The following is a 248890-nucleotide window of genomic DNA, read 5'->3' as shown; positions in this document are numbered from 1 at the left end:
ATAAAGTAAAGACAGCTGATGATGTTAGAGTCCTGTAGCTAATAATAAAAATGACCTAAATGATATATAAATTATATATGAATAAAATAAATAAAAATTAAATTAAATGAAGACAGCTGATAATGATGATAGAGTCCTATAGCTAATGAACAGAAGTCATAGCATTAACAACAAAAATGAAACATCAAGAAGAAAATGGCACATTGGCCTTTAGAGGATTTCAAATATTATGAATAGGGTACAGAAAAAGTACAGGTAGTCAATAAATACATTAAAATATTACACTTGTTCATTTATGATCTAGGAGGTGCAAAAGAAACTCTAATGCTGATTGTATTTATAAGTAGCATAAAAATGTGGGTCACTATTGAAAAAAAAAAAAAAAACTCCCATGCTCAGCGATTTGGGACTGAAATAATTGTTTCCATCTTTTTTTAAAGAAGATTTTTTAAGGTGCATTTAAAAATTTTTTATTTTCCCTTTTGTTGCCTTTGTTGTGTTTATTTTTTTAGTTATTATTGTTGTTGTCCTTGTTAGATAGGTTAGAGAGAAATGGACAGAGGAGGGAAAGACAGAGAGGGGACAGAAAGACACCTGCAGACTTGCTTCACTGTGAAGGGACTCCCCTGCAGGTGGGGAACTGGGGTCTAGAACCTGGATCGTTACGCCATTCCTTGCATTTCAGCCACATGCACTTAACCCGCTGCTCTACTACCCAACTCCCTGTTTCTATCTTTTTTATTGCCTTTCTGAGCTTTTTAACTTTTTATTTATTCTTTTGTGCCCTTTTTTAGTTGATGTAGTTCGTATTCTTGTTGATGTTGTTGGATAGGACAGAGAGAAATGGAGAAAGGAGGGGAAGACAGATATGAGGAGGGAAAGATAGACATCTGCAGACCTGCTTCACCACTTGTGAATAGACTCCACTGCAGGTGGGGAGCTGGCGGCTCTAACTGGGATCCTTACACTCGTCCTGCTTTGTGCCACCTGTGCTTTACCCACTGTGCTACCGCCCAACTCCCGACCTTAAACTTGTATAATTTTCAGGTGTGGTAGTAGTGCACACAGGTTTTCATTTTTTTTAACTATGATAAAAGCATATTCTGGCATTTTAGAAAATTTGTACTTTTTATTTTGGAAAATGTGCACTTGCTTGTTTAAAAATGTTACTTCTCTTTGAAAGAGCATTCATTGAATGTTATATTTTCTGAAGTTCTTAGTAGACAGTGTAGTACTAAGCTATCCTAAAAAGAGAAAGGGCAGTCAGGTTGAACAGTGACCTTCATTTGCCCAGGAGGCCAGTTTTGACCTGTGACCTTCTGACCTGCACATGGTGCACAGATGCCAGTGTCAGCATAATGAGTGGCTATTCCATGATCATTTGTCCCCACACTTGGCATCTGTCTGGGAAGTTCAGGGCTAAGGAGTAAAAGACTAGTAGCTTAGGGCCTATGGTAGTAGAGGTGTCACCTTGAACTTTGCAGTGAAATGTGCTGATCACAGTAATAGACATCCAGAAGTCGGAAGTGCAACATCTTTAGTCTCTGCTACTGTCTCCTCCTGGGCTGACTGCAGACTCAGCCATGTCCTTGCTCTGGCCCATGGAACATGGACAAATGGGAAGGAGGTAGAGACCTCAGTGGCTGTCTGGCTGTGGGAGCCCTTCTTCTAGCACTGAAGAAGCTCGGTGCCACCCTGTGGAGGCTTGGGGAACAGGCAACACACAGAAAGTAGATCCAGTTGAGCTGTTAGCTGCCTGCAGACACATGGGACCTCAGCTAATGTAGAGCTGCCCAGAGGAGCCCACCAAGGTTTCATCAGAGCCCTGAGCAAAGAGAGGGGTCATATAAGGCACAGAGTCAGGTAGTGATATTTATTATAGCAGTACAATCAACAAGAAGATACATTAAAAGATTCTATAAATACATACATACAGTGAAAGGAATAAGAGAGAGATTTCTGTGAAAAGACTCTCAAACTAGGATGTAAGAAGGCATCAGGGAAGATGACTCAAATGAAATGAGCTGGATGTGGAATGTTGACATTTTTCATTGTGACCCCACAAGACAAAAAGTTTAAAAGAACTGTCTTAGTCAGAGGGCTTCATGTCTTCCACCAGGAAGTTTACACATAGATGGCAGGATTGAGAACTAAGTCAAAATCCTGCAAAGGATTAGGAAAATAATTGTTGTCAGTTGGATATCATAAACTGACAGGGAAAATAAAGAGTCAGTTCTTCAAAGGGGAAGGCTGGCTGTAGGCATTCCAGCAGACACCCAGGTGGCCTCACTGATTGCAGACTTCCCAGGGGAGCCCCCAGCAAGGTGCTGAGAGGAGCCCTGAGCCCTTATCAGCTGAGCAGGGTGTAGACAGGGGGCTGTCTGGATCCTGCTTAGAGAGGCCTGAGATGGTCCATCAGTGCGCCTTTCTGTAGTGGTCACTCTCCTGGCTTAGAATTAGGAGGCTGTTTTCTTTTCATGCCTGAAATGAAACACAGAAAACTGTCTTAGTCAAATCAAAATCTCATATACTAGCTACCTCTTCATTCCTGAAGAAGTAAGCCAAAGAGTGAATTTCTCCAAGGAGATAAATACATGAAGGGGCTAAGTGGTGCCCACCTGGTTAGCACACATGCCACAGTGAACAAGCACCTGGGTTCTAGCCCGAGTCCCCATCTGCAAGGGGGAGGCTTCAGGAGCTGAAAAGCAGAGCTGTAGGTGTCTCTCCCCCTCTGTCTCTCCCTCCCGTCTTAATTTCTTTGTCTAGCAATTAGGTAAATTGAATTATTATGAACAGAGTTAAATATATTAAAGCCTAGTCAGCATGTAGTAGAAACCTTTCCTCTCTATACAGCAAAATTCTGCAGCCTCCACCCAGACTGTGCTGCCACCAGGAGAATGAGTAAAGTCCTGCCATTATTGGGATGTGATTCTCTTGTGCTGTTTTAGTCAGCCAGAACACCTTGTGTCTCTCACAGACTAGTTGCTCGAATTAATCTCACATGGCCTAGGCTCATCCAGACTCATGGTGTAGATGAGGTGTGTCCAGGAGCCTGGTCACCTTTTAACCACTGGCATCAGTCAGCAAGGAGGAACCTACCTCTAGCAGGAAGGGGACCAGGATGCAGGGCCTCACTCCGCCCTGTCTTCCTTGTTAAGCTCTTTGTGGTTGCCAGTGCAAAGCACGGACATGATGCAGGAGAACATAGTGCTGGTGGCCTTCTCTTTCTGGTGGAGCAGAGTGGCACAGTCCATGATGTCCTCCACTGCCAGGTTCACAGGGATGATGGGGTGGCTCAGGGCATAGTTGTAGAGTGACAGCTTGTGGGTGGCCCTGTCCCCACAACCCATCAGGTATTCAGTTCTGAGCTCAGAGGCAGTGAGGTCCAGCAAAGGTGGCCATGAGGGGCCCCCGTGCAGACGATTCAACACGGAGCTCTGCCTGATGCTTTCCACATCATGGAGGGTGGTGAAAGTGTCATCCCTCTGGTCCACAGCCACCAAGATGCTCTTGTGGTGGCCTCTGTCAACAGAGCTGCCCAGGGTCCACATAGAGTCACCGCCAGTGCAGACACCTGTGAACATAGTAGTGGGATTAGCAGTGGACAAAGGAGGGGCCCTAGGAAGCAGAGCAGAGGCTGTGAGACGATGAAGGACATGGAGAACCAAGGGGCTGAGCGTCTACTTCCTAACTGAAACCTTTGTAGAGGGACAGATGAAGAAAGCAAATCGAGTGTTAAGTGTAGAGATGATTCCTGCATATCAGCAGGAAAATCTTTGAGGATTTGAGAAAGGAGAACTGGACTCCCTACTTTTGATTGAATTTGAAGGTGTGTGACTGGCCTTGCCTTTTTATTTCAGAAAATAAGAGGTTTCTAGAAACTTGGAAGTAGAAGTTATGCTGGGTCACTATTAGTTCTGGTGTATATTCTGGTCCCATTTCCCCAGTGAGGCTGGTTTTCAGTGTCATGAGCTTGTTTTCAGGAGGGGAGAAATTTCCAGAGAGGTGGCACTTGCAGCAAAGTGTTCAATTTCCCTCTCCTTTGCTGGTCCTGACCTGGGATCTGGGCTTGAGGAGGAACTAACCTGGGGTGTCTTCAAATAGCTGCTCCAATAGGAAGGACTCCTGGCAGCTGGAATCCAAGCCAGAGACTTCCTGTTCCTGTAACTGGTCCTCAATTACAGGCAGTGGAGCCATTCCATTGTCATGGTGGTATTCACCATCTGTATGGAGAGAAATCCAAGCATATGTTTAGGCTGAGGTGGTTGTGATGAGCCCATCATGACCACAGGATGTAGCTAGAGTATGGCAAGGAAGCAGTGTCTTCTGGGGAGACGTGCATGGCTTTCTCTGGGGCTACTGGGTCCTTGCCAATCCTGCCCCCCACTCCCTCCTTGAGATTGATTTTCAGTGTCATGAGCTTGTTTCAGGAAGAAGATATGACCTGCCAGGAGGCATATGCAGGAACCCAGCAGGTCCCCTCTCCCCTGCTGGTCTCCACATGCAAGGCTGCAAGAGTCATGTGCTTCTAATGGAAGCCCCTCAGTGGCTGGCATTTGGCCCACTTCATGTTCATGCAGATGTTTGCCACCTACATGGAGAGAAACTGAATCTAGGTCCAGGATGACCATGAAGAGACTCACTTCACTGTAGAAGATGACAGAAGGGCCTTCTCTTGAACCATCTGTGCAAAGAAGGCTGTGTTTCTGTGTCCATGAATCTGACAGGAGACCCTGCCCTAGCATGTGCCCAAGAAAAGAGTTGACAAAGTAAAGAGGAAGATGCTCTTATACATTCCTGTGCCTGGAATGCAATGAATTCCTCATGAGAAAGAGCTCTATAGAGCAACCCTGTCTGCCACAGAGAAGTAAAGAAGCAAGGGCTGTCATTAGAGCCTGTTACAGAGCAGTGAGTTGGTCAGTGTCTGCTGAATGCATGGAGGCCTATTGCCTGCCCTTTTCCCTGTCAGAAGGTATTGAAGCTAAGCTGGAAACCATTTTCCCTGAGCCTTTCAGTTAATGTCTCACTCCTGTCAGCCTCTTTGTAGATTGCCCTGACACTCACCTGTAGGTGGCTCTGTGGTTTCTTCCATCCTGGAACTCACAGACCCCTGATCAGGTTCCTCAAACTCCTGGGAGAGAAAGAAGTCAGGGTCACAATAAGCCTTTGGAGTGAGGAGTGGAAGAACACATTCCCAGCAGCTTAGTTTCCCTAGAGAGAGAGAGAGAGCCCTGTGTCCAGTAACAAAGCTACTTGACCCCTGGGAGTGACTGTGGTTTAGAGTCAACACTGTAGATTTTAGTGAATCCTTGGATTTTCAGTGCATGTTCAGAAGTGTGTTGACAAGGATATGTGGATTTCTTCCTGCTTGCTTTCTAGACTCGGGATATACACACAGGTAACTCCCAGCTGATTAAATACTTTTTAATTTAAAATGTCAACTATCTAATCAAATGCTTTGAACTGCCCCCTCCACTTGAGAAGCATTGGCTGGTGTATGAAGAAGCAGGAAAATGGCATCAACGCTGCAGAGTGAAGGCCAACCCTGATATGATGCAGTTTTCAAATTATGCAAAAGAAGAAATAAAAAAAAGAGGGCTAGGCAATTGTCCAGCTGGTTCGGCACACACCTTACCAAGTTCAGAACCCAGGATTGGGTGCCACTGCCCTGCCAGAAAGCCTTATTGACATACTAAGCTGTTAATGAAGATGAGAAATTAAGGAGGAATTGGTTTGTGATAGATCATTAAAAATGATCCCATCCTAATGAAATAAATAATTGTAAAAAGAGCACACAGTATCCAAGGGACATGCAGACAGAATCCATAGGTCTAGTATATCTGTAAGTGGGATCTTATGAGAATAACGTAGTGGGACCTCTTAGCATAATGTTTATGCAAAGAGACTGTCATGCCTGAGGCTCCAAAGTCCCTGGTTCAATCCCCCAGACCACTATAAGCCATAAGTCAAAGCTGATCAGTGCTCTGGAAAAAAGAAAGAAAAAGAGAAAGGAAGAAAGAACCCTCCTCAGGGCCAGGCAAGGCAGTACACCTAGTTAAGTACACACATTACCATGGACAAGGACCCACATTCAACACTTAGGCCCCACCTGTAATGGAAAAACTTCATGAGTAGTTAAGCAGTGCTCTAGGTGACTCTGTCTCTTTCCTTCTTTATCTCGCCTCCCCACTCAATTTCTTTGTGTATTTATCAATAGTAAAACAAACAAAAGAACTCCAAAGGAAGAAGATGGTTTCCATACCTGAAAATGGGGAAAGATTTAAGATGATAAAGAAAAAATATCCAAGGTCACATGACTGAAAGATTCTAACTTAGTGAAAGAAGTACATTTACAAATTGGAGAAGATACTCTGAATTACTTTGTTCAAGTTCACATGACTCATTTCTTTATATTCCTAAATGTGTGAAACCACCTAGTAGCTCTCACCTCCTCAATTCATTAAACATAATCACCTCCACCCCCTCCCCCCTAATGGAAGTGCCAAGCTATCTCAAGGTTTATGACAACTATGGGTTTATCTCTTATGGGAAACACAGGGCTTTGGAGTGGGGTGAGCATGGAACTCTACCCCTATAGTTGTATAAGCTTATTAACCATTATTCAGTCACTACTGAAAATATGGGTAAGAGAATGTCTTAGTTCCCCATAGTAAATGTCGTAGCTATTGTACTGCAATTCCAGAAAACAAATGATACTCAAAGTACTTTCTTTTGCCACTGGGCTTGGTGGCTACATCATGACTCCACAGCTCCTGGCTGTCATTGTCTTCTTTTTTCATTTTATTTGATAAAGGGGAAGAAGAAGGCGGAGAAAGGGGCATAGAAGTAGAGAGACACCTGCAGTACTGCCTCACCACTCATGAAGCTCCCCCTGCCACAAGTAGGACTCAGAGACTTGAACCCAGGTCCTCTTGCATGGTAACATGTGCACTCTACCAGGTACACCACTGCCTGGTCCCTCCTAGCTTGCTTTTGATCCAGTAACATAAAGAAAACTGAGCTTGTTATTTTCTCTTTAATTAGTATAGTCACCCATTCCAGGGGGAAATAATCCACAGGGAGCAATGCAAACCACTCTATGTGCAAGAGAATGTTGCATATAGTCTCGACTCCCTTTTTTTGTGTCTATAGAGATGTGTGTAAGTAGGAAAACACATATTTCTGGATGGTAAGTGTTGGATTCTTCCGTCATCTCTAGACCACTTTCTATGTAAAGCAGGAACATGGGATGTGAGTTCTAGTGTTAAAAACACTCACACAGTTGCCTTCTGCCTCCTCTAGGATGGTGTCCAGGTAGTCGAGAACGGCAGTGTAAATTTTTCTAATGGATTCCACAGTGACCCAAAAGAGAGAAGGAGAAATGATCTGTTAAACTATTTTCAAATGACTTGTGTTTGGCTAATCATTTCAGCATTTTTCATTGCTTTTTCAGCATACCAACTTTTTGAAGATATATGCAAGATCTAATAAGAGAAACAGTATGCAAATGTATTTCCAGAGAATGAGACAGATCCAAGAAAACATGTCTATGGTGACAGGTCTCTGAGACCAGGGCTGCAGATCCCATCCTCCTGGCAGCTTTCCTGCCTGGCGTCCAGGCCAGAACCTCCCTGGGCTGTAGGGCTGGCAGGTATATTTCCTTTGAGAACCAGCCCGTGAAGAAATCTGCCCTTAAGTCAGGGCCATTTAATACATGGTGCAGGGTGATGTTAGCTCCCATCACAGCGTGGAGAGAAGGGGGAAAAGAGCGATGGGCATTGACTGCTAGGGCTCTGCATTCTGAGAACTTGAAGATTTGAAATATGTGAAATAAGGACATACTCATAAAGCTTGTTGTACCATTTCTCCATCTTCTCAACTGATCTGAAATCCAAGAGAAGGGGAGAAGAAAAGTTAAAATGCACAGAATTCACACAAACATATTATAATGCCGGCCAGTGTAAACAGCATCATTGATTGTTATTGGTGGGACTGTGTGATCCAGGAGGCCTGTCCTGGTCAGTGGGTGCTGAGGGGCCCTGCTCTTTAACAGTTTGCTGGGTTAACAAGGAAATCTTCTAAATGGAGGAGAAATTGGGTTTGGGGTCAGTTGGTGGTGCTGGTGGTTAACTGCACATGCTACCATGCACAAGGACCTGGTTTCAATCCCCGGGTCCCTACTTGCAGAGATCTTAGCAGCTACATGTGTTTGCCTGAATCAGAGCCATTGGAGGACAAGGGAGAGCACAGAGCTGTCCTTGTGGGGGTCAGAGCACCTGTGGCTAAGAGACCCCCAGATGGAGCTGTGCTCCCCCTGAGAGTCATGAAGAGATAGGCAGGGCCTGGCTGCAGTCTTACTGAAAAGAGACCATGAAGCTGTGGTCAGCCCAGCCCAGGACCAGTGATGTGCGGGCTCTCTCAGCTTTCTTTATGTTGGGTTCCACCCTCATGTCCATCAGGGGCACCAAGTAGTTGATTTGGAAGTGACTCTTGTACCTGGGAGGGAATAGAGCACAGCACTGTTAGCTTGTATCCCAGCAAACGGCGAGCATCTGGGTTTCTCCTGAGGAGATGATGGGTGTGTTTCTTGCTTTTAGTCATTTTTTATTGGGGGATTAATGTATAGTCGACAGTAACTACAGTAGTTTGTACATATATAATATTTCTCAGTTTTCCCTGAGAGTTTCCCCCATAATAATACAACCCCCACTAGCTCCTCTGCCATCCTTTTCCAGGACCTGTATTCCCCCCCACCCCCCAGTCCTCCACCCCAGAGTTTTTTACTTTGGTGCATTACACTAACTTCAGGTTGAGCAGGTATATACTTTGTGTTGGAGATGAGCAAAACGTTGGAATATAAGATCAGTTGCCTTTTCTGCCACCTCCGACCCTTCTGGAATTTGCCAGAGCCGAAGAACTGGATATGGCCATGAGGCAACACTAGGTTCTTCTCTTCTGGACTACCCTTCTCCACAGAAGAGCTGCAACAAAGCAGACCCACAGGGCAGTTTGTCACTGGCAGGTGGAACATGGGCTCCTGCTGATGTCAGCACTCACAGAGTATTACAGAGGATTCTAGTTCCCCAGAAGGGTTCAGCGACCCAATTCAGGAGTCTTGAGCTAGACAGAGCTCCTGTGAGAGTTGAGGTCACTCAGGGCTGGTGGTAATGGAGGGAAGCTTCAAGGACAGGGCACATGGCCTGTCATTTCAGTGTCAGGGGACAAGGAAGTAGCAGAATTTCAGGACATGGTAGAAAGGAGACACTGAGAGGGAGTTAGGGGGAGTGAGGGTATTGGGGCCATGGTGCTTGTTGCTGGGAAAGGACCTCAGTGGGGGTGAGAGTATTGTGTAGACACCCCGTGTCAACAAATCACACTGTAGTGAATTAACACTGACCCACAATATAAGGATAAAAAATGTAAGGGGACACTAAGAGGTCAAAGGAGAGAGGATGAGAAATGTTTCAAAGAACCAACTCAGGGACAGGGCCAAGGCCTGAAGGCAGCAGAGTGTCTAGAGTGTTGCGGAGCATAATCAACCCCAGGTATCATTTGCAGTTTTTGCCTCAGTGACTCTGCCTCTCTCCCTACCCATTCCTCTCCCCCTTTTCATTTCTCTCTGCTTCTTTTCTCTTCTTTTTTGTTCTCTCTCTATTCCTTTCTAATAAAAATAATTTTAAACAGATCTATGTGTGACCTATAGGGGTCAGATTGCATAGATCCAAGAGTGTGAAGAAGTCATTCCACTGTGGTCTCAGGTTAACATACACACTTAGATAACAGGATTCTGGAAAACTGACTCTAATCTTAAGTCAGTCATCACTTTGGGGTTGAGGGGGGCAGGAATCCCATGATCAGCTGAGAATAAACCAAACATTCAAATGTTTCTCAACTCAAAGAAGTACTAAGCTATTCCTTAGCTGTGCCCATAGTAAGCCCACAGGACTCAGATCCTAACAGGTCAAGGCTGCTCTCTGGCATCAACAGAAGGGAATCTCATGAGCACAAGTAATTGTTGATGAGACCAGGGCTGTAGCTGAGGATCCTGTCAGTGGGAATCACACAGAGCACCTCCTGGGACCACCCTCCTCCTCCTCTGCTGGTCACACAGGGCATGTGAACAGACTCTACCTTAAGCAGGGCAGCCAGCGCAGACACCCTGAAAGCCTGGAAGAGTTTCTGGTAGACGCAGACATCCTCTACTCTTCACTCCTTGATGCGAAAGAGAAAGCTGGGCACAGCACTGCGTGCACTGTTCAGCTCAGTCTCCGAGACTGAAGATTCTGCTGTAACCAAGGACCCTGGGCTGTGATGTCAGTGGTCAAAGGTCAGTGTCATAACTGAGAGTTGACAGAGTGACCCTCTGAAGCCAGTTGCACCTACAGCTTTGAGTCTTTTAATCTTTTCCTTTTGAGATGACTATAGACTCCCAGGCTTTTATTGGAAATAATAGATATTCCACAAGCCTTGCCCCTATTTCATGAAGTGGTCATCTAATTATATAATTCTAAACAGTAAATATCACTGTAGGATATCCACATGGATGCTGTCACAGACACACTATTTCCAGGAGCATAAGTGTGTGTGTGTGTGTGTGTGTGTGTGTGTGTGTGTACACAAAAGCAATGTTATCCTCATAAAACCATTTTTGAAAGAATGAATCCATTGGCAAAGGAGTTGTGGACATTCTTTGATGACGTGTGTTCTGACAGGAGGTGGAGAGCCAGGAGGCCGCCAGACCCACTTTCTAGTTGAGAGCATTATAGAAGGAGAGAAGGAAGAAAGCCCAACCAGTCTTAAGTCCAGGAGGAGAATGATGTATGTTACCATGGAAATGTTTCCTTTACATACAGTCCTTCATCAAGGATGCCTCTATGAGCAAAGACTGAAAGCAGAGAGGGCACTGAGTCACATACTGTCTGTCAGGCTTCTGCCTTTTAATGGACAGTATTTGTTTTAAGAGTCACCAGGGGCCTGGCAGTGGTGCGCCTGGTAGCACACACATAGGAGCCAGGGGCAGGACCTTGTTTTAAGTCACTGGACCCTATTCCTGGGTGGGGGAGGGAGTGGAGAACACCTCCCAAGTGGTGGAGCAGTGCTGCTGATGTCTGCCTTTATCCTTCTCTCCCCATGTCTATATCTCTCTGGCGTGGCAAATTAGAAAAGGAAAAAATGACTGCAGAGAGCAATGGAATCATAGTGCAAGCATGAGCCCCAGCAATAACACTGGTGGTTAAAAAAAAAAGAAAAAAGTCAGAATAATAAAATTATTTAACTAGACATCCTAGTCTGGTCATACTACATAGCAAGCTAATATGGTTTTTCAATATATAATTATTGATGGGAGAGTATTAGAATGGTAGGGAGAAAATGGCTCCTAAGAAATTTTAAAAAAAGAAACTGGTCAAAAACATCCCTGTCTTCTTTCAAAATAACCTGGTTTTGAAGCAGGTATTCATGGTTAGGCACTGTGGGATGAGTTTCTTTCTAATGGGAATCGGAATCCTACCTCATCCCAGTCTCAGAATAGAGTCCATGCCTAATCCAGACACACACTGCATCACTTCCTGGATTGCCTGCGACACTAGAGAAATCTAAAAACATCCCTGATCCATCCATCAACACATATCCAGCATCACTGTACACAGTTTGAGTCTTCTTTTAAGGTCAGTCTTCCAGGATTTTCTCTCCTTTTTCTTACCACTCTATTTCCTTCCCTTAGGCTCTCAGTCTTCCTCAATATATTCTAAGATAGTAATAATATAAGTGAATGAAAACAGATGTACAAAAATTTACAGATCTACTTATATCCCTCTATATAACATACTTGTGCTTGTACTACATGAACAGTCTATACATTTAGAAATAAGTAATATTATAAGTCATTATCAAGACAATATATTAGATTCACTAAAAAGGGTTATTTCAGTTTTTCTAGGAAGGAAAGGTATCTCAGGTATATTATCTTTTTGTTTATCTGGTACTATTATTTAAATTCTAGACACCACTTTTTTTGTGTGTGCATTAAGTATCTGAGTGTCAAAGGAACTGAAAGGACTAGTTTATACCCCTTTGCCTTTCATTATTTCTTTCTTCTCTTTCCTTTCAAAGAAATCTTTTCCTTTAAGCAAAATGTACTCTTGGTTATCACAAATATAGTAATGAGAAAATGAATACATAGTATCTGGACAGAAAAGTCAGTATTTTTATGCATGGTGTGTGTGTGTGTGTGTGTGTGTGTGTGTGTGTGTGTGGGTGTGTGGGTGTGTGGTGTGTAATAGAGAGAGGGAAAGAAACAGGGAGAAGGCCTGTGAGTTTCATGAGTCATAATCAGCTCTCATAATGATGCCTGATGACCCTGTCCCCAGAGAGGTAGCAGACCTTGCTCTAGACTAGCCAAGTCGGATTCATGTCTTGCTGTCCTGGTGTCAGACCAGTTCCTTTATAGGCCTCCAGCTTTATAAAGGCAAAGCCCTTCACAGAGATTGAACCCATTCTTCCAGGCCCTGGCAAATATGAAGAGGGCTGCACCCTAGTGTTTGAATTAAAACACCAGCCATAATCCTGTTTCCCAAAGCCAGAGGCCGGAATCTCATAGTAGGTCATCTGTGGCGGCTCACCCTTGCTTCTGAACACAGAGACCAACAGGCCAACAACTTTCAATCCCACAGACAGTTCTGTCCTAGTTAGTTTCTGGCTCAGAAATGTTCCTTGTAGAAGGAATGGAGACTGGAGCTTCAGAGGCATGTGGCCATCAGTCCCCCTGTGCATTGCTGGGCTTCTACCTCTCCTCCCATGGGTGTTATGCCTGGACATTTCAGGACCCAGTGGGAGGCTGTCTGAGGACAGAGTTGTCCAGCAGCAGGGAAGGAGAAGAAAGAGCAGAAGCTGCTTAGTCTGAGGTTGGCCATGTCTGAGGCTTCTCAAGTGGTCCTTGTCACAGTGGGCACAGGTAGAGCCATCATGAGCAGTGAGGCTGCAGCTCTGTGGGCTGCATCACAGGTGCCATCACGGCCACCCATCCCGGATCCCAGCCCCTCCCTGGGCCATGTCCCCCATGACAGTAGAGCTGTGCTGTAGGTCTGTGGATTGAACAAAGAGTGAGGTTGCTGAGGAACACTATTTATAATCAAGATGACTGAAGCCGAGGTGGGTGTAGGAGGAAAGGAGCCTTTTATTTATGCTTGAGCCAGGGTCTCAGATCTTTCTCATAAGTCTGGCACAGGACAAAGGGGCGGTACAGCCTTATATCAGGGCACAGGCTGGAGAACAAAAGGCGTCATCCCAGAAGCAGAGGCTGCAAGGTTAAGGGGTGGGACTTGGACCCACTGCTCAAGGTCTGTTTGCCTTAGTTATTATCTTTCAGCAGAGCTGTGCCTGGGAAAGAAAGTTTAGCCTCCACAAGAGAGAACCCACTGGTGGTGGGGGAGGGTGTCTAGTTGGGCAGGAGTTAGTGGGGTTATTGAAGCCTCTTATTAGTAAACATTTAGTCTGTGTCCCCATCCCCACACCCATAGATAAACCACTAGAGTGCTCACACAGTCTTAGAAATAGGTTCACAGTTTGTTTGTTTTTTCCCACACATGTAGACTCACTATGCCACATATGAGTGAAACCATTCTGCAGTTGTCCTTACTCCTAACTTGCTTCACTGAACATCATCTTCTCCAGTTTCAGCCACTTTATCTCAAGGACAAAACACCATCCTTTTTGATTACTGCATAACACTCTTTTTTTCATCTAAGCATCTGTCAGAAGGACATTTTGGTTGTTTCCAGGTCTTTGCTATTGTGACTAAAGCAGCTGTGAACATGGGGGTGCACAAATCCCTCTGAACCAGTGCTTTTCTGTCTTTTGGGTATATGCCAAAGAGTGGAATTGCTGTGTCATGTGGTATTTCCTTTTTTATTTGTTTAAGGATTCTCCATACTCAGTTCACCAGTTTGCATCCGACAGGCAGTGCAGTAGTGTTCCCCTCTCTCCACATCCTCTCCAACACTTACCTTCTGTTGTTTTACTGATGGAGTCCGTATCACAGGTGTGAGGTGGTATCTCAAAGTGGTTTTGATATGCACATTTCTGATGCTGAGTGAACTGGAGCATTTCTGCCTATGTCTGTGGGCCAGGGGTATCTCTAGAGAGTCACCTACTCGTATATTCTGACCACATTTTATTGTGTTCTTTATGTTGAGTTTAAATCTCAACTTTCTCAATTTCTCTCTATATTTATAAAAAATAATACAAAAATGACCACTAGTAGGGCAACAAAATTGAAAATAAGTAAGTAAATATAAACTTTTAAAAAATAAGACCACTAGCAGCTGTGGATTCGTCATTCATGCAGGCACCAAGTCCTAGTGGTAATCCTGGTGGTAAAATAAATAAATAAATGCCTTTAGAGAAAATCCTGGAGTCCTTGCACTTAAACATCATTATTCCTACTATGCAGGAAGAGCGCACTTAATAAAATTCAGGGCGCTGGGTGGAGATGGGCCCTTCTCCATGTGAGGGTGATGGAGAACTGCAGCCCCTGTCCCTGTCCTGCCCCTTGGGCTCAGAGCAGATTCGCCACTGCCTTTGGCGTGGGTCACATTCCCAGCTCATGCTCATGCTCATCCTCACCCAGAGACAACTTTTCCCTCAATCCACAGCCCGCAGTGACCATGTTCAGCAGGGCCTCGGGACAGAAGTGCAGCCTTAGCCAGGCCAGCTCAGCGCTGGGGAGAAGCATGCCCAGAGAAGATGCTGTAGACAAGGTAGGCAGACAGGCTTCTCCCTGCCTGGTAGAGACAACCTGGCTCTGTCCAGTTTGCAGATGTGGTGGTGCTTATTCATGCACTTGAAATTCTGTCTCCTAAGTATTCGTTCCTGTGACTGGCGAGGTCAGTGAACCTGCCAGAACCTGCAGGGACTGTTGTTTTCCAAGATTTGACCCCATGAAAGCAGGACCTCAGTCTGCTAGGGGAGGAAACTGCTCAGCCATGTGGCAGATGGGCACTGAGGTGTTGTGAAAAATAGAAAGCTTACACCTTAGGAGAGAAGCTGCGGGCAGTGGGTTCCTTTTTGGCGACAAGAACACTGAGGTGGATGGTTGAGGACTGTGGTGGATTTGGGCATTTATCCTTTAGAAGTAATAGGCAGCAAATGCAGAGGTAGCAAGGCATGCAACTGGATAGTGTGAGAAGAGACAACTGATATCCTGAGGACAGTGTGAAGGGGTCAGCTGAAAGGGGGTTAGGGTGGGGTTGTCCTTGTGCCTTGGCAGTAACTCAGCAAGAAGAGCCCCAGGCTTGCCTTTGTGACACTGAACTTGGATGTGTGAGGTCTTGTCTTCTGGACCAGCACTGCTCGTGTGAGAGATGAGTTGCTTTGCCAGAGGATGTCTTTCTCCTTAAGTAAGTGCTTAAAACTGGAAAACAGAGTTTTTTTAAATGAACTGTAGTTCAGGGAGCCTATGGCCATTGGAAGGTATGTAAGATAAGAAGGATATTGTAGCTGTGAATCTCAATGTTATGTGTATTTTTCTCCTTTTTAAAATGATTTAATTATGAAGGTCAAGTCCATTGGATAAGAGGGGTACAATTCCACACACAATTCCCAACACCAGATATTTCCAAACTACCCCCTCTCTTGGAATTTTTACTACTCTTTATTCCTCTTGGAGTATGGGCCCAGGATCATTATGGGGTGCAGAAGGTGGAAGGTCTGGCTTCTGTAATTGCTTCTCTGCTGGACATGGGCATTGACAGGTGGATCCATACTCCCAGCCTGGCTCTCTCTTTTCCTGGTGGAGCAGGGATATGAGGATTTGGGGCTCCAGTACACATTGGTGGAGTTGTCTGCTCAGGGAAGTTAGGTTGGCATCATGGTGTGTGTATTTTTTTTTAATGAGGTTATACATATAGTAGTGCCTGTGGATAGTAAGTTGTATCTTTACACCTCCATGTGGATGGGTTTAGCACTGTATCAGATCACTCGTGAGTGTTGAACCTAGTTATTTTAAGCATCTAAACAGAGGCTGTGGTAGAAAAGCCAGCCATAACAGGATTCATTCAGAAATATCCAGATGATAATTGCAAAAGAATAGAGAGTGTGTCAGGCTGGAGAGATGGAACTAGAATTAAAGCTCCAGACTTTCAGTCCCAAGATACATAAGGCCCTTAATTCCATGGTGAATGGGTGAACAGCCCCACAGTCCTGGCACAGTAGTTAGTGCTCAGACTACCTCTGGGCCTCTTACTCCTTTCTTGCCACGGCACATCCACAGTGGTGCTTTCTGGTGCAGGCACTGAATCCCAGCAGTAAAACTGTCATTTATGACAAAGAGATGATACAGACACATGGGAAAGCTCCTTTTCTCTAAACACAGATTCCCTCCCCCATTTTATTTAATAGGACTGAGAAAAATTGAGAGGTTAGGGGATATAGAAAGGGAGAAAGATTGACACTTGTAGACCTGCCTTGCCACTTGTGAAGCATTCCCCCCTGCAGGTGGAGAGTGGGGGCTAGAAACTGGATTCTTTAATTTAATTTAATTTATTTATTTATTCGCTTTTGTTGCCTTTGTTGTTTTATTGTTGTAGTTATTATTGTTGTCATTGTTGTTGGATAGGACAGAGAGAAATGGAGAGAGGTGGGGAAGACAGGGGGAGAGAGAGAGATAGCTGCAGACCTGTTTTACTGCCGTGAAGCGACGCCCCTGAAGGTAGGGAGCTGGGGGCTTGAACTGGAATCCTTATGCAGGTCCTTGGGTTTGCACCACCTGCATTTAACCCACTGTGCTACAGCCCGACTGCCAGAACCTTGATTCTTGCATGGGCCTTGTGCTTAGTAATATGTGCGCTTAACTAGGTGCACCACCGCCAAATCCGGACTTTTTTTTTATTGTCAACTTAATACTTATTTACAAAATTGTATGATAATGGGGGTATAATTACATACTGTTTCAACCACCAGAGGTCTGTGTCCCATTCCCTGCATTGAAAACTGCAGTCTCCCAATGTTACCTATATGGGCTGATTCTACTACTTACCATCTGCCTGTCTATCTAAGATCTATCTTTATCTATGTATATATATTTTTTTCTCCATTATTTTTGTAGTCCTACCTTCACTTCCTTTCTAGATCAGCCCTACACCTATTACCACTTAGAAGGTCTCTCCTTGTCACACCCTGATCTTCCACCAGTCACTTTTCGCTCCACCCTCTATGTCACATCCTGTTTCCACCCTACTCAGAGAGTATAAAAACAGCTGCTCTTCTGATTAAAGACACTTGGAAATTGCTTTCCAGCTCCGAGAGTTCCAGAGTGTATCTCCTGCAAAGTTAGTGCAGCATGAGTTCCTGATCCCTCTCCCACGCAGCAGCCTAGATCGGCTCCAGTTGAGTTCTCTCCAACCCAGAGAGCACTAGCTCGGGAAGAAGCACCCTCCGGCTATCCTGGCAGGTGTTGGTCCGTCAGTCTCTACCCCTGGACTGTTCTAGTAGAGTAGGGCTCTGGAGAGGTGAAGTTCTGGGAAGCATTGGTGAGATCATCTTCCCAGGGAAGTCAGGATGGAATCACAGTAGCACCTGCAATTTGGTGGCTGAAAGTCAGTAAGATGGAAAACAGGACAAAATGTTTAGTTAACAGGAACCATAAGGTAAGTATAATGCAGATGAAAGTACAGAGCTTAGGGTACAAGGGAGCTAGGAAGTCTATTTTAGGAGTGTTCCTAGGAACTTATGTCTTAGTATCTTTGCTTGAGCTTATGAGCTAACATGGAGGTGGACTAACAATATTGTCTGAAAAGATGGTGTCAGAGTTGAGAGTAGTACTAGAAATCAGGATTAGGGTAGAGAGTTACTTGCAAATTTAACAAAAAATATATAAATGCAATTAACTGTTTACCTCAGTGAGCTAACCTGGGGCTCATATTTATTCATGTTTAGCACTAGAGCCTCTGCAACTTCCAAGTCCCTGTCAGGCTTAGCTCACAGTTGATAATCACATCTGAGAACATTCTAAGATACACTCACTTCAGAATCAGTCTTCTTTGAGTGGCAGAATAGGATAATCCAGCCTCCCTTTGGAGAGTTGTTCATAGTTAAGGTATGGTCCTGAGAAGCCCACAGAAGGGCTTATGATGATGTTCCTAATAGATATGACCAGTGATAATAGAGAGAGGTCTAGGGGAGAATCTATGGGGTATTCAAGGATTCCCTGTCTAGGACCCCAGGTGATGATAACATGGCCTAATCGTGGCCAAAAAGGTCATAGATAAGTGAGCTAGTCTCTTGCCCTTATTTGTAGTCCCTTTATCTAATAAGGTTAGAATTTCTCCCCATGTTGAGTGTAATTTGTTGTATCCAAACCAGTATTGGGTTTATGGAATATGGCTTCATTTTGGGGAGGAAATAGACCTAGGATTTTAGTGAGGTCTTAGTTAGCCTCAAGTTTTTCTTCAGTTACTTGATTAATGATTTTTTTTTAATACCATAGCAGTGCTCAGTTTTGGCTTATGGTGGTATGGGGGGTTGATCTTTGGTCATTGGAGCCTCAGGCATAGAGTGTGATGACGTAACCATTATGCTATCTCCCCCTCGTTTTTTAATGATTCTAATAATGGTTGTCATTGGGACAGTACTTGTCCTTTACTTGATGTGTAATTTTTGCCTGTATATCTCTTGGCCATTTGTATAGTGTCTCTTCTAAAATTAATCTAAGGGTAACAATAATGCTGATGCTCTGTCAGAAGAGATTTAAAAAGATGGAAGAATATATCTTACTTAAATTCTTTTTGAGTTATTTGATACTCAATTAACTACATAAAGTGATTGAGAGAAGTGAAGTAAGGGGTAGGAGAGGAGGGTGTATAAGCCTAAATAATAAATATGTGATTAGAGAATTTATGATGCCTTCTTTAGGACATTCTACTAGAATACCAGGCTTATGCTATCTAAGTCTAATCATAAAGGGCTATTTATTAAGCACTTTTACTTTGAGGCATATAATTGTCCCTTGCTTATACTAGGTACATGTAGGCCCTTGCCTGTATTTAATATCTGTAATTTTGTTAGAATATGTGCCATCTGGAATGGAACTAGGTAGTCCCATGGAAACACAGACTTTCAAAGTTCTACTTTGCTTATTAAATGCAAGAAGCAATGGCTACTACTCAGATGGAGAACCTTAGCCATATGCTAGGACACTGAGATCCCACCCATCCAAATAGCTAGTCTGAGGAAGTCTGGAGGGATGTTCCCAGATACCTCAAGATGGGAGACTGTCCAGTGTATCACTGATCAGAACTCCATCAAAGATTTTATGGATAAAACCACATGTAAAGGAACAAGAAGATCAAAGATGTTTTTAGTTGAACATACATCAGGAACAATTGTCAAGGTACAAATTACTTTCAAGGTAGGGGAGACACCAAGAATGTCTTGGCCTTAATTATGATAGTCTTCTCTCAATATGCACTTTTTTGATGCTCCAAGAAATATTTGTTTATTCTTAGGTCATTTTCTGCACAAACCCCAAAGCCCTCATGGAAGGAGTCAAACATCAGAGTTACAGATAATTAATATATTTTTTTAAAAATTAAAAAATGCATTTATTAATAATTTTCCTTCCTTTTATTTCTTTAATGTAATTTTTACCAAAGCATTATTCAGCTCTTGCTTATAGTGGGGCAGGGGATTGAACTTGGGTCATTGGAGCCTCAGGCATGAGAGTGATTGCATAACCGTTATGCTATCTACCCTTTGTCCTTTTAATCTTTATTTATTGGGTAGAGACAGCCAGAAGTCAAGAGGGAAGGGGGTGATAGAGAGGGAGAGAGACAGAGAGACACCTGCAGCACTGCTTCACCACTCGCAAAGCTCTCCCCCTGCAGGTGGGGACTGGGGGCTCAAACCTGGGTCCTTGCACATTGTAATACATGTGCCCAACCAGGTGCACCACGACCTGGCCTCCTGACAAAGAAAGAAAGCTTCATGGAACTCATTGTGACACCTGTGTCAGTACCCCCAGCCATTGGTACTGACCAGGAGTGGGAATCTTACCTGCTCAGAGGATTCCAATGCACTGACATCATTTTTTCTTAACCAGGAGGAACAGGGGCTTCCACAGCACACATTCCACCAACTGAGCAAGAGACCACAGGCACAGAAGAGGGCACCACAGCAGGACAGTCCAATCAAGGTGCTAGGGCCACTCGACCAGGCTCTCCAGGCAGTGCCAGTGGCTCCACTGTGTCTGGATCATCTGTGGCAGGGCAACACACCAAGGCTCCATCATCCCAGGACTCTAGCACCACTGGACCAGCACTCTGGAAAAACAGGGCCACCTGCAGAAAGCTCTGGGACCTCAGGTGAGCCTCAGGAAGGATGTCAGTCCACAAGCTCATCTGTCAATCAACCTCGCACCTGTCAACCAGCTGCAGTGCAGTCTAGAACCACTGGGCTATCTGTCATGGAGGCAGGAACCACAGGGCAATCCGTGCAAGACTCCAGGACCACCCGGCCTGGCTCAGCAGGCAGTAGCAGTGGACCCACTGGGGCTGGAACAGCAGGAGCAGGGCACCAGACCAAGGCTCCATCATCCCAGGGCTCTGGCACCACCAGGTCTCTGGCACCATCTTCTGTTGTCTCTCAGACTTCAAGCCAGTCTAAGGAACGATCTGAATCCACAGGCTCATCTGTCATAGGATCTGATTCCACTTCAACCTCCTTGGTGTACCCATGGGCACCACTGGCTTCTCTTCTACCCTGCTGGGCATTACTGCTTCCTCGGTGGGCATTGTCACAACCACAAGAGTTTTTCCTCAGGGATCCTCTGCTGACACAGCTCCAGGAGGTAAGCCTACACACAGTATATACAAACGTCTTTTTTTTCCTTTACATTCTCTCTTAGGTATTTTCAGGCCATTTTGAGCTGTTAATGGCTTCCTGAGTCTTCTTAAAATAATGAAGCTTTCATATTCTAAGTCAGGTCATCATATATTCATCATTTATACATCATGTTCTGTTTAGTCTTTTTTTAAAATTTCATTATTAGAAATAGAAAGAAATTGAGATGGGAGAGGGCCATAGAGGAGAGAGACAGACACCTGCAGTTCTACTTCACCACTCGTGAAGCTTCCCACTGCAGGTATGGACTAAAGGTTTGAACCTGGGTCTTGGAGCACTGTAATATGTGTGCTCAACCAGGTGTACCACCACCTGGCTCATCAGGTTCTGGTCTTTTAATTTATCAATATATTATTTAGAAGTGTGCTAGTTGTTCTTATTTAACCCAACATTACAATGGAATTATTTTAAATGCTTGCAGATAATTCATCTACATAACAAGTTTATTTTTACCCTAACCCTTGTGATACATGCTCTTTTGTTTCCCCCTCTCTTTCAAATGGAATTCTCGAGAAATAATATTTTTAGGGTTTAATGAGGACTGAAGCTTAGGCTGTCTAGTCTCCAGTCCTGTTCTCAGCCCCTACCCTCCTCACTCCAGTGGCTGTAGGAACAATCTGGGTATAGCACGTATATCCAACCACCCTCTGCCCCTGGAACTTGCAGTGCAAAAGCAATGATTAATAAATGTGACTCAGGTATTCTTCCATAAGTAGAATGTACTATCCACTCTGTTTTATGCTTAATAATAATAAGATGTAGCACAGACCTCACTTAGTTGTTGTTAAAATTCGTAGGCTCTTGCCGGCCGGCTAGCTTCACGGGCGGGTAACAGAGATGCGGAGACAACGGCTGGGCAGGGAAGCTGTATTTCTTTATTCAGGAACAACGATTCACAAACTAAGACAAACTAATCACCAAACAGAACTCTGCTGTCTCTTTGCGGCGGTGCAAGCACAGTTTCTTTTACTCTCGAACTCAGGAACCCTCTCCCTTACTCTGGAACTCAAGAACTCTCGTACTGGGGAACCCTCTCAAACTCTCGCACTCTCGAACTCAGGAACCCTCTCCCTTACTCTCGAACTCAGGAACTCTCTTACTCAGGAACCCTCTCTCGGGGTTCCTTGGGACGGGGCCAAGCAGGCCCGTGAAATTAACAGGACTGATCCAATTCTCTTGGCGGGGGAGGGCTAGAACAAACCAATGTAAAGCATACGACACTTAGTAGCATGGTTCACTGTGTTATCAATACTGCAGGCTTTATTTCCCCTTTTCATTTGTGATTAATGGTGGTTACAATCTATTAAGATTACAATATGTAGGTCCATGATATACTCCTTATCACTGGTTTTTTTTTTTCCCCTATTTCAAACAATTAATCACTTCTGGCCTTTCCACTGCTACTCAGTGATGGTGGAGTATAGCCAAGTTTGTTACCTACCTGAGTGTATATTTGTCACACATAAACTCAACCAAGAATTAGAAATTTCAAGCTTTTTTAAAAAATTATTTATTTATTTATTCCCTTTTATTGCCCTTGTTGTTTTATTGTTGTATTTTTTATTGATGTAATTATTGTTGGATAGGACAGAAAGAAATGGGGAGAGGAGGGGAAGACAGAGAGGGGGAGAGAGAGACACCTACAGACCTGCTTCACCGTTTGTGAAGTGACTCCCCTGCAGATGGGGAACTGGGACTTGAACTGGGATCCTCACGCTGGTCCTTGCACTTGGCGTCACATGTCCTTAACCCACTGTGTTACTGCCCAACTCCTGAAATTTCAAGCTTTATTCAGGAAAATTGAGAACAGACATTTTAGTATACATGTGTGGAGAGAGGAGAGAGAGAGAGAGAGAGAGAGAGATCGAGAAATGAGCGTGGGAGTAATTTACTGATATGTTGAGGGGCCCATGTTAGCAGAGCTAGAAAGGGAGAAACCAGGCCTGTAACAGAGCCTTATCAACTCCCAAGCCCCGCCTCCACCTTCTTTCTAAGCCATGCCCATACCTGTTGCCACTCCCATTTCCTGTGCATTCTTTACTTTTTAAATAATTTTATTTATTCATTTATTTTCCCTTTTGTTGTCCTTGTTTTTTATTGTTGTAGTTATTATTGTTGTTGATGTCATCATTGTTAGATAGGACAGAGAGAAATGGAGAGAGGAGGGGAAGACAGAGGGGGAGGGAAAGATAGACTCCTGCAGACCTGCTTCACCACCTGAGAAGGGACTCCCCAGCAGATGGGGAGATGGGGCTGGAACAGGGATCCTTACACTAGTCCTTGAGCTTTGCACCACCTGTGCTTAACCTGCTGCACTACTGCCAGACTCCCCCATTCTTTCCTTCCTTCCCCACTGGCTTGGGAAACATGTTCTGGCAGTGGTGCTCCAGGGAGTGTCTATACTCTCCAGGTTCTCCCTATCCATTCTCTGACCTGAGCAGCTCTAAGGGGCAGCACCCCTGAAGACACAAAGTCTGTTAATGCCCCTCCCAGAAAGTGAGAGTATCAAGGATGTAACACAGGAAGCCTCTCCTTAAAACAGGGCTGTGGTCCAGGAGTGGGCGTGGCGTGTGGAGCATCTCACCTGTGGACCTGAGGTCCTAGTTTATTCCTGCCATCTCGGGTGCTACAGGGATACTGTGCCCTCTGTGTCTGTCCCTTGAGGTCCCCTTCATTAATACATATGTCACTGTAACCACAGGACTGTCATTTATACTTAAGACTCAGTTACCATTGCTATTAGAGCTGCTTCTGATCTCTGTATACTCCAGGAATCTGAGCTGTGGATGCTAGGATAGAGAGTCAGTATTCAGGGGCTGGGTGATGGTGCCTGTGGTAGAGTGCATATGTTGCTATGAACAAGGACCCCACCTGCAGGGAAGCTTCACGAATGGTGAAGCAGGTCTGCAGGTGACTCTTGGCCTGTCTCACTCTCTATCTCCCCATCTCTCTCAATTTCTCCTTATCTATCTGCTAGCAGATATATATGCTGAAATTTAAATATATTATTTCTTTTTTCTTTTTTTTCTTCCAGAGTTATCGTTGGGGCTTGGTGCCAACACTATGAATCCACTGCTCCTGTGGCCATTTTTTCCATTTCTTTTTAATAGGATGACAGAAATTGAGGAGGAGGCAGACAGAGAGGATGAGGGTGGGGAGCCGGGGGCTCGAACTGGTATCCTCACACTGTTCCTTGTGCTTCATACTGTTGTAAATGAAGTCCAGTTAAAATTACTTGTCAAAGCAAAAAACTAAGGACCTGAAGCAAGGCATTTATGCTTTTGCAAAAGGGTGTGCCGCCAACAGTGGCCATCAGGCAGGAGCTTGCTTCTCCACCACCACCCCCCTTCTCCCAACTTTTATGCTTGAATCAGAACTGTCTCCTCAACCCCTGGACTGGGCTACAGAGCTCACAGTCTCCTCATTGTCTAAATAAGGAAAGGAGGAAGAGAGTCTGAGGGTCTCTGCTGGAGGAGTAGCAAGCACTGCAAGGAACTGACCTAAAGAATACAAAACTACTGGCCACAGGTGGTCACAGATAACAATTTATAAAAAGAATTTTTGTACTAAACAGTCATTCTATTTGTGTTTCCTTGAAGACCTAACTATCTCTCAGTACTTGTGCGCTTAACCTGCTACACATTAATGCTGCCCATTCCCCTGTATGCTTTAAAGTATGAATTTACTTTTTCTTAATTAGTCTCAGGCAATGGACTTCCTCCAGAACTCGTTGAATGTAAGTTGAAATTAACATGAGAAGAATATAATATGCATATCCTTCTGCATAATAGAGCTTGAAAATAATATTTCTGGGCCAGGATAATAGCTCACTTGCATAGTGCACTGCTTTGCTATATGTGCAATCCTGGTCCGAGCCTGGACCCTTTGCATTGAAAGTGTTCTCAGTGCTGTGGCTTCTCTCTGTGTGTGTCCCTCTCCCCTTCTCTGTCTGCTTCTAAAAAATAGATGTAGCATTTCTGTCTACTCCAATTGAGCAGCAGGTGGTAGTGCAGCAGGTTAAGTGCACACCTACCACCTTTTTTACACTTTTTTTTTATTAAATCTTTATTTATTTGACAGAGACAGCCAGAAATTGAGAGGAAGGGGGAGATAGAGGAGAGAGGAGACAGAGAGACATCTACAGCATTGCTTCACCACTTGTGAAGCTTTCCCCCTACAGGTGGGGACCAGGGGCTCGAACCCAGGTCCTTGCACACTATAACGTGTGCTCAACCAGGTGTGCCACCACCTGGCCCCTTTTTTTACACCTTCTTACATTATAACAAAGTTGTGTTGACTTCCTTTCTTAATATAAAGTCTGTACTAATTTTGTACAGTCTTCAGTGTCAACCAAATAAAGAAAATAACTCCTAAGAATATTCACATTATTTAAAATAATTCTAATGTTATTTGTGACTTACTATTTCCATAAAGAAAAATTGAGATTTTATTGCAAACCGACATCTCTGTTTAGTTTAGGATAAAAGTAAGCAAAAGTTTAATCTCATTTCTGGCTGATGGCTGATGCCTGGGGGTTGTGGGGTAGAGTGGAGGAATGGAATCTGGGACTTCAAAGCCTCAGGCTTAAGAGTCTCTTTGCATAACCATTATACTGTCTACCCCCAACCAAGTTCTTTAGAATACCTTATTTTTTGTTATTTGACCTTTTTGCATTCTCCTAGCACTTACTGGTTGAGCTAAAAGGCTTTCATGCATGAGGCTCCAAAGTCCCCCACTACTACCACCACCAACAAGACCTGGTAAATACATGTACATTTTTTACATACAAATTTGAACTCCAGAAAAGATTCCAAAAGGCTGGATTTTAGCAGGAGGGAGTCATTTTCCCTTGGAGTGTGCAGAGAGAAATGTGGCAGAAGAAAGCCTTGCAGATGCTTTGTGTGGGGGGACTCAGCTAGACCTCTGCTCCTCTATCCCTCTGCTCCCTGGAGGACCTCCACCTTGGGTTGCCCTTTGTGACTGTGGCAGCAAGTTCCTGTGGGAGCCCCCAGGCCCTGGCACAGCCCATGGCCTTGGCTACAGACTCTACATCTTCCCTTGTCCTCCTTTCTCTTACTAAAACCACTTTTAACGAATTTCTTTATTGGGGGATTAATGGTTTTCAGTCAACAGTAAAATACAATAGTCTGTCCATGCATAACATTTCTCAATTTTCCACATAACGATTCAGCCAGCCCCCACTAGATTCCTCTGTCATCATGTTTCAGGACCTAAACCTTCCCCCCCACCATAGTCTTTTACTCCTGTGCAGTACACCAACTCCTACTTTTTTATTCTTAAGTTTCATTGCTTTATTGTGAATTACATTCCTTATTTTTTTTTTGGATAGAGACAGAAATTGAAAGCTGAGGGGAAGAGATAGGAAGAGAGAGAGACAGAGAGACACCTTCAGCCCTGTTTCCCCACTCATGAAGCTTTCCCCTTTCAGGTGGGGACCGAGGGCTTGAACCCTGCTCCTTGCACAGTACCATGTGTACTCAACCAGGTGCAATACCACCTGGCCCCACATTTTTTATTTATTTTATTTTTAAATTGCCACTAAGATATTTATTAGTGATGGAGAAAGAGGACATGACTAGAGTATCACTCTGGCACATGCAGTGGTTTCAAACTCAGGCCTTTGTATGTGAGAGCCCAACATTATTTACTGCACTACCTCCTGGGCTTCTGATGATTTAATATTGATTTTAAAAAAACTATATTTGTCTTCACAACATAGTTACACATCTTGACATTGGTAATTCTAGGTAAAGTGCAGCAACCCTGTGAAGTGGAGGGAGGTGGCATGGTCCTCAGGAAGTCCCCAAAGCTGCTGAGCACCATTTCTGCAGAGACTGCTAAGCTGGCAGGGGGTTTAATCAAGAAAATGACATATCATCTTATTTCTTCCCAGAAACCACTGGAAAAGGAGAAGAAGATCAAGAAGCAAAATGTAAAACAGGTCAGTAGAGGGGAGGAAAATCCCAATTTTAAAACTTATTCAACTAACATTTTAATAGAAAACTATATGTGAGGGACTGAGTGGTGATACACCTGGTTGAGTGCACACATTACAGTGCACAAGGACCTGGGTTCAAGCCCCTGGTCCCCACGTGCAGGAGAAAAGTTTTGCAACTGGTGAAGCAGATCTGCAGGTGTTTCTCTCTCTCTCTCGACTCTCTCTCTCTCCCCCTCTTCTCAGTTTCTATCTGTCTCTATCAAATAAAGACAAAAATATAAGTAAATAAAATAAAAAGGGGCTTGGCAGTGGTGTACTGGATTGAGCACACACATTACAGTATACAAGGACCTGAGTTCAAGCCCCTGGTCCCCACCTGCAGGAGGACAGCTTCACAAGTGGTTGAACAGGAGGGCTGCAGGTGTCTCTCTCCCTTTCTAATAACTCCTTCCCTCTTGATTTCTGGCTGTCTCTAGCCAATAAATACATAAAGATAATTAAAAAATCAGCTTTTAAAAACGAGGGAGAAAAGTTTCTTTTAAGAAAAAAGAGACTAAAAAGTTTGTACATTTCTTCTTTTGATTCTCCTATGTTCTTTCAACCAACATTACCATCTTCCAGTGATAGATCAGTGAGCCAGGTGTGTCAGTGACTGTTCCGGTGACCTCAAGGCCTGACTGACCGAGATTCTGTGTCCACAGGTTGTCCAGCTTTCCTGCCTCCACCTCCAGGTATGTATCCTCGCTCTGAGCTGACCAGTAGGCTTCACTGGTCCTCTCAGGCCTCACCTGTCAGGAATCATCTGGTGAACGCCACTCCTGTGGGAATGTTGCTGAACGGGAAAACCTGAGTGACTACATTTAGATTTTTGTCCCCAAATGCACAGTGAATGTTGATCACAGATAAATAGTCAGACAAAAGAAGTGGGTTTCATGACTTGAGTGAAAATACAGCTTAACTACTGATTCATGAAATCAGATGCTATCAACAAAAATCTGAAAAAAAAATCTCAGTGATATTTTTAAAACTAGGTAACTTTATCACCCCCTTTTTTAAACCCTGAATTGTAGCAAGACACATTTGTATGGTCAGAATTTAGTTAGAAAAGACAGACACCCTGCAGCCCTGCTTTACCATTCGCAAAGCTTTTCCCGGCAGGTGGAGACCAGGGCCTTGAACCCAGGTCCTTGCACACAGTAGTGTGTGTGCTTAACCAGGTGGACCACTGCCTGGCCCCCTAAAGAGGACAGTTTCAACATAAGTGTTTAAAATTCACTGCTTGCCCAGAATTTGAAAACTGAGAAAGCCCTTGGAACTGATCCTTTAAGAAGTCTTGGGTGGCCTGTAGGTTTACAGAGGCAGAATTTGGACTGTAAAACAGTAAAAAGTGGTAGCTAGAAAATCTAGTGACCACCCCCAGAAGCAAACAAGAATTACCCTTTACTTAAAATTATAGAATGAGACATGGGGGCCAGGCATTGGTGCGCCTCGTTAAACACACATTATAGTGCACAAGGACCAGGCTTCAAGCCCCTGGTCCCCACCTGCAGGGGGGAAGCTTCACAAGTGGTGAAGCAGGGCTGCAGGTGTTTCTCTGTCTCTGTCTCTCTCTATCTCCCTCCCTCTCCCTTCTCATTTTTTCTCTGTCCAATAGTAAATAAATAAAGTGGAAAAAGAAAAGGAATTATAAAAATAAGACATGAGGGGCCAGGTGGTGGTGCTCCTGGTTAAGCACACACATTACAATGCACGTGGATCTGGTCCCCACCTGCAGGGGGAAAGCTTTGCCAGTGCTGCAGGTGCCTCTCTATCTCTCTCTCCCTTTTTATCTCTCCCTCCCCTCAATTTCTCTGTCTCTATTCAATAATAAAAATATTTTTAAAACTGATTTTAAAAAGATAAAGAAAAAATAATAAAGGGGCCTGGGCAGTAGTACACCTGGTTAAGTGCACATAGTACTAAGTATAAGAACCCAGTGAAGGATCTGGGATTGAACCCCTGGCTCCCCACTTGCAGGGGGAAGCTTCACAAGCAGTGAGGCAGGTCTGCTGGTCTCTTCCTCTCCTCTCAGTCTCTCTGTTCTTTTTTTTATTTTTTATTTATTTAAGAAAGGAGACATTAACAAAACCATAGAATAAGAGGGGTACAATTCCCATAACCTGATCTCCACATCCCAGCCCCTCCCCTGATAGCCTTCCCACTCTCTATCTCTCCGGGAGTATGGATTCAGGGTCCTTGTAGGTTGCAGAGGGTGGAAGGTCTGCCTTCTGTAATTGCTTCCCCGCTGAACATGGGCCTTGACATGGGTCGATCCATACTCTCAGTCTCTCTGTTCTATCAAATAAAAATGGCCACTAGGAGCAGTGGATTTGTAGTGCAGGCACAGAGCCCTAGCAATAACCCTGGAGGTAAAAATGAAAAGAAAATTAATTAAAATAAGACATGTGCTCATGCATGCTGACTAGGATGGTTACTTCCTGGTAGATGGGCGTCATTTATGCACCTGTGGGAGCACATATTCACGGACTCTGAAAGCCAAGGCCAGTGATCATTATCCACAGATAACCTGTTGCATGTTGCCAGATGTAACCTCCATTATATTAACTTCATATTAACAGTTTGCCGTGGTCCACTGGGAGAAGAAAAAGTGTTGAGTATCCCATTTCTCTTTGTTTGAGTCCACACTTGCTGTCACCCCTCTCTTGAATAACATGACATGACCCATAGCCTGGAGACACATGGAAGGCCAATGGCCATCAGTGCACCTGCATGGCTGCCAGGTCTGTGGACTGCAGACCTCGGGAGTGCCCCGCCCCACCCACATGTGGGGTTGGAGAGAAGGTGGTCACCTTCTCATCTAGTGATACATACCTGCTGTGACATTGGACACTATGGTGAGTCATACCAGCATGTTTAAAAAAATATTAATAAAAACTTCAGAGGGTCATATAGCATAATGGTTCAGCAAAAAGACTTATTCCTGAGGCTCCTAGGTCCCAGGTTCAAAACCCCACACCAACATAAGCCAGAACTGAACAGTTCTCTGGTAAAACAGAAAAAGGAGGGGGCTGGTGGTGACGCACTTGGTTGAGCGCACATGTTACAAGGTGCAAGGATGTGGTTCAAGTCCCCATCCCCCACCTGCAGGGGGAAAGCTTTGTGAGTGTCTCTGCAGGTGTCTCTGTCTCTTTCCCTCTCTACCTCTCCTTACCCTCTCGACTTCTAGCTGCCTCTATCCAATAAATAAAAGTAATAAAAAATTAGAAATATTAAAGCAGCATGTTTGAACTGAAGTGCCTAGTTTACTTTTGCATACCTAGGAGATATTTATTGAGCTACTTGTATGCGGTGCTTATGTGACGTTTACCATCCTAAGAGTTGCTAACAGATGCTCTGTTTACTGGGTTCAAGACCCTGTTCCCACCTGCACAAGTGGTGGAGCTGTGCTGCTGGTGTCTCTTTCTCTCTCCCTCTCTTCTTCTGTGGCTCACCTCAAAGGGCACCAATAGGGTTGGTCATTAAGTACCAGGCATGGAGGTTCTGAGCCAGTGTCCCAAAAAGACATGCTTTATGACATTCAGATCTGTGAGCTGGAAATCTGTGGTTGTGACTAGAGAAAATAGGTGGCCCAATTCTCAGAGATCAGAGAAGAAAACCCAGAGAGACCAGAACCTCATGTTATGTAAATAACAGCACAACATCTTCAGGATTGGATTCTGACAACTGATTTGTCATCTTGGAAAGTTGTTTCATGTTTTTTTTTTTTTGCAGTGAAAATCAGATTCCTTTATTGTATCAAAGTATAATCTGAGTTTTACAAAGTATTTTCCATATATATATATATATATATATATATATTCTTTTTTTCTCCCTTTCTTTCTTTCTTCCCATTTTTTTTTTACCAGAGCACTGCTCAGTTCTGGATGATACTGCTGCAGGAGATTGAACCTGGTATTTTAGTGTCTCAGACATGAGAGTCTCTTTATATAACCATTAAGCCATCTACCCCACCTTTATTTTACATTTCTTAGAGGAGAATTACAATTTAACATGTTGTATAAAGGTAATATAATCTTCTAATTAATCTAAATATTGAAAGCATATAGTTGTGAGGGAAAACATTTAATTTTTTAAGGAACACTATCAAGCAATCCTAAAAAACAGATGATTCTCAAGTTGATATCACTATAGTTTAACTCTTGATACTATCAAAACATCTAAAAGGTATGTGATGGAGCTGGGAAGACAGTTAAGTGGTGTTGCTAAAAGACTTTCACTCCTGAGGCTTCACAGTTCCAGGTTCAGTCCCCAGCAGCAATATCAGCCAGAACTAAACAGTATTCTAGTAATCAACAAATAAATTAAATGAAAAATAATAGCATATAGGAAACAGGTTAAGAAAAAAAAGTGTGGGTGTCAGGTGGAAGTGCAGTGGGTTAAGCACATGTGGCCCGAAGTGCAAGGACTGGCAGAAGGATTCCTGTCCCAGCCTCCAGCTCCCCACCTACAGGGGAGTCGCTTCACAGGCAGTGAAGCAGGTCTGCAGGTGTCTCTCTTTCTCTCCTCCTCTCTGTCTTCTCTCCTCTCTCCATTTCTCTCTGTCCTATCCAACAATGACGACATCATCAACAAAAACAATAATAACTATGACAACAGTAAATCAAGGAAAACAAATGGGAAAATCAATAATAATAAAAAATAAAAAAGTAAAATGGAAAACATAGCCACCAGGAGCAGTGGATATGTAGTGCCAGCACCCAGCCTGGAGGCAAAAAAAAAAATTTAAACTGTGAAAAAAAATATTAAGAATGGGGAGTCGGGCAGTAGCACAGTGAGTTAAGCGGAAGCGGAGCAAAATGCAAGGACCAGCTTAAGGATCCTGGCTTGTGCCCCCAGCTCCCCACCTGCAGAGGAGTCACTTCACAGGCAGTGAAGCAGATCTGTAGGTGTCTATCTTTCTCTCCCCCTCTCTGTATTCCCCTCCTCTCTCCCTTTCTCTCTGTCCTATCCAACAACTATGACGTCAGTAACAACAACAATAATAATAACAACAACAAAACAAGGGCAGCAAAAGGGAATACATAAATAAATATTTAAAAAAATTAAAAATATAACCCCTAGGATTTTAAATCGACAACTTATTTATCACACTGAAATTATCATCTACCCTTCCTAGTTTTTAGTTTCCAAAGGTGATCTGACTGGAGAATAGATGAGTTTGGTTTTTTATAATAATTTTCCCCTTTGTTGCCCTTTTTTTAAATACTTATTTGTTGTTATTGATGTCATTGTTGTTGGATAGGACAGAGAGAAATGGAGAGAGGAGGGAAAGACAGAGCGGGGAGAGAAAGAGAGACACCTGCAAAACCTGCTTCATTGCCTGTGAAGCATCCCCCCTGCAGGTGGGGAACCACGGGCTCCAACTTGGATCCTTATGCCACTCCTTGTGCTTTGCGCTGCCTGTGTTTAACCCACTGTGTAACAGCTAGACTCTCTGCTTTTTTTTTTTTTTTAACATAAACCTATGGTGATGTTTAGAAACGATGGAAACAGTAGGAGGTGGCTTGCAGCACTGCATAGAACTTGCTGGCAGGAAACTTGATCCTAGATGCCATGTATGCCAGAGTGATGACCTGCTTCTTACTCTCACTAATAAATGTAGAAGTGCATCTACTAAAAAAGAAAATGTTTTACCTCAAGTCATTTATATGAAAAAAAAAGTTCCGATAAATAAATGTCAGTTTATTAGTCATCTTATGGTTTGAGACCCAGAAATAAATACCACTTTGATTTTCAAACAAAAATTAATAATAGGGGTCAGGTGCTGGTTCACCCAGTGAAGTGCATAGTACTATGTGCAAGGACCCGGGTTTGAGCCCCTGCTCTGTGGCCCTGCTCCCCACTTGCAGGGGGGAAGCTTCACAAGCAGTGAAGCAGGTCTGCAGGTACCTCTCTGTCTCTCTCCCTCTCTCTCTCTCCTCCTCTCTCCATTTCTCTCTGTCCTATTAAATAAAAAGTAGGAAAGAAAAAGAAAACAAACAAAAAATTATGAAGCACTCTGGGGAGCTTGACAGGGCACACAAGGAAGAAGATAATTTGTGGATCTTGCCTTTTGTTCTCATCTGATGAGCCAGTTATTCTGTGCCATGTTACCCTTATTATTCGTTATCCTTAAATTTAGACCGTGGTGGCCAGGTGGTGGAGTGCCTGGTTGAGTGCTCACATTATAGTGCATAGGGACCCGGTTCAAGCTCCCAGTCCCCACCTTCAGGGGAAAAGCTTTGTGAGTGGTGAAGCAGTCTGCAGGTGTCTCTGTCTCTCTGCCTCTCTATCTCCCCCTCCCTTCTCAATTTCTCTGTGTCTATCCAATAATAACAACAACAACAACAATTCAGAGTGTGGTGGTGACTGGCTGCCTGCTTACCATAAAATAACTTTCCTTGAAACCCTGGTATAGTAGAGTAACATTGTGATAAAAATAAAGATAATAATAGAAAATTAATTTACATGATAGAAGTCTACATCAAATTGGCATTTGAAATAAGAAAGCTCTTTTTTGAGGTCCCCTGTTAGGGAGCACATGAGAGGAAACAAACTGCTTCTGGAAAGCCTTGTTTTCAGTAGCTTAACTTTTTCCTTTCTTTAATTTCCTTTTCTTTTTAAACTATCTATTTATTGGATAAAGACAGCCAGAACTCGAGATGGAAGGGGGAGCGAGAGGGATGGAGAGACATAGAGACACCTGCAGCCCTACTTAGTCACTTTTGAAGCTTTCCTCCTGCAGTGAGGATCAGGGGCTTGAACCCAGGTCCCTGTGCATTGTTATGTGTTTAACCAAGTATACCAGTGCCTGACTCCCCTCCCCCTTTTCTCTTGGCTTTTCTTTGTCTATTTTTCCTTTCTTTCTTTTTTTGCTTTTGAGCTTATTGCCAGGTTTCAGGGCCAGCACTATGAATCCACTGGTCCTGGCAGCCATTTATTTATTTATTTATTTATTTTTGGCTAAGACTTGCATGGGACCTTGTACTTCATACTATGTGCACTAAACCCAGTGCACCCCACCTACTCCACCCTCCCTTTTGCATTCTTTTATAGGTGAGAGGAAATACAAAATAAGAGGCAAAATCTTCACCCAGCACTTTGTTTAAGGCAAGAAGAAGCTCTGCAAATGTCCCCCCTCAGCTCAGAGGGAGAGGGGAGTTTCTCTGCATGTGATGCCTCTTTTTTTTTTAATTATCTATGTCTGGATTGACTGATTGGACAGAAATGGAGAAATTGAGAAGGGAGGAGCATATAGAAAGGGAAAGAGATGGAGACACATGTAGCTACATTTCACCACTTATGAAGTTTTCCCTCTGCTTGTTTGGGGCCAGGGGCTTGAACCCAGGTCCTTGTGCACTATGATGTATGCACTTAACCAGGTGCACCACCAACTGCCCCCCTGTTTTTTTGTCTTTTAAAGAAGCTCCCACTGAATTTTTTTTTGTATACAACTCTCTATATATGCTATTCTCTTTTAAAGTTTTATTTATAAAAAGGAAACATTGACAAGGCCATAGGATAAGAGGGGTACAGTTCCCACCACCAGAACTCCACATGCCATCCCCTCCCAATAGCTTTCCTATTCTTTATCCCTCTGGGAGTATGGACTCAGGGACATTATGGTGTGCAGAATATAGAAGGTCTGGAATCCGTAACTGCTTACATGCTGAATATGGGCGTTTACAGGTGGATCCATACTCTCAGCCTGTCTTTCTCTTTCTCTAGTGGGGCAGAACTCTGGGGAAGTGGGCTCCAGGACACATCAGTGGAGTCGTCTGTCCAGGGAAGTCCAGTAGGCATCTTGGTAGCATCTGAAACCTGGTGGCTGAAAGAAGAGTTAACATATAGAGCCAAACAAATTGTTGACCAATCATGAACCTAAAGGCTGGAATATTGCGGATGAAGATGTGGGGTCTCTGTTTTGAAGATAGCTAGTAGGCCTATTTTAGTTCTATTCCAAAGGGTTATATATTCCAGTGGGATATTATATTCCAAAGGGATAGTATATTCCTACTGCTTTGTTCTCCTCTCAGGCAGTCTCATCGTGCAGGTAGCAGGGGTGGGTCTGGGCAAAGCCCTATTTCTTTTTCTGGCTCTGAGATTTTGAACTTTACATCCTGTCTCTAGATTTTATTCAAACTTAAGTCTGTCTCTAGACCCTAACACCATCAACACAAAATGAGTTGAGTTAGATTCTTAAAATTTATTTTGGATTTGAGTCCCCACCACACCTGCAGAGGAAAAGCTTTGTGAATGGTGAAGCAGTGCTGCAGGTCTCTCTCTCTCTCTCTTCTCCCTCTTTACTTCCCCTTTCCCTTTTGATTTCTGCTGTTACTATCCAATAAAGATAATAAAAACATTTTTAAATTATTATTTTTAATTTTTAAAATATTTTCCCTTTTGTTGTCCTTGTTTTATTATTGTAGTTATTATTGTGGTTATTGATGTCCTTGTAGTTGGATAGGACAGCGAGAAATGGAGAGAGGAGGGGAAGACAGAGAGGGGGAGAGAAAGATAGACACCTGCAGACTTGCTTCACTGCCTGTGAAGCAAACCCCCTGCAGTTTGAGAGCCAGTGTACTTAACCCACTGTGCTGCTGCCTGACTTCCTTTAGATTAATTTTAAGGAATTTATATTTAAAATTATATTTTGATTTGATAGAACAAGTCAATTCATACAAGGAAGGGAGATAATGGAGAGAGAGAGAAAGACACGTGCAGCTCTGCTTGCTTGTCAAGCTTTCCCCCACCCCCTAGCAGGTAGGCACTGGGGCCTTGAACCTGGTTCCTTAGTCATGGTTATGTGCATGCTCAACTGAGATCACCACCACCTGTGTCTATTTTAAAATTATTAAAGAATTTCTTAAGAATCCACTCAGCTCATCATCTGCACTATTCCAGCTTAGGTCCATGATTGGTCAATGATTTGTTTGGCTTTGAGTGTTAACTCTTTTCAACCACCAGGTTCCAGGTGCTAGCATGATGCTGACCAGACTTCCCAGGACAGACAACCCCACCAGTGTGTCCTGGAGCTCTGCTTCCCAAGAGCCCTTTCCCACTAGGGAAAGAGAGAGACAAGCTGGGAGTATGGATCCACCAGTCAACGGCCATGTTCAGCGAGGAAGCAATTGCAGAGGCCAGACCTTCCATCTTCTGCATCCCACAGTGACCTTGGGTCATACTCCCAGGGTAAAGAATAAGAAAGCTATCAGGGGAGGGGATGGGATACAGAGTCTGGTGGTGGGAATTGTGTGGAGTTGTACCCCTGTGCTTTACTCAGTGTTTCCTTTTTATAAATAAAAAATTTTAAAAAGGGAATTCGGAGGTAGTGCAGCAGGTTTAGCGCAAGTGGCACAGCATAAGGATCCTGGTTCCAGCCCCCAGCTTCCCACCTGCAGGGGTCTGGCTTCACAGTCAGTGAAGCAGGTCTGCAAGTGTCTTTCTCTCCTGGTCTTCCCTTCTTCTCTTCTTCCCTTTGTCCCAGCTGCGTCCAGCGCAGCGCCATGGAGCCCAGTGGCCTGCGCCCTAATGCCTCCTCGCCCCCATGCTGCATTGCATTGCGTCGCACCCATAGGTCCCAGCGCTGGGGCTCGACCCCGTGCCCTGAGCACCTGGCCACGACTGTGCGGAGGCCCGCCGCGTGTAAGTACTGCTGAGGACTCTGGACAGTGCTGTGCCAGACAGCCTCGGCCAGGTCCATCGTGCTGGAGCCCATCTACTGGGATTCCTCCAATTCCAAGTAAGTGGCCCCAGGGGCCCTGTGCCCTCAATGGCTTGGGTATTGCGCCTGCCTGGAAAGGTGTTGGGTGGGGGGAGGAGTGAAGGCGGAGTGCAGCCGCTGAGGGGCCAGAGTCCCTGGACCCTGTCCCCAGGCAGGGACACCCTAGAAGGGTGGCTGCGCGCCCCCAGATCCCGCTGCTTTTGGCTTCTGGGAGCAGGAGTACAGGGACCCCGCCAGAGAGTCTGGGCAGCTGGCCTTCCCTTTCCTTCCTGCAGGGAGAGGGGTCCTTGGGTCCCTGGGCTTCCCCATTGTGTCCTTGCCAGCAGCTCCCAGCGCCCCGAGGGTGAGGACCCGTCCATGCAGGAGGATTCCAGACAGTGTGCCTCCTGCCCACCCCAACCGCCATGGCAGGAGGGGACCCCGGAACCCACCAGCCTGCTGTGGCTTCAGGAGCGGCCAAGCCCAGAGAACTTTCCGTGCACCCCACCCACCCGAAATGTGCGCCAGCTGTCCTTCCTCTCTGTGTGGCCCACGATGAGGTCCTCTGGGAAGGTGGTTTGGAATCCTGAACTTCGAGTTTGGCCTGGGGCAACATGGCGAGCCAAGCTCCCAGACTAGGGTGAAGGCTGGGGCGCGGGGTGTGGGTCCAGGTTGGGGGTCTCCTGGCATTTCTAGAACTGGAGTGTTTTCTCTGCCTCTGTCTCCCTCGGAAGAGACATGCATTTCAGAGAAGTGCCCCAGGCCGGCTGGCTTGAACCCATGTGTAGCACTGGTGGTCATGTGCTGGTGGTGCAAAGCACAAGGACCGGAGTAGGGATCCCGGTTCAAACCCAACTCCCCTCTTGCAGTGGAGTCCCTTCACAAGCAGTGAAGCCCGTCTGCAGGTTTCTGTTTCTCTCCCACTCTCTGTCTTCCCCTCCTCTCTCCATTTCTCTTGTCCTATCCAACAACGACCACATCAGTAAGAACAACAATAATAGCTGAAACAAAGAAACAAACAAAACAAGGGCAACAAAAGGGAATAAATAAATAAAATATTTTAGCAATGTTGATGTCTGGGAACAGGTCTTATACTAATTTTAGCTAAAAATGCCAGTGAGAATTGTAAACCCTCCCCCAAGTTTATATTGCTCCTGCAGTTATTCACAGTGGCATTTTAGATGAATTCAAAGTGTGTTTACTACATTTTGGTGACTGGAGATAGCTCATCTGTTAGAGTGCATGCCTCCCATGTTTGAGTCCCTGCATTGGAGCATCAGCACCATACATGGCCTCAGTCCCTTCATGGGTGGTGACAGGTGCTGTGATGACTCTGTCTCTCTTTCTCCAACTGCACTCTCTCTCTCTCTCTCTGAAAATTTATTTTAAATATTATACAGTTGGGCATTAGGGCCACTCAGTAGCACTGTACAGATGTCAGGGCCAGGATTATTCCCTGCAGTGATTAAAATAAATCAAGAGCCAGGGAGAGAGCATAATGGTTTTGCAAATGGCATTTATGTCAGAGGCTCCAGGGTCCCAGGTTCAAACCTTCCTACCACCATAAGCCAGATCTGAGCAGAGCTCTGAAAAAAAAAAAAAAGAAATTAAATTCAAATAAGTCTCCTTTCAAATGAGCTCTTCCAAGGAGCCTTCCTTGTTTGTCCTCTCCACAGTGTCAGTCAGGTTTCATGTTCCACCTTTACTCCCTCACTTCCCTCTTTGTTTTTTTCTGGGTGATATTTCCAGGAGTCTAGAATCACACTGTGATTGGTGGTCTCTTCTGTTGAATTTCTGTCTTCCCCATTCAAAAGTTGGTTGCATGAGAATTGGGCCTTTTTTTTTTTTTTGTTCTCACTATAAGACACTTTCATTTCTTCAGGAAAATAACTTAAATAGGTAGGCCAATCTGTAGGTGCAGATAAGAATTCACTAGTAGCCACTTGTGGTGGAAGGTCATTAGCACCTTGGGGTCCAGAACCTGGACAGTGTTGGAAACTTCCCCTGGAAGCTGCATGGACATGTCTGAAACATACAGTCTTGCAAACCAAGGTCTCATCCAAAACTGTTAATGATGCTTGACAGAGGCAGAATGTTGAGGTGGTTGTGTGTCTAGTGGTAAATAAAAGACAGGTGTCCATCAAGCTTCCTTAACAACTAGGAAAACCACAGCTCACAGTTCTCCAGTTTAGGAACTATATAGCCCCCATTTAGAAATAGCCCAAATGCCCTATGACAGATCACTGGATAAAAAAGTTATGGGACATATACTCAATGAAGTATCACTTGGAAAATAAAAAAGATGATATTGTGTCCATTGGGATAAAATGGATTATACTTAGTGGATGAGTAAGGAGGTAAGGGACAGCTTCAGAATGGTTTCACTCACATTCAGAATGTAGAGAATTAAACACACAAATGTGAAAAAAAAAAAAAAGATGTGCAGCTTTATCTAAGAATGTGGGAGAACTATAGTGGTTACCAGGGGGTGAGGTGGGGACACAGATGTTTGGTAATGGGAGCAGTGAGAAACTGTATTCCTAAATGAGGGGAAAAAGAAGAAAGGAGGAAAGAGGAAGACAGAGACAGAAGGATACAGAAAAATTAGGAATGTTATACAGGTACTAACAACTGCATTTATTGTAAGCCATTAATCCCCCCTTTAAAAAGAGATGAAGGAGGAATTCAGTAAAACATTTTTGATATTTGAAAGTAGTGATAGAGGTGGAAAAAAAAAGCTTAGGTGAGTTTAAAGGTATCATGAGCAGATAAATATATATGTCTGACTCTGTCCTTGTGAACATCCTGACCATGATACTATAATCTAGGCAAGTACTACCACTGGGTCAGTAGAACTAAAAGTCCTTTCTTACACCTGCATGTGAGGCTGCTGTCATCTCACAAGCGAAATACTGGTTTTTAAAGATCAATAGCTGGGGGCACTGCTGGTCCCAGGAGGCTGTTCTGCAGTGTGTCAGTGATGTCAAGAGCCTTAGACTGTGACATCACAGCTCCAGTGGCCAAGGCTACTGCAGAATCTTCAGACTTGAGGACGAAGTTGGCAGTACTCGGGGTATTGTACTCTTACTTTACTTCAAAGTCAAGGAGTAAGAGTGAAGGATGTCTGCTTCTACCCAAAAGTCCTCCAGGCTTTCAGGGTGTCTTGGCTGGCTCTCCTGCTTGAGGTAGGCTCTCCCTGTGCTGGGTGTGGTTGTCAGAGGAGCAGGGCAGTGATGGGAAGTGCTCTGCTTCATTCCCTCTGAAACATGGGAACAGACTCTGCTGGTCTTCAGCTCTGGTTTCATGAAGAGAGAGTCCTGTTCCTGGCACTCAGTCCTGCGGAATATGAGAAAGCAGGTTAGACCTTCTTAGGCAGACACTTCTCAGGGTCCAGGGCAGGGTTTTCTGTATAAATAATGAAATGAGTAAAATAATCTGCCGTGTTTGTCAAGAACTTTCATGTTCTATTGAATTGAGTTGTCATAGCTGTTAAGACTGGACAGTCCTATTGAAGTCCACCCATAGTTCAGTATTATCTAGCCACTTCCTTGCAGTTAGAGATATTTGGATCTTTTAGTGTTATTTGCTGATTCTGATAATTTTTCCCCAAAGTGTAATAATTGCTTTAGACAAGATTGGAGTCAGTTTTCCAGATTCCTGTTACCTAAATTTTTAGACTCACCTGCAGCCACATTGCCCTCACCTCTCCACAGCTCTACATGCCATTTAATGTAACCTCTGCTAGTTCCCAGAGAACCTTCTTATTGTGTTGGAGATTTTTTATTTCCCTCTCCCTTTGTCTATTTGCTTGTTTTCTTCCTCGCAGCTCTGAGTGGCCTAGCTGCTTCCTCTCACCCTCCCGTCTAAGATGGCGAGGCCCAGTGTCCTGACTTCAAACTGCTCCCTTCTCCATCAGTCCCTGAGCGACCTCATCTCTCACAGGGGCTCTCTATAACCCAGGGACTCCTGACTGGAAGTCTGGGTTTCTGTTTGGCAGATTAAAATAAATGACTAGCCTGTCGTGTCACTGAGGATGTCAAGCATACAAACCTGCTGTCTATTTGAGCCCTTACTGGCTGTGGTTGATGTGTTCCAGGGGGTCTTCTGAGGACTCAGCCACTTCTGAAGGAGAGTATGCTTGGGAGGAGCCCTGTGGCAGGCTGCTGCTGGCCACCACAGCCATGGTCAAAAGGGGTCACAGGAGGCAGGCGCGACAGCTGCACCTATACTCACACGTCTTGCTCATCTCTAGCTCAAAGTATATAGATGCTCCATCTCCACGTATGACCTGGGGGTGGGGACAGTGCAGGCCATGTGGGCCAAAGCAGCACTGAATGCTGCCTCCTGGTGCCACCTCCTGGGCTGGTTGGCTGTAGTGGTTATGTTATGCATGTGCAAGGCCCCAGCAGTGCAAAAAAAAAAATGTACATACCAGGGGGGGAGAGAGAAGGAGAGTGACTGTGACTGGAGAAGTTTCTGGCACTGGGTAGAAACAACTGGCCAGCATAAATATCAGGTCTGGTCTGTGGCACTGCATATGCTTGTGTCATGTATTATTCTCTCTCTCTGTCTCATCAGTCACCAAATGGATTTTTAAATTAGGCTACCTGGTGATCTATTCCTCTCATCCTAAATCAATACTTGAAAAAAACTGGAAATAATCTTTTTTCTTTCCTTTATGAAAAGGAATTGAATTTTTTTTCCAATTGTGTTCTTTTGTATGAAGGCCTAAAATAAACTAGCAGGTCTGAAGTAAAAAGTGCATCACTTCTATTAATTTATGAGTTTTATTTATATAGTATATACAATTAAATGTAAAAAAATATATGTGTCAGAATTTCAGCAACAGGAAAGGATACTCATTGTTCACTGAGTGGCATTTGTAAACACTGAAGTACAGAGTGCGGCCACTCTGGAGCCTCAGCTCTGAGGGCTGGCTGCTTCCTGCCTTTGGTGAGATGTCTCCAGGATCAGTCAACACACACAGTGCTCAGGCCCTTCTCCCCACTCTTGCTGAGCTGCCAGATGAGGACAGAGCTGCAGGAGCAGGTCTTCTTGGGCTCGGCTGAGAGTACAGGGCAGAGTGACCTAGGTCGTCTTGCTGTCTCTCCAGGTTTGAAAGCAACTTCACGATCAAGCACTCGGTGCCCCTGCGTAGCCTGTGGGTGTCTGCCTACCTGGAGAGGTCCAGGAGAGCCACCAGCAGAGACCGGAGGTCACTCATTGTAGGTTGGTCCAGGAAAAGCTTCGTGGTCACTTTCTCGTAAGACCTCCATCTTGGTTTTCCATGTGGTCATGACTTTTACATCTAAAACATTTTTATCTGGTTGTTTGTAAAGCCAATTGCTCAAGCATGAAGTCTTTGTTTTTCTCTCTCATTCTCTTCTGAACATTTAAAGGGAAAAACAAAAGAAAGCATGGGTCATCTGGGACAGTGTAATCATGCACGAGAGGGCCAACAGACAAAGAAAGAAAATATGGACTTTAGTATTGTGTGGAGTTGATCTTGCACTGCAGGTATGTTCAGCAAAAGCAAGAGTGGCATTCCTGTCTGGAGAGGTATTTTTGCCAGTACAAGTGTAATGAAATAATGCAGATATCTGTACAGCAGTGTGGCCCTCTCTCCTGCCCTGCCCCATGGTGGTGAGTTCTGGTTTAGAGCCACCTGCCAATCAGGCAGGTGTTGGTCCCTCCTTCACATATGTATCATACTCCATTATGGATTTCTGAGGGACTTGTGGTCAGCACTCTTTATTTTCCCTTCCTTACAACTTGTGATTGGAGACAACAGCTATTTTCAAAGGTGAATTGAAATTCCATAAACTGCAGACACTTATCATGGTGAGATGGGAAATTTTACCCATGTGAGAACTAGACCATAAACCATCACCCTTAATCCTGCACCCACACACACACACTGTTGTTGAGTGAATCAATAGGCCCAGGTTTCCCCTTTGCATGATTCTCAAAACAAGTTTCCTTCCCTCCTTCCCCAGAGCCCTGGGCCATGGGTTCTCGGTCAGAAGTTGAGAGAAGTTGCAGATCTGGAGTTCCAGCCTCACAGACCATGTCATACTTTCCAGGGCTCCTCTCACTTGCCTGAACTAAAACTCCTTACTTTCCTGAGATTTAGACTTGACTTCATAAGAATGTTCATCCACTTTGAAAAGTAGCACAGGATATTAAACATAGTAGCAACAAATACTGACTTGGGGGAAAAACAGACTAACAGCTCATCTTTTCTCCTTTCTTTTGGGTCCCTGTTGGATTTGATTAGCTGCATCTTTCTTGCTAACGACAGGGACCAGCCTGGAATGACTCCCCAGGACACCCTCCTTGTACAGAGGGAGGATGGGGCATGTGTAAGTGTTTTTTTTTTAATTTCTTTATTGGGGAATTAATGTTCTACATTCAGTAGTAAATGCAATAGTTTGTACATGCATAACATTTCCCAGTGTTCCATATAACAATACAACCCCCACTAGGTCCTCTGTCATCCTTCTTGGATTCTCTCCACCCACCCAACCCAGAGTCTTTTATTTTGGTGCAATATGCCAATCCCAGTTCTGGTGCTACCTGTGTTTTCCTTTCTGATCTTGCTTTTCAACTTCTGCCTGACAGTGAGATCATCCCATATTCATCCTTTTGTTTCTGACTTATTTCACTTAACATGAATTTTTTCAAGGTCAATCCAAGATTGCAAGATTGGCTGAAAATGGTAAAGTCACCATTTTTTATAACTGATATATATATATATATATATATATATATATATATATATATCATAAATTTCTCAGCCACTCATCTGTTGTTGGACACCTGGGTTGCTTCCAGGTTTTGGCTATTACAAATTGTGCTGCCAACATATGTGTACACAGAGCTTTTTGGATGGGTGTATTGGGTTCCTTAGGATATATCCCCATGAGAGGAATTATAGGATCATAGGGTAGGTCCATTTCTAGCCTTCTGAGAGTTCTCCAGACTGTTCTCCATAGCTGGACCAATTGACATTCCCACCAGCAGTGTAGGAGGGTTCCTTTGACCCCACAGTCTCTCCAGCATTTGCTGCTGTTGCCTTTTCAGATGTATGACATTCTTAGAGGAGTGAAGTGGTATCTCATTGTTGTCTTTACTTGCATTTCTCTGACAGTCAGAGACTTGGAACATTTTTTTTCCATGTGTTTCTAGACCTTTTGGATCTCTTCTGTGGTGAATAATCTGTCCATGTCCTCCCCCCATTTTTGGAAGGGGTTATTTTTTCTTGTTGAGATTTGCAAGTTCTTTACATATTTTGGTTATTAGCCTCTTGTCTGAGGTATGGCATGTAAAGATCTTCTCCCATTCTGTCAGGGGTCTCTTGGTTTGGGTAGTAGTTTCTTTAGCTGTGCAGAAGCTTTTTAATTTGATGTAGTCCCATAAGTTTATACTTGACTTAGTCTTCTTTTTAATTGGATTCATTTCATTGAAGGTGTCTTTAAAATTTATGTAGAAATGGGTTCTGCCAATATTTTCCTCTAAGTATCTGATAGTTTCTGGTCTAACATCCAAGTCCTTGATCCACTTGGAATTCACTTTTGTATTTGGTGAAATATAGTGATTCAGTTTCATTCTTCTGCATGTTTCAACCCATTTTTTCCAACACCATTTGTTGAAGAGACTTTGCTTTCCCCATTTAATAGTCTGGGCACCTTTGTCAAAGATTAATTGTCCATAGGTGTGGGGGCTTACTTCTGGCCTCTCAATTCTATTGAGACACCGGTCAGTGTGTCTATTCATGTTCCAGTACCTAGCAGTTTTTATGACAAGGGCCCTATAATACAATTTGAGATCAGGGAGTGTGATGCCTCCGGTTCTGTTCTTTCTTCTCAAGATTGTTTTGGCAATTCTAGGTCTTTTCTGGCTCCAGATAAACATTTGTAGCATTTGTTCTATTCTCCTAAAAATGTGTTTGGGATCTTGATAGGAATAGCATTAAGATTGTATATGGCTGTGGGTAGTATATTCATTTTAATGGTGTTAATTCTTTCAACCCATGAGCATGGAATATCTTTCCACTTCTTTGTGTCTTTTGCAATTTCCTTGAGTAGTGACTCATAATTTTCAGTATACAAGTCTTTCACTTTTTTTTTCCTTTTTTATTTAAGAAAGGATTAATTAACAAAACCATAGGGTAGGAGAGGTACAACTCCACACAATTCCCACCACCCAATCTCCATATCCCAGCCCCTCCCCTGATAGCTTTCCCATTCTCTATCCCTCTGGGAGCATGTGGGTTGCAGAAGGTAGAAAGTCTGGCTTCTGTAATTGCTTCCCCACTGAACATGGGCATTGACTGGTCAGTCTATATTCCCAGTCTGCCTCTCTCTTTCCCTAGTAGGGTGGGTCTCTGGGGAAGCGGAGCTTCAGGACACATTGGTGGGGTCTTCAGTCCAGGGAAGCCTGGCTGACATGATGATGACATCTGGAACCTGGTGACTGAAAAGAGAGTTAACATACAAAGCCAAACAAATTGTTAAGCAATCATGGACCCAAAGCTTGGAGTAGTGGAGAGGAAGTGTTAGGGGGATACTCACTGCAAACTCTAGTGTACTTCTGCTTTCAGGTATATATTTTTGCAGTAGTTTATGGATACGTGTGAACATATGCTCTCTCTCACAGAATCTGGTGTATATCTAGGTTTTGGGACTTTGTTAGAAAGTGAACCACCTGAGATGGAATTAGAGTATACTATGAAAGGAAAGGTCTCACCCGAGTAATGAAGCTGAAGGGTTGTCAATCCACACATGAAGTCTCTGGACACAGTCTGAAGTGAAGCATGTTGAGGTGGCAATCGTTGTGTTGATTAGGATGTGATCGGCCGATGCAACATTATTTGATATGGATTGGGAGAGGCATACGGGAAAGTGGGTCCTATCCAAGGGTTCTAGGACTGGGGGAAGTAGAGGCTCTATAGTGGAGATGTGAGGTTCCTGCTGTCTTAGGGTTCAAAAAGACAATCAATAGTTAATGTTACCATCACATTATTTGGTAATTGGGTCGCACCCATAGGCTCCAGCGCTGGGGCCTGGGCCCTGTGCGTTGAGCGCCCAGCCAGAACTGTGCGGAGGTCCCCCATGTGGAAGTACTACTGGGGACTCCCCAAGGTGCTATGCCAGACAGCAGCCAGCAGCCAGGTCCATAGTGCTGGAGCCCATCTAGTGAGATTCCTCCAATTCCAAGTAAGTGGCCCCTGGTTCCTGTGCCCTTGAAGGTTGGGTTTTGTGCCCGCCTGGGAAGGTGCTGGGTGGGGGGAGGGGCAAAGTCGGGGTACAGCCGCAGAGGGGCCAGCGCCCAAGGAACCAGTACCCCGGGCCAGGCGCACCCCTTAGAGGTGGCTGCACGCACCCAGAAACCTGCAGGACCCAGTGGCCTTGAGCGGGGCGCTCCCCTGGATCAAGGCCATGCGCATCCCTGGCAGGGGGGAACCCAGGGGAGGTGTCCAGGAGCCCCCAGACCCCGCACCCCTGGCAGGGACACCCTGGAAGGGTGCCTGCGTGCCCTCAGATTGAGCTGCTTTCAGTTTCCATGAGTGCAGGGACCCTGCAGGAGAGTCTGTGAGGTGGGCCTTCCCTTTCCTTCCTGCTGGGAGAGGGGTCCTTGGTCCCTGGGCCTCACCTAGTGTGTCAGTGCTGGTGGCTCCAAGCGCCCTGAGGGTGAGGACCCGCCAGCTCAGCTGGAGTCCGGGCAGTGCGCCTCCTGCCCATCCCAATCGCCTGGGCAGGAGGGGACCCCTGAATCCACCGACCTGGCTTCGGGAGTGACCAGTCCTAGAGAACTTTCCGCACGCCCGCCCACCCGAAATGTGCGCCCATTGTCCTTGCTCTCTCTGTGGCCCACTATGAGGTCCTCGGGGAATGACTGTTAGGAATCCTGAACTTCGAGTTTGCTCTGGGGCAACATGGGGAGCCAAGCTCCCAGACTAGGGTGAAGGAGGCTGGGCACAGGGTGCAGGTCCAGGTTGGGCTCTCCTCACACTTCTAGAACTGGAGTGTTTTCTCTGTTTCTGTCTCTCTCGGAAGAGACATGCATTTCAGAGGGGTGCCCCAGGCCAGCTGCCTCCAACCCTTGTTGAGCCCTGGGCCCGGGCTGTGGACTGGGTCTGGGCTGAGGGTCTGGCACTTTGCAACCTGCTGGTCCTGGAGGGCACTGCCAACACCCACCCCCAACCCCCCTCATGCAGGTGGCCTGGGCTTGGCAGGGCTGCATGTGTGGTGGGGGGTGGGCAGGGGTCGCCTGGGTTTCTTGTGTCTGTGGGGACAGTCCTTGGGAGACTGCAGTCTTCCTACTCACACAATGGGGCAGCCAGGATGCTGGCAGGTGGGAGCTGCACTAGGAGCCCCACAGAGCCAGGCAAGAGCCGATCTTGGAGCTGGGTAGGAACCAGGCAGGAACCGTGTTTTTTTTTTTTTTTTTAAAAGGAAATTAAAAAAAGGAAAAATGTTACTTATTAATACAAAAAAAGAGAAGCAGAGCATGACTATGGCACATGCAAATCTGGGGATTGAATTCAGGACTTAATTCGTACAGAGCCATTGCCCTAGCCATTCTGCAATTCTAAAGTATAAATAGGTTATTTTATTTTTGTTGTTGTTGTTGTCACCAAGGTCTCATTGTCTCCCTTTCTTTTTTTTTTTTCTTGTCTATTCTTTTCCACTCTTTTTTTATTTTTATTTATTTTTCCTTTTTGTTGCCCTTGTTGCTTAACATTGTGTGGTGATTAATGTTGTTGTTGGATAGGACAGAGAGAAATGGAGAGAAGAGGGGAAGACAGAAGGGGGAGAAAAAGACAGACACCTGCAGACCTGCTTCACCACCTGTGAAGGAACTCCCGGGCAGGTGGGGAGCCAGGGGCTAGAACCGCGATCTTGCCTCTGGTCCATGAGCTTTGCGCCATGTGCGCTTAACCCACTGTGCCACTGCCTGACTCCAACTGTCTCCATCTCTTAACACTTTTTAAATAAGATTATAATATAGTCCTAGCTTCAGTAGTACATATACTAAAACTGGCATGATAACAGAGAAGATTAGCATGGCCCCTGCTCAAGGATTACACACAGATTCATGAGGCATACCATATTTTTTCAAAAAAAGGATTATAAAATATATGTACACACATATAAATAATGATAATCTTTTAAAGAGCCAGTTAATGCAACCTGGGAGGTGGTTCAGTGGCAAGAGATCTAGATTTATATGTGTGGGATCCCAGGTCTGTCTGAACTCTGGTTCTACATATGCTGAAGCTCTTTTAAAAGATTTATTAATCAGTGAGGGAGAAAGGGAGGAGAGAGAGAGAGAGAGAGGAAAAACACTATAGCATCAGTCTGGAACATGTGATGCTGGAGGTAGAATTCAGGACCTCATGCTTGAGTCCAAAACTCCAACCACTGTACCAGCCTCCAGGGCTGCAGATTGGCTTTTTTGAATAAAATCATGGTAATATTGTTCTCTTAACTGTTAATCTTTTAAGCAATACAAAGTCATTTTAAAATTTTTTCTCAAATATTGTGCCTGGGGATCAATCCCACCCAGAACCTTGCACCTGCATGGGACAACTGAGAAGCCTCCTTGCCAGTCTCCATTCTGTATCCTTTAAGAGACATGCAAAGCACTGCTCCTCTATGCACGGAGTCCTGCCCATTGCCTGCCTGTGGTGTGCACTTAGTGTGGAGGATCAGAAATAACTTGAATGTTTAGGCTCTCTGTGTCTGTGCCAGAAGGGGTTTGCTAAGAAGTAGTGGTTTGGAAATGTGAATTCCTAGCTTCAAGTCTACCTACTGATGCTCCTCTACAATCTGAGACCATCGCAGGCAAGGGATAAATATATTATTTGCGCTGTCAGTTACACTACTGCAGGCTAAAACAAGGGTAGGGAAAGTGGAATGGCCAAAAGTAGGGAAAACTAAGATATCTAAATCAAAGTGACTTGTGACAGTTATTATAATGCTTACTGTTATGCAGCCCACTTTTCCAAAAATGCTACAAGGTTTACTGCAAATAACTCAAAAACATGGCTATTTTGCGCTTCCAACCCCAAAATTCTCTTTCAACCACATTCAGGTTTTACTTTAGTTTTTAAAGATTTATTTATTAGTGAGAGAATTAGGGGAGAGGAAGGGAGAACCGCAGCATCACTCTGACACATCTGATGCCAGAGGTCAATCTTGAGACCTCACACATAAGAACCCCAAAGCTTTATCCACTGCACAACCTCCCAGACAGTGGCAGCCTTTATTTTTTTATAATTTAAAATATTATGATACTTTGCTTACTTAAGAGGCAAAAGATTTATACAATCTGAAGAGAACAAGAGTATACTTTGCTTATTTAAATGATACATACACTTTAGTAGAACTTATACATTTGAATAAAACTACATACATATGTAATTCAAAATCTAGCAAATAGAGAAAAATGAAGTGGGAGAAAAAGCCTTTCCTGACCCTCGACCTTAGATTCTCTCAGAAAATATTACAGTATGGTGTTTTTAAATGAATTAATTTATTTTTCCTTTTTAGTTGCCCTTGTTTAACATTGTTGTAGTTATTGATGTTGTTGTTGTTGGATAGGACAGAGAGAAACGGAGATAGCAGGGGAAGACAGGGAGGGGGAGAGAAAGACAGATACCTGAAGACCTGCTTCACTGCTTGTGAAGTGACTTTCATGCAGGTGGGGAGCTGGGGCCAGAACCAGGTTCCTTCCGCTGGTCCTTGCACTTTGCAGTATGGTTTTGGCAGAGCTATTTATTTCTGAACCCACAAGGAGTTGTAATAAAATTTTGTAATAATATGTTTTATTTTAAAACTTGAAAGTATCTTAATTTCCATAAAAAAATTCATAAAAATGACCTTTAAACCAATTTTCTCTTTAGACAGTTATGATACAAATCCTGAATAGAAATAGCTTGAGGAAGAAATTTGAGTTAACACATTAGTAAACTTTCTGGAGAACAGACTGATGAGGGTAAAATAGAGTTTTTAAATTATTTGAATTTCATGAATTACAGAAGGGGGTTGAGGGGCACAGAAGCAGCACTCTAGCATATGCAGTGATTGGGATTGGACTCAGGACCTAAAATTTAGAAGCTCTAATTTCTTCCATGGTGCAACCTACCCATCTTCAGAGATAGTTTTGTTTTGTCCTAAAGATCTTATTTATTCATTAATGAGAGAGAGAGGAGCAGGGAGGATCAGCACGTTACTCTGGTATATGTGGCACTGGGGATTGAACTTGGGACCTCATGCCTGAGAATCCTGTACTTTATCCACTCTGCCTCCTTCTCCCAGACCACTGATAATTTGGCTTTGATTGGAATTGGAACTACTGAAGAAGCACTATTGGGGGCTGGGTGGTAGTGCAGCGAGCTGGCTAAGCGCACATGGCACAAAGCTCAAGGATAGGGGTTGGGATCCCATTTTGAGCTCCCAACCTGCAGGAATGTCACTTCACAAGTGGTGAAGCAGGTCTTCAGGTGTCTGTCTTTCTCTCCCACTCCTTGTCTCCCCCCCACCCTCAATTTCTCTGTCCTATCCAGCAACAATGATAAAAAGAACAACAAAAGGTGGGGGGGGGGTGATGGCCTGCAGGAGCAGTGGATTTGTAGTGCAGGAAGAAAAAAAAAAATAAAAAGAAACACTCTTACTCCATAAATAAACCTGTCATAACAAGAGTCTTAAACAATTAAATTCCTTCCATTCTTGCTCTTTGTCAATGTATGTGCCTGACCTTCAGAAATAGAAATTCTTAGAAAAGAATTTGCGGGTGCCTTTTCCATTGTAGTAAAGATAGTAATTATGTTAAAATGTGAATTCCTTTCTATGTCTGCACAGGTTGGAACAAGAACCCAGTCAGAAAGAATTCAGACCTACAATTTCACCCAGAATAGAGTCACTGACCACAGGGTAGTATATGAAGTCCAAGATATTAAGGTAATATTACTGAATGTAGTTACTGTATCTTTGATTTATTAAGGAATCAAATTTCAGGGCCTGGTGGTAGCACAACGGGTTAAGCGCACATGGCGCAAAGCACAAGGACCAGTGTAAGGTTCCTGGTTGAAGCCCCTGGATCCCCACCTGCAGGGGGTTGCTTCATAGGCGGTGAAGCAGGTCTGCAGGTGTCGATCTTTCTCTCCCTCTCTCTGTCTTCCCCTCCTTTCTCCGTTTCTCTCTGTCCTATATAACAAAGCCGACATCAATTGCGACAACAATAATAACTAGACCAACAGTCAAAAACAAGGGCAATAAAAGGGAAAATAAATAAGTATAAAAATTTAATTGGCTAGCAATAATTTAGCAGGACCATTTAGACACATTGTTTTGTTTTGTTAGATTTACTTTTTTTTATTTCTATTTGATTGAGTAGGAATGAGAAATTGAGAAAGATGGAGAGAAAAAGGAAGAAAGACCTGGTTCACTGCTTGGGAAGTGTCCCTCTTGTAGGTGTAGAGCAGGGGTTTGAACCCAGAACCTTGCACATGGTTATATATGTTCATAACCTGGTGCACCACAGCCCAGTCCCCAAAATTTACTTATTTGTTAATATGAGGAAGAGAGAGAACTGGAGCATCGTTCGGTATATGCAGTGCTGGGGATTGAATTTAGGACTTCATTCTCAAGAGTCTAGCACTTATTCCACTGCACCGTATCCCAGTTTTCTTGTTCACATTGTTCTAATTATTCCTATGCCCTCAATAGTAGCTGGTATTGTAGAATAGTGTTGGGTTTAAGGACCAGATGCCTGGAGCCTGAGCTCTATAATGAAGATTGGCAGGCACATGGTGTACCTCTTACAAAAAGACTCTGCCCTGTTGAAGCACATGTGGCACAAAGCTCAAGGACTGAGTGAAGATCCTGGTTCTAGCCCCCAGCTCCCCACCTGCAGGGGGTCACTTCACAGGCGGTGCAGCAGGTCTGCAGGTATCTATGTTTCTCTCCCTGTCTCTGTCTTCCCCTCCTCTCTCCATTTCTCTCTTTCCTAGCCAACAACAATGTCAGCACTAACAACAAGGGCACCAAAAGGAAAAAATAGCCTTCAGGAGCAGTAGATTCATAGTGTAGGCACTGAACCCAGCAATAACCCTAGAGACAAAAAAAAAAAAAAAAGAGTCTGCCCTGTATGTGTTCTGCACTGGCAGCATTTTTCCTTATATATTGACTGTGTATACATGTAGCTATGTCAAGTATAAATATCTTAAGGGCATACACAGTAGAATGGTCTCTCTCCTCGTCTTTAACTGTTCTATATCAGACTTGTTATCTCCATTTTAGTGACTATATCTGATTCTCTGTTTACTTTTCAAATTCTGACCTTATGCCAAGGAAGTAGGCATAATTCAGGGGTATCAAATAAGACAGGCTTATTTTTAGCCTAAAGGGCCCTGGTGACCACTGTCTGAGTTTACCCTGATGTGTCCAAAACACTGTGAAAGCTGGAAACAGAACTACAAAGATGACAAAGAATTTGTATCATAACTAGTTTTAATACATAGCTGCCAGTAAGAGAGAAATGGGTCACATAAGTGATGAGACATTATAGTTTCAGGGTCCCCAACAAGCTGGCTCTTCCTAGAGACAGCTGCATTCTTATGAAGAATATTGTTTGCATTATCTCGTGTTGCCCACCGGCTGGAGGTCCCCACCTGTGTATGGTGACAGTGGCTCCTATGCTGGGTGCCAAGAGCCTGTTCTGCGTGAGCTTCTGTGTAGGTGCTTTGTTCTCTCATTTGAGCAGGGCCTCTAGGACCTGGGAGGAGGCCTTCCCCACCCCAGGGTATGTCCAGTATCCTGGCAACCCCGGGAGCAGATGCACTGCCAGGCCTGTCAATCCATACCTGTACTGGGGACTCCCATGCACAGGGACTATTGGGAGGGGATGAAAGGGACTCTGAGCACAGCCTGGGCTGAAGTGGCCTTGACTCAGCTAGAATGTGGCTCTAACCTCACTCCACCCTGACTTACTTCCCACATACTGACTGGATGTTGATGGTCAGAGCTAAATTTTTTTTTTTTTTTTGTAAATCTCCAGCTTCCTATTCCCCCATGATTACATGTTATGCTTCTAATATGCCTACTAAAGAAAAAAATGATTTGGTAAGAATTTGCATCAGAGGAAGGGCAAAAGGCTGTCTTAGAGTGTACTTCATTGCTTTTTTATGACAAAGCCTCAAGCCCAGACCCTCCACGATGAAAAAAGCTTTGGCACTGTCTCTCTCTCTTTCTCTTTCTCTGTCTCTGTCTCTCTCCCTGTCTATTTGTCTGTTTGCCCCTCTGTTTTTTGTCTCTATCTTAAGAAGGAAGATTTTGCACCAAGAATGAAAATTGCATAAAATACCTTTTAGCAGGATGAGTCTTACTTTATAAACACCTAGTTTACGGTTGTTTTATTGTTGTTGTTGTCAATAATATAATAATTTGTACATCTGGGGAACAATATAGTTGCTGGGTCTTTCTGTTTGTCATCACAGTGTAATTTGTTTTAGGTGAAATGATTTATTAAAATAATGAAAGTAGAAAACAGGCATTGTACAATGTAAAGGCATCAATACCCCTGTCCCAAACTCACCTGTTCCCAGTATCTTTTTCATCCCATTTTCCATGATTTCAGCTACATTTTCTCAGGGAAAAAAAAACAAGCCTCAGACCTGCACCTCTGCACCTCTAACCACGCTTGATGGTGTTAGCCAGAGAGGTGAAGTCTCCTATCTATTTTTTTTCACAAAGAAATGCTGTCTTGAAAAAAATATTTTGAGAGAGAGGCTAGGTGGTGGTGCACCTAGTTGAGAGCACATGTCACAATGCTAAAGGACACAGGTTCAAGCCCCTGGCTCCCAGCTGTAGGGGGAAAGCTTCATGAGTGGTGAAGCTGTGCTGCAGGTGTCTCTCTCCCTATCATCCCCTTCCCTCTCAACTTTGGCTGTCTCTATCCCATCAATAAATATATAAAGATAATAAAATATTTTTAAGTACGTATGTTGAATGGGCTGGCGGTGTACCTGGTTAGGCACACATAGTACTCAGAACAAGGACCAATGCAAGGTTCAAGTTTCAAACCCCACTCCCTACCTTCAGGGGGGTCGCTTCACAAGAGTCTAAGTAGGTCTGCTAGTGTGTACATCATTCTCCCTCCCTCTCACCTCTTAATTTCTGTATTATCCAATAAAATGAAAAAATAGGCCACCAGGAAAAGTAGATTCTTATTGAGCCCCAGCAATAAATAACCCTGGAGGCAAAAAAAAAGGAAAAGGAAAAATCTGTTGATTGATTTATTCATTTACTTCACTAATCATATCTTTCTCTCCCCCCTCTGTATTCCCCTCCTCTCAATTTCTCTCTGTCCTGTCCAACAACAATGACAGAAATAAAAATCAATAATAACCACAACAAAGATACACAACAAGGGCAACAAAAGGAAAAAGTACCCTCCAGGAGCAGTGGATTTGTAGCATAGGCACTGAGCTGAAGCAATTACCCTGGCATGGGGAATTAAGTAAAAATGAAAAAAGAGAGAGAGGGACTTCTAAACCTACTTCACCACTCATTAAACATCCTTCCTGCTGGTGGGAAGCAGGGACTCAAACCCAGGTCCCTGTGTATAATAAGAGCAGTCTCAGCTGTGTGCATCACCAGCCATGCCCCATTCTAATATGGTTACCTAGTTGTCTGTGTTTAGGTTGCTTCCATATTTTGATTTACCAATATATAGCTATATAAACATAGCTGTGCATATGTCTTGGGACTAGCATACAATTAAATATTAGAAATTAAAGTACATACATATGTTTTTTAACAGACAGTTATTATTGGAAACGGCAGAGAGAAATTTAGAAGGCAGGGGGAGGTGGAGAAGGCAAGAGACAGAGGCACCTGCAGCCCTGCTTCACCACTCTTGAAGCTTTCTCCACCTCAGTTGGAGATCAGAGGCCTCAACCTGGGTCATTGTGTGCTGTAACATGTGCGCTCAACCAGATGTGTCACTGCCTGGACCCTAATATATATATATATATAATTTTTAAAGATTTTTATTAATATTTATTTATTCCCTTTTGTTGCCCTTGTTGTTTTATTGCTGTAGTTATTACTGTTGTAGTCCTTGTTGGAAAGAACAGAGAGAAATGGAGAGAGGAAGGGAAGACAGAGGGGGGAGAGAAAGATAGACACCTACAGACCTGCTTCACAGCCTGTAAAGCAAACCGCCTGCAGGTGGGGAGCCTGGGGCTCGAACTGGGATCCTGATGCCTGTCATTGTGCTTTGAGTCACGTGCACTTAACACGATGTGCTACCACCCGACTCTTAATTTTTTATATTTTTAGTGAGAGAGATGCAAAAAGAGAAAGATCAGAGCACTGCTCAGCTCCGGGTTATGGTGGAGCTGAAAATTGATCCTGGGACTTCGGAGCCTCAGGCATGGAAGCCTTTGACATATAGAAGCATTATGCTGGCTCCCCAGCAGGGACAGTGGAAGATAAGGAAGTTAGATGAGTGACATGCCTGGAGACCATCTGAGTTCTTAAAAATTGAGAAAAGTGGGCAGTTTGTGTGTCACCCAGTAGAGCACTTAAGTTGCCATGTTGGTGACCGGGTTCCAGCTCCAGTCCCCACTCGCTAGGTGGGGATGGGGGAAAGTTTTCGAAATAGTAGAACAGTTCCACACCTCGGTTCTTCATCTTTGTCTCTACATACATTCAAAATGAATAAATAAAATAAAGACAGATGCTGATGATGTTAGAGTCCTGTAGCTAATAATAAAAATAACATAAATGATATATTTATTATATATTAATAAAATAAATTAAATTAAATTAGATAGCTGATAATGATGATAGAGGCTATAGCTAATGAGCAGAAGCCATAGCATTAGCAACAATAGTGAAACATCAAGAAGAAAAAGACACATGGGCCTTTAGAGTTTTTCAAATATTATGAATAGGGTACAGAAAAAGTACAGGTAGTCAATAAATACATAAAAATATTACACTTGTTATTAGGGAGGTGCAAAAGAGATGATAATGTTGATTGTATTTATAAGTAGCTTTAAAAAAGTGGGTCACTATTGAAAAATATAAAAGAAAACTCCCGTGCTCAGTGATTTGGAACTGACTGAAATAATTGTTTCCATCTTTTCTTTAAAAAAGATTTTTATGGTGCATTTAAAAATTTTTATTTATATATTTATTTCCCTTTTGTTGCCCTTACTGTTTTTATTGTTGTTGTAATTATTGTTGTTATCATTGTTAGATAGCATAGAGAGAAAAGGAGAGATGAGGGGAAGACAGAGAGGGGGAGAGAAAGATAGACACCTGAAGACTTGCTTCACCACCTGTGAAATGACTCCCCACAGGTGGCTAGCTGGGGTCTAGAAACGGGATCCTTACGCCAGTCCTTGCATTTCACGCCACATGCCCATTAGCCGTTGCGCTACTGCCCAACTCGTTGTATCTATCTTTTTTTATTGCCTTTCAGAGAGTGAAAACTTTTTAAAATTTATTTATTCCCATTATTGCCCTTGTTTAGTTGTTTTAGTTACTATTTTTGTTGATCTTGTCGGATAGGATAGAGAAAAATGGAGAGACAAGGGGAAGACAGAGACTGGAAGGGAAAGATAGACACCTGCAGACCTGCTTCACCACTTCTGAATCGACTCCCCTGCAGGTAGGGAGCTGGCAGCTCTAACTGGGATCCTTACCCCGTCCTCCTGCTTTGTGCCACCTGTGCTTTAGCAGCTGTGTTACTGCCCAACTCCTGACCTTAAACTTTTATAATTTTCAGGTGTAGTAGTAGTGTACACAGGTTTTCATTTTTTTAATTTTGACAAAAGCATACTCTGAAATTTTAGAAAATTTGTGCTTTTAATTTTGGAAAATGTGGACTTGCTTGTTTAAAAATGTCACTTCTCTTTGAAAGGACATTGGGTGTTATATTTTCTTTTTTTATTATTTTTTAATTTTTAATTTAATTTTATATTTATTTATTTATTCCCTTTTGTTGCCCGTGTTGTTTTATTGTTGTAGTTATTGATGTCATCGTTGTTGGATAGGACAGAGAGAAATGGAGAGAGGAGGGGAAGACAGAGAGGGGGAGAGAAAGATAGACACCTGCAGACCTGCTTCACCACCTGTGAAGCGACTCCCCTGCAGGTGGGGAGCCAGGGCTCGAACCAGGGTCCTAATGCCAGTCCTTGTGCTTTGTGCCACCTGCCCTTAACCCGCTGAGCTATAGCCCGACTCCCGGGTGTTATATTTACTAAAGTTCTTAGTGTAGTACTAAATTTTCCAAAAAAAGAGAAAGGGCAGTCAGGTTGAACAGTGACCTTCATTTCCCTAGGAAGCCAGTTTTGACCTGTGAACTTCTGACCTGCATGTGGTGCAGAGAGGCCAGTGTCAGCATAATGAGTGGCTATTCCATGACCATTTGTTCCCACACTTGGCTACTGTCTGGGAAGTGCTGGGCTAAGGAGTAAAAGGCTAGTAGCTGAGGGCCTATGGCACTAGGAGTGTCACTTGAACTTTGCAGTAAAATGTGCTGATCACAGTAACAGCCATCCAGAAGTCTGAAGTGTGCCAACTTTAGTCTCTGCTACTGTCTCCTCCTGGGCTGACTTCAGACTCAGCCATGTACTTGCTCTGGCCCATGGAACATGGACAAATGGGAAGCAGGCAGAGACCTCAGTGGCTGTCTGGCTATGGTATGGGAGCCCTTCTTCCAGCACTGAAGAATCTAGGTGCCACCCTGTGGAAGCTTGAGGAACAGGCAACACACAGAAAATAGATCCAGTTGAGGTGTTAGCTGTCTGCAGACATGATGGGACCTCAGCTAATGCAGTGCTGCCCAGAGGAGTCCACCAAGGTTTCCTATGAGCCCTGTGCATAGAGAGTGGTCGTATAAGGCACAGAGTGAGGAAGTGATATTTATTATGGCAGTACAAACAAGAAGAAAATACAGCAAAAGACTCTATAACTACATACATACAGTGAAAGGAATAAGAGGGAGATTTCTGTGAAAAGACCTTCAAAGCAGGATGTAAGAGGGGATCAAGGAAGATGCCTCAAATGAAATGAGCTGGATGTAGAATGTTGATATTTTTTACTGTGACCACACTAGATAAAAAGTTTAAAAGAACTTTATTAGTCAGAGGGCTTCATGTCTTCCACTAGGAAGTTTTCACATAGATGGCAGGACTAAGGACTAACTCAAAATCCTGTAAAGGATTAAGAGAATAATTGTTCTCAATTGGATATTATAAAGTAACAGGGTAAAGAAAGGGCCAGTTCTAGAAAGGGGAAGCTGTCTGTTGGCATTCCAGCAGACACCCAGGTGGCCTCACTGACTGCAGATTTGCCAGGGGAGCCCCCAGCAAGGTGCTGAGAGGAGCCCTAGCCCTTAAGCTGAGCAGGGTGTTGCTAGGGGGCTCTCTGGATCCTGCTCAGAGAGGCATGAGTTGGTCCATCACTGCTCCTTTTTGTAGGTGTCACTCTCCTGGCTTGGAATTAGGAGGTTGTCTTCATGTCATGCCTGAAATGAAAAACAGAGAGCTGTTTAGTCAAATCACATTCACATATACTAGCTAACTCTTTATTCCTGAAGAAATAAGTCAAAGGGAGAATGTCTCCTTGGAGATAAATACATGAAAGGGCTAAGTGGTGCCCACCTGGTGAGCATACATGCCACAGTGAGCAAGGACCTGGGTTCTTGCCCCTATCCCCACCTGCAGGGGGGAAGCTTCAGAAGCTGGAAAGCAAAGCTGTAGGTGTGTCTCCTTCTCTCCCCATCTGTCTGTCCCTCCCATCTCAATTACTGCCTCTAGCCATTAGGTAAATTGAATTAACATCAAAAGTTAAATATATTAAAACCTAGTCAGCATGTAGTAGAAACCTTTCCTCTCTATACAGCAAAAATCTGCAGCCTCCTCTCAGACTGTGCTGCCACCAAGAGAATGAGTAAAGTCCTGCCATTGTTGGGATGTGATTCTCTTGTCCTGTTTTAATCAGCCAGAACACCTTGTGTCTCACACAGACTGGTTGCTCAAATTAATCTCACATGGCCTAGGCTCATCCAGACTCATGGTGTAGATGAGGTGTGTCCAGGAGCCTGGTCACCTTTGTACCACTGGCATCAGTCAGGAAGGAGGCACATACCTCTAGCAGGAACAGGGGACCAGGATGGAGGGCCTCACTCCTCCGTGTCTTCCTTGTTACACTCTGTGTGGTTGATGGTGTACAGCACGGCCATGATGCAGGAGAACTGAGTGCTGGTGGCCTTCTCCTTCTGGTGGAGCAGAGTGGCACAGTCCATGATGTTCTCCACTGCCAGGTTCACAGGGATGATGGGGTGGCTCAGGGCATAGTTGTAGAGTGACAGCTTGTGGGTGGCCCTGTCCCCACAACCCATCAGGTATTCAATTCTGATCTCAGAGGCAGTGAGGTCCAGCAAAGGTGGCCATGAGGGGCCCCCGTGCAGATGATTGAACACGGAGCTCTGCCTGATGCTTTCCACATCATGGAGGGTGGTGAGAGTGTCATCCTTCTGGTCCACAGCCAGCAAGATGCTCTTGTGGTGGCCTCTGTCTACAGAGATGCCCAAGGTAAAGGGAGAGTCACCCCCAGTCTGGAGACCTGTGAACATAGCAGTGGGATTAGCAGTGGACAAAGGAGGGGCCCTAGGGAGCAGAGCACAGGCAGTGAGAGGATGAAGGACATGGAGAGCCAATGGGTCGAACTTCCATTTCTAACTGCAATCTTTGTAGAGGGATAGTCGGAGAAAACAAACCCAGTTATAAGTGTAGGAGATGTTTCCTGCATATCAGCAGGAAAATCTTTAAGGATTTGAGAAAGGAGACCTGGACTCCCTACTTTTGATTGAATTTGAAGGTGTATAACTGGCCATGGCTTTTTATTGGAGAACTTAAGAGGTTTCTAGAAACTTGGAAGTAGAACTTATCATGCTGGGTCACTATTAGTTCTAGTGTATATTCTGATCCCATTTCCCCAGTGAGGCTGGTTTTCAGTGTCGTGAGCTTGTTTTCAGGATGTAGAAATGGTCACAGAGGTGGCACTTGCAGCAAAGTGTTCAATTTCCCTCTCCTCTGCTGGCCCTGTCCTGGGGTCTGGGCTTGAGGAGGAACTAACCTGGGGTGTCCTCAAATAGCTGCTCCAAAAGGAAGGACTCCTGGTGGCTGGAAGCCAAGCCAGAGATTTCCTGTTCCTGAGACTGGTCCTGAGTCACCGGCAGTGGAGCCATTCCATTTTTTTGGTGATATTCACCATCTGTATGGAGAGAAATCCAAGCATAGGTTCAGGCTGAAGTGGTCATGATGAGCCTATCATGACCATGGGATGTAGCCAGAGCATTGCAAGGGAGGTATGTCTTCCTTGGAGATGTGCATGGTTTTCTGTGGGGCTATTGGGTCCCTGCCAATCCTACCCCCACCCCCTCCTTTGGATTGATTTTCAATGTCATGAGCTTGTTTCAGAAGGAGATATGACCTGGCACCTAGCATATATAGGCACCCAGCAGGTCTCCACATGCAAGGCTGCGGGAATCATCTCCTTCTAGTGGAAGCCCCTCAGTGGCTGGCATTTGGCCCACTTCATGTTCATGCAGATGTTTGCCACCTACATGTAGAGAAATCTGAATCTAGGTCCAGGCTGACCATAAAGAGACTCACCTCACTGTAGAAGATGACACATGGGCCTTCTCCTGGACCTTCTGTGCAAAGAAGGCTGTGTCTCTGTGTCTCTGTGTCCATGAATTTGACAGGAGACCCTGCCCTAGCATGTGCCCAAGAAAAGAGTTGGCAAAGTAAAGAGGAAGATGCTCTTATACATTCCTGTGCCTGGAATGCAATGAATTCCCCATGAGAAAGAGCTCTACAGAGCAACCCTGTCTGCCACAGAGAAGTAGAGAAGGACTATCATCAGAGTCTGTTACAGAGCCGTGAGTTGGTCAGTGTCGGTAGAATGCACGGAGGCCTATTGCCTGCACTTTTCCCTGTCAGAGGTATTGAAGCTAAGCTGGAAACCATTTTCCCTGAGCCTTTGCAGTTAATGTCTCACTCCAGTCAGTCTCTTCTTAGATTGCCCTGACACTCACTTGCAGGTGGCTCTGTGGTTTCTTCCATCTTGGAACTCACAGACCCCTGATCAGGTTCCTCAGACTCCTAGAAGAGAAAGAAGTCAGGGTCACAATAAGCCTTTGGAGTGAGTAGTAGAAGAACACATTTCCCAGCAGCTCTGTTCCCCCACAGAGAGGGGGGGGAGCACCCTGTGTCCAGTATCAAAGCTACTTGACCCCTTGGGCGTGACTGTGGTTTAGAATCGCCACTGTAGATTTTATTGATTCTTGGATTTTCAGTGCATGTTTAGAAGTGTGTTGACAAGGGTATTTGCTTTTTTCCTGCTTTCTCTCTAGACTCAGGATACATACATAGGTAACTCCTGGTTGAGTAAGTACTTTGTTATTTAAAATGTCAGCTATCTGATCAAATGCATTTAAAAATATATACCCCCCCACTAGAGGAGAAGCATTGCCTGATGTATGAAGAAGCAGGAAAATGGCATCAATGCTATAGAGTGAAGGCCAACCCTGACATGATGCAGATGTTCAAATTATGCAGAAGTAGAAAAATAAGAGAGGGCTAGGTGGTATTGCAGCTGGTTAGGCACACACCTTACCAAGTGCAAGAATCCAGGATTCGGTGCCACTACCCTGCCAGAAAGCCTTATTATTGACATACTAAGCTGTTAATGAAGATGAGAAATTTAGGAGGAATTGGTTTGTGATAGGTCATTAAAAATGATCCCATTCTAATGCAGTAAAGAATTGTAAATAGAGCACACAGTGTCCAAGGGACATGCAGACATCATCCATGGGTCTAATAAGTGGGATCTTATGAGAATAGCATAGTGGGATCTCCTAGCATAATGGTTATGCAAAGTGACTGTCATGCCCGAGGCTCCAAAATCCCAGGTACAACCCCCAGGACCACCCGAATTCAGAAGCCAAAGCGGAGTAGTGCTCTGGAAAAAAAAGAAAGAAAGAAAGAATCCTCCTCAGGGCCAGGCAAGGCAGTACACCTTGTTAAGTGCACACATTACCATGGACAAGGTCTCATGTTCTAGCCCTGGCCCCACCTGTAGGGGGACAGCTTCATGAGTAGTTAAGCAGTGCTGTAGGTGACTCTGTCTCTTTCCTTCTCTATCTCCCCTCCCCTCTCAGTTTCTTTCTGTATCTATCCATAGTAAAACAAAGAAACAAAAAACTCCAAGGGAAGAATATGGTGTCCCATATCTGAAAATGGGGAAAGATTTAAGATGGGAAAGAAAAGATATCCGAGGTCACATGATGGAAAGACTCTAACTGAATGAAAAGTACATTTACAAATTTGAGAAGATACTCAGAATTACTTTGTTCAAATTCACATGACTCAGTTCTTTAGCCCTCACCTCCTCAATTCATTAAGCATAATCAGCTCCAGGCCCTGCCCCTAAATGGAAGCTCCAATGTATCTCAAGGTTTGTGAGAACTATGAAGTTATTTCTTATGGGAGACACAGGGATTTGGAGTGGGGTGAGCATGGAACTCTACCCGTATACTTGGATAAGCTTATTAACCATTATTCAGTCACTACTGAAAATGTGGTTAAGAGAATGTCTTAGTTCTCCATAGTAAATGTCTTAGCTATTGTACTGCAGTTCCAGAAACCAAATGATACGCAGAGCTCCTGGCTGTCATTCTCTTCTTTTTCGTTTTCTTTGATAGCGGGGAAACAGGGGAGAAAGGGGCAGAGAAGGAGAGAGAAACCTGAAGTACTGCCTCACCACTCATGAAGCTCCCCTGCCACAAGTAGGTCTCAGGGACTTGAACCCAGGTCCTCTTGCACGGTAATGTGCACTCTACTGGGCACACCACTGCCTGGTACTTCCTAGCTTGCTTTTGGTCCAGTAGCATAAAGAAAAGTGAGGTTGTTATTTTTTCTTTAATTAGTAGAGTCACCCATTCCAGGAGGAAATAATCCACAGGGAGCAATGCAAACCACATTGTATATGCAAGAGAGGGTTGCATCCAGTCTGCTCCCTTTATTGTGTCTATAGAGAAGTGTGTGTAAATAGGAAAATACATCCTTCGGGTGGTATGTGCTGAATTCTTCCCTCATATCTAGACAACTTTCTGTGTAAAGCAGGAACTTGGAATGTAAGTTCTAGTCTTAGAAACACTCACACAGGTGCGTTCTGCCTCCTTTTGGTTGATATCCAGGTAGTCCAGAATGGCGGTATAAATTTTGCTAATAGATTCCACAGTGACCCAAAAGAGAGAAGGAGAAATGAGCTGTTAGACTATTATCAAATGAACTTGTGTTTTGGCTAATCATTTCAGCATTTTTCAATGCTTTTTCAAGATGTCAAGTTTTTTTTTTTCTTCTTTTTTTTTTTTTCCCCTTTTTGTTGCCCTAGTTGTTGCAGCCTTGTTGCGGTTATTATTGCCATTGTTGACGTTGCTTTGTTGTTGGATAGGACAGAGAGAAATGGAAAGAGGAGGGGAAGACAGAGAGAGAGGGGAGAGAAAGATAGACACCTGCAGACCTGCTTCACCGCCCGTGAAGCGACTCCCCTGCAGGTGGGGAGCCGGGGGCTCGAACCGGGATCCTTACGCTGGTCCCTGCGCTTTGCGCCACGTGCGCTTAACCCACTGCGCCACCGCCCGACTCCCAAGATGTCAAGTTTTTTAAGATACGTGCAAGACTTAATGAGAATAACAGTATGCAAATGTATTTCTGGAGAATGAGACAGATGCCAGAAAACATGTCTGTGGTGTCAGGTCTCTGAGACCAGGGCTGAAGATCCCATCCTCCAGGCCTCCCTGGAGTCCAGGCCAGAACCTCCCTGGGCTGTAGCTCTGGCAGGTTCATTTGCTTTGAGAACCAGCCCATGGAGAAACCTGCCCTTATGTCAGGGCCATTTAATACATAGTGCAGGCTGATGTTAGCTCCCATCACAGCATGAAGAGAAGGGGGACAGTAGGGATGGGCATTGACTGCTTGGACTCTGCATTCTGAGAACTTGAAGATTTGAAATACATGAAATAAGGACATACTCAGAAAGCTCGTTATACCATTGCTCCATCTTCTCAACTGATCTGAAATCCAAGAGAAGGGGAGAAAAACAGTTAAAATGCACATTCACACAAACATATTATGAGTTCTGGGCAGTATAAACAGTATCATTGATTGTTATTGGTGGGACTGTGTGATCCAGGTGGCCTGTCCTGGTCACTGGGTGCTGAGTGGCCCTGCTCTTTGACAGTTTCCTGGGTTGGCAAGGAAATCTTCTAAATGGAGGAGAAATTGTGTTTAGGGCCCTTTGTGTTTAGGGCCCTTTGGTGGTGCTGGTGGTTAACTGCACATGCTACCATGCACAAGGACCCAGCTTCAAGCCCCTGGCCCCCACCTGCAAGGGACTTAGCAGCTACATGTGTTTGCCTGTATCAGAGCCAGTGGGAGCCAATGGAGAGCACACAGCTGTCCTTGTGGGGGTCAGAGCACCTGTGGCTAATAGACCCCCAGATGGAGCTGTGCTCCCCCTAAGAGTCATGAGGAGACAGGCAGGGCCTGGCTGCAGTCTTACTGAAAAGAGACCACGAAGCTGCGGTCAGCCCAGCCCAACACCAGTGATGTACGGGCTCTCGCGGCTTTCCTCATGCTGGGTTCCACCCACATGTCCATCAGGGGTGCCAAGTACTTGATTCGGAAGTGACTCTTGTACCTGGAGAGGGAATAGAGCACAGCACTGTTAGCTTGCATCCCAGCGATCTGGGAGTAGCTGGGTTTCTCCTGAGGAGATGGTGGGTGTGTTTCTTTCTTTAATTTTTTATTGGGGAATTAATGTTTTACAGTTGACAGTAACTACAATAGTTTGTACATGCATAACATTTCTCAGTTTATCCTGAGTGTTTTTCACAGAACAATACAACCCCCACTAGGTCCTCTGCCATCCTTTTCCAGGATGTGTACACCCCCTATTCCTCCACCCCAGAGTCTTTGACTTTGGTGCATTATACCAACTCCTTGGAGGGAGGTACATACTTTGTGTTGGAGATGAGCAGCACGTTGGAATATAGGATCAGCTGCCTTTTCTGCCACTTCCGACCCTTCTGGAATTTGCCAGTGCCCATGAACTGGATATGGCCATAAGGCAACACTAGGATGTTCTCTTCCAGACTGCCCTCCTCCATAGAAGAGCTGCAACACAGCAGACCCGCAGGGCAGTTTGTCTCAGGCAGGACACGGGCTCATTCTGATGTCAGCCCTCACAGAGCATTACAGAGGAGTCTCTGTCCCCCAGAAGGGCTCAGTAGCCCAATTCAGGAGTCTTGAGCTAGACAGAGCTCCTGTGATAGTTGAGGTCACTCAGGGCTGGTGGTAATGGAGGGAAGCTTAAAGGACAGGGCACAGGGCTTGTCAATTCAGTGTCAGGGGACAAGGAAGTAGCAGAGTCTCAGGACCTGGTAGAAAGGAGACACTAAAGGGAGTGAGGGGGAGTGAGGGTACTGGGGCCCTGGTGGCTTGGTGCTGGGAAAGATCCTGAGTGGGGGTGAGAGTATTGTGCAGACACCCTGTGTCAATAAATCACACTGTAGTGAATTAACACTGACCCCCAATATAAGGATAAAAAAATGTAAGGGGACACTAAGAGGTCAAAGGAGAGAAGATGAGAAATGTTTCAAAGAACCAACTCAGGGACACAGGGCCAAGGCCTGAAGGCAGCACAGTGTCTACAGCATTGTCGGAGCATAATCAACTACAGTATCATCTGCAGTTTTAGCCTTTGTGACACTGCTTCTTTCCCTACCCATTCTTCTACCCCTTTCATTCCTCTTTTCTTCTTTTCTCTTCTTTTTATTCTCTCTCTCTTCCTCTCTCATAAAAATAATTTTAAACAGATCTGTGTGTGACCTATAGGGGTCAGATTGCATAGATCCAAGAGTGTGAAGAAGTCATTCCATTGTGGTCTCAGGTTAACATACACACTTAGATAACAGGATTCTGGAAAAACTGACTCTAATCTTCTTTAAGTCAGTCATCACTTTGGGGTTGAGGGGGGCAGGAATCCCATGATCAGCAGAGAATAAACCAAACATTCAAATGTTTCTCAACTCAAGGAAGTACTAAGCTATTCCTTGGCTGTGCCCTGAGTAAGCCCACAAGACTCTGATGCTAAGGGGTCAAGCCTGCTCTCTGGCATCAGCAGAAGGAAATCTCATGAGCACAAGTAACTATTGATGAGACCAGCCTGAAGCTGAGATTCTGTCAGTGGGAATCACACAGAGCACCTCCTGGGACCACCCTCCTCCTCCTCTGCTGGTCACACAGGGCATGTGAACAGACTCTACCTTAAGCAGGGCAGCAAGCGCAGACACACTGAAAGCCTCGATGACTTTCTGGTAGACGCAGACATCCTCAACTCTTCACTCCTTGACACGAAAGAGAGAGCTGGGCACAGCACTTTGTGCACTGTTCAGCTCAGTCTCCAAGACTGAAGATTCCACTGTTGCCAGGGACCCTGGCCTGTGATGTCAGTGGTCAAAGGTCAGCATCATAACTGAAAGCTGACAGAGTGCCCCTCTAAAGCCAGTTACACCTACAGCTTTGAGTCTTTTAATCTTTTCCTTTTGAGATGACTATAGACTTCCAGGCTTTTATTGGAAATAATAGAGATGCTACAAGCCTAGCCCCTATTTCATGCAGTGGTCATCTAATTATTTAATTCTAAGCAGAGTAAATATCACTGTAGGATATTCACATGGATGCTGTCACAGACACACTATTTCCAGGAGCATGTGTGTGTGTGTTTACACACACACACAAAAAGGCAATGTTATCCTCATAAAACCATTTTTGAAAGAATGAATCCATTGGCAAATGAGTTGTGGACATTCTTTGATGTCCTTCAACTCTAGTGTAAAAGACCCACATTCAAGGAACCACTGGAGGACTTGATGTAGCCTAGAATAGATGCCTTAGCTTCTTGGTATGTTTTCTCTTTTATTAATTAATTTATTTATCTTAATGAGAAAGATAAGAGCACTGCTCAGCTCTTGCCTTTGGCAATGGGATTGAACCTGGAAAGGATCCCAGATCCTCACACATGAAAGTCTTTCACTTTCTTTTTTTATTATTTTATTCATAGTTCACTGGACAGAAATAGAAAAAGTAGAGTGAAGGAGATGGAGGGAGAGAGGAGAGATATCTGCAGCCCTGCTTCAACTGCTTGTGAAGCTCTTCCTCTTTAGGGTGGACCTGTGTCTGGAACCCAGCATGTTGTAACTAGTGCTCTGAGCTAGGTGCATCCCAGCCTTCTATTACTTCTTGTCTTAAACAGCTCTGTAGGATGCACTCCATCTGATCACAGACAAGAAACATCCAGATTAACATCAGTGAGAGAATCACTGTTCAGAAAAAACAGGGTGTTGAGCACCAGACAGTGTGCTTGTGTCTGTGTCTGCTTATGTGGAGAGAGAGGTGGGGAGAAGCCTGTTCTCACTGTCCTGCTGCATCATCTGAGTGCTTGACCAGGCTGAGTGGTTCCTCAGACTTTTCTTTCTTTCTTACCTTCCCTTAATATAAACTGTTTGAAGGAAAATATGACATTCTTACTAATGATGTGATGGTTGAACAATGCTTTTCCTCACTCAGTCCAGGGAAAGTGAGACAGATGTTTGTCTTTGACATAAGGAATAATTAAAAGATTAAGGAGGCAATGGGTCACATATACAAGATTTCCCTCATGCTGCTGGCACACTGGTAAAGTATAGTCAGGTGGCCGTGATGTCATTCACTTCCCTTGTCTGTCAGAGACTCATTGGCACTTCACCTCTAAAAGGTTCAGGCAGATTGGCTTTAGCTGTTGTTTTAGAATTCAGCCTCTTGAGGGCACTCATCACCTACACAGGGAAGCAAAATGAACAAAACTCACTCAGTTTTTTTCTTCAAGTACTTACTTAGAAAGGAGATTCTTCTAATAGATCCATTCACATAATTTAATTGTGAATGATCAACTTACAACAGTGCATAATGTTGAATAAGAATCAGAAATTCAACATACATGTAGATTGATATTAACTGTCAGATGAAGGCAGTCCACAATATTTTGTAAAATGATTTTTTTCTATGGATTATGCTTTTCAGAACTTTGGAATTATCCCATTCCATACTTTAGAGATGCATGTGGATCTAAATTTACACAACACTTTTTTTTTTTATATTTATTTGTTTTCTCTTTTTTTGCCCTTGTTTGTTATTGTTGTTGTAGTTATTATTATTGTTGTTAATGATGTTGTTGTTAGATAGGACAGAGAGAATGTGTAGAGGAGAGGAAGACAAAGAGGGGAGAAGAAAGATAGACACCTGCAGACCTGTTTCACCGCCTGTGAAGTGTCTCCAGCAGTGAGGAGCTGGGGCTTGAACTGGGATCCTTAGCCAGTCTTTGTGCTTTGTGCCACATGAGCTGAACCCACTGTGCTCTCACCTGACTCCCTACACCACACATTTTATGTGTCCAGCATTAACTACCACAATAATAGTTTGAGTTTCCTTAGGACATTTGGGGTCAGTTCTCTTCCTTGTGTCCAGGGTTATAACCGCTGGGGCTTATTGCAGGCACAGGAATCCACTGCAGCTGGTTGCCATTTTTATCTTTTTATTTTTTTTTACTAATTCCCTATTTTTTTGGATAGGACAGAAAGAAATTCAGAAGATAAAGGAGGGAGAAATATATATATATATACATTCATATGTAGAGAGAGAGACCTACAGACATGCTTCTCCACTTGTGATGCCTCCTTGCTACAGGGATGAGCAGGACCTGGAAGGACCTTGACCATGTACTGTGTGTGCTTATCTGGGTGCACTACCGCCAGCCCCATAATGAAGTGATTAAATGCACAGCTTTTTACTCTACAGCCTAGAGAAACACCAGTAAGTGCTCTTTTACATCTTAATATGTCATTCATATAACCATTGAGTAATAACTTTGTCTCATACATTTGGGGCCAAGACTGGAGAATGCATTTTTCTTTACATAGTTGCCTGCAAAGGAGATTCTGCAAATGAGAAAGAGGGAAAGGATCCAGCAGGAGGCAGCTTTTTCTGGCCTCAAGTTTCAAGATTGAGCTCCAGGGGGTGGTAGGCTCCTGACAGCCAACCACAGAGAAACTCCACAGGGGTGCTGGGTGGTGGCTCACCCTGATGAGAGCACATGTTTTCATGCCCAGGAACCTATAAAAGGTTAGGACAGTAAATATCTGGGAGTCCGGAGTTGGTCTGTAGCGCAGCAGGTTAAGCACACGTGGCAGGAAGTACAAGGACTGGCATAAGAATCCTGGTTCAAGCCCCCGGCTTCCCATCGTGAAGTGACAGGGGAGTCACTTCACAATTGGTGAAACAGGTCTGCAGGTGTCTATCTTTCTCTCCCCCCTCTGTCTTCTTCTCTCTCCATTTCTTTCTGTCCTATCCAACAACAAGGACATCAACAACAACAACGATAGTAACTACAACAATAAAAGAAGGGCAACAAAAGGGAATAAATATTAAAAAAAAAAAGACAGTAAATGTCCAAGAGCACTGGCTGCCCTCTGCCTTGGTTTTTTACAGTTATGTGTGAGAAATAGTCAGATAGCTTACTGGAAACAGTCTTTCACGTATTGGCCTAGATAGCAATCCTAAACTCTAGGACATCTTATATGAATGTCCCCCCAAGTTTGAAGGTAGACAGTCTACAGGGCATGATAGAAGGTTAAGGATGTACTGGTGGCCTTCAACTTCTCTAGAACCAGAATGAAACAGCTTATGTACTCCACCACTATGTTCTCAGGGAAGAAGGGGTCTCCTGGGTAGTAGCTACTGTCCGGTAGCAGTTTGGGTCGTCCCTGTCCCCAGAGGCCATCACAGATTCAGGGGTGAGCTCAAGGTCCTGAGGAGGAGTAGATTTGGCCATGTTGGGGCCATGGGCGTGTGGTATATGGTGGAGTGCTTGCAGCTAAGTTTCCATATCATTGATGGTGGCGATGATGTCACTGTTCTGGTCCACTGCCACCAAGAATCTGTGATGGATGGTATCTGATGACAGATTGTACAAGGGCCTGGGATAACCCACCCTCCCCCAGCAAATAGACCTGTGACATAGCAGTGTGTGTAATGATGAGCTCAAGTGGCCACTCTGTGTGCTGAGAGGAGGTGGAGAGGCAGGCAGCCACCAACCCCACTTTCTAGTTGAGAGCATTATAGAAGGAGAGAAGGAAGAAAGCCCAACCAGTCTTAAGTCCAGGAGGAGAATGATGTACCTCACCATGGAAATATTTGTGCATGGGCTGATGTATGAGTTTTGACTTCTCTACTTTTAACAGGATTTAAGATTTCGTAGGTGGAATCCAGATATATTGTGTTATTCATCTTTCACAGGGAGAATGCCTGTAGAAAGAACGCCCTGTCCCTTGACATACAGTCCTACCTCCAAGGACACCTCTATGAGCAAAGACAGAAAGCAGAGAGGGCACTGAGTCTTGTCACGTACTGTTGTCAGGCTTCTGCCTTTTGAATGGACAGTATCTGTTGCAAGAGTCACCAAGGCCTGGCAGTGGTGCACCTGGTAGTGCACACAGAGGAGCCGGGGGCAGGACCTTGTTTTAAGTCCCTGGACCCTAATCCTGGGTGGGGGGGAGGGAGAGGAGAACACCTCCCAAGTGGGGGAGCAGTGCTGCTGATGTCTGCCTTTATCCTTCTGTCCCCATCTCTATATCTCTGGTGTGACAAATTAGAAAAGGAAAAAGTGACTGTGGAGAGCAATGGAGTCATCGTGCAGGCAAGAGCCCCAGCAATAACCCTGGTGGTAAAAAAAAAAAAAAAAAAGTCATAATGAAAAATTTATTTAATTCGTCATCCTAGTCTGGTCATAGTACATAGCAAGCCGATACACTTTTTTCAATATATAATTATTGATGGGAGAGTATTAGAATGGTATGGAGAAAATGCTCCTAAGAAATTTTAAAAAACCTGGTAAAACACATTCCTGTCTTTCTTAAGGTTAGGGGATTGGATATAGAGATCTGGTGGTGGGAATTGTTTAGAGGTTTACCCCTCCTATCCTATGGTTTCATTAACATCTCCTTTTTTAAATAAATAAATAGAAATAGGGGGTAGGGCGGTGGCACAGTGGGTTAAGCGCATGTGGCGCAAAGCACAAGGACCAGCGTAAGGATCCCAGTTCAAGCCCCCGGCTCCCCACCTGCAGGGGAGACGCTTCACAGGCAGTGAAGCAGGTCTGCAGGTTTCTATCTTTCTCTCCCCCACTCTGTCTTCCCCTCCTCTCTCCATTTCTCTCTGTCCTATCCAACAATGAATAGCGTAAACAAGGGCAATAATAATAACCACAAGGAGGCTACAACAACAAGGGCAACAAAGGGGGGAAAAATGGCCTCCAGGAGTGGTGGATTCATGACGCAGGCACCGAGCCCAGCAATAACCCTGGAGGAAAAAAAAAAGAAATAAAAAAAATACTGGCCAAAAACATCCCTGTCTTCTTTCAACATAACCTGGCTCTGAGGAAGGTATGGATGGTGAGACACTGTGGGATGAAATAGTTGCTTTCTAATGGGGATCCCAATCCTACCACCTCCCACTCTCATAATAGACTCCATGCCTAATCCAGACACTGACTGCATCACTTCCTGGATTGCCTGAGACACTTGCCTGAGAAATCTTAAACATCTCCAATCCATCCATCAACACAGATCCAGCATCGCTGTAAACAGTTTGAGTCTTACTTTTAGGTCAGTCTTCCAGGATTTTCTTTCCTTTTCCTGGCCACTCTCTTCTTCCTTCCCTTAGGCTCTCAGTTTTCCTCAATATATACTAAGATAGTAATAATATAAATGAAAGAAAACAGATGTACTAAAACTTACAGATCTACTTATATCCCTCTATATAACACACTTTTGTGTGTACTACATGGACAATCTCTATACATTTAGAAACAAGTAATATTACAAGTCATTACACAGACAATGTATTAGATTCACTAAAAAGGGTTATTTCAGTTTTTCTAGGAAATAAAGGTATCTAGTGTACATTATCTTTTTTTTTACATGGTAGTATTATTTAAATTCTAGACACCCTTGATTTTTTTTTGTGTGTGTGTGCATTAGGAATCTGAGTGTCAAAGTAATTGAAAGGACTAGTTTATACCCCTTGCCTTTCATTATTTATTTCTTCTCTTTTCTTTTTTTAATATTTATTTTATTTATTCCCTTTTGTTGCCCTTGTTGTTTTATTGTTGTAATTATTATTGTTGTTGTCGTTGTTGGATAGGACAGAGAGAAATGGAGAGAGGAGGGGAAGACAGAGAGGAGGAGAGAAAGATAGACACCTGCAGACCTGCTTCACTACCTGTGAAGCAACTCCCCTGCAGGTGGGGAGCCGGGGTTCGAACCGGGATCCTTATGCCAGTCCTTGGGCTTTGTGCCACCTGCACTTAACCTGCTGTGCTACAGCCCGACTCCCTCTCTTTTCTTTAACAGGAACCTTTTCCTTTAATGAAGATGTACTCTTGGTTATCACAAAGGTAATAATGAGGAGAATGGGTAAAAAATATCTGGTCAAATAGTCCATTATTTAAAGTATTTTTTTATTAACTTTTGTTGCCCTGGTTATTTTATTGTTGTAGTGATTGATGTCCTTGTTGGATAGGACAGAGAGAAATGGAGAGGGGGAAGACAGAGAGGGGGAGAAAGATAGACACCTGCAGATCTGTTTCACTACTTGTGAATCAACTCCCCTGAAGGTGGGGAGCCAGAGGCTCGACCAGGATCCTTACACCTGTCCTTGTCTTTTGCTCCATGTGCGCTTAACCCTCTGTGCTATCACTCGACTCTGAAAAGTTAATATTTTTATGCATGGCGTGTGTGTGTGTGTGTGTATAATAGGGAGAGGGAGAGAAATGGAGTGAAGGCCTGTGAGTTTATTTTTATTTTGAAAAGTTTCTTATAATCTTTATTACTGCATAGAGACAGAGAGAAATTGAGAGGGGAGGGGGATGTAGAGAGGGAGACAGAGACAGAGAGACACCCTCAGCCATGTTTTACCACCTGTGAAGCTTGCTCCCTGCAGGTGGGGGCCAGGAGCTTGAACCTGTGTCCTTGTGCACTGTAATGTGTGCTCTCAACTGGCTGTGCCATCACCCTGCTGTTCATTTTTAATACTTTGAGGAACTTCCATTTGCTTTATCTAGAGCCTGGACCAGTTTACATATCTCTGCATAAGGGAATCTTTTTTTTCATACCCTCACCAATAACTGCTGTTTCTAGTCTTTTTGATGTTGGGGATTTGGTAGTGTGATTTTACTTATTTATTAAATTCATTTTAATAAATAAGTGGAGATATGAAGAGAAAGATATGAAGAGAGAAAGACTGCTCAGGTCTGGCTTATGAAGGTGATAAGGACATGAAACTTAGACCTTGAATCCTCAAAATATCAAATATCAGTCTTTTTTATAACCATTATGCCCTCTCCCCTATTCAAGATTTTTAAAAATAGTAATTAGATGAAAAAAGTGATCTATTTCTGATTTTATTTTACATGTGTTAAGGATCAGAATAATGAAGCTATAGAAATTTCCTTAGGTGATCTTAATTATTTTAAATGAACAATATCATTTGACCTAAAAAATAATTGAGATGTAGTTGTAGTCTTACTTTGTTTGATTTATAGTACCCTTCATTCTCATTATTTGCCCGAGATAGCTCAGATTCAAAATGAAGTATCTTATGCCTTATAAGTTACATACAGACATGCACAAAAACCCACAGTTACCTATAAGATGTATGTAAATTTTCTATCATAAGAAAAATCAAAATAATTGTGGAGTTTGGGGCTGTTGGGTTGGGTTATCTTCTGCCTTATAAGTTACATACACACATGCACAAAAATCCATAGATACCTATAAGATGTATGTGAAATTACCACTTTACAAAAAATCAAAATAATTGTGGAGTTTGGAGCTGATGGGTTGGGTTATGTTCTGCCTTATAAGTTACATACACACATGCACAAAAATCCATAGATAGCTATAAGATGTATGTGAATTTATCACCTTATGAAAAATCAAAATAATTGTGGAATTTGGGGCTGTTGGCTATTTGGCTGTTGGCCAAGACTAAAGTTGTTCAGTTTAGGAAATTTTTTCCCCCAGTGCTAAGAGAGGAGCTGCCGCTGGAGGGCACTTAGCACTTTTTTTTTTATTGTTTGACAATTTAAAAAATATCAGAGTCTAGTTTCCTTGCCTTTCTTTTAAAGAGAAGACATTTTTTCCCCCTCCTCCAGAGTTATTACTGGGCTTGGTGCCTGCACCATGAATCCACCACTCCTGGAGGCCATTTTTTCCCACTTTTTTGTTGTCCTTGTTGTTGTAGCCTCATTGTGGTTATTATTATTACCATTGTTGATGTTGTTCATTGTTGGACAGGAAAGAGAGAAATGGAGAGAGGAGGGGAAGACAAAAAGGGGGAGAGAAAGTTAGACATCTGCCTCACTGCCTGTGAAGCAACTCCCCTGCAGGTGGGGAGCCGGGGGCTTGAACTGGGATCTTTATGCTGGTCCTTGCACTTTGCGCCACCTGTGCTTAACCCACTGCACCACCACCCGACCCCCAGAGAGAAGACATTTTACCAACAGTACAGATACAGTTATCTTCTCATTCAACTGCATGAGTTTGACCTCAGGTTATTTACCACTTTTGTCTCTAGTCTTTGCAGTCCATAGGACTCAGCTCTTCTAAACACCCCCACTGGGAGCCCCAGTGATTTCACCTACAGGTTATTTAGGAAACCGGAGTCTATGTATCTGCTGCTTTCTGACTTGAACTGACTTGTCTTCAGCACTCAGATAATTAATAAAGGAATGCTGCCTCAGGTGTTACTGTGAGTCTGGTTTTGAGAGGCTTCCTTGTGCCCGTATGAATGAGATACTCTTTCTAGAGAGCTTACACAACAAGATTTCTTTCACTGCCCACGATGACATCTTTGGATTGATCCCAAATCTTTCCTGTATCCTAAAATTTTCTATTTCTCCCACCTTGAATATATGTGGATATATATATATAGATAGATAGATATAGATATAGATATATCCAGGGTTATTGCTGGGGCTTGGTGCCTGCACTATGAATCCACTGCTTCTGGAGACCATTCCCCACATTTTTGCTGCCTTTGTTGATGCCCTTGTTGTTGGTATTTTTATTGTTGCCATTGCTATTGTTGTTGCTGCTGCACAGGACAGAAATCAAGAAAAGAGGGGAAGATAGAGAGGGGGAGAGAAAGACAGATACCTGAAGACCTACTTCCCTGACTGTGAAGCAACTCCCCTATAAGTGGGGAGCTGGGGGCTTGAACTGGGGTCCTTACGCAAGTCCTTATGTTTCATACCATGTGTGCTTAACCCACTGCAATGCTACAGCCTAGCTCTCTATTTTCTAGTTTTAAGGTCTTCCTTGCAAGGATATGGGTATGCTTACATGCTGTTTTTACAATTAGTGCTCAATTTAAAAATATACAATGTCTGAATTTAAAATGAATTTTCAATTTAAAACTCATCCCTGGAGATGAATAATAATTGTATTTATATACTATTTGCACTTGTGTTTCATTTGGCTCTTACTCTTTTTTTTTCCTCCAGTGTTGTTTCTGGGGCTCAGTGCCTGCACCATGAATCTACTGCTCCTGCCGGCATTTTTTCTATTTTATTAGGCAGGGCAGAGAGAAATTGAGAGAGGAGGGGGAGTTAGAGATAAGGAGAGAAAGATAGATACCTGCAGACCTGCTTTGCTGCTGTGAAGCAACCCCTCTGCAGGAGGGGAGCCAGTGGCTTGAACTGGGATCCTAGCGCAGGTCCTTGCACTTTGGGCTATGTGTGATTAACCTGGTGAACCACCACCTGGCCTGGCCTTTACTCTTTAACTAAAATTAAAGTATGGTTTTTGTTATGATTGCCACTGTCCAATCAGTAAGGTGGTCCTGACTTTAATCTTGTGATATAGCTATTATCACTATCATTCAAATTTACAGTTGAATTTGGAGCTAGAGATATGTTTTTACCTAATCAGACACTGAAGAAATGTGACCACTAGCTAATTACAGATTGTGTTCATGTAATTGGCAGAGCTGCTCTTGCTGACACTGAAGTTGATTGCACTCACCTCTTAGACTTTCTGTATATTCTGACTTAGAAAGGTACATCAATACTCTGGTGACTGGTATGTGCCAAATATGTATTCATAGGCTTATTAATATTTTCTCAGTAGTGTAAAGCCACCTGTATTCTGAGGCTCATTGGATCAGTCAGTCAGATGTGTACTATACTGGTAGGACCTGAAGGTTCACAAATGAGTAGGAGCATAGCACAGCGTCTGCTTGACGACTTAGCTTCCTACCCACTGCAGCATGTCCTGTCCTGGAGTGAATGGTGCTCTGGCCTGTCCCTTATACAAAATTACAACTTAATACTGTTTGACTCACAGGTTGGTTAGTTTTTGAAATCAGTGATTCTATTCAGTGTCAGTGAGGCTGGGGAAGTTACATTCTTACCAGCATTGCTGAGTTGGTTGCAAATTGATGCACACTTTCAGGAGAAAATGTTCTCAAATTATTGTTAAACTGAAAAAAATCACATGGGCTTGGGAGCCGGACAGTGGCACCCCTGATTGAGCATAGACATGACATGTGCAAGGACCCCTGGCCAGGACTCCAGTCTCCACCTGTAGGAAAAAGCTTTACAGTGGTAAAGCAGGGCAGGAGATCTATCTATCTCTATCTATCTATCTATCTATCTATCTCTAACTCTATATCTATCTCTGTTCTCTCTCAATATCTCTTTCCATATTGATTTTTCTGGCCCTATTAAACAAAGAAGTAACTTATTAATAAAGAGTTGTAAAAAAAAAGAAAATACATAGACTCTTTGAATAAGAATATACGTTAAAAAACTTGTCCCAAGGAAATCACTGGGCCTTTGCTCCAAAATTCAATACACAAAACCTGGTACTTCAGAGAAAAATAGACAAATAGAAACTGGTTTAAAAAATGTTAAGTTCTGTGGACTGGGAGGTGGTGCAGTGGATAAGGCATTGGACTCTCAAGCATGAGGTCCTAAGGTCAATCCCTGGCAGCACATGTACCAGAGTGACGTCTGGTTCTCACTCTCCTATAATTTCTCATTACTCAATAAATAAAAGCTGAAAGAAAAATTGTTAAGTTCCAGGAAGATAACTCATAAGCAGAGCACAGAACATAGATGCATAAAATTCCCAGGTCTGGTGTGTGTGTGTGTGTGTGTGTGTGTGTGTGTGTGTGTGTGTGTGTGTGTTAGAAATAAGTGTATCTGGGGCTGGGTGGTAGCACACCTGTTTGAGCACACATGTTACAATGCTGAAGGACCTGGGTTGAGGTCCCTAACCCCCAGCTGCAGGGGGAAAGCTTTGCAAAAGGTAAAGCAGTGCTGCAGGTGTCTCTCTGTCTCTCTTCCTCTCTAACTTCCCTTTCCTCTCAATGTCTGGATGTCTATGTCCAATAAATAAAGATAATAAATTATATATATATATATATATATATATATATATATATATATATATATATATATATATATATATCTTTTTTAAAAAACTGAGTGCCACAAAGGAAAGTCACAAATGGGCTGGGTGTATGGATCAACATGCCAACTCCCATGTTAAGAGGAGAAGCAGTTACGGAAGGCAGAATTCTTTTTTTTTAATTATTTTAAATTTATTTCATTTATTTATTCCCGTTTGTTGCCCTTGTTGTTTTATTGCTGTAGTTATTATTGTTGTTGTCTTTGTTGGATAGGACAGAGAGAAATGGAGAGAGGAGGGGAAGACAGAGAGGAGGATAGAAAGATAGACACTTGCAGACCTGCTTCACCGCCTGTGAAGCTACTCCCCTGCAGCTGGAGAGCCGGGGTTCGAACCGGGACCTTTATGCCAGTTCTTGTGCTTTGCGCCACCTGCGCTTAACCCAGTGCTACAGCCCGACTCCCGGAAGGCAGAATTCTTGCCTTCTGCACCCCAAAAGGAATTCTGGTCCATACTCCCAGAGGGAGGAGAAATGTTATGGGAAGGTGACTTAAAGATGACTATTTACAGAAGGAATAAGTCAACTCATATCTTTAACCTTGGGAGAACCACATCAGTTCCCAGTGAAGGGGCAGAGAAGGAATGGAATTGTACTTCTGTTGTCTCATAATTTTGTAAATCAATATTAAGCCACTAAAAAAACCTTTCAAAACTTGAATCATCTGTGTTCAGGCAGTGGCACTCCAAATTGAGTGCACATATTGACATGTGCAAGGACCCAGGTTCAAGCCCTTGGCCTCCATCTGCAGGGAAGAAGCTTCATGAGCAGTGAAGCCAGGATGCAGGCATGTCTCTGTCTCTCTCCTTCTTTCTCCCCAACCCCTGTCAGTTTCTTTCTGTTCTGTCAAATATGAAGGAAACAAAAAACAAAAAAAAAAGGGAAGGAAAAATGAATGGTCACTAGGGTCAGTGGATTCATTGTGGAAGCACCAAGCCCCAAATGATAACCCTGGTGGAAAAATAAAATCTGAAAATGGTAGAATTTTGTATTCAATTATCAAAATAATGTAGTAGCATAATTTTGTAGGTTTGGAAATAGATTAAAGATGCCATCTTAAGCAACAAAAGCAAATTAATATATAAAGTATGATGGATTCCTTGTGCAGGCACCAATCCCCAGCAATAACCCTGGTGACGAAAAAAACAAACAATAACAAAAACAAAACTAAAAAAAAATGATGTTGAGATAAAGAAGTTAAAAGAATCTTTAAATCTAAAGCAAACAGGTAAACAGTAACAAGTCAGCCCACATATCCTTGTAGACACTATATAGAAGACAGTGTGCAGACATCAGATAAAACAACAGTGCTGTTGGGGGATGGTCTAGACGTGAATTGCAGTAGAAAATGAAAAATAAAATTGTTTCTAGAATGTGATTAGTAGTCTTTTTAGTTACATAGCCTTTCCTCTCATTGTACACATTCTAGTGTTAATGAATCTAGTTTCCTTGATACTTGATTAAAACCAAGGGCGAAAGACAGTGATAATGAGGAACAATAAGTAACTTCCAAAAAGCCCCCAGGGTTGACTCACTCACCAGCTGGGTGGCCAGTCTCAGTGAAGATTCATGTGAACACCATACTTACCTGTGGACCTGTACGGAGACTTTGCATGAAGTCTTGGAAGAGTGTCTGTCACACTCATGCTTAATGTACCCAAGTGTGGATTAACTAGGGGACAGGTGACCCTTTCAAATCACATGTAGGAACAACTCCAAATTCAGTTAAACTCGGTCCTCTTGCTTGTCTCCTAGACATCCACGGAGCAACCCCTGGTCTCTTCCCTGGCTGGCGAGTTTTTCCACCCGCCTGTTGCTGCTTCTGCTGTTTAGACCTCTTTTAATGTGGATGTCCATGTTCACTACAGGCTGTGTTGCAGAATAGACTCAGTGCCCTGTTTGTTTTTTTTTATTTAAGTTTCAGGTGATCTTCAAGGGTTTTATTCAACAGCTTCTTCCTCGGGACACCATCTTTGAAGTTTCTGAGTTTTCCTTCTGCTTTGATCTGATAAACTAGGCCTTGAAGACTGACTGCTCAGCCTCCTTACATGTTCCTGCTGTGCACTGCTTCCTGCCAGTGGAGGCCTTGGTGCTGTTGCCTGACCTCTTCAACAGTCCTTTTCATCAGCTCAACTCCCACAACTTCCTGCACCTCCTGGTTTGAATGGGAACGTTCCTCGTCCCCATCTCAGGAAGTTTTGCTGCTCCAAGAGTTTTAGTTTCCTCTTCCTCTCCTTTTGTTTGGCAGGGTGGGGAGGACCTCAGGCTTCTAGCATGTGTCCTCACTCTGGCTGATGTTGCCCATTCATATAGTGATAGACTGAAACACCACTGCTGGGGCCAGATGGTGGCACATATGTTACAATGTGCAAGGACCCGGGGTCACCACCAGGTCCCATCTGAAGGGGTGGGGGACAAGCATCACCAGTGGTGAAGCAGGGCTGCAGGTGTCTCTCTGTCTCTCTCCCTCTGTATCCCCCCTTTCAATTTCTGGCTATTTCTATCCAACAAATAAAGATGAAAGAAAGGAAGAATGAGGGACCTGGGTGGTGGTGCAGCAGGTTAAGCGCACAAGGGACGAAGCGCAAGGACTGGCATAAGGCTCCAGGTTCCAGCACCTGGCTCCTCACCTGCAGGGGGTTCGCTTGACAGGTGGTGAATTAGGTCTACAGGTGTCTTTCTTTCTCTTCCATCTCTGTCTTCCCCTCTTCTCTGGATCTTTCTCTGACTTTACCAACATTGACAATAGCAATAACAATAGAGAGAAAGGGAAGAGAGAGGTAGAGAGAGGGATAAAGGAAACGAGGAATAAAGAAAGAGAAAGGAAGAAAGAAAGAAAGAAAGAAAGAAAGAAAGAAAGAAAGAAAGAAAGAAAGAAAAAGAAAGAAAGAAAGACCACTCTCTGAAACTTGCTCTGGTGCTGTGGTCCCTCACTATGGTACAGAACTTGAATGTGGACCACATGCATGGCAAGGTTCTTGTCCTGCCTGATGGAATACATCTCCAGTCCTCTTTCTTCACTTTTTATTTCATTTTTATCTGATTGTTGTGTTTTTAATTTTTTAAATTTTTTAATTAATTAATTTATTTTGTTGCCCTTGTTGTTTTGTTGTTGTTGTTGATGTCGTTGTTGGATAGGACGGAGAGAAATGGAGAGAGGAGGGGAAGACAGAGAGGGGGAGAAAAAGACAGACACCTGCAGACCTGCTTCACCGCCTGTGAAGTGACTCCCCTGCAGGTGGAGAGCCAGGGGCTCGAACAGGTTCCTTCTGCTGGTCCTTGTGCTTAGCGCCACCTGCGCTTAACCTGCTGCGCTACCATCCAACTCCCTGTGTTTTTAAATTTTATGATTAGATTGTAAAATTCCAGTGTATAGTGCCATCTCACACCCACCACGAGTCCTGAATCCCAACCACTCCACTACCCAGAGATGACCACTAGAGTTCTCACTAGAGTTTTACACTTTGCTTGAATCTGTTTTGTTTTTTCAAGTTGATATGTTTCAGTTCTCTATATTCCACATGAGTGAAACCATCTGAGAGTTGTCTTTAATGCCTTTATTTATATCTATAAACAAAATCATCTCCACTTCTATCCATTTTGTCCTGAAAGACACAATATCATCTTTTTGATTGCTGAGTAGTATCCCATTGAATATATATCCCCTACCTTCTTTAGCCAGTCTTCTGATGATGGGCATTTAGGCTGCTTCCACTCTTTGGCTATTGTGAATAATGCAGCTATGAACATAAGAGTGTCTGTGTCCCTTCACATTAGTGTTTGAGTGTACTTTGGATACATGCCTGTATGGAGTTAAAGGATTTATATATATATTGAATGGAATATTACCGTGCATTCAAAAATATGATTACATACAAAACTTTTAGACAAGTTGTTCAATTTTCTTGAAATATGCCACTGAGTCTTGATAGGGGTTGCATTGTAATTGTAGATTACTTTTGGTAGATAGACCATTTAATATTGTTTATTCTTCCAATACAGGGACAAGGAATGTTCTTTAATTCTTGTGTGTCTTTCTCTATTTCTTTTAACAGTGCCCAATAGTTTTCCTTTATGTGTTTGTGTGGTTTATTTTTTTAACCTCCTTTGTGAGACCATCCCAAGGTATTTTATGTTTTTGGTTTTGATTGTAAATGTAATTGAGTCTTTTATTTTACTCTCTTCTAACATTTTTTATACAGAAATGCCACAGACTTATGAGTATTGACTTTATATCCTGTTACTTTATGAAATTTATTAAATACTTCAGTAATTTGTCCGTCGAGCCTTGAGGTTCTCCAGATATGTTATCAGTCATTAGCAAATAGTGCTAGTTTAATTTTTCTTTCTAATTTGCATATATTTGATATCTCTTTCTTGTCTGGTTGCAGTGGTGAGGACCTCAGTGACTATAGTGAATAACAGTGGAGGTAGTGAACATCCTTGTTTGGTTTTCCCCATTGAGAATGATGTTAGCTGTGGGTTTGTCTTAATGGTGTTTACTAGGTTGAGTAAATGTCCTTCTTTTCTCAATTTCTGGAGTGTCTTTATTATAAATGGCTAATGGATCATGTCAAATTATTTTTCACCATTAGTTGATATGACAGTGTGATTTTTTCTTTTCCTTCTCTTCACTCTCTCTGTCTTTCTGGTATGATAGATTTTATTGATTGGTTTTCAGATATTGTTCCATTCCTGTTTCTCAGGGTTCAATCCCACTTGTACTTGGTGAATTATTTTCTTTTTTTTTATTTAAGAAAGGATTAATGAACAAAAACGTAAGGTAGGAGGGGTACAACTCCACACAATTCCCACCACCCAGTCTCCATAACCCACCCCCACCCATGATAGCTTTCCCATTCTCTAGCCCTCTGGGAGCATGGACCCAGGGTCGTTGAGGGTTGCAGAAGGTAGAAGGTCTGGCTTCTGTAATTGCTTCCCCGCTGAACATGGGCGTTGACTGGTCGGTCCATACTCCCAGTCTGCCTCTCTCTTTCCCTAGTAAGGTGTGTCTCTGGGGAAGCTGAGCTCCAGGACACATTGGTGGGGTCTTCAATCCAGGGAAGCCTGGCCAGCATCCTGGTGGCATCTGGAACCTGGTGATTGAAAAGAGAGTTAACATACGAAGCCAAACAATTTGTTGAGCAATCATGGATCCCAAGCTTGGAATAGTGGAGAGGAAGTGTTAGGGAGGTACTCACTGCAAACTCTAGTGTACTACTGCTTTCAGGTATATATTTTGCAGTAGTTTACGGATACGTGTGCACATAAGCTCTCTCTCACAGAAACTGGTGTATATCTAGGTTATGGGACTTTGTTAGAAAGTGAACCACCTCAGATTAAATTAGAGTGTACTATAAAAGGAAAGGTCTCACCTGAGTAATGAAGCTGAAGGGTTGTCCAGAAACAAAAATCAACTCCAAATGGATCAAAGACCTAGATGTCAGACCAGAAACAATCAAATACTTAGAGGAAAACATTGGTAAAACACTTTCCCACATACACCTCAAGGACATCTTTGATGAATCAAACCCAATTGCAAGGAAGACTAAAGCAGAAACAAACCAATGGGACTACATCAAATTGAAAAGCTTCTGCACATCCAAAGAAACTATTAAACAAACAGAGAGACCCCTCACAGAATGGGAGAAGATCTTCACATGCCAGACATCAAACAAGAAACTAATCACCAAAATATATAAAGAGCTCAGCAAACTTAGCACCAAAAAAGCAAATGACCCCATCCAAGAAATATTTTCTTAACATGTTAGACTCGTTTTTTCAGTGTTTTTTAAAAACAAATTGATTGTAATTTCTTTATTATTATTATTTTAATGTATTTGTTTATAAAATGGAAACACTGTTACAAACATTTGTATGTTTATGGAATGTTGGAAATGACTCTCTAAGAAGAATAAAAAAGCACTGCACCAGAAAAGGCAAAAACACCGAGTAAAACGTCAAATTCATGCATTTCCTTTTAAGTTGCACATCACCTGTTCATACTTATTTGAAGCTTTTCTCCCTTGGTCGAGATCAACTGCAGCTTCCATAAGTAAACATGTTTTTTGTGAGATCATAACTACTTGGTCAGAAGGACAAAACTGGGACATCTATGAGAAATGGCCAGAATACTAATAAATAGTAATAACACTTCCAGATGAACACAAAGAATAAGAATGAATTAGATAATTCAGCTAAAAAAACATCTCGCTAAGAATTATATAGACTATAGCATTGATTATTTGTTTCAATTTTATATTGTTTTCTCACTGATTTTAGCACCTCCATAGAAATAAAAACACTTTATTTACCTGAAAAAAATACAAATTGATTGAAAAACCTAAATGATTTCTTTCCCCCATCATGTCAGTGCTTTAAAACATAAAGTTAAACAGTAGATCTTTGAGGGCTTTTAACTATTTGTCTCTCATGTAGATTGTTGCTTCTTCTCTTCCTCACTTAATTCAAGTGCATGGTTTTTGTTAATTTTTGGTAATCTTTTTAACAATATGGGGTGTGTTATCTCCTTCCTGCCAGATCTCTTCACTACATTCTGCACAAATCAGGGATTTAACTATCTCCTTGTGACAGACAGTTCATGTAAAAATACCTGCAAATATGTGCAGAGATATGATGAGTTAATGAGTTAATGAGATGTCTTTGAGCCCGACATTCCCATGATCATTCTTGGTGCCTAATTTTAATAAATATAAATAGTCATTTCTGTATTCTCATCTAACTCTTCAACTAAGTTTTCTAAAAAGAAATGTCACCCGCTAGTAGATCTAAAATTAAATTTCAGATTGATTATAAAAGTCAGTAGTAATTCAAGAGGTAGATTATGGGGGAAGATCCTGAAGATGATATCATGGCTGGAAAAAGGACCAGAAAGCTGGATCAGGGAAGAGAGTAGCTCCCAAATATGGGAAAGGTGTATAAATATTGTTGACTGTAAGCCCCATAAATTTGATCTGATTCAATGCCCATATTCAGCTTAGGAGCCTATGTGACCTCTGCATCCCTGAGTTCACATTCTATGGTCATGAGTAGTAATGTTCCAAGCTGCCCCAATTTCAGTATCCAACTTCCTCAGGTGGAACATAGAGTATGTTGTCCAGCCTCCCTTAGGAGGATGAAAATTCTTAACTCAGAGACTATTTGAAAAGATAGAGTCAGCTGTTATGAAGAATTTGAAACAACAAGGGCAGCAAAAGAGAAAATAAATAAATAAAATTAAAAAAAGAATTTGAAAGCATCTTGTAAAAAAATTAATAAGTATATTATAAAAGAAAAAAAAAAAACGAGGGCCTGGCGGTAGTGCAGTGGTTTAAGCACACAGGGTGCAAATCTCAAAGACTGGCCTAAGAGTCCCAATAGGAGACCCTTGCTCCCCACCTGCAGGGGGATCAATTCACAAGAGGTAAAGCAGGATTGTAGGTGTCTCTCTCTCTTTCCCTGTCTCTGTCTTCCTGTCCTCTTTCAAATTCTCTCTGTCCTATCCAACAATAATGACAACAGTGTTAATAACAACAATGATAAGCAACAAAAGGGAAAATAGCCTCCAGGAGCAGTGGAGGCACTGAGCCCCAGCAATAAACCCAGAGGTTTAAAAAAAAAATCAACATTTTTCATGTTAAATCATAGGAGACTGAAAAAAAGATATGGCTCTTACCTCCACAGAGCCCTGCTGCCTCACTAGGGAAAGACAGAAACAGGTTGGGGGTATGGACCCACCTGTCAATGCCCATGTCCGGTGGAGAAGCAATTACAGAAGTCACAACTCTACTTTCTGCACCCCATAAAATCTTTGGTCCAGGGGCTGGGTGTTAGGGCAGCAGGTTAAGCACACATGGCACAAAGCTCCAGGATTGGAGTAAGGATCCCAGTTTGAGCTCCCAGTTCCCTAACTGCAGGGTGGGCACTTCATAAGTGGTGAAGCAGGTATGCAGGTATCTTGTTTTTCTCTCCCCACCTCTGTCGTCCCATCCTCTCTGGATTTCTCTCTGTCCTATCCAACAACAATAGGAATGGCAATAATAACAACAGCAATAACAACAAGGACAAAAGAATGGAAAATAATGACCTCCAGGAGCAGTGGACTGTAGTGCAGGCACCAAGCCCCAGCTGTACTCCTGGAGGCAAAAAAAAGAAATCTTTGGTCCATTCTCGCAGAGGGATAAAGATTAGGGAACCTTCCAGTGGAGGGGAGGGTATAGGGAACTCTAGTGACTGTAATTGTATGGGATTGTACTTCTCTTATCCCACAATCTTGTTAATCATTATTAAATCACTAATTAAAAAAAACAAGATAAAAATCTGTAAAAACAAAGTAGCACACTATCTGCTAGGTGCCTTCTTAGTAACTTTCTGAAGCTCCACATCCAATCTGTGTATATTTAGAAAAGAGTTTAGTCTAGCTAGCTTAACACAAATACTAAAGAAAACATGTTCTCTGTACACTTGTTGAGGGAGGAATATTGATTGTTTTTTTCTATTTTTATTAGTGATTTAATAATGAGTTTGTTCTGTTGTTATTGTTGAGTCATATGATTTATTTATTATCATTTGTTATCCGTCTCATCAGTTGTGTGACATCCAGGTATCTTCTGCCAAATTCTGGGTTACCTTTGTGTGTGTGTGTGTGTGTGTGTGTGTGTGTGTGTGTGTATTTAGAAGAAGCTGTTAAGTTTGTAGAAGCTGTAAAATTTGTTGTAGTCCCAGTAATTTAACCTTGTTTTAGTTTTGCTTACTCATAGCAATGAGTCTCCAAATAGAGCCTGATGTTAAGCTGTGGATGTTTTCCACCAATGTTTTCTTTATATTTTTTATTCTCAGTTCCAATAGCCAGATCTTTGACCCATTTTGAGTTAATTTGGCATATGGTATTAAGGGGTGGTGAAGTTTCATTTTTCTGCAATTGACTACCCAGTGTCAGCTATTGAAGAGGCCTTCTTTCCACTCACTGAAAAGGTTTTAGTCCTTTATAATGTATGCACATGTGGGTTTATTTTCCCTTTCTGCCCTTTTTATTGTTATAGTTATTATTGTTGTTGTTATTGATGTAATCATTGTTAGATAGGACAGAGAGAAATGGAGAGAGGAGGGGAAGACAGAGGGAGAGAGAAAGATAGACACCTGCAGACCTGCTTCACCACCTGTGAAGTGACCCCCCCTGCAGCCTCTCTCCATTTCTCTCTGTCCTATCCAATGACAACGATGATATCAACAACAGAAACTACAACAATAAAAATAATAATAATAATCCCAGGCATTAGTAAGCTCTAAAAGACATGAGCCTATCATTCAGAAATGTGAAATTTGGTATGTATGGAACAGGCTTCCAAAAATTCTGACATCGTAAGGAAAGAGATGCTTGCTAACACGCATGTACAAGACAGACTGAGAACACAACCAAATTTACCCTGAAGTTCATAAAATTTAAGCAGAGACACACATGACCTTGGCTGATTCCAGAACTGCCCAGGTGAGGCCTCAACAAGGGATTTATGTGAGCCTTGAACAAAAAATAGAGGTCATATAAGTACAGAATTATAGGATAAATTTTATTATATCAATAAATAGAAAAATACAACAAATGACTATATACCAATATATGACATTATTAATGGGATAATGGGTCCTGGAAAGGGCCAGAGAAGTGTTGTAGACTGGTGCATTGTGGGCGGCCCTGTCCCCACAGCCCATCAGAAACTCAGTGTTAGGCTCCGGGGCAGTCTGGGTCAATACAGGTGGCCGTGTCGGAGCCCTGTGCCGATGAATGAACATGGAGCACTGCCTAGTGCTTTCCACGTCACGGTAGGCAGTGTTGTCCTCACTCCTCTGCTCCACAGCCACCGACATACTCTTGTTCTTGTCTCTGTCAACAGAGCTGCCTAAGGTCCAGGTAGAGTCACCCCCAGTGCAGAGACCTGTGAACAAAGCAGTGGGTTTAGCAATGGACAAAGGAGGAGCCCCAGGGAGCAGAGCAGAGGCAGTGAGAGGATGAAGGGCTTGGAGAACCAAGGGGCCGAGAGTCCACTTCCTCACTGAAACCATGGTAGAGGGAGAGATGGGAGAGCAAACCCAGTCTTAAGTCGAGGAGACGATTCCTGCATATCAGCAGGGAAATGTTTAATGAGGAGTTGAGGTATGTGACCTTATGCTTTACTGAACTTAATATTTGTAACTGGAATCCAGATAAATTCAATATGGAGTCTCAGCAGAAAGAACGCCTTGAGGAAGAATGCCACATCTCCTTACACTCACTCTACACCCAGAGAGTCCTCTGAGGCTGAGCACAGGCAGAAGCAGAGAGCCAGAGTCCTGTGTCACCCTGTCAGAGTCCTGTGTCACCCTGTCAGGCTTGGTCCTTCTGTGCTGGACATTATTTGGAGGAAGAGCTCATGATCCCTCAGTGACCAAACAAGAGAGATGCTCTATCTGTGGGGGCTGAGTGGGATGAATAAACAGGCTAGATTATTAAATTGATCTGTCTTCGGGAGCTGGGCGGTAGCACAGTGGGTTAAACACACATGTTGCAAAACAAAAGAACCAGATTAAGGATCTCAATTTGAGCCCCCAGCTCCCAACCTGCAGGGGAGTCGCTTCACAGTTGGTGAAGCAGGTCTGCAGGTGTCTATCTTTCTCTCCCCCTCTCTGTCTTCCTGTCCTCCTTCCATTTCTCTCTGTACTATGCAACAACAACATATATAATAACTACAACAATAAAACAAAGACAACAAAAGGAAATAAATATTAAAATTTCTTTCAATGTTCTGTCTTCAATGTTTAGGCAAGATTTGTTTTATGAATACCTCAGGGTTGATGGGGTATGAATACAACCTTGAAAGTGTAAGTCAGTACTTCTGGATTAGAATTATCATAATAAAAATATCTTAACCCATTCTATTCTGATCCAAATAAATACCAACTAGCCCTTTTCTTTAAGGGACAAAGATTGGTGGGAGAGTTTTAGCATTATATTGGGGAAAGGGGAGGGACTGGATAGAAGGACCATTTTAAAGACACCTGATAACACATAGACTTTCAGTCTACTGTCATGCTGATCTGGGCCTGAAGACAACTTGGGAAATGAGACTGCTTTGGGGGTGGAATTGAGAGTTTCACTGTAACAGGAATCCCAAGGCTTCTCCAATACAAGCTCAGAATAGAGTCCAGTCCATTCCTGCAACTCTGAGTTGCTCCACCTCTACCAGAGTCAGTGGAGACGTGCATGGTTTCTGGGGGCTTCTAGGTCCCTGCCAATCCTGCCCTCCCTCCCATGGGATTGGTTTTCAGTGTCATGAGCTTGTTTCAGGAAGGAAGATCTGACCTGGATCAAGGCATACACAGGCACCCAGGGGGTCCCCTCTCCCCTGCTGGTCTTCACATGCAAGGCTGGGGGACTCCTGTGCTTCCTGTGGAAGCTCCTCAGTGGCCGGCATTTGGCCCACTTCATGCTCCTGCAGATGTTTGCCACCTACATGGAGAGAAACCTCAGTCTAGGTCCAGGCTGACCATGAAGAGACTCACCTCACTGTAAGTGTGACACAGGGGCCTTCTCCTGGACCTTCTGTGCAAAGAAGGAGGTGTCTCTGTGTCTCTGTGTCACTGTGTTTCTGTGTCTCTGTGTCCCTGAATCTGACAGGAGATCTTGCCCTCACTCGTGCCCAAGAAAAGAGTTGACAAAATAAACAGGAAGACGCTCTTATTCATTCCTGTGCCTGGAATGCCATGAATTCCTCATGAGGAAGAGCTCTATAGAGCAGCCCAATCTGCCACAGAGAAAGAAGTAGAGAAGCAAGGACTATCCCTAGAGCCTGTTACAGAGCAGTGAGTTGGTCACTGTCTACTGAATGCATGGAGGCCTGTTGCCTGCACTTTTCCCTCTCAGAAGGTATTGAAGCAAAGCTGGAAACCATTTACTCTGAGTCTTTACAGTTAATGTCTCACTCCAGTCAGCTTCTTCTCAGATTGCCCTGACACTCACCTGCAGGTGGCTTTCTGTTTACTTCCAGCCTGGAATTCGCATCCTGGAAGAGAAGGAAGGCAGGGTCACAACAAGCCTTTGCAGTGAGCAGTGGAAGAAGACATTTCCCCGCAGCTCTGTTTCCCCAGAGAGAGAGCCCTGTGTCCAGGAACAAAGCTACTTGACCCTTGCAGTTACTGTGGTTGAGTCGACACTGTAGATTTGAGTGAATCCTTGGGTTTTCAGTGCATGTTCAGAAGTGTGTTGACAAGGATATGTGGATTTCTTCTTGCTTGCTCTCTAGTCTCAGGTTATACACACAGGTAACTCCCAGTTGAGTGAGTAATTCATAATTTAAAATGTCAAATATATCAACTATCTACTCAAATGCTTTGAAAAAAAAAGCAGCTCCTCCCCCACCCCCCTTGAAGAGAAGCATTGCCTGGTGTATGAAGAAGCAGGAAAATGTCATCAATGCTGCAGAGTGAAGGCCAACCCTGACATGATGCAGCTGTTCAAATTATGCAAAAAAAAAATAAAAGAAATAATGAAAAGAAAGCGGGCTAGGAGGTGGTGCAGCTGGTTAGGCACACACCTTACCAAGTCAAGAACCCAGGTCTCAACCCTCACTCCCTCCCTGTAGTGGGGAGGCTTCCTGAGAGGTGAAGCAGGTCTGCAGGTTCTATCTCTCTTGAGTGGGGAGAGGTGGGTTATGGTGCACAAGGTTAAGCGTACATAGTACAAACTGTAAGGACCTACATAAGGATCCTGGTTCAGTTCGAGCCCCTGCTCCTGATCTGCATGGGGGTCACTTCACAAGTGGTGAAGCAGGTCTGCAGTGTCTCTTTCTCTCTCCTCTATCTTCCCCTCCCCTCTCAATTTCTCTTTGTACTATCAAAAAAAAAAAAGGAAAAGTCAAAAAAATATCCATAAAAGCACTGGATCTGTAGTGCAGCAATGAGCCCCAGCAATAACCCTGGAGGGAGGGAGAGAGAGAGATAGAGAGGGGGGGGAAACAAAAGGAAAGGAAAAAAGGAAAAGAAAGGAAAGGAAAGGAAAGGAATGGAAAGGAAAGGAAAATTAAGGTCAGTATTTTCTCTTCACTTGAAGAGCCATCCTTGAATTGGGTTTGGTGTACTGCACCAAAGTAAAAGATTAGGGCGAATGGTTGTTCCAATCCTGGTGCATGATGGGAGAGGCTGAGTTGGGCTGGGAGTGAAGTGTTTTGCAGAAAACCGATATACATATGTGCCAACAACTGTTTACTGTTTACTGTAAACCATTAATCTCCCATTAATAAAAAGTAAAAAAAAAAAATCCTGGCCAGGGATAAATTATCTACAGGAAACAATGCAAACCACATTGTACATGCAAGAGTTAATTGGGAAAACAATCCTAGCTAATAGAAAAGCTGTCCTGTGAAAATCATTTGGTGCAAGAGACATCAAGGATTGATATTAGGGCAATCTGAAAAAAAATGTTAACTTTTCAGATGCAATCTTCTTTCCAAGTTTAAGTCATGTGACCACTAAGGACTGTTGAATATAGTCCCAGCTTTCTTTTCTGTGTATACACAGACCTGTGTGTCTGTAGAAAAATACACTTTTCTATCTGGTACATTCTGGATTCTTCCCTCATCTCTAGACCTCTTTCTGTCCAAGGCAGAAGCTTGGAGTGTAAGTTCTAGTCTTAGAAACACTTACAATGATGTCTTCCACCTGCTTTCGGAGGGTGTTCTGGAAGTCCAAAATCTCATTCTGAATGTTCCTAATCAAGTCCACAGTGACCCAGAACAAAAGAATATCTGTTAGATTATGTGCAAGTCAACTTACGTTTTGACTAGTCACTTCAGTATTTTGCACACCTTTTTCAAGATATCAACATACTCAGCAAGATCTAATGAAGAGATATACAAATGTATTTCTGGAAAATGAGACCAAATCCTAGAAAACATATATTGTCAGGTCTCTGAGAGCAGGGCTCCAGATCGTGTCTTCACAGCTTTCCTGCCTGGAGTCCAGGCCAGAACCTCCCTGGGCTGTAGGGCTGGCAGGTGCATTTGCTTTGAGAACCACCCCTCAGAGAAACCTGCCCTTAAGTCAGGGCAGGTGAATACATGGTGCAGGGTGATGTTAGCTCCCATCACAGAGTGGAGAGAAGGGGGACAAGAGGGAGAAGCATTGACTGCTAGGACTCTGCATTCTGAGAACTTGAAGATTTGAAATACCATGGCCTGGGAGGTGTCACAAAGGAAAAAGGTCTCAAGCATGAGATCCTAGTTCAATTCTTGGAAGCACATGTACCAGAGGGATGTCTGGTTCTTACTCTCTCTCCTCCTATCTTTCTCATTAATAAAATAATGTCTTATAAAAAAGATTTGAAATACCTGAACTAAGGACCTACCTATGAAGCTCATTATACCATTGCTCCATTTTGTCGACTGAACTGAAATCCAAGAGAAGGGCAGAAAAGAAGTTAAAATGCACAAAATTCACACAAATATATTGTATTTCCCCCACCAATAAAAAGTAAAAACAAATAATAAATAAAATAAAATAAAGTTATCCCTTCCAGGGGGAAATTACCTACAGGAAACAACAACAACAACAAAATCAACATGTAAACATCAACATCAGGTTGTTATTAGTGGGACTGTGTGAGTCAGGAGGCCTGTCCTGCTCACTGGGTGGTGAGAGGCCCAGCTCTCTGACAGATAGTTTGCTGTGTGTTGGCAAGGAAATCTTCTAGCTGGAGGAGAAATTGGGTTGAGGCTCAGGTGGTGGTGCCAGTGGTTAATTGCACATGTTACCATGCACAAGGACCCAGGTTCAAACCCCTGGTCCCCACCTGCAGAGGGCTTAGAAGCTGCATGTGTTTGCTTGAATCACAACCATTGGGGGACAGTCGAGAGCATACAGCTATCCTTGTGGGGGTCAGAGAACATGTGGCAAATAGACCCCCAGATGGAGCTGTGCCCCCCGCCCAGGTGAATCATATGGAGACAGGGCCGGGCTGCAGTCTTACTGAAAAGAGACCACGAAGCTGCGGTCATCCCAGCCCAAGACCAGCGATGTGCGGGCTCTCGCTCCATTCCTTGAGTTGTGTGCCACCCACATGTCCAGCAGGGGCACCCAGTACTTGATTCTGCAGTCACTCTTGAACCTGGAGAGGGAACAGCACAGAGCAGTTAGCTTGCATCTCCAGCATTCTGGGAGCAGCTGGGTTTCTCCTGGGGAGATGGTGGGTGTGTTTCTGTGGCTCCTTCCCCTCTGAGCTGAGCCTTGAGAGCACAGCAGAGGGAGGGCTGGGGCCTGAGTGCTGTGTGCTGACTGGAGCCGGGCCCAGGATGTCCCTGAACACTCCTTACCAGTGGGAGGAAACCAGCCATTTTCCTGAACATTGCAGAACAGTTAGATACTCCCCCATATTTATGAGCTCGCTTTTTATGAGAACCTTTCACTCAGTTAGCATCTTTCCTGTTGCTTGCTTGTTAGCCATAATGGTCCATGATCATATTTCCCTTATTAATTGTATGGAAATTGCAATTAATATATTAGTTCATTATTGTCATCCTGAAAGTGCTTGAGGATACTAATAAAATAAATCATGCATTACAATGTTAGTTAAGAATATTTTCTGGATGTCTACCCCTCACCACAGAGTTTTTACTTTGGTGCCCTACTTACAATTTGGTCAGGTCCTGCTTTTAGTTTCCCTTTCAGATCTTCTTACTCAACTTCTGTTGATGAGTGGGATCATACCCCTCCTACCCTATGTTTTTGTTAACTTATCCTTTCTTTAAATAAAAAAAAAAATTTTTAAGAATATTTTCTGGGCTGGGCGGTAGTGTGCAAGGACCCGGGTTCAAGCCCCGTCCCCACCTGCAGAGGGAAAGCTTCGCAAGTAGTGAAGCAGGGCTGTAGGTGACTCTGTTTTTCTCCTTCTCCCTATCACCCTCTTCCTTCTCGATTTCTGGCTGTCTCTATCCAATAAGTAAATAAAGATAATTTTTTAAAAAGTTTAAAAGAATATTTTCTATGAGTCCCAAACAATTACGTTGAATTTTCCATGTCTATTATTTTTAATTGCCACTGAGGTTATCACTGTGGCTTGGTGGCTACATGATGAATCCACTGTTTTTGTGGGCCATTTTCCTGGTTTTTGTTTGTTTGTTTTAATATATACTTATTTATGTATTTTTCCCTTTTCTTGTCCTTGTTTTTTTATTGTTGTGGTTATTATTGTTGTTGTTGATGATGATATTGTTGTTGGATAGGACAGAGAGAAATGGAGAGAGGAGGGGAAGATAGAGGGAAGAGAAAGATAGATACCTGCAGACCTGCTTCACCGCTTGTGAAGCGACTCTCCTGCAGGTGGGGAGCCAGGGGCTTGAACCAGGATCCTAATGTTGGTCCTTGCACTTTGTGCCACCTGTGCTTAACCTGCTGTGCTACTGCCCGACTCCCTGTTTTGTTTTGTTTTGTTTTAAAGGACTGAGAGAATTAAGATGGTAAGATGACTGAGTGGAAGAGAGGAATGAAACCTACAGCCTTGCTAACTGCTCATGCATCTTTCCCTCTGCAGATGGGGAGTGGGGATTGAACCTGGGTCTTAGGCCATGGATGCTCAACCAGGTGTGCCACCACCACCCAGCCACCCAGTCTCAGTTTCTAAGGGTTTTTCATGCCTTTAAAGCTTAAGTTACTGAAAATTTGCTTTCATGAATTTGTATTCATAATTATCCCACTTAGAGTCTGGCAAAACATGAAAAGCTGCTTTAGTACTGTGCCCACCTAAACCAGGCAGAGGCTCATGTACCATGAGAAGGACCATGGACAGGAGCAAAGGGAACTGCACGGTGGGAGCTGTCACTGGGTGTCTCTCCTCTCTGTTCCCTTCCCAATCTCCTTCTCTGTCTCTCAGGTACTTAAAAAGAAATTTGAGGGTGGTGGGTAGATACTATAATGGTTATGCAAAGATACTCTCATGCCTGAGGCTCCAAAGTGCCAGGTTCACCCCCACATCCCATCAGCCATGAGGAGGACTTCGCTCAACAGTGTTTTCCACTCACTGAATTCACTGCCTCTTGTCACAAGAGAATAAATTCAGTCAGTGAATGAATCATTCATTCCCTCAGTCCCAGGTCCCTGTCTCCATGTGCAGGCTATTGTTGGTATGCAGGAGACCCCTTCTGTTTCATTTGGTTTAAATCCCCCCTGCTTAACACTATTCTATTTACATAACCACTTCATTCTATTTACATAACCACTGTTAACAAGTAGCACCCTCCCTCCAGGGCATTGGTGGTTCAGTGATGGGATTCTCGCCTGCTCTGCCACCTCCTTGTCACACTCTGATTTTCACCAGTCACTTTTCTCTCCACCCTCTCTATGTCACATCCTGTTTCCACCCTACTTGGCAAGTATATATAAAGACAGCATTTTACAGTACCTTGAGTTTAGCTTAGCTCATCTTAGATTGTGCTGTGTCCTGCATGAATAAAGAGATACTGCCTACAGCTCAACCATGAGTCCCTGGTCATCTGTTACCTGCCCGTGAAGCTAGCCCGGCAAAAACAACATAACCCGTTGAAAACAACAGGCTGTGAATGCAAACACTTTGCAGAAATTCAGTGTGAGTGTCTGTGAGTCCTGGGAAGCAGGGACGACTGGCTGTGCCTTGTCCTGCCTCCCTCGGGCAGAGCTGGAAGGGCAGACACCTGAAGGAAGAGCAGGCCAGGGGAGGGTCCTCCAGGCTGGTGCTCCCCTGACCTCTGTCTCTGCATCTCTCTTTTAGCCTCTCCACCCTGGCTGCCCTTCCCCAGGACTCTGGCCCTGCCCAGTCTCCCTGCTTCCCCTCAGACGCCCACCCCGTGCTGGACAGAAACCTCGCAGAAAAGCCACCCCTTCTGTCCTCAGGGCAGCAGAGAAGAGGCAGCTGTGGGGTCAGGAGCAGGGGGAGCAGGTACGTACTTTGTGTTGGAGATGAGCAGCACGTTGGAATATAAGATCAGCTGTCTTTTCTGCCACCTCCGCCTCTTCAGGAATTTGCCAGGGCCACTGAGCAGGGTGCAGCCATGAGGCAATACTGGGATGTTCCTCTCTTTTAGGCCGCTCTCCTCCACAGAAGACCTGCAACACAGCAGACCCCCAGGGCAGCTTGTCAATGGGCAAGTGGGACACAGGGACTCGTGATAATGTCAACACTCACAAGCATTACAGAAGAGTCTCGGTCCCCCAGAAGGACTCAGCACCCCGATTCAGGAGTCCTGAGCTACACAGAGGTCCTGTGAGAGTTGAGGTCACTCAGGGCCAGTGGAGATGGAGGGAAGCTTGAAGGACAGGGCACAGGGTCTGTCACTTTAGTGTCAGGGGACAAGGAAGCAGCAGAGTCTCAGCAGGATCTGGTAGAAAGGAGACACTAAGAGGGAGTGAGGGGGAGTGAGGTTATTGGGGTCCTGGTACTTGATGCTGGGAGAGGAGATGAGTGGGGAGGAGAGTGTTCTGCAGACACTTCTCACTGGGCGATGAAAAATCTTACCCCGTGTCAACAAACTGCCCCTCCACTAAATGAAGGAACAGTTAGAGGACAAAGCAGAAATGACAAATGTTTCAAACAAGCAACTCAGGTCCACAGCACAGTGTCTAGTTGAACTGAAAATCATGTATCCCCAAGTGTCATCCCAAGTTTTGCATATGCCAGTGACTCTCTGGCTGTCTCCTTCCCCTCCTTCCTCTTCCTCTTCCTTTCCCCATCTCCTTCACCCCTTCACTTTCTCTTTCTTCTGCTTCTGTCTCTCTCTCTCTCTCTCACAATAATAATAAAAAAATAACGTAAACAGGTATATGACCTTATAGAGGTCAAATTGCAGATTACAAGACATCCAAGAGTGTGAAGAGGTCATTTCACTGTGGTCTCAGGTTAACATACACCCTTAGATAACAGGATTCTGGAAAACTGACTCTAATCTTAACTCAGTCATCACTTTGGGCTTGAGGGAGTTAGGAATCCCAAGATCAACAGATAATAAATCAAACATCCAAATGTTTCTCAACTCAAGGAAGTACTAAGCTATTCCTTGGCTGTGCCCTGAGTAAGCCCACAGGACTCTGATCCTAGCAGGTCAAGTCTGCTCTCTGGCATCAGCAGGAGAGAATCTCATGAGCACAAGTAACCGTTCATGAGACCAGGGCTGAAGCTGAGGATTCTGTCCGTGGGCATCACACAGAGCACGTCCTGGAACTGCCCTCCTCCTGCTCTGCCGTCACACAGGGCATGTGAACAGACTCTACCTTAGGCAGGGCAGCCAGCCCAGACACTCTGAAAGCCACGAAGACTTTCTGGTAGACACAAACATCCTCTACTCTTCACTCGACGCTAAAGAGAGAGCTGAACATAGCATTGTGTGCACTGTCAACTCAGTCTCTAAGACTGAAGATTCCACTGTAGCCAAGGCCACTGGTCTGTGATGTCAGAGGTCAAAGGTCAGTGTCATAACTGTCCAGCTGACAGAGTCCCTGAAGCAATTTGCATCTTCAGCTTTGAGTTTTTTAATTAGTCCTTTGAAATTTTGTTCTGATAACCATAGACTCCCATGCATTTTTTTTAAACCAGTACAGTGTTCAGCTCTGGCTTACAGTGGTGTGGGGAATTGAACCTGGGACTTTAGAGCCTCAGGCACAAGAGTCTGTTTGCATAAACATTGTACTATCTACCCTCCACCCAACTGCCATGCATTTATTAGAAATAATAGAGATGCGACAAGCCTTGCCCCCATTTCAAGCAGTGGTCATATAATCCTAAAGAGTTAGTATCACAGTAGGATATTTACATGGATGCTGTCAGAGACACACTATTTCCAGGAGCATAAGTGTGTGTGTGTGTGTGTGTGTGTGTGTGTGTGTGTGTGTGTGTGTGTGTGTGTGTATGTATGTATGTACAAAGGGAATGTCACTTGGCAAGTGGAATGGCAAAAGAGTTGATATTCTTTGATGACCTTCAACTGTAGTGTAAAAAGTGTACATTCAAGTAACCATTAGAGGACTTGATGTAGCCTAGAATAGATCCCTTCGTTTTGTTTTGTTTTTTTATTTTTTATATTTATTTAATTTCCCTTTTGTTGCCCTTGTTGTTGTTATTGATGTTGTTGTTGTTAGATAGGACAGAGAGAAACAGAGAGGAGGGGAAGACAGAGAGGGGGAGAGAAAGATAGACACCTGCAGAACTGCTTCACCGCCTGGCCTGTGAAGTGACCCCCCTGCAGGTGGGTAGCCAGAGGCTCGAGTCTGGCTCTTTACGCCTCACAACAACTGCGCTTAACCTGCTGCGCTACCGCCTGACTCCCAGTTTTGTTTTTTTAAAGAATTTCTTTATTCATGAGAAAGATAGGAGGAGACAGAGAAACAACCAGTCATCACAGGGGCAACCAGGATTGAACTCTGGAACTTCACCTACAAAAGGTTCAGGCAAATTTGCTTTAGCTGCAGTTTTGGGATTCAGCCACCTGAGGGCACTCATCCCCTACACATAGCAGCAAAATAAACAAAAATCACTCAGTGTTCTTCAGTACCTAGAAACCAGATTCTACTAATAGGTCCATTCACATATTTTAATTGTGAATGACCAACTTATGACAGTGCATAATGTTAAATAAGAATCAGAGATTGAAAGTACATGTAGATTGATATTACGGCTCAGCTAGAGGCATTCAGCAATTTTTAATTCTATTGATTTGTTATTGGATAGAGACAGAGAGAAATTGAGAGAAGAGGAGGAGAGAGAGAGGGAGAGAGACAGAGAGACACCTGCAGACCTGCTTCACCACTTGCAAAACTTTCCTCTTGCAGGTGAGGAACGGAGGCTTGAACCCTGCTCCATCAGAGCCATCACAGCCACCCATCCCGGAGCCCAGCCCCTCCCTGGGCCATGTGCCCCATGACAGCAGGGCTGCACTGCAGGTCTGTGGACTGAACAAGGGAGAGGATGCTGAGGAACTCTGTTAATAATCAAGACGACCGAAGCCCAGGTGGGTGTAGGAGGAAAGGAGCCTTTTATTCCTGCTTGGGCCAGGGGCTCAGATCTTTCTGAAAAGTCTGGCACAGGATGGAGGGGAAGCACAGGCTTATATGGGGCACAGGATGGAGAGCAAAAAGCATCATCCCAGAAGCAGAGGCTGCAGGTTAAGGGGTGGGACTTGGACCCGCTGCTCAGTGTCTGGTTGCCTTATCTGGTTACTGTTATCTTTCCTGCAGAGCTGTGCCTGGGAAAGTTGAGCCTCCACATAAGAGACCCCACTGGGGGTGTGGGGGTCCTCTAGGAGACAGGAGCTAGTGAGGTTACAGAAGTGCCTTCTCAGTAAAGGTTCAGCCCGGCCTTCACCGGCTCCACCTGTCGTCCCTTGCTCACCCAGGAAGGCCAGCCTGCACTACACACCTGCACTGCTTCAGACCTTCTACACTTCCTAATCCTTTATTACAGTCTCAGGTTTGTTGTGGTTGTTGCTGTTTTTCTTCAGGGTTATCACTGGGGCTTCAATCCATTGTTGTTATTGCTGTCGTTGGATAGGACAGACAGAAATGAAGAGAGGAGGGGAAGACAGAGAGGGGGAGAGAAAGACACCTGCAGACCTGCTTCACCGCCTGTGAAGCAACTCCCCTGTAGGTGGGGATCTGGGGGCTTGAACCAGGATCTTTGCGCTTGGTGCCAAGTGGGCTTATCCTGCTGCACCAACCCCTGGCCCCCTATATTTTCAGTCTTTCTGTCCTGTATTGCCGCCCACTTACAAATGCATCACAGGCAGATTATAAACACAAAGTACAAGCAGGCCAGGGGCAAAATCTGGGCATTCCCCATCGGTGAGTGTGAGTCCCACCTCAGCCCCTGCGGCCAACTTCCAAGCCCCAATGGCTCCCAGCAGGTGCTGGACACGTGTGTGCAGCTGAGGACAAACCCGTGACTTTCACACACGCCTGGTCTGCGGCTCCTGCTTGGGCCCCTTCCAGGAGACAGCCACCAGAATGCTCACAGCGAGAGCTCTGCCCCCGCCCTCACCGCAAAGCCCAAGCCTTTGCTGGGAGCTCTGGCAAGAAGCCCCACAACCCCTGCCTGGGCTTACTGAGGGCGGAGACCGCAGGGCACGTGTCAGGGAAGCGGCCATGTGTGCCCTGTGCCTGTGACCTTCAGGAAATGCCGTTGGGCGGCTGCACACTGCTGCACCTGGCTAAGCGCACGTGGAACCACGAGCAAGGACCCAGGTTCAAGCCCCGGCCCCACTGCGGGTTGGGGGGGCTCAGCTTCAGTAAATACATAAATACACAAGTGCCTTCAGAGAACACCCTGGAGACTCTGAACTAAAATGTCACTGCTTCCACTGTGTGGGGGGAACTCGCTTAATAAAATCAGGACGCTGAGCGCACATGTTACAGTTTGCAGGGACCCTTGTTCGAGCCCCTGCTCCCCACCTGCTCCCCACTTGCAAGTGATGAAGCAATGTGGCAGGTGTCTGCCTCCCTTCCTCTTTTTTTAAATATTGATTTATTTTTCCCTTTTGTTACCCTTGTTTTTTATTTTGATAGTTATTATTGTTGTTATTGATATCATCATTGTTGGATAGGACAGAGAGAAATGGAGAGAGGAGGGGAAGACAGAGAGGGGGAGAGAAAGAGAGAGATTCCTGCACACCGGGGCCGGGTGGTGGTGCACCTGGTTGAGCGCACATGTTACAATGCACAAAGTCCTGGGTTCAAGCCCCCACTCCCCACCTGCAGGGGAAAACTTCACAAGTGGTGAAGCAGTACTCGATTTCTGACTGTCTCTATTCAGTAAATAAAGATAATTTAAAAAGTAAAAAGAAAAAGACACCCGAAGACCTGCTCCACCGCCTGTGAAGCGACCCACCTGCAGGTGGGGAGCCAGTGTCTCGAACCAGGGTCCTTATGTCAGTCCTTGCGCTCTGCTGCACGTGTGCTTAACCCGCTGTGCTACTGCCCGGCACCCAATATTTTTTTGTAATACTGCAGGGCGCTGGGTGGAGCTGGGCCCTTCTCCTTGTGAGGGTGATGGAGAGCTGCAGCCCCTCCCCCCCCACCTGCCCTTCGGCCTGGAGCAGAGTCGCCGCTGCCCTTCGTGTGGTCACACACGCGGCTCTTGCTCACCCTCACCCGCTGACAACCTCTCTCTCTGTCCACAGCCCGCAGTGACCGCGCCAGCTGGGCCTGGGACAGAAGTGCGGCTGCAGCCAGGCCGGCGCAGCGCTGGGAGACGCAAACCCAGAGAAGAGGCTGCAGAAAGGTAGGCGAACAGGCTTCCTCCCCCGCCCTCACACCCCATCCCCAGACATCGAGTTAGTGGCATCTTTGCAAAGCAGCCAGAACTAGAAACTGTGTCAGCTCTACTGTCATCCGGATCATTGTGGATGATGGGATAATTCCACAGTGGAATAATCTACAGTGATGGAAAGACAAATGTACATGTGCATGGCAAACATTGGATAAATGTCACAACATCCTTTAAGAGAATGAGGATCCCATCAAACATTTCTATTTGCACAAAGTACAAAATAGGCAAAAAGCATCTGAACAGTTGAGCAGGGACCTGAAGGAGACAGGAGGAGCCCTGAGTGCTGCTATGCAGGTGTCTGAGGTGATGCTGGGTTTGGAGGTCAGGTTACCGTATGCAGTTTCCTGGAACTCATTATGACGTGTGCTTTTCTTAATTTTATTATTCTTTGAGGAAATTTTAATTTTTTTTAAAGGAGGCTTGGTACTCTTCTCTTTTCAGACCCATTAGAATTTTTTTTGCCCATTGTATTGTCAGCATCCTGAATTTCATTGGTTGGTAGCCCAATACTAATTCTTTATAATCATTGCTGCTTGGATGTTAAATAAATAATAATTTATTACATATGAATTGTAAACTTCTGTTGAGCAGAAACTGTGTCATTTTTTTCTCAGTGTCTTAAGTGAGATTAGATGGTAACAACTGTTAAATCACTGATACTTTCTCCAACCTCATTTCTCTTTTCTGTACTTTATTGATTTAATAATGATCAACAAGACCTTATTGAAGAGGGGTACAATGCCACACAATTCCCACCACCAGAGTTCCATATCCCATCCCCTCCATTGGAAGCTTCCCTAGTCTTTATCCCTCTGGGAGTATAGACCCAGGATCACTGTGGGGTGCAGAAGGTGGACGTTCTGGCTTCTGTAATTGCTTCTCCGCAAGACATGGGGTTGGCAGGTCGATCCACACTCCCAGTTGTACTTTCTTATTTGTTTAATAGAGTGTCCTCTGGCTCTGTACACATTTTTAAAAAAATTTTTGTAAATTATCTTTATTTACTGGATAGAGACAGAGAGAGATCAAGGGGGAATGAGGAGATAGAGAGGGAGGCAGACAGCTGCAGCCCTGCTTCGCCACTAGGGAAGCTTTTCCCCTGCAGATGGGGACCAGGGCCTGAGCCTGAGTTCTTGTGCACAGTAGCATGTCCGCTTAAGCAGGTGCGCCACCACCCAGACCCTGTGCACATTTCCTCATTTATAAGGAATTTGGTGTGTGAGTACCGTGTGGGTTTTCTTTTTGTTTTGTTTGTTTGTTTGTTTTGTGTGTTTTTATTTTTTGTAACTCAGAAGTCTAAATTTGTTTGCCTTTGCGATAGCACCTGAGGTTATAAAATATATAAATAAATTGGTTCTTGAGGATTTCAGCTCAGTGGATAAGAGCCAGTAGTCATGATAAAATTTGAGAGTTTCTCTACTGTCATATTGATTTTGAGAGCTCTGCCAAGGTCATCTATCTCTTAGGGCACTATCATGTGAATGGAAAGAATGATGGGCTCTCCTGCTCTCAGGGCCACATCACTGTGCAGACGATGGGGCTTAAATCCAGTTTCTTGTCCTTTATAATGCAAAGGCCCACGAAGCTGCTCCCCCAGTTCTACTGGCAGATGCTGATTGTCTTCCTAGTGCTCACTGACAGACGAGAGAAAGCTGAGACGGCTGTGCTCCATCGCTCCCCTCAGCTAGTCTTTGAGACAGTGGGTCTCATTCCCTGCAAGGCAACGTGTCAGTAACTCCTACACACACACACACACACACACACACACAGGTGCCCAAGGAGCATATTTCCACTTGCCCTCAGGAAGATTTTCAGTTTTGCTGGGAAAGGAGTGCTTCAACTTGACTGTCTAGGCAGTGGGCTCTCGAAAGTGCTTGAATGCAAAACACTGTATGTGTGGGTGCCTGCCATGGATTTGCCTCAAAATACGCACAGGATTATTGTGAAATCACTTTTAAATGTTCACTGTGCAACTTATACATGCGCTTAAAACACTTATAGTGAGGGTGCTGGGCAGTAGTGCAGCAGGCTAAGCGCAAATGGCACAAAGCACAAGGACCAGCATAAGGATACAGGTTCGAGTCCCCAGCTCCCCACCTAAAGGGGGGTCACTTTGCAAGTGGTAAAGCAGGTATCTATCTTTCTCACCCCCTCTCTGCCTTCCCCTCCTCTCTCGATTTCTCTCTGTCCTATCTGACAACAACAGCTATACCAACAGCAGTAACTACAACAAGCACAACAACAAGGGCAACACAATGGGAAATATGGCCTCCAGGACCAGTGGATTCCCAGTGCAGGCACCGAGCTCCAGCAATAACCCTAGAGGCCAAAAAAAATTATACTGTGAAAGTTTCTCTACTCTCCTTGGGATTTAAACCTGGTGCCTCTAGCTTGTCAAGCAACACCTATCCCACCAGGCCGCTGGCTAAAACTGCCGGCAGCTGCTAGTTCTCTGCCTGTTGCTCTCTAACAGATGAGAGAGAGCTGGGAAGGCAGTGCCACCCTTAATCAAAGACTGACTGAGAGGCCAGTCTGTGTCTCCATTATGATTCTGTGCCAGGAATTCCTGCTCTCATCACACAACACCCATCACAGTGACTATGAGCTGAGGCTCCTCTGTGCAGTGTGCTTTGATTCCTTGAGAAACACCATTTAGAGCTTTTGAAACAGCCTTCTGATTATGTTAAGAAGACATCTACCTTCAAAATGTAAAAAACAGAAGCACTGTGCATATACATATTTGATTATGTCATTTTGAATTATTTATAAATAATAGATTCTTTAAATTATTCAATATTTGGGGGGCAGTTGGTGGTGCACCTGGTTAAGTGCACACATTACAGTGTGCAGGGACCTGGGTTCAAGCCCCCTATCCCCACCTGCAGGGGAAGAGCTTCATGAGTGGTGAAGCAGAGCTGGAGGTATCTATCTGTCTCTTTCCATTTCTGACTCCTGTTCCCTCTCAATTTCACTCTGTTCTATCAAATAAAAATAAAGTTAAAATAATAATTATAAAATAATAATAATAAGTACCCATGGAGCTGGGGAGATAGCATAATGGTTATGCAAACAACTTTCATGCTTGAAGCACAATGTTCCAGGTTCAATTCCCCACATCACCATAAGATGAGGAGTGCTCTGGTAAAATAAATAGATTTTTAAAATACTTTAAAAAGAAAAGGGGGAGAGGAGGTAAGACAGCATAACGGTTTAGCAAAGAGACTCTCATGCCTGAGACTCCAATGTCCCAGGTTTAATCTAATACACCACTGGTAATGGGGGTGGGAGGAATGGAGGTAGAGTGGGGAGAGAGAAAGAATGGAAAAGAGTGTGTGGGGATAAGATAGGGTAATGGCTATGCAAACAGACTCTCATTCCTGAGACTAGCAAGGCCTCAGGTTCAATTCCCTGCATCACCATAAGCCAGAACTGAGCAAGGCTCTGGAAGAAGAAGAAAAAAAAAGCCAGGGGGAAGGAAAGTTAAATATCTGTGGAAAGAAGTGAATTAACAATTGACCTGGATGATCTGGGGAGACAGCATTTACTATATCTGTGTGTAGTGTGTAGGAATTCAAATCGTGTGGATGCTGGAATAGTGTTGGGTGTGCCAGACGTTATTAGATGAAGGGACTGATTCTTTGGAAAAGCAAATGAGTTCATCTCTTGGGGGATAGAGGTTGGGGGCGCTCAGATTGTTGGCATTTCTTGACCAGTGATGCTGAGACCAGGCTCCAGAATCATTGGCTGTATTATACTGGGTCCTTCATGTGGTTAAATAGGGAAAAGCAACCTTTAAAGTTGTTTGAAATTTTTTGTTTGTTTGATTTGGGAGGTTTTTTTTTTTTGTTTGTTTTTTTCCATTTGATTTGCTAGGACATTGAGAAAGGGGGGGGATAGACAGGGAGAGAGAAAGAGAGAGTCTACCTGCAGACCTGCTTCTCCATTCTTGAAGCGCCCCACCCCCTGCAGGTGGAGAGTGGAGGCTTGGACCAGGTCTGATTGCACCACTGCCCAGCAACCCCTCTTTTTCAATGGTTTTCAGTGTTGCTTCAGTTTAGAGACCAGCAGTCTGATGAGCTTTGGTCTGTCTCAGACATTTGTTGTGAAGTATCTTGGCTTTCTCCATTGGAAACAGAGGCCTGGAATGTGGATGGTTAAGGAAAGAATCCTGAGATGAGTGTTGGGAAGTGGAAGTGCCAGAAGATTGCTGCTGTGTTCTTAAGATCACACACACACACACGCACACGCACACGCACTCGCACACGCACATGCACCATGCACTCGCACACGCACAACTTGGATCCTGGGGAAACAACTAGTTAAAGTGACCAGTGAATCAGGATTTTCTCAAGGAGTGATGGGACATTTCAAGAAAATAATACCGTCATGACAACTTTTCTTGTGTAACATTTGTGGTGGTTTTTTCTTTAATATTTATTTATTCCCTTTTGTTGCCCTTGTTGTTTTATGGTTATAGTTATCATTGTTGTTGTTATTGATGTTTTTGTTGCTGGCTAGGACAGAGAGAAATGGAGAGAGGAGGAGGAGACAGAGAGGAGGAAAGACAGACACCTGCAGACCTGCTTCACTGCCTGTGAAGCAACTCCACTGCAGGTGAGGAGCCGGGGTCTCGAACCGGCATCCTTATGCCAGTCCTTGGGCTTTGCGCTACGTGTGCTTAACCTGCTGCACTACCACCCAACTGCCGGGTTGTTGTTGTTGTTGTTTTTTAATGTGTTTCAGGGGTCTTACTTATGTATGATATTACCTGTTAAAAGGATTCTCTAGTCAAACTTTATTATTCTCCTATTTTTAAAAGAGAGAAGAGGGAGAGATAAGGAAAATGAATGAGGAGACACCACAGCAACACTCTACCATCCATGAAGCTTCCCCCAGTAGCATGATGCTCCCAGGTGGTGCTGGGGCTGGAGCCCTGGGCCTCATACTTGCTAAGTCACATGCCCTACTAGCAAAGTCACTCTTAACAACTGTGGAGAAATGCTTTACACACACACATTCAAACTGAGTGGTGGCATAGCTGGTTGAGTGCACACATGACAGTGCTCAAGGACACAGGGATGAGCCTCCAGTTCCTCCCTGCAGGGAAGAAGCTTTACAAGCAGTAAAGCAGGTCTGCAAGTGTCTGTCTTTCTCAACCCCTCTCTGTCTTCCCCTCCTCTCTCCATTTCTTTACTTTTTCTTTTTTTGTTGTTGTTTTATTTATTCATTTGTTTTGCCTTTTTTTGTCCTTGTTATTCTTGTAGTTATAATTGTTGTTATTGATGTTATCGTTGTTAGGACAGAGAGAAATGGAGAGGGGAGGGGAAGACAGAGGGAGAGGCTTCCCAAAACTCTGATATCACAAGGAAAGAGACACTTGCTAACACTCCTGTGCAAGAAAGACTTTGAACGCAACCAGATTTACCCAGAACTTCATGAAATTTCAGCAGAGACACAGATGACCTCAGCTGATTCCAGAACTGCCCAGGTGAGGCCTCAGCAAGGTGCTAATGTGAGCCTTGAACAAAAAATAGGAGTCATATAAGTACAGAATTATAGACTAATTTTTATTCTAGAAGTAAACAGCAAAATAGAACAAACGACTACATACCAACATATTACACTATTAATGGAATCATGGGGCAAGGGAAGGCCCAGAGCAGTGTTGTAGACTGGTGCATTGTGGGTGGCCCTGTCCCCACAGCACATCAGAAACTCAGTGTTAGGCTCTGGGGCAGTCTGGGTCAATACAGGTGGCCGTGTCCACAGCTAATGAAATTGAAACAGTTATCAAAAATCTCCCCAAAAATACAAGTCCTGGACCAGATGGCTTTACAAATGAATTCTACAAAACCTTCAAAGAAGAACTAATACCTCTACTTTTAAAAGTCTTCCAGAAGATTGAAGACACTGGAATACTCCCTGCCAGCTTCTATGAAGCCAAAATCCCTCTGATACCAAAAGAAGACAGGGACACAACCAAAAAAGAAAACTACAGACCAATATCTCTGATGAACATAGATGCGAAAATATTGAACAAAATTCTACCCAACCGGATACAACAGTATATCAAAAAGATTGTTCATCATGACCAAGTGGGGTTTATCCCAGGCATGCATGGTTGGCTTAATATATGTAAATCAAACAATGTGATCCACCACATCAACAAAAGCAAGACCAAAAACCACATGGTCATATCAATAGATGCAGAGAAAGCCTTTGACAAAATAGAACATCCCTTTATGATCAAAACACTACAAAAAATGGGAATAGATGGAAAATTCCTGAAGATAGTGGAGTCTATATATAGCAAACCTACAGCCAACATCATACTCAATGGTGTAAAACTGGAAGCATTTCCACTCAGATCAGGTACTAGACAGGGATGTCCACTATCACCATTACTAGTCAACATAGTGTTGAAGTTCTTGCCATAGCAATCACCAGGAGCAAGGAATTAATGGGATATAGATTGGAAGAGAAGAAGTCAAACTCTACTTATTTGCAGATGACATAATAGTTAACATGGAAAAACCTAAGGAATCCAGCAAGAAGCTTTTGGAAATCATCAGGCAATACAGTTAAGGTGTCAGGCTATAAAATTAACATTCAAAAGTCAGTGGCATTCCTCTATGCAAACACTAAGTTAGAAGAAATTGAAATCCAGAAATCAATTCCTGTTACTATAGCAACAAAAACAATAAAATATCTAGGAGTAAATCTACCCAAAGAAGTGAAAGACTTGTATACTGAAAATTATGAGTCACTACTCAAAGAAATTGAAAAAGACACAAAGAAGTGGCAAGATATTCCATGTTCATCGGTTGGAAGAATTAAAATCATCAATGAATATATAACCCAGAGCCATCTACAAATTTAATGCTATCCCCATCAAGATCCCAAGCACATTTTTTTAATTCTTTTTTTTAATGTTTTATTTTATTTATTTATTCCCTTTTGTTGCCCTTGTTGTTTTATTGTTGTAGTTGTCGTTGTTGGTTAGGACAGAGAGAAATGGAGAGAGGAGGGGAAGACAGAGAGGAGGAGAGAAAGATAGACACCTGCAGACCTGCTTCACCGCCTGTGAAGTGACTCCCCTGCAGGTGGGGAGCTGGGGTTCGAACTGGGATCCTTATGCCGGTCCTTGTGCTTTGTGCAACCTGCGCTTAACCCGCTGCACTACAGCCTGACTCCCGATCCCAAGCACATTTTTAGTAGAATAGAAAAAATGCTACAAATGTTTATCTGGAACCAGAAAAGACCTAGAATTGCCAAAACAATCTTGATAAAAAAGAACAGAACTGGAGGCATCACACATCCAGATTTCAAACTGTATTATAGGGCAATTGTCATCAAAACTGAACATGAATAGACACACTGACCAGTGGAATAGAATTGAGAGCCCAGAAATGAGGCCCCACCCCTATGGACATCTAATCTCTGACAAAGGTGCCCAGACTATTAAATGGGGAAATCAGAGTCTCTTCAACAAATGGTGTTGAAAACAATGGGTTGAAACATGCAGAAGAATGAAACTGAATCATTGCATTTCACCAAATACAAAAGTAAATTCCAAGTGGATCAAGGACTTGGAGGTTAGACCGCAAACTATCAGATACTTAGAGGAAAATATTGGCAGAACTCTTTTCCGCATAAATTTTAAAGACATTTTCAATGAAACGAATCCAATTACAAAGAAGACTAAGGCAAGTATAAACCTATGGGACTACATCAAATTAAAAAGCTTCTTCACAGCAAAAGAAACCACTACCCAAACCAAGGGACCCCTCACAGAATGGGAGAAGATCTTTACATGCCATACATCAGATAAGAGTTTAATAACCAGCATATATAAAGAGCTTGCCAGACTCAACAACAAGTCAACAAATAACCCCATCCAAAAATGGGGGGAGAACTTGGACAGAATATTCTCCACAGAAGTATCCAAAAGGCCAAGAAACACATGAAAAATTGCTCCATGTCTCTGATTGTCAGAGAAATGCAAATCAAGACAACAATGAAGTATCACTTCACTCCTGTGAGAATGTCATACATCAGAAAAGGTAACAGTAGCAAATGCTGGAGAGGGTGTGGGGTCAAAGGAACCCTCCTACACTGCTGGTGGGAATGTCAATTGGTCCAACCTCTGTGGAGAACAGTCTGGAGAACTCTCCAAAGGCTAGAAATGGACCTACCCTATGATCCTGCAATTCCTCTCCTGGGGATATATCCTAAGGAACCCAACACATCCATCCAAAAAGATCTGTGTACACATATATTCTTGGCAGCACAATTTGTAATAGCCAAAACCTGGAAGCAACCCAGGTGTCCAACAACAGATGAGTGGCTGAGCAAGTTGTGCTATACTATATATACACAATGGAATACTACTCAGCTGTAAAAAATGGTGACTTCACCGTTTATCAGCCGATCTTGGATGGACCTTGAAAAATTCATGTTATGGGAAATAAGTCAGAAGCAGAAGGATGAATATGGGATGATCTCACTCTCAGTCAGAAGTTGAAAAACAAGATCAGAAATGAAAACACAAGAAGAACCCAAAATGTAATTGTCATATCACACCAAAGTAAAATACTCTGGGGTGGGTGGGGAGAATACAGGTCCATGAAGGATGATAAATGACATAGTGGGGGTTGTATTGTTAAATGGGAAACTGGGGGATGTTATGCATGTACAAACTACTGTATTTACTATTGAATGTAAAACATTAATTCCCCAATAAAGAAATAAATTACTAAAAAAAAAAAAAAGAAAGGAAAGGAAAGGAAAAGAAAATTGAGGTCAGTATTTTCTCTTGACTTGAAAGGGCCATCCCTGAATTGGGTTTGGTGTACTGCACCAAAGTAAAGGACTAGGGCGAGTGGTCTTTCAGGTCCTGGTGCATGATGGGGGAGGAGGAGCTGGGCTGGGGGTGAGAGTGTTTTGCAGAAACATATACATATGTGAAAACATGAGAAAATATACATATGTGCGAACAACTGTTTACTGTAAACCAGTAATACCCCCCATGAATAAAAAGTAAACAAAAATCCTTTCCAGGGATAAATTATCTACAGAAAACAATGCAAACCACTTTGTATATGTAAGAGTTAATTGGAAAAAGAAATCCATGCTAATAGAAAAGCTGCCTCGTGAAAATTATTTGGTGCAAGATACATCAAGGATTAATATTAGGGCAATCTGAAAAAAAAAAACGGTAACTTTTCAGATGCAGTGTTATTTCCAAGTTTGTCATGTGACCACTAAGGATTGTTGCTTATAGTCCCAGCTTCCTTTTCTGTGTATACACAGACCTGTGTGTCTGTAGAAAAATACACTTTTCTGTCTGGTACATTCTGGGTTCTTCCCTCATCTCTAGACCCCTTTCTGTCCAAGGTAGGAGCTTGGAGTGTAAGTTCTAGTCTTAGAAATACTTACACCTGCTTTCGGGAGGTTTTCTGGATGCCCAGAATCTCATTCTGAATGTTGCTAATCAAGTTCACAGTGACCCAAAACAGAAGAATATCTGTTAGATTATGTGCAAGTCAACTTACATTTTGACTAGTCACTTCAGTCTTTTTCACTACATTTTCAAGATATCAGCAAGATCTAATGAAGAGATATGCAAATGTATTTCTGGAAAATGAGAGCAATCCTAGAAAACATACCTATGTTGTCAACTCTCTGAAATCAGGCCTACAGATCCTGTCTTCACAGCTTTCCTGCCTGGAGTCCAGGCCAGAACCTCCCTGGGCTGTAGGGCTGGCAGGTGCATTTGCTTTGAGAACCACCCCACAGAGAAACCTGCCCTTAAGTCAGGGCAGGTGAATACATGGTCCAGGGTGATGTTAGCTCCCATCACAGCATGGAGAGGGAGGGGTCCTGACTGCTAGGACTCTGCATTCTGAGAACTTGAAGATTTGAAATACCATTCCCTGGGAGGTGTCACAAAGGTAAAAGGATGCAAGCATGAGATCCTAGTTCAATCCCTGGAAGCACATGTAATAGAGTGATGTCCGGTTCGTTCTCTCTCTCCCCGTCTTTCTATTTAATAAAATAAAGTCTTAGAAAAATATTTGAAATACCTGAACTAAGGACATACCTATGAAGCTCATTGTACCATTGCTCCATTTTAGTAACTGAACTGAAATCCAAGAGAAGGGGAGAAAAGAAGATAAAATGCATAAAATTCACACAAACATATTGTGAGTACTTCCCCCCACCAATAAAAAGTTAAAAAAAGTAAAATAAAGGTATCCCTTCTAGGGGTAAATTATCTATAGGAAACAAAAAAAAAATCATTCAACATCAGGTTGTTATTGGTGGGACTGTGTGAGTCAGGAGGCCTGTCCTGCTCACTGGGTGGTGAGAGGCCCAGCTCTCTGACAGATGGTTTGCTGAGTTGGCAAAGAAATCTTCTAGATGGAGAGGAAATTGGGTTTGGGGTCAGGTGGTGGTGCCAGTGGTTAACTGCACATGTTACCATGCACAAGGACCCAGGTTCAAGCCCCTGGTCCCCACCTTCAGAGGGCTTAGAAGCTGCATGTGTTTGCTTGAATCAGAGCCATTGGGGGACAGGTTGAGAGCACACAGCTGTCCTTGTGGGGGTCAGAACACGTGTGGCTAATAGAGCCCCAGATGGAGCTGTGCTCCCCCTGAGAGTCATGAGGAGACAGGGTCAGGCTGCAGTCTTACTGAAAACAGACCACGAAGATGTGGTCTCTCCAGCCCAAGACCAGCAATGTTCGGGCTTTCTTTCCTTTCCTCTTGTAGAATGTCACCCACATGTCCCGCAGGGTCAACGTGTACTTGATTCTGCAGTCACTCTTCAACCTGGAGAGGGAACAAAGCACAGAGCAGTTAGTTGGCATCTCCAGCATTCTGGGAGCAGCTGGGTTTCTCCTGGGGAAATGGTGGGTGTGTTTCTGTGGCTCCTTCCCCTCTGAGCTGAGCCTTGAGAGCACAGCAGAGGGAGGGCTGGGGCCTGAGTGCTGTGTGCTGACTGGAGCCCGGCCCAGGATGTCCCTGAACACTCCATACCAGTGGGAGGAAAGCAGCCATTTTCCTGAACATTGCAGAACAATTAGATACCCCCTATATTTATGAGCTCGCTAAGAGAACCTTTCACTCAGTTATCATCTTTCCTGTTGCTTACTTGTTAGCCATAATGATCCATGATCATATTTCCCTTATTAATTGTATGGAAATTTAAATTAACTTATTAGTTAATTATTGTCACCCTGAAAGTGCTTGTGGATACTAATGAAATAAATCATGCATTACAATGTTAGTTAAACATATTTTCCATGAGTCCCAAACAAGTTGAATTTTCAATATCTATTTTTTTTTAGTTGCCACTGGGGCTATTCTATGGCTTAGTGGCTACATGATGAATCCACTGTTCTTGTGGGTCATTTTCCTGTTGTTTGTTTTGTTTTTTTAATAGGACTGAGAGAAATAAGATGGTAAGTTGACTGAGTGGAAGAGAGGAATGAAACCTACAGCCTTGCTAACTGCTCATGAATCTTTCCCTCTGCAGATGGGGAGTGGGGATTGAACCTGGGTCTTAGGCCATGGATGCTCAACCAGGTGTGCCACCACCACCCAGCCACCCAGTCTTAGTTTCTAAGAGTTTTTCATGCCTTTAAAGCTTAAGTTATTTAAAATTTTCTTTCATAAATTTGTATTAATAATTATACATATACATATGTGCCAAAATATGTTATGTTATGTTTTCATGTTCTGGCAAAACATAAAAAGCTGCTTAAGTACTGTGCCCACCTAAAACCAGGCAGAGGCTCATGTACCATGAGAAGGACCATGGACAAAGGGAACTGCATGGTGGGAGCTGTGACTGGGTGTCTCTCCTTTCTGTTCCCTTCCCAATCTCCTCTTTGTCTCTCAGGTACTTAAAAAGAAATTTGAGGGTGGTGGGTAGATACTATAATGGTTATTCAAAGATACTCTCATGCCTGAGGCTCCAAAGTCCCAGGTTCAGTCCCCTGTACCCCATCAGCCTGAGCTGAGCAGTGCTCTGGTAAAAATAAAATAAAATAAAAATGAGGAGGACTTTGCTCAGCAGTGTTTTCCACTCACTGAATTCATTGCCTCTTGTCACAAGAGAATAAATTCAGTCAGTGAATGAATCATTCATTCCCTCAGTCCCAGGTCCCTGTCTCCATATGCAGACTGTGAATTCAAACACTTTGCAGAAATTCAGTGTGAGTGTCTGTGAGTCCTGGGAATCAGGGACTGGCTGTGGCTTGTCCTGTCTCCCTTGGGCCAAGCTGGAAGGGCAGACACGTGAAGGAAGAGCAGGCCAGGGGAGGGTCCTCAAGGCTGGTGCCCCCCCCTGGCCTCTGTCTCTGCATCTCTCCTTTAGCCTCTCCACCCTGGCTGCCCTTCCCCAGGAATCAGGCCCTGCCCCGTTTCCCTGCTTCTCCTCTGCTGCCCACCCAGTGCTGGACAGAAACCTTGCAGAAAAGCCACTCTTCTCTTCTTTCCTCAGGGCAGCAAAGAGGAGGCAGCTGTGGGGTCAGGAGCAGGGGGAGCAGGTATGTACTTTGTGTTGGAGATGAGCAGCACGTTGGAATATAAGATCAGTTGCTTTTTCTGCCAACTCCGACCCTTCTGGAATTTGCCAAGGCCTGTGAATTGGATGTGGCCTCGAGGCACCACTGGGATGTTCTCCTCTTCGGGGCCGCTCTCCTCCATAGCAGAAGTGCAACACAACAGACCCACAGGGCAGCCTGTCACTGGGGAGGCTGGAAACAAGGACTCCTGCTGATGCCAGCACTCACAAGTGTTGCAGAGAAGTCTTAGTCCCCCAGAAGGACTCAGCACCCCAATTCAGGAGTCCTGAACTAGACAGAGCTCCTGTGAGAGTTGAGGTCACTCAGGGGCAGTGGAAATGGAGGACAGCTTGAAGGACAGGACACAGGGTCTGTCACTTTACTGTCAGGGGACAAGGAAGCAGCAGAGTCTCAGCAGGATCTGGTAGAAAGGAGACACTATGAGGGAGTGAGGGGGAGCGAGGTTATTGGGGTCCTGGTGCTTGGTGCAGGGAGAGGAGCTGAGTGGGGAGGACAGTGTTCTGCAGACACCTCTCACTGAGAGATGAGAAATCTTACCCCATTTCAACAAACTGCACTGTAGTGAATTAGTCCCTCCACTAAATGATAAAAGGGTTGAAGGAACAGTTATAGGACAAAGGAGAGATGACAAATGTTTCAAACAACCACCTCAAGTCCACAGTACAGTGTCTAGTTGAACTGAAAATCATGTAGCCCCAAGTGTCATCCCCAGTTTTGCATATGCCAGTGACTCTCTGGCTGTCTCCTTCCCTTCCCTCTTCTTCTTCCTCTTCCTCTTCCTTTCCCCATCTCCTTCACCCCTTCACTTTCTCTCTTTTTTTTCATTAAAAGTTTTATTTATTTATTTTTATTTAAGAAAGGATAAATTAACAAAACCATAGGGTAGGAGGGGTACAACTCCACACAATTCCCACCACCCAATCTCCATATCCCACCCCCTCCCCTGATAGCTTTCCCACTCTCTATCCCTCTGAGAGCATGGACCCAGGGTCATTGTGGGTTGCAGAAGGTGGAAGGTCTGGCTTCTGTAATTGCTTTCCTGCTGAACATGGGCATAGACTGGTCGATCCATACTCACAGTCTGCCTCTCTCTTTCCCTAGTATGGTGGGTCTCTGGGGAAGTGGAGCTTCAGGCCATATTGGTGGGGTCTTCAGTCCAGGGAAGCCTGGCCGGCATCCTGAAGACATCTGGAACTTGGTGACTGAAAAGAGAGTTAACATATAAAGCCAAACAAATCGTTGAGCAATCATGGACCCAAAGCTTGGAATAGTGGAGAGGAAGTGTTTAGGGGGATACTCACTACAAACTCTAGTGTACTTCTGCTTCCAGGTATATATTTTACACTAGTTTATGGATATGTGTGAACATATGCTCTCTCACACAGAAACTGGTGTATATCTAGGTTTTGGGACTTTGTTAGAAAGTGAACCACCTGAGATGGAATTAGAGTATACTATGAAAGGAAAGGTCTCACCCGAGTAAGGAAGCTGAAGGGTTGTCATTCCACACGTGAAGTCTCTGGATACAGTCTGAAGTGAAGCATGTTGAGGTGGCCATCGTTCCGTTGATTAGGTTGTGATCGGCAGATGCAATATTATTTGATATGGATTGGGAGAGGCATACGGGAAAGTGGGCCCTATCCAAGGGTTCCAGGACTGGGGGGAGTAGAGACTCTATAGTGGAGATATTTTTATGAGATGCTGTCTTAGGGTTCAAAAAGACAATCAAGAGTTAATGTTATCATCACATTATTTGGTAATTGGGTTAACTTTGAAAAGTCCTTTTGTTATGGTTTGCTGTACAGTACCCAGTATCTTGTATATAGCTGTGCTATTGGTTACTTCTTTATTCTATTATTTCTGTTGGAGCTTGGGCAGTCTGGAAATTTGTGCTGATCCTCGAAGGAGATGTTCTCTGAACTCTCAGGCTTGTGCCTTGCAGCTCTACACCTGGGATTACCTAGCAACTGAAGAGTGCCTTGTCCTTTCAGGTCTTTTGAGTTCTATGGCTAGTTGCTTTCGCAAGAGAGATCTCACCAGTTCTGTAATTCTTAGTCTTTAATTTTTTTTTATCTTGCTGAGAGACTAGAACACTGCTCAATTCTGTCTCTCTGTGGTGATGTGGATTGAATTTGCAAAGTCGGGGGTGGTTTCAGGTATGGAAATAGCAGCTACTATGCTATCTCCCTGACTTTGTAGTTCTTATTTCTGTTACACCAGCTAAAGAGTGAATGTTGTACTGTCCATCTCCACCTGTTAAAATGTGTTTTTAAGTGTGACTTTGACAGGGTGACAATCCAGGCTCTGTTCTGCAAGTATGGTTATTAGCACAAAGAGGAAGGAGGTCTGCACCAGTTGGGGAAGGGCACCTGTTGTCAGGACTAACATTTCCCTTTTTGACTTTGTTAAATATTCTGTTCCATTCTTTCAGTATCCTAAAACAAAGTTAGTAACTAATGGAACTTTCCTGTTAAAAACTGATACAACTCCCATTTCTCCCATAAAGATGAGATAAGAAGTAATATTAAAAAAGTATTTATTTTAGTAAGTGCATGCTCAGATATACCTGCAGTCAGTAACTTCATGAAAGAAACAGATTCTTACATGAACTCCAAATGAACGTTTTACTTATAAGTGGATGTTAATGACAGATGTCACCTGAGGCTGACATTTAATGACATGGACCATGTACGTAAATCTCTGTATAAACTTAAAGAATCAACATAGTGTACTTTAGAAAAAAAGTTTGGGAGGTTGGGGGCTAGAGACAGAGAGCAAACTCAGTGTTAGAATACAGGACTTGCATGCATGAGGCCCCAGGTTTAATCCCTGGCACTTCCAGATGCCATAACTGAGCAGTGCTATGGGGGTCTCTGTGTCTTTCTGTTCATCTCATAAAAATATTTTTTAAAAGCAAAATTCTTTGTAAGAGTAAGAATGACAAAAATTACAGTCTTTATACATATCTGCAGGCTCGCTCCTGGTTCCGTCCATCTCCCCGGATCTGTTGGGAGATGGAGGTCAAGAGCGGGCCCCGCAGGTCCGGAGCAGCTCAGCGTGTGATGTGCTCAGGGAGATAAACACCCAGTCAGGCCCAGTAAAAGCCTCGGAGGGCAATTCATTTATTTGGGAGAGAAAGCAAGTATATATACCCATTGCCCAGGTAGAAGGTCAGGGTAATCATTAACCCAAGCACAGAGCAACACAATGCATAGCTAGCTGCATGTTGACCTATAAACTATATGATTACAAATGAAGAATTACCATACAAGGTTTGATCACAAGCTTCACAATGCATATTTCCTCGGGGGTAAATTATGGGCAGCTCAGGGTAAATTACAGGCACTTCAGAGCTTCCTGAAGAGCAGGGACAGTTAAGCAAGAACATATGTGGTGATTTTCAAGTTAGGCTAAACACAATGTACAGTAATCTATGGCCTTTGTTTTAAGGGGAGAGGAGAGGCATGTGCAGAAAGGTAGTTCCCTTTCCAGGGAAGCCATTCATCGTTAGTTTAAGAGGTCACGGGAACCTGCCCTTCTCTTGACCTAAAGGGAGAGTTGGGAATCAACCCGCTTGAACCTCATGGAAACAATAGCCTGGACTTCCTGGAACAGTGGACCCTATTCTCCAACACCTGTATGAGCTGTATCTTATCCTTTCTCATTGGCAGTAGAAGTGCCAGTGCACTCCAATGTCATTACTCTGATAGGACAGCTCTAGCCTTTCTGGTCCTGCTCCCTAAATACTATTCAACCCCCCCGTCACTGTAAACCAAGAAAACTCTTAGATTTTCCCAAACCACTGAGCATCAGTCCTCCTGTGACAGCCAGTTTCCAGGTGCACTGACTTTGCACCTGTTAAGTTCCCCCACCCATCCCCAAAGACACATAAACACAAGGGGTTGATCTGAGTCAGTTGTGTGCAACAGCACTTTTCAGAGTCACCAAAGTAAAACTATGCCATGCTGCAAGCCTTCTTCCCTTTTTATTTATCTGTCAGAGTTGAATTCAATTTGCCTACACTTAGCCTTCTTTAAGTATGCTTTTCATGAAGTGCGTTTCAAATTATGCTGTGAATACAGGCAAATTTTACAGGATCTACTATTCAGATGTTAATCATGTTTCCTGCTCGAGATAAATCATGAAACAAATTGAAATAGTGCAATCCCATTTTTTCCCCTCAAATTGGTGGCATGACATGGCTTAGGAATTGACATACTTTTTTGGTTGCTAGACACTTTCTGTAGTGGCATTATGTTTCATTTAAAATTGTTTTTATTAACTATTGTGCAGATAAAAACTATTTCCAAAAACACACATCTAACTAATAGTACAGTAAAAAGTCAGTTTAATGAAACAGTAAGACCATCTGATTTTATCTGCTGTTCCTTTTGATCCCTTCCAGATCCTTTGAGCCTCACTGAGGCAATTATTAATTTTTGCTCCCAGAGGGATAAAGAATAGGAAAGCTTCTAATGGAGGGGATAGGATACAGAACTCTGTCAGAATTGTATGGAATTATACCCCTCTTACCTTATGATCTTGTCGATCATTACTAAATCACTAGAAAAAAAGAATAGAGAAGCTTCCAATGAAGGGAATGGGACACAGAATTGTGTGGAATTATACCCCTGTTATATTACAATCTTGTTAATCATTATTAAATCATAAATAAAGAAAAATATACTAGGTATATTAATTTTTTATTTAAGAAAGGAGAAATTAACAAAACTGTAGGATAGGAGGGGTACAGCTCCATACAATTCCTGCCACCCAATCTCCATATCCCATCCCATCCCCACTAGCTTTCCCATTCTCTATACCTCTGGGAACATGAACCCAGGGTCATTGTGGGTTGCAGAAGGTGGAAGGTCTGGCTTCTGTAATTGCTTCCCTGCTGAACGTGGGCGTTGACTGGTCAATCCATACTCCCAGTCTGCCTCTCTCTTTCCCTAGTAGGGTGGGTCTCTGGGGAAGCAGAGCTCCAGGACACATTGGTGGGGTCTTCAGGGAAGCCTGGCCAGCATCCTGATGGCATCTGAAACCTGGTGGCTGAAAAGAGAGTTAACATACAAAGCCAAACAAATTGTAGAGCAATCATGGACCCAAAGGTTGGAATAGTGTAGAGGAAGTGTTGGGGGGGTACTCACTGCAAACTCTAGTGTACTTCTGTTTTCAGGTATATATTTTGCACTAGTTTATAGATACATGTCTCACGGAATCTGGTCTATATCTAGGTTTTGGGACTTTATAAGCAAGTGAACCACCAGGGATGGAATTAGAGAATACTATGAAAGGAAAGATCTCACCCGAGTAATGAAGCGGAAGAGTTGTCGTTCCACACCTGAAGTCTCTGGACACAGTCTGAGGTGAAGCACGTTGAGGTGGCAGTCCTTGCATTGATTAGGTTGCGATTGGCAGATGCAATATTATTTGATATGAATTGGGAGAGGCATCCTGGAAAGTGGGCCCTACCCTAAGGCTCCAGGACTGGGGGAAATATAGGTTCTGTAGTGGAAATGTGAGGTTCCTGCTGTCTTAGGGTTCAAAAAGACAATGGATAGTTATTGTTATCATCACATAATTTGGTAATTGGGTTAACTTTGAAAAGTCCCTTTGTTAGGGTTTGCCATATAATACCCAGTATCTTATATATAGCTGTGCCACCGGTTGCTTCTGATCTACTTGGTCTAGGCTTTTGAGAGAGTCTGCATATCAAAGACACAGCCTATATATTAAAAAGACTGAGTCTGTGTTTTAAAAACTTTGAGACATACAATCAATTTTTCCCCAACTCATATTAATTAACTAGTGATTTATATGACTACACTTTAATAGGAGTGTACATAAACACCATTCCCACCACCAAAAGACTGTGTCCCATCCTACCCCTGCCGGCCCAGGAAGCTTCATGTCTACCCTCCCCCTCACCACAGGGTTTTTACTTTGGTGCCCTACTTTCAATTTAGTCAGACCCTACTTTTAGTTTCCCTTTCTGATCTTCTTTCTCAACTTAACATAATTCCTTCTAGCTCCATCCAAGATGGGTCAGAGAAGGTGGGTTCATTGTTCTTAATAGCTGCATAGTATTCCATTGTGTATATATACCACAGCTTTCTCAGCCACTCATCTGTTGTTGGGCACCTGGGTTGCTTCCAGGTTATAGCTATTATGAATTGTGCTGCTATGAACATAGGAGTACACACCTCTTTTTGGTTGAATGTTACGGAGTCCTTGGGATATATGCCCAGGAAAGGAATTACTGGATCATATGTAAGGTCCCTGTCTAGCCTTGTGAGAGTTCTCCAGACTGCTCTTCACAGAGGGTGTACCAATTTACATTCCCACCAGCAATGCAAAAGGGTTCCTCTGTTCCCACAGCCTCTCCAGCATTTGTTGCTGCTGTCCTTTTTGATGTATGCCATTCTCACAGGAGTGAGTTGGTATCTCAATGTTGTCTTAATTTCCATTTCTCTGACAATCAGCGACCTGGAGCAGTTTTTCATATGTTTGTTAGCCTTTTGGATCTCCTCTGTAGTGAATTTTCCGTTCATGTCCTCTGCCCATTTTTGGATGGGGTCATTTGCTTTTTTGGTGCTAAGTTTGCTGAGCTCTTTGTATATTTTGGTGACTAGTCTCTTGTATGATGGTCTGGGGTCTCCTTGTTTTTGTGATAGTTTCTTTGGCTGTGCAGAAGCTTTTCAATTTGATGTAGTCCCATTGGTTTGTTTTTTCTTTAGTCTTCCTTGCAATTGGGTTTGTTTCATCAAAGATGTCCTTGAGGTTTAGGTGGGAACTAGGTATATTTCTAATTCCTGATCAAAACAATGTTTAGTTTTACACTATGTATATAACGTAACCCAGTGCCGGGTGGTGGCGCACTTGGTTGAGCACACATGTTACAATCCACAAGGTTCAAACCCCCAGTTCCCACCTGCAGGCGAAAGCTTCAAAAGTGGTGAAGCAGTGCTGCAGGTGTCTTTCTGTTGCTCTCAATCTCCCTCTTCCTCTCAATTTCTGGCTGTCTCTATCAAATAAATAGATGTACTAATTTTCTTAAATAAAAAAAATGAAATGTGACACTTTTGTCACTAGGGCTAGTGCTCAATGACTGCGTGACTCCACTGGTCCTAGAGGCCTCTTTTTTTTACAGAGGATGAGAGACAGATTGAAATAAGAGGGAGGGAGGGGAAGGGAGTGGGAGAGAGGGAGAGGGAGAGAAGGAGAGGCATAGATAGAAAGGGAGATCCTGGGGGCCTGGCGGTAGCGCAGCGGGTTAAGTGCATATGGTATGAAGCACAAGGACTGGCATAAGGATCCCGGTTTGTGACCTTGGCTCCCCACCTGCAGGGGGGTGAAGCATGTCTGCGGGTGTCTATCTTCTTTCTCTCTCTCTCTCTGTCTTCCCCTCCTCTCTGATTTCTCTCTGTCTTATCCAACAACAATGGCAGCAATAACAAAAATAGTAACATCAGCAATGATAAACGACAGGGCAATAAAAGGGGAACAATAGCCTCCAGGAGCAAAGGATTCATAGTGCTGACACAGAGCCTCAGGCAAGAAGAAAAAAAAAGAAAGAAAAGGAGATTCTGCAGTACCACTTCACTGCTAATGAAGCCTTACCCCTGCGGATTGCTAGTAGGGCTTGGTGCTTGAAGCCAGGTCCCTGTGCGTGGTAACATGTGTGCTCTAATAGGTGAGACACTTGCCAACCCTGTTAAGTGTAAATTGTTAACAAAGGATTTATTCTTATAGCTCAGTTTTTTGAGACTCTTGTCTATTTTGCTTGTAGCTGGGCCAAATTTGTTAGAAATTTCACTTGTGTGAAGAAGGCACCACGTTTCTCCACTATCCTCTCCATTGCATTTGTATTATCATAGTTTTGTTTCTCCTCTGAGCTTGTGTATCCTCTTGATCCTATCTTCTGTGTACCTGAGTGTGGAATCTGGGTAAATGTCCCTTGGGACACCTGCTCTCCTGTGTATTAGATGACATTAAGTACTTACCAAAGTCACTGTATCATTTTACAGTCTTAACTATATGAGACTCAGTTTCTGTTGATCCTCCTCAACACCTGTCATAGTTATCTTAAAAAGTTTTTTCTTTGCCATTCTTTAAAATGTTAACTGTCACTCATTGAATTTGATTTTTCCCCTGTAGATGAGATGAAATGAAATGTTTTGTTTTTGTGATTGCTGACCATGCATATTTCCTACTGTGTTTACTGGAATATTTTGCCTGTTTTCTATGAGATTATACTTCAGTTGCTCTTTTTCTTTAAACATTTTTATTTATAAAAAGGAAACATTGACAAAACCATAGGATAAGAGGGTTACAACTCCATACAATTCTCCGTATCCCATTCCCTCCCCTGATAGTCTTTAACCCTCTGGGAGTATGGACTCAAGGTCATTGTGGGATTCAGAAGGTGGAAGGTCTGGCTTCTGTAATTGCTTTCCCGCTGAACATGGGTGCTGATAGGTCGACCCATACTCCCAGCCTGCCTCTCTCTTTCCCTAGTAAGGTGGGTCTCAGGGGAAGTGGAACTCCAGGACACATTGGTGGGGTCCTTTGTCCAGGGAAGTCGGGTCAGCATCATGCTAGCATCTGGAACCTGGTGGCTGAAAAGAGAGTTAACATACAAAGCCAAACAAATTGTTGACCAATTATGGACCTAAAGGCTGGAATAGTGCAGATGAAGAGTTTTTTTGGGGGGTAACTCCATTTTATGGATAGCTAGTAGGCATATTTTAGTTGTATTCCAAAGGGCCTATGGCTATACTAGTTTCTTTTTCCCTGAGCCTGAAATCTGACATGCAGATGGATCCAAGTTATTGTCTGGGGAGATGATGTCAGGGCTGGATAAAGGACCAGAAAGCTGGATCAGGGAAGAGGGCAGCTCCCTAATATGGGAAAGGTGTATAAATATTGTTGACTGTAAACCTCATTGATATGGTGTGATCTGATCTGGGGCCCATATTCAGCTTAGTAGCCTGTAGATCTGAGCTCACATTCTGTGGTCCTGAGTAGGAATGTTCCAAGCTGCCCCAATATCAGGACCCATCTTCCTCAGCTGTAGCATAGAGTATGTTGTCCATCCTCCCTCCAGAGGATGGAACATTCTCTTCCTTTGTTGATCCAAGTTGAGGGCGAGGTCCTATGGGGTTCCACAAAGGAGTCTATTTTGTTGTTCCTGATAGAGATGACCAGTAACAATGTAGAGAGGAATTTCTTTGAGGTCTAGGCCCATCATGTCTATTTGGGAATCTTAGGACTCCCTGACTAGGGCCCCAGCTGATGACTTGGCCTGATAGTGACTAAAGAGTCTTCATTAAAGTATGCAAGTCTCTTGCCCTTATTCAGCTTTTGCAGTCCTGCTTTGATAAGGTTAGCTCTGGAGTGAGTGAGAGAACTGTAATAGGAAGTAGGTGATGAGTGTATCTAAGTCTAATTAGATACTACTTCATTAGGAACTTAATACTGACTCACTACAGAATATTGTGTATTTTAGCTTTCAGGTATATATTTTGCCCTAATTTATGGATACATGTGAACATATGCTCTATCTCATGGGACCTTGTCTATATCTAGGTTTTGGGACTTTTTTAGGAAGTGAATCTCCTGGAATGAAATTAGAGAATACTATGAAAGGAAAGGTCACACCTGAGTAATGAGGCTGAAGGATTGACATTCCATGCCTGACATCTCTGGACACAGTCTGAAGTGAAGCATGATGAGGTGGTACTCATTGTGTTGAGTAGGTTGGGATCAGTGGATACAATATCATTTGGCATGAATTGATGCCCTGACCAGCAGGGCGGTGAACAGGGACTAGGAACCCAATGAGACCTGAAATGATAGGGACACGAGACACAAAGAATGACAGCAAGACAGGTTTCTGATCAAGCTGCAAAATTTTATTGTGAACACAGGCATTATAAGGCTTTGGGGAAGGAGAGGGAATGCTGGAGGAGGGTGGAGTGGGAGCAAACTTCAAAGAGGAATGTTCCTTGCAACAAATGGCAGAAACCAAGCTGTGTGTTGACTCACTTGTGTTGACTCACTTGATTACTGATAAATGTTTTACCTAAGGGGAAATGGCCAGCCCAGGGGGGAATTAATACTTGTCTTGAGGGGTTCTGGTGTCTCAAAGCTTATCATCTATCAAGCAGAGAAATGGCTCCTGGCAAATTGAGAGAAGCATGCAGGAAAGTGTGCCCCACCCTATGGTTCTAGTACTGGGAGAAATATAGGCTCTATAGTGGAAATTTGAGGTTCCTGCTATCTTAGGGTTCAAGAAGACAATAGTAGTTATTGTTATAATCACATTATTTGGTAATTGGGTTAACTTTGAAAAAATCCCTTTGTTAGGATTTGCTGTATAATACCCAACATCACCATAATTTATGTCCTTTGACATTAGTTGTATATAGCTGTGCCACCAGTTGTTTCTGTTCTACCTGGTCTAGGCTTTTAAGAGAGTCAACATATCAAAGACTCAGCGTATGTATTAAAAAAGACTCAGTCTGTGCTTTAAAAAGTTTGAGACATACAATCAATATTTCTCCTCTCCTATTAAATAATAGTGGTTTATATGACTACAAATTAATATGAGTGTTTAAAAACACCATTCCCTCCTTTCCTTTCTTCCTTCATTTCTTTTTTATTAGTGACATAATATTGATTTATAAAATTATGAGATGACAGGGGTATAATTCCCCACCATTCCCATCACCAGAGTTCTGTGTTCCCATTCCTTCCAAATTCTCTCAAGGTCACAGAAATAAACAGCAAATGAAAAAGAAGAACAGAAGGGAAACACAAACCAGAAGTTGGACTGTATTTGGAGCATTGCACTAAAGTAGAGACTCTGGGTTGGGGGGATAGATTTTAAGCTCATTTTTAGGGGGTAAGGCATAGGGACATAATTCTATGATGGTGGGAACTATGTTAATTATACTTCTATTAGTCTAATATGTGTGTGTGTGTGTGTGCTAAATATTCCTCAAGAAGTTATTTTTATAACCAGAACATTTGCTTTGAATTCCTGCTTGATGCAAAACTGTTTGTAGGATGTTCCCACTTTCCAAATGAATTCTAATTTTTCTGCATTATCACCTACATGGAAAAACTTATGAATAGGTAACCTCAACATATTGACATCACTATATTGGATTTCCTTTCCCATCATGCTTGTATCTAATGTTAAAGTCTTTCTTTTGCTAAATTGTTCCTTGCATGTTTTTTTAATTAATTTATTTATTTTCTCTTTTGTTGCCCTTTTTGTTTTTATTGTTGTAGTTGATGTCATTGTTGTTAGATAGGACAGAGAGAAATGGAGAAAGGAAGGGAAGATGGAGAAGGGGAGAGAAAGACACCTGTAGACCACCTGTGAAGGGACTTCCCTGCAGGTGGGGAGCTGGGGTCTCAAACCGGGATCCTTAAGCAGGTCCTTGCACTTCGTGCCACATGCGCTGAACCCCCTGTGCTACCGCACAGAGAGACTCCCTATTGCATGTTTTTTTTAGCTAGTCAGAATCATGATAGGTTTTGAGTTAAATTATGCATCTATAGATATATTTTCCAGTAAATATTTGTGTGAAAATGAATAGAACAGTTCACAAGTTTTTTGAAAAGGAGGAGGAAGAGACTAAGGAGAAAGAGGAGGAGGAGGAGGAGGAGGAGAAGGAGAAGGAGAAGGAGGAGAAATGGATTTACTATTATTTCTACAACTATTCCCCACATATATATTTGCCCATTTTTTTTCCCTATGGTCTTGCCTTCCCTTCTTTTCTAAGTCACATCTACACTTACTGCTACTTCTGACTGTCCTTCCTTTTATCCTCTTCTCTCTCTGACTCCTCATGGAATTGGAGCTCAGAGTCCTCTAGTCATCTTCCCCTAATACTTCTCTCCCAGTGGGAGTATAGACCAAAATTCTTTCTGGAGTGCAGAAAGTGGGAGTTCTGGCTTCTGTAATTGCTTCTCTGCTAGACATGGGTATTGGCAGGTTGGTCCATACCCCCAGCCTGTTTCTTTCTTTCCCTAGTGAGTTCTGGAGAGGTGAGGTTCTGGGCACATTGGTGATGTCATCTGCCATACCAGATGTTTCTAATAGGAGATTTGTCTATGTGTTTTGCAGTTTTTAAGTGTAAATGGTGTTAAAAATAGTTAAAGTTATTGTTAATCAGCGGCTTCTTTACATACTGAATTTCTTTTAGTTTTAGATTTGTTGTTTCCCAATTAGGAAAACAAACCAAGACGGATAAACATTTTTTCTTCTTAGATCTTTTTTGCCTTTTTGCAGTACATTCTGTAATGGCTTTGAGGAATTTGTCATTGTACTTGTAGTAGCACTAACCAAAACATTTCAAGTGTGATCTTTGTTATGGAAATTTTCAAATCCAGCCATTTGAAATGAGAATGGAGTTCTGGGATGGCTTCCCAGGTTTTGCAGAAAAATCACTTTAATAACCAATAACTCTCCTTACTGTAGCCAACTCTGCTGATATTATCAGATGGCAAATCCACTTGACTGTTTGCTGAGGCTTAAAAATAAAGACAATCCTATCCTTTGAAAACTTCTCCAAGATTGTCCACCTTTTTATCACCTTGGATTTTCTACCCTAATGGGACAGAAATGGCTTGTCACAGACTTAATAGTATCTTAGAGATGCACTGAGTCTATAAAGGATCACATTTCTCACATAGAAATGCAATTAAGGTTCCACAGAGGATGTGCCTTCTGTTTTCAATCCTTAACCTCTCACCCTGTGCTAAAACTATTTTTTCCTGTTTTATTTCTCTGTGGAAATAAAAAGAGTATGTGCTGAATGTTTATTCTGCTCATTTGTTCATAGATTCCACTTTCTTTTTTTGTCACATATTTCTTCCAGGATGCTGCCTGGTGATGGACAGCCAGTTGGTAGAACAACGAAAACAGCAGCAAGTGTTGCTATAATATTACATAGAGCGGTAAAGTCTGAAGAAAGCATGCATCAGATGGAGAGAGCATGAGAGGTGTTATCTTGTAACAAGTAGCTTCTTTTCCTCCTGCTCCTCCTCCTCCTCCTCCTCCTTCTTTTTCATGGCGCAGGGGCAATTTCAGATCTTTTCTAGTGTCCGTTTGTTGTTTTCACCAGGGCCTCACTGCTCCTGGAAAACTTTTCCAGATAGAGACAGACAAAGAGAGAAGGGAAAATACGTCATAGCACAAAAGCTCCTTTTGGTTCAGTGGTGGTGGGGTGGGTGGGTTCACACCTGGGTCATGCATATGACAAAGTAGGCACACTATCCCGGTAAGCCAGTATCCTTTTTTTTTCCCCCAAATACAAGTTTAAAAATTTATTTGGGAGTCGGGTGGTAGCACAGTGGGTTAAGCACACGTGGCGCAAAGCACAAGGACTGGCAGAAGGATCCCAGTTCCAGCCTCCGGCTCTCCACCTGCAGTGGAGTCGCTTCACAGGCGGTGAAGCAGGTCTGCAGGTGTCTATCTTTCTCTCCTTCTCTCTGTCTTCCCCTCCTCTTTCCATTTCTCTCTGTCCTATCCAACAACAACAACACCAATAGCAACAATAATAATAACTACAACAACAATAAAAATACAACAAGGGCAACAAAAAGGGAAAATAAATAAATTTTTAAAAAATTAGTTATTTTAATGAGAGTGATACAGAATGAGATGCCAGAACACTGCCTAGCTCTGGCTTCTCCTATTGGTGCTGGATACTGAGTTTGGTGCCTTAGAGCTTAAGCATTAGTATCTTTTTGCATAACCATTATGCTATCTCCCTAACCTCCAGTATCTTTGCTATTTTATTGATATAGTACTGGTTTATAACATTTATAGGTTCCAGGCGTGTATCATTATAAGTCAACATCTGATGCTGAAGTCTACCACAGACAGGCCACTTCCATCCTTCATTAGACATTTGTTTCCTTTGTCCCATTTTACATACCCTGCTACTGCTTTCCCTTCTGGTGATCACAAATTTGGTCTTATATTCCAAAAGTTTGCTTTCACTTTATTTAGTTCTTTTGTTTCTTCACATACCACATTTGAGTGAAATTCTCCACTATTGTATTTTACTCAGTACATACCCTCTAGGTCCTTCTCTGTTACAGCAAATGTCAGCGTTTGTCTTCTTTTTATAGTCAAGTGCTATTTGTTTGAATGTGCATACTGTGTCTTCCTTATCTCGTCATCCATTGGTTGAAGTTTTGTCTATTTTAAATAATGCTGCAGTGGGAAAGGGAGATAACAGGATGGTTATGCAAAGAGGCTTCTATGCATGAGACACTGGAGTCCCAGGTTTAATTCCTGGGCACCATCATAAGACAGAGCTAAGCAGTACTTTGGTAAACATAAATAAATAAATAAATGCTGCTCTAAAGATAGGGGTGCACACATCTCTTCAAATTATTGTTTTCAAATATATATATATACATATATATATATATATATTTCTTATCACCAAGAAATATATTTACATCACACAGCATTTCCTTTTCTCTTTTTTTTTCTCTTTTTTTTTTGGCAGGGGTGTGGAGGAGTTTCTATGCTTCTTCCCTTGAGAGACGTACTAGTTTACATTCCCACCAGTAGCATGTGAGGATATCCTTTTTTTTCATGTTCTCGTCAACTCTTGTTTCTTATCTTTTGGTGAATTGTCATTCTTATGTAGTTTTGATTTGTGTTTTCCTAATAATAAGGAATCATGAACATCTTTTCACATGCCTGTATACAAATGCTATCTCCCAGCACCTCTTTTCTTTGTCTCTTATTAGTGCTACAAGTGTCTCTCTCTCTCTCTCTCTCACCCTCTATACCCCTCCCCTCTCAGTTTCTCTCTTTTTTTCAAATAAGAGAAAGGGGAAAAAAGACTGCCAGGAATGGTAGATTTGTCATGCAGGCATTGAGCTCCAGTGATAACCCTGGTGGCAGAAAAGGAAAATAATAATAGGAAATAAAATTAAATCAAAACCACAATGAGATACCACCTTACCCCCATGAGAATGGTCAACATCAACAAAAGAGAAAATGACAAGTGTTTGTTAAAATGTGGAGAAAGAGAAACACTATTACTGCAGTGAAGTCCCTTTAGAAAACTGTATGGAGAGTTCTTAAATGAAAATGGAAATACGTTGTGATCCACAATACCACTCCTAAACATATATCCAAAGGACACAAAATATTAATTAGAAAGGACATGCACCCCCTATGCTCATAGAAGCTTTGAATAATTGCCAAGGAGTAGAAGCAACCTAAGTGCACATCAGCAGATGACTGGATAATGAAGTTATACTCAGTGGAATTCTATTCTGCAATTAAAAACAATTAAATTGTGCCCTTGAGGACAAAATGGATGGAGTTGGAGGTAATTATGCTTAGTGACTTAGTGAAGCAAGAAGTAAAGAACAACTACTTGATCATTCCACTCATATGGAGAATACAGGGAACTGAAACACATGAAGTTAAAAACAAAAAAGATAACCAAGTTGTCTCTAAGACTTTTGAGAACTTTGTGATGGGTATTGTGTGGGGGTGTGGGGATCTCATAGAGCTTTAGTGGTGGGTGCAGTTTGGAATCCTTGTAACCTTATAATCTTTTAAATAATTATTAAATGATTAACTAGAAATTGTGAGGCACACTCAAAAAGAATATATTCATGAGCGGATTCAAAGTTAGTTGATAATCTTTTATTCTAAATAGGAGTTTTATAAGCCTGATGCCTCTTAATATGAAATCAATTATAAAATGCCACATAAACTTGAGAATTATTCATAAGAGTATGAGGTGTGTCCTCGACACTTCCAACCATATCCATCAGTTATTGGAAATATTAGCACAAGCAGCCTGGTTTTGCATCCCAGTGCTGCTGGCTCAGGCAGAGAGCAGCATTCACTCATGATTTATATCATTGGAGCGGGAGGACTTATCTGACTTCTAAATGGAAATGTGTTTGCTGGTGAAGCTTTGCTGTTTGTGCCAAGAGATTATTCTTTATTGATAATTCACACTTAATACTGTGTGACTCAGTATAAATAAATGCAAATGACTTCTTTGAAATCATTCAGAAATTATTTCAAAAGGCAGTTATGTATAAATTCCCATTCCAGAAGCTGTTTAGATTCGCAGATTTTTGAAAGAAATTTCAACATTCTGCATCAGTGTTTTCAACACAGTTTTCTGTAATTCTTCAGAAATAAATGTAGAAACAATAATTTCATGGTTTCATGAACTTTTCGTGATTGTGGCTCTTCGAGTAGATCTGAATTTAATTGAACTGAGGACAATTTAAAGCATATCTTTTGAGTGTTGCTTGTGTTTGTGGAAATGCATGGGCCACATAGATGCTGGGGCAGACTGCTGAAAAATTAACCAGTTCATTTCTACCTACAGTAATAGAAAAATGCTGAGAAGGAAAGCACTTGTTCCAGCCAGGAGAAAATTCTGTACCTAATTAGAGTGAGAAATAAGCCTGGGGCAGGAGTGGGGTGTCCTATGACTGATGGTGTCTCTTCAGAGTCCTGGAGGGAGCATGACATTACAGGTATTAGATTCTAGTTTCGTTCCTGGCTATAACTGTGTGGCCCTAGAAAACCACTTAGTGCTACCTCACCCTCAGTTTCTTATTTTTTCTGCAAAAAATAAGTAGCTTGGAGTGCATTCCATCCATGATTCTGAAGTCACATTGTTCAAGTCAAAATGGCAATAACTTAATCTGAAACCTCAGCTTTTGAAATGGTGATTCCCCCCACCAAGTTTCCAGAAATCATATTCAGACATGCTGATGTGATCATGAGTAGTCTCTGATCGCAATATTATTTGCTTATAAAATCAGGAAAATTATCTTTCTCTCCCTTTCTCTCTCCCTCTCTCTTTCTCTCCCTTTTCCTCTCTCTCTCTCCCTCTCTCTCTCTTTTATTCTCTCTCCCCCCTCCCTCTCCCTCTTTCTCTGTCCCTCTCAAAAAAAATCAGGAAAATTAAAGTACTTTTCTGTTGCCATAGAGATAGCCATCTGAATATCCAAGCCAGTTAATATATCCCTGCAGTTAAGCAGGTGTATACTTGAAAATCTTTTTGGGGGTCAAGGGAATAAGCTAGGATGGAGGACAGAATTTTTGTGGTGTGTTTGCGGTGAAACTATTCCCCTGTAATCTTATAAACCATTATTAAGTCACTAATATAATATAAAACATAAAAAGAATTAGTTCACTAGGTAGGCCATGTGTCTTACCATGCATGCTCGTGACCTGGGTTCTAGCCTCAGCACTGTGTGGAAGACCATGGTGGCACCCAGGAATGTCTCTCTCTCTCTCTTTCTCTCTCTCTCTGTTTCTGTCTCTGAATGAAAAAGACAGCCTAGTAGGGATATGAATCGACCTGCCAATGCCTATGTCCACTAGAGAAGCAATTACAGAAGCCAGAACCCACCTTCTGCATCCCCAAAATGAATTTTGGTCCATACTCCCAGAGCGGGAGAAATGACAGGGAGGAGATGATCAGAGAGCTCTGAAACTCAATTCCACCAGGACTCAGAGAGAGAAGAGTATATAAGGAAGGCCATTCAGAAGTAGTAATAGATGTAGGTATGACTTATAAAGGAAGAAAAGATGGAACCATGGAAATAATTGGGCAAATATATATAAATCTAGACAGATAGTTATAGAAATAATAGTCAACCCATATCTGTAACTTTGGGAGAAATACTGTAGCTTCCAGTGGAAGGAATGAGGATACAGAATTCTGGTGGTGGGAATGGTTCGGAATTATACCCATGTTATCTTATAATTTGGGGGGGGAAGTCAGCCTGGACAGTGATCAAGTCACATGTGCATGGCATCTTAGCTGCTTATACACACACCTCATACTTCATTGCTTATCAGTTGTTTTCACAATTTTATTGGAAGTGTAAATCCTGTGAGGGTTATTTGACAGGTATTATTTCATGACCTTTGATCACTTTGAATTAACTTCTTAATTCTCATTTCACTGTAAGCAGATAGAGTATTTCATTATGTTACAGCATTTTGCTGGAGTCCACATCTTCTGGAAATAAAATATCCATGTTCTAGAGTGTCTTTTGACCAGAAAAGTATGCAAGGGTGACATAGAAGTTTTAGGGTATTGATGTAGATACTGTCATCGTTTGTCAAGATGCTTTGATTTGATTTTTTTTAATTTTATTTTGATTAAATATATGTCTATTGGAGTTGGGAACTATAAATGTAGTGATAAGGGTATTGTTGGATCAATATTATTTCAGTAAACACTTTACAGTCATAGAATGGTGAATGTTCTCTGTGCCTTGGAAGTTTATGAAATATGTATGGCCAGATTGTGTGTTAACACTGATATGACTGGGGTCAATGAATGTCTTTTTCAGCCCACTGCGCTATTGCTGATGCCCTTGAAGTGACTGTGTTCCCTGCGTCCCTGTCCAACCTTGTCCTCACAACCTTTTCCTCTAGTCAGAAAAGCTGCATGTTCTCTTCAAAAAAAAAATTCCATGTATATCACTACTCTGAGATCTTGAATGTACAATAATTAAAATAGATGTTTTTACATTTTGCTCTGTGGAAATTGCTAGCAAGTCACAGTTAATCACTAAAAAACAACCATTCTCCCTACCAACTTTTCAGTGACCCCACAAACTTTGTGAGTTTGTAGGCTATTGACTGGGTAGGTTTCCACTGAGTGAAAATGATCAGGAAGCACATGGCTCCTCATCTTCCTGGTGGATGTTTGGAATCCTGGGGGTTGGGGGAGAGGTGATGACATCAGGGACCAGGCACCAGGCACCAGGGACCAGGGACCAGGGACAGCTCAGAGAGCCATGATCCTGTGAAAGGTTGTTTCTGGAATCTAGGTCACTCTGCTGGAATGCTGGTATGTAATAAAGATTGAGTGGCTTACACAGCCCTGCTGGGTGGATTTCTCACAGTATGGCTGTTCCTGCAAGGGAGCCATCAAAGGAGAATAGAGTCTCAGAAACAAGCAAGATGTCAACCTAATTTCCTAACATGATTTTTATGTTAAAAGTTAGATTCTATGTTCTTAATTTCTTTTATTTATTTAAAAAAGGAGACATTAACAAAACCATAGAATAAGAGGGGTACAACTCCACACAGTTCCCACCACCAGATCTCTGTATCCCATCTCCTCCCCTGATAGCTTTCCTATTCCTCTGGGACTATGGACCCAAGGTCATTGTGGGATGCAGAAAGTGGAAGGTCTGGCTTCTGTAATTGATTCCCCACTGAACATGGGCGTTGACTGGTCAATCTATACTCCCAGCCTGCCTCTCTCACTAGTAGGTTGGGGCTCAGGGGAAGTGGAGCTCCAGGACACATTGGTAGGGTCGTTTGTCCAGGGAAGTCTGGTCAGCATCATGCTAGCATCTGGAACCTGGTGGCTGAAAAGAGAGTTAACATACAAAGCCAAAAAAACTGTTGAGCAATCATGGACCTAAAGCTGGAATAGTGCAGATGAAGTGTTGGGGGGTACTCACTGCAGACTATTGTGTTCTTTTGCTTTCAGGTCTATATTTTGCCCTAGTTTATGGATACATATGTACATATGCTCTATCTTAGGGGACCTGGTCTATAACTAGGTTTTGGGACTTTGTTAGGAAGTGAGCCTCCTGGAATGGAATTAGAGAATACTATGAAAGGTGTCACCCAAATAATGAGGCTTAAGGGCTGTCATTCCACACCTGAAGTCTCTGATCACAGTCTGAAGTGAAGCATGCTGGGATGGCACTTGTTGCATTGATTAGGTTGGGATCGGCAGATGCAATATTATTTGATATGAATTGAGAGAAGCATGCAGGAAAGTGGGCCCCACCCTAAGGTTCCAGGACTGGGGGAAATATAGTCTCTATAGTGGAAATGTGAGGTTCCTGCTGTCTTAGGGTTCAAGACAATAGTAGTTATTGTTGCAATCACATTATTTAGTAATTGGGTTAACTTTGAAAAGTCCCTTTGTTAGGATTTGCTGTATAATATCCAATATCACCATAATTTATGTCAATGACATTATTTGTATATAGCTGTGCCACCAGTTGTTTCTGTTCTTCCTGGTCTAGGGTTTTGAGAGAGTCAACATATCAAAGACTCAGCCTATGTATTAAAAAGACTCAATCTGTGCTTTAAAAAGTTTGAGACATACAATTTTCCCCTCTCATATTAATTAGTGATTTATATGATTACAATTTAATAGGAGTGTACATAAATACCATTCCCACCACCAAAAGACTGTGTCCCATCCCACCAACCCATCCCACCCCACCCCGAGGCCCCAGGAATCTAGGTTCTTTTTTAAATTCATTGAATACTACACACTTGGCCATTTTCTGTCTATAAAAGTATTGTTTTCACTCCTGGAAATTTACCCCAAAGAGCTGAAAGCAGGAGTGCGAAGAGATATTTGCACACTTTGGTTCACATTGCACCTACATAGTTGCTTGAATGTGGAGAAAACAGCTCAGTGTGTACAGAAAGATTATGGGAAACCACAGTGTGTTTGTACAACGGATTATTCATCCTAGGAAGGAGGGGATCCTGACATAGCTACCATAGAGTTGGGCCTTGAGGTCATGCTGAGTACACAAAAGCAGGCACATAGGGACAGACACTGTGGGAGTCCACTTAGAGAAGAATCGAGGCTCATGTCTGTGGAGATAGAGCTGATAGTGGGTGTTTGATTTGGGGAGAACAGAGAAGAAGGAACACTCTTCATGGAGACATGATTTTGACTATAGAAAGAACCAACCTCTAACTCTGAGAACTGACGGTGCAGAGAAGACTTACTTCACTTGGCTCAGGCAATGAATTTAAGGGTACTGCTGGAGGGTGGCAGGTCTTTTCTCACCCAAATCCTCACTCTGTAGCCCTCATTAACAAAGGAGCATTGCCAGTCAGGTCTCAGAGTTTGTTGGGTAACCCCTCCACCTGTGTGGCTCTCTTGGTATCTTTGGAGACTGAGGAGCTCCATGTTCCATGATCCTCTGGTTGTGCTCCACATAGTGGGCATTCTTGGAACTTGCTGAGATTTAAGACACCTCCTCCATCCAGTAACCTCTAGTGAGGTCTCAAACCAATACCACCACCACCCCACCCCACCCATCCCCAGGTGGGATATAGAGTGTTGTAGAAAGCTCCCTGAATGCTTTCAGGATTTTTAGATCAGAATGACTGTCCTGAAAGCCCAGATTAGACACTTTTCCAGCTGAAAATAAATAGCCCCATCAGAAAAAAAATAGCCACATTGGTATACAGTTGATACAAAGCAGTATTTGTTTAATACATACAATGTTAAACTCTCAGGATGCATACTCCTCTAAGACCTTCCCTACAAGCAGGGCTACATAGGCACCAAGTTCCCAGGAAAGTCCCCAACACAGGCAGCAGGTTTCAACCCATTGCCAGCATGATCGCATCTCAGTGCCATGAATAGACAAGACACATGTTTCTGGACCTGATGACACCAGGGTACTGGGGGCTGGGACTCTGGTTACTCATACAGCTTAACTAACTAGGTACTGCAGTCCTAGGAGAGGGGCTGCTAATCCATTTGGTAGGTAGGACCTTCCTACCATAAGCTAAGTCCATTTCTGCTGTTATTTTTTTAGCATTTTTTAATCATAGCCCATTATAGTTTAATGAAAGGAGACTCAATTTATGTACAGATGTGAAAGATAAGATAAACTGAGGATTTTTTTTGTCTTTAGGTCATTTTGTTGAGGAGATAATGATTTACAGTACAGTTGTTGGCACATGATTATAACATCTCATCTCACTCTCATACCCATCTTAGGCCTTTTTATGCCATTGTATACCAGGATCCCAAAGTCCTCTTCACTCCTCCTCCTCTGTTATGTCTCACTATTATCTTTATTTGCTTTTCTCTGGCAGTCAGTGACTTTTAGCATTTTTTTAAATGTGTCTGTTGGCCCTCTGGATCTTTTCTTTGACTAAGATTCTGTCCATATCACCTGCCTGTTTTTAATAGGGTTGGATTTTTTGTTGTCATAGTTGCTGAACCTACTGAGTTTCTTACATATTTTGGTAGTTAATCCTTTATATGCTATATGACATGTAAAGATGTCCCATTCTTTAGGCTGTCTTTCTGGTTTTGGTGTTGGTGGTTCCTTTTGTTGTGTAGAAGCTTTCCATTTTAATGTAGTTCTATTAGGTTTTTTGTTTTGTTTTGTTTTGTTTTCCTTGATGTTGAACGTGAGTCTTTGAAGATGTTTCCAAAGCAGGTATCATGGAGAATTCTGCCATTTTTTTCTACATATTTGATAATTTCTGGTCTAATATCCTAGAAAGCTAGAAATTATTTAAAAAAACATATAGTAAGGTTCTGGCTATAAAGTTAATATGCAAAAATCAATGATATTCCTCTATGCAAACATTAAGCTAGAAGAAGAAATCTAGAGAGTTGATTACTTTGCTGGTAGAGTAAACGGGATTGATCTCTAGAAGGAGGAAAGACGTCAAGGCATACAAATAAAGTCCCAGAAATTCCAGGACAAGGGGAGATATGGATTTTAAAGAGAAGAGGAAAGGTTCCTTGTAGTCTTTTAAGGAACTTAAAATGACAATAGTTGATTATAATTACTATTATAATCAAATTATGAGCTTATTTTCATTTTATAGCCCAATGGTTAGAATTAACCACAACATACTTGACTTTAGCAAGGGGAAATTTGCTTTCTTTTTTTTTCCTTTTTTTTTTCCCTCCAGGGTTATTGCTGGGCTCGGTGCCTGCACCATGAATCCACCGCTCCTGGAGGCCGTTTTGTCCCCCTTTTGTTGCCCTTGTTGTTGTTATTATTATTGCCATTGTTGATGTTGTTTGTTGTTGGATAGGACAGAGAGAAATGGAGAGAGGAGGGGAAGACAGAGAGGGGGAGAGAAAGATAGACACCTGCAGACCTGCTTCACCGCCTGTGAAGCGACTCCCCTGCAGGTGGGGAGTCGGGGGCTCAAACCGGGATCCTTACGCAAGTCCCTGCGCTTTGTGCCACATGCGCTTAACCCATTGCGCCACCACCTGACCCCCAGAAATTTGCTTTCTAAGGTTTATTTTCTAGATAAGTCCCCAGGCAGTGCCTCCTGGAAACTCTGACCAGCAAACAGTCCTCATCACATGGGAGAAGTAAGAATGAATTATGTTGTGGCCTCAACTATGATCCACCACCCACTGTTCCTTGGCCTCCAGACACAGCCATGGAGCAAGCTGGCTAAGTGTTTGCAGGACTGTGTCTTTAGGTCAGAGCCTTTGTTGGCAAGACTTCTTAGACAAGTAATTGAGCAGCAGTAATTTCTGTAACCCCCTGGGGCACTGTAGGTGGACATAGTTAAGAAGTTGTATCCGGGGTGTTGGGTGATAGTGCAGTGGGTTAAGTGCACGTGGCGCAAAGCACAAGGACTGGCGTAAGGATCCTGGTTTGAGCCCCTGGCTCCCCATGTGCAGGGGAGTCACTTCACAGGCGGTGAAGTAGGTCTGCAGGTGTCTATCTCTCTCTCCCCCTCTCTGTCTTCCCCTCCTCTCTCCATTTCTCTCTGTCTGCCACACCTGTCTGGCCAGATAGGCAGGCCACGACCGCGGTGTGACAAAACAGTGCGGGTGACCTGGTTAGGGAACCGGACAGGGGCCTTACAAGCTCCTGTACGGAAGACCGTACCCAAGATAGGTGGTGGACAGAAGCCTGGATATTTGTGTGGACGGATCCCTGGGTCTCCCGGTTGGCGGAAAGGCCTTGGAGGGCTAGGTGGACTTGGTTTCGCTTCTGAAAGCTTACTGTTGTTGTTTATCATGCTTTATGCAGGCCACCCAGGGAATGTCCAGGAGACTCCGGAGACGCTTACAGTGCAACCCCCCAAGTCTAGTCTGGACATTCCAGATGGGACCCCACTGGATGAAAAGCCCCTTACAACAGTAAATCCCAGCACTTCAAGCCCCAATGACTTGGCTATCCAGGTTGAGCAAAGACTGAGCACTATTCTCAGAAATATTACATTCAATCATACAGACAATGGTCCTTTAGCTTTCCCAGGAAACATGTTACATAGCAACCCTGAAATGCACCTGCATATTGTCTTAGGTAGATTACAGGAAAGGGAGCTTGGCATAAGGATCAGAGCAAGACGCCGTGTTCCCACTAGTGCCCCCCCTATTCTGGGTATTAAGGTCCAGTGCTTGGAAGGAGAAAGAATAGCCCTTTGGATAAATGAGAGCAGTGAAAGCATTTAGTTCTTACTGATAAATTGACTTTTGTCTGAAACCAAAGGGATGTGGTTAATAACCCATGAAAGAACAGTATGGCTGTGCTTTCGTTTTGATGGTAGTTGTATGCCTTCAGTTCCTCCTGTCTGTGTTACTTATAAAAAATGTACCCTGCGTACTTTGTGGTCAACTGACTTGGCCAGCTTTTGATTTATGCTTCTTTGTTATGCTATTATAAAAAGAATCTCTATATCAGTAAAAGATTGCAGCAGCATTGAAACTCATGTGTCTCAGTGTTGTCTGTCGCGCCGAATCCACCTCCCACCTATAAGTCTCATTCTCCCTGGATCGGCCTGCTGAGCCCCCAGTTGGGTGGTCGGCGGCAATTGCTGGCGCTCTGTACCTGCATTGCGAATCCACTACTTCTGGAGACCATTCCCCACATTTTTGCTGCCTTTGTTGATGCCATTGTTGTTTTATTTTTATTGTTGCCATTGCTGTTGTTGTTGCTGCTGGACAGGGCAGAGAGAAGTCGAGAGAGAAAGGGAAGACAGAGAGGGGGAGAGAAAGTATGACACCTGCAGACCTGCTTCACTGCCTGTGAAGCGACTCCCCTAGTGGGGAGCTAGGGGCTTGAACGTTTTTGGATCCTTATGCAGGTCCTTGTGTTTCATGCCATGTGCGCTTAACCCACGGCACTGCTACTGCCTAACCCCCTATTTTCTAGTTTTAAGGTCTTCCTTGCAAGGATATGGGTATGCTTACATGCTATTTTTATAATGAGTGCTCAATTTAAAAATATAAAATGTCTGAATTTAAAATGAATTTTCAATTTAAAACTCATCCCTGGAGATGAATAATAATTGTATTTATATACTATTTGCACTTGTGTTTCAATTGGCTCTTACTCTTTCTTTTTTTTGCCTCCAGTGTTGTTTCTGGGGCTCAGTGCCTGCACCATGAATCTACTGCTCCTGCGGACATTATTTCTATTTTATTAGGCAGGGCAGAGAAAAATTGAGAGAGGAGGGGGAGATAGAGAGAAGGAGAGAAAGATAGATACCTGCAGTCCTGCTTTGCTGCTTGTGAAGCAACCCCTCTGCAGGAGGGGAGTCAGGGGCTTGAACTGGGATCCTAGCGCAGGTCCTTGTACTTTGTACTATGTGCGATTAACCTGGTGAACCACCACCTGGCGTGGCCTTTACTCTTTAACTAAAATTAAAGTATGGTTTTTGGGGAGTCGGGCTGTAGCGCAGCGGGTTAAGTGCAGGTGGCGCAAAGCACAAGGATGGCATAAGGATCCCGGTTCAAACCCCGGCTCCCCACCTGCAGGGGAGTCGCTTCACAGGCGGTGAAGCAGGTCTGCAGGTGTCTATCTTTCTCTCCTCCTCTCTGTCTTCCCCTCCTCTCTCCATTTCTCTCTGTCCTATCCAACAACAACAATAATAACTACAACAATAAAACAACAAGGGCAACAAAAGGGAATAAATAAATAAAATAAATAATAAAGTATGGTTTTTGTTATGATTGCCACTGTCCAATCAGTAAGGTGGTCCTGACTTTAATCTTGTGATACAGCTATTATCATTATAATTCCAATTTACAGTTGAATTTGCAGCTAGAGATATGTTTTTAACTAATCAGACACTGAAGAAATGTGACCACTAGCTAATTACAGATTGCGTTCATGTAATTGGCAGAGCTGCTCTTGCTGACATTGAAGTTGATTGCACTCACCTCTTAGACTTTCTGTAGATTCTGACATAGAAAGGTACATCAAAAATCTGGTGACTAGCATGTGCCAAGTAGGCATTCATAGGCTTATTAATATTTTCTCAGTAGTGTAAAACCAACTGTATTCTAAGGCTCATTGGATCAGTCAGTCTGATGTGTAACATACTGGTAGTATCTGAAGGTTCACTACTGAGTTGGAGCACAGCACAGCACTGACAACTTAGCTTCCTACCCACCGCAGCATGTCCTGTCCTGGAGTGAATGGTGCTCTGGCCTGTCCCTTATACAAAATTACAATTTATTACTGTTTGACTCACAGGTTAGTTTTCGAAATCAGTGATTCTATTCAGTGTCAGTGAGGCTGGGGAAGTGACATTCTTACCAACATTGCTGAGTTGGTTGCAAATTGATGCACACTTTCAGGAGAAAATTTTCTCAAATGGTTGTTAAACTGAAAAAATCACATGGGCTTGGGAGCCGGGCAGTGGCATCCCTGGTTGAGCGCTGACATGACATCTGCAAGGACACCTGGCCAGGACTCCAGTCTCCACCAGTGGGAAAAAGCTGTACAAGTGGTGAAGCAGGGAAGGAGATCTCTATCTATCTATCTCTATTTCTATCTCCTGTTCTCTCTCAATATCTCTTTCCATATTGATTTTTGTCTCTTTTAAACAAAGAAGTAAAATATTAATAAAGAGTTGTAAAAAAAAGAAAAGAAAATACATAGACTCTTTGAATAAGAATATACTTTAAAAAACTTGTCCCAAGGAAATCACTGGGCCTTTGTTCCAAAATTCATTATACAGATCCTGGTACTTCAGAGACAAATAGACAAATAAGAAACTGGTTTAAAAAATGTTAAGTTCTGTGGACTGGGAGGTGGTGCAGTGGATAAGGCATTGGACTCTCAAGCATGAGGTCCTAAGTTCAATCCCTGGCAGGACATGTACCAGAGTGATGTCTGGTTCTCGCTCTGTCTCCTATAATTTCTCATTACTCAATAAATAAAAGCTTAAAGAAAAATTGTTAAGTTCCAGGAAGATAACTCATAAGCAGAGCACAGAACATAGATGCATAAAAACCCAGGTTCAGTCTGGGGTGTGTGTGTGTGTGTGTGTGTGTGTGTGTGTGTGTGTGTGTGTGTTAGAAATAAGTGTATCTGGGGGCTTGGTGGTAGTACACCTGTTTGAGCACACATGTTACAATGCTGAAGGACCCAGGTTGAGGCTCCTAAGCCCCCCAGCTTCAGGGGGAAAGCTTTTCAAAATGTGAAGCAGGGCTGCAGGTGTCTCTCTGTCTTCCTCTCTAACTTCCCTTTCCTCTCAATGTCTGAATGTCTCTGTCCAATAAATTAAGATAATAAATTTTTAAAATATATATACATATATATGTATATGTATATATGTTTTTTTAAAAAACTGAGGAAAGACACAAAGGAAAGACACAAATGGGCTGGGTGTATGGATCAACATGCCAACTCCCATGTTTAGAGGAGAAGCAGTTACAGAAGGCAGAATTCTTACCTTCTGCGCCCCAAAAGGAATTCTGGTCCATACTCCCAGAGGGAGGAGAAATGTTATGGGAAGGTGACTTGAAGATGACTATTTACAGAAGGAATAAGTCAACTCATATCTTTAACCTTGGGAAAACCACTGCAGTTCCCAGTGAAGGGGCAGAAAAGGAATGGAATTGTACTTCTGTTGTCTCATAATTTTGTAAATCAATATTAAGCCACTAATAAAAACCTTTCAAAACGTGAATCATCTGTGTTCAGGCAGTGGCACTCCCAGTTGAGTGCACATATTGACATGTGCAAGGACCCAGTTTCAAGCCCTTGGCCTCCATCTGCAGGGAAGAAGCTTCATGAGCAGTGAAGCCAGGATGCAGGCATGTCTCTGTCTTTCTCCTTCTTTCTCCCCAACCCCTGTCAGTTTCGTTCTGTCCTGTCAAATATAAGGAAACAAAAACCAAAAAAAAAAGGGAAGGAAAAATGAATGATCACTAGGGTCAGTGGATTCATTGTGGAAGCACCAAGCCCCAAATGATAACCCTGGTGGAAAAAGAAAATCTGAAAATGGTAGAATTTTGTATTCAATTATCAAAATAATGTAGTAGCATAATTCTGTAGGTTTGGAAATTTATTAGACTCCATCTTAAGCAACAAAAGCAAATTAATATTTAAAGTATCTTGGATTCCTTGTGCAGGCACCAATCCCCAGCAATAACCCTGGTGATGAAAAAAACAAACAATAATAACAACAACAACAAAACTAAAAAAAAAATGATGTTGAGATAAAGAAGTTAAAAGAATCTTTAAATCTAAAGCAAACAGGTAAACAGTAACAAGTCAGCCCACATATCCTTGTAGACACTATATAGAAGGCATATATATGTGCAGACATCAGAAAAAACAACAGTGCTGTTGGGGGATGGTCTAGACGTGAATTGCAGTAGATAATGAAAAATAAAATTGTTTCTAGAATGTGATTAGTAGTCTTTTTAGTTACATAGCATTTCCTCTCATTGTACACATTCTAGTGTTAATGAATCTAGTTTCTTTGATACTTGATTAAAACCAAGGGTGAAGGATAATGATAATGAGGAGCGATAAATAACTTCCAAAAAGGCCCCAGGGTTGACTCACTCACCAGCTGGGCTGCCAGTCTCAGTGAAGATTCATGAGAACACCATACCTCTGGACCTGTACGGAGACTTTGCATGAAGTCTTGGAAGAGTGTCTGTCACACTCATGCTTAATGTACCCAAGTGTGTATTAACTAGGGGACAGGTGACCCTTTCAAATCACATGTAGGAACAACTCCAAATTCAGTTAAACTCGGTCCTCTTGCTTGTCTCCTAGACATCCACGGAGCACCCCCTGGTCTCTTCCCTGGCTGGCGAGTTTTTTCACCCGCCTATTGCTGCTTCTGCTGTTCACACCTCTTTTAATGTGGATGTCCATGTTCACTACAGGCTGTGTTGCAGAATAGACTCAGTGCCCTGTTTTGTTTTGTTTTTTTATTTAAGTTTCAGGTGATCTTCAAGGGTTTTACTCAACAGCTTCTTCTTTGGGACACCATCTTTGAAGTTTCTGAGTTTTCCTTCTGCTTTGATCTGATAAACTAGGCCTTGAAGACTGACTGCTCAGCCTCCTTACATGTTCCTGCTGTGCTCTGTTTCCTCCTGGTGGAGGCCTCGGTGCTGTTGCCTGACCTCTTCAACAGTCCTTTTCATCAGCTCAACTCCCAGAACTTGCTATACCACCTGGTTTGAATGGGAACGTTCTTCGTCCCCATCTCAGGAAGTTTTGCTGCTCCAAGAGTTTTAGTTTCCTCTTCCTCACCTTTTGTTTGGCAGGGTGGGGAGGACCTAAGGTGTCTAGAGTGTCTCGTCAATCTGGCTGACATTGCCTATTCATATAGTGATAGACTGAAACACCACTGCTGGGTCAGATGGTGGCTCATATGTTACAATGTGCAAGGACCCGGGGTCAAGCCACCAGGCCCCATCTGCAGGGGTGGGGGAAAAGCTTCAACAGTGGTGAAGCAAGGCTACAGGTGTCTCTCTGTCTCTCTCCTTCTGTATCTCCCCCTTTCAATTTCTGGCTATTTCTATCCAACATATAAAGATGAAAGAAAGGAAGAATGAGGGACCTGGGTGGTGGCGCAGCGGGTTAAGTACACAAGGGACGAAAAGCAAGGACTGGCATAAGGCTCCAGGTACCAGCACCTGGCACCTCACCTGCAGGGGGTTCACTTGACAGGTGGTGAATTAGGTCTACAGGTGTCTTTCTTTCTCTTCCATCTCTGTCTCCCCCTCTTCTCTGGATCTCTCTCTGACTTTACCAACATCGACAATAGCAATAACAATAGAGAGATAGGGAAGAGAGAGGTAGAGAGAGGGAGTGAGGGAGAAAGGAAGCAAGGAATAAAGAAAGAGAAAGGAAAGAAAGAGAGAAAGAAAGAAAGAAAGAAAGAAAGAAAGAAAGAAAGAAAGAAAGACCACTCTCTGAAACTTGCTCTGGTGCTGTGGTACCTCACTATGGTACTAGAACCTGAATCTGACCACGTGCATGGCAAGGTTCTTGTCCTACCTGATGGACTACATCTCCAGTCCTCTTTCTTCACTTTTTATTACATTTTTATCTGATTCTTGTGTTTTTAAATTTTGATTAGATTGTAAAATTCCAGTGTATAGTGCCATCTCACACCCAGCACCAGAGTCCTGAATCCCAACCACTCCACTACCCAAAGATGACCACTAGAGCTCTCACAAGTCTTACACTTTGCTTGATTCTGTTATGATTTTTCAAGTTCATATGTTTCAGTTCTCTATATTCCACATGAGTGAAACCATCTGAGAGTTGTCTTTAATGCCTTTATATCTAGAAACAAAATCATTTCCAGTTCTATCCATTTTGTCCTGAAACACACAATAGCATCTTTTTGATTGCCGAGTAATATTCCACTGAATATATATCCCATAACTTCTTTAGCCAGTCTTCTGATGATCGCATTTAGGCTGCTTCCACTCTTTGACTATTGTGAATAATGCAGCTATGAACATAAGAGTGTCTATGTCCCTTCACATTTGAGTGTACTTTGGATAAATGCCTGTATGGAGTTATGGGATATATTATATATATTATATATATATGGGAATATTACTGTGCATTCAGAAAAATATGATTACGTACAAAACTTTTAGACAAGTTGTTCAATTTTCTTGAAATATGCCACTGAGTCTTGATAGGGGTTGCATTGTAATTGTAGATTAGTTTTGGTAGAAAGACCATTTAATATTGTTTATTCTTCCAATCCAGGGACGAGGAATGTTCTTCAATTCTTGTGTGAAAAGACATTCTCTATTTCTTTTAACAGTGCCCAATAGTTTTCCTTTATGTGTTTGTGTAGTTTATTTTTTTAACCTCCTTTGTGAGACCATCCCAATGTATTTTATGTTTTTGGTTTTGATTTTAAATGTACTTGAGTCTTTTATTTTACTCTCTTCTAACTTTTTGTATACAGAAATGCCACAGACTTATGAGTATTGACTTTATATCCTGTTACTTTATGAAATTTATTAAATACTTCAGTAGTTTGTCCGTAGAGCCTTGAGGTTCTCCAGATATGTTATCAGTCAGTAGCAAATAGTGCTAGTTTAATTTTTCTTTCTAATTTGCATATATTTGATATCTCTTTCTTGTCTGGTTGCAATGGTGAGGACCTCAGTGACTGTAGTGAATAACAGTGGAGGTAGTGGACATCCTTGTTTGGTTTTCCCCATTGAGAATGATGTTAGCTGTGGGTTTGTCTTAATGGTGTTTACTAGGTTGAGTAAATGTCCTTCTTTTCTCAATTTCTTGAGTGTCTTTATTATAAATGGCTAATGGATCATGTCAAATTATTTTTCACCATTAGTTGATATGACAGTGTGATTTTTTTCTTTTCCTTCTCTCTTCTCTCTCTGTCTCTCTCTTTCTGGTATGATAGATTTTATTTATTGACTTTCAGATATTGTTCCATTCCTGTTTCTGAGGGATGAATCCCACTTGTACTTGGTGAATTATTTTCTTGACGTGTTAGACTCGTTTTTCAGTGTTTTTTTTAAACAGATTGATTGTAATTTATTTTTATTATTATTTTAATATATTTATTTATAAAATGGAAACATGGTTACAAACACTGGTATATTTATGGAATGGAGGAAATGATTCTCTAAGGAGAATAAAAAAGAACTGCACCAGGAAAGGCAAAAACACAGAGTAACACATCAAATTCATGCATTTCCTTTTACCTTGCACATTACCTGTTGGCTATTTGGCTGTTGGCCAAGGCTAAGGTTGTTCAGTTTAGGAATTTTTTCCCCCAGTGGTAAGAGAGGAGCTGCCGCTGGAAGGCACTTAGCACTTTTTTAATTGTTTGACAATTAAAAAAATATCAGAAAAAAATATATATCAGAGCCTAGTTTCCTTGCCTTTCTTTTAGAGAGAAGACATTTTTTCCCCTCCTCCAGGGTTATTGCTGGGCTCAGTGCCTGCACCATGAATCCAACAGTCCTGGAGGCCATTTTTTCCCCCTATAGGCTTCCCACACCTTGGAACTCCTTTCAAACAGCAGGGAAATTTTGTCAGAACAGAGGAGGTAAAAATGAACTCCTAACCTCCACACCTGCAGAAAGCCAGGAAGCCTTGACCCATGACACCCAGGTGCAAAACTGGTCAGAGTTACCAAGCACCCAATCTGAAAGTATGGGACGTATTGGGGAGGAAAAGAGATAAAACTCTCTCCTGGAAAACTAAACAGAGGAGGAAGACTTGATTCAAAGGTATTTAAAGATAGAGCAAGAGAGAAGTGTGTACATGCAAGAACTGGTCCTCAAGAAAAGGAGGTGGCTCAGTGATAGAGCACAGGACTTGCCTGGGTAAAGTCCAGAGTTTGATCCTTAAATCTGTTAAATAACTGAGTAATTATTTTTAAAGTCCAGGTGGTGGAGCACATGTTACAATTCACAAGGACCCAGGTTCAAGCCCCCAGTCCCCACCTGCAGAGGGGAAGTTGCATGAGCATTGAAGTAGGTGTGCAGGTATCTTCTGTCTCTCTCCTTCTCTGTCTCCCCACTACCTCCCCAATTTTCTTTTTTTTTTTCACCTGACCACACCTGGCCCCACAGCCGAGCGCGGGGCCGCGACGACAGGTCCCCTCGCCTAGGCGCCCCTGCCCCAGGAGCCTGAGCCTGAGTCGCCCATTGCGGCCTGGCCAGTGCAGTCTCAGCCCTCACGACCCACCCGGGTGCCTCCAGCCCGCTCACCTCGACCCGGCCCTACCTCCCCAATTTTCTTTGTCCTGTCAAAAAAAAAAAAAAAATGAAATCAAAACCCTAAAACGAAATCTTAAAAAAAAAGTACAAATAAGCCTTTAAAGCAAGAGGAGGAGAAGGAGAAGAAGAAAAGAACTGTGGGGCTCTGGAAGTGGCACAGTGGCTAGTAAGGTGCTAGGCTCTGAATCGCGAGATCCCAAGCTCGGTCTCCAACATTGCTTGTGAGAGAGTGATGCTCTGGCTCCCTCTGCCCCATCCCTCTCATTAATAAATAAATGTTTAAAAAGTATAAAAGCAAGAACTGGGCCTGAGCTCACTTCTGCTGACAAAACAGAGGGTGGGGCATTTTTTAAATTTCTTAATTGGGGATTAATTTTTACATTCAACAGAACAAAACAATAAGGGGGGGTTCAATTAGGGGCTAAAAGGAGGTCCTTAGTCATCTGTGCTTGCTCATGAGCTTTACCTAAAGGCAATGGGCCCATTCTTATATCTTTGAGACAGGAGGCAATTTCTTATATCTTTGAGACAGTTTATGGGAAGGGGCCCACAGCTGTAGGCTCCCTCCTTCCTGGGGAGACTGCAAGATAGGGTTGCTGTCTCTTCTGATGCTTACATTTAAAAGTGGTCCTTGCGTAAGATGTTTCCTGGGTTGTAAGCTGACAAGAGAATTTAATTCTGTAAATGCTTGTGTGTGTGTGTGTGTGTGTGAGAGAGAGAGAGAGAATGAGAGAGAGAGAGAGATACAGCAAAGCATCACTGTAGCCTTTGTGATGCTTGAGATCAAACTCGGGCAGGACCCCATGCTTGAGAGTCAGCTCTCTACCCACTGAATCACATCCCTAGCCAAAAATAAAAAGAAATCTCTTTTTAAAAAAAGAAAACTGGGGTGACAGTAAAATACTTTCTGCAAAATACTTTCATGCCAGAAACTCTGAGGTCTTAGGCTTAATCCCCAGCACCATTATCAGACAGAGCTGAGTAGTGCTCTGTTCTATATGTGTATATCATTCTGCATCTCTCTCATTAAAATAAATAAAATATCTTAGAAAGAAAGAGGAAAAAAGAAAGTAGAATTCTGAAAGTAGAATTTCAATTTTGTTGCCCTTGTTGTTTATCATTGTTATAATTGTTGTCAGCGCTGTCATTGTTGTTGTTGGATAGGGCAGTGACATCGAGAGAGTAGGGGAAGACAGAGAGGGGGAAAGAAAGACAGACGCCTGCAGACCTGCTTAACTGCCTGTGATGCGACTCCCCTGCAGGTGGGGAGCCAGGGGCTCGAACCGGGATCCCTGCAGCAGGATCCTTGAGCTTCGTGCCATATGGGCTTAACCTGCTGCACGACTGCACAGCCCCCTATATTTTCAGTCTTTCTGTCCTGTGTTGCGGCCCACTTACACATGCATCACAGCCAGATTATAAGCACAAACTATAAGCAGTGCACGGGCTAAAATCTGGACATTCCCCACCGATGACTGTGGTGACTGCGAGGCCGACCTCAGCCTCTGTGGCCAACTTCAGGGTCCTTAACAGCCCCCAGCTGAGGCCAGACCTTCAGCTTTTGCACAGGACCGGCCTGCAGCTCCTGACATCACCTTGTGCTTCCTGGCTTCCAGTAGGTTCAAGGCTCCTGAGCTTCCTGAAATAAATCCCTTTAGAGAAAATCCTGTAGACTTTGCACTAAAATATCAATATTCCTACTATGCAGGAAAAACTCACTTGATAAAATGCAGGGCGTTGGGTGGAGCTGGGCCCTTCTGCTAGTGAGAGTGATGGAGGACAAAAGCCCTCACCCCTGGCCTGCTCCTTGGGCCCAGAGCAGAGTCCTCAATGCCCTTCCTGTGGGTCACACACCCAACTCTTGTTCATCCTCACCCTGTGACAACCTTTCCCTCCATCCACAGCCCGGAGTGACTGCGCCAGCAGGGTCTGGGACAGAAGTGCAGCCGCAGCCAGGCCAGCACAGTGTTGGGAGATGTGAGCCCAGAGAAGAGGCTGCAGACAGGTAGGCGGACATGGTTCTCCTGCCCGGGAGAGCCTACCTGGCTCTGTCCAGTTTGCTGATGTGGCGGTGCTCCTTCACGCACTTGATATGCATTCCCCTAGTACTCCGCCTGTGACCGACCAGACCAGTGAGGTCAGTGAACCTGCTGGAAGCCTGCGGTATCTGGTGTTTTCCCAGATGTGACCCCAGGAAGGCATGGCCTCAGTCTGCTGGGGGAGGAAGCCACTTGGTCAAGTGGCAGATGTTGTGGAAAGCAGAAAGCTTAGTCCTTGAGGAGAAAGGCTTCTGGCAGCAGGTTCCTTTTTGGTGGCAGGAACACTAAGCTGGATGGTTAAGGACTGAGGTGGATTTGGGCAGTTGGGCGAGAACTATCTTTGAGAGTTGCAGGCAGCAATGCAGAGGCAGCACAGCATGAAACTGGAGGGTGTGAGAAAAAACAACTGACATCCCCAGGGCAGTTTGAAGGCTGAAAGGGGGTTTGGGTGGGGTTGTCCTTGTTTCTGGGCAGTGGCTCAGCAGGAAGAGCCCTGGGCTTTCTTTGTGACACTGAACTTGGATGTGCCAGGTCTTGGCTTCTGTGCCAGCACTGCTTGTGTGAGAGATGGGCGTTGTTTGCTGGTGCCTTTCTCCTTAAGTATGTGTCTTCACCCTGGCTGACGTTGCCCATTCATATAGTTCTTCTAGCATTTTCCCTTCTTCTGTAGCAAGTCAACAGCGTCAGGTTGAGCCTGATGTAAAGTTTCGAGACCTCCTTTGAATCTGGAGAGGTGGCAGTCGTTGACTATGTGGGTCATAGTCTGTCTGTAGCCACAGGAGCAGTTCGGGTCGTCTCTGGCTCCCCAGCGATGGAACATAGCGGCGCACCGGCCATGGCCTGTTCGATAGCGATTGAGGAGGGCCCAATCATAACGTGCTAGGTCAAAGCCGGGTTGACGCTTGCAGGGGTCTGTGATGAGGTGTTTGTTCTTTACCTCAGCTGACTGCCAACTCTGTTTCCAAAAGACTGGAACAGAGAAGTTCAGTGTAAGCATAGGGGACCAGATTGGGTGATGAGACGTCAAGGGTTGGACAGGGTGGGCGAAGATATCTGCGTATATTGGCAGGTCCGGTCGAGCGTAGACATGGGAAAGGAACTTAGATGATGCCGCATCCTGTTAGAGGACAGTTTCTTGTGAGGTTTCACGTGTGTCACTGAGGTGATAAGAGAAACCTTCTCTGCGGTTGAATGCAGCTTTGGCTTGCCCATAGCTGGCTCACATGTGGGTCAGCACAGGAACCCTAGTCTTTTCCTGCCCCCATTCCTTCCACAGAGATGGGAGGGACCAGATATACAGTCCATTCTCACCAGGACAGAGTTGGGGGAGAAGCTCAGAGACCAAAGATCCCTGTAATTACACTCTGACCCAGAGGCCTTCCCACAAACTCTCCCCAAACACACTCCTCCCACTCCTCCCAGTGAAAGCACCTTCCTATCACTTTTCTTCTCCTTTCCATGAGAGTTTCTCCTGTGCTTATTCTCTTGTTGGAGAGCCCTGACACTGGGTTCCAGGAGTGGGAGTCACCAGACCCTTCTCATCACATGGTCAAATGTCTATTTTTTTAAATAAATTTTTTTGTGCTCATGGTACTCTATTTGGGTGTCTTCCTATGACCTTGGTCCCTGAAATTTATTGACTTGGTACATCTATACTTCTCTGAAAACTCTCTTCCTTTCCTCCTCCAATAAAGTAGATCTACATGAGATTATTCCCCTCCCACCATGTGAGAGAGTTGCTCAGACTATGAGCATTGTCTAAGCAGATGCTGACTCTTCCTATCAGAGTTTATTTGACCTAGGTACCACTTAAGAACAAGGACCTAGGCATTGAGAATTTGTTTTCATCCAGGGTTAATCCACTTCATCGATGTATCTGACATTACCTTCGATGGAGTGAAGGATGTCACCTTAGATTATGGATTTTTTCCAGTTAATTATCCACCAGAGGAGGTGGACCACACCTGTTATCAGGGAATAGAGTCCAACATGCAGAGATTGGTGCCTTCACTTCACCTGCCTGTGTACAAAGGGGCTAGGTTTTCTTGACCCCTACAAGTTCATACTTGAGTATTTAACTTTGCAAAGGAGGTATATTATTACCTAAACTAGAGGAATAACAACAGGGGTGTGTTCATTTTTCAAAGTCACTTAATAGGAGAATATACAGACAAGCCAGAAGGTGCTTGCATCTTTGTATAACTTGATCACGTGCAGCTGACAAATTATAGCATGATTCCTCTTTCACAAAAGGCTTCCAAGTCCCACCTCCATTGCAGCTGCTATTGTGCTCAGTATCAATGACTAAGGGCTTGTTCATAGTATACAAAGGATTATGTTGAAAATGCCTACGAAGTCACTCATCAGTACTAACTATGAGAATGTATACAAACACAGAAACACAATTTGAAGTCCACAGTTAAGTGGCTTTCTTGGGGCATTCACTCTCCTCTTTCTAAGGATGTCAGATGGTGCTAAGTGAGATTAAATAACTGTCAGGGTTGTGACTCAGCTCCTGGACAGTAGCTTCATTGAATGATCTGTGGAAACTCAGAAAAGTTTCTTCCTGATTTCCTGTCATACTGCTTATTTTTCTCTCCCTCAGAAATAGATTCCAAAGCATCTGGGAGACTTTTAAGAGTTTTCAGTTAAACTTAGAGAACATCTTAGAATTGTAAGCCAGAGAGCCTTCTGGTGTTGTTTTCCTCAGGGGGTAAGGTACCAGCAGGACCTTCTAGAAGGAACCCCTGACCAACAGCCAGTGCTGACTGAAATGCCAACCAGAGAATGAGGAGAGAAGAGCTGGTTCACTCAGGGCTGAATCATGTTGTCAGAGAGGTATTCCTTCTCCTTTCTTTTATTCAGTGTGCTAGAGATGTACAAGCACATTCAAAGTTCAGGGTTGATTGAGGAGTGGCTCAAATAAAGAATAAAAATTGGGCCTGGGGTTATCATACAAAGTCCCGGGTTTGTTTCCTGGCACCATATAAATAGTCTCTTTTGTTTCCTTTTCTGGGCAGATTTGGAATGGATTACAGTACAATTGTTAACACATGAGTATGATCTCTCATCTTACTGTGGTAGGTGTCTTGCAAGGAGCAAGATGGAAACTCGCCAGAGCAGATTTATGAAATGATGTCATCTCTTCACTGTGCTGAAAGGAGGTATAGTGGAGGAGGCCTTCAGAATCCTTTGAATGGCAAGCAGTAAGAAGGCAATGGCAGTGGAACTGGTGGGAAGAGGTAGTGAAATCTGGATATGTCTGAAGACAAAGCAAGGGATTTTCGGATTGAACAAGTGCAGGCTCTGACAGAGAAAAAGAACTACAGCATATCCCCACAGTTGTTCTTTACCAAAAGACTGGCGGTGTAATGAGAGAGGAGGTGCCTTGGATTGAATGTGAAATGCACATTAGCTGTGTCATTGTGGGCAATTGAGAGTGACTTCAGAGTTCAGCAAAAATGCCCAGCAGGGACATATGCCTATCGCAGCACCTGAATCTGTCAGACTAGTCATGAAAAGAGTGGTCCCCTCCCCAGGCCCTGCCTCACTTGGGAGAGATAGAAACAGACAGGGTGTGCGGATCGAACTGCCAATGCCCATGTCCAGCAGAGAAGCAATTATAGAAGCCAGATCTTCCACCTTCTGCACCTCATAAAGTTCTTTGGTCCATACTCCTAGAGGGTAAAGAATAGGGAAGTTTCCAATGGAGGGGATGGGTTACAGAACTCTGGTGGTGGGAATTGTATGGAATTCTACCTTTCTTATCCCACATTCTTGTGAATCATTATTAAACCACTAGTAAAAAGAAAGAAAGAAAGAAAGAAAGAAAGAAAGAAAGAAAGAAAGGAAGAAAGAAAGAAAGAAGAGTGGTCCAGAACCAAACTTTTAACTAGGTACTATCTGAAAAAAAAAAAAAAACCTTATTTTTATTTGATAGGACAGAGAGAAACTAGGGGTTTGGGGAATAGAGAGAAAGAGACACTTGCAGCACTTCTTCACCACTTGTGAAGCTTCCTGTCACAGGTGGGGCTTCAGGCTTATGCCCAGACACTTTTGCATACTAATGTGTGTGCTCAATTGGTTGTGCCACCACCCAGCCCCTTCTAATCCAACCAGAGTGGAGATAGAAGGTGCAAGGCCTGGAATATGACATGGAATGGGCAAGGAGGAGATGGAAGAAGTGAGAGGCTCAAAGCCAATCAAAGAAGTCATTAGTTTCAGATGAGGTAAGTGGGTGAAGATGAGCTCATCTCAGACAACTGATTTTGTCATAGCAGACTTTAGTAACCTTGATTTTGTTGAAGGGGTAGATGCAAAACTTGCTGGCAATTCAATAGTGAGATTTGCAAGAGGGAAATTGAAGCCATTAACTGCAGACCACTCTCCACAGAGACTAGACAGGTTAGTGGCTGGAGGGTTTCTAAAATCAAGATACACTCCCCACATATAGTCAAAATAGAAACATGTGCATACTACCTATAAATAATTAAAGGAGGGACACACCCCATGTATGAAAGAAAATTAGGCACATAAATAAGCCGTTTACAGTCAAAGGAAGGATACACACATCCCATGCATGTTTTGAAGGACCTGATCAAGTTGAGACTGAAAAATAAGTACTAGAGACAAACACTATAATTTAAAAATAGGTGAAAGGAGAAAGGCAAAAGACCATAGACAGCTCACCATAGAAAATTGCAAAAAAACATTCAGAATGATCACTGCTGGTGAAGACATGGAGCAACAGAAACTCTGGTCCCTGCTAATGGGAGTACAGATACTTTGGAGGACAGTTTAATATTTTCTTGTTAATACTAAACACTTATATGATCCAGAAATTGTTCTCCATGGGCTTTTAACCCAAATGGTTCCACACAAACACATGCACAAAAATGTTTATTCAGTTTTTTTTCATGATCACCACAATTTGGAAACAATAAAGATGCCTTTCAGTAGCTGAAGAAATAAGCTATGGTCCATCCAAAAAGAGGAATGTTGGCACTAAAAAAGAAATGAGCTAGTCATGAAAAGACACTGAGGGACCTTAAACACTCTTTACTAAGTGAAAGAAGTTCCTCTGAAAAGGTTACACACTGTACAATTCCAACTATAGGACATTCTGGAGAAGGGAAAACAAGAGATATAATAAAAAAATTTGCCAGGGCATTGGAAACGTAATGAATAGGCTGAACACAGAGCGTTTTAGGTCAGTGATAATGTAAGATGCTATAATGGACAAATGTCATTATACCTTTACCTTAACCCACAGGAAGTTCAACACTAAGAGTGCCTTGATAGGAACTATAGCCTCTGTGTAATAACAGCATGTCCCAGGTATAGGTTCACAAGTTGTAACAAATGTTCCATCTGGCAGGGTGTGCATAATTGGGCAGATTGGGAATACCAAAGGTATATATATATATCTTTGTGCCTTCAGCTCAGTTTTGCTGTGAACTATACACTTCCCTAAAATTTTTATTTTAAAAAATGAATAATGCAGGAGAGAGAAGAAATACACGATAAAGTTATGTTTGATTGGGTTCGCCTTGAACTTGTCATTCTCTTCAAAATTCTCACCTTTATTCAAGCCTACTCTGAAATTCACAATAAAATGATCCCAGGAACCTTATGGTGATTTTTTAAACCTCTACTTTCCAGTCCCTTCCCCAGTTTTATTAAGACATAGTAGACATGCAACACTAAGGTACAGCATAATGACTTACATGTTATAAAATGATTATATTATGTTTATTTAACATCTTTCAATGGGATATCAAAATAATTTTTTTCTCCTTGTGGTGAGAATACTGAAGATGTACTCTCCCAACAGCTCTGTTATCTTCCATACAACAGTGTTCACTGTGATCACCACAATGGGTCATCAGAATGTCTGATCTCAGACAGGAATCTTTATTTTTCAACCACTTTTCTCCTATTTTCCCTTGCCTGTCTTTGGTACCAATAATTTGTTATCTATTTTTCTTTCTTTTCCATCACCTCTGGAGCTTTAACACTCTGGGATGACATTTTTTTTTTATTTAAGAAAGTATTAATTAACAAAACCATAGGGTAGGAGGGGTACAATCCCACACAATTCCCACCACCCATTCTCCATATCCCTCCCCCTAACCTGATAGATTTCCCATTCTCTAGCCCTCAGGGAGCATGGACCCAGGGTCACTGTGGGTTGCAGAAGGTAGAAAGAAGGTCTGGCTTCTGTAATTGCTTCCCCGCTGAACATTGGCGTTGACTGGTCGGTCCATACTCCCAGTCTGCCTCTCTCTTTCCCTAGTAGGGTGGGTCTCTGGGGAAGCTGAGCTCCAGGACACATTGGTGGGGTCTTCAGTCCAGGGAAGCCTGGCCGGCATCCTGATGACATCTGGAACCTGGTGACTGAAAAGAGAGTTAACATACAAAGCCAAACAAGTTGTTGAGCAATCATGGACCCAAAGCTTGGAATAGTGGAGAGGAAGTGTTAGGGGGATACTCACTGCAAACTCTAGTGTACTTCTTCTTTCAGGCATATATTTTGCAGTAGTTTACGGATATGTGTGAACATATGCTCTCTCTCACAGAAACTGGTGTATATCTAGGTTTTGGGACTTTGTTAGAAAGTGAACCACCTGAGATGGAATTAGAGTATACTATGAAAGGAAAGGTCTCACCCAAGTAATGAAGCTGAAGGGTTGTCATTCCACACATGCAGTCTCTGGACACAGTCTGAAGTGAAGCATGTTGAGGTGGCAATCGTTGTGTTGGTTAGGTTGTGATTGGCAGATGCAATATTATTTGATATGGATTAGGAGAAGCATACGGGAAAGTGGGCCCTATCCAATGGTTCCAGGACTGGGGGAAGTAGAGGCTCTATAGTGGAGATGTGAGGTTCCTGCTGTCTTAGGGTTCAAAAAGACAATCGATAGTTAATGTTATCACATTATTTGGTAATTGGGTTAACTTTGAAAAGTCCTTTTGTTAGGGTTTGCTATATAGTACCCAGTATCTTGTATATAGCTGTGCTATTGGTTGCTTCTGATCTACTTGGTCAAGACCTTTGAGAGTGTCTGCATATCAATTACACTGCATATATTGAGAAAAGATTCAGTTTGTGTTTTGAAAACTTCGAGACATACAATTAATTTTCCCCCTCTCGTATTAATTAACTAGTGATGTATATGACTACATTTTACTAGGAGTGTACATAAACACCATTCCCATCACCAAAGGACTGTGACCCATCCCTCCCACCCACTCCCACCCCCCACTGGCCCAGGAAGCTGCATGTCTACCCCTCACCTCAGGGTTATTACTTTGGTGCCCTACTTACAATTTGGTCAGGTCCTGCTTTTAGTTTCCCTTTCAGATCTTCTTCCTCAACTTCTATTGAAGAGTGGGATCATCCCATACTCATCTTTATCTTTCTGACTTAGCTCACTTAACATAATACCTTCTAGCTCCGTCCAAGATGGGTCAGAGAAGGTGGCTTCATTGTTCGGGATAGCTGCATAGTATTCCATTGTGTATATATAACACAGCTTTCTCAGCCACTCATCTGTTGTTGGGCACCTGGGTTGCTTCCAGGTTTTAGCTATTATGAATTGTGCTGTTATGAACATAGGAGTACACACCTCTTTTTGGTTGGGTGTGGTGCCTCCATTTCTGTTTTTTTTTCCTTAAGATGGTCTTGGCAATTCTAGGTGTTTTCAGGTTCCAGATAAATGACTGTAGTGTTTGTTCTATTCTTTTAAAGAAGCTTGGTGGAACTTTGATGGGTATTGCATAAAATTTGTATATGGCTCTGGGGAGAATATTCATTTTGATGATATTTATTCTTCCAATCCATGAGCATGGGATATCTTTCCATTTTTGGTAGCAGTTTCTATTTCCTTGAGTAGCGACTCATAGTTTTCAGTATATAAGTCTTTCACTTCTTTGGTCAACTTTATTCCTAAGTATTTGATTGATTTTGCTGAAACAGTGAATGGGAGTGATTTCTGGATGTCTTCTTCTTCAGATTTAGTGTTTGCATAAAGAAATGCCACTGATTTTTGTACATTGATTTTGTAGCCTGATACCTTGCTATATTGCCTAAATAACTTCCAGTAGTTTTCTGCTGGATTCTTTAGGTTTTTCTATGTATACTATCATATCATCTGCAAATAAGTGAGAGCTTGACTTCTTCCCTTCCAATCTGTATTCCTTTGATTTCTTTCTCTTGCCTGATTGCTATGGCAAGAACTTCCAATACTATGTTGAAGAGTAACGGTGACAGTGGACAGCCCTGTTTAGTCCCCGATCTGAGGGGGAATCCTTTCAGCTTCTGTCCATTGAGTATGATGTTGGCTGTAGGTTGGCAATATATAGATTCCACTATCTTGAGGAATTTCCCATCTATTCCCATTTTTTGTAGTTTTGAGCATGAATGGGTGTTGGATTTTGTCAAAGGCTTTCTCTGCATCTATTGAAATAATCATGTGGTTTTTGGCTTTGCTTTTATTGATGTGGTGAATGACATTGATTGACTTACGGATGTTGAACCAGTCTTGCATTCCTGGGGTGAATCCCACTTGGTCGTGATGAACAATCTTTTTGATATGTTGCTGTGTCCGGTTGGCCAAGATCTTGTTTAATATTTTGGCATCTATGTTCATCAGAGTTATTGGTCTGTAGTTTTCCTTTTTTGTTCTGTCCCTATCAGCTTTTGGTATCAGAGTGATGTTGGCTTCATAGAAGGTGGAAGGGAGTATTTCTGTTTCTTCAATCTTATGGAAAAGCTTAAGAAGTATGGGTACTAACTGTTTCCTGAAAGTTTTGTAGAATTGGTTTGTGAAGCCATCTGGTCCAGGACTTTTGTTGTTGGGGAGGTTCTTAATAATGGTTTCAATTTCTTTGTCTGTGATTGGTGCATTTAGATTTTGTAGTTCTTCTTGGTTCAGTTTTGGAAGGTCATATGCTTCTAGGAATTGTTCCATTTCTTCCAGATTCTCTAGCTTGGTGGCATATAGTTCTTTATAGAAGTTTCACAGGATTCTCTGGATTTCTTTGGTGTCAGTTGTGATATCTCCATCTTTTACAATTCTATTAATTTGAGTCTTCTCTCTTTTTTGTTTGGTGAGTCTGGCTAGGGTTTTGTCAATTTTGTTTAATCTTTCAAAGAACCAACATTTGGCTTCATTGATCTTTTGTATGGTTCTTTTATTTTTGATGTTGTTGATTTCTGCTCTAACTGTAGTGATTTCTGTCCTTCTGGTTGGTTTAGGGTTCCTTTGTTCCTCTTCCTCTAATTCCTTGAGGTGTGCAGTAAGGTCCTTCATTTGAGCTTCTTCTTGGTGTTTAATATGTGATTGTATGGCTATAAGTTTCCTTCTTAGTACTGCTATAGCTGTGTCCCAAATATTTTGATAGGTTGTGTCTTCATTTTCATTTGTTTCCATGGACATTTGAATTTCCTGCTTGAGTGAATCTCTGACCCAGTGGTTCTTAAGGAGTATGTTGTTTAGTTTCCAAATTCTGTGACTTTTAATAATTGTCTGTCTGTTGTTAAATGTTAGTTTTACTCCACTGTGGTCTGAGAAGATACTAGGGATGATTTCAAAGTTCTTGAATTTATTGATGCTGTCTTTGTGGCCTAACATGTGGTCTATCCTTGAGTATGTGTTATGTGGATTTGAAAAGAAGGTGTATTCCAGTTTTTTGGGGTGGAGGAGTCTGAAAATGTCCAAGAGGTCTAGTCTGTCAATCTCTTCATTCAATTATCTTGTATCTTTGTTGGTTCTCTGCTTTGTTGATCTGTCTAAGTGTGAGAGTGGGGTACTGAAGTCTCCCACTATTACTGTATTACTATTGATGTATTTTTGAAATTCTTTCAGTAAGTGCTTGACGTATTTAGATGGTCCCTCTTTGGGTGCATAGATGTTAATGATTGTTAAGTCTTCTTGGCTGATTGATCCTCTAATCATTATGTAATGTCCTTGCCTATCTTTTATTAATTTATTTAATTTAAAATCTATCATGTCTGAGATGAGAATGGCTGTTCCTGCCCTGTTTTGTGGTCCGTTAGCCTGTATGATAGTTTTTCATCCTTTCACTTTAAGTCTGTGTTTATCTTGTTGTGACTGATGGGATTCTTTCAAGCAGCATATGGTTGGATTATGTTTTCTGATCCATCCCCCAACTCTGTGCCTTTTGATGGGTGAGTTTACACCATTGACATTTATTGATATTATGGATTTAATGTATTGTAGTGCCATTGTTCAAAAAAAATTTTTTTTGTTTGCTCTGATATATTGCCAGTATTGTAGTGATGTTCTTGTTTATAAGAGGTCTTTTAGTACCTCTTTCAGGGCCGGTTCAGTGATGGTTGCCTCCTTTAACTGTTGTTTGTCTAAGAAGGGTTTGATCCCTCCATCTAGTTTGAATGAAAGTCTAGCAGGATATACTATCCTTGATTGAAACCCTTTTTCATACAGGGCTCGATAGATATCTTGCCATTCTCTTCTGGCTTATAGAGTTTGAGTGGAGAAGTCTGCAGATAATCTTATGGGTTTTCCCTTGTATGTGACTTTTTTTTCTCTTTTGCAGCGTTTAGGATCCTTTCTTTATCCTTACCTATTCTCATTGTGACTATGATGTGTCTTAGTGTCTTCAGGTCTGGGTTGTATCTGTTTGGGACTCTCTGGGCCTCTTGAATCTCGATGTCCTTTCTGTTATTCAGGTCTGGGAAGTTTTCTTCTATTATTTCCTCTAGAATGTTTGCTTCCCCTTCCTCTCTTTCTTCTTCTGGCAGGCCAATTAAACGAATGTTACTTCTTTTGAGATCATCCCATACGTCTCTGTTGTTGTTTTCAGTGTCTCTCGATCTCTTTTTTAGCTCTTTCATCTCTTTCTTAGTTGTCTCTAACTCATCCTCTGTCTGACTAATTCTGTTTTCTGCTTCTGTTAGTCTGCTTTCCCTTGCCTCAGCTTCTCTCTTCATTACAGCTATTTCAGCTTTCAGTTCTCTAATTGCCTCAGGATAATCAGTATTTTCCTTGGGGGTCTCAACTGTTGTTTCGCTAATACTGCCATTCCTTTCCTCCAATGTTGTTTTCATTTCTGTGATTAATAAGTTTATTATTGCTTGCATACTTTTCTTATCTATGGTTACTTCTGGCTGATTTGTAGTTTCTTCTGGGCTCTTGTCTTCATTCATTGGGGTAGCAGTTTTATTTGTTTTTGGTCTATGCATTTTTTATTTATGTGTTTCATTTTTTTTTCCTGCAGGGTTATTGCTGGGCTCGGTGCCTGCACCATGAATCCACTGCTCCTGGAGGCCATTTTCCCCCTTTTTGTTGCCCTAGTTGTTGCAGCCTCGTTGTGGTTATTATTGCCATTGTTGATGTTGCTTTGATGTTGGATAGGACAGAGAGAAATGGAGAGAGGAGGGGAAGACAGAGAGAAAGGGGAGAGAAAGATAGACACCTGCAGACCTGCTTCACCCCCCGTGAAGTGACTCCCCTGCAGGTGGGGGGCCAGGGGCTCAAACCGGGATCCTTACGCGTCCCTGCACTTTGTGCCACGTGCGCTTAACCCACTGCACCACCGCCCGACTCCCTATTTGTTTCTTTTTTCATGCTCTGTTGTTCCTCAGTTGTTGTGTCTTGAGTACAAGCAACACTGTACTAAATACCTTTATGACAATTACAGTCACCAACCTCAGGAATTACAGTAGCAACTGAAGCAAGTATTGAAGCAGTTTAATCACTACCAGTTAGCCAAACAATTTCTCCAGTCAGTGAAAGAATAGTAACCAAATCCCAGTGAAGAAGAAAGAGAAAAAAAAAAAAGAGAAGAGAAAGCAAGAATAGACAGTTATGCAAGTCTATTATCCACTGTTTATTCTAGGGGTAACAAGAGGGGAAAGGGAACTAGAGCAGAGATACACACATAGAGAGTCCACTCTGAGTCAGAATTCTTCCCCAGAATAATTCCCAGATGTGTATCAGTGAATTCAAAAAAGCACACTGTTTGGTGGTGTGGGGGCTGGTTCCTGTGGCTTTGGGAACTGTAGGATTAAGGAAGAAAGGATGACAAGAATGGGAAAAGAATAAAAAAAGAAAGAGAGAAAAAAGAAACAGATAAGAAAAAGAACAGTCATAAAAGAGCGTTGAAAGGAGAGAGTTTTTTAAATTTATTTATTTTTAATTATTTAATTAGCTATGTGGGGTGAGGTGGGGGGGTTGGCTACATAGAAAGAAAAAAAGGCCAGAGGTTTTAGAAGGGTATAGACTTAGAATGAACGATACTCCCTGGTGGGACAGGAATTCGGTAAATACAGAAGCTCAGCAGGGGATTCTGCTAGGAGCTAGTCCCCAGGGACTGGTTAGGGGAAGGGGGCAGAGTAGGCAGTGTGCTTAATAATTAAAAGGAAAAAAATTGTTCCCTTTTTTTCTACTCCAATTCTTAACCAAATTAAGTTATAGTCACCTCCTTGGTGTCACCGCTAGGACCCCTTATTGACTGGCCTACTAAAAGCAGAAAATCCTACCTTTTCCAAAAGATGTGATCAGAGCTCAAGCCACTAGCAGCTTCTTAGTCAGCCATCTTCTGGGAACCCCCCTCTGGGATGACTTTTTCAGATAGAAAGAGCAAGTTGGTAGCCACATACTGAAGTTTCCTTTAATTCAGTGGGGCTGAGCTCAAACCTGGATCTCACACATGACAAACAGCACAATATACAAGTGAGCTACTGCCAACCAAATCTGATCTCTTCTCCTAAGAGTCTGGTGGTGGTTGGTGGTAGTGGGGTGTGTCTTCGATTCGATCATGCAATCACATAGAAACCTACTTTTATATCTAAAGCTCTGGAACGAACTGGTATCAGAGCCAGTTTTCATTTTTGTCATCTTCAGAGGACTCGATTGTTCCATCTGTCTTCTCCACTAAATCCCCTAGGCCCTCTGTATCACAGTGATCCGTATTCTTGCCATAGTCCTCCAGAAGCACCACTCACCCAGTTGCAGAGTCAGGCTTGGGTACTTCTTGCACTCCTCTGCTTCCTCTCTCCCTTTATAACCCAGCCAAAAAATAATAATACCATGTGTTTTACTTGCAACACTTCTCACTTCCAGTTTCTTTTTAAAAATTAATTTTATAAAATTATATGTCAACAGCGGTTTAAATCTACACCATGCCTACCACCAGAGTTCTGAATCTTCAGTCTCTTCACTGCAATCCACTATAGTTCCCCGAAGGTTGTAGACATACGCTAACCATCATCTCTACAACTATCTGTCTCCATTTATACATGATTTCCCCCATTTTCTCCTGATTCAATTCTCTCTTCCTCTCCAAGTCATTCATGACAAAATAACTACCTCCATATGCCCCTCTCCTTTTCCTTATTTCTCTCTGGGTGCTGATGGAGATGGAGTTCAGAATCCTCTTATCTTCATCTTACCACTTCTCCCCCACTGGGAGTACAGATCAGGGTTGTTTTTGGGGTGCAGAAGGTAGGGGTTCTGGCTTCTGTAATTGCTTCTCTGCTGAACGCAGTCACTGACAGGTCGATCCATACTCCCAGCCTGTACCTTTCTTTCCATAGTGGACCAGAGCTCTGGAGGTGAGAGCATCCAGGACACATTGGTGAGGTCATCTGCCCAGAGAAGTCAGGATGAAGTCATGGTAGCATCTGTAACTTGGTATCTGGAAGGTGATGTGACCTAAATTGAGACAAACTAGTTATTGAACAGGAACCAAAAAGTAGGATTAGAGCAGATGAGATTAGGGATTTTAGGGTAGGATAAAGCTAGGAAAACCATTTTAGGCATGTTTCTGGGGGCACACAACTACGGTAGTTTTGCTTGAGTTTGATAGCTAGCCTGAAGTTAGAATAGAATATTGTCTGAAAGAATAGTGTCAGGTTCCGGATGATAGCATGATGTCAACCAGAATTCCCTGGACTGACGGACAACCCCACCAATTTGTCCTGGAACCTGCTTCCCCAGAGACCCACCCTACTAGGGGAAGAGAGAGGCCCACTGGGAGTAGTCAGTGCCCATATTCAGCAGGGAAGCAGTTACAGAAGTCAGACCTTCCACCTTCTGTACCCCATAGTGACCCTGAGTCCATACTCCCAGAGGGATAGAGAATGAGAAAGCTATCATGGGAGGGAATTAAATATGGAGATTGGGTGGTGGGAATTGTGTGGAGTTCTACCCCTCCTATCCTATGGTTTTGTTTATGTCTCCCTTACTTAAATTTAAAAAAATTAAATAAAAAAAGAAGAAATCCCAGAAAAAAAATGGTGTCAGAGTAGAGAAAAGGGCTAAAAAGTTGGATTAGGGCAAATGATGGATAAAATGAACTCTCTCCATCCATCTGACCGAGGGCCCATACATATTTGTACTTATACTTTATATTTACATTTATACTTATATTTATAATATACTTATATTTATATTTAGCACCAGAACCTGTGTAACCTCTAAGTCCCTATTGTTCTGAGCTCACGGCTCATGGTCACAGCTGGGAACATTGCAGCCTGTACTCATTTCAGGACACAGTGTTTTTTGTGTGGCAGGGCAGGATACCCCAGACTGGGGCTATCCTTACAGTCACTGCTTTATGGTGAAGACAAGGTCATAGGAGGGCCGACAAGATGCCCTTCTTGATGGATCACTTCCTGTTTCTAGTTTATGTTTTTATTGTTTCACCAGAACTTTTCCCATCACTCTAAATGTGGACTTCCCAGTTTCATTTTTTTCCTTACCTCCCCTTTTAACCTCAGTCACTTTTCCTTGTTAACAGTCTACTATTCTTTTAGACACCTCATTGCTGTTAAAAAAATTAATGACTTTTTGTGGACCGTTAGCCTGTATGATAGTTTTCCATCCTTTCACTTTAAGTCTGTGTTTATCTTGTTGTGACATATGGGATTCTTGCAAGCAGCATATGGTTGGGTTATGTTTTCTGATCCATCCCCCCACCCTGTGCCTTTTGATGGGTGAGTTTAAGCCATTGACATTTATTGATATTATGGATTTAATGTATTGTAGTGCCATTGTTCTAAAAAACTATTTGTTTACTCTGATATATTGCAAGTATTATAGTGATGTTCTTGTTTATAAGAGGTCTTTCAGTACCTCTTTCAGGGCCGGCTTGTTGATGGTTGCCTCCTTTAACTGTTGTTTGTCTAAGAAGGTTTTGATCCCTCCATCTAGCTTGAGTGAAAGTCTAGCAGGATATATTATCCTTGGTTGAAACCCTTTTTTATTCAGGGCTCGATAGATATCTTGCCACTCCCTTCTGGCTTTTAGAGTTTGAGTGGAGAAATCTGCAGATAATCTTATGGGTTTTCCCTTGTATGTGACTTTTTGTTTCTCTATTGCAGCCTTTAGGATCCTTTCTTTATCCTTACTTCTTCTCATTGTGACTATGATGTGTCTTGGTGTCTTAAGGTCTGGGTTGATTCTGTTTGGTACTCTCTGGGCCTCTTGAACCTTGATATCCTTTCTGTTATTCAGGTCTGGGAAGTTTTCTTCTATTATTTCCTCTAGAATGTTTGCTTCCACTTCCTTTCTTTCTTCCTCTGGCAGGCCAATTATATGAATGTTACTTCTTTTGAGATCATCCCATATATCTCGGTTGTTGTTTTCAGTGTCTCTCAATCTCTTTTTAAGCTCTTTCACCTCTTTCTTAGTTTTCTCTAACTCATCCTCTGTCTGACTAATTCTGTTTTCTGCTTCTGTTAGTCTGCTTTCCCTTGCCTCAGCTTCTTTCTTCATTACAGCTATTTCAGCTTTCAGTTCTCTAATTGCCTCAGGATAATCAGTATTTTCCTTGGGGGTCTCAACTGTTGTTTCGCTAATACTGCCATTCCTTTCCTCCAATGCTGTTTTCATTTCTGTGATTAATAAATTTACTATTGCTTACATACTTTTCTTATCTATGGTTACTTCTGACTGATTTGTAGTTTCTTCTGGGCTCTTGTCTTCATTCATTGGGGTAGCAGTTTTATTTGTTTTTAATCTACCCGTTTTTTTATTTATGTGTTTCTCTCTTTTTTTTATGCTCTGTTGTTCCTCAGTTGTTGTGTCTTGAGTACAAGTAACACTGTACTAAATACCTTTATGACAATTGCACTCACCAACCTCCGGAATTACAGTAGCAACTGTAGTAAGTATTGAAGTAGTTTAATCGTTACCAGTTAGCCAAACAATTTCTTCAGTCCGTGAAAAAATAGTAACCAAATCCCAGTGAAGAATGAGAAAAGAAAGAGACGATAGCAAGAATAGACAGTTATGCAAATCTACTATCAGTGTATATTCTAGGGGTAACAAGAGGGGAAAGGGAACTAGAGCAGAGATACACACATAGAGAGTCCACTCTGAGTCAGATTTCTTCCCCAAAGTAATTCACATTCAGAAAGGCAAAGAAGAAAGAAGAAGTGTATGATAAGATTAAAAAAAAAAAGAGAGAGAGAGAGAGAGATAAGAGAGAGAAAAGGGAGAAGATAAGAAGAAGAGTCGTAATTAAAGAGCAGTGCAAGGAACTTGCCAAATGTGTATCAGTGAATTAAAAAAAAAAAAACACCCTGTTTGGTGGTATGGGGTATCCTGCTAGGAGCTGGTCCCAGGGACTGCTTATGGGGGGGCGGCAGGAAGGATGTATGCTTGAAAATTAAAAGGAAGAAAAAAGAATTTTTTTCCCTACTCTAATTCTTAACCCAAATTAAGTTATAGTCACCTCCTTGGTGTCTAAGGACACCTTATTGGCTGGCCTGCTAAAGGCAGAAAATCCTATTGTCTCCAGGGGAGTGTGTTCGGAGCTCAGAGGCTAGCAGCTTCTCTGTCCGCCATCTTCTGGGAAACCCCCCCCCCCTCCAGACTTTTTTAAAGGATTTCTCGAAAATGAAAACTAGATCCAAGTCCTTTGATCCAATGAGAGCTATACTCAAGAAGTCTTTGGATCCGCCCTCAGGGTCGCGGTGGTCCCTGGAGACTCCCAAGAGAAAGCCCCCGAGCTAAAGTGCTCTCTCCGGGTCCTCTGCCCGCCGCCCAGCAGCGCTCTGCAACCGGCAGAGGAGCCACCTTCCTATTAAGTATATACCTGAAATTAATATTATTATTATTAATTATTATTATTATCAACAAGTTTATCAGTGGTGTGGTAAAATGAGTAATGGTCATTATTTTTCTGTTGTATGTGTTAGAACAGAGAGAAATTGCAGCTATCAAAAACAATGAACCCACCTTCTCTGACCCATCTTGGACAGAGCTAGAAGGAATTATGTTAAGTGAACTAAGTCAGAAAGATAAAGATGAATATGGGATGACCCCACTCATCAACAGAGGCTGACTAAGAAGATCTGAAAGGGAAACTAAAACAGGACCGGATCAAATTGTAAGTAGGGCACCAAAGTAAAAACCCAGTGGTGAGGGGTAGACATGTTGCTTCCTGGGCCAGTGGGGGGTGGGAGTGGGCGGGAGGGATGGGTCACAGTCCTTTGGTGGTGGGAATGGTGTTTATGTACACTCCTAGCAAAATGTAGACATATAAATCAGTAGTTAATTAATATGAGAGGGGGAAATCAATTGTATGTCTCAAAGTTTCTCAAAAGACAAACTGAATCTTTTTAATATATAGGCTATGTATTTGATATGCGGACTCTCTCAAAAGCCTAGACCAAGTAGATTAGAAGCATCCAATAGCACAGCTATATACAAGATACTGGATACTGTACAGCAAACCATAACAAAGGGACTTTTCAAAGTTAACCCAATTAACAAATAATGTGATGATAATATTAACTATCGATTGTCTTTTTGAACCCTAAGACAGCAGGAGCCTCACATCTTCACTATAGAGCCCCTACTTCCCCCAGTCCTGGAACCCTTGGATAGGTCCCACTTTCATGTATGGATCTCCCAATCCAAACCAAATAATATTGCATTCACCTATCACAACCTAACCAAAGCAACGATTGCCACCTCAACATGCTTCACCTCAGGCTGTATCCAGAGACTTCACGTGTGGAATGACAACCCTTCAGCTTCATTACTTCGGTGAGACCTTTCCTTTTATAGTACACTCTAATTTCATCTCAGGTAGTTCACTTTCTAACAAAGTCCCATAACCTAGATATACACCAGTTTCTGTGAGAGAGAGCTTATGTACACACGTATCCATAAACTACTGCAAAATATATACCTGAAAGCAGAACTACACTAGAGTTTGCAGTGAGTACCTCCCTAACACTTCCTCTCCACTATTCCAAGCTTGGGATCCATGATTGCTCAACAATTTGTTTGGCTTCATATGTTGACTCTCTTTTCAATCACCAGGTTCCAGATGCCACCAGGATGCTGGCTAGGCTTCCCTGGATTGAAGACCCCACCAATGTGTCCTGGAGCTCAGCTTCCCCAGAGACACACCTTACTAGGGAAAGAGAGAGGCAGACTGGGAGTATGGACCGACCAGTCAACGCCCATGTTCAGCGGGGAAGCAATTACAGAAGCCAGACCTTCTACCTTCTGCAACCCTCAACGACCCTGGGTCCATGCTCCCAGAGGGCTAGAGAATGGGAAAGCTATCATGGGAGGGGGTGGGTTATGGGGATTGGGTGGTGGGAATTGTGTGGAGTTGTACCTCTCCCACCTTATGTTTTTGTTCATTAATCCTTTCTTAAATAAAAAATTTAAAAAAATTAATGACTATGATCTGTCATGTTTACAAGCTAAAGAAGAAAACCCACATGTTCATACCAGTGAATACAGAAAAAGCATTTGACACAGTCCAACATCCACATAAAGGAAACAAACAAACACTTCTCATTAAACTAGGAGGAGAAGACTTCTTCAATTTGACAAAGGTCATCTACAAACACCTTACAGCTGACACTATATTTCATGTTTAGAAACTCGTTGTTTCCTCCATGCCACCTGGAACAAGATAAAACTGTCTCTTCTCCCCATGCCTTTCAATAACTCACTGGAAATCCTGCTTAATGCAATAAGAAAAGGAAATAAAAACATTGGGAAGGAAGAAATAAAACTGTCTTTGTTTGCAAATGACATGGCTGCTTAAGGAAACATTTCCTTCCTCAAAATCCTATGTCAGATTTTATTTTATATGGGATACAAGCAGAATCCTTAAAATGCCCTTTCAAAAGCCTTGGGGGATGGGGAGAAGCAGCAGCTCTTCAGACATGTTCTGGCTGTTCCCTCCTTTACTTATGTGATTGCAGTTACTATGGACAGTCAGTTAAGTAAAGAGAACACTTCACTGGGGTCTCAGACCTGCTCTTTTTCATGTTTGAGAGCCCAACATATTATCCACTATGTCACGTCCTTGGCTGTCACCTCTTTCTTTCTACTTCACTGATTTCTTAGGATGAATCTCCCAATCCCACACCCAATGAGCTGCACTCAAATTCACATCTCTGGACATGCTTTGAGGAAAACACAAGAAAAGATTTAACTGAAATATGTCTTCTTCAAAGAATTCCTCCCTGATAACACATGCTATGGTATTTGCCCTTTTAACATTTTCCAGTGAGATACTTTATAATTTTTTATTACAAATCACTGTGTGGGATGCATTGGATCGACCTTCTCGTGGTGCATCCCGTGAGTATCCATTTATTGGGGAAACTGACGATCCTTCCTAGCCGACTGAATCCACATGGATCCCAGTCACTTTCAAAGCCAGCAACAAGCAGACATCAGGCTCAACCTGATGCTGTTGACTGGCTAAGGAAGAAGGGCAAACGCTAGAAGAAGAACTGTGTTATTTAACAAAAAAAAAAAAAAAAAAACACTCCCTCTCTAGATTGAAAGCTCCATGGAGCTAGGGCTATTTCTCTGCTTTGTCACATACTGAGAGCAAAGAACAGTACTTGTCCCTATTATTATAATTATAAAAATAATAATTACTATTATTATTTTGTTGTTGCTGTTCATGATAAATGATATTTTGAAGATGAAAGGGAATGGAATGTAAAATTTTAAATAAAAATATATATTGATCTAGGTCCAGTGAGTTTGCCAGGTTGGATGTGTGTGTTGCTATGCATTTCAGCCCCTTACCATACAAGAGTGGTACTGTACTAGGGGAGCTCCAGTGCCGCAATCTCCCTCTTTCTTGTCCATAGGACTAAAGTTGATGTGGGAGTAGGGAAATCATACATGTGCAGGGCCTACACTCTGAAAACAAACAAACAAATTGAATCTCTATTTTTGAGGTTTGGCATAAAATCCAGCGATTTCTGACAGTGGAGCATATTGGGACGTAATATTCAATTGTGGACAAGATTCTTTGATTCCTCTTTTATCCATGTTCCTGGGCACCTCTTAAAATGACTGCTCAATTTTAAGAAACTTAAGAAACAAATCTTAAAGCACAAGGACTTGCATAAGGATCCCGGTTCGAACCCCGCCTCCCCACCTGCAGGGGAGTCGCTTCACAGGTGGTGAAGCAGGTCTGCAGGTGTCTATCTTTCTCTCCCCCTGTCTTCCCCTCCTCTCTCCGTTTCTCTCTGTCCTATCCAACAACGACGACAACAACAATAATGACTACAACAATAAAACAACAAGGGAAACAAAAGGGAATAAATAAATAAAATATTTTTTAAAAAAAGAAAGAAACAAATCTTAGGAAGACCATGTTTCTGTTCAAAGACCAGGAAAATTTCCAGGAAAGATTAGTCTGTCCTGGGAGTATGGCTCTAGTACAGCGGGCTAAGCGCAGGTGGCGCAAAGCACAAAGCCCGGCATAAGGATCCCGGTTCGAGCCCCGGCTCCCCACCTGCAGGGGAGTCGCTTCACAGGCTGTGAAGCAGGTCTGCAGGTGTCTATCTTTCTCTCCTCCTCTCTGTCTTCCCCTCCCTCTCTCCATTTCTCTCTGTCCTATCCAACAACAACAATAACAATAATAACTACAACAGTAAAACAAGGGCAACAAAAGGGAAAAAATAAAATAATTATTTTAAAAAATTAAAAAAAAAGATTAGTCTGTCCCAATTCAAAATAATCTGGACCACTCATCTCTCTTTTCCTATTTGAATCGCTATCCACTTTCTTTCTTTTTTAAAAAATATGTCTTACTTATTTCTTATTGGATAGACGGAGAGAAATTGAGAGGACAGAGGGAGACAGAGAGGGAAAGAGACAGAGACACCTGCAGCCCTGCTTCACCCCTTGTGAAGTTTCCCCCCTGCAGATGGGGACCAAGGGCTTGAACCTGGGTCCTTGTGCACTGTAATGTGTGGGCTTAACCAGGTGCGCCACCGCCTGGCCCCACCTATCCATTTTCTGATAAGCTTTCTTCTTGGAGTTTTTACTTTTTCTAGCAGCCTTCCTTCCAGTCTTTTCCTCTGGTTTAAACTCAGAGAGCTGAAGTCTATTCTTGCAGGAATACTACTCCTGGGGCTTCCAGAGCACTCAGAGGTCAGCTCTGTAAAGAGCAGCTGGTTGGAAGGGTGTAGGTTGACAACCCCACCCCCTACACTCCCACCCCCTTAGGTCACTGCAAACTACCATTCTACTTGCAACCTCACCTTGGAAGGCAGAGGGGGACTTTTAGTCATGGTCTACCAAAGTAGGGCCAATGTCGCGAGAATTTCCTTCTTTCTAGATTCCTTCTCTTAGTTCTTGGCCAACCTCCGCCTAGCAATGGTGAGAGCACTTATTGCCCATCAGCCAGACCTCCTGCTGCGCTCCCTCAGCACCCAGTTACTGCTGGGGGTGGGGGGCAGCACCTGGCTGGTCTCTTCCGCCTTGGAGACCCCCACTACACATTTAGTCTGCTGGGAAAGCGAGCGCCCGCAAGGAGAGAGACCCACGCCGAGACCTTCCGGGGCCTGAGACGTGCGTTGCACTGCCCGCTCCTGGTGCGGGTGCAAGGAGCAGAGCAGCCGCTGTGAAGACTTCTGTGGGCACAGGAGCTCCCCGCGCTGGAGCTTTGGGTCCCAAGGGGGCCTTCCGGCGCGGGGCTGCGTGGTCCTGCAGGGAACTTTGCAGCGCCCGGGGCTGGGCTCGATCGCACCGCGGTGGAGGCCGCAACCTCCGCGGGACATACGCCCCGTGCCCTCCGCGGTCCCCATGTCCCCGCTTGACCCGCGGGTCCCCGCGCAGCAGTTGTCTGTTTGGAGGGACTGGGGGGGTGGTGAAGGAGAGCGGGCCAAGGGCCTGGGTTGGGGCGCGGTGCCAGGCACCAGGGGCTGAGCGTCCCCCTAGGCGTGCAGGGGGCTGGCCCCTCTGGGTGGAGCGCACACCGGCCGCCCCTCAGTGCGCAGTTGCCTCCCTGGGCGGAGTGCGCAGGCGCCAGTCCTTGGCTTGCACTGAAACCGGGCTCGAGCGCGTCGGAGAGCTGGACCAACAGGAACCCTGACTGACTGACCAACGGAGCCTGGAGTCTCAGAGGCAAGGGACTACGACGCCCGCCTAGGGGCCCGCTTGCCATGTGGCCTGGCCCCTGCTGAGCCTGGATCACTGGAGGATGTCCGCGCTGAGGAAGGTGCGACTGCGGGCCGGGGCGGGGCGCGGGCGCCGGCGCCATCGGGGGAAGGGGGATGTCGGGTGGCGGGGAAGGATCCCCGCTGAGCGCGCGGGTGTGGGCTGGGGACCCTGCACGAGACTGCGAGGGGCGGGAGCGCGTAGGTCGCTGCTCCCGAGCCAGAGCGAGGTCCCCCGGCACCTGTGCGTGGGACCCCGAGTTGGCAGCGTGGCCCCGCGCCCCGGCGGCACTGAGTGCCCGGAGCCAGTGCGCGCATCCTGCACCGTGGCGGGTCCCTGGGTCCTGAGCTCTGGGGTGCACGTGTTAGAAGGTAAAACATTGTTCCAGAGATAAAAGGGTTAAAAAAAGTAAAACTGGAGAAAATGGGCCCCCTGGAAAGGCCAGTAAACTACTTGTTTTGACAAGAATCAGTTAAGGAAACATTTCCTGCTGAGGGGAGACAATTAACAAAGGCAACTCCCCAACCTGCAACATCCTGCTGACCAGGCAGAAGGGAAGATAACCAAAAGTCGCAACCCCTACCCCCCTGCTTCCTCCTGCTATGGCTTGGGAACACTTTTTTTTAACTAAACTAACAGGATGCTTGTCAAGTAGCCCCCCTTCCCTAAACCCTATATAATCTCAATAGAAACTATAGAGGGGGTCGAGCATTACTGACCACCACTGCGTGGTGGCTCAGTGTGTTCGTCCCTGGCGCCAGCTAATAAAGACTCTGTTGATTTTACATAGCTCTGGTCTCTTGGTGATTTCTGTGGATTACCGGACCCTAACACATGGAGGGCGCCTAGTGGGGCTCCGCGGAGGTGCAACGGTCCCTCCTTGGCCCTGTGAGCCCAGTAGCTGGGAGACCCATGGAGGGGCTGACCAGCGAGAGGGCTACATGCTGACTGGGACTCCGGTTCCGGTGCAGGAGGGGCAGCCGCCATGGTGGTGGTGGTGGTGGGGCAGGCGGCACATTGCACCCCCCCAACCTCCTTGGTCAATTCCGTGTGGTGACGCTCTGGGACCCGCGGGAAAGGAGAGGTGTGGGGTCACTGGTGCGGGGTGGCCTCGGCTGTGGTGACTGTGGTGGGGGGAAGGCGTGCGCAGGCAGGGGGTGGCCTATGCCCTGCTCTCCAAGTGCCTGCTAGCGCACCGGGCTTTTTTAGGGGTGGTTGCTAAGCCAGGCTCTATGAGGCGCAGGATTTTATAACCAAGCCTTTTGTAACAAAAGCAAATTAATATGTAAAATATGATAGATTCCTTGTGCAGGCACCAATACCCAGAAATAACCCTGGTGAGGAAAACAAAACACAGAACATTAAAAAAAATAAATAAACAATGATGTTGAGAGAAAATAGTTAAAAGAATCTGGAGGAGCTGGGCGGTAGTGCAGCAGGTTAAACGCAGGTGGCACGAAGCAGGAGGACCCGCCTAAGGATCCCTGTTCGAGCCCCAGGTTCCCCACCTGCAGGGGAGTCCTTCACAGATGGTGAAGCAGGTCTCTATCTTTATCCCCACCCCCGCTGTCTTTCCCTCCTCTGTCCATTTCTCTCTGTCATTTTTAACAATGACATCAATAATTACAGTAATAACTGCAACAATAAAAATGAACCAGGGCAAAAAAGGGAAAATAATATATATATATATATTTTTTTTTAAAAGCACATTTAAAGAATCTTGGAGTTCAGCGGTAGCCCAGTGGGTTTAGCACACATGGCACAAAGCACAAGGACTGGCCTAAGGATCCCGGTTTGAGCCCCCAAGTCCCCACCTACAGTGGAGTGGCTTCACGGGCTGTGAAATAGGTCTGCAGGTGTCTATCTTTCTCTCCCCTCTCTGTCTTTCCCTCCTCTCTCTATTTCTCTGTCCTATCCAACAAGAGCAACAATAACAACAACAATAGTAACTACAACAATTAAACAAGGGCAACAAAAGGGAATAAATATTAAAAAAAAAGAACTTAAAAGAATCTTTAAATCTGTAGCAAACAGGTAAACAGTAACAATTCAGTGTACATATCCTTGTAGACACTATATGGAAGCCAATGTGCAGACATCAGAGGAAACAACACTGCTGTTTGGGGATGGTCTAGATGTGAATTGATATAGTCCCATAATGAAAAAAATGTTTCTAGACTGTGGTTAGTAGTCTTTCTTAGTTACGTAGCCTTTCCTCTCTTTGTACACATTTGGGAATATTAATAATAGGATCAGCTGTTATTAAGAATTTGAAACAACAAGGGCAACAAAAGGATAAATGAATAAATAAAAATTTAATAGAAGAATTTGAAGGCATCTTGTAAATAATTAACAAGTGTTATATATATGTATATATATATATATAAGATTTATATAAATATAAAGCAAATTCAGGGCCTGGCGGTAGTGCAGTGGATTATGTGCACACAGTACAAGGAGCAAAGACTGGCCTAAGGATCCTGGTTGGAAACCCTGGCTCCCCACCTGCGGGGGGGGGGGGGTCACTTCACAAGTGGTGAAGCAGGACTGTAGGTGTTGCTCTCCTTTTCAGTCTCTGTCTTCCTGTCCTCTCTGTTTCTCTCTGTCCTATCCAACAACAATAGCAATGGCAACAATAACCACAGCAGTAACAACTAGGACAAAAGAATGGGAAATAATGACCTCCAGGATCAGTGGACTGTAGTGCAGGCACCAAGCCCCAACTATAAGCCTGGAGGCAAAAAGAAGAAATCTTTTGTCCATTCTCCCAGAGGGATAAGGATTAGGGAACCTTCCAGTGGAGGGGAGGGTATAGGGAACTCTGGTGACTGGAATTGTATGGGATTGTACTCCTCTTATCCCACAATCTTCTTAATCATTATTAAATCACTAATTTAAAGAAAGCAAGAGAAAAAAATCTATAAAAACACAGAAGCACACTATCTGCTAGCTACCTTCTTAGTAACTTTCTGAAGCTCCACATTCATTCTGTAGTATATTTAGAAAAGAGTTTAGCTTAGCTAGCTTAACAAAAATACTAAAGAAAACATGTTCTCTGTACACTTGGTGAGGGAGGAACATTGGTTGTTTTTTTTTCCTATTTTTATTAGTGATTTAATAATGGGTTTAATTGTTTTGTTGTTATTGTTGAGTCATATGATTGATTTATTGTCATTTGTTATCAGTCTCTTGTCAATTTTGTGACATCCAGGTATCTTCTCCCAATTTCCGGGTTACCTTTAGGGGCAAAGTCGGGGTACAGCCGCAGAGGGGCTAGCGCCCCCGGACCCAGTACCCCGGGACAGGCGCACCCCTTAGAGGTGGCTGCGCACCCCCCCAAACCTCCAGCACCCAGCGGCCTTGAGCAGGGCAGTCCCCGAGATGGAGCCATGCACACCCCCGGCAGGGGCGCACCCAGGGGAGGTGTCCACGAGCCCCCAGACCCCGCACCCCTGGCAGGGACAACCTGGAAGGGTGGCTGCGCGCCCCCAGATCTTGCTGCTTTTGGCTTCCTTGAGCGCGAGCACAGGGACCCCACCTGAGAGTCTGGGCAGCCGGCCTTCCCTTTCCTTCCTGCCAGGAGAGGGGTCCTAGGTCCCTGGGCCTCACCCAGCGTGTCAGTGCTGGTGGCTCCAAGTGCCCGAGGGTGAGGACCCGCCAGCTCAGCTGGAGTCCAGGCAGTGCGCCTCCTGCCCACCCCAAACGCCCAGGTAGGAGGGGACCCCGGAACCCACCGACCTGGCTTCAGGAGCAGCCAGGCCCAGAAAACTTTCCGCGTGTCCGCCCACCCGAAATGTGCACCCGCTGTCCTTCCTCTCGGTGTGGCCCACAACGAGGTTTTCGGGGGACGGCTGTTTGGAATCCTGAAGTTAGAGTTTGGTCTGGGGCAACATGGCGAGCCAAGCTCCCAAATTAGGGTGAAGGAGGCTGGGGCACGGGGTGCGGGTCCAGGTTGGGGGTCTCCTCGCACTACTAGAACTGGAGTGTTTTCTCTGCCTCTTTTGGAAGAGACATGCATTTCAGAGGGGTGCTCCAAGCCAGCTGGCTCCAACCCTTGTTGAGCCCTGGGCCCAGGCTGTGGATTGGGTCTGGGCTGAGGGTCTGGCACTTTGCAACCTGCTGGTCCTGGAGGGCACTGCCAACACCCACCCCCAACCCCCCTTGTCCCGGTGGCCTGGGCCTGGCAGGGCTCCGTGTGTGGTGGGGGGTGGGCAGGGGTCGCCTGGGGTTCTTGTGTCTGTGGGGACAGTCCTGGGGAGATTGCAGTCTGCCTACTCACACAATGGGGCAGCCAGGATGCTGTCAGGTGGGAGCTGCACTAGGAGCCCCACAGAGCCAGGCAGCAGCTGATCTTGGAGCTGGGTGGGAACCAGGCAGGAACCACGGTTTTTTTTTTTTAAATGAAATTAAAAAAAGGAAATTAAAAAAAGGAAAAATGTTATTTGTTAATACAAAAAAGAGAAGCAGAGCATGACTATGGCACATGCAAATCTGGGGATTGAATTCAGGACTTAATTCTTACAGAGCCATTGCCCTAGCCATTCTGCAATTCTAAAGTATAAATAGGTTATTTTATTTTTGTTGTTGTTGTTGTCACCAAGGTCTCATTGTCTCCCTTTCTTTTTTTCTTGTCTATTCTTTTCCACTCTTTTTTATTTTTATTTATTTTTCCATTTTGTTGCCCTTGTTGCTTAACATTGTGTGGTGATTAATGTCCTTGTTGTTGGATCGGACAGAGAGAAATGGAGAGAAGAGGAGAAGACATAGAGGGGGGGAGAAAGACAGACACTTGCAGACCTGCTTCACCACCTGTGAAGGGACCCCCGGGCAGGTGGGGAGCCAGGGGCTAGAACCACGATCTTTCCTCTGGTCCATGAACTTTGCGCCATGTGCGCTTAACCCGCTGTGCCACTGCCTGACTCCAACTGTCTCCATCTCTTAACACTTTTTAAATAAGATTATAATATAGTCCTAGCTTCCGTAGTACATATACTAAAATTGGCATGATACATAGAAGATTAGCATGGCCCCTGCTCAAGGATTACACACAGATTCATGAGGCATACCATATTTTTTCAAAAAAAGATTATAAAATATATGTACACACATATAAATAATTATAATCTTTTAAAGAGCCAGTTAATGCAACCTGGGAGGCGGTTCAGTGGCAAGAGATCTGGATTTGTATGTGTGGTATCCCAGGTCTGTCTGAACTCTGGTTCTACATATGATGAAGCTCTTTTAAAAGATTTATTAATCAGTGAGGGAGAAAGGAAGGGGAGAGAGAGAGAGAGAGAGAGAGAGAGAGAGAGAGGAAAAACACTATAGCATCAGTCTGGAACATATGATGCTGGAGGTAGAATTCAGGACCTCATGCTTGAGTCCAAAACTCCAACCACTCTGCCAGCCTCCAGGGCTGCAGATTGGCTTTTTTAAATAAAATCATGGTAATATTGTTCTCTTAACTGTAAATCTTTTAAATAATACAAAGTCTTTTTAAATTTTTTTCTCAAATAGTGTGCCTGGGGATCAATCCCACCCAGAACTTGCACCTGCATGGGACAGCTGAGAAGCCTCCCTGCCCATCTCCATTCTGTATCCTTTAAGAGAGGGAGATATGCAAAGCACTGCTCCTCTATGCAAGGAGTCCCGCCCATTACCTGCATGTGTTTTCACTTGCAGTGTGGAGGATCAGACCCCCAGCCACATGCTACTTAAAGCATGTGCTTTACCCCCTGCTGCGCCTTCTGGTCCTGAGTTTGATTGCTGGCATTGCATGTGCCAGAATGATACTATCATTCTCTCTCATGAATAAAAAAATTATGTTATGTATGTTACTTATGTTATGTTTTTAATTAATGTATGTTATGTTATGTTTTCTTTTTAAGAAACAGACAACCTGCGCCTAGATTTAGGCGGGTAACTGGACTCAACAGTAGTCCAGGCCCATTTAAAATCCAAATTCAACAAATTTAGAACCAAGGCAAAGGAAAGAACAGTCACTATAATTTTTTAAGACACTGGGTAGCTTCTTTGCATTGGTCTCTCTATATAAGTTATTTTCAACATCTCTGTATTTGTGATTGAAATGGGTCAAGCTGACTTAGTTCCCTTTAGCCAGACAAGGTGTGTATCTACATTTGGGTCACAATACCCTGCTGTATGTTGATCTTTGAAAGTAAATGAATGTGCTGGGGTGGGATTGGGAGGCAGAACTTGGAGAAAGAATCATCCTCATCCATAGGTGTTGCTACATTCAGCCTTCATATAGGAAACACCTCAAGATATCAGTATCAGAGCAACCATTTACAAGTATTTTTTCAAAATTTATTTTACTTTACTTGTTTATTGAATAAAGACAGAGAAACTGAGATCATAGGGGGAGGTAGAGAGAAAGACACCAACAGCACTGCTTAACCGCCTGTGAAGCTTCCTTATTTACAGGTGAGTCAACAGTTATTACCATCTTAAGTTAGGTATCATTTCTTCCTTTCTCTCTTTTTCTTTTTAATTTCTTTATTGGGGAATTAATGTTTTACATTCCACAGTAAATACAATAGTTTGTACTTGCATAACAATTCCCAGTTTTCCATATAGCAATCTATGTATCATTTCTTTTCTTTCTTTCTTTTTTTTTGTTGTTATTGGATAGCGACAAAAATAAATTGAGAGAGAAGGGGGAGATAGAGAGGAATAGAGACAGAGAGACACCTGAAGACCTGCTTTACTACCTGTGAAGTGACTCCACTGCAGGTGGGGAGCAGGGGGCTTGAACCAGGATCCTAAACGGTCCTTGCTCTTTGTGCCATGTGGGCTTAGCCCACTGTGCTACCTTCTGGCTCCCTTAGGTATCATTTCTAAAGCCGGCTAAATCTAAAATGTTCTTAACCTTTTGTAGTAATTTCCTGATTCATGTTTGCTTGTCTTAAATATCTTGGTTCTGTTTTAGTTTGCCTTGTGGGAAGTCCCATCTGTCTTTGGTCTTGGTAATTTTCCAGGGCTTGTAGTTGAATGCCAGCAAGAATGCTCCCAGATAAAAAACAAAGAAATTGCTCTGCATGTGCTTCGAGGTAGGCTTACTTAAGAGGCAAAAGATTTATACAATCTGAAGAGAACAAGAGTATACATACTTTGCTTATTTAAATGATACATACACTTTAGTAGAACTTATACATTTGAATAAAACTACATACATATGTAATTCAAAATCTAGGAAATAGAGAAAAATGAAGTGGGGGGAAACCCTTTCCTGACCCTCGACCTTAGACTCTATCAGTAGAGAATATTACAGTATGGTGTTTTTAAATGAATTAATCTATTTTCCCTTTTTAGTTGCCCTTGTTTAACATTGTTGTAGTTATTGATGTTGTTGTTGTTGGATAGGACAGAGAGAAATGGAGATAGCAGGGGAAGACAGAGGGGGAGAGAAAGACAGATACCTGCAGACCTGCTTTACTGCTTGTGAAGTACCTTTCCTGCAGGTCCAGGGAGCTGGGGCCAGAACTAGGATCCTTCTGCTGGTCCCTGCACTTTGCAGTATGGTTTTGGCAGAGATATTTATTTCTGAACCCATAGGGATTTGTAATAAATTTTTGTAATAATATGTTTCATTTTAAAACTTGAAAGTATCTTAATTTCCATAAAAAATTTCATAAAAATGACCTTTTTTATGACCTAAATGACCTAAACCAATTTTCTCTTTAGACAGTTATGATACAAATCCTGAATAGAAATAGCTTGAGGAAGAAATTTGAGTTAACACATTAGTAAACTTGCTGGAGAACGGACTGATGAGGGTAAAATATAGTTTTTTAATTATTTTAATTTCATGAATTACAGAAGGTAGTGGGGCACAGAAGCAGCACTCTAGCCTATGCAGTGCTTGGGATTGGACTCAGGACCTAAAATTTAGAAGCTCTAATTTCTTCCATGGTGCAACCTCTACCCATCTTCAGAGATAGTTTTGTTTTGTCCTAAAGATCTTATTTATTCATTAATGAGAGAGAGAGGAGCAGGGAGGATCTGCACGTTACTCTGGTATATGTGGCACTGGGGATTGAACTTGGTCCCTCATGCCTGAGAATCCTGTACTTTATCCACTCTGCCTCTTCCTCCCAGACCACTGATAATTTGGCTTTGATTGGAATTAGAACTACTGAAGAAGCACTATTGGGTGCTGGGTGGTAGTGCAGCGAGCGGGTTAAGCACACATGGCACAAAGCTCAAGGATAGGGGTTGGGATCCCAGTTTGAGCTCCCCACCTGCAGCGATGTCACTTCACAAGTGGTGAAGAAGGTCTGCAGGTATCTGTCTTTCTCTCCCACTCATTGTCTCCCCCCCACCCTCAATTTCTCTGTCCTATCCAGCAACAATGATAAACAAAAAGAACAACAAAAGGCGGGGGGGGGGTGTGATGGCCTGCAGGAGCAGTGGATTTGTAGTGCAGGAAGAAAAAAAAAAAGAAAAAGAAACACTCTTACTCCATAAGTAAACCTGAGATAACAAGAGTCTTAAACAATTAAATTCCTTCCACTCTTGCTCTTTGTCAATTGTATGTGCCTGACCTTCAGAAATAGAAATCCTTAGAAAAGAATTTGCGGTGCCTTTTCCATTGTAGTAAAGATAGTAATTATATTAAAATGTGAATTCCTTTCTATCTCTACACAGGTTGGAACAAGAACCCAGTCAGAAAGAATCCAGACCTACAATTTCACCCAGAATAGTGTCACTGACCACAGGGTAGGATATGAAGTCCAAGATATTAAGGTAATATTACTGAATGTGCTTACTGTATCTTTGATTTATTAAGGAATCAAATTTTGGGGCCTGGTTTATTAAGAAATCAAATTTGGGGGCCTGGTTTATTAAGGAATCAAATTTGGGGGCTCTAGCCGGTATCGTTAGGCTGATCCTTGTGCTTTGCACCACCTTGCTTAACCCACTGCGCTACAGCCCAACCCTTGTTAATATTCTATTATCTTCCTTTCCTTCTTGGCTTGGTCCCTTTATCTTGCTTGTAAATCTGTCATCTGAACTGAGAATGTTGAAAGAGTAGGGGAGGGGGCCCACTGAGGTGGAAGGACCCAGGGCCACATTTATGCCCTGCCCACTTCACTCCCAGGTCAGACTGGCTTCCTCTGCCCCCTGGAGCCTGTCTGTGTGTGTGTGTGTGTGTGTGGGGGGGGTGTTTACAAGTGTTTCCTGATGCTAGAACAGTCTCCTTGGAGTGTGACTGCTAACTGCTTTTTGGCAAGTTACTATTTTAAATATTCCTGGGGTCCTGATTGTGGTACACCTGGTTGAGCACACATGTTACAGTGCACAAGGATCCAAGTTCAAGCCCCTGGCCCCCATCTGCAAGGGGAAAACTTTTTGAGTGGTGAAGCCATGTTGCAGGTGTCTCTGTCTCTCTCCCTATCACCTACTTTCCCTCTGAATTTATGGCTGTTTCTATCCATTAAATAAATAAAGATAATAATAGAAAAATTAATTTACATGACAGAAGTCTACATCAAATTGGCATTTGAAATAAGAAAGCTCTTTTTTGAGGTCCCCTGTTACAGAGCAAATGAGTGGAAACAAACTGCTTCTGGAAAGCCTGTTTTTAGTAGCTTAACTTTTTCCTTTCTTTAATTTTCTTTTCTTTTTAAACTATCTTTATTTATTGGATAGAGACAGCCAGAACTTGAGATGAGATGGAAGGGGGAGAGAGAGGGAGGGAGAGACAGAGACACTTGCAGCCCCGCTTAGTCACTTTTGAAGCTTTCCTCCTGCAGTGAGGATCAGGGGCTTGAATCTAGGTCCCTCTCCATTGTTGTGTGTTTAACCAAGTATACCACTGCCTGACTCCCCCCTTTTTCTCTTGGCTTTTCTTTCTTTGTTTATTTTTCCTTTCTTTCTTTTTCTTTTTTTTTTTTTTTTTTTGCTTTTGGGCTTATCACCAGGTTTCAGGGCCAGCACCATGAATCCACTGGTGCTGGCAGCCATATATTTATTGATTCATTCATTTATTTATTTTGGCTATGACAGAGAGAAACTGAGAGGGGAGGGGGTATATAGAGAGGGATAGAGACCTGTTTCTCTGCTTGTGAAGTGTCCCTTTGCAGGTGAGGAGCCAGGGCCTCCAACCAAGATCCTTGCATGGGTCTTTGTGCTTTTATACTATGTGCACTAAACCCAGTGAACCCCTACCTACCCCACCCTCCCATTTGCATTCCTTTATAGGTGAGAAGAAATACAAAATAAGAGGCAAAATCTTCACCCAGCACTTTGTTTAGGCCAGAAGAAACTCTGCAAATGTCTCCCCTCAGCTTAGAGGGAGAGGGGAGTTTCTCTGCATGTGATGCCTCTTTTTTTTTTAATTATCTATGTCTGGATTGACTGATTGATTAGATAGAAATAGAGAAATTGATAAGGGAGGAGCATATAGAAAGGGAAAGAGATGGAGACACCTGTAGCTATATTTCACCACTTGTGAAGTTTTCCCCCTGCAGGTAGGGGGCCAGGGGCTTGAACCCAGGTCCTTGTGCACTATGATGTATGCACTTAACCAGGTGCACCACCACCTGCCCCCATTTTTTTGCTTTTAAAGGAGCTTCCACTGATTTTTTTTGCATCCAACTCTCTATATATGCTATTCTTTTTTAAAGGTTTATTTATAAAATGGAAACATTGACAAGGCCATAGGATAAGAGGGGTATAATTCCCACCACCAGAACTCAGTATCCCATCCCCTCCCAATGGCTTTCCTATTCTTTAACCCTCTGGGAGTATGGACTCAGGGACATTATGGTGTGCAGAGGTAGAGGGTCTGGCTTCTGTAACTGCTTCCATGCTGAACATGGTTGTTTACAGGTGGATCCATACTCTCAGTCTGTCTTTCTCTTTCCCTAGTGGGGCAGAGCTCTGGGGAAGTGGGGCTCCAGGACACATTGGTGGAGTCTTCTGTCCAGGGAAGTCCAGTAGGCATCTTGGTAGCATCTGAAACCTGGTGGCTAAACAAAGAGTTGACATATAAAGCCAAACAAATTGTTGACCAATCATGAACCTAAAGGCTGGAATATTGCAGATGAAGATTTGGGGTCTCTGTTTTGAAGATAGCTAGTAGGCCTATTTTTAAAATGTTATATTCCAAAGGGATATATATTCCAAAGGGATATTATATTCTAAGGGATATATATTCCAAAGGTATATTATATTACTACTGCTTTGTTCTTCTTTCAGCCAGTCTCATCGTGCAGGTAGCAGGGATGGGTCTGGGCAAAGCCCTATTTCTTTTTCTGGCTCTGAGATTTTGAACTTTACATCCTGTCTCTAGATTTTATTCAAACTTAAGTCTGTCTCTAAACCCTAACACCATCAACACAAAATGAGTTGAGTTATATTCTTAAAATTTATTTTGTATTTGAGTCCCCACCACACCTGCAGAGGAAAAGATTTGTGAATGGTGAAGCAGTGCTGCAGGTCTCTCTCTCTCTCTCTCTCTCTCTCTTCTCCCTCTTTACTTCCCCTTTCCCTTTTGATTTCTGCTGTTACTATCCAATAAATAAAGATAATAAAAATATTTTTAAATTTTTAAAATATTTATTTTCCCTTTTGTTGCCCTTGTTATTTTATTGTTGTAGTTATTATTGTTCTTATTGATGTCCTTGTAGTTGGATAGGACAGAGAGAAATGGAGAGAGGAGGAGAAAACAGAGAGGGGGAGAGAAAGATAGACACCTGCAGACCTGCTTCACTGCCTGTGAAGCAAACCCTCTGCAGTTTGAGAGCCGGTGTACTTAACCCACTGTGCTACCTCCTGACTTCGCTTAGATTATTTTTAAGGAATTTGTATTTACAATTAAATTTTGATTTGATAGAACAAGGCAATTCATACAAGGAAGGGAGATAATGGAGAGAGAGAAAGACACGTACAGCTCTGCTTGCTTGTCAAGCTTAACCCCACCCCCTAGCAGGTAGGCACTGGGGCCTTGAACCTGGGTTCTTAGTCATGGTTATGTGCATGCTCAACTGAGGTCACCACCACCTGTGCCTATTTTAAAATTATTAAAGAATTTCTTAAGAATCCCCTCAACACTTTATCTGTACTATTCCAGCTTAGGTCCATGATTGGTCAACAATTTGTTCGGCTTTGTATGTTAACTCTTTTCAACCACCAGGTTCCAGATGCTAGCATAATGCTCACCAGACTTCCCTGGACAGACAACACCAGCAATGTGTCCTGGAGCTCTGCTTCCCCAGAGCCCTTGCCCACTAGGACAAGGAAGAGACAGGCTGGGAGTATGGATCAACCAGTCAACGCCCATGTTCAGCGGGGAAGCAATTGCAGAAACCAGACCTTCCATCTTCTGCATCCCACAATGACCTTGGGTCCATACTCCCAGGGTTAAAAAACAAGAAAGCTATCAGGGGAGGGGATGGGATACAGCGTTCTGGTGGTGGGAATTGTGTGGAGTTGTACCCCTCTTTTTTAAAAAAAATACTTTATTTTATTTATTTATTCCCTTTTGTTGCCCTTGTTGATTTATTGTTGTAGTTATTATTGTTGTTGTCGTTGTTGGAAGTTGTACCCCTCGTATCCTATGGTTTACTCAATGTTTCATTTTTATAAATAAAACATTTAAAAAAAGGGAGTTCGGAGGTAGCGCAGCGGGTTTAGCGCAGGTCGCACAGCCTAAGGATCCTGGTTCGAGCCCCCAGCTCCCCACCTGCAGGGGCCTGGCCTCACAGTAGGTGAAGCAGGTCTGCAGGTGTCTTTCTCTCCCCCTGTCTTCCCTTCTTCTCTTTGTCCCAGCTGCTTCCAGCGCAGTGCCATGGAGCCTGCGGCCCTCGCCCTGAGGCCCCGTCACCCCCACGCCGCATTGCGTTGCGTTGCGTTGCACCCATAGGCCCCAGCGCTGGGGCCAGGTCCACAACTTGAGCGCCGGGCCATGACTGTGCGGAGGCTCCCTGCGTGGAAGTACTGCTGCGGAGTCATGACGGTGCTGTGCTGGACAGCAGCGGCCAGGTCCATCATGCTCGGCCCATCTACTGCCATTCCTCCAATTCCAAGTAAGTGGCCCCCGGTGCCACCCATACTGGAAGGCTCAGGTGTGGGGCCCGCCCAGGAAGGTGCTGGGTGGGGGGAGGGGCGAAGTTGGGGTACAGCCTCAGAGGCGCCAGCGCCGCTGGACCCCTTACCCCGGGCCAGGCACACCCCGAAGAGGTGGCTGCGCGCCCCCCCACAACCCCCAGGACCCAGCAGCCTTGAGCGGGGCGGTCCCCGGATAAGGGCCATGCGCACCCCCGGCAGGGGCGCACCCGGGGGAGGTGTGCGCGAGCCCCCAGACCCCACACCCCGGGCAGGGACACCCTGGAAGGGTGGCTGCGCGCCCCAGATCCCGCTGTTTTCGGCTTCCAGGAGCGCAAGCGCAGGGATCCCGTCTGAGAGTCTAGGCAGCCGGCCTGGCCTTCCCTTTCCTTCCAGCCAGGAGAGGGGTTCTGGGGTCCCAGGGCCTCGCCCAGCATGTCCATGCCTGCGGCTCCGAGCGCCCTGAGGGTGAGGACCCGCCCCGGCAGCTCGAGGCCGGGCAGTGCGCCTCCCGCCCACCCCAACCTCCCGGGCAGGAGGGGACCCCAGTGGAACCCACCAGCCTGCCTTGGCTTCGGGAGTTGCCAGGCCCAGAGAACTTTCCGCGCGCCCGCCCTTCCGAAATGTGCGCCCGCTGTCCTTCCTAGGTGTGGCCCACGATGAGGTCCTCGGGGGACGGCTGTTTGGAATCCTGAACCTGGAGTTTGGCCTGGGGCAACATGGCGAGCCAGGCTCCCAGACTAAGGTGAAGGCCTGGGTGCGGGGTGTGGGTCCAGGTTGGGGGGGTCTCCTCACACTTCTAGAACTGGAGTGTTTTCTCTGCCTCTGTCTCTCTCGAAGAGACATGCATTTCTGAGCTGTGCCCCATGCTGGCTGGTTGGAACCCCTGTTGAGCCATTTGCCAGGCTGCGGGTTGGGTCTGGGCTGAGGGTCTGGCACTTTGCAAACTGCTGGTCCAGGGAGGCCACTCCCAGCGCCCCCCCCCACCCCTTTCAGGAGGCCTGGGCCTGGCTGGGCTCCTTGCGCCATGGGGGGTGGGCGGGGGGGGGGGGCGCCTGGGGCTCTTGTGTCTGCGAGGACAGTCCTGGGGGGACTTCAGTCCGCCTGCACACAACAGGGCGGCCAGCGCACTGGCAGGTGGGAGCTGCAATAGGAGCTGGGCAGAGCCAGGCAGGAGCCAATCTTGGAGCTGGGTAGGAACCTGACAGGAACTGTGGTTTTAAAAAAAAGGAAATTAAAAAAAAGAAAAAAAATGTTACTTATTAATACCAAAAAGAGAAGCAGAGCATGACTATGGCACATGCAAATCTGGGGATTGAATTCAGGACTTAATGCCTACAGATCCACTGCCCTAGCCATTTTGCAATTCTAAAGTATAAATAGGTTATTTTATTTTTTTGTTGTTGTTGTCACCAAGGTCTCATTGTCTCCCTTTCTTTTTTGTCTTTTCTATTCTTTTCCACTCTTTTAAAATTTTTATTTATTTTTCCTTTTGGTTTCCCTTGTTGCTTAACATTGTTGTGGTTATTAATGTCGTTGTTGTTGGATAGGACAGAGAGAAATGGAGAGAGGAGGGGAAGACAGAGAGGGGGAGAGAAAGACAGACACCTGCAGACCTGCTTCACCACCTGTAAAGGGACTCCCCTGCAGGTGGGGAGCCAGGAGCTCTCACCACGAACCATGATCTTTCCTCCGGTCCTTGAGCTTTGCGCCATGTGCACTTAACCCGCTGTGCCACCACCCGACTCCAACTGTCTCCATCTATTAACACTTTTTAAATAAGATTATAATATAGTCCTAGCTTTGGTAGTACATATACTGAAATTGGCATGATACAGAGAAGATTAGCATGGCCCCTGCTCAAGGATTACACACAAATTCATGAAGTGTACCATATTTTTTCAAAAAAAGTTTATTAAATATATGTACACATATAAATAATTAAAATCTTTTAAAGAGCCAGTTAATGCAAGCTGGGAGGTGGTTCAGTGGTAAGAGGTCTGGATTTGCATGTGTGGGATCCTAGGTCTGTCTGAACCCTGTTTCTACATATGCTGGAGCTCTTTTAAAAGATTTATTAATTAGTGAGGGAGAAGGGGAGGAGAAAGAGAGAGAGATAGTGAGAGAGAGAGAGAGAGAGAGAGAAAACACTGTAGCATCAGTCTGTAACATGTGATGCTGGTGGTAGAATTCAGGACCTCATGCTTGAGTCCAAAACTCCAACCATTGTGCCAGCCTCCAGGGCTGCAGATTGGCTTTTTTGAAAAAAATCATGGTAATATTGTTCTCTTAACTGTACATCTTTTAAGTAATACAAAGACTTTTTAAAAATTTTTCTCAAATATTGTGCCTGGGGATCAATCACACCCAGAACCTTGCACCTGCATGGGACAGCTGAGAAGCCTCCCTGCCCGTCTCCATTCTGTATCCTTTAAGAGAGGGAGACATGCAAAGCACTGCTCCTCTATGCACGGAGTCCCTCCCATTGCCTGCCTGTGGTGTGCACTTGCAGTGTGGAGGATCAGACCCCCAGCCACATGCTACGTAAAGCATGTGCTTTACCCCCTGAGCCGCCTTCTGGTCCTGAGTTTGATTCCTGGCATTGCATGTACCATAATGATGCTCTCATTCTCTTTTATGAATAAAAAAGTTATGTATGTACTTGCATAATAATTCCCAGTTTTCCATAAAGCAATCTATGTATCTTTTTTTTGTTTGTTATTGGATAGCAACAGAGAGAAATTGAGAGAGAAGGGGGAGATAGAGAGGAATAGAGAGGCAGAGAGACACCTGCAGACCTGCTTTACTACCTGTAAAGCGACTCCTCTGCAGGTGGGGAGCAGGGGGCTTGAACCAGGATCCTAAACGGTCCTTGCTCTTTGTGCCATGTGAGCTTAGCCCACTGTGCTACCTTCTGGCTCCCTTAGGTATCATTTCTAAAGCCTGTTAAATCTAAAATGTTCTTAATCTTTTGTAGTAACTTCCTGATTCATGTTTTCTTGTCTTAAACATCTTAGTTCTGTTTAAGTTTGCCTTGTGGGAAGTCCCATCTGTCTTTGGTCTTGGTAATTTTCCAGGGATTGTAGTTGAATGCCAGCAAGAATGCTCCCAGATAAAAAACAAAGAAATTGCTCTGCATGTGCTTCGAGGTAGGCTTTACCAGAAGATTATAGAGAAAGACAGGTGTCAACAGCAAAATGCCAAAAGACTGCAGGTAATATATATATATACATTTAAATGAAAGAAAGAAAGAAAGAAAGAAAGAAAGAAAGAAAGAAAGAAAGAAAGGTGGGGGTCAGGTGGTAGTGCAGGAGGTTGAGTGCAGGAGGTGCAAATCACAAGGACTGGTGTAAGGAACCTGGGTTGAGCCCCTGGCTCCCCACCTGCAGGGGGTCGATTCATAAGTGCTGAAGCAGGTCTGCAGATGTCTTATCTTTCTCTCCCTCTCTCTATCTTCCCCTCCTCTCTCGATTTCTGTCTGTCCTATCCACAAACAATGACAGCAATAACAACAATAATAATAACCACAATAATTATAAAACAACAAGGGCAACAAAATGGAAAGGAAAAAATAAAGATTTATTTATTAATGAGAAGGAGTAAGGGAAGAACCATCACTGTGACCTATGCAATGCCAGAGATTAAACTGAGAACTTCATGCTTTAGAGTCCAATGTCTTATTCACTGTACCACCTCTCAGGACACTGCAGATAAGATTTATTTAGTAGAATCACTTAACAACTGTTCGAAGAGTCACTCTGCACATGCCTTACATACGGGAGTCCCTGGGCTTGATTCCTGGCACCACTGAACAGCAACACAGATACAGCAAGCCAAGTTCAGTGGATAGTAGATCTGTGCTTAGGTCTCTATCTCAAAATTGTAAGCATTGAACTGACAGATAGCTTATTGGTAAATTGCATACTGCACATGCAGGAGGCCCCAAGTTTGATCCCCAACATACAGAAGTTCTGAGTGGTGCTCTATCCATAAAAATAAATAAACGAAGGGGTCCAGAGCTTGCTCCCCCAGTAGAGTGCACATCACATCACCATGCTTGCAGACTTGGTGTTTAGCCCTAACACAAAATGGGAGCACCAGGCATGATGGCAGGTACTGTGATGTTTATCACATGCTCTTTCTCCCCCTTTTTCTATTTCATTTTTTTTTTAATTTTTAAAGTCAATTTTCATTTATATATATTAATATATTTATTTATTATTGGACTGAGACAGAGAAATTGGGAGGAGAGGAGGAGTTAGAAAAGGAGAGAGACAGAGAAACACCTGCAGCCTTGCTTTACCACTTGTGAAGCTTCCCCTACCCCCTGCAGCTGGGGACCAGGGACTTGAACACGATTCCTTATGCACTGAAATTTCTGTGCTTAAACAGATGCACCACTGCTGGCCCCCTGTATATTTTATTCATTTATTATTTCCTGGATAGAAATGGAGAGGGAACAGAAGATGTAGAGGGGGAGACAGAGAGACACCTGCAGAGCTGCCTCACCACTTGTGAAGCTTCTCCTCAGCTGGTTGTATCTTGGGCTTGAACCTTAGTCCTTGCGAATTGTAACATGTTCACTCCACTGGTTACATCACCTCCCGGACCCCATTTTTTCATTTTAAATTTAAAAGTAGAAAACATCTGTTGGCAATAGTAGAATTATGTAGTATAAAACTCTGTTGTACTAAAATACATCAATATATTCATCTTTTTTTAAAGGTCATTTTGTGAGTGCACATGTATAGTGTGAGAGGACCAATGTTCAAGCCCTTGATCCCCACTTGCAGGCAGAAGCTTCACAAGCAGTGAAACACTATCTTAATGTGTCTCACTTTCTTTTTCCACTCTATCTCCCCTTTCCATCTCTATTTCTTTCTCTCTTACCAAACAAAAAGAAAAAAGACTTTTTAAAGGTTACTTTATATTAAAAATGTTATTTCATTATTCTTGACCAAGTAAAAATATCTCAGGACATATAGAAAATATACTCCATTGAGAATAAGAAATAACTTGAATGTTTAGGCTCTCTGTGTCTGTGCAAGAAGGGGTTTGCTAAGAAGTAATGGTTGGGAAATCCGAATTCCTAGCTTCAAGTCTACCTACTGATGCTCCTCTGCAATCTGAGACCATCGCAGGCAAGGGATTAATATATCATTTGCACTGTCACTTACACTACTGCAGGCTAAAACAAGGGTAGGGAAAGTGGAAAGGACAAAAGTAGGAAAAACTAAGATATCTAAATCAAAGTGACTAGTGACAGTAACTATAATGCTTATTGTTATGCAACCCACTTTTCCTAAAATGCTACAAGGTTTATTGCAAATAACTAAAAAATCTGGGTATTTTGGGCTTCCACATTCTCTTTCAATACCATTCAGGTTTTACTTTTGTTTCTAAAGATTTATTTATTTATGAGAGAAATAGGGGAGAGGAAGAAGGAGACAGCATCACTCTGACACATCTGATGCCGGAGACCAAACTTGAGACCTCACACCTAAGAACTCCAAAGCTTTATCCACTGCACAACCTCACAGACAGTGGCAGCCTTTATTTTTTTTATAATTTAAATTATTATGATACTTTGTTTACTTAAGAGGCAAAAGATTTATACAATTTGAAGAGAACAAGAGTATACATACTTTGCTTATTTAAATGATACATACACTTTAGTAGAACTTACACATTTGAATAAAACTACATACATATGTAATTCAAAGTCTAGGAAATATCGAAAAATGTAGTGGGGGAAAAACCCTTTCTTGCCCCTTGACCTTAGACTCTGTAAGGAGAAAATATTAGAGTATGGTTTTTTTAATGAATTAATTTATTTTCCCTTTTTAGTTGCCCTTGTTTAACATTGTTGTAGTTATTGATGTTGTTGTTGTTGGATAGGACAGATAGAAATGGAGAGAGGAGGGGAAGACAGAGGGGGAGAGAAAGACAGATACCTGCAGACCTGCTTCACTGCTTGGGAAGTACCTTTCCTGCAGGTGGGGAGCTGGGGGCCAGAACCAGGATCCTTCTGCTGGTCCTTGCGCTTTGCAGTATGGTCTTGGCAGAGCTATTTATTTCTGAACCCACAGGGAGTCATAATAAATCTATGTAATAATATGTTTTATTTTACAACTTGAAAGTATCTTAATTTCCATAAAAAATTTCATAAAAATGACCTTTAAACCAATTTTCTCTTTAGACAGTTATGATACAAATCCTGAATAGAAACAGCTTGAGAAAGAAGTTTGAGTTAACACATTAGTAAACTTGCTGGAGAACGGACTGATGTGGGTAAAATATAGCTTTTTAATTATTTTTAATTTCATGAACTACAGAAAGGGGTAGAGGGGCACAGAAGCAGCACTCTATAGCATATGCAGTGCTTGGGATTGGGCTCAGGACCTACAATTTAGAAACTCTTAATTTCATCCATGGTGCAACCTACCCATCTTCAGAGATATTTTTCTTTTGTTCTAAAGATCTTATTTATTCATTAATGAGAGAGAGAGGAGCAGGGAGAATCTGCACATTACTCTGGTATATGTGGCACTGGGGATTGAACTTGGGACCTCATGCCTGAGAATCCTGTACTTTATCCACTCTGCCTCCTTCTCCCAGACCACTCATAATTTGGCTTTGATTGGAACTGGAACTACTGAAGAAGCACTCTTGGGGGCTGGGTGGTAGTGCAGTGGTTAAGCACCCATGGCACAAAGCTTTAAGGTTAGGGGTTGGGATCCTGGTTTGAGCTCCCCACCTGCAGGGATGTAACTCCACAAGAAGTGAAGCAGGTCTGCAGGTGTCTGTATTTCTCTCCTACTCCTTGTCTCCCCCCCCACCCTCAATTTCTCTGTCCTATTCCAGCAACAATGATAAACAAAAAGAACAACAAAGGGCGGGGGGAGGGAAACCGGGATCCACATGGTGATCCTTCTGCTTGCGCACTTGTGCTTAACCTGCTGCACTACCAACCAAATCAAATCCCCTGTTGTAGTTGTTGTTGTTACTGATGTCATCATTGTTGGATAGGACAGACAGAAATGAGGAGAGGAGGGGGTCGGGCGGTGGCGCAATGGGTTAAGCGCACGTGGCGCAAAGCGCAGGGACTGGTGTAAGGATCCTGGTTCGAGCCCCCGGCCCCCCACCTGCAGGGGAGTCGCTTCATGGGCGGTGTTGTAGGTCTGCAGGTGTCTATCTTTCTCTCCCCCTCTCTCTGTCTTCCCCTTCTCTCTCCATTTCTCTCTGTCCTATCCAAGAACAAAGCAATGTCAACAATGGCAATAATAACCGCAATGAGGCTGCAACAACTAAGGCAACAAAAAGGGGGAAAAATGGCCTCCAGGAGCTGTGGATTCATGGTGGAGGCACCGAGCACAGCAATAACCATGGAGGAAAAAAAAAAAAAAAGAAATGAGGAGAGGAGGGGAAGACAGAGAGGGGAGAGACACATAGACACCTACAGACCTGCTTCACTGCTTGTGAAGCAACTCCCCTACAGGTGGGAAGCCAGGGGCTCCAACCTGGATCATTACCCCCATCCTTGCACTTTGAGCCATGGGCGCATAATCAGCTGCACTACCACACAAATCTCCTCTTTTCCCTTTCTATATGCACTGAGTATGTGCTTGTCTCTGAAGGTCATGTATACCCTATGAGTTTTAGTCTTTTTTTTTTTTTTTTTTGCCTCCATAGTTATCATTGGGCTTGGTGGCAGCACTAGGAATCCACTGCTCCTGGAGGCTATTTTTACCATTTCATTGCCCTTGTTGTTGTTGTTGTTGTTGCTATACCTGTTGTTGTTGGACAGGACAGAGAGAAACTGAGAGAGGACAGGAAGACAGAGGGGGAGAGAAAGACAGACACCTGCAGACCTACTTCACTGCTAGTGAAGCGACCTTCCCCACACACATAAGGAAGTGGGGGCTCAAACTGGGATCTTTATGCCCATCCTAGTGCTTTGAGCCATGTGTGCTTCTCCCGCTGTGTATGGCCCAGCCCCCGGTATTTGCCTTTAATGACTTTGGTGTACCTTACTAATAATGAGACTATTTCTCATATAGACTCAGAATAATACTTTGATCGGACTTTTCAGGAAGCATTTCTTTAGATCATGTTCAGAGTTATATTTCTCTTTTAAAATATTTTTCATGACATGCCCGATTTTATATATATGGAGACAGAGATAGAGGCAAAGGCAGGGACTGAGAGACAGAGAGACAGCATCCCAGCATATACAGAACCTATCTGGCTGGAATGATCACCTAATCTGGCACTCTCTCCGTCTCAGGAGATGTTCGCATCCCTACTCCCAGCCTGTCCTGGGACCCTCTTCCTAGTAATTGCTACCTCTGCATTTTTCCTAGTTAACATTAATTTTTGATCATTTGAGAGTTGGTCTCTATTCTTGAAAGTTGCTCACATTTTCAAGGTGTTTCCCTCTTCCCCCCTACATTAAGGAGCACTTTAACTGCTATGTGGATACAATATATTTCCTTGCAAGGGAGTATTTGAAACTATGATCTGTATTTAAAGTTGATTTACAAAGTGCTGAGTTTGCTAGAATATATATCTGTCATTTACAAGGAAACAGTCACTGTGCAAGAAGAAATACAGTGTTGACAGTAGTGTTTCAAATATATAGTGTTCTTATGCACTCTGTCCAAGAGTTACTGAAATCAACAATGTTTACTCTCAAACTGTAGTCAAGTCTGTGGAGCTAAGAGAATTTACATTTTTACTTGATTCATTTTTTGTGAACCTTTGGGAAGCTAAAGACAAGTTTTCTTCAAGTAGATCCTGTGAAACGTGGGTTGTAACCCCAGTTTTTAAAAAATTATTATTCAAGGTTGCACAGCATCAGATGTGTCTGACTTCTAAGGAAAATGAGACCCCAGACACATTGATGGGTGAGTGTCAAAATATTTAAGTTGGGATGGTTGGATTTAAAATAGCAGTTCAAAACTCTCTCAATAGCAGCTGTTTAGTATTAAGCTTAATTGTCTTCACACATTTCATCCATCCTGACCAGCCCTTACTGTGGCACAAAACTCAGACCTGCCTTGCTAAAAGTTTTCTTTAGTACACTAAAGAATATACTGATTTGTACATCTGGGGAACAATATAGTTGCTGGGTCTTTCTATTTGTTTTGTCATCTCAGTGTAATTTGTTTTAGGTAAAATACTTAATTAAAATAATGAAAGTAGAAAACAGGCATTGCACAATGTAAAGGCATCAATACCCCTGTCCCAAACTCACCTGTTCCCAGTGTCTTTTTCATCCCATTTTCCGTGTTTTCAGCTACATGTTCTCAGGGAAAAAACAAAACTCAGACCTGCTCCTCTGCACCTCTAACCACACTTGATGGTGTTGTTAGCCAGAGAGGTGAAGTCTCCTATTTTTTTCACCAAGAAGTGCTGTCTTGAAAAAAATATTTTGAGGGAGAGGCTGGGTGGTGGCTCACCTAGTTGAGAGCACATGTTACAATGCTAAAGGACTCAGGTTCAAGCCCCTGTTCCCCACCTGCAGGGGGAAAGCTTCATGAGTGGTGAAGCTGTGCTGCTGGTGTCTCCCTCCATATCACCCCCATTCCTTCTCAATTTTACGCTGTCTATCCCATCAATAAATATATAAAGATAATAAAATATTTTTAAATATGTATATTGAAGGGGCTGGCAGTATACCTGGTTAAGCACACATAGTACTCAGAACAAGGACCCATGCAAGGATCAAGTTTCAAACCCCACTCCCCACCTTCAGGGGTGTCGCTTCACAAGAGTCGAAGCAGGTCTGCTAGTGTGTCCTTCGTTCTCCCTCCTCTCACCTCTCAATTTCTTTTTTTTATATTTACCTATTTATTCCCTTTTGTTGCCCTTGGTGTTTTATTGTTGTAGTTATTATCAATGTCATTGTTGGATAGGACAGAGAGAAATGGAGAGAGGAGGGAAAGACAGAGAAGAGGAGAGAAAGATAGACACCTGCAGACCTGCTTCACCACCTGTGAAGCAAGTCCCCTGCAGGTGGGGAGCCGGGGCTCAAACCGGGATCCTTTCGCCGGTCCTTGCCTTTGGAGCCACATGCGCTTAACCTGCTCTGCTACCGCCTGACTCCCACCTCTCAATTTCTGTATTATCCAATAAAATGAAAAAATAGGCCACCAGGAAAAGTGGATTCTTATTGAGCCCCAGCAATAAGTAACCCTGGAGGCAAAAAAAGGAAAAATCTGTTAATTGATTTATTCATTTACTTCACTAATCATATCTTTCTCTCCCCCCTCTGTTTTCCCCTCCTCTCAATTTCTGTCTGTCCTGTCCAACAACAATGACAGAAATAAAAATCAATAATAACTACAACAAAGATAAAAAACAAGGTCAAAAAAAGGAAAAAATACCCTCCAGGAGCAGTGGATTTGTAGCATAGGCACTGAGCCACAGCAATTACACGGGGTGGGGGGGGGGAAATTAAAGAAAAAAAAAGAGAGGGGGGGGGGACTTTTAAACCTACTTCACCACTCATTAAAAATCCTTCCTGCTGGTGGGGAGTAGGGGCTCAAACCCAGGTCCCTGTGTATGGTAAGAGCAGTCTCAGCTATGTGCATCACCAGCCATCCTCCATTCTAACATAGTTATCTAGTTGTCTGTGTTTAGGTTGCTTCCATATTTTGACTTACCAACTATATAGCTATATAAACATAGCTGTGCATATGTCTTGGGACTAGCATACAATTAAATATTAGAAATTAAAGTACATATATATGTTTTTTAACAGACTATTATTGGAAAGGGCAGAGAGAAATTTAGAAGGGAGGGGGAGGTGGAGAAGGCGAGAGACAGATATGCACCTGCAGCCCTGCTTCACCACTCTTGAAGCTTTCTCCAACTCAGGCGGAGATCAGAGGCCTGAACCTGGTTCAATGTGCACTGTAACATGTGGGATCAACCAGATGTGTCACTGCCCGGACCCTAAAAATATATATATATTCTTTATATATTTTAAAAATATTTTTATTAATATTTCTTTATTCCCTTTTGTTGCCCTTGTTTTATTGCTGTAGTTATTACTGTTGTAGCCGTTGTTGGAAAGAACAGAGCGAAATGGAGAGAGGAGGGGAATACGGGGGAGAGAAAGATAGACACCTGCAGATGTGCTTCACACCTGTGAAGCAAACCCCCTGCACGTGGGGAGCCTGAGGCTCTAACTGGGATCCTGATGCCTGTCCTTGTGCTTTGCACCACGTACACTTAACCAGATGCACTACCAGCGGACTCCCAATTCTATATATTTTAATGAGAGAGATACAAAAAGAGAAAGATCAGAGCACTGCTCAGCTCTGGGTTATGGTGGAGCTGAACATTGATCCTGGGACTTCAGAGCCTCAGGCATGGAAGCCTTTGACATACAGAACCATTATGCTGGCTCCCCAGCAGGGTCAGTGGAAGATAAGGAAGTTAGATGAGTGACATGCCTGGAGACAATCTGAGTATTCAAGACTATGGGAAGTTCTTAAAAATTGAAAAAAGTGGGCAGTTAGTGTGTCACGCAGTAGAGCACTTAAGTTGCCATGTTGGTGACCCGGGTTCCAGCTCCAGTCCCCACTCGCTAGGTGAGGATGGCGGAAAGTTTTAGAAATAGTAGAACAGTTCCGCACCTCGGTTCTTCATCTTTGTCTCTACATACATTCAAAATGAATAAAGAAAATAAAGACAGCTGATGATGATGTTAGAGTCCTGTAGGTAATAATAAAAATAACATAAATGATATATTTATTATATATGAATAAAATAAATTAAATGAAGACAGCTGATAATGATGATAGAGTCCTATAGCTAATGAGCAGCAGCCATAGCATTAGCAACAACAATGAAACATCAAAAAGAAAACGACACATGGGCCTTTAGAGTTTTTCAAATATTATGAATAGGGTACAGAAAAAGTACAGGTAGTCAATAAATACATAAAAATATTACACTTGTTATTAGGGAGGTGCAAAAGAAACTGTAATGTTGATTGTATTTATAAGTAGCTTAAAAAAAGTGGGTCACTATTGAAAAATAGTTACTGTTTTTATTGTTGTTGTAATTATTGTTGTCTTCGTTATTAGATAGAATAGAGAGAAAAGGAGAGAGGAGGGGAAGACAGGGGTGGAGAGAAAGATAGACACCTGCAGACTTGCTTCACCACCTGTGAAGTGACTCCCCTGCATGTGGGTAGCTGGGGATCCTTACGCCACTCCTTGCATTTCACGCCATCTGCCCTTAACCCTTGCGCTATTGCCCAACTCCCTGTTTCTATCTTTTTTTTCCTTTCAGAGAGTTTAAACTTTTAAAAATTTATTTATTCCCATTATTGCACTTTTTAATTTTTTATAGTTATTGTTGTTGTTGACCTTGTCAGATAGGATAGAGAGAAATGGAGAGAGGAGGGGAAGACAGAGACGTGAAGGGAAAGATAGACACCGGCAGACCTGCTTCACCAATTGTGAATCAGCTCCCCTGCAGGTGGGGAGCTGGCAGGTCTAACCGGGATCCTTACCCCGGTCCTTCTGCTTTGTGCCACCTGTGCTTTACCAGCTGTGCTACTGCCCAACTCCTGACCTTAAACTTTTATAATTATCAGGTGTGGTCCTAGTGTACACAGGTTTTCATTTTTTAAATTTTGACAAAAGCATACTCTGATATTTTAGAAAATGTGTGCTTTTTATTTTGGAAATGCGTACTTGCTTGTTTAAAAATGTCACTTCTCTTGAAAGAATGTTGGGTGTTATATTTTCTAAAGTTCTTAGTAGGCAGTGTAGTACTAAGTTTTCCTAAAAAGAGAAAGGGCAGTCAGGTTGAACAGTGACCTTCGTTTCCCCAGGATGCCAGTTTTGACCTGTGACCTTCTGATCTACATGTGGTGTACAGATGCCAGTGTCAGCATAATGAGTGGCTATTCCATGACCATTTGTCCCCACAATTGGTGACTATCTGGGAAGTGCTAGGCTAAGGAGTCTTTAAAAGGCTAGTAGCTGAGGGCCTATGGCAGTAGAGGTATCACCTTGAACTTTTCAGTGAAATGTGCTGATCACAGTAACAGCCATCCAGAAGCCCAAAGTGCGCCATCTTTAGTCTCTGCTACTGTCTCCTCCTGGGCTGACTGTAGACTCAGCCATGTCCTTGCTCTGGCACATGGAACATGGACAAATGGGAAGTAGGCAGAGACCTCAGTGGCTGTCTGCCTATGGTATGGGAGCCCTTCTTCTGGCACTGTAGAAGCTAGGTGCCACCCTGTGGAGATTTGGGGAACAGGCAACACACAGAAAATAGATCCAGTTGAGCTGTGAGCTGCCTGCAGACACATGGGACCTCAGCTAATGCAGAGCTGCCCAGAGGAGCCCACCAAGGTTTCATCTGAGCCCTGAGCAAAGAGAGGGGTCATATAAGGTACAGAGTCAGGGAGTTATATTTATTATAGTAATACAGTCAACAAGAAAATACAATAAAAGACTCTATAACTACATACATACAGTGAAAGGGATAAGAGAGAGATTTCTGTGAAAAGACCTTCAAAGCAGGATGTAAGAAGGGATCAAGGAAGATGCCTCAAATGAAATGAGCTGGATATGGAATGTTTACATTTTTCATTGTGACCCCACTAGACAAAAAGTTTAAAAGAACTGCCTTAGTCAGAGGGCTTCATGTCTTGAACCAGGAAGTTTACACATAGATGGCAGGACTGAGAACTAACTCAAAATCCTGCAAAGGATTAAGAAAATAATTGTTCTCAGTTGGATATCATAAAGTAACAGGGAAAAGAAAGGGTCAGTTCTAGAAAGGGGAAGGGTGACTGTAGGCATTCCAGCAGACACCCAGGTGGCCTCACTGATTGTAGATTTGCCAGGGGAGCCCTGAGCCATTATCAGCTGAGTAGGTTGTAGGTAGGGGGCTCTCTGAATCCCATTTGGAGAGACCTGAGATGTTCCATCACTGAGCCTTTCTGGAGGCGTCACTCTCCCGGATTGGAATTAGCAGTCTGTCTTACTGTCATGCCTGAAATGAAAAACAGAGAGCTGTCTTAGTTAAATCACATTGTCATATACTAGCTTCTTCTTGATTCCTGAAGAAATAAGTTTAGCCAAAGAGAGTATTTCTCCATGGAGATAAATATATGAAAGGGCTAAGTGGTGCCCACCTGGTGAGCACACATGCCACAGTGAACAAGGACCTAGGTTTTTGCCCCTATCCCCACCTGCAGGGGGGAAGCTTCAGGAGCCGAAAAGCAAAGCTGTAGGTATCTCTCAATTTCTCCCCCACTGTCTCTCCCTCCCATCTGAATTTCTATCCTAGCAATTAGGTAAATTGAATTATTATCATAAGAGTTAAATATATTAAAACCTAGTCAACATTTCCTCTCAACACAGCAAGATTCTGCAGCCTCCACCCAGAATGTGCTGTCACCAGGAGAATGAGTCAAGTCCTGCCATTGTTGGGATGTGATTCTCTTGTCCTGTTTTAATCAGCCAGAAACATTTGTTTCACACAGACTAGTTGCTCAAATTAATCTCACATGGCCTAAGCTCACCCAGACTCATGGTGTAGATGAGGTGTGTCCAGGAGCCTGGTCACCTTTGTACCACTGGCATCAGTCAGGAAGGAGGTGCCTACCTCTAGCAGGATCAGGGGACTTGGATGTAGGGCCTCACTCCTCCCTGTCTTCCTTGTTAAGCTCTGTGTGGCTGCTGGTGCACAACACGGACATGATGCAGGAGAACTGAGTGATGGTGGCCTTCTCCTTCTGGTGTAGCAGATAGACACAGTCCATGATGTCCTCCACTGCCAGATTCACGGGGATGATGGGGTGGCTCAGGGCATAGCTGTAGAGTGACAGCTTGTGGGTGGCCCTGTCTCCACAGCCCATCAGGTATTCAGTACTGAGCTCAGAGGCAGTGAGCTCTAGCAGAGGCAGCCATGAGGAGGCACTGTGCAGACAGTTGAACACAGAGCTCTGCCTGATGCTTTCCACATCATGGAGGGTGGTGTCAGAGTCATCCCTCTGGTCCACAGCCACCAAGATGCTCTTGTGGTGGCCTCTGTCAACAGAGCTGCCCAGGGTCCAGGTAGAGTCACCCCCAGTGCAGAGACCTGTGATCATAGCAGTGGGATTAGCAATGGACAAAGTAGGGGCCCTAGGGAGCAGAGCAGAGGCAGTAAGAGCATGAAGAACGTGGAAAACCAAGGGGTCGAGCGTCCACTTTCTAACTGAAACCTTTGTAGAGGGACAGATGGAGGTAGCAAACCCAGTTATAAGAGTATGACATGATTCCTGCATATTAGCAGGAAAATCTTTGAGGATTTGAGAAAGGAGACCTGGACTCCCTACTTTCGATTGAATTTGAAGGTGTATATAACTGGCCTTGGCTTTTTATTGGAGAACTTAAGAGGTTTCTAGAAACTTGGAAGTAGAAGTTATCATGCTGGGTCACTATTAGTTCTGGTGTATATTCTGATCCAATTTCCATAGTGAGGCTGGTTTTCAGTATCATGAGCTTGATTTCAAGAGGGGAGAAATGTCCAGAGAGGTGGCACTGGCAGTAAAGTGTTCAATTTCCCTCTCCTCTGCTGGCCCTGACCTGAGGTCTGGGCTTGAGGAGGAACTAACCTGGGGTGTCCTCAAATAGCTGCTCCAAAAGGAAGGACTCCTGGTGGCTGGAAGCCAAGCCAGAGATTTCCTGATCCTGTAACTGGTCCTCAGTCACCTGTAGTGGAGCCATTCCATTTTCATAGTGATATTCTCTGTCTGTATGGAGAGGAATCCAAAATAGGTTCAGGCTGAAGTGGTCGTGATGAGCCCATCGTGACCACAGGATGTAGCTAGAGCATGGCATGGGAGCTGTGTCTTCCTTGGAGATGTGCATGTTTTTCTGTGGGACTACTGGGTCCCTGCCAATCTCCCCACCCCCTTGGGATTGATTTTCAGTGTCATAAGCTTGTTTCAAAAGGGAGGTATGACTCAGCAGGAGGCATGTACAGGAACCCAGCTGGTCTCCACATGTGAGGCTGTGGGAGTCATCTGCTTCTAGTGGAAGCCCCTCAGTGGCTGGCGTTTGACCCCCTTCATGTTTATGCAGATGTTTGACACCTACATGTAGAGCTCCCATCTAGGTCCAGGCTGACCATAAAGAGACTCACCTCACTGTAGAAGATGACACATGGGCCTTCTCCTGGACCTTCTGTGCAAAGAAGGCTGTGTCTCTGTGTCTCTGTGTCCAAGAGTCTGACAGGAAACCCTGCCCTAGCATGTGCCCAAGAAAAGAGTTGACAAAGTAAAGAGGAAGATGCTCTTATACATCCCTGTGCCTGGAATGCAATGAATTCCTCATGAGGAAGAGCTTTATATAGCAGTCCTGTCTGCCACAGAGAAGTAGAGAAGCAAGGACTGTCATTAGAGCCTGTTACAGAGTAGTAGTTGGTCAGTGTCTGTTGAATTCATGGAGGCCTACTGCTTGCACTTTTCCCTGTCAGAAGGTATTGAAGCTAAGCTGGAATCCATTTTCCCTGAGCCTTTGTAGTTAATGTCTCACTCCAGTCAGCCTCTTAGATTGCCCTGACACTCACCTGCAGGTGGCTCTGTGGTTTCTTCCATCCTAGAACTCACAGACCCCTGACCAGTTTCTGCAGACTCCTGGGAGAGAAAGAAGTCAGGGTCACAATAAGCCTTTGGAGTGAGCAGTGGAAGAACACATTTCCCAGAGAGAGAGAGAGAGAGAGAGAGAGAGATAGAGAGAGAGAGAACACCCTGTGTCCAGTATCAAACTACTTGACCCCTGGGGGTGACTGTGGTTTAGAATCACCACTGTAGATTTACATGAATACTTGGATTTTCAGTGCATGTTTAGAAGTGTGATGACAAGGGTATTTGGATTCATTCCTGCATGCTCTCTAGTCTCAGGATACGCACACAGGTAACTCTTAGTTGAGAGTAATTTGTAATTTAAAATGTCAGCTATCTAATCAAATACTTTAAAAAAATATATCTTCTCCCCACTAGAGGAGAAGAATTTCCTGGTGTTTGAAGAGGCAGGAAACTGGCATCAATGCTGCAGAGTGAAGGCCAACCCTGACATGATGCAGATTTCAAATTATGCAAAAGAAGAAATAAAAAAAAGAGAGAGGGCTAGGCGGTGTTGCAGCTGTTTTGGCACACACCTTACCATGTGTAAGAACCAAGGATTGGGTGCCACTACACTGCCAGAAAGCCTTATTATTGACATACTAAGCTGATAATGAAGATGAAAATTAAGGAGGAATTGGTTTGAGATAGGTCATTAAAAATGATCCCATTCTAATGCAGTAAAGAATTGTAAAAAGAGCACACAGTGTACAAGGGAAATGCAGACAGTATCCATAGGTCAAGTATATATGTAAGTGGAGAATATCACTTATGAGAATATCATAGTGGGATCTCCTATCATAATGGTCATGCAAAGAGACTGTCATGCCTGAGGCTCCAAAATCCCAGGTACAACACCCTGGATGACCATAAGCATTAAGCCAAAGCTGAGCAGTGCTCTGGAAAAAAAAAAAAAGAGAAAGAAAGAAAGAAAGAAAGAAAGAAAGAATCAATCCTCCTCAGGGCCAGGCAAGGCAGTACACCTAGTTAAGTACACACATTACCATGGACAAGGACTCATGTTCTAGCCCCGGGCCCCACCTGTAGGGGGACAGCTTCATGAGTAGTTAAGCAGTGCTGTAGGTGACTCTGTCTCTTTCCTTCTCTATCTCCCCTCCCCTCTCAGTTTCTTTCTGTATCTATCCATAGTAAAACAAAGAAACAAAAACCTCCAAGGGAAGAATATGGTGTCCCATATCTGAAAATGGGGAAAGATTTAAGATGGGAAAGAAAAGATATCCGAGGTCACATATCCGAAAGACTCTAACTGAATGAAAAGTACCTTTACAAATTTGAGAAGATACTCAGAATTACTTTGTTCAAATTCACATGACTCAGTTCTTTAGCCCTCACCTCCTCAATTCATTAAGCATAATCAGCTCCAGGCCCTCCCCCAAAATGGAAGCTCCAATGTATCTCAAGGTTTGTGAGAACTATGAAGTTATCTCTTATGGGAGACACAGGGATTTGGAGTGGGGTGAGCATGGAACTCTACCCGTATACTTGGATAAGCTTATTAACCATTCTTCAGTCACTGCTGAAAATATGGTTAAGAGAATGTCTTAGTTCCCCATAGTAAATGTCTTAGCTATTGTACTGCAGTTCCAGAAACCAAATGATACGCAGAGCTCCTGGCTGTCATTCTCTTCTTTTTTGTTTTCTTTGATAGCAGGGAAACGGGGGAGAAAGGGGCAGAGAAAGAGAGAGAAACCTGAAGTACTGCCTCACCACTCATGAAGCTCCCCTGCCACAAGTAGGTCTCAGGGACTTGAACCCAGGTCCTCTTGCATGGTAATGTGCACTCTACCGGGTACACCACTGCCTGGTCCCTCCTAGCTTGCTTTTGGTCCAGTAGCATAAAGAAAAGTGAGGTTGTTATTTTTTCTTTACTTAGTAGAGTCACCCATTCCAGGACGAAAACATCCACAGGGAGCAATGCAGACAACTCTGTATATGCAAGATAGGGTTGCATTCAGTCTAAGCTCCCTTTTTTGTGTCTATAGAGAAGTGTGTGTAAATAGGAAAATACATCCTTCCGGGTGGTATGTGCTGAATTCTTCCCTCATCTCTAGACCACTTTCTGTGTAAAGCAGGAACTTGGAATGTAAGTTCTAGACTTAGAAACACTCACACAGGTGCGTTCTGCCTCCTTTTGGTTGATATCCAGGTAGTCCAGAATGGCGGTATAAATTTTGCTAATAGATTCCACAGTGACCCAAAAGAGAGAAGGAGAAATGAGCTGTTAGACTATTATCAAATGAACTTGTGTTTTGGCTAATCATTTCAGCATTTTTCAATGCTTTTTCAAGATATCAAGTTTTTAAAGATATGTGCAAGACTTAATGAGACTAACAGTATGCAAATGTATTTCTGGAGAATGAGACAGATGCCAGAAAACATGTCTGTGGTGTCAGGTCTCTGAGACCAGGGCTGAGCACCCCATCCAGAGTCCAGGCCAGACCCTCCCTGGGCTGTAGCTCTGGCAGGTTCATTTGCTTTGAGAACCAGCCCATGGAGAAACCTGCCTTTAAGTCAGGGCCATTTAATACATGGTGCAGGCTGATGTTAGCTCCCATCACAGCATGAAGAGAAGGGGGACAAGAGGGAGGGGCATTGACTGCTTGGACTCTGCATTCTGAGAACTTGAAAATTTGAAATACATGAAATAAGGACATACTCAGAAAGCTCGTTATACCATTGCTCCATCTTCTCAACTGATCTGAAATCCAAGAGAAGGGGAGAAAAACAGTTAAAATGCACATTCACACAAACATATTATGAGTGTTGGCCAGTGTAAACAGCATCATTGATTGTTATTGGTGGGACTGTGTGATCCAGGAGTCCTGTCCTGGTCATGGTGCTGAGGGACCCATGGTGCTCTTTGACAGTTTGTTGGGTTGGCAAGGAAATCTTCTAAATGGAGGAGAAATTGTATTTAGGGCCCTTTGGTGGTGCTGGTGGTTAACTGCACATGCTACCATGCACAAGGACCCGGGTTCAATCCCCTGGCCCCCACCTGCAAAGGGCTTAGCAGCTACATGTGTTTGCCTGTATCAGAGCCAGTGGGAGCCAATGGAGAGCACAGAGCTGTCCTTGTGGGGGTCAGAGCACCTGTGGCTAATAGACCCCCAGATGGAGCTGTGCTCCCCCTAAGAGTCATGAGGAGACAGGCAGGGCCTGGCTGCAGTCTTACTGAAGAGACCACGAAGCTGCGGTCAGCCCAGCCTAAGACCAGTGATGTGCGGGCTCTCACGGCTTTCCTCATGTTGGCTTCCACCCACATGTCCATCAGGGGTGCCAAGTACTTGATTCGGAAGTGACTCTTGTACCTGGAGAGGGAATAGAGCACAGCAGTGTTAGCTTGCATCCTAGCAATCTGGGAGTATCTGGGTTTATCCTGAGGAGATGGTGGGTGTGTTTCTTTCTTTAATTTTTTTATTGGGGAATTAATGTTTTACAGTTGACAATAACTACAATAGTTTGTGCATGCATAACATTTCTCAGTTTACCCTGAGATTTTTTCAAATAACAATACAACCCCCACTAGGTGCTCTGTCATCCTTTTCCAGGATGTGTACTCCCCCCACTCCTCCACCCCAGAGTCTTTGACTTTGGTGCATTATACCAACTCCTTGGAGGGAGGTACATACTTTGTGTTGGAGATGAGCAGCACGTTGGAATATAGGATCAGCTGCCTTTTCTGCCACTTCCGACCCTTCTGAAATTTGCCAGTGCCCATGAACTGGATATGGCCATAAGGCAACACTAGGATGTTCTCTTCCAGACTGCCCTCCTCCATAGAAGAGCTGCAACACAGCAGACCCTCAGGGCAGTTTGTCTCTGGCAGGCAGGACACGGGCTCATTCTGATGTCAGCCCTCACAGAGCATTACAGAGGAGTCTCAGTCCCCCAGAAGGGCTCAGTAGCCAAATTCAGGAGTCTTGAGCTAGACAGAGCTCCTGTGATAGTTGAGGTCACTCAGGGCTGGTGGTAATGGAGGGCTGCTTCAAGGAGAGGGCACAGGGCCTGTCACTTCAGTGTCAGGGGACAAGAAAGTAGCAGAGTCTCAGGACCTGGTAGAAAGGAGACACTAAAGGGAGTGAGGGGGAGTGAGGGTATTGGGGCCCTGGTGCTTGGTGCTGGGAGAGGACCTGAGTGGGGGTGAGAGTATTCTGCAGACACCCTGTGTCAACAAATCACACTGTAGTGAATTAACACTGACCCCCAATATAAGGATAAAAAAATGTAAGGGGACACTAAGAGGTCAAAGGAGAGAGGATGAAAAATGTTTTAAAGAACCAACTCAGGGACACAGGGCCAAGGCCTGAAGGCAGCACAGTGTCTACAGCGTTGTCAGAGCATAATCAACCACAGTATCATCTGCGGTTTTAGCCTTTGTAACTCTGCTTCTTTCCCTACCCATTCTTCTACCCCTTTCTTTCCTCTTTTCTTCTTTTCTCTTCTTTTTATTCACTCTTTCTCTCTCATAAAAATAATTTTAAACAGATCTATGTGTGACCTATAGCGGTCAGATAGCATCGATCCAAGAGTGTGAAGAAGTCATTCCATTGTGGTCTCAGGTTAACATACACACTTAGATAACAGGATTCTGGAAAACTGACTCTAATCTTCTTTAAGTCAGTCATCACTTTGGGGTGGAGGGGGGCAGGAATCCCATGATCAGCCAAGAATAAACCAAACATTCAAATGTTTCTCAACTCAAGGAAGTACTAAGCTATTCCTTGGCTGTGCCTGGAATAAGCCCACAAGACTCTGATGCTAAGGGGTCAAGCCTGCTCTCTGTCATCAGCAGAAGGGAATCTCATGAGCACAAGTAACTGTTGATGACTAGGGCTGAAGCTGAGATTCTGTCAGTGGGAATCACACAGAGCACCTCCTGGGACCACCCTCCTCCTCCTCTGCTGGTCACACAGGGCATGTGAACAGACTCTACCTTAAGCAGGGCAGCCAGCGTAGACACGCTGAAAGCCTCGAAGACTTTCTGGTAGATGTAGACATCCTCTACTCTTCACTCCTTGACACGAAAGTGAGAGCTGGGCACAGCACTTTGTGCACTGTTCAGCTCAGTCTTCAAGACTCAAGATTCCACTGTAGCCAGGGACCCTGGCCTGTGATATCAGTGGTCAAAGGTCATCATCATAACTGACAGCTGACAGAGTGCCCCTCTAAAGCCAGTTACACCTACAGCTTTGAGTCTTTTAATCTTTTCCTTTTGAGATGACTATAGACTTCCAGGATTTTATTGGAAATAATAAAGATGCTACAAGCCTAGCCCCTATTTCATGCAGTGGTCATCTAATTATATAATTCTAAACAAAGTAAATATCACTGTAGGATATTCACATGGATGCTGTCAGAGACACACTATTTCCAGGAGTGCGCACGCGCGTGTGTGTGTGTGTGTGTGTGTTCTCACTGTCCTGCTGCATCATCTGAGTGCTTGACCAGGCTGAGTGGTTCCTCAGACTTTTCTTTCTTTCTTTCTTACCTTCCCTTAATATAAACTGTTTGAAGGAAAATATGACATTCTTACTAATGATGTGATGGTTGAACAATGCTTTTCCTCACTCAGTCCAGGGAAAGTGAGACAGACATTTGTCTTTGCCATAAGGAACAATTAAAAGATTAAGGAAGCAATGGATCACATATACAAGATTTCCCTCATGCTGCTGGCACACTGGTAAAGTACAGTCAGGTGGTCGTGATGTCATTCACTTCCCTTGTCTGTCAGAGACTCATTGGCACTTCACCTCTAAAAGGTTCAGGCAGATTGGCTTTAGCTGCAGTTTTGGAATTCAGCCTCTTGAGGGCACTCATCACCTACACAGGGAAGCAAAATGAACAAAACTCACTCAGTTTTTTTCTTCAACTACTTACTTAGAAAGGAGATTCTTCTAACAGATCCATTCACATAATTTAATTGTGAATGCTCAACTTATAACAGTGCATAATGTTGAGTAAGAATCAGAAATTCAACATACATGTAGATTGATATTAACTGTCAGATGAAGGCAGTCCACAATATTTTGTAAAATGATTTTTTCTATGAATTATGCTTTTCAGAACTTTGGAATTATCCCATTCCATACTTTAGAGATGCATGTGGATCTAAATTTACACAGCACTTTTTTGGTTTTTTTAATATTTACTTGTTTTCTCTTGTTTTGCCCTTGTTTTTTATTGTTGTTGTAGTTATTATTATTGTTGTTAATGATGTTGTTGTTAGGACAGAGAGAATGTATAGAGGAGAGGAAGACAAAGAGGGGAGAAGAAAGATAGACACCTGCAGATCTGTTTCACAGCCTGTGAAGTGTCTCCAGCAGTGAGGAGCTGGGGCTTGACTGGGATCCTTAGCCAGTCTTGCGCTTTGTGCCACATGAGCTGAACCCACTGTGCTCTCACCTGACTCCCTACACCACACTTTTTATGTGTCCAGCATTAACTACCACAATAATAGTTTGAGTTTCCTTAGGACATTTTGGGTCAGTTCTCTTCCAGGGTTATAACCGCTGGGGCTTATTGCAGCACAGGAATCCACTGCAGCTGGTTGCCATTTTTTTACTTTTTTTTTTTTTTTTTTACTAATTCCCTATTTTTTTGGATAGGACAGAAAGAAATTCAGAAGAGAAAGGAAGGATATATGTATGTATGTATGTATGTATGTATGTATGTATGTATAGAGAGAGAGAGAGAGAGACCTATAGACATGCTTCTCCACTTGTGAAGCCTCCTTGCTGCAGGGATGAGCAGGACCTGGAAGGACCTTGACCATATACTGTGTGTGCTTATCTGGGTGCACTACCGCCAGCCCCATAATGAAGTGATTAAATGCACAGCTTTTTACCCTACAGCCTAGAGAAACACCAGTAAGTGCTCTCTTACATCTTAATATGTCATTCATATAGCCATTGAGTAATAACTTTGTCTCATACATTTGGGGCCAAGATTGGAACATGCATTTTTCTTTACATAGTTGCCTGCAAAGGAGATTCTGCAGATGAGAAAGAGGGAAAGGATCCAGCAAGAGGCAGCCTTATCTGGCCTCAAGTTTCAAGATTGAGCCCCAGGGGCTGGTCAGCTCCTGACAGCCAACTCCAGAGAATCTCCACAGGGGTGCTGGGTGGTGGCTCACCCTGATGAGAGCACATGTTTTCATGCCCAGGAACCTATAAAAGGTTAGGACAGTAAATATCCGGGAGTCTGGAGTTGGGCTGTAGCGCAGCAGGTTAAGCACACGTGGCAGGAAGTACAAGGACTGGCATAAGAATCCTGGTTCAAGCCCCCGGCTCCCCATCGTGAAGTGACAGGGGAGTCACTTCACAGTTGGTGAAGCAGGTCTGCAGGTGTCTATCTTTGTCTTCCCCCTCTGTCTTCTTCTCTCTCCATTTCTTTCTGTCCTATCCAACAACAAGGACATCAACAACAACAACAATAGTAACTACAACAATAAAAGAAGGGCAACAAAAGGGAATAAGTAAATATAAAAAAAATAATTAGACAGTAAATGTCCAGGAGCACTGGCTTCCCTGTGGCTCTGGTTTTTACAGTTATGTGTGAGAAATAGTCAGATAGCTTGCTGGAAACAGTCTTTCAGGTACTGGCTTAGATAGTAATCCTAAATTCTTGGACATCTGATGTGATGTTCCCCCAAGTTTGAAGGTAGACAGTCTACAGGTCCTGATAGAAGGTTAAGGATGTACTGGTGGCCTTCAACTTCTCTAGAACCAGAATGAAACAGCTTATGTCCTCCACCACTATGTTCTCAGAGAAGAAGGGGGTCTCCTGGAAAGTAGCTACTGTACAGGAGCAGTTTGGGGCGGCCCTGTCCCCAGAGGCCATCACAGATTCAGGGGTGAGCTCAAGGCACTGAGGAGGAGTAGATTTGGCCAAGTTGGGACCATGGGCGTGTGGTATATGGTGGAGTGCTTGCAGCTAAGTTTCCATATCATTGATGGTGGTGATGATGTCACTGCTCTGGTCCACTGCCACCAAGAAACTGTGATGGATGGTGTCTGATGACAGATTGTACAAGGGCCGGGGATAACCCACCCTCTCCCAGCAAATAGACCTGTGACATAGCAGTGTGTTGAATGACGAGCTCAAGTGGACACTCTGTGTGCTAAGAGGAGGTGGAGAGCCAGGCGGTCACCAGGCCCACTTTCTAGTTGAGAGCATTATAGAAGGAGAGAAGGAAGAAAGCCCAACCAGTCTTAAGTCCAGGAGAATGATGTACCTCACCATGGAAATGTTTGTGCATGGGCTGATGTATGAGATTTGCCTTTGCTACTTTTAACAGAATTTAAGAATTCGAAGGTGGAATCCAGATATATTGTGTTATTCATCTTTCACAGGGAGAATGCCTGTAGAAAGAACGCCCTGTCCCTTGACATACAGTCCTACCTCCAAGGACACGTCTATGAGCAAAGACAGAAAGCAGAGAGGGCACTGAGTCTTGTCTCATACTGTCTGTCAGGCTTCAGCCTTTTGAATGGACAGTATTTGTTGCAAGAATCACCAGGGGCCTAGCAGTGGTGCACCTGGAGCCCGGGCACTACCTGGTTTTAAGTCCCTGGACCCTAATCCTGGGTGGAGGGAGGGAGTGTAGAACACCTCCCTGTTGGGAACATGTGTGAGCCTGATAGAGCTTAGAGAGAACCACCCCCATCTTTGGATGGAGGTCTGAGAAGATAACCTCTTGGTAAATCTCTCTCAATCGAGGTGAGCATAAGGGGGGAAACTGAGACTTGGTTCTTTCCTTCTTGACTCTCAGGCCCACAGATACCCCAGTACTTCCCTCCATTAACTGCAGGCCACATGGCCACAGATTCACTCATTCAAAGTCACTTTCTGATCACAGAAGAACACATCTTATCACACACTTCATCACACACCTCAGACCCCAGACAAGAGAAATGCCAAACTATATGGCCTTTTGATATCCATCTTCTCTCTGTCTCACCCTATGGGTTTAACCACTATCCTTCTCTCAAATACCTTTGGATAATTAAGTTGCTTGTGTTATGGAAGATAACTGTCTTGTGTCTCATCAATTCCTGTCATACCAACCCCCTACCTTAGGGGCATGCTGACTGTTAAGAAACCTGTAATTGCTGTCATATTGCAACAATAATTACCTCCATTGCTTTTCTATTTAACTCATGTCAGTTTTGCTAATAAACAGACTCTAGGATTCTGGGACTCTAAGGACTCAGATTCTAGATTCACGCTAAGAGTCCCCTGGTGTCTTTTACTTCGTGTCACCCCTGTCGTGAGCGAGAAAGAACCAGCCTATTACCTTTCCCCTGGAGGACACCCTGCCGGAGAAGGAGAGAGACACCCCGAAACCTCCCAAGTGGCTGAGCAGTGCTGCTGATGTCTGCCTTTATCCTTCTCTCCCCATCTCTGTATCTCTCTGGCGCAGCAAATTAGAAAAGGGAAAAAATGACTGTGGAGAGCAATGGAGTCATTGTGCAGCCAAGAGCCCCAGCAATAACCCTGGTGGTAAAAAAAATAAAGTCATAATAATAAATTATTCAATTAGACATCTTAGTCTGGTCATACTACAAAGCAAGCCAATACACTTTTTTCAGTATATAATTATTGATGGGAGAGTATTAGAATGGTATGGATAAAATGGCTCCTAAGAAATTTAAAAATAATAGTAAAAAACATTCCTGTCTTCCTTAAGGGGAGGGAATGGGATAGAGATCTGGTGTTGGGAATTGTGTGGAGTTGTACCCTTCCTATCCTATGGTTTTGTTAACATCTCGTTTTTTAAAAAAATAAATAGAAATTTTAAAAAATACTGGTCAAAAACATTCCTGTCTTCTTTCAGCATAACCTGGCTCTGAGGCAGTTAGGGATGCTAAGACACTGTGGGATGAAATGGAGTTTCTTTCTAATGGGAATCCCAATTCTACCACCTCCCACTATCATAGTAGATTCCATGCCTAATCCAGACACTGACTGCATCACTTCCTGGATTGTCTGAGACACTAGAGAAATCTAAAAACATCCCCAATCCATCCATCAACACAGATACAGCATCACTGTAAACAATTTGAGTCTTCCTTTTAGGTCAGTCTTCCAGGATCTTCTCTGCTTTTTCTTGCCACTCTTGCCGAAATCAGTTCAGTCCATTTTCGCCTAGTAGGTCAACTGTGACAGCTCATCCTTGTTTCTGGACACAGAGACCAACAGGCCAACAACTTTTGATCCCACAGACAGTTCTGTTCTAGTTAGTTTCTGGCTCAGAAATGTTCCTGTACAAGGAATGGCGACTGGAGCTTCAGAGGCATGTGGCCATTAGTCCCCCTGGGCATTGTTGGGCTCCTGCCTCTCCTCCCATGGGTGTTAAGCCTGGATATTTTAGGATCCAGTGGGAGGCTGTCTGGGGCAGAGTTGTCCAGCAGCAGGGAAGTGACCATGTCCAGCAGGGAAGTGACCATGTCCAGCAGGGCCTCGGGACAGAAGTGAAGCCTCAGCCAGGCCAGCTCAGCACTGGTGAGAAGGGAGCCTAGTGTAGATGCTGCAGACAAGGCAGGCAGACAGGCTTCTCCCTGCCCTGGAGAGCCCACCTGGCTATGTCCAGTTTGCAGATGTTGTGGTGCTCATTCATGCATTTGAAATGCTGTCTCCTAAGTATTTCTGCCTGTGACCATTGAGTTTAGTGAACCTGCTGGAACCTGCGGGGACTGGCGTTTTTCCAGAGGTGACCCCAGGAATGCAGGACCTCAGTCTGCTAGGGGAAGAAGCTGCTCAGCTGTGTGGCAGATGGGCACTGACTGAGGTGTTGTGAAAAGTAGAAAGCTTAGTTCATGAGGAGAGAAGCTGCTGTCAGCAGGTTTCTTTTTGGCGACAGGAACACTGAGCTGGATGGTGGAGGACTGAGGTGGATTTGGGCAGTTGGGCAAGAACTATCCTTCAGAAGTCACAGGCAGCAGTTGCAGAGGTAGCACAGCATGGAACTGGATGGTGTGAGAAGATGTTGAACATAGATATTTTAAGCACCTGAACAGAGGCTGTGGTATAAAAGCCAGCCATAACAGGATTCATTCAGAAATATTCAGAAGGTAATTTCAAAAGAATAGAGTGTGTGTTGGGCTGGGGAGATGGTACTAGCATTAAAGCTCCAAACATTCAGTCCCAAGATACATGAAGCCTTAAGTTTAATTCCCAATAAGCCATAGCTGATCAGTGCTCTGTTTGAAACAAAAACAACAAAAAAGCAAGCAAGCAAACAAAAACTAAATTAAATAATACTCTGTAGAGGTAGCCATTAGGGGGCTTTAAACAAAGTGAAATCAAATCTCCTATAGCTAATGGTTCTCTGTCACTACCAGTGCCGGCATCTGCCACCTCCTTGCAGCTCTTTGCCTGCATGATTTTCTCTCTTTAGATACTGGCCTGCAAGTAGAGCTGCACAGAGGATATATAAACAGATCACCAGTGCCTCCTTTCAAAATACCCAGTTAATGTATTTGTTTCTCTAAACTGGTCGGTAGGCCTGCATCCATGAAAGCTAAATCATAAAATCAGGGGTTTCTTGTTTTTTACTCAAAGAGATAGAATAAAATTATTTTTGAGGCCTACAACCCCACAGAGTCTATTCTTCAAAGCTCTTTCTGGACTTTCTCAGATTGATTTACACTGATGGGACCTTGCTTGTGACTTCTGGGGACATTCTAACCTTCCCTTCAGTTATCTTTTTGCCTTTCTGTCATCCCATTAACTCAATCCTCCAAAGTTTTACAGAATACTTTCTCTAGAAGTCAGTTATAGTTGGAAAGGCTTGTTCTAAACCCTGGAATCACCTTCTCCTATTCCCATATTTCAGTTACCAGAAGCCAGGCTCTAAGGACTGCAGGGTAAGCTCTGCACCTTAGTGCTTATTTTGTTAATTCAATATTTATTTTTCTAGAGAAGGAAATTGAGAAGAAGGAGACAGAGACTCCCATATCCCTGCTTTAGAATCTGTGAAGCTTTCCCCCCTGCAGGCAAGGTCACGGGGCTTACTCCCTGGTATCCTTAGGCACTGTAGTGTATGTATTTGTATGTGGCAGCCGGGCCATGCAATGTATTTTTTAAATTTCATGGTGAAAGGGTGAGCAGCCCCACAGTCCTGGCACAGTAGTTACTGCTCAGACTACCTCTGGGCCTCTTAATCCTTTCTTACCTAGGCACATCCAGAGTGTGGATTTGTAGTGCAGGCACTAAGCCCTAGAAGTTACCCTGGAAGCCAAAAAAAAAAAAATCTCTGCAGGGAGGCAATTTTCAAAATGTTTAATTTTTAAAAACTTCTTCACCTTCTTAATTTAATTTATTTAAAAAAGGAAATATTCACAAAACCATAGGATAAGAGGGGTACAACTCCACACAATTCCTACCACCAGTACTCCGTATCCCATCCCCTCCCCTGCCAGCTTTCCTATTCCTTATCCCTCTGGGAGTATGGACCAAAGATCACTGTGGGATGCAGAAGGTGGAAGGTCTGTTTTCTGTAATTGCTTCCCTGCTGAACATGGGCGTTGAATGGTCGATCCAGATGCATACTCCCAGCCAGCTTCTCTCTTTCCCTATTAGGGTGGAGCTCTGGGGAAGCAGAGATCCAGGACACATTGGTGGGGTTGTCTGTCCAGGGAAGTCTGGTCAGCATCATGCTGACATCTGGAACCTGGTGGCAGAAAAGAGAACTAACATACAAAGCCAAACAAATTGTTGACAGTCATGGACCTAAAGGCTGGAATAGTGCAGATGAAGTATTGGGGGGTACTCACTACAGACTCTTGTGTACTTCTACTTTCAGGTATATATTTTCCCTAGTTTATGGATACATGTGAAAGGCTGGAATAGTGCAGATGGCGTGTTGGGGAGGCGGGCCCTCCATTTTGGAGATAGCTAATAGGCATATTTTAGTAATATTTCAAAGGTCCTGTAGCTATACTAGTTTGTTTTTTATTTTTCCTCTGAGCCTGAAATCTGATATGCAAGTGGATCCCAGTATTGTCTGGGGAGGTGATGTCATGGCTGGAAAAGGGACAGAAAGCTGGATCAGGGAAGAGAGTAGTTCCCTAATATGGGAAAGGTGTATAAATATTGTTGACTGTAAACCCCATCTATTTGATATGGACTGGGGCCAATATTCAACTTAGGAGCCTATGTGAATTCTGCATCCCTGTAGATCTGAGCTCACATTCTGTGGTCACGAGTAGAAGCATTGCAAGCTGCCCCAATATCAGGACCGATCTTCCTTAGGTGTAGCATAGCTTATGTTGTCCATCCTCCAAAGGGAGGATAGAACATTCTCTACCATTGTTGATCCAAGGTGAGGACAAGGTCCTATGGGGCCCCACATAGGGTTGTTTTTGATAGAGATGACTGGTAACAATGGAGAGAGGGAATTATTTGATGTCTGGGCCCATCATGTCTGTTTGAGAATCTCAGGACTCCCCGAATAGGGCCCCAGCTGATGGGGTGGCCTGATAGTGACTAAAGAGTCATCATTAACGTAAGCCAGTCTCTTGCCCTTATTCAGGTTTGCAGTCCTTGCTTTGTTAAGGTTAGCTTTGGAGTGAGTGAGAGAACTGTAATAGGAAGGAGGTGAGGAGGGTATCTAAGTCTAATTAGATACTATTTCATTAGGAACTTTATACTGACTCACTGCAGACTGTTGTGTACTTATGCTTTCAGGTATATGTTTTGCCCTAGTTTATGGATGGTGTGAACATATGCTCTATCTCAATGGACCTGGTCTATATCTAGGTTTTGGGACTTTGTTGCGAGTGAACCTCCTGGGATGGAATTAGAGAATACTATGGAAGGAAAGGTCTCACCCGAGTAATGAAGCTGAAGGTTGTCATTCCACACCTGAAGTCTCTTGACACAGTCTGAAGTGAAGCATGCTGAGGTGGTACTCATTACATTGATTAGGTTGGGACTGGCAAATGCAATATTATCATTATTGTTGTTAGTAGTATTGTTGGATAGGACAGCCAGAAATGGAGAGAGGAGGGGAAGATAGAGGGGGAGAACAAGATAGACACCTGCAGACCTGTATTACCATCTGTGAAGTGACCCCCTGTAGGGGTGCAAACACAGATCCTTATGCTGGTCCTTGCACTTCAGGTCATGTGCACTTAACTGGCTGTGCTGCTGCTCAGCACCCAGGATCCTTTCTTTATCCTTACTTCTTTTCATTGTAACTACGATGTGTCATGGTGTCTTCAGGTTTGGGTTTATCCTGTTTGGGACTCTCCTGGCCTCTGAAATCTTAATGTCCTTTCTGTTGTTGAGAGCTGGGAAGTTTTTCTCTCTTAATTCCTCTAGGATATTTTCTTCCCCTTCCTCTCTTTTTTCGTCTGGTAGGCCAATTATGAAGTGTTACTCTTTTTGAGATCATCCCATATGTCTCTGTTATTGTTTTCAGTGTCTCTCAATCTCTTTTTTAGCTCTTTTACATCCTTCTTTTATTTCTCTAGCTCATCCTCCCTGTCTGGTAATTCTTTCTTCTGCTTCTGTTAATCTTCGTTCCCTTCCTTCTTCAGCTCAGTAACTTGTTCTGCTAGTTGGCCTTTTAGCTCAGCTATGTCAGCTTTCAGTTCTCTAATTACCTTGAGGTAGCTGGTATTTTCCTTGAGGGTCTCCTCTGTTGATTCCCTATTTCTGATAGTCCTTTCCTCCATAGTTGTCTTCATTTCTGTGATCATCAGGTCTATTAGTGTTTGCATACCTTTCTAATCTAGAATTACTTCTGATTTATCTGGACTCTGTTCTGGGGTCTTGTCCTGATTCATTGTGCTAGCAGTTTCATTTGCTCTCAATTTAACCTTCTTTATTTTTTCATTGACGTGGTTTGTAGTTTTCTGTCCTGTCATTCTTAAGTTGTTGTGTGTGTGAGTATAAGGGCACACTAGAGTCTTTTCTCAGATGAAGTCACAAACCCCAGAGTGTATAATAGCAGCTGAAGCAGAGATTGATGCAGTTCAATCAAAACCAGTTAGCCAGACAACACCACCACTGTAAAAACAACAACAGACATTATGAAAAGAAGAGAAATGAAAAATGGAAAGGCAAGAATAGACAATTACAAAAATAAGCCATCAACTATAAATTCTGAGATAGTGGGAAGGAAGAGTGAAGGAAGGGGAAAGAGGCACAGGGAGAGAGATAGAATCATAGAGAGAGTCCACTCCGCTACTGCTATAAGCTCACCCATCTCTGACTCATTTCAGGAGTCAGATCCTGGCATCTGCTTTGAAGGATTCTGAGCAATGAGTCAATCCTATTTCTGAATTATGCCATTTCCCAGAATAACCATAATAATTCTTTGTTGTGATAGAGATGATACATAGGTAGATTGATTGATAGATAGATTGTTAGATAGATAGATAGATAGATTACAGCACTAAAGCTTGCTTCAGTGAAGTGGGGGCAGGGTTCAAACTGCATTAGACACATGGAAAAGCCAATGCACTATTCAAGTGAGCTATTTCACCTGCCTAGCAAAATCTTTGTTTCTTAGTCTTTTTAAAAGTTTTTTTTAAATATTTATTTATGGGATTTGGCAGTACTGCAGTGGGTTAATTGCATGTGGGACAAAGCACAAGGACCAGCATAAAGATATCGGTTTGAGCCCCTGGCTCCTCACCTGTAGGGGAGTCACTTCACAGGTGGTAAAGCGGGTCTGCAGGTGTCTTTCTCTCCCCCTCTCTGTCTTCCCATCCTCTTTCCATTTCTCTCTGCCCTATCTAACAATGATGGCGTCAATAACAACAATAATAAGTACATAGACAATAAAAAAACAACAAGGGCAACAGAAGGGGAAATAAATAAAAATCTAAAAAAAAACATTTACTTTCTTCTTTGTAGAGACAGAGAGAAATTGAAAATGAACGGGGATATAGGGAGAGAAATATAACTGCTACACTGCTTCTCCTCTCATGAAACCTCCCCCCAGAGGTGGGGACCTGGGCCTTGAACCCAGGTCACTGTACATGGTAACCTGTGTGCTCAACTGGCTGCACCACCCACCATGCTCTGCTCCACATAATATTTAAATATCTTTGCTAGGGGCTGAGAGAGGTCGGATGCATACCTAGTAGGGTGCTCCTGGCCCAGATGAACCCTGTTACCACATAGGAGTACCATAGAACCAGGGGCTGGGCAGAGGTACACCCAGTAGAGTGTATATGTTACCATGTGCAAGGACCCTAGTGCAAGCCCTCAGCCCCTACCTGCAGGGGTTAAAGCTTTAGGAGTGGTGAAGCAGTGCTATAGGTGTGTTTCTGTCTCTCCCCTCTCTATTTCTTCTTCCTTCTTAATTTCTCTCTGTGCTATTAAATCAAACACATTTATTAAAAAATGAGTCACAGCACCAAGGGGAGCGCCTGTCTATCTGAGTGAAATTGGGGGGACTACTTAGTAGTTCATGCAGAAGACTTTAGTGCTTGAGGCACCAGAGATTCCAGATTCAGTCTCCAACAGCATAAGCCAGAGTTACGCAGTGGTCAGCTAAAGAAGGAAAAGGAAGGGAAGGGAAATACAGAAAAGGAGAGGAAGGAGAAGGAGAGATATATGGAGTATAGTGGTGCTTTTGTATGACCATTATGCTATCTCCTCAGTCTTTTTTTTTCAGTTTTTTTTTTTTTACCACTTATAGACCAAATTAGAAAAAACCACAAATCCCCATTCATCCACCCTCCAAATATAAACAATGATCGTACTCTGTCTCTCACAGTTTGTCTGTTCTTTCCTACTCCTATTTTTTTTGAAAAAAAAACTATTTTCCCTGTTGTTGTTATTGTTGTTGGATAGGACAGAGAGAAATGCATAGAGGAGGGGATGGCAGAGACGGGGAAAGATAGACAACTGTTAACCTGCTTCACTGCCTGTGAAGTGACCCCCTCCCCTGCAGGTGGGGAGTTAGGGGCTTGGGCCAGGATCCTTATGCTGGTACTTGTGCTTTGTGCCATGTGTGCTTAACCCACTGTGCTACCGCTGACTCCCCAGATGTCTTTACTTAACATAATGGCGTTACCACTATAATGGATTTTACTTTTTTTTTCTTCTTAATATTGTGTTCAGGATCTTTGCCAGTTAATAACATCTAAACTTGGAGGCTGGGGAGCTAACTTAAAGTTTACATAGAAAGCTTTCATGCTTCAGGTTTCAAGGCTTCAGGTTGAATCTCCAGCTCTCTCCAGCATAAGTCTGAGCTGAGCAGTGCTGTGCTTTCAGTCTGATACACACACACACACACACACACACACACATACACACACACACACACACACACACACACACACACACACACACTTATTTATTAAGTATTTTTTTACCAGAGCCTTGCTCAGCTCTGCATCATGGTGAGGCAGGAACCCTAGAGCTTCCAGTATGAGTCTCTTTCCATCAGCATTATGTTATTTAACCCTGCCCATTCTCACACTTTTTGTATCATTCCGTTTCTCTAGCTTTCATTACTAAACATAACAATAAAATAAAATGTGATAAAGTAGTAAATAAATAAGTAGGGCTTGGGCAGAAGTGACTGCCTAGTTATCATCTTTCTGTCTTTATACCTATCTCTCATTAGTAAAGCTATTTAAGAAAGTAATGGAAAATAAAAATATTTTTCAAAGAAGCCCTTCGACTGGGAGAGCATTGACATCTTTCTCTCTCCCCATAACTAAATATAATAATACAATAAAATACAACTATTTAAAATAAAAGAGAGTGGGGGTAGAGAGCATAGTGGTTATGCAAAAATACTTTCATGCCTGAGGTTCCAAGGTCCCATTTTCAATCCCTAAGACTACCGTAGTCCAGAGCTGATCAGTGTCCTGGTTAAAAAGAAGAAGAAGGAGAAGAAGAAACATACCTGTGTGACCCATATTTGAATGTGGTATAAAACTTTGTGAGTTCTTTAAATTAAATAAAATAAGAAGAACTTGTGCTTAGGAGTTCTGCTGAAGCCTGTCATACCTGTGGCTTTAAGAGCCCAGTTTCAGTTCCCCCGCACCCCTTGAGCTTGAGCTGACAGTGTTCTGGTGTTTCTCTGTATGTTTTTGTCCCTGGATCTGTGTCTGGAAAAGAAAGTGAAGAGAAATTTGGGAGAAATATGGGAGCCCTTTGGTTGGCTGTAAGGTGCATTCTGCTCTGTGACCACAAGGCGGCAACATAACACAGCAGGGCCACTCCTGGGCTGGCCTTGCTCTCATTGCACTGCCCCTTGGTCTGGAATAGTTGTTACTTTGGGCAGGGTGTTTGCAGTCTGTTCCCAGGATCTGTTCCTGGGAGCTTCCTTCCCAGGAGCTAGAGAGAGGTAAGAGACGGTTCACTGGGCATGGCACCAGGTTTACGAGGCTGAGGCGCCAAGTTCCCTGTCCTGGTGAGGTGGCCACAGAGACAGAAGGGTCCTGGAGCTCTGCCTTTGCCCCCCCTGTGTTTGTGTCATGGGTGTATCCCCTTCCATTTCTTGCACTGCTCCAACCCCTTCCTGGAAAAATGATTTGAACACCTGTGCTGGGCTGCTGGGCTGCTGGGCTGTGAGGAACCTGCTGGAGTTCCCAGACTTCCCTGCATAAGGACCAGGGTTGGAGCCCTGGTTCCCCACCTGTATGGGGAGGAGAAATGAGGCAGGTCTGTGGGGGTCTCTTTCTCTCCACATCTCTATCTCTCCCCTTCCTCTCAATTTCTCAGTAGACTTTAAATCCAGACAGAAAGAACAAATGGGATGTTGTTAGGTGGCAGGAGTGGGGTGAGCCATCAGCATCCCTGGGTTCCTAGTGTTGGAAATGATGTCCAATTAAAAATAGTTGTCAAGGCAAAAAATAGGAATTGAAGCAAGGCATTTATTTATTCTTTTGCAAAAGGGCGTGCCACCAACAGTGGCCTTCAGGCAGCAGCATGTCCCCCTCAGCCTTCTCCCATCTTTTATATCTGAAGCAGAACTGACTCCTCCACCCCTGGGCTGGGCTTCAGAGCTCACAATCTCTCCATTGTCTAAAGGAGGAAAGGAGGAAGGGAGTATGAGGGTCTCTGCTGGAGGATTGGGAGGCACTGCAGGGAGCTGACCTAAAGAATACAAAACTACTGGCCACAGGTGGTCACAGATAACAATTTATAAAAAAGAATGTTTGTACTAAACAGTTGTTCTATTCGTGTTCTTTTGAAGAGAAGACCTAACCATCTCTCACAGACGATTGACTTTTTCTCTGCATGTTCTTTCTTTGATAACCACAGGAAGGCTCCCTTAACCTCCATGAAAATAAAGAGGGAAAAAATGTAGATGGGAAAGAGCTGCAGTTCAAGTCACAGCAATTCTGCTGATCCTCAGATTCCTTAGAATAAAGCAGAAGTGTCTAAAATTCGAGTTCAAAAATGTATCAGAAGTACAAGAGATAAAGTTTCTGAAATATGTTTTCCTAGTAGATAAATAACAACATAGTATTGCTTTAACGTTCCCTATTTCTACATGTCTCTATCTATACATACAAATGCAGTTATTTCTCTACCTCTCTGCCCATTTGTGTACTACAAGAGAGAAATTGAGTAATGAACAGCAAGGTAGGGAGCAAACTCTCACAAGAATATACTAAAAAGTTACGTGTCACAGTGTTTATTTGGAGTTATTTATGACTTTAATCATAAAAGAGGACTGGAAAAAAAAGCAGTGGATGGGACTTGGGTGGTATAGTGTAGTGGGTTAAGTACAGGTGGCATGAAGCATGAGGACCTGCGTAAGGATCCTGCTTTGACCACCCCCGCCTGCCGGGTTCCCCACCTGCAGGGGAGTCCCTTCACAAGCTTTGAAGCAGGTCTGCAGGTGTGTATCTTTCTCTGCCACTCTCTGTCTTCCACTCCTCTCTCCATTTCTCTCCTATCCAACAATGACGACATCAATAACAACAACTAGAACAAGGGCAATAAAAAGGGAAAAGTAAATAAAAAGAGAAAAATAAATAAAAAGGGAAAATATAAAATAAACAAATAAATTTTAAAAATTGAAGAAGAAAAAGAAAAAAGCACTTGATACCAGGTCTCACTATTAGATATTTTCACTATTAGGCCAGATTTCACTATTAGACATCCGTGATCAATGTTGGTAAGTTTGCTTGATAACCCAGTCGACCAGGAGAAGTCACTCTGCTTGTGTTCCTATATTAATGACTGTAAACAACACTATTCATAGTTTCCATTAAAAATAGATTCATTTAATTCTACAGAACTTTTGAGGAATGATTAATACCTATTCCCATAACTTCTTATTCAGTGATCTGCTATTGGCTATTTGCTTTCCTGTTTGGCTACTGTAAGCAGTGCAGCTGAGAACATGGGGCTCAGATACCTTTTTTTTTTAACGTGTTTGCCTCCAGGGTTATTTGTGGGGCTGGGTGCCTGCACTACAAATCCACTGCTCCTGGAGGACATTTTTCCAACTTTGATGCCATTGTTGCATTGCTGTTGTTGGAAAGGACAAAGAGAAATTGAGAGAGGAGTGGAAAGAGAGAATGGAGAAAGACAGACACCAGCAGACCAGCTTCACCCCCAGTGAAGTGACCCCTCCCTGCATGTGGGGAACAGGGGGCCTGGGGCTCAAGCCATGATCCTTGTGCTGCCATGTGCAGTTAACCTGCTGCAATACCACCTGGCCCCTGGGCTCAGATATCTTTGAGAACCAGTGCTTCCATGTCTTTGGATAGAAGCCTAGGGATGGTATTGCTGGATCTTAAGGCACTGCCCTTTTTGTTTGTTTGAGGACTCTCCCTGCAGCTTTGCAAAGGGGCTGCACCAGTTTGCATTCCCAACAGCAGTGTCACTTCTCAGGGTTCCCTTTGCCCACACCTTCCCAGACCCCAGATCTTAATGTGTGAGCTGGAGTCTCACTGTGATCCCAATCTGCATTGCCAATGTCCCTGTAATGGGTTGGCCAGTCAGCAGATTTGTTGTGCAAATGACTTGAAAGCCTGGGGCTCTGAGATCCCAAATCCTGTTTCAGCACCAGAATCAGCAGGGAGTGAGCAGCTGAGAAAAAAAATCAAAGGCCCCTGTAACCTCTGAGGTCATGACCTTGGTGTCTTCCTGGCCCTTGACTTGGGCCAGTGCTGGTTGGGGACCTGGGTCTCCCCTTCACAGGAGCTCTTGGCCTTTGACACAAGACCTGCCCCTGCCTGCAGCAGCCCCTCAGTCTTCCCTGTGATGGTGGCCAGGAGGACACAGTTCAGGTCACCTGAGTGAAGTGACACTGCTGGGCCTTTATTGGGGATCCCAACACTGACTCACAGCCCCTCCATCCCACACAATTGTTAAAAAGATAATGTGTGGGGGGGCATCTGCCCCCATTCTGAAAGTGCCTCATGCCAGTCTCAACAATGAATTAAAAAGAGAGCATGATTATCCAAGTAAACTAAACTGTAGAGAAAACGAAACATGTTAGTGTACAAGAGAGGGAGAGGAATGAACTCGCTTACTTTCTCCTTGATCACATGGTATTCCCCAGAAAGAGAGCAAGCCCCACAAGTTTCACCACTTTTAAAGCCAAAGGCCCCACCTACAGCTGTAACCACTCCCATTTCTGGGTGGTGCCTCAGCACCATGACTCATCCAGGGAAGACTCACACCCCTGCTCTCTCTATACCCTGAGCCTCTACCTCCTGCTCCTCCTCCCACTTCTGCTCCTGCCTGATTTCATGGTTCCACATGGGTCTGCACTTCTGCTCTGAGAGGAGGCACCAGGACCCGGTTGGAGACCACACCCCAAGTCCACCAGGAGTCACAGTGCACAGGGGGATCCTGTCCTGCTGGATGGTAAGAAGGGGTGCACTCAGTGATGTGGGTCTGAGACCTCAGCCACATGGCCATGACCTTGACATCACTGCTTCCCACCTGGAGCTTCCAGAAGCTTCTTCAAAGGCGCTTCTGCTTACTGAGGGCAGGAGACAGGGTGTCTCCATAGGTTACAGAGACAGTGATTGGGATTGTGCCCTTATGTCAACTCTCCCATAAACCTGGAGGCCCCCATTAAGATGATGACAAAAGGAAAACAGACAAACAGCAAAAGCTAGAAGGAAGGCAACAGTGAGGTGAACACTGAACCTTTGAAAGTTCACGGAAATGTTTAGTGTGAGACGGCCTTTACTCTGTGTTTCATTTTGTCCCTCCAGGGCTGGGACTCCACACCTGCCCAACTCCACCATTCCTACAGGCCGTTCTTTATCTTCTTCTTTTCCCATTTTTCATTCGATGGAGCACCCAGATGGATGGGGGAAACAGTGTCACACACTATAGAGCTCAGCTACGATAATGTACAAGGACCCAGGTTTAAGCCTCAGGTCCTCACCCGGGGGGAAAGGAGGCTTCACAGAGCAGTTAAGCAGAGCAGCAGGTGTCTCTCCCTTTCTATAATCTCTCTTTCCACTTTCAATTTCTCTCTCTATTCAAAATAAAGAGAGAAGATGATCGCATGCAGCACTGGTCACCTGCTCCTGAGTTCTTACCCCTTCAAGAGGAACCAGGGACTTGAACCCAGGTCCTCTACTATGGTAACATGTGCTCTCTACCAGATGAGCTAGCACCTGAGCCATGGCTTTTGCCCTGAGCCCTCTCATCACACATGCCAGGGGTAGTGATGTGTGGATGTAGACACACACATACGCACACATAGAGCCCAAACCTTTTGGTTCCTACTAAGTTAGCTTCTGATGTTGGAGTCCTACAGGCCTTACCTATGAACATGACACAGCATAGCCAGGACTGAACACATTAGGGAAATAACTGAACAGTCTGGGGCCTGGGATTCAGCATCCAAGATACAGGCAGATGCACTTGCATTTTCCCAGCAGCTGTTAGAAGTTCTCTTCCGTTAGAATGAACTGCATATTAGAATTTAAACATACTTCTGAAGGAAGCTCAGAGTTACTATTATTGAGGTGAGGGAGCAGAGTTTAGTGCAGAGCACAGCGTTCTTAGCACATCAGTGTGCAGAGATGAAGCCTGGCTGCAGGTGGGCACCATCTGAGGAGTTTTTAGACCCCAGAGATTCTGTTCTGTCACAGGATGGACTTCCTCTGGGGGGCCGAGCTCAGTGCTGAATAGCTCCAGGTGAAACTCCCTGTGCTGCACATTTATTTGGAGGGACAGCCACGGGGCTTCACGGACATTGACATCAACTTAGAAAAGTGGGGTCAGTTAGTCCTGTGAGTGCCCACACACGTCTGGTTTGGTAAGAGCATGCTCAGTGAATATGAAGATAAGATTAAGACAGAGCATTGCCAGTGGTGGTGGCCAGGCTGGTGAGGAAGCCGAGATGCGGAGATCGGCACCACAGTAACAGTGTGTGGATTGTTGTTCTGGGGACCCTTCTGAGCAGCTCATGTTCTTTGGAAGTACATGTCAGGCTGTTCTGTAACTTAGAGTCTTTCCATTTTTCCTTTAAAAACAGAAACTGATGTGAGTGACTTGAACCATGTCTAAATGAAGGAGTGGGGCTTGTCTCACTGACACTGTGGACATAAACATGTTCATGTCTGGGTCCAGGACGTAACACCAATTTTAGCTAAAAATATCAGTGAGAAGTGTAATTTTCCCCCTCAATTTTATATCGTTCCTGCAGTTATTCACAGTGGCATTTTAGATGAATTCAAAGTGTGTTTACATTTTGGTGACTGGAGATAGCTCATCTCTTAGAGTGCATGCCTCCCATGTTTGAATCCCTGCATTTGAGCATCAGCACCATACATGGCCTCAGTCTCGTCATGGGTGGTGACAGGTGCTGTGATGACTGTCTCTCTTTCTCCAACTGTGCTCTCTCTCTCTCAAAAATTATTTTAAATATTATACAGTTGGGCATTAGGGCCATTCAGTGGCACTGTGCAGATGGCAGGGCCAGGATTATTCCCTGCAGTGATTAAAATAAATCAAGAGCCAGGGAGAGAGCATGATGGCTATGCAAATGACATTTATGTCAGAGGCTTCAGGGTCCCAGGTTCAAACCCTGCTACCACCATAAGCCAGATCTGAGCAGAGCTCTGAAAAAAAAAAAGAAATTAAATTCAAATAAGTCTCCTTTCAAATGAGCTCTTCCAAGGAGCCTTCCTTGTTTGTCCTCTCCACAGTGTCATTCAGGTTTCATCTTTCACCTTAACTCCCTCACTTCCCTCTTTGTTTTTTTCTGGGTAATATTTCCAGGAGTCTAGAATCACATTGTGATTGGTAGTCTCTTCTGTTGAATTTCTGTCTTCCCCATTCAAAAGTTGGTTGCATGAGAATTGGGCCTTTTTTCTTTCTTTTTTTTTTTTTTTTTAGTTCTTACTATAGGACACTATTTCATTTCCTCAGGAAAATAACTTAAATATGTAGGCCAATCTGAATATGCAGATAAGAATTCATTAGTAGCCACTTGTGGTGGACGGTCATTAGCACCTAGGGGTCTGGGACCTGGACAGTGTTGGAAACTTCTCCTGGAAGCTGCATGGACATGTCTGAAACATATAGTCTTGAAAACCAAGGTCTCATCCAAAACTGTGAATGATGCCTGGCAGAGGCATAATGTTGAGGTGGTTGTGTGGTAAATAAAAGACAGGCGTCCATCAAGCTTCCTGAACAACTAGAAAAACCACAGCCCACATTTCTCCAGTTTAGGACCTATATAGCCCCCATTTGGAAGCAACCCAAATGCCCTTTGACAGATGAGTGGATAAAAAAGTTATGGGACGGGGGTTGGGCGGTGGCGCAGTGGGTTAAGCACATGTGGTGCAAAGCGCAGGAACCTGCACAAGGATCCCAGTTCGAGCCCCCGGCTCCCCACCTGCAGGGGAGTCGCTTCACAGGCGGTGAAGCAGGTCTGCAGGTGTCTATCTTTCTCTCCCCTTCTCTGTCTTCCCCTCCTCTCTCCATTTCTCTCTGTCCTATCCAACAACGAATTGCGTCAACAAGGGCAATAATAATAACCACAACTAAGCTACAACAAGGGCAACAAAAGGGGGAAAAAATGGCCTCCAGGAGCGGTGGATTCATGGTGCAGGCACCGAGCCCAGCAATAACCCTGGAGGAGGAAAAAAAAAAAGTTATGGGACATATACTCAATGAAGTATCCCCTAGGAAAGTAAAGATGATGTTGTATCCTTTGGGATAGATAGGATTATGCTTGGTGAATAAGTAAAGAGGTAAGTGACAGCTACAGAATGGTTTTTGGCACTGGGTAGAAACAACTCAGCAACATAAATCTCAGGTCTGGTCTGTGGCACTGCATATGCTTGTGTCGTGTCATTCTATCTCTGTCTCTCTCATCAGTCAACAAATGGAGTTTTGAAGTAGGCTACCTGGTGATCTATTCCTCTCATCCTAAATAAATACTTGAAAGAAACTCTAAATAAATTTATTTATTTCATTCTTTTATGAAAAAGCTATTGAAATCTTTTTTCCAATCATGTGTTCTTTTCTGTGAAGGCCTGAAATAATTTAGAAGGCCCGACTTAAAAAGTTCATCATTTCTACTAATGTATGAGGTTTAGTAATGTAGTATATACATTAAGTGTAACAAAGTATAAATATCAGAAATTCAGCAACAGGAGAGGAACGCTCAGCATTCTCTGAATGTCATTTGTAAACCCAGAAGTGAAGAGTGCAGCCACACTGGAGCCTCAGCTCTGAGGGCAGGACCTTCCTGCCTGTGGTGTGGTGTCTCCAGGGTCAGTCAGCACACACAGTGCTCAGGCCCCTCTCCCCACCCTTGCTGAGCTGCCAGATGAGGACAGAGCTGCAGGAGCTCATGGGTTGGGCTAAGAGCAGAGGGGAGAATGACAGAGTGCTTCTCTCTGTCTCTCCGAATTTGAAAGGAGCTTCAGGATCAAGCACTCAGTGCCTCTGCTTAGCCTGTGGGTGTCTGCCTACTTGCAAAGATCCAGGAGAGCCACCAGCAGAGACAAGAGGTCACTGGTTCTAGGCTGGCCCAGGAACAGCTTCGTGGTTACTTTCTCCTAAGACCTCCATCTTGGTTTTCCATGTGGTCATGACTTTTACATTTAAAACCTTTTCATCTACTTGTCTGTAAAGCCAATGGCTCAAGCATGAAGCTTTAGTCTTTGTTATTCTCTCTCATTCTCTTCTGAACATTAAAAGGGAAAAACAAAAGAAAACACGGGTCATCTGGCACAGTGTAATCATGCACAGGAGGCCCACAGGTAAAAAAAGGAAATATGGACATCAGTATTTTGTGGAGTTGAGCTTATTTCTTCCCAGTTTCTTGCACTGCAGGTCAGTTCAGCAAAAACAAGAGCTGCATTCCTGTCTGGAGAGGGTGGAGAGGAAGAGAGTCAGACACCTATAGCACCGCGTCATAGCCCATGAAGCTTCTCCAGAGCAGGTGGAAGCAGGGAACGGAACCCAGGTCCTTGCTCTTGCTAACATTTGCACTCTAATGGGTATACCACCTGCATGCTGTGCAGTTGGTTTACTAGGGAAACTACAGATATTTATGTTTATGGGAAACTGTAAAGGCATAGGAAGCAAAAGGAATTCTTAGTGGATCTACAGCCTAAATATAGAAATAATGTTGCTTATTAAATTCCATAATGTTGATCAGGTTCTTCCTGATGTCAGTCATCATACTCCTTGTAAGGAAGTGAGTTTGAGGGCCAGGTGGCCATGTCCTGAAAAAGCACACACATTACAGTGCACAAGCACACAGGTTCAAGCCCCTGTTGAAGCTTCTGGAGTAGTGAAGCAGGCCTGCAAATGTCTCTGGCTCTCTACTTCTCTGTATCCCCTCTTCTCTCAATTTATCTCTGTCTCTATCCAATGATACATTTTTTTTTTTAAAAAGGGAGTGATGTTTACTAACTGGAAACTCCTACAAGAATCAAAGAAATTTTCTAAAAGCAGGGGAGAGGCCCAAAGCCCTGTGTTCAAGGGAGATAGCATATGGCTGAGGGTGAGAGTTTCTACATGTAGTTTAGGGAGATATGAATGTGAACCTATCAGATGACTACAGTCTTGCAAAACATCATTCCTGGGGGCCAAGAGGTAGCACAGCAGGTTAAGCACACATGGTAAGAAGTGCAAGGACCAGGTTAAGGATCCAGGTTCTAGTTGCAGGCTCCCCACCTGCAGAGGCCACGCTTCACAGGCAGTGAAGCAGGTCTGCAGGTGTCTGTCTTTCTTTCTCTCCCCCTCTGTCTTCCCCTCCTGTCTCGATTTCTCTCTGTCCTATCCAACAACAGCAGCTATAACAACTACAATAATGGGAAAAATGGCCTCTAGGTACAATGGATTCATAGTGCAGGCACCAAGCCCCAGCAACAGCCCTTGGGGGAAAAAATAAAAAGTTCCTCAGCATAAACAAATAACAGTTTCCCTCAGTTAATTGTCATCCTTACAAATGGTGTTTTCACAGGTCCCTGTCCCTTATGATTTACTGAGATAAACTAGAAAAAAATGGTAAATGTGAAAGGATCATTCAGAATCCCCTCAGGTACTGTATCTGGACTCACCATTTCATGGTCTTTTGCCACCCTCAAGGAGCCCTTCCATCTGGAGCAGATGACTTCAGAGACCCCAGGGCAGCTGGTCCGCAAGGCCAGGCAGTAGAGAAGGAGCCAGCAGGGGAGAGGTGAGCCCCAGCCTTCCCAAAGTGCCTCCTCTGGGATGTCTCCCTTTCTGAAGCAGGATCATGACACAGGACCATTCGCATGTGGGGGGTGCGGGGTTTCAGGGTAGGTTACAGGCAGGGGCCAATTCTCATCCGAAGTCATTTCTAGAAAGGTATTTTATTTTGGGAATTGCTCTAGGTCAGTGTGGGCAACCCTTTTTCTGCCAGGGGTGACATGAATATTTAAGAGATAATTTACAGGCCCTACAATTATCAGCTTGAACATGAGCATTGGATGCTATGTGCTGACTTTGACTCCCAGATGAAATGACTCCCTGGGTCTCGTGTTGTCCACAGGCTAGAGGTGGCTTTTATTTCAGATGCCCAGATCCTGTCCTTCATGGGCTTCTCTGTAGGTGCATTGTTCTGTCATTAGAGCAGGACCTTTAGGGCCTGGGAAGAGGCCTTCTCCACCCCAGTGTGTGTCCAGTATCCTGGCCACCCTGGGAGCAGATGCACTGCCAGGCCTGTCAATCCATACTTGTAGTGGGGAACTCCCATGCACAGAGAGTATTGGGAGGTGAAGGGACTCTGAGCACAGCCTGACTCAGCTAGAATGTGGCTCTGACCTCACTCCACTGACTTACTTCCCACATATTGACTGGATGTTGATTGTCAGGACTAATTTTTTTTTAATTCTCTAGCTTCATATTCCCTCATGATTCCATGTTATGCTTCTAATATTCCTACAACAGAAAAAAAATGATTTGATAAGCTTTTGCATCAGAGGAAGGGCAAAAGGCTTTCTTAGGAAAAGCACTACCTTGCTTTTGTATGACAAAGCCTCAAGCCTAGACCCTCCATGTTGAAAAAAGCTTTGGCACCATCTCTCTCTCTGTCTCTCTGTCTGTCTATTTGTCTGTCTCTTCGCCCCTTTGTTTTTCTGTCTCTATCTTGAGAAAAAAGATCTTACACCAAGAATGAAAATCATATAACATACCTTTTATTAATGTGACTCTTACTTTATTAACATATAGTTCAGCTTTTTGTTCTTGTTGTTGTCAATAATATTTTTACTTCACTGAAACCTGAGGAAACTGTACTTGAATCTTGCCTTAACAGATGATGAAGGATGAGGTTGCATTAAATTAACTTGTTTAATCATCTCCATTTGCCCTGCCCCCCAAAAAATAAAATAGACCAGCTATTGTCATCAGTCACAGAAAATCAGAGTCTACACCAGGGCATGTCTATCTGTAACTAACAATACAGCTGAGCCTGACAGTCCTTCTCGGGATGAGACTCCTTTTCTGACTGTCTGTGTTCTGGAGTCACTATTATAAGATTGCACAAAGGCTCTGTTCCATCAAGGAATAAAGCGTTCTTGCCAAAAGCCTTTGTAAGGGACTATATTTGGGTTCCATTTTAGAAGTCTTGGGTCTCAGGTAGGAAAACCAGGATGCATGTATCAACTCATCTATTAACAAATATTCCCATGTTGATGTAGGAGAATCCCTTCTTGTATTAAATAGGAGTTTGCTGTCCCCTCCTTTCTGTCCTACTGAGTCTCAGTAGGAAGTGGACCTGCCCCAGGCCCCATATTTAGCTGTCCTCCATTCTCTCCAAGCCTCTACTGAGCAGACAGGAACCTCCTCCTCTGCTCCTCCCAGAGCTCAGTGTCTTGTTCACAGGTGTCCTTGCTGATGGGCGAGTCCCCTGGTCGGGATTCCAGGGCATTACCAGGAACTCCCAGGCCCTGGGAACCCTGTTGGATGAGCAGAACTTCTCCCCCTGTATCAGCAAGAAGCCACCTGGCAGTAATCCCTGTTCATGCAGATGTGCGTGGCCCTGGTGATACTGCAGGGCCCGTCCATGCTGGCCCTGGGTACAGCTCATTGTCCCCCATCTATGCGGGTGTGTAGTAGCCTGGGTGCTGCAGTGCACCGCAGTACAGCGAGACGGCCCTGCGTTGCCCTAGTTACATCTTCATTGCAGTGACTGGCCTCATAATATGTGTCAGTATCCCCTAGGGACACCCACTAGCCATATGCTGCTGGGCATTTCAGTGTTTCTTTTCCCTTTTGCTTTTATTAGTTTTTTTATATTTTCCCTTTGGTTGCCCTTTTTTATTGTTGTTGTAGTTATTAATATTGATGTCTTCATTGTTACACAGGACAGAGAGAAACAGAGGAGGGGAACAGACAGGGAAAGACACCTGGAGATCTGCTTCACCGCCTGTGAAGTGACTCCCCTACAGGCAGGGAGCTGGGGGCTCGAACTGGGATCCTTCAGCAGGTCCTTGCATTTTGCACCACATTGCTTAACCTGCTGTAGTATTACCCAGCTCCCCTTTTCCCTTTATTAAAAAAATATTTATTTATTTTTATTCCATTATGTTTCCCTTGTTTAATTGTTGTAGTCATTATTGTTGTTGTTACTAATGTCTTCGTTGTTGGATAGGACAGAGAGAAATGGAGAGAGGAGGGGAAGACAGAGAGGGGAGGAAAGATAGACACCTACAGACCTGCTTCACTGCTTGTGGAGCAATTCCCCTATAGGTGCGAAGCCAGGGGCTCTTACCGAGATCATTGCCTTTTATGCCATGGCCGAGAAGCCTGCTGTGCTACCACCCAACTCCTCTCTTTTCCCTTTCTATATACATTGAGTATGTGCTTGCCTCTGAAGTTCATGTATACCTTATGGGATTTTGTCTTTTTTTTTTTGCCTCCAAAGTTATCATTGGGGCTTGGTGACAGCACTACAAATCCACTGCTCCTGGAAGCTGTTTTTCACATTTCATTGCCCTTGTTGTTGTTGCTGTTGTTATTGTTATAGCTGTTGTTGTTGGATAAGACAAGAGAATCTGAAAGAGGACAGGAAGCAGAAAGGGGGAGAGAAAGTCACCTGCAGACCTGCTTTGTGAACCTGTTTGTGAAGTGACTCCCCACATACACAGGTTGTTGTTTTCGACGGGCTGGCTTCACGGGCGGGTAACAGACGACAAGGGACTCATGGTTGAGCTGTATGCAGTATCTCTTTATTCATGCAGGACGCAGCACAATCTATACCAAGGTAAGCTAAACTAACACAACTACCAACTCACAACTCACTAAAACGAACAATGCTGTCTTTAAATATTTTCCAAGTAGGGTGTAAACAAGATGTGACATACAGAGGGTGGAGAGAAAAGTGACTGGTGAAAATCGGGGTATGACAAGGAGAGGTGGCAGAGCAGGTGAGAATTCTACCACTAATCCACCAATGTCCTGCAGGGAGGGTGTTGCATGTTAACAGAGGTTATGTAAATAGAATACAGTGTTATGTAAATAGAATGCAGTGTTAAGCAGGGGGGATTTAAACCAAATGAAACAGAAAAGTTTTTTAAAAGTAGAATTAGAAACATGCCAACAATTCCCCCTTTCTTTTTTTTTTTAGGCAATTCTTTTTTTATTATTTATTTATTTATTCCCTTTTGTTGTCCTTGTTGTTTTATTGTTGTAGTTATTATTGTTGTTGTCGTCGTTGTTGGATAGGACAGAGAGAAACGGAGAGAGGAGGGGAAGACAGAGGGGGAGAGAAAGATAGACACCTGCAGACCTGCTTCACCGCCTGTGAAGCGACTCCCCTGCAGGTGGGGAGCCGGGGTTCGAACTGGGATCCTTATGCCGGTCCTTGTGCTTTGCGCCACCTGCGCTTAATCCCCCTTTCTTTTTAACTAATGGCCATAGTATCAGGACTGTGGGGTGAACAGAAACCTATATCATACAGGCGTTTTCAAAAGAACTGGCATAAGACATGGAAAACAAAATAGGCGAGCAGCAATAACCAGTGTGTTGCCAAGGGGAACGTTTCTTGACTCAAAGGGCAATGCCTAGCAGGCGAAAGTGAATTTCTTGCCTCTGTGAGCGCTTCCTACCTCTGTGGGCATAACCTAATAAGGAGGGGGGAGTTTTCTGTCTCGGGGGGCGTTTTCTGTATCGGGGAGCAGAGCCTGCAGGCAAGGGAACATGGTCTATAAAGTCTCAAGGCAATTGGCTGAAGTTAGTCTTTGAGAAACACAGCAGTGTGTACCAGTAAGTCCGATGGAGGTGTCAGTCCAAAGTAGTTGACCACAGAAGAAAATGCCAAGGGGTGAAACGCTGCATGTCTGTCTCGATGGGGAATATCAGCCACCAGAATTCTACTTTTCTGTAGAGAGTGATCTTTGGAGTCTGTGAATATGTTTCTTCAGGTCGTGCCAGGTCACATCATTGGTTTCCGGGGGTGTGTTGTAGTCATTCCATCTTGTGGGCGACGTCAGAGAACAGGGGTCCAAATGGATTTCCGGGAATTCTGTTTGAGTAGATGCCTTTTCATGTGAAGACTTGACAGCTGAAATTCACTTACTTGTCAAACAAAACTTGTAGCAGAGTAGAAATTTACTATAATTGATAACTCCATTATAATTGGAAGTCCTTTCTAGTATGATTTTAAGGTTTGTTTAAACAGTTTAAACTCAATAAAATGTGGAAAGGTAAACAGAAGAATCATGGTTAAAAGCCTCAGGCATGAGAATAATTAACATAATCATTCCACTATCTGCCCCACCCATAACTCATACAGTTTTCAGGATTAAACATTTCAGATTTATGCCAAAACATAAAAAAGGAAATCAAAGGAGGAAAAAACAATGTTTTGGATTGTTTCTGGATGTCTCTAGAAATCATGGCTGTATCCAGCATTTTTTTTAAGTCAATGTCATACAAAAATTCAGTCATTTAAATCACTCTCTTATGAAACAGATCTCACCATGTAGCATCAAGAGTCCCCGGAGGGCGTCCTAGTCCAAAAAGCTCCTTGAAATTCCATTTAGGGTGCTTCTGACTGTTCCTGCTGGATTGCTTCAGGCACCCATTTTTAAAAGTGTCTTCCCATCGAATTTTTTTTCCCTCCAGGGTTATTGCTGGGCTCGGTGCCTGCACCATGTATCCACCACTCCTGGAGGCCATTTTTCCCCCTTTTGTTTCCCTTGTTGTAGCTTTGTTGTGGCTATTATTATTGCCCTTGTTGATGCAATTCGTTGTTGGATAGGACAGAGAGAAATGGAGAGAGGAGGGGAAGACAGAGAAGGGGAGAGAAAGATAGACACCTGCAGACCTGCTTCACCGCCTGTGAGCGACTCCCCTGCAGGTGGGGAGCCGGGGGCTCGAACCGGGATCCTTATGCCGGTCCCTGCACTTTGCGCCACATGTGCTTAACCCACTGCGCCACCGAAAAAACAATTTTTTGATTGTTTCTGGATGTCTCTAGAAATCATGGCTGTGTCCAGCATTTTTTTTTAAGTCAATGTCATACAAAAATTCAGTCATTCAAATCATTCTCTTATGAAACGCAACTTGAACCAGATTATCAAGATCTCACCATGTAGTATCATGAGTCCCCGGAGGGCGTCCTAGTCCAAAAAGCTCCTCGAAATTCCATTTGGGGTGCTTCTGACTGTTCCTGAAGGATTGCTTCAGGCACCCATTTTTAAAAGCGTCTTCCCATCGAAGAAAGAATCTAATCAGGAGAGTAGAACTAACCACGTGTCTCCATTCTAGGGGATTTCCAGGGTCCTCGAGAATGCTCCTCAAATTAAAGTAGTCCTTCTCCATGGGAAACATGCGAGAAGAAGTCCAGAAAGTCCCAGGGGAAATCCCCATGCATATCCCAATGTCAACGATCACGGTCATAAAGAATCAAACTGCAGCCCGAAGCAAAATGTAGTCCTTTTCCTCAGGAAACATGGGAGAGGGAATCCAGAAAGTCCAAGGAGAAATCTCCATACATCTTCCAAGCTCTATGATTAGGGTCACGAGAAACCAAAGTTCCCAGTCAGGGAACCGAAGTGTGGCCCAGAGCAAAATGTTCCAGAGACAGCTCTGTCTCATGATGAAACAGTAGAGGCTTTGCAAACCTCTTCATAAGTAGAAGAGAAGACCATAGTGCATAGGTAGGCAAAGTCTTCACTTATCTGGGAGTTGCGCAGGTCCGGTCCCAAGTTGTAGGCGCCACATGTTGTTATCGACGGGCTGGCTTCACGGGCGGGTAACAGACGACTAGGGACTCATGGTTGAGCTGTACCCAGTATCTCTTTATTCATGCAGGACGCAGCACAATCTATACCAAGCTAAGCTAAACTAACACAACTACCAACTCACAACTCACTAAAACGAACAATGTTGTCTTTATATACTTTCCAAGTAGGGTGTAAACAAGATGTGACATACAGAGGGTGGAGAGAAAAGTGACTGGTGAAAATCAGGGTATGACAAGGAGAGGAGGCAGAGCAGGCAATAATTCTACCACTGAACCACCAATGCCCTGCAGGGAGGGTGGTGCATGTTAACAGAGGTTATGTAAATAGAATACAGTGTTATGTAAATAGAATGCAGTGTTAAGCAGGGGGGATTTAAACCAAATGAAACAGAAAGGGTTTTTAGAAGTAGAATTAGAAACATACCAACAACAGGTGAGGTTCTGGGGCCTCAAACTGGGATCTTTATGCCAGTCCTTGTGCTTTGAGCCATATGTGCTTTACCCATTGTGTACCACCAGCCCCCAGTATTTGCCTTTAATGACTTTGGTGTACCTTACTAATAATGAGACTATTTCTCATATAGACCCAGATTAATACTGTGATCAGTCTTTTCTGAAAAGCATTTCTTTAGATCATGCTCAGAGCTATATTTCTCTTTTAAAATATTTTTTATGAGATGCCTGATTTTATATATATGGAGACAGAGGCAAAGGCAAGGACATAGAGACAGAGAGACAGCATACCCAGCACCCATCTGGCTGGGATGATTCCCTAAACTCTCTCCCCTCTCTCCATCCAAGGAGATGTCCTCTTCCCTACTCCCTGCCTGTCCTGGGACTCTCTGCCTAGTAATTACCACCTCAGTTTTTTGCCTAGTTAACATGAATTCTAGATCATTTGAGAGATGGTCTCTACTCTTGAAAGTTGCTCACACTTTCAAGGCATTTACTCCTCGCCCCTACAATAAGGAACACTTTGACTGCTATGTGGATACAATATATTTCCTTGTAAGAAAATATTTTAAACTATGATCCGTATTTAAACTTGATTTGCAAAGAGCTGAATTTGCTAGAATATATATCTCTCATTTACAAGGAAACAGTCACACTGCAAGAAGAAATACAAGTGTTGACATTAGTGTTTTAAACATATATTGTTCTTATGCATTCAGTTAAAGAGTTACTGAAATCAGCAATGTTTACTCTCCAACCATAGTGAAGTCTGTGGAGCTAAGAGAATTTATATTTTTAGTTGATTCATTCTTTGTGAACCTTAGGGAAGCTAAAGACAAGTTTTCTTCAAGTAGATCCTGTGAAAGGTGGGTTGTAACTCCAGTTTTTTTTTTTTTTTTTTTAATTCAAGGTTCCTGCACAGCATTAGATGTGTCTGACTTCTAAGGAAAATGAGACTCCAGACACATTGATGGGTGAGTGTCAAGATATTCTAAGTTAGGATGGTTAGATTTAAAATAGCAGTTCAAAACTCTCTCAGTAGCAGCTGTTTAGTATTTAGCTTAATTGTCTTCACACATTTCATCACTCCTGACCAGCCCAAAACTGTGGCACAAAAGTCAGACCTGACTTCCTAAATGTTTTCTTTAATACACTGAAGAATACACCAATTTGTAAATCTTGGGAACAATATAGTTGTTGGGTCTTTCTATTCATTTTGTCATCGCAGTGTAATTTGTTTTAGGTAAAATACTTTATTAAAATAATGAAAATAGAAAACAGGCATTGTACAATGTAAAGGCATCAATACCCCTGTCCCAAATTCACCTGTTCCCAGTGTCCTTTTCATCCCCTTTCCACATTTTCGGCTACATGTTCTCAGGAAAAAAAAAAAAGGGAAAAAAAACAACCTCAGACCTGCACCTCTGCACCTCTAGCCATGCTTGATGGTGTTGTTAGCCAGAGAGGTGAAGTCTTCTCTCTATTTTTTTCACCAAGAAGTGCTGTCTTGAAAAAATGTTTTGAGAGAGAGGCTGGGTGGTGGCACACCCATTTGATAGCACATGTTACAGTGCTAAAGGACACAGGTTCAAGCCCCTGTTCCCCACCTACATGGGGAAAGCTTCATGAGTGGTGAAGCTGTGCTGCAGGTGTCTTCCTGCCTATCACCCCCTTCCCTCTCAATTTTTGGCTGTCTTTATCCCATCAATAAATATATAAAGATAATAAAACTTTAAACAATATATATGTTGAGGGGGCTGGCACTGTACCCTGTTAAGCACACATAGTAGTCAGCACAAGGACCCATGCAAGAATCGAGGTTTATCCCACTCCCCACCTCAGGGGGGTCGCTTCCCAAGAGTGGAAGCTGGTCTGCAGGTGTGTCCATCTTTCTCCCTCTCCACTCTCAATTTCTGTATTATCCAATAAAATGAAAAAATAGGCCACCAGAAAAAGTGGACTCTTATTAAGCCCAAGGAATAAATAACCCTGGAGGCAAAAAAAAAAAACAGGAAAAGAAAAAAAATGTTAATCGATTTATTCATTTACTTCACTAATCATGTCTTTCTTTCTTGATGTTTATAGAAATACAAATTACACTCTCTTTTCCTCACAGCTTTTTATTTTCAGTATGGGATTCTGCTAGTCTATTTATTTATTTATTTATTCCTTTTGGTTGCCCTTGCTAGTATATTTCTTTACAAATAAGGCCCTTGTATTTCTGAGACTCCTTTCAAATGAGGTCACACCTCTGAGTCTACACAGAAGTATTTCTTGAACCCTGGCTCCATGGCAGTATGTACTCAGCATTTGAAGATAGCGAGAGGCTTGTGTCCAGGCTCAGGTGTTCATGTGCTGAACACCTGCACTTGGTGTTTCTCAGACTGAGTTCCCAGCCCTCTTAAGTGTTGTGCATTTACATTCCAAGTTAAATCCTCAAGAAGATCAGAATGCAAAGAGACTTTCCTCTCTATACCTCAGAAATGAGCTCCATTTCCCAGACTGCGAGCTAGAGCACTGTCAGAGGACTGTGAGCTGCTTAGTGCAGCATCCTCAGTGCCCATCCATAATGACACTCTGCTCCTCTCTTTCCTTCTCCTCCTCCTCCTTTCTCTACTCTCTCTTTCTCTCATTAAGAAATGAACCGTCCCACCTGCAAAGGAGTCACTTCACAGGTGGTGAAGCAGGTCTGCAGGTGTCTGTCTTTCTCTCCCCCTCTCTGTCTTCCCCTCCTCTCTCCATTTCTCTATCCTATCCAACAATGACAACATCAACAGTAATAACTACTACAACAATAAAAACAACAAGGGCAACAAAAATAAATAAATATTTTAAAACGTCTTTAAGAAAACATTTTAGGGAAAAAAAAGAAAAAGAAATGAACCACACTTTTAAAACTCAAATCCACACCACAGCAAACTATCTTTCTCTATTTTGGGAAGGGCAAGGGAAAGCAATCCTAAACATGAAGTACTAGCCACTGTTTTTATGCACAGTTACTCCCTGTGTCAGCTCTGGCTTTGTACTTGGCTTCTGGGTTTTCAGTCCCCTGCGTCCTCTTTGGTGACTCCATGGCCTGGAAGGAGCAGTGGGATGGGAGCATAGAGCAAAGTGCCTGCTGTTCCTTTGTAGCCCTGACAAGGAGAAGGACATTCTAGGACTGGCACAGAGCTCCCACAGCAAAGTTCATTTTATTGTGTAGGAAGCCCCAGGTTCACACCCCATGTGAACATCAGATCAGCTCAAACAGCACAGAGGGGAGACTCCATGATCAGTGGAGGCTTGCAGTGATCCTGGATCTCTATCTCAAAACCTCTGTCTCTCTCTCTCTGCCTCCAGGGCTATTGCTGGGGTTCTGTGCCCTGCACTATGAATCCACTGCTCCTGGAGGCTATTTTCCTCTTTTGTTCTTTATTGTTATTATAATTGTTTTTGTTATTGCTATCATTGTTGTTAGACAGGACAGAGAGAAATCTAGTGAGGAGAGGAAGAGAGAGAGGGCAGAGAAAGACAGATACCTTCAGACCTGCTTCTCCACTTATGGAGCCAGGGGCTCGAACCGGAATCCTTAGGCCAGTCCTAGAGCTTCACACCATGTGCACTTAACCTGCTGCACTAGCGCCCGGCCACCTTGTCTCTTTTTAAAGGATTCAAAAGAAAAGGTCTTCTGGAACTAGTGGGTGGTCACAAGACCATAACAGTTAAGTAAATAATAAAAGAAAAGAAACATTTAAAGTCTATTAGACTGACCTCATGTGTCAGTATAGTGAGCAGAGCAATTCCACACAATCCATTGCAGTTATTTAATCACAGCAGCCATCAGTGTTCCTACCTTCATTTGTTTGACTCCTTAACAGATCTCTGTAAAGGCACAGTTTACAAAGGCAATGTCAGGGCACAGGCAGTGGCATATCTGGTAGAGCGCACAAATTACAGTGCACAAGCATCCAGGTTCTAGTCCCTAGCCCCCACCTGCAACAGGGAACCTTGATGGACAGGGAAACAGAACTACAGGCTCCTGTCTATCTCTCTACCCCCATCTCTCCTCTCAATATCTCTTATCTTTATTTGCAAGAAATAGTAAATCAAATCTTTTCTAAAGAAGGACACATTTAGTGTCAGAACTGACAAATAATCTGCCATAGAAATACAGATCTCAATGGTATTGGGCATGGATGAGCAGGAGTGTTTTCAGACAGGATCCTAGCAGAAGTTACTAATGGGCCCAGGAGAAGAGCCTTCGTACTGCAGTCGCCAGCTTTTCCTGTGCCAGATCCAGGTTCAAGCTCAATCCTCACCATATGATGGAAATAAGTGTCAGTGCTGTGTTGCTGCCTTTCTCTGTCTCCCTCTCCCTCTCCCTATCTTTCTTCCTCTCTCTCTGCTATCCTGTAATTCAGTGGAGCTGGTTACTGGCACCATGAATTCACTGGTCCTGTCAGTCATTTTCCTTTTTTTTCCCTATTTTATTGAATAAAGATACATTGGAGGGGAAAAGAGAGAATAGAGAACGATAGACACCTGCAGCGTGTTTCATCTCTAAGCATGTTGGGAACTTGGACTCAAACCCAGATCCTTGCACATGGTCATGTGTGCCCTCAGCCTGGTGCCACACCTCCCAGCCTCTTGTTGTTATTTTTGATCTATCTCCCTCCTCTACTGGAAGAAAGACAAACCCAGTGCAATGTCACCCCAGACATCATGGAATATAAAGTTCCTATTGCACCCTGTACCAAGGGATGTCTGCATTATAAGCAAGGGAACCTGGGAAGCTTGCTCCCATGGACTCAACAATTTCTATGCCTGGGCACCTGCTTTCTGTAGGGTTTCCCTGGCTGAGTGCAGTGATGCTCCCACAGACACAGTGGCTCCATCCTGAGGCCCAGAGGGAGGACCTAAGGTACCATGTGGGCACTAGATCAAGGTGAGTTGGCCTGATTGGAACCATTCTTCAGCCTGAGTCTGCATGTTGACTGTTCTCCGTGTAGGGCATCAACAAGACTGTGGATAGGAAATGAGTGAGCTGCCAACTACTGAGCTGCTGCGCCAGAGACCACAAGACTCCACTTCTGTCTCCATCATTGTAGAGCCCTGCCATCTGGAGCAGACCTCTGAGGAGACCCCAGGTCAGTGTGTCCTCAGGCCCAGACACTGAGTAGGAACCAGCAGGGAGCACTGGTGAACCCCAGCCATTCTGCAAGTGTCCCCTCTGGGCCCATGACTGCCATCCTGATGTGGCTCCTGACATTGAAAGCCACCTGTAGGGGTGAGGGGGTGGTACAGGCAGGGACCAAGACCCACCCACAGTCCAACTTGGGGACACTTCCTGTTGTGAAATCAGACCCAGCTCACTGCTAGGGAGGGTGCTTATTTTTCAGTGGCTATAGGTAGATAGTGGCTCCTCCTCTTTGTCTCTGGAGCCTCTCTCACACAGGAATCTATCTCTGTGCACTGTGTCTCTTACCTGACCAGAGTGCAAGAAAGTGAAATGTATGCATATCATAAATCCTCACACTTCCCCTTGTAAAGGGCCCAGGTATTTGTACTCAGTCTTCATGCTGGGGAACATGTGATCTCTGTTATCCCAGATTCACCCTGATCCCTTTTGGAATTTCTGAAAGCAGCAAGGTGTTCATCACCTCCTGTTTGTGAAAGGCTCAGGCTGTAGCTAGAGGACCGACAAGGCCAGGCTCCCACAGTGGATCAAGTTCAGACATCACAGAATATTAAGGGAGCCATTGTGTTAAAACCTTGGCTGTTCAATTTCAGTTGAGAAGTCACTATAAACAACCTGTCTGCATTGCCTGTGCTGACCAGTCTGAACACTTGCTAGAGTCTTCTGGTGACTGGTAACTTTGCAACAGTTACTCAACTCACACAAGGTTGCAAAGGGTATTGATGAGGTACTTTCTGGTCATAAATACATGTGCCAGTTTACAAATATATATATTTATATATAGAGAGAGAGGAGCAGGGAGAGGGAGAGGTAGAGAGACATGGAGGGAAGAGAAAGAAAGTATAAAGAAAACAAAAGAAATGAGAACTAAGGAACAATCTGGCCCATTTGATGTCAAAGAGAGGAATCTGACTGATTCCCACCAAAGAGAGACCAGGTGGCAGTGCTGGCCTTGTGATTGCAGACAGATAGACACAGTGTCACAGAGGGACTGTGGGCCCTTTCCCACATTGGGAGCCCAGAGCGGGCCAGTAAGTGTCAGTGTTACATTAGAAGCATTTGAATGAAATGTTGGTGTCAGGTAAGTTGAGACAGCAATGCCTTCTAGTTGTGGGAAATACACACACACACACACACACACACACACACACACACACACACACGCCCAACTTAGGCACACACAGAAAGGAAATAAGCAGAGGAATTAAAAAACTGCCATACAAAAGGAGACAAATAGGTCTCCAAAGTGATGAGTGCACAGGTGGGTCCAAATCCGGGAGCAACCCCGAAGGTTAACAGATGGGAGTGTTTTAAATGCTTGTGGTCCATTTACACAAGGGAAGTCTACTCACCCATTGAAGATGGAGAAATCATCCTCTTGCGTCCTACTGTATGGAACTTCAGGTGGCCATGTTTAGTACCATTTGTTGGAAGGAGAAAGATGAGTATTTGGCAATCTCACTTATAGATGGAACTTAAGAAATAAGGAAGAGGTTCAAGGCCCTGGCTCCCCACCTGCAGGGGAGTCTCTTCACAGTCAGTGAAGCAATTCTGCCGGTGTCTGTCTTTCTCTCCCCCTCTTTGTCTTACCCTCCTCTCTCCATTTCTCTCTGTTGTATCCCACAGCAACATCAACATTAACTACAACAATAAAACAAAAAGGGCAACAAAAGGGAATAAACCAATAATTATATTTTTTAAATGCCCTTTCCCTTCATTTAAAAAAAATTAGCAAGAAAAAGCCAGATACATGGCAGAATTTAGACTGGGCTTTGCCTGTTGCAACAAGACCAGGCCTTGTGCTGTAACAGGAAGAGGAAGAGTGGGTGCTGGAGATACCCACTCTGCCCAAGGGTGGCAGAAAGGCTAAGATGGCTGTGGAGTCAGTGTGCAGGTGACTGTCAGAGACGGGGAGAAATTGTGCCCACTTGATAACTACTATTTTTTAAATCATTCTTTCCTAAGTAGAAAAATAAACTGAAAGGAATTTTGAAGATTAACAATAGGCTGTTTTGAGTTGAGGTAGATTCATAAACCAGTGTTTCAGAAATTGATATCTTCCCTTTTTCAAAATGTGTTGCAACACCTTATCTTCCACCAGAGTCCACTGAACCCCCTGCACCTCATCTGCAGACTCTGGGGTCTAAGCACTAAACTCTAGTTTTCCACACAAAGAAGTTCTTCTGTCCTTAATTTAAACTAGATTTTATGGACAGAAGTCACTTTCCTAATTCAGGTGGCTCACTTATGTATTGTTAGGATTAAACTGAAGTTCTGTAGAATACAGTTTTTAGATCAGTATATAGTGCATAGTAATAGCCTCTCAGTCATTTATTTTTATTTTCCCAAATGTATTGTTCTTAATTTTACAAATACCTCCTGTGTTTTAGATTTTGCCCATTTGGCTTTGGCTGGAATTCAATTACTCTGCCGGTCCTTGTCTCATCATCTAGTGGGTAACAACCTTTTCTAACATGGGCCAGGGAGTGAGTTACTGTTGTTTGCTTTCTCTTAAACTTGATTATACAGGGTGGGGGAGAGAGCATAATGGTTATGCAAACAGACTCTCATGCCTGAGGCTCCTAAGTCCCAGGTTCAATCCCCCACACCACCATAAGCCAGAGCTGAGCAGTGCTCTGGTGTTTCTCTGTGTGTGTGTGTGTGTCTCTCTCTCTGCATCGCTCTCAAAAAAATAAATAAAATTAATTTTAAAAAAAGGATTAGAAGACCATTCCAGGCACACATGAGAAAACTCCATTTAGTCAGGACTATGAATGCCCTAACACAGTAAGGATTAATACTCTTCTGAAATCCCTTCTAGAAAGGTTTTGCAGTACATCTGGTGTCTCTGCTAGAATTATTTTAGTTCTAAGAATTTAAAGTATTAACTTAGTGCAATTAGTCATAGGAAATATTCAAAGGCTGTAGCAATACAAAAACCATCCTTGATTAGGTAGCATCATGAATGAATCTCAGCATGTAAGGAAGTGTGTATCTATATATATACACAAACACATAGTTGTATGAGAAGTTTTCGCTAAGGAACTCAGTGTTCTAAGAAACATTTAAGATTGTTTTATGTACTGCATAATCCTGAAGTGTGAGGGCTTTATTTACATTTATGGTTTTTCATTCCATCAGTGAATGTCCTTCTCTAGTTAAGTGGAATTGAACTGCATTTATACTTCAAGCATTATTAACCTTGTGGATCTAGGACCTCCTGTGTGCTTGATTTCACCACTTCTAGGCTGCTTTTTCATTCAGACAGAGGGACAAGAGAGGTGAAGAGAGACAGATGGCATACTGACTGCATTGAAACTTCTCCTGGTCCATTCTCTTCCCATGTAGGGCCATGGCCCAATTCTGGCCAGCCTGCTCTACTTGGTGAACTATGTGTGTTAAAGGGTTCATTTTCCACATTATTTTAAACTGTTTTTTCACAGGTAGCATTTGCAAAACAGTGTCTTAGAATGAGGATAGGTTGACTTAACATGCCAGTTATAGGCATAGCTGCTCTTTACAAATTAGTGAAAATTCAGTTTTCTAGATATTGGACATTGCTTTTCTTTATTATAAATTCCCTTTTCTTTATTATTCCTCCCTCCTTCTCTCTGTCTTTCTCTATTATTTGTTTGTTTGTTTTACCAGAGCACTGCTCAACTCTGGCTCATTTTATGGTGGTATGAGCTGCTGAGCCTGGGACTTTGGAGTGTCAGGTGTGAGAGTCTTTTTGCAGAACCAATGTGCTCTCTACACCTGCTGGAAGAGTGACTTCTTTGTGTCAAATTCTTCTCAAGAGAACATACCAGAGCATCATTCTGGCACATTCAGTGCTGGAACCAAATTCAGGATCCTGTGCTTGCAGGCTCTGCTTTGTGACTTCTGAGGTCCCTCCTGGGACACAATAATTCTGCTTTTAAAAACAACCAGAGCACCTCTGAGCTCTGCTTGTGGTCATGCCAGAGGTTCCACTGGGACTCCAGAGCCTCAGGCATGAAAGCCTTTTGTGTAACCGCTATGCTGCCTCCCAGTCACTGCAGTTGTGTTTGCAAAATAGACTTATAGCACCAAGGTTTGGTGCAGGGACCTGAAGGAGCCAGGAGCAGGCCTGAGTGCTGCCATGTAGGTGTTGTGAGCTGAAGCTGGGTTTGGAGGTCAGTTTACTGTGTCAAGAAAGCTTCATGGAACTCATTGTGACACCTGTGCTTTTCCTCCCTTTATTATGCTTTCATCAGAGTCTAAGTGTTCTTTAAAGGAGGCTTGGTGCTCTTCTCTTTTCAGACCCACTAGAGTTCTTTTCTCCATTGTACTGTCAGCATCATGACTTCCATTCGTTTGAAGCCCATCACTAACTCTTTAGAATCACCGCTGCTTGAATGTTGCTAACATTATGCTTGTTTACACCTGAATTGTGGTTTCTGGTGGGCAGAAGACGTGTGCTTTCTTTCCTCTCTCAGAGTCTAAGTCATATCTAATGCTGTGCAGTTGTTAAAACACCAGTAGCCACAAACAACTTTTCATGCTTCTCTTTTCTGCTTTTATATTAGTATAAATAGAGATTGCTCTGGCTCTGTGAATGTCTTTTTTTCCTTCCCAAGGAATTTTCTGATTATGATAAGTAGTTATTTTTTGTTGTTTTTATTTTTGTAACTTACAGGTTTAAATTTATTCTGCTTTGCAATGGCACTTAGTCTTCCTGAGTTAAAAGTGCTAAAACTGTTTTTAAAAGACCAGAGGCATAAAGGGGGAAAATGATAGTTATAACTAAATATCTTTTTTAAATTTTTAATATTTTATTTTATTTATTGTATTTTATTTATTTATTCCCTTTTGTTGCCCTTAAGTATATACTTGAAATTATTATTATTATTATCATCAAGTTTATCAGTGGTGTGGTAGTATGAGTAATGGTCATTAATTTTCTGTTTTATGTGTTAGAACAGAGAGGAATTAAGAGGTGAGTGGGAAGAAAAAATGGAGGGGGACTGGTGTAGTGGGTTAAGAGCACATGGCAGGAAGTTTATGTACCAGTTTAGGAATCCACATTGGTGCCACCCACTCCCCACCTGCAGAGGGGTCACTGTACAAGGGGATGAAGCAGGTCTGCTGGTGTCTATGTTTCTCTCCCCCTCTCTGTCTTCCCCTACTCTCAATTTCTCTCTGTCCTGTCCAACCACTATGACAGAAATAACAATAATAATAACTACAACAAAGATAAACAGCAAGGGCAACAAAAGGAAAAAACAGCCTCCAGGAACAGTGGGTTTGTAGTACAGGCACTGAGCCCCAGCAATTTTCTTTGGGGGGGAATTAAATAAAAAAAGAAAAGAGATATATATAGAGAGGGACTTTCAAACCTACTTCCCCACTCATTAAACATCCTCCCTGCTGGTGGGGAGTAGGAGCTCAAACCCAGGTCCCTGTGTATGGTAAGAGCAGTCTCAGCTGTGTGCATCACCAGCCATGCCCCATTCTAACATGGTTATCTAGTTGTCTGTGTTTAGGTTGGTTCCACATTAGACTTACCAACTATATAGCTATATAAACATAGCTGTGCATGTGTCTTGGGATTAGCATACAATTAATAATCTAGAGGGGAGGGGGAGATGGAGAAGGGGAGAGACAGAGAGGTACCTGCAGCCCCGCTTCCCTGCTCTTGAAGCTTTCCCCACCTCAGGCAGAGACCAGAGAATTCAACCTGGGTTATTGTGCACTGTAAAGTGCGCTCAACCAGGTGCACCACTGCCTGGACCCTAAAAATATAAATATATAATTTATATTTTTAATGAGAGAGATACAAAAAGAGAAAGAACAAAGCACTGCTCAGCTCCAGGTTATGGTGGAGCTGATAATTGAACCAGGGACTTCAGAGCCTCAGGCATGAAAGCCTGTGACATGCAGAACCATTATGCTGGCTCCCCAGCAGGGACAGTGAAAGATAAGGAAGTCAGATGAATGACATGCCTGGAGACAATCTGAGTATTCAAGACTATGGGAAGTTCTTAAAAATTGAGAAAAGTGGGCAGTTTGTGTGTCACCCAGTAGAGTACTTAAGTTGCCATGTTGTTAACCTTGGTTCCAACCCCAGTCGCCACCCGCGAGGCAGGGAGGGGGGAAAGTTTTAGAAATAGTAGAACAGTTCTGCACCTCGGTTCTTCATCTTTGTCTCTACATACATTCAAAATGAATAAATAAAATAAAGACAGCTGATTATGATGTTAGAGTCGTGTCGCTAATAGTAAAAATAACATAAATGATATATTAGTAATATATGAATAAAATAAATAAAAATTAAATTAAGACAGTTGATAATGATGATAGAGTCCTATAGCTAATGAGCAGAAGCCATAGCATTAACAACAACAATGAAACATCAAGAAGAAAATGACACATTGGCCTTTAGAGGATTTCAAATATTATGAATAGGGTACAGAAAAAGTACAAGTGTCAATAAATACATAAAAATATTACACTTGTTCAGTTATTATCAGGGAGGTGCAAAAGAAACTATAATGTTGATTATATTTATAAGTAGCATAAAAAAAGTGGGTCACTATTGAAAAATATATATAAAAAAAACTCCCATGCTCAGTGATTTGGGACTGAAATCATTGTTTCCAACCTTTTTTTAAAAAAGATTTTTTAAGGTGCATTTAAAATTTTTTTTATGTATTTATTTTTCCTTTTGTTGCCTTTGTTGTTTTTATTTTTGTAGTTATTATTGTTGTTGTCCTTGTTAGATAGGTTAGAGAGAATTGGAGAGAGGAGTGGAAGACAGAGAGGGGGAGAGAAAGATAGACACCTGCAGACTTGCTTCACTGCCTGTGAAGTGACTCCCCTGCAGGTGGGGAGCTGGGGTCTAGAACCGGGATCCTTACGCCACTCCTTGCATTTCAGCCACATGCCCTTAACCCGCTGCTCTACTGCCCAACTCCATGTTTCTATCTTTTTTTATTGCCTTCCCGAGCTTTTTAACTTTTTATTCATTTGTTTATTCCCCTTTTGTGCCCTTGTTTAGTTGTAGTTAGTATTCTTGTTGGCGTTGTTGGATATGACAGAGAGAAATGGAGAGAGGAGGGGAAGACAGAGATGGGGAGGGAAAGATAGACACCTGCAGACCTGCTTCACCACTTGTGAATCTACTCCCCTGCAGGTGGGGAGCTGGCGGCTCTAACTGGGATCCTTACACTCATCCTTCTGCTTTGTGCCACCTGTGCTTTACCCACTGTGCTACCGCCCGACTCCTGAACTTAAACTTGTTTAATTTTCAGGTGTGGTAGTAGTGTACACAGGTTTTCATTTTTTTAATTTTGACAAAAACATATTATGATATTTTAGAAAATTTGAAATTTTTATTTTGGAAAACGTGTACTTGCTTGTTTAAAAATGTCACTTCGAAACTTGGAAGTAGAAGTTATGCTGGGTCACTATTAGTTCTGGTGTATATTCTGGACCCGTCTCCCCAGTGAGGCTGGTTTTCAGTGTCATGAGCTTGTTTTCAGGAGGGAGAAATGGCCAGAGAGGTGGCACTTGAAGCAGAGTGTTCAATTTCCCTCTCCTCTGCTGGCCCTGACCTGGGGTCTGTGCTTGAGGAGGAACTAACTGGGGGTGTCCTCAAATAGCTGCTCCAACAGGAAGGACTCCTGGTAGCTGGAAGCCAAGCCAGAGACTTCCTGTTCCTGAAACTGCTCCTCAGTCACAGGCAGTGGAGACATTCCATTTTCATGGTGATATTAACCATCTGTATGGAGAGAAATCCAAATCAAATGCTTTGAACTGCCCCCTCCACTTGAGGAGAAGCATTGCCTGGTGTATGAAGAAATTGGAAAATGGCATCAGTGCTGCAGAGTGAAGGCCAACCATGACATGATGCAGATTTTCAAATTATGCAAAAGAAGAAATAAAAAAAGAGGGCTAGGCAGTTGTGCAGCTGGTTAGGCACACACCTTACCAAGTGCTAGAACCCAGGATTGGGTGCCACTACTCTGCCAGAAGGTCTTATTATTGACATGAGGCTGTTAATGAAGATGAGAAATTAAGGAGGAATTGGTTTGTGATAAATCATTAAAAATGATTGCATCCTAATGCAATAAAGAATTGTAAAAAGAGCACACAGTATCCAAGGGGCATGCAGACAGTATCCATAGGTCTAGTATATCTGTAAGTGGGATCTCATGAGAATAGCATAGTGGGATCTCCTAGCATAATGGTTATGCAAAGAGACTGTCATGCCTGAGGCTCCAAAGTCCCTGGTTCAACCCCCCGGACCACTATAGGCCATAAGCCAAAGCTGATCAGTGCTCTGGAAAAAAAGCAAAAGTAAGAAAGAAAGAAAGAACCCTCCTCAGGGCCAGGCAAGGCAGTACACCTAGTTAAGTACACACATTACCATGGACAAGGACCCACATTCAAGTCCTAGGCCCCACCTTAAGGGGAAAACTTCATGAGTAGTTAAGCAGTGCTCTAGGTGACTCTGTCTCTTTCCTTCTTTATCTCCCCTCCCCACTCAATTTCTTTCTGTATGTATCAATAGTAAAACAAAGAGACAAAAAAACTCCAAGGGAAGAAGATGGTGTCCCATATCTGAAAATGGGGAAAGATTTAAGATGGGAAAGAAAAAATATCCAAGGTCACATGACTGAAAGATTCTAACTTAGTGAAAGAAGTACATTTACAAATTGGAGAAGATACTCCGAATTACTTTGTTCAAGTTCACATGACTCATTTCTTTATATTCCTAAATGTGTGAAACCACCTAGTAGCTCTCACCACCTCAATTCATTAAACATAATCAGCTCCAGCCCCTCCCCCCCTAATGGAAGTGCCAAGCTATCTCAAGAATTATGGGTTTATCTCTTATGGGAAACACAGGGCTTTGGAGTGGGATGAGCATGCAACTCTACCCCTATACTTGGATAAGTTTATTAACTATTATTCAGTCACTACTAAAAATGTGGGTAAGAGAATGTCTTAGTCCCCCATAGTAAATGTCATAGCTATTGTACTGCAATTCCAGAAAACAAATGATACTCAACGAACTTTCTTTTGCCACTGGACTTGGTGGCTACATCATGACTCCACAGCTCCTGGCTGTCATTTTCTTCTTTTTCATTTGATTTGATAGAGGGGAAATGGGGGAGAAAGGGGCATAGAAATAGAGAGACACCTGCAGTACTGCCTCACCACTCATTAAGCTCCCCCTGCCACAAGTAGGACTCAGAACTTGAACCCAGGTCCTCTTGCATGGTAACATGTGCACTCTACCAGGTACACCACTGCCTGGTCCCTCCTAGCTTGCCTTTGGTCCAGTATCATAAAGAAAACTTGAGCTTGTTATTTTCTCTTTAATTAGTAGAGTCACCCATTCCAGGGGGAAATAATCCACAGGGAGCAATCCAAACCACTC

The 248890-nt window shown here is 43.5% G+C and overlaps 1 long non-coding RNA gene and 3 other non-coding genes across 6 annotated transcripts; all 4 read left to right on the top strand.

The window, feature by feature from the left end:
- The first annotated feature begins 42668 nt into the window (after positions 1-42668).
- On the top strand, positions 42669-239398 carry LOC132537017 (uncharacterized). 3 transcript variants are annotated; one of them, XR_009548531.1, is made up of 4 exons: positions 42669-42955; positions 227729-227819; positions 235219-235282; positions 239297-239398. It is a non-coding gene; the product is annotated as an uncharacterized LOC132537017 (long non-coding RNA). The 3 variants fall into 3 exon arrangements; XR_009548530.1 differs by lacking the exon at positions 42669-42955 and adding an exon at positions 192415-192455; XR_009548529.1 differs by lacking the exon at positions 42669-42955 and adding an exon at positions 226476-226598.
- Positions 47606-47713, top strand: LOC132537266 (U6 spliceosomal RNA). The gene has a single exon (XR_009548727.1). It is a non-coding gene; the product is annotated as a U6 spliceosomal RNA (small nuclear RNA).
- On the top strand, positions 175447-175553 carry LOC132537218 (U6 spliceosomal RNA). The gene has a single exon (XR_009548680.1). It is a non-coding gene; the product is annotated as a U6 spliceosomal RNA (small nuclear RNA).
- LOC132537178 (U6 spliceosomal RNA) lies at positions 185344-185450 on the top strand. The gene has a single exon (XR_009548641.1). It is a non-coding gene; the product is annotated as a U6 spliceosomal RNA (small nuclear RNA).
- Positions 239399-248890: the final 9492 nt, after the last annotated feature.

This window comes from Erinaceus europaeus, chromosome 2, assembly GCF_950295315.1.
Source record: "Erinaceus europaeus chromosome 2, mEriEur2.1, whole genome shotgun sequence".
Classification (NCBI taxonomy): domain Eukaryota; kingdom Metazoa; phylum Chordata; class Mammalia; order Eulipotyphla; family Erinaceidae; genus Erinaceus; species Erinaceus europaeus.
The sequence above is the reverse complement of the archived record's forward strand: the minus strand, read 5'-3'. Positions and strand labels throughout refer to the sequence as shown.